Here is a 223,018-nt window from a genome sequence, read left to right on the forward strand (position 1 = left end):
TGTATATTTAAGAATACATGAACAGTTTTAGAGATCACAGGACACACTGCAGAATATTGCTGTTCAACGCCTGAGTATAACTGTATTTCCATGAGTATAACTGTTTCCAGGTTTTACTGTTAATCTACATTTTCTAAAGATCTCAGACTACTGAGCTTTTTTTCTTCTGAGGAGATTCGTTAATTACTTTAGTTCACGAGCAGATCGCCTTCACCACATTTTTCACAAGACTCGAGAGGTCAGTGCAAATCGTGTCACTATTGTATTTGATGTTCACGATCAATCAAAAGGATATCGAAAGGGGGATTTTTGTGTTTTCCTTATTAACGTTGCTTGTTTTTTGTTGTTCGTTTCTGTGTCTGCTTTATTTATTCTCAATTAATGTACCCCAATAATCAAACAAGCAGCAATAATAGAAATGAATGGAATAAAAAATGAAAACAAATCCCAACGATAAATCTCGGCTTTCCTTGGGAAAAAGGGCTCAAGTTAATTATATATATATTGGAATCTGTTTTTGATTTATAGCGTTGTGACAAGCAATTGAGAAAAATGATGGGACGTTCCCTGCTTCCACTCCAGCTCTCTATTCAAGAGTTTCTCCTTGGTCAAAGGTCGGATCTAATTATTACCAGAGAGTCAAAAGTCCTCACACAAGGAGTATATAACTCTAGGTTCTAGTCTCTGCGTGGGAGTAGAAGTAAACTTCACGAAATCTGACAGTCTTCTTAACTTCAGCTTTGGATTCATTTTCAGGTAACATGAGCGAAGAGCAAAACAAACCGTTTTTTAGACTTTTACTAATCCGCTTTTTGGTCATAATTCAAATCGTCCTGATCTACCACTGCATAGCGGTAATAATGAAGTACCGAATAATTATTACAGGAACTCAAAATAAAATGATTGTCTAAACTTGCATGTCTTTGCAAACCTTCAAGTACTGAACATGCAGAGCAATGATCAGGCGTTGTTACTATTATTATTCTGTCATTTGCACCTGTTCTCACGTTTTGAACTGCAAGGTTCTTTTTGTTTCATCTAAGTTGTTGAAGGCCTTTTATGGGTAAAATGGATAATTGCGCAAGATCATGCAAAATACTCTTAACTCTTAATACTCTGTTGTTTTTTTCATATTCAAATTATTAAATTCCTTCAAAAGAATTGTTCAGAGCTGCGCATTAACTGAGCAGCAACATCAATTTAGTTTATCGCTCAGTTTGCATGTTAATCGTTTCAAGGCGATTTTGAATTTATGAACTGAACTCGGGACTTGTTTTTTAATATTTGTGGTGCACAAACATTTTAAAATGTAAACTAGAATAAACAGTGCTTAAAACGTGTCTGGTCTCATAACTGAGAATTGGGAACAGTTTTTCGCAATAGAAAGGAATCTTAATGAGGAAAAAATTACGAATAATCATCTGTGATTTCTTAATTAAAAAAAAAAACATTAATTTCTCAAGAAGCTCTGTGGTAAGTCAGTCTTTATGAGATTATAATTGAAGGTACCCTGTATCCCGTCACTTTCAGGAGTCTGTTACAACAGATGCTCACAGGCTTGAAACTTGAGTCTTTTCAGTGTTTTGCCATGGGAAAGTTATCAGGGAAATAATGAGAAACGAGAGTTTTAATAATGTAATGCTCACATATTAGACAAAGAAGTCCGTCAACAGCAGCTGTTATATTCTCCCTAAACTGCATTCCCAGTGTAGTCACTTGGAATGATTAATAGCAAAAAGAACTGGACTACAGAAGTGTTGCCCTAACGAGACACTTCAAATAAACATTGATCACAACCATGCTGGTGTTTTTAAACCGCCTAACTGGAGTTTTAGTGCCTTATTAGTGCGCCTGGGGTTTCTTTTCTCCCAGCTGCTACTGTTCTTCCTTGCATAAACAGCAATTCAGTAGGATTGGCAAGCACCACATCATGGTACATTTCCATTTGTGCGGACACACTCTTACCGCCTACTTATTTACCTGCTAGCCGACAAGGAAATCGACGAGACTGCTACTCCCTCGGACTCTCACATTATCGTGAAACACTTTTATGCTGAAACATCTGTTTAACAAGTGGTGGTTTATGCAGCTTCGTTTACAGGGAATAAATCATATTTATACAAAAATTACTTTTTTTTCAGATTTTTGTAAAAGTACAACAACCACGGCAAAGTGACTTGTTGGTTTTCCAGCTGTGTGCAATAGAGGAATGGAGCCCCAGGATACAGATGTGCGGTACACCAGCTGGAATGAGAGCACCCGGGATGACGTACGCATGACTGGGTCTTCCTCTGCGTCCGGAGTGTTAGCGTGAGATCATTTTACCATTATTAATACAGCCCTGGCAAAGAGTTTCAATCACGCATGTGTAAAGACAAGGCTCATACTAATAGTAAAGGCTGAAGGTGGTGGTCGAGATAGGGATGTACATTTTCACTAATGAGTGTGATATACCTTTAGATAGATAGAATGATCCTAGCGTGTCTGAAACTCAGGTGTATTTTTTTTGCTCTGGCAGGTGCTATGATAAGATGTTCACCGGAAATCTGGGAATCGCTGTGAAAGTGGCGGCAGTCCTTGTTTTCATGATCGTCATTTACCTCATTGGATACGTTTCTGGGTACTACGTTCACAAGTGCAAATAGGAGACATTTAAAGTATAAATGAAGCAAATACTGTCGGAATTTGAAAAATAATAATCCCATTATTTACGGATTACAACCAAATGTCAATATCGAATCCTGTATAGCCCTTTAAAACATGTAAAGTAACATAAATGAACACGCTGTACATCTCTGACGTGGAATGTAAATGTATACAAGTTTTTTTTTAAGTAAACAATCACTGTCTGAATGTGAAAAGTTATTCTTGTATTCTGTGTGTGCTTTCATGCTGGGCAATTTTCAGAGCGTTTTATCCACGGTGAGCTCTACATCCTGGAGAGTGATGGTGTCCTCGGGTTTTCCATCTGACCTCTGAATAACTTAATGGAATCAATTATTTGCTTAATTAGGAAACGTTCACATGCATTCCAGGCCTGCAGGACAATGGCCGTGTGGTTTGAAATACCTGCTCTATTGGGTTATGTAGCACGTCTAAGCTTTATGAATATGACTGAAATTGTCATTATCTTCATTCTTTTTAGTATGGAATCATGCCTCTCATACTAAATTTCTACTGTCATTCCAAAGTAGAGAAATCAAAATGAGAAACCTGGTTAAGGAAAAGTGCTCCTTGTGTTCCTGCAAGTTCGTTAAAAAATGTTGCAAATGAATCAGGCATTTCCTGTTACAGTGTGGAGGCTGCCAGTTTTAACCTGGTAACTTTGAAGTTGACCAATCCTGCACACTCGTACTTTCCAATTAAAGCAAAGAAATGGGTGTATCAGCTCTGCGTTTCATTCTGTAGGGAGACTGGGAGGGTTATAAAATCACTGAATCACCCAGAGAAACTAAATGCTCAGAGTTTTGTATCACATCTGAAAACATTCTAGGTTAGAAGGCACAACCTGTTTAAATATACTGTTTGTTTTACTTTGTATTTTACTGATCTCATTCTTTGTATTTTTCTGCTGTTGTGGTTCCATTTTCTTCTGTACAGCCCTCTGGCATAGTTGTAGTTTTAAACGGTGCAAATTAAACTTAAATGTTTCATTATCATATGACAAGGTTTTTGTATCCTTTTTTTAATGTAATGACATCATAAAACATATTACATTTTTGTTTTTAAAATACTTTGAGATATTTGTTTAAACAGGCCAATATAACCTTAAAGGGATTGAAATCTGTACTTCAAAGATATTTTTTATAACTAAAAACTGTTCCTTCCAATATTTGATTTTGTAGAGTTACAGTATAAACAGAGATATATAACTTGAACCACAGTTTCATTAAAATGGTCAACTAGTATCTCTCAATGGCAGAAATGTCTTTAAATTGTCTACATAAAATCATGAAAAAAATTCCCAGAAGAATGTTAATATTACATTAAGATAGCAAATATCTCAAATGCAGTAGTATTCTGAAATTAACTTATACATTATTCTAAGCAGATCAGGTTAGTGACTCTCTTTGACTATAAAAAGATCTTCCCTTCTTGTGTGTCTTTGAAGGCTGCAGATCAGGTAGTTTAAGATACAGTATAATTGATACTGAAAGAAACAGGTCTGCCCTGGCTTTCTGGTACCTACTGATAAAAGGCTGGCGAAACAATTGCTGCGTAGGATAAAGGTTTTGTTTCATTTGACCATGCATTCATGGAAACAAATGAAGAGGGTTTTAGGTATCTAAGTCCGATATATAAGCTATTTACTCTACTCAATACAAGAACTAAAGGCTGACATCTTAAGTATCTGAAACATATACTAGTGGAAAATGTTTCCTTAAAGTCTTATACTGTTACAAACTAGTAGGCCTATGCAGCTACCTTGTAGGCTGATCGGCTCAGATCTCAGAAGCGAAGCAGGCAATGTGATAGGTTGAAAAATCAGGCTGCCACTGTAAGTACCATTAGTGGAACACTACGTGGAGCTCTTCTCTCAGGATCACAGTTTCCAAACTAATATTGCAGTTTGAGGACTGTAGGCGGTGCCGTCTTCAGATATGATGAGGAAAGTGTCCGACTTCATTAAAGACTGTCATCTTCCACACACATATATATATATACTGTATATACACACGGACAAAAATATTGTCGTGTTCGACAAAACCCTACAACATTACATGGAACGATTTCTAGAAATATAGTAGAAGTATATATTAAACCCAATATTAAAATGAATTATTGGTGAACAAGGATATTTACTGATCACCGCTGTAGAGTTCTGGCACTATTACAGATAATCGCAACGTACACGTTTTAGCAGTGAAATAAAGGCAGTCTCATGCGATAGTAACACTTTCAGAAGCGAAAAGATATTTGTTCAATGGAAGCTATATCATTGATTCCTAAATGTTCAGTAATTTGCCTCAGAACTGAAAAAAAAAACATTCATATTTCATAGCGGCATAGCACATTAAGTAAATGTAAGCACATGTAAATTAAGTGTTAGCAGGTTTATATACCTCAAAAATCAATTTTAAAAAAGAAGCGTACAGTATTAATGGAATAAATGTTGCATTTACAAAGTTCAGGTTGTGCTACCATTCATGGTCACGGCATGTGAAGGCACTGGCGCACGTGACGTGAGTGCCCTGAATGAATACAGCGCGAGCGACGTGCCTGTCGAAAGACAAGTGAAAATGGAAAAAACAACGACCCCTATTTTTAAAAGCACATACCTGGGAACAAACACTAGATGTGCTCTGAACAGCGGGGGCTACACAAGTCGTCAATCTCCCGGCTGACTAAACGGAGAGAATACCGCACAAGACTTGAGTCTGCCAAAACTGTCCCAAAAGCGCTGCGGTCCAGGTGTTCTCAGGGAGGTGAAGGATAGAGCCGCAGGTTAGAGCGTGTTTAGTCGCAGGTAGGCTACATGTCTTTCAACCTTTTAATAACAATGCACAACAGCTGAAAATACACCAGTTATTTCTCAAGAGACCGTGTTTTTTTGGTTCGATTCCTCTTTAACGGTATAGGGCCAGGATTACGTGAAGCAAGTTCGATCCAGGACGAACGGTTGCCTAATGGCAACAATTTAACATTCACGAAGCTAATAATATAAATAAAACATCGAATTGTACATTAATAAATAAAAAGGGTGCCGTCCCACTCATACTGGAGAGCAAAAGTAACATTTACAGCGCCTGACCACGATTGACCTTCTAAGCCTGTGGGGTGTTTGCAGAGAGCATTCATAGTCAACCGGTTTGAGGAAAGTTTTTTTTTTTTGTTTGAGCTTAAGAAACGTTGTCATCAGCTGTCAGTCCCCGTCGTAGACGATCTTGATGGCCGTGTCCTGCTCTGTGCCCGGGCCGCCGCTGGTGCTGTGCGTATCGCTTGCCGGAGAAAACAGGCTGGCGTTCACTTTCAAGACCCACTCGGCGATTCTCTGGCTCGTGTAATAGTCCTCCTCCGGCGGGGGGTGCGTTTCTCCATCGCCGTCCACGTCCTCCGCCCGTAGTGCGCGCTGATGTCCGCTTTCAGCCGCAGACCCTGTGGAAAAAGCCCCCGGGCTCTGTGGCGCGTTGGCGCCGGCACCAGGGAGCCCGGTGGTCTTCCCCGGGCTGTCGGGGGCGTTGTGGGCGCAGCCCTGGTCCGGCTTCTGTTTCTTAGCCGATGGATCGAGGGAAGCAGAACCTGGTTTTGCCGATTGGAGATGGACGCTGGACTTTTTACTGACACATTCTGTGCTTGTTAAAGCGGCGCTCAGTGGCTTTTCATATTGAAGGCATTTCGTGACTTTTTGGGCAGCGAGACTGGAGGGATCATACACGTGGAGTGATCTCGTCAAGGTCTCATTTCGCCGATCAGCTTGGAGCCGGCCTGACAGATTTCCTCCGTCCGGTTTTGCTTTGGACCGCCTGGCTTCGAGTCTCTCTTTCTCTCCGGGCTCTTCGCGTCCCAGACGCGGAGAAGGCGACGCGCACATCTTCATCCATAAGGACCGACCAGGGGAAATTCTGGATCCCTTGATCGGAGGCAAAAGCATGGTTCCCGTCAGGTCATCGGTGCTGTTGCGCCTGGGGGTGTATTTCTGCAGAGCTGCCACCACCAAAGGGCTGGATCTGGTTATCAGCCCTGCCGTGTTAGTCCGTTTGCCCACCGGACGAAAGGATGAGGCAGCTTCCGATCGCAAATTGTACGATGTACGTGGCCTGCTGGTGCACTTAACATTCATCTCCGACGGCTCTTCACCGGCCCCTTCTCCCGCTTCTATCCATTTGACCTTCCTGTAATTTCCCCTGCTCGTCTCAGACCAAGGCTGCTTCTTGTGTTTGACCCTGTGACCCGTCTTCATGGTCATTTTCCGATTATGTGGTCACCGTGGCCTGAAAGCTTATTTCGTAATCGCCGGTTTTAAATACGTCGACTTCACTTGGCGCTCAGGCGTTTTATACAGTTACCTGCTCTGTTGACGCCTCCTTTAGTCACTTCTAGCCCAACACAGAAATGTGATCGGTAACAGTACCCGACACGTTTTCTAGTCCCTTCCGAATTCCCATAGAGTTTCAGGGCGTCACTGATTCTGCTGTGCGCATCGTTACCTTGACGGTACAGAGCGGGCCCGATCAGGTGAAACGGGGTACAGTGCTCAGCCCTAGTCTCCCTTTGTGCTCACGCAACAAAGTCCTACCAATGCAAATGATCGTTTTTAAAGCATGCTTTGCTGTAGAAGTTTTTTTTTTAATCAATGACGCAAGCATCTTCTAATTTCTAAACATATTCTTGGACAGTTCCAGTTTTGGAGATAGGGTGTGGAGAACCCATGAGGTACAGTGAAGGTATCCATTGTAAAAGGGATATTTAATGTCAAGTGCAAACTGATACATGCTTTCTCTATGTGGAATCTCAGGCAGAACGATAATATCGAGTAATTATAGTGACCGGCGTAACTTTGCTTATGATCTGAAGTGCTAAAGACTCAACGGGCTGAATATTTTCATATGTCCCGTACAAAAGGAAAATAATTTTATCTGACAAACAACACAGACTACAGCTAACAACACAATATGAATCATTAAATTGTCATGCAGAATTCTTCCAGTACTAAGAAGTAAGAAGTGTTGGAAAAAATCACATCAGTTCCAAAAAGATAAAGAGCTTTCTTATGGGAATATTTATTTTGGAAAAGAAATTAGTTGTCCCATATAAAAACAAATTATGCAACAATTAAAGCAACATAACATGAAGTGGCCTTCCTTTCTCAGGAGTATTACATGACTTTACGTCAAAAAGCAGTGTTATAAAATGATGTGGGAAATAACATTACCAGTTACCTCACTCAATACCTAACAAGGTGCCCAGCCACGGTGTTAAAGCTGATACCCTGGGTTCCTTCAGGAAACAGCTGCCTGAGATCCTGCGATTGAGAGATAATAACTAGCAAACAGGCTAGATGGGCCTTCTGGATTCCACTCATTAGTAACTCTTTCCCTTCTTATTTTTTCACTTTTACAGCACAACAATACAGCAATATAGACGAACTTTCATTTCTTTCAGAGCCACTCCTGCTCAAAAGGATGCAGAGGGAAACAGGGCCGATCCCACAGGAACAGAGGCCTCACTCAGTGCTAGCGGATGACAGTCAGGTTTCTCACGTCCACGTTAAGATCCGTTTTGGATGGGTAGACCACTTTCAGGTTTCCATCAGTGTCCGCGATCCGAACCTGCTGTACAATGAGCTCCGGAGAGGCGGTTTCATCGCCGGGGGGCTCCACGGCCTCCTCCCGGCGCGCTGGACCGTCCTCTCCGTCTGATGTCGCTTCCTCCCGGTGGTCAAAGGTGAACTTGTTCAGCTCTGCCATTTTCTGGCCAAAGAAAGCAAAAAGGAGATAGGTAAGCACACATTACATCTGGCGGCTGGTGAAGTTAGGCTGATCTCTTTCTGAAATTTATCTAACAAGAACAAAACAAGTCACCAGAGTCACCTGTACAGTTTATTCACCTGAATAAAAACAGTACATCTCACACCAGTCAAGACCTTCCACCTGTGAGTATATGCATAAAAAACAACAATGAACCTTTATTATAAAGTGTGCATAAACCAATCATCACTTCTCAATATTTGCATATTTTTTTTATTTATAGCAGTCTTTGCAATTCTGTTTAAATAATCTTTGCAGCACAGTACAGATTCTGCAAGTACTGCATTTCTAGAATACACGTGGCTACAAGCACTGGAAAGTCCAAAGTCAGCCCTATTTCATAGTCCTAATCGCCACCCCTCAATTAAAATATTTATACACAAATACACGCTAATTATGATAAGTCTGGCTTATACATTTACAGATCTGAAATGTATACTTTACTCAAAGGATACCAAAAACTTTTTCCTTGAATTTTGTTTTCTCTTATTTTCTACCAACATAAATAACCAGGCTTTTCATCTTAAGAGCTTCTAATAGACATTCAAACACTTGCTTAAACAAAGTAAAATATTCAGGAGGTACCTGAGAACTGTAACCAAGAATGCACAAATTACAACAGGCAGCTTCTTGGAGCTCAGACAGTAGGAGGGCTACTGCTGAGGAAATGCAGGTGCTAGTTCTAACTTTCACAGCACGTTCCAGCGCAGCGAGAGCCCTCACTATCTAACAGCCACCCCTGAACGTGCTCCTTTACCAGAGTGCAGGATTTTCCATTTATTGTGTTACAACAGAGCACTTGTTTATCTGGGCTCAGATCTGCAATGACCTGTCATCTGCCTGCTGAAAGCTTTACTGAGCTGCTCGTGCCAAGCTCCATGTTGTTTATTATTCCTGTCAATTTGCAAATGACAACAATTATTTGTCGCGACCCTCACCAGGAGCAAGCTGTAGAAAAATTGAGATGAGATGACTATTTATACGGCAGATGTGCAGAAGACACATCACCTTTACTGAGCAGTGTTTTCAGACAATGCATTTATTTCGGTACCTTTTTCAAGCAGCTCTAGCTGCTTCAGAACGCTGCACATGGGTACAGGCACTATACACATGCTATTGAATGCTTGCATTAGCCTGTCCTAAAGGCATTCTGCAATAATATGACAGTTTCAGGTTTTATATGGCACTAAAAGAGCAAGCAGTGGCCAGACTACAATCTGTTGGCAAAAAAACATATCTGAAAAAATGTAACTTATTCTTTTTCTTTAGATCACGTGATGTGCTGAATAAATAGCTCAAGGAGAGAAATCAAGATAGTTAATTTCTCTCTGAGCAAGAGACAAACTAAAATGCCATTGTTTCATTCAGGTTAATTTCTGGTCATTTCCGATTATCAGATAAGAGATCAAAATGCAACGGCAGAGGAATCCTACTCCGTTGGGCCCCTGAGCAAGGCCCTTAACCCCAGCTGCTCCAGGGGCGCCATATAAATGGCTGACCTGCACTCTGACCCCAGACTACTCTCCCTGTCTGTGTGTCTCATGGAGAGCAAGCTGGGGTATGCAAAAAAAGACAAATTCCTAATACAAGAAATTGTATATGTCCAATAAAGTGATCCTTTCTTATGAACACTTTGGCGTTTAACTCCTTAAAATATGTATCTCACCACAATCAGAGAATCCATGATATCCTTGCAGATCTGCAGGCTGGTTGAGCTGGTCACTTCTACAAATAGCTCTCTAGTAGACTTTCTCATCTGGGGATGAGGGAAAATATGTCAATGATTTTTTTTGTTATGGCTATTCATGCAGTAAAAAAACACTGAAATGATAAGACCTATAAAAATCAGTTGTCTATGTAATCAAAAATGTAATGGGTATTCTTAACATTGGTGCACATCAGATATCGATGCAACCTTAATGGAAATATTAATTTTTCAATTGCTTTTTGGTTACTTGACTGATTCATTGTTCCAACAAGTGACTTATTCACACACTCAGCAGATGGTAAAAATGCCATCTAGCAAAACTGTTGAACCCTCTTGTGCGTCGTGAAGACTTTACAATGGTTAGCGTCTATTAGATAATCAATCTGTCACACAGGAGACAGAACCTCTTCTCAACCTCATAATTTGGCATCCAAGCACCACAACAAGTCTGCTATGACTGGAAAAAAGGGGCACAAGCTGGTTGGAGTACAGAAGGGTGAATATCATGAGTTTGAGCCATCTGCACAGAATGCTGTAGTAAGCAGATCATGGAGTCAGCATTTGCTATCAATATGAGGTCAAAAGAAACAAGATAACTGATAAGATGGGTGAGAATATATCCGGAGGGACACAATAAAATGGGCTACATAAGGTATGAGGAAATGTTTAATCCTGAAACTATGTACTTTGCACAGTTTTATGGATATATTGAACACATAACATCCTTCCAGAAACCAGTCTTCTACGAGGGCAATACCAGCTTGTTATCAATAGATGCTATGCTGAACACTACCACATAACCATACTGAGAGTGCCCAGCAGTGCCCCTGCCCCACTGATCCCACAGGCTGCTATGGTTACCTTTGTCTTGTCACTGTTGGTGATTGGCGGGAACGAGATGACATGATCGTCTGCATCAACCACACAGGGGTAGTTTTCCTTCCCATCCAGAAGCTGCAGGTACCTGAGACAAGCAGCATGCAAGACACAGCAGAGTGCAAACAACACATGAACCAGCTTGCAGAAATATTGAGAAAAGGGCACCACAAAAGCAGAACGCCAGCACTGAAGGTTAAAGACTTCTGTCCTGGATTAAGACATCTATGGTTATCATTAGAGTCTCTTATGCTGCTTACCGGGGTAGAATATACTAGATCAGGTCATTTAAAAGGAAAGTTTTTTGAAATGTTGAACATAAACAGAGCCCACACGTCCATTAACTATCAGTAACTGCTTGATCCTTAGACACGCATGAATGCGTGCAAAATGACAACTGAGAAATGCAGATCGACCTGTACAGCACGTGTGCGGACCCTTTCTGGACATCTGAGCATGGGGAGAAGATGCCAACAGACAGGGCCAGATTCAAAGCCAGCACCCAGGAGCTGTGAAGTGACTGTGCTATCCACTGCACACAGGAAGACATTGTACAGGAGAGACAGCTGCAAACAGAATCATAACTCAGAACCCGCAGTTCTTCACAAAATACATTTACCAAGGGTGGGGAACTTTTTGGAGGGTCAGCACTGGAGAGACTCCAGGCCGCTGGTGATGAAGTGCTGCAGTCATGCACCTGGTCTGTAATCTGTGATTAGTGGGGTGGGAAGGTCAAACACAGTCACTCACTTGTGGAGCCCAGACACATTCTGACGCCTCTTCTGTTTCCTCTGCTCCTCCGCTTCCAGCTGGAGCTGCCTCACTAAATCCGCCGCCTTCATCTCCTTCCGGCCCAGCGGGATGATCTGCCAGTTAAAACAAGCGTCTCTCACTGGCCCGTCACTGAGGCACAACCCAGTGAGCTTCTGTGAGTAGGCCCCTCTTAGGAAGATTAAAATGTTTTCTTCTCGACATGCAATATTCAGGACTTCTCTAAAGAGGATCAAAATCCTTACAAACTGCGTGGCTACGTTTAAGGGGTTAACTGCAATTGTGCAAAAATTAAATTTAAAGTTCAATGTTATCTTCAACAAGTTAATATTCTACTTGAGGTCAGACATATCCGGAGTTAATAAATATAATGAGCTGATAGCTACTAGATTTTCTGACGTTTCGTCTATCTTGTCTATCATTTTTAAAATATTCACTTATTTAGGCAATTTAAACTTTTATTTGCAGTGTCAGGTTGTACTGGATTGTGTGAAATCTAAAAGACTGAAAATACTAGATAACAGCCCACCTGTGATAAATATACAATTAGGATGAATATATATGCACTGTTTTCCAGTAGAGCCGGGATCACTGTCACAGTGACCAATAAGTCTTTAGACAGTTAATTGAAAAACCTAATTTGAATACATGTGTTGTTAATGGTAGCCCCTATTATTATCAACTTACAAATACTATTGTTGTTAACAAATGAAAAATGAATTTTTAGGTCATACAAATCATACAAAATAATGATTATGTGCTAAACACCCTGATCCAAGTCTCCAGACATCCTCATGGAGATCCTTCAGTGTAAAGATCGCTACGTGTCAATTGCACAGACTGATGTGCTGTGCCTCCAGCATGTATAACTCTATACCTGTCTTGTGCAATGTAACCGTACACAGAAACAATAACCCCCTGCTCAAGTGGAGAAACATTCAGCCTTCATTTATTATTAAGACTGGCCGTAACGTGAGGGCTGCATGCACCTAATTAAACCTGGGCTTCAGAAACCGGATTCTGCACAAAAGAAGAATCTGGCATCGCTCCATCCCTTACTAACTCCCCATCTTCTGCACTTTGAGTGACTGTTGTTTAAAATGCAGACCCACTTCGACTGCAAAACTGCAACTGGATTCCAGGAGCTTCCTGGGACAATAAAACACTAACCAGAAGAATTCAAGACAGACATGAAGAATGAGCTGCACAATGTCATTAGCGGCAGACTAATACCAGAAGTTTAGCAGGGGCTTAGACATCTGTGAATTTAACATTTGTGAATTAGCTTATTCGCGATTCGGTCTGGCCGTCTTGTATGGAAGAATGAAACCAAGCTGAAGGTTATCCGCAGCTTTCAAATCAGCTACAAAACAGACCAGGATCGAGAGACGAACCCAGCTAGTGACTGAGTCTTGTTTTTATATCTTAGCAAACGCTCCCGGTTGGCAGCCTCCAGTGCGAGCTGGAGATGACTCTACAAGTTTTATTACAGCGGGGCGTGCTGATCACGCAGGCAGAGAGACTGTGCACGCTGGATGCAGAGGAGGAATTTTAACAGATTGAGATAAATTTGTGATTACTGTTGTTTCTTTTAGTTGGTCAATGTTTTTTAACTAAAAGTCAATGCACAAGTTTTTTAATTATCACATTTTACATACTGTAATACTGCAAAACATTATGCAATAGTATAGTGGTGGTATATGTGATTTTGGCTGTTTGCAACAGTTCTCTGCACCGAGCACTCACAAAAGTTGAGAAGTAGAATATTAAATTTTTTTAAAAAAATTAAAAAACACAGAATGAATGGGCTCTGTTGTGGCTTCATTTATTGTGAGACGAGCTCAAACTGGAGCACTGACCAGAAAATCCCATTAATGATTCTTAAATCCAAGGCTTCACAAATCTATTTGCACATTTCATCTTCTGCCATTTTTCTGCAGCGGAAATTCAAAAACCCAAAATACCTCATGAGAGCCGGAAAACCTTTTTTTTAACGTAGTTGGAAAAAAAAAACTACTTTACCCCACTTCCCTTCACACCAAAAAAACAATTTAATTCTTGAAGAAAGTAAAGAAATAAAAATAGGCTGTGCTCATAACAGCAGGACTTCTACACTGAAGGAAATTTAAAATGAATGCGGGACATGTCAACATTCTTCTTCATTAACGGCACGGAAAGAATGAGCTTCATGCATCCCAGGGGTGAACAGGAGATTAGGGTGTTTAAGGAGCACATTACCTTTAGTGTTTTGGGTGGCCTTGCATCATACAGTAGAGGCCCTTTGATGAGCTGAAGGTCATGAGTCGCTATAGTGGCAGCTGTTCTCTTCTCGCAGATCTCATCGTGGAGCTTGATCTAAATTCACAACCACAGGGAGCTCCATCGGTCAAACAACCACAAAGCATTTTCTGGCAGTGCTATAATGGTAGAGGGTAAGAATATAGCCCGTGCTAACACTGGAGCTCCTGAAAGCTGTATATGACCAAAGTCACAAACTAAACAGAACCTATTTTAGTTCTTCAAATTTACAATCGGAAAAGCTTTGCTATTCAGTAACACCAGTGTGCCACCTAGTGTTTCACATTGGGAAAAAGCTTTCAAGAGGTGCAGCTGCCCACACCTTTATGAAGTGCAGTACATTTTCGTGTAAATTTGCAATATGATCATATTTTATTGTCGGATTTCTCAGAAATTTGTTTTGCCTCCAAGCAGCTATGTTTTACCCACACAGAGACTTTCAAATCACATACAAACATTACATTAAAAATAAATATTGCACTACTTAAAAGACATCAACTCCTCCATCGTCTTTATGCACCACTCCTACAGGAATCCACATAGTTTACCCCAGCCTGCAAGTTTCATTCCCCCCCACACTTGCCCTGAGCCCCCATCAGATTTCAGAAGCTAAGCCGGGTCGGGTCTTGTCTGGTCTAAGTTAGGGGGCCTTGAAGGAAACCGGTTTCCTACTGTTAGGCGGCATCTGTGAATTAGTGGGTGAGACTCTTCCCTCTGCATCACAATTTCCCCCACAAATATCCCAGCAGGGTGACCCTGGACTCAGTAGGAGGAGCCATTCTCCAGATCAGACATTAAACTACTTGGCCATTGAAAATCCCAGGGCTGTTCGGAAGGGTAGGGCCATGTACCATACATGTGGCTCTGTGAACGAGCAGCTCTATCTTGGCGAGAAGAACTGCCTTCAAAGGCTGACCCTACAGCGTGCCCGTTCTGTGTTTCTGTGCAGACACCGCATTCTGCTTGGGTTTGGCTCAGATGACTCTCCTGCCGGCTCTGCCGCCCAACCTGAGACAAACCCCAAGAGTTTCGTTACCTGCGCTGTGAGAAACCGTTTCAGGGCATTGCCGGGCTTCAGGTTCATCCCCTTCACCACACAGCACACGATGTAGGGCCGCACGTCTTTAACCGCTGGGGTGGCCTTTACTGTGAGTGCAGCTGGGCTCTCGGAGACGTGCAGGATCCTGACCACCATCCGATTCAGATCCTCCTCCTCCTCCTCCGTCTCTTTTTTGCTCTTCTGTCGCCTGTCAGCTTTCTTCTTCCTCTCTTTCTCCCTCCCCGCCTCCTTTTCCCCAGCCTCCTGGGGTTTGCCCTTTCCTCTCCCTCTCCCACCGGCTCGAAGGTAGTCCAGGACGGACTTGGTCTGACAGCCATTCACCATCTTCTCCAGACGCTTATCCTTCAGGCTGTTGCCGCGAAAGTTGATCTCCTTCAGCCTGGCGCAGTCGGCCAGCTCGGCGGGGATGTCAGTCAGCTTGTTGTTAGACAGATCCAAATTCTACAGGACACAGACAGAATAAAAAGATCAGCCTTGACTATTCCACTGGGTACATTTCAGAGGATCAGAGCAAAAACCTACAGCAGGTATTTGATATGACAACTGACAATTTGAGATGACCATCATTGCCACCTGAAAGACCTCTGTCACCAGTTACCCACTTCCAACTTTTTAAATGGCAGGTCAAAGGTATTTACTGCCAACATAATAGACGCTGAGAAAAATTCCGAACACATGCTGTATTGTTGTGAATTTGATACAATTTAACTTAGCTCATTTTCTCCTCTTAAGCACTTGTACTGCTAAGGCTTATTGATACAAACCTTGAGAGCGGTCAGACAATGGATTTCTCCGCTCAGCTCCTCGATTGCGTTCTCCGAGGCTATGATCGTGCTGAGCAACTCCAGCTCATCCGAATATAAGTCGTCAGGGAACTTGGTGATCTCATTTTTGGAGATGTTGATGGAAGACAGCTTTGTGCACCTGCTGAGCCCGCCGGGCAAGGTTTGGATCTTATTGCAACTGATGTTCAGAGTGGTGAGCTCGCCGAGCTGTGAGACTTCATCGGGTAAGGAAACCAGCTCGTTGACGGAGACGTCCAAGACTTTCAAAAACTTGAGACTGCCTACGCCTTTGGGGATCTCGGACAGTTTGTTCCTGCAGAGTATCAGACTCTGGAGATGGAGGAGATTCTCGATTCCCTGATGCAATACCCGGAGACTCGGACACTGGCTGATTTCAAGGTAATTCAGGAGTGTTAATTCGTATATTTTGGGATTCAGCCCCCCAGCTTGCTGAATTTTCTTATCGATGTTGGCTCCCTGCAGGACGAGCTCTCGTCTCTTCTCTTTCTCAGCCTTTTCAATCTCTTCCCACCGGTTTACACTCTCGCCCTCCATGCTGGTGAGCTGAACTCCGGAGACAGAAAAGAAGGAACCCACACCCGGAGGTAGAATGAAATCTGCTTCCGGGTTGTTACTCGGGAAGTCGCAGGATGTAACCTAGTTGTTGTCAAACGGTGGTTATGGAGATGAAGCTAGAGAAATGGGTGGAAGTAAAAACTACAAAAAATAAATGCTAAATATTAGTATATTAATTTGTGATGCTTCAGCACCACTGTTATGGTTACTAAAACCAGACCAAAGTTTTATGTCAATCAGTTTAAGTAGAATTGATTAGTTTAATTGAATGCCAGCACTGTTTTTCGATGTCTGTTTTGAAAGCTGTTTCGATTTCAATCTAAATTAATTTGACTTTATAACGTCACATATAGACGGACAGCGAAACAACATTTGGGTAGGTCAGAGAACATTTTGTTATTAGAGGAAAGGTTTTTTTGACAAACTTTGCTTCGTTCTTGTGCAGCTACGTTCTGTAGTTCTTTGTGTCTGATTTTATCGTTTTTATACAGAGACGTTCAATTCATTTTTTATTTCTTAATCAGAAACAGTCGTCAATATAAACAATAACTACAGCAAGCGCGACAAAGCAGCTTTACCTACATCTATGCACATGCAGGGTGTAAAGGATTGTTCTAGAACAAATCTTTAATATTCAGCCTATGGTGTGCAATAACCTTAGGTTTCCAGAATTCCTTTTATGTTTGTATTCAAAGGATTTATGCAAAACGGGTTGTTTTTCTAAAAGTGTTCGAAACGGTGTAGCTTTAAACAACTGGAAATATCAACAACTTGATGTAGGTCGCGTCTTCAGTGGCACGAGCGATTCACGTATTTTAATTCATTTTTATTTCTAGGAAATGCTTGTGAATCTCGCCTTCTTGAAGGGATTTGACTGACCCCGGTACAGCAGGCAAGGACTACAATTTGATTTTGCCGTGCGTTTTTAATGACGCTGAAGCTGTGCCTAGAGGTGAGTTTTTCACGAAAGTCCTACAGCAAGGTTCGTTCTTCTCACGTTTCTGTTAGAATCCCTGATTCTGCTTAAGATTGACAAGTCATGTGGTATCCCGCTGTACGCTGAAGAAGGCATAACTAAGTATCTAGCTCCCTCCAGAGGTTATTTTCTATACAAATCAAATATATTAGGGCTTCGATCCACTTAACACTACTGAAATTGAGATGATTCAGCAAGGCGTAAATAAAACTTGAAATGGGTGGTTAAAAAATGACGAGGGTCTCTCTCGAAAACAGTAGGGGTGTTACCCTGTCGTCCTGGCCAAATGTCCTCCAGGCCTTTACCAGTCATGGCCTCCTAATAATCCCCATCTGTGAATTGGCTTCATTACTCTGGTCTCTTCCCCACTGAGAGCTGGTGTGTGGTGAACGTACTGGTGCCCTATGGCTGCCGTCGCATCATCCAGGTGGGGCTGCACACTGGTGGTGGTGGAGGGGATCCCCATTACCTGTAAAGTGCTTTGAGTGGAGTGTCTAGAAAAGCACTATATAAGAGTAAGGAATTAGTATATTAAAGTAAGGGTCTTTAAAATCCAGGTAAAGCATATGTGCAACAAATGTATTAAAGATTGGAGAGGTTAGGTGGTACAATGGCTAAGGAGTAGGGTTTGTCACTGAGTGGTCCTGGTTCAAGGCCCAGACTTTACTGTCACCTTATGGTATAACCCCTGAACAAGTTACTGCACATCCTTGTACTCTGTCATTATGATGAACCTTGTTGGTATACACGTATTACACTCCAGTAAAGGGCAAGTGAAGTTGTTCATTTTTTGCAAGTGAATTTTTATTTTTCAAACTCATTTGACTGCATCACTGTATCCCATGACCCTTTTTTGCAGTCTGATGCTATTGTACGGTCCCTCTGGGATTATTGATCATCTGTTGGTCCCCTCCCCTCATCTGGGAAAGACTGAGCAAATCCTTTCTTTTTTAGTCTAGGCACAGATTATACTTTAAAACACTCTCTCCCTGAAGGTCTTTCCATTACATATCTCAGGCTACCCGTTCATCTGTAGATATTATGACAGTGTTCATTATGAACACCGTGGTGCCTGTGTCCTTAATTTTCTGAGTCACAAAACGTGCTGCCTCCTCTTAGCTGGCCAGACATATGACGGCACCATACAGCTCATTTGTCTAGCATCCCTCCCTGTATTTTCTCAAACTACCACGCAGATTGCTCAATCCTACAGACTCATTAAGATTTCGTAAACATTGACTCCTCGAGAGACTTCAGCATCTTCTCTTGTACATGGAGCAGCCAAACGAAGCCAGTTCAGGTCTGTCCAGCGACTGCAGCACCCCTCAGTACAGCATTCATCCCAAGCCACCACACAAATTGACGATCCCCGCAGTCTGGTAACCAGCCAAGTTGCCTAATATTGGGAGTCTGTTGCTCACAGTCTTGGCTTATCCTATTTGGTGAGCAGCATTCTTCTATAAACATTGATCCCCCCAATACAGTGCTGTTACTCATGCAACACATCTTGATTCTGAGTACAGATACCCATCTGCTCCTGGATCACCTACCAGCAGAGTGCCCTCACAGGCACTGTGGGCCTCTGGCACTTTTCCTTGGTTTAAGGTAGGGTGATCATGCCATCACCCACGAGGCCCTTCCTCTGCAGACTGATTCTTTTGCTCAAAGCTACAATTAGTTAATTAATGGACTGATATTCTGTTACTCCAGTACAGCCTATTCCAATACCTCATTTCCCAGACACCTGAGTGCCCTACATTAATTAAGCACAGGTGTGTCTACCATTCCTGTTTACGAGTACTTAGCTCTCAGTAGCCATCTTGGCTCAAACTGGGGCCACAGTGTGGCTTTGTCCTCTTAAGGGCCCTATGGATTCTAACAGGTGCAAGCTCCAAGTAAATAATAGAATGATATACCAGGATCCATACTTAGACCATTTATTTTTCTTTTCCATGGTTTTCCACACTTTGTATTCTGCTTTAGCTCACCTGCCTATGTTCTGCCATGCATTTACCACGACTGCACTGTACCTTTTGTATTTTACTCCAAGTCCACCATGACATATCACAGTGAGCTCGATCAGTTGTAATTTCTGTATAAGAAATAATTAATTTGCTTTCTAAAATCTGTAATGAAGCAATTTTCAGATCTGTGTTTTTCAAATGGACAACTGTAGAAAGAGTATACAAGATTTAATTCAGTGTAGGAATGAAAATGGCACATTGTGCATATTCTGTGTAGAAGCCAGTCCTACTGACGCAGTTGTGACCCTTGAAATATAGATTGCAGTCGTGATAGTTTTGCAGACAGCTCCCATTTAGTTGCTTATCTCTATCCTTAGCCAATATGAAGCCCTTGTAAACACCCTTGTTTTCATAACATCAAAACAGCATGTTGTGCTTCCAACACTGGAGCCATTGAAAAAAATAACTTTCTACATACAGATAGACCTCCTAAAGTCTTGAACCCTAAGCATCTAGTTTATTTGAAATCGCCAATGGAGCGCCTTGGCTCAGGGCTGCTAGTGCTGTTGTGCTCTGTTCGGCACCAAGATTCAGTGCTGACTCGAGAAAAACTGTGTTAACTGTGACAGCTCCCTTGAGACCGGAGAGCTCCTGGGAGTTTTAGCGGTGGCTGAGGTGCCAAGAGAGCCTTGGTGGACTAATCGTAGGCCTACCATGAGTGGCGCTCAGACAGTTGTTGGCTAGTGACATGTCCCAGCCTCCCACCTGCAATGTCTGGATCGTGGAGCTCTTCACTTGGGCAAGCACCTTTGCTAGCTGGCCTACTTCGGAGCCCGAGTAATATATCTTTCGACCAGTTTAAAAATTGACTGCATTGTGACGCATAATAACCTCTGTTTTTGCCTGTCTCTTTGCCTACTGTTGCAGAATGCCACACAAGATAGGGTTTGTAGTGGTCAGTTCCTCTGGACATGAGGATAACTACAATGCCAAGGAGCTGATGGTTCATGCCCCCACCGTCAATGGATGGAGATCAGCCAGGTAATTAGTAAGATTAGAGTGATGCATAACATGGAGATATGAATTGTGAGTTAGAGAAGCTCTTTGCTGTTTTAGTTAAAATATAAACAGCTTCTACTGTGGTATTCTCTATTGAGGCTTGTCATATTTATATTTCAGACTATCCTTTTCCTGTAGTTTCATTAAAAAAATCTGATGGCTCATTTCAAACTAGAGATATTTTTGTACTGTTATAAAGTGTCCACAATCCTATTAATATGTATGGGGGAAACTAATGGGGAGTGCATTCAGGTGAAGTCTCACTAGTGCATTGTACAATTTTAACATAACATCCTTTGATTTGAACTCTGCAGTCCTAAAAATATGGACAAATATTCCACTTTCTTTGTTTTTTGCTTCAACACATAGAAGATGTAATGGACACCTATCGTTTATATACCTTCTTCATGTTTTGTGTTTCCTGTGTTTATACTGTGTATGACCTGCATGTGCTGCTTAAATTTTGTCTAAATCCTGTTTTGCTAAGACCAGTTGAAGTTTCTGTGCCACTTCTGCAGTGTTTGCTAATACTCCCATTTTTGGTATTCTGGTACTAAAAGATGAAGCCACCTCTAATTACTGCACAAATCAGATTACACAAGAAAATTATATGCTGGAAAATTATATACTGTCACAGACAGTAACTTCACAGTAAACCCATTGCCATATTATCTGGGGCCTTTTTGTCCTTTGGCAGTTGGGATGGAAAAGTGAGCAAAACTCATTACTAATAATGACACATCTGGCTTTACGTAGGTTTTGCCCATACCCTCAGGAAATTACTCTACAGCTGGTGGAGCGCTGCCGCATCCGGAAGCTACAACTACTGGCCCACCAGTACATGATCTCAGCAAAGATTGAGTTCTACATCAGCGACAGTCTGCCAGAGTCCTTTTCACCCAATCCATCAGACAGGTTCTGCAGGCTTGGGTGAGTGCCAGCAAAAATTTTTCCTAGCCAGAAAATGGGCAATTTCCTTCCTAGCTGACAAGCAGAAGGCCTGGCGTTTTCACCTGGGAAGCATGCCCGAAAGCATAATAACGTGCTTCACTCCGAGGCAGGAACACTGGGAGAAAATGCCGGAGCTGGAGCTGTCTGTTCCTACCACCTACACTGATGTCACTTATACACTGGTTGCATGCAGAGAAGGCTACTTGAAAATGTGCTCAAAAAAGTAACCTGTTTTTAACAGCTAAGCGCTGCCTGAAACTATCTGTAGGACTGCTAGAGTCAAACATATGCAGACATGATGAATGGACTTAAATGCAGACACTCATGTTTTCATGTCATATGAAATGGCATTCTACTGGTTACTAATTTTAGGAAGCATTGTTTACCAAAGGTACAGTATGTCTGCCTTTCCTTTTTCTGATTGTCTCTCTGCTTCTGCTTTGAATTCTCAAATTCTACTCGTTACTACCTATTTTAGGTAGATACATTATTCGGATACAGAGAAAAAGCAGATTTTGAAAGGCTCCATGCACATGCTCGTAATACTCAACACTGTACAACTCTTTGCCTTACACCTGTTGTAGAGGTTTTGCGTTGGGTTTTGCACAGTGCATTTGGCCAACACAGTTCTTCAGGTTTCCTGGAAGGTTAAAGAAAAGACTTTACTATCTTTAGAAAATAATAGAAAATAAAAATAGATATAATTAGAAAATCATTAAGCAGTCCTGTAAAGCTAGAGTGTTTTCAATCCCAGTATTTAGTATACCTGGACAAATGATACACATGACTTTTGTAGCACTGAGCAGTTGTTGTTTTTCTAGGTATGTATCTCTTTCAGACAATGAGAAAACAGGGTTTAAAGCTCGGGAGCTGAAGTCTGTTCACGTGGATGCAGTTGGAACATATCTGAAGCTGATCTTTCACAAAAACCATGTAAATCGCTACAATCTGTACAATCAGGTGAGAGAAATTCAGTCTTTAGTAAGAGTATGAAGGGAATTAGAGAAGTTCAAGTTGGTAGTTGTGTCAGCATACGTAGGCTGCAAAGAAACCTTTACTTGTTCATTTAATGCAGAAAAGAGAAGAAAAACACAACGTTTCGACTGTGGAGCCTTCTTTTCTTCTCTTTTTAGCATGGGACAAACATTTACTTGTTCCTTTGAGGGGATTAGATCTATTCCATTTTATTATGTTGTATACTTCACACCTGAAGAAGGCTCCACAGCCGAAACGTTGTGTTCTCTTTCTTCTTTTTTTTCAGCATGGAATAAACCTATAACTTGTTCCTTTGCATACAAGTTTTTTTGCCATGTATCTTAGCATGGCTGACTTGAGTATACAAGAGTATATAAGTAGAAGGATACATCTTCCAAGTTATTTCTAAACTTACTCAGCTGATATTTATAATCACAGTGTTCACTTTAGCTCAGAATTAAGTTTTTCTTCATTGCAAAAGAAACATTTTAATGAAATTCATAACAAGTGACCTGATGGTATATATTCTTTGCAGTCTTTGGATTAAAAGTTTTGAATGCAAAAACTTGTTAAAATTCAAACTGTTTTTTTTTTATTTATTTCAGGTTGCATTAGTTGCTATAAATGTTCTTGGAGACTCGGTAGACAGCAGTGAAATGGATGTGATTGTGAGTTCATTTATTGTTTAATTTCACCTTTCTGAGTCATTTGTCCCTGAATATATCTTGGAGACTTGTGCTACAGTGCTTCAATAATGTTATCTGTGGCAGTACTGCAGAAAAACCCTAGAGGGAGCTGTTTACATTCTTTAAGTTGATACTGTATGAGCAGCTTCCTTTTCAGCTGACATGCCTCTGGACTTTTTTCACATCTGGATTCAGATTTTTAATTTGTGGTCAGTTTGATTTAAAGAATAATACTGAAACACTGTCTCATAGAATTTGATAAAATACTTCATACAAAAAGTGCCTATATTTACATAAGATAATGGTGTGTTGTTTTGCTGTTGGAGGGTTGAGGAAATTTTAAGTGGTTTTCTCTGTATGCTGCAAATACATCCAGCTGATTAACTTGCACTGTTTGAGGTGGAGGAAGAGGAGAGGAATGCAGTAATATGATGAGAGTGCTGCCTAACTGTGTGGGATGTTTTTGCAAGGGTTGGACACGAGTAATCTGATAAAAGTGCAGACTGACCTCTGCTGGATGAAGAGATTGATTTTTTTATGTAAAAATGGATTCCTCCAAACAATTACAGCATTGTTACAGAATAATCTGTTGGAATCTCCTTCCATTTCTAGGATAGCAATTGCTTTATATTCACTGGGAATGTGTTGCAAATTACTGTACTCTGTTGCACTTGTTTCCGGAGATAGATTACGGGTAGTTAACAGTACTTTCATGCTGTCTTTTTCTCACTGTGTTTGTATAACAAAACTTGATTTAACCGTTTCACATTAACATACACTATAGATATTTCAATTGTTAAATTAAAATGGAGATAACTTGCATTTTTTTTAAATTTCTTACATTGCATGCAAAGTTAAGTATATGATTTAGAATAATATGGCTTTTATTCTAAACTAGCTCAGAATAGTCAGTCTTTTTGCTGTTATAATTGCACTGTTACCCAAAACATTCTCTACTGAAGACTCTTGAAAAAAGATGACCCATTCCCCTGGCATTAAAAGATGACGTGTTCCTCTCTTATGAGATCAGACATATGCTGCAAATTCTGTTTTTAATCTGCAGCCAACGAGGGACCAGCTGATTGAACATTATCTCAACAGCATTCACAATGATGTCACCCTGGAAGGAACCTATTTAAGGTAATTAGAGCTCTTGTTAGCACTTTACATATAATTAGGGCTCAGCCATGTGGAATTAATCTAATAAATGCACACAGTATATTATTTTATTCAGGTACAAAAGTAATTTGCAGTAAGATCACTAAATACCATAATTACTAAAGTAGATAGGACTGTGACATGTCACTAGCCCACTGTGACTAGGTTAGTAGCACACAGTCTCAGTGTGCCGCCAGTGGTAGTTTTGGTATTAGTAAACCAGGGCTCTCCAGGTTCTTGGCAAAAACAGAAGACCCTGCAGCTGAGGGACACAGTGCACCTCCACTTCACACCAAGACTCCTGTCAGGCACAGCAGAGCTTTCGGCATGTTGAAGAGTGGACTGCCCAGTGGGTGGGCAGGTCAAGTCAGGTCAGAGTAGCACTACTGCCCTCATCACGCTCCCTGAGTATGCGATTGCGAAACACGCATCCGACACTTCCGAATTGAGCGGGTATATAACAATAATAATTGGGGGAAAAAAATGAAATTGACCTGAAAGGCCCAGAACTAAACATCATGAATAGACTTATTCGAGGTGTCACCCTGCTGCCCTTCAGCTGTACACGCAGACCATTTCCACTCACTCCTGTATGTTGCTGGGATTCTCTTCTCGTCCCGAACAGTAAATCTGATTCGATCTCCCCACTGGACGACCTGGCATTCGACATGTACCAAGACCCGGAGGTGGCTCAGATAATCCGCCAGCTGGACGAGAAGAAACACGAGGCAGTGCGGCAGGAGAGGTTCGACCTTGCCAAGAAGCTGAAGCAGGCCATCGCCGACTTGCAGAAGGTACTGCACCTCCACGGGGTTGCAGTGCACTGAATTGCAGTAAAGGGATTTTCTTTTTCTCAGTCAATGAAAAAATAGAGGTTTAAAACCTTATTTCATAACCTCTTATTTGTTTAGAACTAAAATAATTGGTGCTCTGTGCGGCTTTTTAAAAACTTTTTAAAACTGTTTCCTGTTCTTATTCTTTGCATATACCTATCCGACCTCTAAAGAGAATTGTGTATTTTTCAGAAACACTTTCCCTTGGCATTGCCCATCCTGTGTGTCATCTTTTACGTTTAAAAACATATTAAAGTTCAAAAACTGAGTCCAAAATAAACAGAACAGGGCCGATGAGTGCAAATCAGCATGTGAAGTGAATATTTTGAATTAACAACAAAGTGCACAGTGCACATTCTCATTGACTTTCAATCCCACAAGGAACTGGAAAGAACGGAAACAGATATTTACAGTTTTAAACTACTGTACAGATCCTGCACATATAAACCGTTTGCCAACCTGCATTATCGGTGAAGATACTTGTCACAGGATGCCATTATTTCTTGTGAGATTTATGTCCATCTTTTTCCAGATTTTTGGAAGCTTTTGTATATTGTATATTTTTCTGTTCCTCTAAAATGGCATCTTATGAATTAAACGTTATTAATCGATTACTGATTTGCTTCAAATGGAACTGGGTTGTACTGAACGGTCATGAAAATTAGATGTGTAATTATCTGCCCGAGTTCTTGAGATGCTTTCATTGTATTCCACTGTACTTCAGGGTTCCCATCTCCTATATTAGTAGTATTAGTATCTTCTGTACTGAAATCAATGAAACGGCCTTGTTTTTACAAGTATTCTTGGCATGTGTTCTTCAGGTTGGGGAGCACCTTGGCCGTTATGAGGTAGAAAAACGCTGTGCCATTGACAAGGAGGACTATGACTTGGCCAAGCAGAAGAAACAGCAGATGGATGAATACCGTCTGAAAGTGTATCAGCAGCTTGAGATACACAATTTGCTTGACATGGGCTCGGTGAGTACTGTATGTGATTTTCGTTTTTGTCTTGTATGCTCAGATTAACAAACACCATATACGGTGCCCTGTCATGAAACTCACTGATTGGATGAAAAGTCCCTTTTTTGCATCATAATGGTTAAGAACGTTGGTATTATTTGAATCTGGGAGTATTTATGAACCTTAGTTGGAGCTGCCAGTGTACAGCAGCTGGAGCCTGCCAAATGTGTTTAACAAACACGCTACTCTGAGGAACTTGTCTTTTCAGTTGAAGTGTTTACTGTAATAATGATGTAATCTTTAAAGTAATAGCCGTTTATTTATTTTCTTTTTTCCCCTCTTAAATCTGTGACATGTCAGTGAAATGGCAAGGCCTTCAGGGCTGGGAGCTAGAAACCAATGTTTAAGTGACAGTAACTTTCCCTCTTTCTCATTCTCTCAATCGCTCTTTTCTTCTTTGATCTCCTTCTCCCAGATCCGGAAGATGGCAGACCTCCCATTGGAGCCCCTGAGCCATCCTGCTTCTCCTCAGCAGGTGAAACCGGCAGAAATTCCGCCCCAAAAGAAAAGGGATAAAAAGCCGGAGAAACCCCCCGATCCAGAGCCGTCACTCCCCGCCAGGCCCATGACCCCACTGCAAACCCCAAGCCCGCCATCCACTGTGGCCCGGCCAGAGCCGCCCAAGATCAGCGTAAGTCAAGGCGCTGTGAAGTACCACGTTATTTCAGATACAGCTCTGGCACGCCTGTCTTCCACAGAGCATGGCATGCCCATGATCAGAGGACAATAATGCAGGTGCAGGAAGATCATAGGTTATTGATTTTATATAGCATTGTTTTATGCCTTTTTCCATTTTGGCTCAACTTAACAAGTTTATGAAACATTTATACATTTTTCTTTCTACTTTTTGGAAATTCCAGTAAGGAAGTATTTGCAGGCATAAAGGTCAAAACATGTTGAATCAACAATACTTGCAGTTTGAAGATGCGTACAATGGATTATTAGAGACCCAGGCTTTTTACATGAAATGCCTTAATGAAACCAGTTAGATGGACTGATTAGCCTCTTTTTGTTGATAACATTTTCTTACATTAAGCAACTCGTGAGTCATTCTTCTGTCATTTGTCACTACTTTATTGACAAGAGCTCTTATTTGATTTTGAATGTGAGGTATCACAGTTCTTTCCCTGTACTGTAACCAAGCGTTAGGTATTTTATTACAGGAATGACATTCTGTAGGTAGAGTTTCGGCATTTAATTAAAACAATTAAACAGTTGGTTGATCTTAGTCTTGGCTGAGTTCAACCAAATGAAAAAATCCCTTATTATTCTAACTTGAAACTGGGACTGTTGTCTGGGTTGGCTTATAAAAGGGACATCCTTGGGTGCATTGTTAACTTTAAAAACATGAATTGGCAAAACATTTGTTCTGCTTTTTCACTGCGTAGCTCCTGACTAGTTATATCAGTGGGAATAATATATCTCACCTCTACGTATGGTTTCATTACATTCTGGCAAGTTATTTTCTGAAAGAAATTGAGAAGGATTAACAGTGTAAAGCTTACTGTTAATTACCAATAACAATCCAGAAGCAAACACCATTTTCTTGAGTGTAGTACAGTATTTGGAAATGAGCAGGCGTGGATTGTGATAGCGTAGAAAGGTTTGAATGTTGTCCCGTTAACATCAGTACAGCCAATCGCAATAATTGTTCCTGTTTGTGTTGCCTTTGTTTGTGTAATTTACGTGCGTGTGCTATGTTTCTTGTCTCGGGCATTGCTGAACCTCGCGGTGTCTGTTTGCTGTATCTCCCTTAGGTCAGCGCCCTGCCATACGACGAGAGGCCTCTTCCTGCTCTGCGCAAACAAACGGGAGAGCGGCAGAGCCAGCTGGAAGAGTCGCCCCCCCCAGACTCTTCCAGGACCCCCAGGACCCCAGGCATCACTGGAGAGCCAGAGCCCCTGACAGAGAAGGCTCTCAGGGAGGCCACCTTTGCCATTGAGGTGTATGGAGAGGGACTGGTAAGGCTGGCAGGACATCTTTGATCACCTTTGGGATATTGGTCCAGAGAAAACATTTTGGAACAGGAGTGAGCCGCAGAGCTGTGTGGTGTCTATGCTGACTGTTACTTCACTGTGCTTCTCCATATCTGCTTTGTATACACAGAAGTCAATGCAAATTATATTCAAATTAATTGCTTCAGCAAAACCATGCATAAAATTCCAGGATTAGAAACACCTCAGTATTTTACTTCACTTTTAGTGATCAAGAGTTTCAGGATAAATGTTTTGTATTTTTGCTTGGTCTTAAAACCTAGTGGTGATTGACATAGACGTGGATGGTCAGATAATAAACAATTTACAACATCTTCTGTGGGCAAAGTACATTCAGTTGTTAACGCATGTGGTTTTTTTTTTTTGGCAAGTAGCGTCAAGTATATTTTCATAGTCAAGGAATTTAGTTGGTACCATCTTAGGATTTATGGTATTCTGTTGAGTGGATGTCCACCTCTAGGTCACAGACAAAATTGTTCATAACAAGGATTCATTTTAATTTTTTAAATATGTGACTCTGCAAGACAGGTTTGTCTGCTCTGGAACAGAAACATTAATTTTTTTGCATTCACACACATAACACCAAGCGGGAGTCTTACAGCGTTTTCAACAGATTATGAGATTCTCTTCATTTCTCACTGGTTGGCGTGACAGGACAGCTGTCTGTGCTTGTCTCCTGACGATCAGGTAGTCATTAGCCAGCTGTGCTGTCTCAGGTTTATGTTCCGTGGTCTGGATGTGCACATGCTCTGGAGCTAACTCGATCTGCTGCTCATTAATGAGGATTTATGTTGCCACCAGCTTTATCATGTACCTATGATTGTGTTGGAGGAAGGCAAAACCCTGTCTTCTTACAACAAACAGCCTGGTGAGATCCTTGGATCAGGTAGCTGCCAGTGACCAAACAAACTGAAAGGACAGAATGGTCGCCTTTCATTTTCAACCTTTTTTAGTTCTTTTGCTCCAAAAATGCATTCGTAATGCAGTAATCATAAAAATCACCCGCATTAATGGTTGCTTGCGCTGCCTTATTTTATTCCTGTTATTGGAGGAGGTTGAATATGAGAATTTCCCTGTGTTTTAAAGCCCCCCTTTTAAGTTAAGGTGATGGGTGTGATGATACAGATCCCATCCATGTTGGTCCAGCATCCTAGAAGATTGCATCTTAGTAGGAGATAAATAGTGAAGGTGTAACTGGTGCCTAACTTGAGATTGTTTCACATCTACAAGTGTTTTTTCTTGATCTTAATCCTGTATTCTCGATGTGTGAAATTGGTGATTGTATTCCCAATGTGCCAGGTGGCAGGGGCCTACTCAAAGACCTGGTCTTACCGCGAGGACGCCTTGGTAGCTGTTTATAAGAAGCTCATGGATGTTCCATCAGGAATGCCTAAGGAAGAACTGAAGACCTTGTTGCGAGCCGCTATCTTTTTGGTCAGGAAATCCCTCTCGGATAAGGTGTCTTCTGTAAGTAACTGCCAGAGAGTACATTTGCAAATGTGTAGGAGGAAGAACCAAAGATAATCTTTTGTATTCGTCCCATCCATGTGTTTGTGTTGCTTTCCGAGACAATTATTTGTTTTGCCATACCAGGTTTGAGCATTTAGAGTTAATCGAGAGTGTGTGGTTACATTTTCTTACAAGAACCTCTTGCTTCATCTAATTGAACGTTACTATTCTGGGTTTTCCCATATATTTTGAGATTAATGATAAAGCAACAAATATGTATCAGGACATGAATAAGGGCATCTGCTAAGCAAACAAATTATAGAATAATAACCATAGCATTTGCTACTATTTTAATTCCTTTTTATCTGAATGTCAAAGGGCTTATTAAAAAAGGATAAATATATTTCTTTATACTGTATTATGAATGAAAGATATTTCTATTTCTTTATGAAGCATTTTCAAGCAAGAAGCAATAAAACTTTAATACTGAGTACACAGTTTATTGCAGAATATTTGTTGCCACTAGATTTTTATATTTGGCACAGAGTTGTTCTTCCTTTGATCACCCAAAATTTAACTCACATTTTATTGCCTTTGTTCTAGTCTAATAAAATAAAAGGGGTGTTGCTGAGCAGAGGTTTTCTCGCAGGGGAGTATGGAGAGTGCAAAACAGGACGCTGTCCCATCATCAGGGAATTTTCCCTGTTACAGTTTTCGGTTAAGACTGGGCCTCTTCCTCAATGTTCTGTGTGAGGCCGCGTCTTTGTCATGCAAAACAGTGCCTGACAGCAGACGTGTGCTATTATGTCCATCCTCGTTCCTGACGAGCTTGTGCTCGGCTGCGAATCCGTGCAGGTGGAGATACTGCCCTCTTTTTAGTCTCTCCCATTCCCTGTGGTTTAAAGGCCGACGTTTCAATCTTCTGCCTGCAGTGTTTACTTTGTTATTGTCCTGCTGTCAGCACTCTGATTAATTAGCTCGTCTTATTTCTGAAATTCCTCAAAGAGCTACTCAAATTGCCACTTTTCATGGCCCAGCTAATTTACAGGCAGTTTGCGGTCCGGCTTAGGACTCAGAACAATAAGTCCATAGTCCCCGCAACATTCCCACCAGCCTTTCCTGAAATGTTATTCTAAAATAAAGATTTTCTTTAATGTCAGTAATAAGGAAGCTTTTTTACTGTGACAAAGGAATCCCTGGTATTTTAATTAACTGTCTTGTGTTGCATGTTAATAATACTGCAAACAGGGAAAATATCTGATTGAACTTAATTATACCGTGACATTAATTTTGAATACTAGAAGGAGACATTGTAGCCAAATGTTTTACAGTAGTAGAAAAGGAAGTCTAAAGCTGCTGTAGTTCTTTAGGCGTTGCTCATCACATAAGGTTACTTCACAACAAAGACAGTATTGGCAGTTTTTTAATCTTCCCTTTAAACTACTGTAAATGCTACAAACTGTAGATTTTGCTTTCACTGGTGGTTTAACAGTTTTAAAAAAAAAAATTAGTTTTCCACCTGGGAAAATATCTCACTTTACTGGAGTATGCATTCATATAGAAATGCTGTTTCATTATTAATAATTATTCCTTTAATTTTATATAAGGCTGTTCATCCTGAAGGACACCAAAGTGATTTAAAAACAGGAGGGGATCCACTACATCCACCAGCTGTGTGGCAAAGCAGCCGTTCTGTACCAGCAGCCCCACTGCTCAGCTGATCAGGTGGCAAAGAGAGCAATTGCTTCACTGGTTTGGTTAAGAGACAACATAAAGGAGGCCAGGTCATAAAAGCCCTGAAGTACATTTTAGCCAGTGTTGCCACTGTTACTTTCATAAACATGTTTCAATGAACATATATTCCAGTAGTTCAGCTGGAAATTTGAAGAAAGGATTTCTGTGAGCCTGTCTTGGATTTCATGATTTCCTTTATATTGACCTCTTGTGGTGTCCTAGGTTTTCCAAGCCTCCCTGAAACTTCTGAAGATGGTAATAACCCAGTTCATCCCCAAGCACAAGCTGGGCAGAGTGGAGGCTGCACATTGTTTGGAGCAGACCTGGCCAAACTTGATTCTTAGAACTGGAGACTCGGCTACCCGACTTCGTGTTGTGGCTACGAACTTCATCCAGGTAGGCAGTACCAGTAATTTGTGGAACTATTGACATTACCAATGTAAGTTTGTGAGGGGCTGAAGTTCCTTTTGACACGTTTCCTTTGCTGAATCATAGCACATGGGTTGTAAAAATGAGCTTGCTCTTCAGTCAGGTTTCCAGCTTGAAACACTTATTTTAGTGGTATTTCAGAGACACTTTGCCTTTCCTACAATGAGTTTCACTAAAACATTAAGGTGGGTACTGTGTGAACATTGTACATGCAAAGGGTTCTGACATAAAACCTTCAGATGGCTTGATCAAGCAAAGAAAAAACTCCTGATGCTATCTGATGGTGGCAAATCAATGAGGCAAAATAATAGAGATTATTTTTGTTTGCTTGTTTCACTGCTTTTGTTGAAGCTGTAGTTAATTTACACCAAAGATAAAATGACTTGCGTAAACTAGGCAAATTCTGACATGGCAGGACAGTCAAAACTGCAGAGATCTGCATTCTCTGAGCTGTTTTCCTGTCACACCGAATGGTGCCTGCCTTTCTCTAACAATCCCCATGTTGTAGTGTGCTGGCAGCAGGCTGCTCAAACTGGCCTGCACAGCTCCTCTTGGTGTGCTTTCCATTAGCTCCTGCTTGGAGAACAATATGGTAGTGTGTGTGTGTATTACAGTGTCCTCAGGGGCCTCCAGGGGAGTCTCCCCCTACGCAGGCAGGGTAGTAGTAAAACTGCATTACTGATGGAAATTAACGGCTTTTCTTCCATGACGTACTTTGGCAGGTTCTGTTACAGTTCCAGTCGTTTTCCTCTTTTGTCTGAGAATTTAAATGCTAGCTGCTACTCCTTTTTCCCCCAGGTTGTCTTAGATCTCCAGTCTGAGTTGAGTAAAAAGGAGAGAAAACAAACGGGATGCATTTTTCTCCTCTCCACACTTGTGCATTCAAATGTGTCTAAACGTCACTCTTTTTTTTATCACTGCAGAATCAGCTGACTATGTAGGTTAAAGCAGTGATTGGTTATTGTAATGTTGTAAATTGGTGTCAAGATCGTAGTTTCTTTTTTGGTGAAGCAAACAATTAGAAATTTGTTTCTAAAAATCAACCATGTACAACCTAATGTTGCCCAGGAAAGGGTGGTTGATGGAACAGGAAATGTAGACGCATGTATTTAAAAATGCCACATGGGTTAACCAAAACCATTTTTGTTCCTTAAAACCTTAGCCTTCCTTACTGTGCTGTTTTAACAAAACAAAACTCTTGCTAAAGATATTTTTTCATTGAATAAAAACAAGATTTTCAATATGTTTGTATTAATATGGACTGTGGAGAACCTCAGCCACAAGACAGTAATCTACTCTTACTGTGCCTTCAGTCTGTGACAATTATCATAGTAACAACAGCATCTGTGATAGCCAAGGTTGGCTTAGATCTGCCACTGTTAACATCAGCCTGGAGTGATTTAAAATTGCTGCTTGTTGTAAAATTTAATGTCTTCACTTTCTGACTGTATGAAGTTGTTAACGAGAAATGTAAAAAAATGTGCAGTGCCTTTCTGTTTCTTCACAGTAGGAAATGTCTTACTTCATTGAGTTAATAGGCAAATAGACTTCATGGAACTTCATGGAGTCATATTTTGGCAGTTGTGTATTAAAAAAAAACACCTGATGTGGAGTATATTCTATGACTGCTCAGTGTTTCATGGTGGACCAAATTTATTTCAACTATGACATTATATCATAATACAGTTCTCAGAATGGCAAGGAACATCATAACTGATTCCACCCATCCTCTCCCTTCTCAATTCATAATCTTCCTGTCAGGGAGACAGTGTAGGGGACCAAATTAATATAAGTACATTTATAAGAGCTCCTTTGTCCCCTCTGCAATAAAACCGCTCAATGAGTGTATGTAAATGTATTCCTCCCACTACCTATTTATTTAAGATAAGATCACTTTATTGGCCATATAAAATTTCTTGTATTAGGAATTTGTCTTTTCACATACCCTAACTTTCTCTCCATGAGACACATAGACAGGGAGAGAAGCTGGGGGTCAGAGCGCAGGGTCAGCCATTTATACAGCACCCCTGGAGCAGTTGGGGTTAAGGGCCTTTCAAATCTATCTATCTAAGTCTATGAATTATCACAGCCTTGGTTTGGTAGAGTTGAACTGGATTTATTTAATCAGGTTGTGTTCTGTCTACAGTCTAGCTGGAAATGACTCATGAGTTCTGTAGATGTATAATTATTCTTCACTGCAGTTACAAAGCTTTCCTAGCTTTAGTATGCTGTTTTTATAGGAGGCTTACAGCCAGGAAGTAGGGCATTACCAACAAGAGATTCCCAGTCCATCCCTTTAACAGCCTCCATGACTCCTGGAATCCTCATAAGACATCCATCTAAGGCCCTGGGCTTCCTCTGATTTTTTAAACAGAGTTTTGGAATTGACAGTTATTTTGTTTAATTGTATCCTGGCTCTGTTTGGAATTGCCAATTGTAACAGGTTCTGTACACACAGAGGGAGAATGAGGACGGACAAACATTCTCCTCCTGCTCTCCCACCAGTAAGCCATTCGTCTTTTGTCATGCCGTAAGATCCACAGTGCCTGTCAGGGTAATTAAACACATTTAGAGGTGTGGGATCTCTCTCATTAACATAACTGCAAGCCTGCAGGTGCCCAACTAGTTGCAGGAGTCACTGTATCCCCAGAAAGTGTGAACACTGGTTGACAAACACATTCCTAAGAGGGAGCTCTTATAATCACCACTTACTGGAGAATCCTGGTCCCATTTGGCCAACGATAATCAACTCTGACCATCTTTACTGGTTGAACCACTATGGAGCTTCCCCTCCCAGTTCCAACTTTTTAAAAACACTTGAGGGTGTGAATGAGGGGACAAGCCATCCCTATATGCTTGCAAATGCAAGATCGTGCTTAATTCCAGAGATTTGTCAAGCTGGTACCTATCACAATCAGGCTCAGAAGTGTCTGGTTAAAGATGTTGCCACAGCAGTGCTGAAATACCTGAGATCTTGCTTTGTTCCCTTTCGGTGCAGGAGATGGCGCTGTTTAAAGAGGTCAGGCCCCTGCAGGTCATCCCCGCTGAGCTGGTGAAGCCCATGAAGTCCAACACCCCCAGCCGCCTGGCTCTCAGTCAGGTGGAGCTGCTGGAGAAGCTCCTGAAGGAGCTGGGCACCGATGGCTCTGGGTTCACCATCAATAACGTGATGCGGGTAACCACCCCGCTTTGGGGTTCCATTTTTTCTTTTTCATTTAATGGTGCATTTTAGCCTTCTTTATGCTGAATACTTAGTTTGTATATCACTTGCAAACGGAACTGCATTGTCATTGAGGTTTCAGTCTTGGTAAATTAAGGAACCAGTATATTTTAAAGCTATGTAAGTCAGACTTTAGATACTTGAAGGCACTCCACCCTCTTCATCCAGCTGCAGTCTGTTGTCAGTGAGTATACCTGGTCATTAGCTCGTGGTCCTGACCTTGACTGCTGCACTCAAACGGAGTGATAGTCTCTTTACATAGGGTGTTTGCAATGATATTTGCCTGTGTTTGTGAATAGAAAACTGCTCTATGCATATTGCTTTTAGTGACAAATAGCTGTACAGAAAAATACATTCTGTTTTTGAATGTATTTGCCTGTATTTTAAATCCTTGAATACTTCCCAGAAATGTTTTAAATATTTAGTGATGTACAAAGGTACAGTATTCAGAAAAGTGACCAGAGATGTGGCAGTTGCTGCAATTAAGAGAACCAGTGGATGTCAGTAAACCAGCGGGACGCACAGACAGTTTCCATCCAACATGAAATTATTCACTTTAAATTTCTTTGTAGGATAGCTATGTAAAGTACACTATTTTACAGAAAGCTGAGCTTTGACAAAATGTTTGTTTTTATTGACAGAATGGAAAAATGAAACCCATGTTTAAAATACTCCTAGGGTGATTATCTTGAAATGAAGACCACTGAGCTAGTGCACAGAGCCCTGTTTACCACTGCTCAGTGCAGCAATCTTTCTCCCATCTCCAAGCACAGCACTGTATCCATGCGTAAACTATTCAGATATTGACAGAGTGGGCCAGGGGATAAGCTGTCTCTTTCAGTTTACAGGAGGGTTTCATTGTGTGGCTTTTTATGGTGTTAGTAAAGTGTCAGAAATTTTTAAGCTCGGCTTCTCTGTGGTTTCATCAGCAGCTCAGACAGCTAGGGGCCCTTATTATGCATGTGGTTAGAAGTTCCTTTTTTAATTAGGACAGAAAATTGCCATTTTAAATATTCTTTAAATAAAAGTGACTAATAATGCTCTGTTCTATACTGTATGTCAAATTAATTGTTGTAGGAACTTTCTCCTATTAGTGGACTTTCCTGTTATTCATAATATACACATCATTTTAGACTACACTGTATTTAAATAATGAAGTAATACAATTTTCAAATAAAATATGATACAGTATACAGATATAGCATGAAATAGTTATTCCATCAGCAATATTGGTTGATTTATCTGTAATGTATAAAACTGGAGTAATGATAGTACTATATAATATGTGATCATCTTGAAATTATAATGAAGTAGTGGCAGTATTATGTATTATTATATATTGTAGCAGAATTCAGTTAAGAGCATTGGCCAACAATCTGTCAGGTTGCAATTAAAGAAGTGAAAGAGATCTGTAATGTAAAGTATAGTTATTAATGTAATGATAATAGTATGAATTCATTAGTGGTTGTTGTTGATAGCGGTCTGCAGTATTTTCTGTTTCATGTGTAGTTCAGCAGTGATAGTATTTTGTGGTGGAACTGCCTTCCTCATCTATTTGCAGTGAAGGAAGCTAAACTCCTGCTGAATCTAATTAACCAACACTGCGTCAGTACTGTGTTTTGTTAGTACTTAAAAACGTTTCTTGAATAATTCATTTTAGTTGCTTCCGAGACAGCTAAAATTATTTTCTATCTAAATACAATTTATCCCTGTTTTCTATTGCTGCAAACATTTTAATCTTCCTTTGTTATTACTTATATTTTATTGATACACTTATAGCTTACATAGGCTGAAAAAAGATAACAGTTTGTATTAGGAGTCATGGTAATGCAATAGTCCAATTTAAATACACAGACAAATATAATCATAATCCAATAAAACTCCTCATTTGTATCCGTGTCAGTCCAAGTCTGTTCCTCACAGGTTTGTCATCTCTGTTACTCAGTTTGCTATAGGTGCACTGGAGCACAGTACTTCAGAGGTGCGTGAAACAGCTTCCCGGATTATCCAGGACATGTACCGCCAGCACAAGAGCGCTATTACGGACTACCTGCCTCCGGATGACGCCAGCACTCGCAGGAACGTCCTCTATAAAAACATCTTTGATGGGTTTGCAAAAATTGACGGGCGCCCTGCGGAGACACAGACCAAGGTGAGCATGATGCAGCCTTACGGTAGAACCACAGCTGGCTGATGACATCTAGTCCAGTTTTTCTACCCTCTTAGAATAATCCCTGGAATACTGCGGTCCTTCAGTGGAATAAATTTCTCCACATTCACAGTCACCTGTACCACAGAAGCAAGGCTTTTTTTTTTTTCAGTGGATGGGTTTGCGCTGTGAGACAAGTAACTGCTGACGTTTGATGCTTTGATTGTACTTAAGTCAGCTTCTCATTTTAAAACCATTCTGATGTGTACTCCACAGAAATTGGAACTTCTACCTGGCAAAAGATTTTCTGTTTTCATAATTATAACATCCTGTAGTAGCAGGAGTCTTTTAAGATATTTTTAGTGTGAAACAGTTACATTTCCCATTTACCATATTTCATCATTTTCTGGGGTGGAGTGATGTTGGTGAGATAAATAGCATGCTCAGTATGGCAACTGTTAAAATGCACATGGAAACCACATGAAAACGGAAGTGTTCTGCACAGCACTGCCCCTAGGTTTCAAGGTATTACCACATTCAAAAAGAGTTAACAGGAAACAGATGTTTTATTTTTTTTTACATGAATCCCTAAGCTAAAAGCTACTGCACAATTCAAGATGAAGACATTGCTGAAAACCTTGAGTACGATTGAATGCTGATGCTGCCCTTGAGCAGCACCTGACTCTGTGAGCTCCTGCTTTTATCTGGTGCATGAATGACCTCTTTTAGTTTTGCTACGCTGATTCAATGGTATATGGTTTGCAGCTGCATCGATTGAGTTAATTGCGTTTTCTCTTTACAAAACATGTATACTCTTCACAGCATGAGGCTAAAACTCACAAAATGGTTTAAGGTGGACTTTATTTTCTTGATCTTTTCCAAGTCCTAAGTAATTAAAAAAACTCAGTGAATAAGGAGTCAGGTCCTTCTGTTTATGCCTTTTAAATTGATCAGTACAGCAATCAGTACATATGGTATAACTAGGGCTGTATAGTAACCCACTACGGTATAAAGGTCTTTCTGAATCTTTAAGTTTAAGTTCTGACTTTTAGTTCTTTCTGACTCTTTAAGAGCCCAGTGGTGAAAAAAGGTTATTAACAAAAGAGGGGTCAGCCTTGATTTCATATGGTTGCTTGAGTTAATAAGCAGAGAAGATATCTTGTTATTCTCTGTTCCTGTGAAGACACTGAAGAAGGCTGCCAGGCAGGAGGCAGAGAAGGAGAAGAAGGAGGAAATCCGGGCTCTTCAGGAGCAGCTGGCAGCCCTGAAGGACCTTACAACCAATGGCAAGGTGTGTGATCCTCCTGGGTCAAACATCTGCATCCCTTTTCTCCAGCAGCCATATCACCCTGCAGCTCACAGCCTGGGTGGGAGATCTGGGAACAACTGAGGTTGCTGCTGGGAGAGGTGTTAGTGGGACCAGCGGGGGGCACTCACCTTGCAGTCCATGTGGGTCCTAATGCCCCAGTACAGTGTCGGGGACACTATACTGTAAATTGGCGTCGTCCTTCGGATGAGACGTAAAACCGAGGTCCTGACTCTCTGTGATCATTAAAAATCCCAGGGAGTTTTAGTAGGTGTGTAACCCCAGCATTCTGGCCAAATTTCCCATTGGCCCTTACCAATCATGGCCTCCTAATAATCCCCACCTATGAATTGGCCCTATATAAGTTTAAGCAATTATTATTAATTATTATTATTATTTTCATCTCCAGTAGTCTAGGTTCACATCCAACTCAGGTTACCTGAAATGAGTTGGGTAGTCTCTGCTCCCTGGAAATTGGGTATAACTTCCATATTATGTCGTAGCACAGTTTCTAAAGTACTGCATGTGTTTAAAGCTGAGAATTGCAGTCAAAGGGCATACCACTCTGAGCAGGGTGGCTATGGCCTTGTGGGTGGTGATGCTACAGCCAATGAATTTTGGTAGTTGCACTTGTATTGAACCAAAAATTGATTGCTTTTTCCTTTTCTTTGAGAAGGACAAAAACAAGGTGAAAGACAAGGAGGCTCACAAACCCACAAAGGCAGGTGTGTACAGTATGTGAGAGTGAAAGAATAAAACACAAAAACATAATGAAACAAGACTTGATGGAAGTCTATGTTAGATATATTTTCTCTGCTGAAAGGTGTTAGTCTATAAAACTGTAGCATGTTAGTGTTAAAACAAATGTGGGAATCACAAATATTATTGTTTAGTAAGTGTTACCTGTTCTATTAATACTATTATTTGTAGTAACACTATTTATTTTTGAAACTTCATTCCTAGTTCTGTCAGTGAATGTACTTTATATTTGATCTTTTCTTATTCTTCTTAAATAATTGAACTGCCTTAAATACAAATTTTGTTCTTCTAAATTTGTAGTGCTGCTGTTCACTCTCTGTAGTGTGATTTAGTGTTCTAATATTGTCATTGTTGTTTTTTTCCTTCTCAAGGGTTTCGAAAAGTTCCCCCTGCTCATCCCCCAGATATTGCTGACGACGACTCTTCTTTTGCAAATTATTTAGACAAGTTGAGTTTATTTTTATTCCGAAAGAATGGAGAAGGAAGTTACAAATGCAAAGAGGTGATGATTACTGGGTACCTGTTTGCATGGTTTAAATTGTAACCATCACCACTTTGTGACATTTGATTTCTTTATGTTTTTGAAAGGTCTTGTTGTGTCATCCTATTGTGGAATTAAAGCTTATGCTGTATTTCACAAAACAAGTGAAAATGTCACAATTCCTTGCAATATACTGTATGTAGGTGAACAACTTTTACATGATGTTTAAAGTTCAATGCAGTTCAGAAGCATATGCAGATTGCATAGTATTTCTTCCAATGTTTTTAACTTCAGAATGCCTAAATATCGTTAACAGGTTTACTTTCTAAATTAAATCTTTTTTATTCAAGAATGGTTGCATATAGCATCAAGTGGTGCTGTACTATACCTCCAATACATCTACTAAAAGAGATTTTAATGAATTTAATGTTAATTTTCAGCCCCATGGTTTAGAATTAAACAATTTTTGCCACTGATGATCACGATTTTGCATTTCAATTTCCATTCTGAACAGACATTCTTGTTCCGTTTCAGCCTATGTATATTTTGTGGTGAAAAGGACGACTCGTTCACAGAGGAAGGTCTGGATCTGCATTACTGGAAGCATTGCCCCATGTTGAGCCGCTGCGATCTCTGCAGACAGGTAGTCTCTAAAATAGCACCACACTTCTGCAGTCATAGCATGCTGCTACATTTTGGACCTGCATTCAGTTTTAGGTTTTTTTAAGAGCAGTCTAGGTGTTCTGATGGCGAAAGGTAAGATGCTACTGATGATAAAAATGATAATAAGTTTACTAATAGTAATAATAACGTGAACACTTCTGTTACAACATGGACAATGCCAGGAGGTTCATGGTTCACATCTCTACCTCTGACTTGCCCTGTGTGATCCTGAGCAAGTTACTTAACTTACCTTGTCCTCCAGCCTTTGTATGATCAAATGCAAAATTAAAATAATGGCAAATGCGGTCATTCCTAAGGTTCATCACCTCACTATTACTATCCACTAAAAATATCTACTAAATTTCCTATTGCTTTTATCATTAGAATTTTTATTATTATCATAATCGCTGAGTAAGATGATGGATTTTTAAGCAGGTGGCACCATCATATTACATTTGTTTCATGCTCCTTTTAGATCTGTTATTACGGTAACAATTGTTAATTTGTTATTACTCATCCAGGATTCATTTTAATTTTGCTTCCAGTTCAAAAACAAATTCTGGCTTCCATAGCTGTAGCGCATGCAAATAATGTGTAGGGCGTTGTGGTAGTGTGGAGTAGTGGCTAGAGCTCTGGAGTTCTGACCATGGTGTTGTGGGTTCAATTCCAAGGTTGGGACACTCCCACTGTACTCTTGACCAAGGTACTTGACCCACACTGGCCAGAAAATATAGTTGTGTAGAAGGGTACCAAAGTTTTGATACACAAAGAATAGGTAATAACTTTAAGTCACTGCATAAATACGTTGAGCAACAATGTATAAACACTTTGGCTTAAGTGAGTAATAATGTGGAATTTCTTCCAGGTGGTTGAGATAGCCAGCATGAGTGAACACTTGTTGTCCGAATGCGAAAGCAAGAGTAACTTGACCAAGTGTCAGCGCTGTGCTGAGGCTGTTCCCAAAGATGAGCTGTCTGAACATGTCCGAAGCAAAGCCTGCAATCGTGAGTAATCATCCACGCTTCAGAAGCACTACAGAAAGCACACCCTGTTGTCATATTGACACCTGAAGAAGGCCCCACAGCTGCAACATTGTGTCTCTTTTCCTTTCAGCATGGAATAAACCCTTTCTTGTTCCATTGCAGCCTACACATGCTGACACAGCTACCTACTTGAACTTCTGTTGTCATTTTAATTGAATATATAAGTTATATTATTAATTTACATAGTTTACATGTGAATTGCACAGAAGACCTTTTTGTAAGAGTCTCCTTCATAATAAAAGCAAACAATACAGGCAAAGTTCAAATTCTTTAAGACAAAGTTAATTAAAAAAGGAAGATTTCCTATCCTGGTCATTAATAGAAGATTCAGATCTTTTCCATAATGATCCTTTAAACTTAATTGAAAGTGAAAGAACACTGTATATTTTTCTGTGCAGTGGTGATTTGGAAGGTATTAGTGTACCAAAATGTACATTTATTTAATGCAGTTTTCTGATCTAGGCCTTAAGCTGTAAGCAAAAATAGTCACACATCATTAGTTAATTAAGAAGTAGAAAATGACTGTGAAAAGGTTAAAGTAAAAGGAAGGATAAACCTAATGTTTTCTGTCTTTAAATAATGAATCTGTGACCCAGCGAAATGGATCACTGTCCAGCAGGCTTAGTGTGAGAAAAGATACCCGATCAATGCCAGGGAGCCTGTATTGTTCACTTCGCCTAAATAATTAACGCCTGGGCTCCTGTCTCTTCTTCTGAAAGGAATGTGAGTGTGCTGAAGTAACCTTGGAGACATCAGGGTCACCTAGTTCCCAGCACGGGAACGTATTTGAAATTCTCTTACTGAACACTGTCATGAGGTTCCAGGAGGTTCAGTTACATTGCCTGATCTATGCAAGCTATACAGTAGACTCACAAGGTGTTTTTGTTTCTTGCTGACAGCCTCAAGTTTTACTTCTGATTTTTTTATTGTTTTTTAGCTCCTAAATCGGAGAAACTGTCCAACCACTGTTCATTATGTCATGAAAATTTCACGCCTGGAGATGAGGTGAGATAAGCTTTCAGGAAAAAAAGCAGGGTCTAGTTTGGAAACCCAGACCTAAGTTGTCATTTTACTTTGTGTAAGGGGGGATTTAAGTTAGTCTGAAAACACTTCACATGTCCCATGATATTGTCCCGTGATAAGCACACGTTTCTATCTACATTCTTTATGATAGAGGTAAATGAAGCACTTTTGGCTGCTTGAACCTCTTTCATAGCTGTTTACTTTGTGTAAAGAAGATACTGTGTTTGGGGTTTTTACTGTAGATAGACTTTCACCCAACTGCAAAGTTTATTGTTGTCTGCATTCAGCATTCAACAAACCTGGCAACTGTGAAAAACAAGCCCTGGGCTCTCAGCAGATGGTGTCATGAGGCTGCTGTATGTTTTATAGTGTAATCAATCGGGCCTGCCCTTCGCCTATTGCCGTGCTGCTCTGAGCCCACATACTGTACAGAGGGACTTCAGCCTGCGGCTGCCCTACGAGAGTCTCTGAATGTTATCTCTCTCCTAGCATTTCTGCTGTCCTCTTTCCACTTTATCTTTCCCAACAGGCAGCTGACAGACACTGAAGTTCTCTTATCTGTCATAACTGCTGCTCACTTCACTTTTGTTTCTGGCTCGGCTTTTAGACACCAAGGAACAATGGGTACTGTGTGGAATCTTGTAAAATTCTGTTGTATCATTTGATTTTTCTGCGGTTGTTTCAGTCAAAGCTGTTACTAGTCTAGAATCTTTTCTAGTCAGACCAACCCCTCTTTGCAGTATATGAGAGAGAGAGAGTTTCTTCTTAAGAAGCCATTCAGATTTTGCTGCTGTAATTACCAAGTCACTTGTGCTCCCCTTTTCACATACAGGTCACGTTTATACCTGACCTTTACAAAAATATACTGTGTTTTTACTGCAAGCTTTGCAATAGAGGCATCACAGCCGTTGCAAAAGGAAATGAAATATTTCATTCAGTCCTGAATTAACTAGGGAACCAAGTTCTCATTGTGAGCTTTTCTCATGTTATAAGAAAGAAAATACAAGAAGATAAAGAGTTATGTGCCATGTCCTCAGGTCTGTGTAAAACTCCTTGTACGACCGGAGTCTGTAATTAATTTCTTAAAGAGAGGCAGTGTTGAAGAAAAAAGAAAAGTCCAGTCTTTGCCCGCATATTTAAACATGTTCCAGAGCGCACCTGGGTCTGTGTGTGACTGGTGCTCACAGACCTTTCTTTATGTCCTTCCTCAAACGCTTGGTTTCTTGAGAACCTTAAAGATTGCAACATTAACAGAGATTTTATTTATTAAGATCACTGAGGCAGACCCTCTGTGGGGAAGGAATCTGGATAAGCAAGACTTTCATTAGCCTACGCTGCAAGAGGAAGTTTTACTTCTACTGGAGTTTCAGACCCCAGTCTGCATGTACCACTGTATTGTGCAAGGTTATGTCAGCTATTTACATATTTTTCTTCCATATTCTATGGGGTGCAATGGTTAGTTACATGATTTTTATTTAACCATTATTGTTGCCTGTGGTTTTTTGTGGTTTTAGAAATCCCTCCAATGTGCTTATGTCGAGCAAATGACTTGTCGCTTGTTATACTTAGACTGTTTGGCTAAAAAATGTCAAGTATATTATAAGATTTACTGATGATCTTATATCCCCTTTCAGAGCCACAATCTTTGTACAGGTTTAGTGTTGAAGTAAACCCTGATGAAAATGCCCTTAATGCAATGAATCCAGGAAATGCCATTTAGCAAAAAGGGAATACACTTCCACCATCTGATCAGGAGAAAAAAGTTAGATAAAGAAGTAGTCACTTTACACAGCAGTGCAAAACAAACCATCTAAGATTTCAAATGACCTGATACGCAGTGTCTGTTCAACAAGGAAGAACTTTTCAAAGAAGGAAAACACTCAATGGAAACATAATTATAGTTAATCACACACGGTGTTCATTTCTGTGGGGTAGAAATGTACAAAACAGATGTTCTTGTGTATTACGAGGTGTGGTTTTCTGAGATATTTATACAAGTGTTATCACATTTCTGTCTAATCTCCAGTAGGACGTCTTTGCTCTGCAGTCAATTGTCAGATGAATTCATTGGGTTTACTGGAGTCTTACTTCCTTAACATGATATGCCAACATTGTGTGTTTCTTACCTTCCAGTGTAGTAGTGTTGGTAAAAGAATATCCTTGGGACCTGAGAAAAAAGTCCTCTGATATGCTGAAATTCTCAGGTTTGCTACAAAAAAGTATATGAAAAACAGGCTAAACTTCCTTTCCTTGTGGTTAAGTATATTACTGTTGCTAATTCCCCGGGAGAATGTAATTCAGTCAGAGACCTATTGTCCATGGTTTTAAATTATAAACAAACTCAGCCGAGAAAGAGGTGTAGTGTGAAGCAGTTAAGAAAAAACTGTAAGCAAAACCTTTTGTCGAGGAAATCCATCTGATACCACAGGTTTTATCAAAATGTTCTTTCTTGGCAATTTAATTTTATAGCAGTTTATGTGTCATTTCTATAATTACACATTTTGTATCTTGAAAAAAGTTAAAAATGCTGATTTGGCAGCAGATCATGAAATTGACACTTGGGGATTTCTGTCAAGTGGATCGGAGCTGCATGGTCACTGACTGGTTAATTAGGATGTTCTTAATTCTTAAGCAAGGTCAGGCATTCCTTTAGAGAGCTTTTGATAATTTAGTTATGTCTGTGCCTGTATATATACATATTAAGTATCAGTCTTTATAGTCATTGCTATACATAGGAGAATTCACAAACAAACTTTCTTTAAAGTGTCAGTAATATAATTTGATTCTTTGAATATAACATCTTTCATTGTCGGAAAAAATGTAAACTCTCAAAATCTATAGTTTGGAAATGGTTTCCACATTTCCCAATACTGTAAACAGGTGTGTGGGACAACTTGTTCTGTGCTATCAACAAGACACTGTACGTTGGACAGATCCTGAATCATTGTTACCAAGTTAAAAACATCCCGTTAGTTTTTTTTCTTTAAATATCTTTCTGTGTTTTGGTCAAAAATGTTTTGAAAAGAACATCCACTGATTATTTTAAGCCGAATCACATTTTTTTGTATTGCCTTTACTGCGTGTTACGCCTCACTCATAAAGGAAATGTTATTATTTTCTCACGTAAAATGTTACTATAGCCTTTATTACATTATTCAAGATACAAGGTAATGGTTTATCATGTACATATAAGTATTCTTTCTGTTGTATTTGATTTTGAGAAGTGACCCAGTTGTAAATTGCCTTAGATGAATGTGTCTGACACATCATCATCTTCAGCTTCCTCTGTGGGAAGACTGAGAATTCAGGTGAATAAAAGTCAGAAGTAGAAGGGTTCCAACTGTGTGTTGAGGTTTGCAGTGACCGTAAACCGCACTGACACAGCCACTGCAGAGACAACAGAGGTTGTCACCCCGCAGGAGCCTAACTTGGTCGGTCTCCACAGGCCTGGAAAGCTCACCTGATGGGGAGGGACGGGTGCAAACAGAACTCGCGCAGGGTCCCGGCCCTCCAGAGGACACAGCAGATACAAGGTAAACTATTCATCTTTGGCTTCCACATGTACAGAGGGCCTCAGAACTGACGAGGCTGGTGTAAACAGTGAGGTTTTCTTTTGGGGAAGCACTGAACTTGCCTGGCAGGTCAGCTTTTCTGCAGTCCTGCTTCACGTACAGTAGCAAAGCTGAAAAGGAGTTCAATGTTTTCAAAAACCCTATATACAACCGGGAACATTAGAATAGGCACAATTCCAGTTTCTGTCTCTGCAGTCCGGTATTAAAAGTTGTTAATGTTAGCTGGATTTTTGATTCGCAAAAAAGAAGAAAAAGTGAAACTCATTTCAGTCTGATATTCAAATCTACAGATCTGTAAAATCCCTGTAGTTTTTTTTCTTGACTTCAGCTGTACGCTCTCCAGAATGCTTCAAGGAAAAGTTTCTTTTTTGCTGAATTGTAAAAACTCCTTCATTAACACATGGATTAAATCACCCATGTGAAGAATGAAAAAACTCAATTTACCAGCCAGCTTTAATCCCTGGGCCGACTGTGTTTAGCACTGCAGAGAAGCGGAGAACGCTCTTGGATATAGCTCTGGGATACAATGGTTAACACAAAGGGCTGGGAACAGTGGCCAGTGTGGTTTTGACAGGGAGTGTTTGAAAGCTGCTCCAGGCTGAGCCTCTCAAAGCAAGGGCGGCAGTGCTTCAGCGCAAGACACGAAAGAGAACAGTGGCAGCCGAGCTCAAAAAAAAAAAAAAAAAGATCTCCTTCCTTTCTGAACAGGGAAAATGGGTCCATCTGCAACAAAGCAAGCTCCCTTGGGGATGAGAGGTCGGTCCATGGCTACATCAAGCAAGATCCCAGCCCCCAGAGCAGGAGTCAACAAAATGGGGGGCCGTAACCCAGTCAAGCGGTGACCCTGAATTTCTCCCTGCTGAGCGAGGCAGTGGGGTTCCTTACAGAAGCTCTTTTTGAGGTGCCACATGGGCTACATGTGTCATAGTTTCCACAGTTTAATAATGATTCCTTTTCTATTTTCTATTTGATGTGTGTTTTACCTGTGTGCTAGGGGCTCCTCTGTCCGTGCTGTGCCAGTGTTACTATTCTACTAATTTATCTATCGTTATTTTTTTATTACTTGGGAGGAATCTGTTTTTAAGTGCATTCAAGACCCATAATGTATAAATAACGATCTTAGGCAAATTTCACTATCATAGCAGTGGTTTTTTTTAAAAAAAGACTTCATATGTGTGAACTGATGATGGACGGAAGTTATTGTTAATATTAGAAGTACATCTTCACTGAAAAGAGGAAACTGTTTTGTTTTGCGGAAGGTTGGGTTTTTGTGCTAGTGGTTTTTTTTACCACCTTAGCAAAGTAGCAAACAATTATAATTGAAGAGTGTTCAATTAGCTTTATTGATACAGATTAGCCTTTTGCCAAATATAAATGTTTGTTTTTCACACTTTTCCTTGATAGCTTGTTTGGGTATTCATTACATTTCTATTGACCAAAATAAAATACAAAAGTAATTTACTTTTCATGTTCCAGCAAAGAAAGCCTGATATCTGAAAGTTTTTTAATAATTGCTTTGCAGTATTATATGGTGTTTGTTTTGAGAAAAGTAGACTTTATAAGAAAAATGTGATGAGATTTGTTTTAACTGACTGTTTGGTGTTCATATTTTAAAACCAAAAGAAATATATTTGTTCACAAACTTACTCAAAATCAGACTATTAATTCTGGAAAAAAAGTAATATTCTGATTTTTTAAGAACAATATCTATCAAAGCTAGTTTATTCCATAAATATAGCCAGGTGTGCAGAATTCTTTGTAGAATTTGCAGAATTTTAACATTAAAGTCCTGTATACTTTGTGTGGAGTTCATCACAATGTCTTGTAGGTTATGATGAAAATGTAATTGTAACAATGAAAAGGCAAAACAAGATTTCCTTTCAGACAAGACTAAATGAACATGTCCTTTACTCTTTGTTACTCTTAGTGCTTTGGTCTATACTGAAAAATACTGTCTAGTGGCCTTCCTGTGGTTTTAGCTCATAGTTCTAAACTAGGCTGTGTCCTGCTTGGTGTTTTTTTCAAACACTTTGTTTAAAATTGGTCAGATCAATTTTCTTTTCTTCTAGCACCTTTTAGTAAACTAACCACAGACTCTAACACATGCAACCTGGTTCCCCTTTCACAGCACTGATGAGACTAAGAAAAGGTTACATAATTTACCTGAGCCCCAAAAGAAGTAATTCCTTAATCTATGTGAACTGCAGAGGATGATACAACCATAAGAACATGTGTAGCTCATACATGAATAATTGCTGTACTTGTTTATCCTAACTATGGAAGAATAGACACCTCGATGTGACAGTGACTCTTTTGTAGTCATGGCTGCTATATGATACTCATCATGAAAATGTGTGAGTGAATGTGCTAGAGTCATTTAAGAGCAGAAAAAGTGGACCATTGAAGGAAACCACAGCCTGTACTGTATCTATGGATATACATCTGTAGGGAAACTGGAGAATTTTCCTTGATAAATACTGACATTAGAGATGTTTGTTGATATAAAAAGTAGTTATGCAGTCAAATGCTTCCTACCTTGGAATTGTGATTGAAGCTACAGCTTAGTCATCAAAAGATTCAATGGCAAAAGTCAATAACTGAAAGTACTATATACTATGTGGAATACCCCTGTAGTTGAGTGCTTTTCTTTTGCACTTAAAAGTTTTTTATACAGATTTCCTTAACTGTTCTTGTTTGGAGCTGTGCAACTTTCTGCTGTATTACTGTCATTTATCCACATTAGAACACATCTTTGGGTCACTCTGAATTAGGATTGTGAAATGAATTGTATAAATCTTTTTTCTGTATTTTTTGTAATTTAGTGTTTTTGTGTAGTGTCATCATACGACATACTTCTCATGTTTTAAACCCTACTGTATTTAATTTTATTTGTTGTGTGTAACTAATTTGTCCAACATGATTTTGTTTATGTTGTGTGTCTATATTTGTCATCAGAGAACTTAAAATACAGTACATCACAGCAGACAGTGGCTTTCCAAAGTTTCAAAATAGGGATACTGGAAATAGTCTTTAATGAAGCACTTACTCAATAATTAAGGTAATGTAACATTGCTTAAATGTTAAATGTTCAGGTCAAATTAAAAATAGTTTATGCTAAAGAGGAACATTAATAAATAAGTTGTTCCTCTTAAAAAATAAATCTATCGATTTAATGTGTCAACAAATCATTGTTAGTACTTTTAAGTGCAAGTGATATGTAATTAATGTTATAGAAACTGTGCACGTGTGATGGAGTATAGGTTAATTTGTATTTCCCAAGTAGTTATTTTGCTGCCTTTCTTAATATTTTCAATCAATGCAAATTTAAGACAAATGTTCTTGTCTTCAAGCAGCATCACACTGATAAGTTACAAATTCTATGAAAATCACAAGTGAGATTAATCTGAATTTAACCAAATGCAATGCAAAGTATATCTGTAAAGAATGAATTTACTCCGATTATTAAGATTAGTGTGGCAGTCATGTATGTGAGCAGTCATGCATCTAGACATCGTCAAGCTTTCATGGCATAACAGCAAAAGAAGAGTTATATGTTTCATTAATCACTCACATCAATAAACAATGTCCTTAAACATATCAATGGCTTGTGTCTTTTCTGGATCAGGAGTGATTCAGATACCTGTTATTGCATGTTGAAGTTGTCATTAGCAGAAAACCACAAAAGGCTCTGCAAAATCAAAGAGAAAAGAGTGACTAGCCTAAGCCTCCACAGATCTTGAAACCACAGCCTAAAGTTGCTTTGACACACAATTAGGGCATGTCTAAGAAGCACAACAGTCCCAGTGTGTCTTGCATTTATATCCACCATTTAATCTTTACAATATTACATCTTACCCTCTCCTTTAAATGAATCCTCCTTCTGTTTTGTGTACCTGGTGCTAAACTGGAGATGGGAATGAATGTGAAGGTTCATTCCAAACCTATTTCCTTATAAATAAACAAGAAAAAGCAGTAAGCATATTCAGACACTCATAACAATTTCCAGTAAACCTGCACCCCTTCTTTAACACAACTTTGCTTTCCATGGCATCCCAGAGCACTGATGACTGCGCTCTAGATGTAAATTATGAACGCTTCAGATCTTGAAACACACCCAAAACCCTCCTGGTGTGAGTGTAGCTGTTTTGGCTCCATGAATGGCAGTTCTTTGAGGCCTTAAGAAAGACAGAGTTTGTGTAAACAGCAGCCATTCCATTTGGAAATTTGACAACTCTTAACGTTAGTCTGTGAAAAGATGGCTTTATTTTCAGTCCTTGTAATTCAGAAATGGAAAAACTACATTAATACTCCGATTGCTTATGACATTCAAAACTCTTGCCAACATCAGCATTTTAGGACAAAAAAGAAATTGCAGCACTCCAAAATTATGAAGGGTGTGGCAGAATGAATACATGAAGACTGGTATTAAAAAAAAGCTTATTGACAAGCTGCAATGTAAATGTGAAGCTTAAAGTACATACTCAACCTAACTACAGTCCCAGAAACCTAGTTTCTTTTTTATTGCATTGAAAAGAAAAACTTTTTTTTTATTTATTGGAGATACTCCACACACATGCACACTGTGTAGTTCTTTGGAGGCTACAGATCGTCTGGTAAAGGAACCCATTCTAGTTAATTGCATCAGAGAGCAACAATTTAAACATCCAGCATTGTCAGGAAAATGTGACAATAACAGCAGAGTGAAACGATTCAAATGTCCAGCACTGTAAGGAAATAGAAATAATGCATCACTTCTGAGTGCAACTTGAAAATTCGTTGCTGGGATGTGTTTATTTAAAAAGTTAAAAGAAAACAGGAAGCTACTGTAAAGGGCATCACCACTGACTCCAGTTTTAAGAAAGGCCCAGTCAGCAGTCATTTTTCTGAGTAAAAGCAATAAATAATACAAATACTTCCACCCAGCTTCTTAAGTAGCATATTTTTCTAGTTAAAGACATAGATTCTATCTGTAACAACAGTGAACAGTGTTGCAAAAAACAGTGTTATTAGTGCAATTCAAGTAAAAAGAGTAAGAAATGGTATCTCAATATTTGCAATAAAAAAACAAGGAATATATTTGATTTGCCTCATATTTTGGGAAAGAGAACTTCCAAGGTTCCCTTTGAAGAATATTAATTAGCTGTGCATCTTGTTAAATAATTCAATATTGGAATGTTCTTGCCAGAAAACGAAACTGACATACAGTAAATATGAATCTTGAAAACTGCAAAGGAAACAAAACAACATGTCCGATTTACAAGCACAATGTGATTCTTCATGAACTGTCAAAGTTCTAACACCGACTGCAATCAAACCATCCAGGGGAAATGTGCTCTGCTGCAGATGATGTCGAAGTGGCTGACTATACAGGAACAGCTAAGCTCACAATTGCAGGCTGTGGCCAGCTATATATATATAAAAACAAAACTTCTTTCTTGGTAGTTCTTCCATAATGCCAGGACAATAATGATTTACATTCACAGCTGTATTAAATCATGTCATTATCTAGACAATGATGAATTTCACATACTGTACAGTATGTATAGTGAGGGGCATTAAAGGCACAATAAATGGTGTTGGTTCCAATACTCATCTTTTGCATTTTTACTGCCTCTCAGCATTATATATGTATATACATCTCTTGAGGACTGTGGCACCACTGTAAATCCATTTACTTTTTTATTTGTAACAAATTTGTCTTTACACTACCCTATGATAATACACACATTTTTAATATGCACATTTAATCTTAAATATATATAAGAAAGAGACTGACCAAGTTGTCCTTTCGCTGTAAAACAGTATACGTCTGGGGGCCAAAACTAATTTGAGGTTGGTTAACAATGAATTATGATTGGCTCAACTGCAGCCTGCCACTCAAGTGTCCAACCAAACTGGCACACTGCCATTTCCTGCCCAGTCTTGCTGGTTATCTGAGAACAAATGTTTATTTCTTAATCAAAACATGTCATTGTTGTTAGCTGTTGATTTTGACACACAGAAACTGTGTTCTGTTAGCCCCGAACTTTTTTTATAAATAAAGGATCAGCACTTCCTTCAGTATCCAGTGAATATACTGTATTTCCACTCATCCTTCTGAAGCGGATAATTAGTAATCACTTTCTGTTTTATTGATTAAACAGTGAATGTGCCAAACTGTGTTTTGTTAAATGTTGAGAGGAGGAAAAGAAAACAGGTTCTCAGATATGTCGTGTGGAGTAATTTTATTTTTAAGCTGCTCTGCTCAGTGAGTGCCTAAACCTAGGCCAAATTGTATAAGTAATATTTTAGGAGTAAAAATCGTTTATGGATTGTTTGTATTTTCCCCATGTGATTAAGTTGTTAAGCATTCAGTTTAGAATGTATTCCACTAGAAGCTTGTTTTCACGTTACATCCACATAGTCGTTAAATCTGAACCTAAGTTTGAGTTTTCCTCCAACTTACTTTCTGAAAAACTTATTTAAAAAACGTAAAACACTTGGCTTTTGTATTGGGTGCATGTTTTTTTTTTAATGGACCACGACTGTCATTTTAAAATCAAACTGTCAATGTAAATTAAAATTTGGACAAGTCCATGAAGTCTGAAAGAAACATAAGCAGTTCATTCAGAGTCTGAAAACCAAATCAAATCTCCAAGAGAAAACAGCTGTCCGTATTTAAAAATATGTATTTTTAAATATTATAAAGACGAAAGTTCAGGATATTGTAGGAGAACGTTTTTGTTCCTATGGGCTCACAGAGGGATACTGTACCGTGACACCCCTGACAGCAATTACAAACTAAGAAAAGACGTGAATGAATTACTCGGCTTTTTAACGATGTAAAACTGGCATAAGGTTGTGATCAGATGTTTAAAAGATCAAGTGTCATTTAATTCACACATTCTTCCAAGACTGAGCCTCCTTAGTTAAAACTGTCAACACCTAAGCTGAGTTGCACGTCGCATACAGTACATAAATAAATCTTATCCAGTAAAAATTCAGTGAAGTCTCAGGCGGAGACCTGTAAAAGGAATACAACTATACGTTCATTCAGGGCAGTACAATCCTTTTGGCGCATATCAAGTCCTTATTTTGCACTGTATCCCACATTCTAAGCAGATCTGTGGGGCTCATCTTATGGATCACTAGAAGGTTTTTGTAGAAACATGGGTCGTTGTTCATGGGACTGATTTTGCGCTTCATAATCCCAAAAGTCTTGAAACCGGGATGAAGTTCTGGGGCGACACCAATTTTCTGCAAGCACATGCCCAGAAATACATCATCGATGGGATAAAGCTCCAGTTTCTCAGAGACGATAAAGAGTCTCCGAGCTAATTCAGGAGACATTAAAAAGCCCCCACCCCCCACGTACGGGGGGTACGGTTTGTCGTAAAGGTCTCTGGGAATAAAGTACTTACTCTGACGGTTCCTAATGGGAATAGCTTTGGAAATGGTGTCCCCTACAAACAAATTTCGCACTTTCCCTTCTTCTGTCTTAAACTCAATCAGTTGCAGTAGATTGTTCGTGTTCACAAAGACGTCGTCGTCCCCTTTAAATATGAACTGCACACCGGGGCAGTACATGTTAAACCATTTCAGGAAATTCACCTCTTTGAGGGTGAGGTTGAAAAAGGTGTCCATGAAATCCCACTGTAGGATGTCTCCGTATATCCTGTCCTCGTACTGGATGAGCTTTTGGAGGTTCTTCGTGTCCTTGCCGGTGGAAGGGCTGCCCAGCAAAAACAGAGTCTTGATTCTCTTCCCACCGGTTACCTGCTCTCTGCCCCACGTCCTGCGGACCGCCTCCCTCCTGTCGTGCTGTTCAATCACCGATTTGACCACCATCAATAAGTGCACGTCTCCGCTCCGGCACGTTTCTGGGTGGTTTATCAGCATTGGGAAATACCTGCAGTGTCTGTACAGGACGAACTGGTGAAATCTCGGGTCCAGGCGTTTGAACCAGTCTTTATTCTTCACGTCGGGATTCTCGCTGCAGTTGATAGCAGTCACATCCCAAACCTTACGCGTCACGTTGGAAAATGGGACAAGATGACCCGCTTCCGAATTCTCAGGCTGTCCCAGGGGGGAATGATTGTAAGAGTCGCTTTTAAATACATTTTTATTCACCCTGGACCAACCGGCGTCCGCCCTGGTTTTCACCATTAAAGTGCCCTTAGCGGCCTCTTCCACCAGCTTGAACTTCTGGATCATTAATATCGTGGCACAGACCAAAGACAAACTCAGAAGAGTTTTCAGCGCTCTCTTCCGTCTGAAAAAATACTCCATTATCTTCAGCATACAAAGGTGTAGTAGCTGCAAAGGCAAACCTGGTTAAAATAAAAATCCGCTTTTTTCATTGTGCAATTAGCGGCCCCGTCGTCTGGTCGTGCTGTTTTAAATTCCGCAGTCTGTAATAGAAACGGTCAATTGCTGCCACACTTGTAGTGAGCTGCGGGGAACGCATGATCCCCGAAACTGAAATCTTTCCGTGGAAGAAACCTGTGTGCACAGTCATTGATATCCCGCTTGAAATTTGTCTACTTTCTGCGGATGCCTACTGGCGAGGAATACCAATGTCTTCCAGAAATTACTCCGGCGCGGCTCGCGTGTCTGTCTTTCGCTTTCCCCGTTGGTTGAACAGCATTTATTGCCTTCTTTTCACACGGAAGGTCCGACTGTTCCCTAGCGTTTTCATTTGTGCTTTGTTTCAACGTCCGCTGCGTCTGCTAATTACTTCTCCGCTACTTTTTTTTGTCATAGCCTCCCCAACCCACACCTCCTCTCCGAGCAACTAAAGGACAGCCAAGTCTCTCGTTTCACCTTAGAGGGCGAAGTCAAAACCGCCTACAACCGCACCCCGTGAAGTTTCTGTCGTAGCAAAATTGAAATACGCGTTCCCCTTCATAACTCATTGAAAAGCGGCTCATAAATTGTGGCTTTACTACAGTATACAGAAAATAAGAAAGGTTACAAACGATAAGATACCATTTGGCCAATCTTTCCAGTTTGCTTCCGTGCAGTTTGTTGGTCTGGTCATCTCATTCAACAGTTTATTGAAGGAAGCAAGAGTAGTGCATTGTAGTCTGTTCCAGACACTAACGACTCTTTGTGTACACACAGGTGTGTAAAGATTAGTGGTTTCAGATGTTACTGCCGTTCATGCGGATTTCTTTCTGTACATGAATTTACAAACCACGAATATTATTTTTTTATTATTAAATGCTGGTTTAAACATTGCATACCCAATCTTAATTTTGCTTGCGAGTTTGCAGAATTACAATTTTATTATATTGTCTTTATATATATATTGCTGATACATACAGTAATTTATCAAAAATAAATAACCCAGTATTCACACACACAAACCAAAACACTGCAGGTGAGACCGGCTGTTTCGTGAAATAAATTAAACTACTTCAGAATCTAGTCAGATTAGCTGGATAGGATTAAATCGATAACTGATTTCAGGTTTGCTCCGTTTTCCCTCGGAGAACTCCGGTTTCTGGTTAAATTGAACGAGTTAGGCCAGTCTGACTACCTGCGCGCTCACGACTACCTCCAGAAGACAGCAGAGCATCAATCAATCAAGATTTATTTATCAATGCACGAACAGTAGAGCATACAGTAGTGTTGTCAGCAATGACATGCTTTATCCGTATCGATTCCTTCATCAGCACCAGCACCAGTGTGAACGTGCGTTTCATTCCAGTGACCATGAATTACGACTCCCTTTGGAAAACTATGAGGAGATAAAAGCTGTTATACTGTAAATGCTGCAAAAGCCGGGGACGTCGCCTAACACCGTATCGCCGATACAGAAGTTAATAATGTAATGCAATTAAATATCTCAAGATACAGTATGACACAACTATAACCATGGCGAGAGCATGCATATATTGTCTTTACTTAACGTTTATCATTATGTTATTGAAGTGGAGCCCCCTTTTAAACTATCATGTAACAGCACAATATTGTTTTCATGCGGCAGTAATTTCAGTATTTTATGCATGGAACTGGACCGCAATGGAAAAACAAAATACAAGAATAGCATCCAAAGTGGTATGTGGTTTTCTTTAGAACAACTGTAAAATACTGTACACAGTGTTGTGCAACATTTGAATAAAAACGATACCTCATTTTAGCCAGAAGCAAGAATCATGAGCAGAAGATGACTGAACGTTAATAGTGAAGATATTGATAATAATGAATGAAGATAATCAACCCAATAAAGAATTATTCCTTTATTGGGTTTTTGTCTTTTTACCAACGTTTTTTTATGTGAATCGATTAGTAGAGGTGAGACTCCCACCACCATATTGACGAAAGTCTCAAGCCAAGTAAAATGTGGCCTAAATATAATCGGAAGAAAAAATTAACCCAGACATAATTAGAGAAAATATATCCTAAAACAATGGTCACCGTTTAACTAGACATGGCCTGGGGCTGCCCTCAGAGCACTAAGACAATCACATCTTGACTTGAGGATCCCAAATGTCATCTCAATGTGGGCTCTTGTCTTTACTAGGTTCTGGATCAGGGAAGGGGTCAATTAGATGTTGGAGCTGCCATAACCCCTATCCCCAGAAAGAAGCCAGTCAAACTGACTGGAAACACTGATCAATGGAACTACATGCAATATCTTCACAGCACCGTGTACCTCAGACCAATGGCTGCTTGTGTTCAATACCTTGCTTAAATTTAAAGCGCAATGTGGACTCTCTGAATATTCGAGTCATTTACATGTTGCCGATTCGACACCGTACATCATGGATCATCGAATATCATAGGAAACATGGTAATAATGGACTTTTTGTGTAATCAATTCATATTTTTTAGGCTAGAATTTTTTTTTTCACCAGTACATTAATGTCGTGAATTGATTTTCTTTGAACAAAATCGGTCTCCTTCGACCCGGTGGGGCTTTTAATGTCTGTGCAGTTCAGAGCACCTGTTACATTAGAAAATCCTGCATGCAAATATATACAGTAGATCGCGGGACTTATGTACAGGAAACAAAAAGTACAAGTAGAGTGAAGCTCCTCTTTGCACGGCCCGGAATCGTTCTAAATGAATATAAAGACTTTCAGTGCAAGCACCACTGTCCTTATCGCACGACGCACTGTCGCTTTGCTGATGCGCTCGGAGTCGCGAACACAGTAAAAATACTGTGGCCAAGAATCTCAAGAGCTCGAGTTTCTGTAAATACTGAGTTACAACATTCGGAATATAGAGGTTTTAAAGGCTTAACCTGGTGCTGTTTGATCCCGCTTCGTGAAACCGAAAAGTCAGACTTTTGTTATTCGGTTAACTAAGTAATCTCGATTTGCGAAATAGCCCCCAGGGGTAAAACACACAAATTCTGCTGTGTATTAACGCAAATGCAGCAAGGATTGTACTTGTGCCTGATGCAAGCTAGGAAATAAGAGAAATGCACCTAGCACCACCCAGTGGCATTAAGAAGATCTACATCATCATCATCATAATAATAATAATAATAATAATAATAATAATAATAATAATAACAACAACAACAACAACAACAACAGCGACACATCTTGTTTTTTATGTCTTCAGCACAAAAGCCATCGTTACACGATATATTAAACACCTGCTTACTCATACAAAGAATACAAAATAAGTTCTTACACAATGAACACTACATCTCACACGCCCGTGTTGCATTTAGGCATTTAATAATCGAGTTGATAGCTGCAAAAAACAAAAGGGGGAATTCTAATCTATCAGCAAAGCACACGTGTCGATTAATAAAGAACCTGTGCCTCTGGGGGAAGATGCCCCGGACTAAGCACCCCAAGACGCAGCGCACCCTTAACCCCCACAATGGCCGCCTCCGGCCCTCCCGGCGGTGGGCTGGGCTTGGCGCACAGTCGCGTCATTTGACGAGCGGCTGCTTGGAGTTTTGAAGCCGACCGGGCTTTGCTTTTGTAGAAACTTTTTTTTTTTTGCGTTACCCTCCCCGGCAATACTTATTAACTTTTGCCTACCTCGGTAAACCACTGGGAATGAGTCGAAAACAGGTAGGTTAAGCCGGAGAAACACTTCCAGGCTTTCAAAAAGTGTAGGCGCGGTACATAGCGATAGACCGGCCTTTTTTAACGGAGGCAACTCCCCGGCGTTCGCCAGTTTGAGACGAGAGAGCCTGGACGTGCTGTAACACTCGGGATACAAATTATATCACGATTGTAAATATTTACACCCCTCGCTTACATAATAAAAGCTTCCTGAAAAAGCAAGCTGGGGCCAAGAAAAGTTCAATTTCCCAGAAACTAGATTTCAGACCCGTGTTTCGCTTTGGAAGACGCGTTCAGGCGGTTTTGCGAGGGTAGCGAGGTCTGTGCCTGCGCTGTGTCCCCGGTTGTGTGAACTCGGGTTCCAGGTTTGTTCCGCCGGTAGGTAATGCGTTACAGCGCAACACACTGAGATGTTCTGTAAACGAAAGGTTTCGAGCGAGAGGAGGCCCTTGCATTCTTGTCGCACGTTAGGTTGCTAGTAGTTCGGTTCATCTGATCCAGCCATTTCCACAAGGATCCCAGGAAGTCTGCGCCGACAGCGTGGCTTCGCTGGAGGCTTCAGTTCTACACCCTTCCCTTTGGAAAAAAAAAAAAACCAGTATTGTTCTAGCAGCACCTCATTCCAAAACAATAACCGGCAGGAATGTTGTGTGTGAAGGATTATGTATCATAAGGGAGTTAGCTGTGGTAAAGAGTGGTGAGAAATTCTATTTAAAGGTAACCTTAGTCTTCCGAGAGTTAAATCTAAAAAAGTAAGGCAAATTGATCCTTAATAGATCCTTTTACATTGTAATATCTTATATCTTTTATATTCCCATATCACATATCTTTTACACATTTTATTATATTGAGAGCTATCATGAAACCATGATGAATGATGTGGTGGGCAATAAGATAATTGTGTATTATGTGTGAGAACAAAGCCATAGTTCTCAGAACGCTCTTAAGTTCTCAGTTCTCATAGTGCTAGAACGCCAGCAGCCATATCACTCTGCAACTGGCACCCCACTGAAGCTCAGCAGGTGTGAGCCTGGTCAGTACCTGGATGGGAGATGAATGGAAAAATTCAATTCCCCTGGAAAAAACTTAGGTTGCTGTTGGAAGGTGTTAATCGGGCCAGCAGGGCTCACCCTTCGGCCCATGTGGGTCCTAATGCCCCAGTATAGTGACGGGGACACTATACTGTTAACAGGCGCCGTCCTTTGGATGAGACGTAAAACCGAGGTCCTGACTCTCTGTCGTCACTAAAAATCCCAGGGCGTTTCTTCTCTAAAAGTTGTAACCCTGGCATGTCCAAATTTCCCATTGGCCCTTACCAATCATGGCCTCCAAATAATCCCCATCTATGAATTGGCTTCATTGCTCTGTTCCCCTCCCCACTGAGAACTGGTGTGTGGTGAGCGTTCTGGCGCACTATGGCTGCCGTCGCATCATCCAGGTGGGGCTGCACATTGGTGGTGGTGGAGGGGAGTTCCCATTACCTGTAAAGCACTTAGAGTGGAGTGTCCAGAAAAGTGCTATGTAAGTGTAAGCAATGAGACACACAGGCACACAGAGCGCAGGGTCAGCCATTTATACGGTGCCCCTGGAGCAGCTGGGGTTAAGGGCCTTGCTCAGGGGCCCAACGGAGTAGGATTCCTCTGCCGGCCGTGGGATTTGAACCGGCAACCTGGTGGTGGTGGTGCTATAGTTAGCATTGCAGAGCTGGGGCCCTGGGTTCAATTACAGACCTGGGGTGTTATCTGTGTGGAGTTTGTTTTTCCTTTGTTCGCTTGGGTTTCCTCCCACAGTCCAGAGACATGCTGATAGGTTAATTGGCTTCTGTGAAACTTGGTCCTGGTGTGAGTGTGTACATGTCTGTCTGCCCTACGGTGGACTGGCATCCCATCCAGGCTGTACCCTGTTGCTTGCCAGGATAGCCTCTGAAATGGGAGAAGAGGTTAATAAAAGGATGGATGTATCAGGTTTGTATCGGTGTTCCTATTCCAGTTGATTTTTCCTTTTTCTTTTCCAGGGCCGGGGTAAAGTCCGGAGCTCGGAGAGACTCAAAGGAAAGAGCTCCCATGCTTCACTCAGCACAGCAGTGGAAAGTTCAGATCAGGTCAGTCACAGTAATAATAATAATAATAATAATAATAATAATAATAATAATAATAATAATAAACAGTCAACTATATTTTATACAGAAACCTTTAAAAGTAGGTTCTCATAACACTTTACAGAAAAGGTAAAAGAAAACAGTTAACACGTATAACCACAAGGGATTAAAAAATGCAGTAGAAGATGCCAGGAGCAAAGACACCAACTAAATAAAAGCCTTTCTGAAGATGTTTTTGAGTCTGGATTTTGTGCCTAGGGTAGGTGACTCTCTGATATCCTTGTAGATAGAATTCCAGAGGTCTGGACCATATAGGTGAGCATGAGGATGTTGAATTTGACATAAAACCTGATAGGAAGCCAGTGCAAGGACTCCAGGAAAGGAGTAATGTGATCACTTGCACAAGACCTGTTAAGGATTCTGTTTGGATTTAGATACCCTAGCGAATGGAGCGTTGCAGTAATCAATTCTAGGTAAGACGAATGTGTTAACTAGCTTTTCTGCTACAGACAGAGAATATAGGACATAGTCCGGTGATGTTCCTGACATGTTTTTACAATATATTGTACATGTGTTCAAATGCCAAGCCTGAATGAAATATCATGCCCAAATTCTTCAATTTAGATTGACATTCAAGTACAGTGTCATCCACAGATAGGGTTACTGCATTGGCTTTACATAGTTGATGAGAGGTGCTTAGAAGCATGAGTTAATCTTGTGGCAGTTCAGATGAAGGAAGTTTTGAGTCATGGAGTTTTTTATGTCAGAGATGCAATTAGAGAGCATAGAAACAGCTGCTACAGTGTCAAGTTTAGTATGGATGTAGACCTGAGAGTCATCAACTTTGAAGTGATAATTCAGACCATGTGATTTTAATAACTGACCAAGTGGGAACATGGAAATGCTGAATAGCAGAGGGCCCAGTATCAAGCTATGAGGAACACCAGTCTTAATGGCCCAACTTCAGAACTAAAACCCCTAAGACAGATAAATGTCAGTGATCAGTAAGGTAAAAGTCATGTCAGAAACAGTGTCAAGGTGGGAGAGTGAGATGTCATGATTTAGGAGAATAAGGATAGATAGAGAAGCGGAATCGGAGGCCCAGAGGTGATAAGAAGATTATTAGTAACTTTGAAAAGGGCTGTTTCACCCCGTTCAGGGTTGCAGGGAAGCTGGAGTCTGTTCTGTCAAGCAACAATCAAAATCAGGGTCCTCACATTTCATGAAAGACTTACACTTTTACAGGCTCCCTTGAAGAAGACTGAATCCCATCGTTCTGTCAAACGGCAGAAATGTGAAGTGCCTGAACCGCAGCCAGAAACGTCGGCAGATGTCCCCGAAGACGTCGGTGGCCTGTCGGGAGGAACAGCCCAGGAGCAGGGCGTCAATGGGAGTTCTGCAAGGGAGCTCGGCACGGCGAGAGGCACACAGAGCCATCTCCCCGAGGCAGAGGAGATGAGCGCCACAGGAGCCAGCGAGTGCCGGACTTTGGAGTCTGAATCCGGTGTTGCGATGAACTCGAGTGCGGAGAGAGCAGTTGATAATTGTGTGCCAAAGCTGGAGCTCCAAATGGACAACAGTGTTTTCCTGGACGAGGACAGTAACCAGCCAATGCCAGTGGGCCAGTTCTTTGGGAATATAGAACTTGTACAGGTACCTTATCTGCTTGTGGTAGGGGTGGTGGAATGGTATTGTTATGGAAATAGGCCTTTTGTTTGATTACGTCCCATCCTGGGTAATGAATGACTTCAAACCTTGAAGTGCAGAACATTTTAGAGCAGAATTTCTCCCGCAGATACAAGCCTGGTTGAAGAACACACTTATCACAAATTAGTCATGAGAAACTGGTTTAGTAAGTTACAGATTTAAGAGAAACAGACTTGCACGTCATAGTTTAGGACTGGAAACATGACCACCTTTTTATGGAAAGAGAAAATCGCAGGACTTCTTGGTTACATACTCTGCAGATGTGCATGGCTGTGTCCAAAACAACTTGTGAGCAGGGCTCTGGACACCAAACCGGAAGGCTGTGTAGTCATGTCCCCAGGTGATGTAGCCTTGAGTGAAGAACAAGGTGTCACATTGACTCTGCCCAGCTTTTAAAACGAGTAGCACTGTCAATGGGAGTGATCTTGCAGGGGACTAGCATAGCCGCCGATCTGGGAACACTCAGAACTGTTTGCCTTGTACCCCAGAAGCCAGGATAAACTTAAACCTGATTAGCCACCAGATCAGCACGCATAGCTTGAAGGTTTTATGATAATATGGTTTTGTTCTGCAGGACGATCCTCCCAGAGCTCCAGCAACAGTCCCAATGAGCCGGAGGGAGTACAGGAGGCTACACTTCATTGCTAAAGACGACGAGGATGACCTCTACGAAGACAGCCACGTGGAACAGCCTCAGCAGAATGGTATTTGCTTTACGTTGTCTTTGGGGACTCAGTGTTGCAAATCCCAATCACTTTGACAATCGCTTTTCCTGGAAAACCTCAGTTCACCAAGACATCGCCTTGAATCATGTACTGGCAGTTACATGAAGCAGCCCAGCTGAGCAGTCTCTCAGTCCATTCTGCTGTTTAATAGACTTTTTTAAATTAAGAGACTTTAGTGAGGTCAAGGGATTAAGAAAACCTCTTCAGAATGTAGATGCTATAACACACACAGTACTTCATGTCCAATGAACTTCATGTATCAAATACATCTGAGTGTTAAACAAGTGATGACACATGGCATACCTCCATTTTTTGCAGGTTCTATTAAAAAGACTGAAGCCGATTGCAGGGTAGCACAGATTTTAATGTGGAGCTTGGCACCTCTGTTGCAATATATACTGATTGGAAAATTATCCGAAATGTTATTTGTAGAATCTCCCCTTCCAGAAAGTTGCAACACTACCATACAATCAGGAAGCTACATAAGCAATGGGAGCAGATGAGAGAGGTACTAATTTTCCTTTTTTGGTCATTTTCATTGCCGATGGCTAAAAAAACCAACAACAAATGCTTCTGGTAATTCCATTATCTGTCGGTTTCCTGCGTTGTATTTGGTTAACGGAGTCAGACGGTTTCAGAGCTGATAGGCATAGCGCTCAAACTGCTGCACCATATGTGATTGAACAGCTGAGGTCTGCAAAGTTGTGTTTTCTTCTATCCCACAGGAGCCTTGCAACAAGTAAAGAACAGAAAAAATGGACTGTTTTGATCTTCAGCCAAGACAAAAGGCAACCCATCCTTGTGAGAAGTATCAAGGCCACTTTTCCAAATGGTTTTTATTTTACTCACAAGCAATGTATTACTGTAAAAAAGTGCTTGTGATTGTTATATAATGTTGAGGAGCTTGCTCAATGTTTAAGATTGACTTAAGAAAATGTGTTCAGGTCAAGTAGAAATGAAGGGGTTTACTTTATAACTGAATGTAATGCAATCCTGGATGTGTGTATATACTGTAATACACTTGAAAAATTTTGTATGAGCATGTTATTTTTTTCTATTCACCATTGCGCTACACTACTGTAGTACCTATATTAAATGCCCACTACTGCCTTAAATGTTAAAATAATGGAATTAGTCTTTATTGCTGGAATGAATTTTTATGTTGATTTATTACCAACTGTACTGCTGTTTGGATGTCGTTTCTGGTTATAGAATGATGCAAACAGCTCAAAAGACTTATGCGTTGGATTACTTATGATTTTCATCACAAATACAAAAATAAACTTTGAAGACATAACGTATAGTGTTGCTCTGATTATATTGTAAAAATTAATGGTTAGATTGAAATGGTTTTCAAAAGTGTTGAAAAAAGTGATATACAGAGCATTAATGTGTAGTAATCAATATTCAATATAACATCTTGTATGTTGTGAAATGCTACATGTGGTCAGTGAGTGAAGAATATTTGGGGAAATGGTAAGCAAGTTCAATTGTATTTTTGTACAAGATCAATGCTGTTTTAGTTCAGATTTACTTTATATTCATTTCATGTGAACCTACATTAAAAAGCATTTATAAAACTAGTTATTGTGTTTTGTAAAGCAGTTGCAACACAAGAGGTATTACATGATCATTGCAAACGTTAGGGCTTTCCTTATGGGCCAGTATGCAGAACATAGAGAGAGACCTGGAAACAATGAGAAGTTTGTCGCATTGCACCACAAAGATCTGTAAGAAAGGGACATGGAATCTGTTGTGATTAGTTTGTTACGATACTGTACTTAGATGGACAGATCTCTTTTAAATTTTTAATTAATTCTATGAAAAGTATGTTAAAACTGTAGAAATTGGAGTCTCTTATATTCTTAGTTTTTTTGTTCCACCCATTCTTTCAATACATTAGTGTAATTATCTGTAATGCTTCTTATCACGTTTATGGGGCAACTTATTTTAAGAGAATGTTTTATTGCCTATAAAGGACATTGAGGAGACAGGAATCCTATGTGGGTCTCAGGAAACAATCAGATAGATTATTCTCAAATCTGATTCTCAAATCAGAAGATATTAGGCTATTGAGACGGTTGGAGACCTAGCTGTAATTAGAGTAGATTGGAAACCTTTTTTTACAAAGATACTACACAATTGTAATTAGGTCTATAGTGTGTGATTATTATGACTAAAGGTCATGACAACCCCAAATCTTAGCAGGTTTTTAATTAAAAATTTAAAGTAAAAAAATTCCTTCAAATAAAAAATAAATGGCAAACGATATGAAACAAAATCCATAAAAATATAATGGAATGGCCCTTTCTGGTGTTCTGATTAGTTTTAATCACTGTACATTTCAAAAAGATGTTAGAGAAGCACAAATATTGCATTTGGAAGACACATTAATGTATTGGAATCAATCTACCAAATGAGTGGAAGGCTGCAGTACATTTGTAAAATTAATTTCTTCATTGTTTCTTCCATCTGCATTAAATTGAAGGGTAAAAGAACATTTTTTCAGCCTAAAACATAAAGATGGCACTTGATCACACTCAGTTATAAAAAGGGTATTTTCTCTCTCAATCTAATCATACTGTATTATTGCTTTTTGATGTGTAAATTCTACAAAAGTAGCTTTTGTTCATTTTATTTTTCAAGTGTTTTGTTCTGGCTCAGTTTCACTTCTTCATATAAAAAGGAAAGTACAAATGCCCTCTGACTTCATTTTATGCGCCGTTTTCCTTTCTTATAGATCTTGTTCTTGTCACACACCAGGTCGTGAACGGATTTCTTATGGCAGACGATGTGCACTAATTTTAAATTCTCTCGGGTAAACAGTAGTCGGTAAAAATAGTCCAAGTTGATTTCACTGCTTTTGTGCTTTTTCAGTGCTTCTGCCAGTGTGGGAATGATTGTGCGCTTCTTCTCAATCCTGAAATAGAAAGGTAATGTGTCCTTACTCTTTTGGTCACTGTGCACTGGTTTGCATTATAAAAGGAACTGGTAATTATCTGCATCCTGACTGGTGAATGCATATTCTACACCACTGTGTTACTACAGCTTAGCAACAGGTAAAACATAAATCCTGGGATCTAACATTACAAAAATTTACTTGCACATATATCTAAAATCTAATCATTTTTATATGGACTGTTATAAATAATCTGTGACATCAGGACTGTTTTCCTAGCATAGTAGTACACTGGAAAAATGTCTTAGAAGAGACTCTTATTCAGGTGACTAAGATGTGTACAATCAATATTCGCTGGCCATTGTTTCAGACTCAAGGGCTCTTACTAGTTCCTCAATCCACGATGAATCAGATACTAGTGGGAATGACACCATGTCAGACACACCCACTATGAGCATTCCTCCTGCACAGATCTAACTGGCCACCTGTAATGCAGCACGCATAAGTGAGGGCTGTTCTGAAGCTCAGGCAATTTGTACAGAGTTGACTAATGGCTAATCCCACTTGATTTTTCAGAGCTGAAAGCATATTTACATACATGAAACAAACAGAAAACTGAAATCAATTTGCCTGTGATTAAGAGCTCAGCTGGAGCAAAACCCCAGAAGAGACATTGTTCCTTCAGGACCAGGGTGGGAAATGCCAATGTATCGACATCTGGGAGACATACCTTGCTCAGGAGTCCAGTAATGCAATCCCAGTTGTGCTGGCTTAACTGCAGTAACTACTTGCTCATGTCACCTTACTTTATGTCTTATATGTCTTCCAGGCTCTAAGCTTATTCTGGCCCAATCAATATCCACTTCCATCCTATTGCTTACTTCTGGATTGTGGCTGCAAATCATATAAATGCCGAGGTACCTGTGATCAAGATTCCACGTGCTGAATAGAATTCGGCTCTCTCTGTTCCCGTAGGGGTTGATGGAGTGTAGGGACAAGCACTCATCTTGATCGAACGCTCCCTGGTAAGACCACAGTGATGGTAGATAAAATTAAATATACAGCAGAGAACAATAACAGCTGTGAAATAAAGACCCTCCCATGCAGAGATTGTTAGCAATGCCTTTCAGTATACTGGGTAGCCTGCTCTTCAGCTAGTACTTCATTTCTTCTGGAAGGCTTTCACTTTGGAAGAGTGTACTCTGGAAGAGTGTACAAGGCTACATCAAGGATAAGAATATAAATGCATTCAAGGGATAGACAATGCTTCTTCGTTGCTTTAGCTTTTTAAACTGTATTTCGCGCTTTGGGTCGACCACATCAACACACCTGGCAGGAAAACCAGCCCTCCTCAGTGCAGAGGCGGTTGGGTTCCTTTTCTTTCCTGTCGAAGTAGCAGCAGTTGTACTTGATGGCTTTCAGCTTTTCAGTCATCATGTCCACAGTCTTCTTGTACTCTCCCCGAGCCCTGGGACACTTTATATTCTGAGTATAGCCATCAACCTGAAAAACCACATCATACACGATAAACCTTTCAAACCTTTCTCGTGACTGCTGAGCAGTCGCTAATGGATTTCGTTTCTCTGTTTCCTCTGCACGTTTTAACATATTCTCCCCAAGACTTGTGATATCCCGCCATAAAGGTGTTAAGTTCGTTAAAGCAGTCTTATTCTTTTCTACTCCAGCAGTTAGGAATTAACACCTAAAACTGGGGTGGCCAACCCTGGATCTGGAGAACTACAGTAAAGCAGGTATTGTAAGTCACTCTTAAATCGTTATCTTGTAATGCAATACATGAATGGTGATCCATTTAAGAGGTTTTGTGGCCTTAGTAAAGTCAGAACTCTGATCAGGTGATCTCTAACCAACCTAAATGAACAAATCACCCATTTTTCACCAAATCACCAAGACATTCTGGGTTAAGGCCATTCGCACCATAAGTATCATTAAGCAACAGCATTTTTACAGTCAATATATATCTCCTTTTAATGAATGTTCGTTTTCAGACAGCTCGGGGATAGCTCGAGATTTCATTGGAACCCATTGGAGGAGTATTTCTTTTTTTCTTTTTCTCAATCATTGCCGACCATGTATTTAGTGAAAACAACAGAACATTTACTATTCAGTTACTGTGCAGTGGACATGCTTCTGGCCAACTGAACTCCTCACGTGAGGCCTCTGCATCGAGTTCTATGAGCTTCTATTTTCACAAAGACACAAAGAAAGTTTTCCACCTCCTTGAGGTATCCACGGACTCTGTTCTCACAGTTGTACTTCATGTACGCAGATTTAGTCTTGAACCTGGAATCAACACCTGCAGAAAAACACCACACACATCCTGAAGAGGTACAGAACATTTCACATTCCCGCATTCCTACATTTCAGCCTCTGTACCGGCACGTGCTTGATTGACATTCGTGAACACAACAACTGCCATTTGTTTTAAAAATGGATATAGAGCTATATCTCTCTGAAGGTGTCCACTTTTACCAGTGCCATCACAAAAACAGAAATGTTGTTTATGTACTGTATGTGGCTGGTTTTATCTTAGAGCTTCAGAAAGCAGAAGAATGACAAAAGTACACCAGGAAAGACTGTCATTAGACTGCACTAATTTTAAAGCAAATGAAAGGCTCTGCGACTGCTATATTATTATAATACATCAGGTGCATAGTTGTTACATGCACTCTACTGTGCTTATGCAGACTGCGAAACCTTTTGATGTATGTAATTAAGCCTCTGTAATTGTGGTACACTAGTATGCATTTCTCACCACTAAAACCTAGCCTGGCTACCTTCAAACCAGTCCTCGTCTTCTTCCCTGCTCTCCAAGTCCGACGTCTCTTTCAGGTTGTGCAGGAGCTCCTGCAGGATCTTGCGTCTCTTGGGAGCATGCTCGTCTGTGAGGAGACCCCTCGCTGACTCGATCAGCAGCTCGGTGTGGAGGTCTGAGGCGCCCAGTAGCAGGCCGACATCGCAGACAACTGCGGAGAACACAAATGTCAGTTAGAACCATGCAGGTCCATCTGCTCGTGCTGAACGTTGGATGTTTTTTATGGCTTTGCTCCCTGCTGCGTGGTAGAGAGACCAAACACATGCTTTTTGTTCAATTGTGCAGATGGATGAGATGAGGAGGTAGTTGGTACATGTACAGAGCTGTTGATTAAAAATATATATTTATATTCAAGGTAACCCTAAACAGAAAGTGGAGGAGACAAATGGCATTTATTGGTAGTTTAAGTTTATTCACAGTGCAGGTTCTGACCAGTAGCTTTGGGAAGCGTCCGAATTATTCCCTATTTAAGTATTTTCTATAAAAAGACACTGGCGTCTGCACATATATGGAATAGCACTACATTTTAAAAGAGAATGGGTTTTTTTACATATATAAAAATGCTGCACCTACATCCATTCCAGGTCTGCCCTGCACCAAGCAGAATGAGTTCAGTGTTGTCGGGGAGTTTCTTAAAATAGTCTTCGCTTACTTCTGTTCCGTCTTCATACAAACAGACCCGAGAGCCCGAATGCGGGACCTTGGGAAGAAGATTTTTGAAAGCATTGGGGTTCACTCAGATTATTCTGGATCAGGGGACTCCAAGCCAAGTCCTGGAGGAGTCCAAAGAGGTTAGACTTATGGGTCATCTTTAAAGCAGGTAATCGGATCAATTGGGAGATCTCAGGTCCTCGATGGCTGAAGAGCACATCTATTTTAGCTCAGAGCGATCACTAAATTAATTGAACTATTCAGGTTTATTCAATCACAGTGGATTTGTTCATCTGCGTCTTCCAATCCAGGGTCCTGGGGGAGCTGGAGCCTATCCCAGCAAGCAACAGGCGCAAGGCAGGGTGCACCCTGCACAGGACAGCAACCCGTCGCAGGGCTGACACACCGACACTAACCCCGACACGCACCCACTCGGTTTTTACAGAAGCCACTTAACCTCCCTGTATGTCTTTGGACTGTGAGAGGAAACTGGAGCAAATAAACACAGGGAAGACATACAAACTCCACGCAGACAGCAGCCCAGGTCTGGAATGGATCACAGAACTCCAGCACTGGCTCCACGCCACCCAGGAATTGCTAGTAATGACAAGTGTATTCCTGGGAAATGTGTTCTGTATTGTACTGTACCGTACCTCCTTACAGCCACCCAGAAATACAAGAAATACAAGTAGCGCAGCCAAGAGTTAGTAGGCATTTATTATAAACAGGAACATTTTGGAACTAATAAAATCAACGATTTATGATAAATACGTCTTAAATGCGCCACTATTTGCAAAAGAGGACGAAACGCGGAAAACGCATATCCACACCTGCAAGGTTTCACAGCCCTTCTTGAGAAGCTCTTTCACGCTCGTTGCCGCCATGCCGTATTTTTGATTGCTTCCGAAACCCCGGAGTTTAACGAGTTTGTTTTTTTTGAAGAACCCGAACATGTTACTAACTGCCCCAGCTTCGCTACAAAAGCCTTCTGGCACTTCCGCTTGCAGAGGACGCATGCTCGGACAGCGGGCGCGCTGGGCTGCGGTATTAACAGCGTCTTTGGCGACATCTTTGGACCAAGTCGAGTTTATAACAAACGTCTGCGGGAGACGAGCGGTTATGTGGGGTTCCAACCTACCCAGCCTTTCTCTTTATGAGGTTAAATATTATGTGTTAAACAGCCGCATTCCCTAAATATCTTTATTCCAGGGTATTCACACGCCCTCCAAATGTACAGAACTCTCTGTGAAATTGATTAAATGAATTGCTAGCTTGCATTTTAAAGAGTGCTGTTCATGCCATGTGATCCGAAACACTGCTTTACTTATAGGACACATACTGAAATGCAGCCCCCGCCTTAGCGAAACAAGAGCATCGATTCTGCTGAGCCCCACTGCATAGCCCACTCGGTTCAAATGAATTTACTGATAAATCCGCACCAAGCTAAGAAAATCTGTTCGGAATTAACAACTCTTGGAAGGCACAATACAAAAAAAACAACAACACAAAATGGCAATAAAAACGGGTGAACTACAATATACCCAAGAAGAAACGACGATAAAGTTGTTACAGTTGTTATTCTTGCCAAATAGTGTTTATTTACCATTGATACATTAAAAGACAACATCAACACTGTAACCGTTTGCCGATCTCCCTGGTAACATCAAGCCAAGCTGAAGGACGGATCCATCAGAATAGGGGGAGGTAAATATTTTTAGTTCGATTTCATTCTCCTATTAATGCGCAATGCCTTTATTTTTTTAAGTCTAAGAGTAATATAATATCTTTTTATAATTAAATAAAGGTTACGTCTTGAACTGGTTTGTTTTTGAAGTATCTGAAATAAGAAACCTAGAATACGTGTCTCCCCTGTTTACAGTCATAGAGTACGTGCCTAAACTAACATGGCAGGCGACGGGACAGAGGAAAATTAGAGGTAACTTTTCAAGTAAAAATACATTTGTTATAAAATATTAATGACTAATTCATTGCAAAATAAAGTACGACCGAGGAGTTTGTGTTTATTATGGATCAGGTTTGGAAAATTACCCGGAAAAATTGAAAGACTTGGGTGCAGGATAAATCCTGTTTGCTACGTTTAGAAATGCAGGATTTTCTCAATCTCAGCGGTAATTTGAGAGACAAAATGACTATTTTGTATTAACACAGAAGAAGCAAATTGCAAGTTTGTAGTTTTAATTCTAGTGAAATTCACTTGCACAAATTACATGATTCACATTTTGCATGCTTTTGATCACGTTTATTCCTTAATGACATAAACTAAACTTTGAGAGAAACATACGATAAGACGTGTCATACAGTGTAAACCTGAACCGCAATAAAAATGCAGTTCAATATAGCTTATGTATTTTGTTAATGTCAACTATTTTAGTTAACAAAACCAGTAGTGTTTAGAATGAATTCTTAACTATTCAGAAAACGATTCTCCCATTTTCTTTCATGGTTAATATCAGTGGGGAAAAAAAAAAACTTAACCCGTTCGCTCCTAAAAAAAATGACATTTATTTATTTGTTTTTATCAATGTAACCGGTTTAGCAGTTTTCTTGGCGATCCGTGTGAAACCATGACCATCGGCATGACGGCGTGGAAGGAAAGGTTCGAGAAAAGCCAGGTGATCCCACCGCACTGCCAGAGAACCCGCCTGGCTCAGGAGCACTCCGAGGGCTTCCAGATCATCCTTCAGCACTTGGAAGGAATGCCAGTTAGACAGGTGAGCATAGTACAGGGGGATGATACTACTACTACTACTAATAATAATAATTGCTTACACTTATATAGCTGGACACTCCACTCAAAGCACTTTACAGGTAATGGGGACTCCCCTCCATCACCACCAGTGTGCAGCCCCACCTGGATGATGCGACGGCAGCCATAGTGCACCAGAACGCTCACCACACACCAGCTCTCAGTGGGGAGGAGCGCAGAGTAATGTAGCCAATTGATAGATGGGGATTATTAGGAGGCCATGATTGGTAAGGGACAATGGGAAATTTGGCCAGGACGCCGGGGTTACACCCCTATTTTCGAGAAACGCCCTGGGATTTTTAATGACCACAGAGAGTCAGGACCTCGGTTTTACGTCTCATCCGAAGGACGGCGCCTGTTTACAGTATAGTGTCCGCGTCACTATACTGGGGCATTAGGACCCACATGGACCGCAGGGTGAGCGCCCCTTGCTGGCCCCACTAACACCTCTTCCAGCAGCAACCTTAGTTTTTCCCAGGAGGTCTCCCATCCAGGTACTGACCAGGCTCCCACCTGCTGACCTACAGTGGGTTGCCAGTTGTGAGTTGCAGGGTGATATGGCTGCTGGCTGATACTACAGGCATATCCGCTTCGCCAGGCCAGCCATGCCCAGTTGTGTTAACTACAGCCGGGCATCCGGTTCTGCACCTTGAATATTTTTCAGAACTCTAATGCATTTATCCCGTCTCCACTGTGTGTTTCTTCAGGATTGGCCACTGTGGTAGGGTGAGTTGTGGGAGGGGAACGTGAGTTCTCAGATGTCTTGGAAGGTGCTCTCTGACATGGCTGCTAGATAATGTAGTTGTAGTATTCTGTCCTCTGTGCATCAGGGTGCAGCTGCCTTGATGTCAGTCTTAACTCCTCTTGGTGAAGATGTGTGCGTTGTAGTGACAGTGCAGTAGATTTTCTTTTTAGTCATAAGCCCCTGTGTGCAGTCTCATGGATTATTTTTGCTTATGATGAGATGGTTGATGAACCGGTTAACTTTGGGTTATAAAAATAATATAATGGTGGTTTGTGCCGTATGTGCAGACTGAATGACTTTTTTTTTCTCTTTTTATGTGATATGTATGTTAATTTAGTCCGGTGTGTCTTTTTTTTCTAAATAGCATGTACTTCACTGAATGTTTTTAAGACTCTCTGTATTAATGATGAGTGTTTAGACTGTTCTAAGGGTTGTGTCTGTTTGCTGCTTCCCATTTTAATAGAGCAAGGTACAGAGGAGCTATGTCCTCATGCGAGATGGGATTCAGATATGTTGCTGTTGACACGGTTCATTGATGTGATGACTATCAAGGACATTAGGGTAAAATGTCGATCATGAGGCACAGAACCAAAAGATGCTGGAAATTGAAACAATCCTCTGCAGATTATGAAAAGCTGTCTGAGAAGGTCACGCTGTTGTGAGAAAGCTGATACATTTCCAGTGTATGCAAAAGCTGTGGCATAACAGTTCTTACAGTGCATGACGTGAAGCAAGTAATTTTCTGAATGAGAATATTAATTTAGTTTGTTTTGCATTTACCAGAATCTTTTAAATTGGACTGTCATTGTTTTTTTCCAAACTTTTATCAGGCAAGTCAATTGCGAACAAATATCTTATTTACAGTGACTACCCAGAGACCCATTTATACAACAGGATGTTAACTGGAATGAAGTGTAGTGTTTTGAGTCCAGGTCTTTTACCTCCCTACTCCAGTCATTGGAATTAGGTTCACATTTATATGTACAAGCAGCTATTTTATTTAGTTTATGAGTGGCTACTTCAGGATTTGTGCTTGTAGGTGACCTCTAGATGAAGGGACTTTTTCTTTCCTTCCCCCGAGCTCTATATAGGATGTTCCATACAGAGGTATGATAAATGAGCAGGAGAAACTGGGACATCAGGTTATATCTGTGCCATTGTCTGTGCAGCATTATGGATTGATTGTGTTGCTTCACTTCAAGGTCAGAGCAATAATAGTGTAACATGTTTTAATCATTCATTAAAATGAAATGATTTGTATTATCTCTGTATCTGTTATCTGGACTGTCACTGATGGCAAAAGGTTAGATTATGCCCACAGTGGCATTCAAAAGATGTGCCTCAGAACTGTCATGCTCCCAGAGAGAGACCTCTCTGCTCTTCAATCTGGACTCACATTTGGAAAACAGAAGTAGGTCCAGGTGTTTTCTTAAGGCTCTCCAGATCGATAGAGCTCCTCCAGTCAATGTGAAATGGTGGTGTATGAAGTGGCAGCACATTTCATTCTGCCTTGCACTGAGAGTGATCCAGGATCCAGGGTTTATAGGGCGAAGGCGAATTACAGGTTAGTGTGTCAAGAGAAAGGCATTAGTGGCCTGGGATCCTGAAATGTCCTGAGATTGATAGAATTGGCAGTGCTTCGTTTTTACAAGAATATGGAATACAGTTTTGGTCTCTATGTTCTAGATGAGATATTGCTGCTTAGTAATCGTTTCAGAGAGGAGTGAATGTGATGAATGCTAAAAAATGTCCATGGTTATCTGTTGATTTTAATTGTTGTTTTTTTTCCAAAATATGTATTTGAAATTTAATTTGGTTCTTAGGCTGCGTTATTTTCTAACTTTTTAAATTCAATTTGAATTCCATACACCACATGGTCCTGTAAAATTTAAAACATGATTAAGTTCTTTGTTATTAGAGTTGTGGAATAGATCAATTTAACGTTTGGATTTACTGTCACTCTTTGAGAAGGTGCTGTTTTGCACCATTGTGGCTTAGTGGATTACGGCTTGCAGTCATACCCAACCATTGTTTTAATATTAAACCCTAGAGACTCCTGGAGGGGCTTCAGGGTGTGCAGTACCAGCTCCGTGTTTCCCTCTTCGATATCACCCACCGGCATGTCTTTGGAAGGACGTGGAGGAGCTCAGAGCAAAAAATGAAGACACCCCAAGGCCAGCCATGCAGGGTTTCTTTTAACGAGGTAAGAAGGACAGCAGCACACATGCCAGCTACCTCTGCTTCTGTACTGCGCGTCTGTCCTTTTCAGTGCTGATCGCATTGACACCTTTCGTCAAACTACAAATGAATGTGGGATTTTTAAAAACGTCTCTATCATATACTTTTGGACAATGCATTGAAGTGTGTCTGTTTTTGGGGCTTCCTTTCCTGAGCTGACTGTTGTCAAAACAAACTGCTAGTTTTCATATGCATATATGCATATGCACGTATATTTGGAGTGTCTTTTTAACCATTTCTTTGATGTAGCATTTTTTATGAAAACATTCTTAAATATACAGTCTCTTTCTTATAAAAATAATTTTCAAATCTGAGAGAGACTACGTCTATAGTCATATTTTTCTCGCTTCTAAAGAGTCCTAACTAGAGCTAACTAGGGTTTGTCTTGAAACATTTTGATTGAGCTGTCAAATTATAAGTTGCTTGTATTTCAATTAAATACCTTTTAAATGTAATCAGTTCCTCAATTAAATGAGACTTAATTTAATAACAGTTACTTTCAACTAGAATTTTATTTCTCTTGCTGTATTAATTTAGGAAACATAAATGTTATGTTTATATAAGAACAAGAAGTTGTCATTGATTAATAGTTAATCATTTCTCAAGAGCATTGAACAGCTTTACATTTTCATTAAATATGAAAGATGTGATGATAAGTAATAGAAAAGTAGACAGTAATGTAATTCCAGGTGATTTACATAAATGAGAACAAAGGTGAAGAAAGAAAGTAATAAATTAAAAATAGGGATCCATAAGAATCACATTTAGACAAATCGAAACCCCCTCTGGAAGTAGTTTCAGTTTTAACAGATGATGAGAAATTGATCTTAAAGTTCAATTTACTTCTTATTGCTCATTTATACAAATGGTATTTCCATAAGCTATAAACATCGTCATTTAAATATTGCTTCTAGTGAAAGGCCAAAGAAACCGTGCTGTTCTTACAGTGAAGGCCCATGCAGTTGCTTATGAAATATGAATTTGGAGCTGCAATGTGGCATAACTAGTAAAAGAGTTCACTGGAGCTCTTGTTGAGCCCTGTGGTCTAGATATTGCTGGTTTCAGTCTGGGATGTTACATTACCTGGCTTTGACAACGTTTCCCCAAGTCACTGACATCTTTCATTTAGAATATTGCTTACTGTTCTGATCACCATGTAGCATAAAAGATGTCCAAAGATGATTCTTCAGAATAAACAGAGAAACAAACCAGAGAGCACAGTGGGAACTATGCAGTGCATTTAAAACTGAGAACAGGAAGTACTTCTTTGCTCAAAGTGTTGTAGGAGTATGGAGCGAACTACCCCACTGTGTAGTTGAACTATGTTCCTAGATCAATTGGCTACCGAATGGGTTAGATGGGTCCAGGGGCCTTCATTTGCTTGTAACCATTCTTACGTTCTTAGGACCACAAGGGTTCTGCTGGGTTTAGTGGACCTGTGCTGCCTTCGCTAACTTCAGTTCACAGCAGAGCAACAGCAAACCTTACAGCAGCAGCCCTTGTGGCTTGCTTGCTTGGGTCCTAGGTGCTGTCTGGATAGCAGTATGCAATAGTGGGCGAGGTTTTGGATTTTGAACCAGAGGGTTGTGGACTGAAATCTCTGGTGAGATGCTGTGGCTGTACCCTTGAGCAATGTGCATCACTCAGATTGCTCTAGTGACAGGCCCTATGAATGGATACTCTCCAGGTTTTCATTGTAAGTCAGAATTTGTTCTCAGTTGACCTATCTGCATACATAAATGATTAAGTAAAGTGAGATCTGCACCCTGCTAAGTAATTAAATAAATTATGTCACTCCACCAGTGCATTTTAACCCTACAGTGGGGTTAATATGCACTAGTGTGGTGTGAATAAATGTAAATGGAGCAGCTTGTTATAGAGGAAGTCCTCTTTCCAGTGATACTAGGGCTGTAGTGTTAAGCAGAGGTAATGAACAACTCACAATTACTGTATGCACTGAAAGAAGAAAACAGCTCATTTCAGTCAAAAGAAAATGGTCAATGTTTTATTGAGATATAGGCTAACAACTGTAAGAAACAGTTTTAAGTTTGTTTTAAAGTTGTATTAACATTATGTTTCTTAGAGGGTAAATAACTTATTCTCCTGTCATGTACAAAAAGGTTGTGAAGTAATTTCTTCACATGTGTGCAATAGGAAAATTACTTTTTTCTTCCATAAAATAAAAGATTGTTTGTCCTTTCATGCCTCTTTGGAGAAACAGTCTAACAAAATGATCCTGTAATCTAAATCTGAATAACATTATGTTAGGGTTTACATTATAGCTCTATATAATGTAGTGTGTTTCTATTAAGGCATTTTGTTATTTTTAATGCTACAGTGTTGTGATCTGTAAGATCAGGGGGTTTCTGGCTCCTCCTCATCAATCCTCATCAGCTTTTTGAAATTTTGAAATTCTTTTTGTCTTCATGCCACTTGCTTAAACTAAAGTAGGTCACCTGTACTCATTCAGAAGATTATGCCATTGTTGGGTTGTTCCTTACACTGTTAATTTAATTCCCTACAGTCACCACCTTTCTGCAATTCCAGAAGCCAGGGTTTTATTTAAAGCAATTTTCAAGCAGCTCCCAGGCACCCCTGGAGGCTTATGGTGATTTTAGGAGTTTTCCATAAAGCTGACAAACTGCCAAGATGCTGCAGTCATGACAAAAAATGTAAATGAAACTAACAATCAGTGGTGGCTGTGATGTGTAATTAGCAACCTGTTGGCTGTAGGATGTCTGAAGTGTAGTGTTGTAGATTAGCTGTAAATTGCTGTGATTTTCCTCTAAATCAATCACTGGTGTGATTTCTGTGCTTTATAATTGCTGGTATTTGTTGGGGGATTATACAGCAATTACATGCGTAATCCCTGTGAAACAAAAGTGATACCGTAAATTTTGCACCAGTGGTAAAAAAAGGACTTTGCTTCACATTATTAAGACACATTATCTGGTTGGCCTTTTTTGAAAGACCATTATCATTGTATTAAGTTTTTTTTGTTTTAATGGTAGGTTCTTGTGGTCAACCATTTCATTAGTTTCAAGCATAAGCACTTCTATTATATCCATTTAATTCATCCTCACTTGAAAAAAGGAGCAGCTGTACTTATTTAGGGTCTAACTTTGTCTGAATCCATCCCTTCATTTTCCAACGGCTTAGTCCAATTTAGGGTAATCAGGGAGTCACGGCCTATCTGGGAAAGCAACAGGCACAAGGCAGGGGACCACTGTGGACAGTACACAAGTGCTTCTCCAGTTCACACACACGCAGTTACAGACATGCGTACACTTTTAAGGCCAATTTTCACAGAAGCGAAATGATCTACCAGTATGTCCTTGGACTGTGGAGAGAAAACTGGAGCGCTGGAGGAAACCGACATGGACAGGGGGGGAACATACAAACCCCTCACAGGTGGCAGTCCAGATCTGAGATTGATCACAGAGCTCCAGTGCTGCTAGGCCGCAATGCTAACCTCCGCAACACTGTGCTGCCCATAGTTCTTCTGTAATACCACTTTTTACCAGTTCAAAGCTGTGATTTCAGAAGTGTTTGTGGCTTTCTGGTTCTTTGCAGCAGAATGTGAGTGATAAAAAGGAAAGAAATGAGCAGAATGCGAAGTCTCGTTGTATTATAAAACAGGATATGAAAGGCAAACTTTGGATATTTTCATTGGATATTTATACCTCCTGTATACCCAAGATTCATTGGCAAATCTCTGTCAGTGAATGCAAATTAGGCCTCAACAGTTAGTTGCTCTTTCTGCTCAAGGTTTGTTTCGTAAGGCCCTGCTTCATGTTGCAGAGGCATGGTATGAAAGAGGCTTTTCTGTCCTGTGTCGAATAGTTCATGCTTGTGGAGGAGGAAGAAGCCTGTCAGTAGCCCTTTATGCAGGTTCCTTGCAGAGCTCGCGCTGAGTCAGTCTTAATTCCAGACAGAAGTGATGGCTGCCAGATGCACTCACTTTGAGACCCTGTCTTGGGATGTCAGAAAGAATCCCCGACAGCACGCAGCATTAAAGTGGGCATCATTTTTAATTACCCGCCTCAAAGTAAAGGTTGGCAGACCAGGCGCACTCAGTAGTGCTGTGTGACAAGCTGGATGGTGCTTGAGACTATAGTATAGTCCGAGTGCTGCACTATCTTTAATTTATTTCTCTCTCTCTGGACTGCAGAGTCAGGAGTGGCTGGTATCCAATACCAGTAATTCTTCTTTTAGGCATTGAGATCTTCAGGAGGAGGACAGTCTTTCAATCTCTCCAGCCTGCTAATTGAAAGATGTGGCAGAAGCTAAAATGGGAAATGACTTTTAAAATAAGGTGCCATATAATGTTTACTTAGGGCAAAAACTAAATACCCCTTCTTTTATACAGTAGCAGGGTGTTGCTTCATAGTAAGGGTATTATGTCAGGTAAAGCAGTTATCAGATGTTGTTTGAATATTAAGCAATGAAATTGCATAAAGTTGTCTCATTTTCTTTAATAATATTCAATAGTATCTCTCCACATTGTTAACTGGGGATTATTCTTGATGGAATTCACCATTTTAAAATAAAGCAATAGAGTAAATAGGTCTGATGTGGCGGATTTCTTACTGTCTCCTTTTCTGAAGTCCTGCAATAAAAATTAAATTAAATATTTTTCCCCCATCCTTGCAATATTTTCATAACAGACTAACAGTTTATTGTTTCATATCTTGCACTAACACTTGCTTCATAGGTAAGGACAGTAAAAGATAAAATTACTAGTATGAAATTGTGAATTCCATCACCTGAAAAAACAATTGCCTATGACATTTCATTCTCTATAAAATTTCTAAATTATTTGCTTATTACTGGAGAAAGAGGGTGTTTATGTAGCATGTAGTACAGACAGCTAATCTCATATACAGTACTTCAGGCCGTACCTGTCTTTTTAAGGTTAAAATCTGTCTCACTCTGTAGTTATAGCTTTTGTAAGGCATTGCATGTTTCTTACACCTCTGGTGTTTCGCTCACTGTTGGAGTAGAATCAACAATTCAGTTTTATATACTGTAAATGCATTACTGGTAATATTAAACTAATGTTTGAAAGAACATTTCCCATCTATTTTGCAAACAAGTGAAAGCTGTTTTGAAACATGTAGATTTTAAACAGGAAGTTATGTGGAGTCAGTTGTTTTGCAACTACAGAAATCCTCCTCTGCTGGGAGGTTGAATCAAACCAGCTCCTTCCTTTTCAAGGACCTGAGAGAAGTGCCCTGCACACTGATGCTCGACAATAAATAGAATGGAAGACCTTTGCATTAAGAGAACATAGTGTGCTTGTGTCTTCCATTCTTCAGGCTGGAGAATGATGTCATGAGTGATGATGGGTATATTCAGGCCATTACAGTGACCAGGAGAGGTTGTAACCTTTCCTGGAATATACAGACAGTGTGCATTGGGACAGGAGTATAAGAACAGACACATCCATCACTACAGTATATCATGACTATATATATTTTTATAGACCTCATTCCTTTTGTCATCAGTCCGTCCATTTTAAGGCTCTAAAGGTGAAATATTCTGCGATGGCTTTGTTCCATGGAAACTCTTCCACTTGTTGTAGGTTGAATGCTTGCAGCTGTTCAGAACATTCTCAGCACAGACAGACAAAATGGCTGAGACAACAAATGGCAAAGGGTGTCATAACTGCAGCAGCTGAAGAATTGCCATTTGCATAAGCCCGATATGAAGAGTACCATCCAGTCATCCATCCATCTCTTGACAAACAGAAAAATGAAGTCTGCCTGTTCTAAGTCACCCTGTATCTGCTAAATAAGATAAGCATCAGATGAGTAGCTCAGAATTGTAAGTCGTTTTCAAGTCTAACATCTTCGGCACACATTTATATATATTTAATGCAGTTTCAGTGCAATAGATTTTTTCTTTTTTGTTGTTTTATATTCTTAATCCCTGTAATACATGTAAGTTAGTAAATAACAGCATATCATTAAAATAAAATGGACCACCATAGCAGACTAGAGTGAAATTTGAGAACAGGTCTGTCAGTGTTGATAGATTCTTTTTAATATCTCAAGAGCGGAAAAAGACTTATGACCTGTAAAACTACAGAAGTAGATTAAATGAGGAACCAAAATCTAAAATTATTTTCTGCTTTTTTATTTTCTCAGGCTTGATTTCCCTTCGGGATTAATAAAGTCTTATCTTATCTTATCTCTTGAAGAAAAAATCAACAAGTATTTAAATTCAGGCAAAGAAACAAAGAAAAAATAATGGCACAAATATAAACTTTGACTGAATAACTATTAAGTCTTTAAAAAATGTCTGTCCCAAGGGAAGGTCTTGTTTATTGCAGGAATCTCTTATAAACCACCTTAATAGACAAAAGCTATACACAGACAGTGATGCATGTTTTTCAGTTTTTCTTGATAATAGTTGCCCTTTCTTCATTTTCTCATCAATTTTAATTTAGTTCGGGCTTTACTGCTTTTGCTGTGTCTGGTTTGCTAGTTGCCCATTGCCCTGTTGAACTCCTGTAAGATCATAAATATTTTTAATTTGCTTATGGAATGTCATCTCAATATTATAAGAACAGGGGTCTTTCAGGTGATATATAGTGAACTGAAACACATAAACAGGAGGAAGGAAATGGTTTAGGAAAGGTCAGTCCTTTTATTTTAAACAGAAATATGATTGAATTTGTGAATTCTTTAAACCACATCCTTAAGGGGTTGCATGTGAAATGCAGTTTTATTACTACAGAGGGCAGTATTGTATTAGATACAGCAAGTCGGAGTTGCTTGCAGTGTAGATAATATGATTCTGCCTTTTAGGATTCCTTGGTGATTGCCTACTCTCATTTTACGGGAAGATTTTCACTCACTAATTTAACTGTCTTTTTTGGTCAACGCGGGCGGTAATTAAAAAGACAAATGCCATCTGACCATCTTCCAAAGCAGACAGCCATTTTGCACTACAATGAGAGAGAGTGAATTCCATTTTATTTATTTTGAATACATATGCATGATTGGCTGGCATTTTTAGTCTAATATGTTTTTTCATAAATCTCTGCACTGAAAGTTGGGTATAAGCAAATGTGTATGTAACTAGTTAAACATAACAAAGAAAATAATTGAATACTACAAAATTTAGATGCATAAGATGTTAATTATTTAGTACTTGTCCATTTAATTAAATTCAGCACAGAATACTGTAACAAATCCAAAGAGCCATTTTATAGAGATCCCAGGTTATTTTTTCCCACCTGTCAAGCTATTGACTTTTTTAATGTAGGTATTTTAAGCATTTCTACTTATGAAACTATTTGCTTCTAACAGAGACAGCACAATGCTGAAAACCTTGGTACTCTTGTAGACTGTTTTTCTTTGTAATGCTTGTACCATTTGGTTTGAGATATGATGTGATTTCACTTGCCTCTTCTTAGGGTGCGTACTATTTAGCATATAATAAATAAACAATTCTGCTGAACTATTTACTTGTGGAGTTTTCCTCCGTCTTTTGATGCAATGAAAGAGTTGTATTTAGCGCCATCATTTCCTCAGATTATTTTCTTTAGCCCCAGCCCAGGGGTTTTATACCAGATGCTCTGGCATTCAGCACAGAAAGGCAAAACAGAAGCAATTTATCTTTAATGACGAAGAAAATTCCAAGGATTCTGAAAACATAGGGGAGCCTTGATTTTGTTTTGGAGCATCCTGTGTGTGAAGTTTGTACAGTATGTCCTGCCTGGGTTTGCATGAGTTTCTGTGCATGCTCTAATTTACTTTCACTTGCCAAAGACATGCTTGTTAGAGTAATTGGTATCTCTTAATTGTCTGTGTACGTGGCTTGTAATAGTCTGGTGAACCATCCAGATTGTATTCCTGATTCGTGCTCCATAGCACGATAGGGATAGGCTCTGGGTTGGCAGGAATGAGTTACTGATGATGGATTTGCATAGAAACTGTCCTATGCAGAAACAATGCAAAGGAAAAAAAAGGTTCTCCCAGTTACAGTATGACTATTGTTTTAACCCTTTTCATTTCACAGTAAATAATTAGACCAGGGAGGACAGAATTACCTGCCATGTCAGGCCTAGTACTTCAGGAGAACGTGCAGGGCTGTGGTGGTATAAAGTTTTGCCATTTTTGTGCTGGGGAGTGAGGTTCTGCTCTAGAGTGATTTTGAAATGAAGTCATATCTCTGTACTTCATTCATCAAGGGGTGACTGTTAATACAGGGGAGACTAGGAGACATGGTCTCATCCTGTGACCTGGTAGACAGTGTGTAACTGTAGCTACTGCTTTTATTCCTACACAAAAGAGTGAGCCTAACCCAGAGTGACGGTGGTTCCAGGGAATCCTTCCTCCTCTGTGCCACACCTGCCAAAGGCCAGGCGTTCTTCCAGACAGTGAGACTGTTCTCGCCGAGACGAAGAGATTGAGCCCCTGGGGGCTCTTTCTCCAGTTTTGCACTCAAGGTTTTTTATGCATTGGACCGTAAGAAGCAAAGGAACATTGAAGCAGAGCTTTGAACAGCTTTGGACACAAAGAAGGAGTTTGGTGGTGGTGGGGGGGTTGTTTTCAGGACTTCATCTGTTGTTATTTCATTTATTAGTTAAGAATTATTCATCTCAATGCTGTTTTTTTACAGGCAGCATAACAATGACAATGTATATCAGTTTTAATTAATTTATTTTCTTGTCAAGGGTATGTATTAGAATTTCCTGCAGGGTTATTAATTTTAAAATGTACTTCTTTTCTCTAGAAATTGATTAATTAAGAATTATTTTAATATGCTTCGTGCCTGATGCTGCTTGATGTTGGGGTTGTTATTTTTTATAGAGCAATTTTTGCCATTTTTTCTCTTGTTCAAGTGATTCAGTTCCACTTAGTTCTTTAATTCTCTGCATTAAGACATACACATTAGATATTGTTAATTTCCATAATGGAGCTGGGGCCTTGAAATTAATACCTTCCTAATTAATCTTTCACACACCCTGGAACAAAAACTAAAACTGAAGTGCAAAGGTCTGAAATATGTTTCAATGATTTGAATGTCATTGGAGCACATTGAACATCAAGGAACTCTGTACAAGGGAATGATACCATTTTGTTGTCTATAATATATTCTTCTTTTAGGCCTGACAAGTGCTTTCAAAGCCACTTGTTGTGAAGAATTCGGAGGACCAGGTACTTTCCCCTCTCAGAACAGCCCTGGCTTTTAGATTGCCTAATTTTTTTGCCCCTTGAATCGAGGCTTGAGTTTTTCATCATCGATGTCCTTGTAGTTTGTCTATCGTTCTTGTGTGGCTGGAACCGTAAGGATGATGACTCCTCACTTCAGCAAGTGCACGATGTTTGTGCTGGTACCCATTTGAGAAATGTAATAATTAAAAGTAGATTTTTCACAGGGATTTTCACAGGGGGGGTTTTGCATGGCAGATTTGACACCATACTTTGTCAGGAAAGTACAGAAAGCCATTTTCTTCTACTGGCTGCTCAAATACCACAGTGAGACAAGTTTCTTTCGATGACAGTTCATTTTCTGGTTGAAAGGTAGAGGCTCTATTATAGATGATCACAGTCTGCACTTAACAACACCATTGTTAATGGGTCAGCAGATGAGCCAGGCTGCTGCTGTAGTCTTTGGCATTTAACCTCTTGTATGTTATAGTGTTTCTTTAGCATCAGTATAAGTCATTTTCAGGTGAAAGTTTATACAGTGTGTGTTGTGTTCACAAACATCATAGTTTTAGTAATCTGGAACCTTAAGATCGTATTACTCAGTTTTACAGTTGGGGGGCTTTCAGTGGCTATTTTATTAATGAATTAGACAATGAAGGCACATGTTTGAAAAGGAAGTATTCTGCAGTGAACTAAAAAAAAACATTTTTTTTATTTCCTCAGTATGTGATCATTATGTGGGCTGAGAGCAGGTGTTCCAAACCCCTAAGCAATGTGCTGGAAACCTCACTCTCTCCCTCATATGTTGTACGTAAAATGTAAGTACATTTTCCAACACATTTAACACCAATCATGACTTTCCTGCTATCTTTGGATCTTCTCTGGGACTAATGGACATTACAGGTTGGTGATTGTTCAACATTACAACTCACCCTTAGTAAAGCAAAGAAGTATGTAATCCATGCAGGTTCAAGCCCTGCTCTACCTCACAGAAAACTTACTATTACATGCTTGAATTTGAAAATATAATTATTTGGCTTTACCAGAATTAAATCAAGTTTCCATGCTCAGGTGAATAATGGTCTATTTATTATTCCTTTCAGGAATTTACCTTGTCCTGTATAATCTTAGTAGACAACAACAATAAAGAAAACTCCTGTAACAGTTTCACATCTACTGGGAATCAAATTGACTTATAAATATTGCAGTCTGTTGGGTAAAGTTCTCTGCCCATGAGAAAATGTTAATTTTTACAGGTATATTTATAATTCACTTTCTCAGCAATAAAAAGTCTTATTCATTGAATCTAGCAGAAAACATTAAGCTGTCCTGCATGTATTGTATCTGTGTCTCCACTACAATATGGTGCTTTGGTCTGTCACATCCTGTCAAGATCTTCATACCCTGATGTATTTGTTGTGGATTGTTTTGACCCGTGTGTTTCTCTACTTTTGGAATCTTTTGGAAAGGATTCACTTTCTTCTCAATCCAGGGCTTCTGGACAATTCTTAATTGCTAGATAGATGTTTTTGGAACATATGAATCTATATGAATATATATAGTGTCTGTTAATTTATCATTATCAATTATCATATGTGTCATATGTCCCAGTCAGTACAATCAAAACATCTTTTTGAGCAAGGATTAGATCCATCTGATGGTTTTGACGTTTGCAGCTTTTGTCTGTGGGACAGAGTTAGGTGAGAATCATTAAAAGAATAGGCTCTTTGCAAACAGATTTATATTATTCTGGACATAATCATAACAGATATAATATCTTTTTTTTACATACCCTTAATAATGAGGCAGATAATAAAGTGCATCCATGAGCATTGTACTGTTTTTTTATGGCACATACAGGGAAATAGACTCCAACTCACTTGGAGTTACTGGATAACTTTGGCTGCATTCTTATTGTTTTGTACATTCATGACTAAATCCAGTAAATATATTTGTGCCAGAATGATGACTGGATAAAGAAGATAATCTCATCTGTAAAAAATAGGCACTGCCATTCTGATGCCCAGATGTGCACTATTTGTATTGATCTCCCTAAATAACTAGAACTTCAAACAGTTCGGTTGCACAGGGAATAGATCTGCAAGTACACAGCTACTAGGATTCCGATTTATGCTTATTTGAATGTAATTTCCCATGAAATATTCTAGATACATAATAAGTAATAAGTAGGTCAGGTAGCTCATTTTGGTGTTATAACCTTGTAGGCCCAAGCCCAAATGAGACTCGAAGAAGCCTAAATGAATTATCTTACCTTTTGTATCATAAGTGGGTGGTGTGATCTATAATGTCTCTTATCTCTAAACAAATTTCTATTGCTGTCACCTGGGCTTGCACTGTGTTTTGAGCTTTTGAATGTCCCTTCATTTCAGCGTTTTGAATACTCTGAAATATAAGTCCTCTCAATCCTGAGATTGGTATTGGACCCTCAGGACTGTATTCAAGAGTCATTTTTCTGTGTTTTTTATAAATGCTTGATGTTGAAGTTGGACAGTAAAACTTTAGACATCTGCAAAGAAAAGCAGGGGAGAATAATGAAAAGTCTCAGTGAATGGGTAATAAGTGTAACGGTGTGATTGTCTCTTATCATATGAAGTACACCTGCAGGTAAATCAAGTGAAGGGTATTGTAATTTTTGGTTTAATTATTTCAGTTTTTATTTAGCTGCAAGTATGCTTTTGTTCCAGTTAATAGTGTCTGTGACTGAGCACCTTGTTTTGTTCTCTCTCAGTTAGGGGCTTGTATGGATGACTGCCAGTATGCTGCTGTGCAGTAAGCTGACTGTCAGGTGACGTTTCTCCCTGGAAGGCAGTCTCCTTTCCTGCCAAAAACCAATATCAAACCATTTCAGCAGCAACATCTGCCTAAACGTATGTGCTTAGCTGTGGCTGATTTCACGGAGTGGGAAACCGTGGTGAATGTGCCTTTGAAAGGTGTTTTACATTTGAGAGACCAGGGGAGCAGCATGAAAAAAACTAACAGAACCTCCAGATTGTATTATTAAATTGCCCTGAGCAAGTTTCTGAGCATTTAAAATGAGTTAGAAATCAGAGGTTACTGTTTGTTATTAAACCCTGTTATACAGCATTACAAGGAGCATCTGCCTTTAACTAGTTACAGGTTTGCTGTTTATTTTAATCTATAGACCACTCCATGGGAAATATAATTGTCTTGTGTTATATGTGCAATTTATACCTATTGGACTTACATTAACAATCTTGCAATCGAAAATCAATTAAAATAACAAACAAATACAAATGATAGGCATGCTTATTGCTTTCCATATGCATGTACTGTATTTTAAAGTACAAAAATATTGCATGCAAAAATATAATATAAAATGAGTACTGCAGAAAAGTATTTTGAAAAGTGTGTGGCTGTGTCTGTTTAGAAACTGTTGTTCACCTGGATCTTATTACTCATTGTGAGAGTGGAGTGTCTATTTTTATTAGGTCATATATGAAAGAGCAGTCAATGTTCATGAGTACTGGAAGCAATTTGAGCTGGGACTATGCCTGTTTCACTAGGAATAACAACACACATTATCGAGTGTTTAGTCACAATTTGGCTTAACCTGCTTACCTGAGGGCTGACCTTCTGGCAACAGGACGAGGAGGCTGGGACCCCTGCAGAGTGAGGAGTGACCAAGGGGCAGCTGCACAGGTGGGGATGGGGTGGAGGTGGGCTTACAGTGTTTAGGTGAGGAAATGACATCATGAGTGATTGCAAATTACTGACAGTCAAGTCACTGAACTGATTGAACTTGGCTGTTGTCATTCCTCCTGAACAAACACCTTTGTTCCTGTGCAGCGTGAACCAATGCATAAGCATCTAAATCACTGCTTGCCCCCTCCTTCACTGTCTTGTGAAAGCTTTTACTTTTGGCAAAAACTTCAAGATCTGATTCTTTCTCTTCCTTACATCATACTCTATAGATGTTCCCACATGGCCAAACTTGCATATGACAAGCAAAGATGTGCCCTGTTCCAGTTTCTTTAACAGTTGCTTGTTTTCTGTGTTGATTTTGACACACACTTAAAGCTAAGATAAACAAAAGCGCAGAACACTGGAAATGAGGACAGGCTGGGGGCAGTAAACAAGCGTTGCTGGACCACAGGAAATGTGATCCTGACCACCATAAGTGGGCACCCAGCTAACTAAAAAAATGCAGGACCATGGATGTGTTCACACCAGACTGTATTATATATGAAGCACATACGTGTTTGCATATTATTTATTATAATATATTGTTTTAATGCTGTGTATTAAGGCAGCCACACGCCTCTCTCCCTCTTTCTCTTCTCCCCTTCTTATTCTATTCTATTAAATTCTATATAGATTCTATTCTATCTTCAATATTGTAATTGTGACTGCAGCTCTGTTTTGCAAAGCAAATAATTACAAAAAATAAAAACCTTGGAGCAAAAATCTGGATATTATCTCTTTTGGATTCTGAAATTAGTTTAAAAGTAAGGTAAGCCTCAGTGGATTTTAAAAGTTTAATGTCTGTTCTGAGTTGATGCAGTGTTTGATCATTTTTTATGATACTGTATATTTTTAAGGAAGCTGGTATGTGCTGGCGAGGGTGGGAGGTGGTGGTGTTGCTTTAATATGACAGTTTTGCTGAAGACTAATGCATTCTAATGTTCCTTTAATGCTTTTTGCTGATTTGCCTAAAGAGTTCTGCAGTGTGGTTTGTAGAAATTCAAAGGAAATGAAAATGCAGCAGGGTGTATTGTGTGGGAGGCCATAGTTTACTTAATCCCATTTGTCTTCATGTATCTAATTTGAAACCCAAAATGTTCAGCTCTTTTGGAAAGCATGGCAGTTTTACAGAAGCTCCACTTTTCTTTTTGTTCTGTTGCAGTTAAGGCATTCAGCACTCTGGGATTTTAGTGCATGACTTACGTGCACAGTATCCAAGTAATTTGTGTTCATCACCTGAAAATGCAAAGCATCTGCTTAAAAATATCATTCAAAGCAAAAATTTAGAAAAGTTCAAACTACAGAATCTAGAAGTGTTGTTTGAGTTTGGAATTTTAGTTTTTTGAGAAACCTGGTTGTTTTCCTCATACTGTCATATATAATGTTCTAAATCTTTCTGTTGCATGGCAATCCAGTGTCTGAAAGACTGGCATGTCATCTTTGAAATGTCACAGGGTTCACGAATGGAAAAAGAAAGTGTGTCACTTGCATCTCTTGGGATGTGGATGATGAAAGAGAAAAAAGGGTAAAAAGAATTGTCTCTTGTCTCCTCCCTATTTGGCATATGGAAAAGTTTGTTACCAGTTAAAAAGGTCACTCCTAGTGGGCAGTAGGTTACAGATCTTTTGGTGATGCCAAATAGTAATGATTGAGTGGGAAAATGAGGGGCACTTTATCTGATACTTTAATATAATTCAATGGTAAAAAAGGTTTCATCAGAAACTTCAGAACTAATTTTAAATAACCTCAAATTCAAAATAATTGAAATACATGTTCAACTTAGTTTTTGTAACACAATAGTTGCAGAAAGTTTACATCCACCTCTTTCATTGGGGGTCTTGCATGACTTTTTTGGGATTAATCATTTAATATTACAACAGCTCCAACAGTTAACTAGGGGTTGAACTCTGGAACATGAATATTTTAATTAACACTTTATTAACTGTTTGCATTTGAAACTGTAAAACTCTTTAGCTCCAAGATACATGTAGGTGCATACATTGTATTTTTCCCTCTCCTGTTTTTTTTTTTAATGTAGCCTTGTGACATAACACCATATAGGTCTGCTTGTTTGGTTTTGTAGAACGTGTGGGGAAATTAGAGGGAATCGTGTGACTTAATGATCCAGTCAAATCTTACACAAAGAACCCATAGATTTATGAGGCAGAAAATGAAACTGAGGAATTGATGACATTTCATCAAACTGTTGATTATTTTCACAAATTATTACACTGCAGTCTCACCACAGTATTACCGAGTGCAAGGCAGTTATGTATGTGTTATTGATTTATATTAATGCAGTTTTGTGTTTAATGGCAATCATAAGGGTGAAAGAACTATTTCAGAGTTTTCCAAAATTCTGGACCTGTCACGCGTGTGGCATGGAATTGAAGAAAGTAACGGCAGGCGCATAACCTGTGTGTCAAGTTTAAGAACAATGTATGTAAAAATTGTGTTCAGTGTAGGGAACAAGCCGTGCAGTGCATGTCAGTTCTTGGATTTCTTCTAAGCTGCATTATAGAAGTGGATTTACTTGTGAAGAGAGAGAGATGCAGCACAGCAGGATTGTGTGTTATAGTGATCACTTCAAAAACAGAAAGCCAAAAATATTGACGTTTTCTTCTTAATGGCCCAATCAAGCTGATTGCAAGATCATTGACAGCAGACATGATTTCACATCTTTGGCCCCTATTATACTGTGTTACAAAATGGCAATTATTAGAAAAAAGCAGCATCCTCAAAGGAGGAATTTTACATGATAAAGAGCAGGCACACTGAGAAGGACCTCAGAGAAAGAAAAAAAAATCCCAGTGCGATTGGCCATATATAATAAAATTTCTATCACAGGTTAGAAATGATAAATTAAAGTTCTTTTACAGTTAAAAGGTAGCTGTTTACAAAACTGCACAGCTCCAATAAATAGAGCAAAATTGGACTGTTAATGAGAACTGAGAAATATGTAGCTCTGCAGCACACAGTCTTCGGAATGAAGAATTAATTTGTTCTGGCCTACGTCTCCATTTCTTCAGTGATTAACACTCAACACTTTTCTGTGCTTTATGCTCATTAACTAAAACTTGGCACGAACTGTGGAATGAGAAAAAGAAATATCTTGTTTGTTAATCCTGTTGCCTTTCAGTCTATATTTCAGATAAATATACACTGAAAGGTATACAACTATTTCAGATAAAGTATTTTATTGTATTCATAATCCTCATATAGTAAAAAAAGGCATATAGAACTTAAATCTGATGTAGACCTGTATTTTTGTTTACTTTTATTCTAGGCTTTCTAGGCTAGGATTCAAAGCTTTAACATTTCCCTTGCAAACGCAGGTGGCAAGTATAAGGTTTGTGCTTCCATCATGTAAGAGTTTTAACAGCAGGTTCACCAACCTCTCCAGCTTTGGAGTATAGGAAAATATACCTACAGTATGTGTTGAATCACTGTAGCTATTAGTTTTAAAACCACATGATTTGTCTCAGCTCTTTAAATGAATTATTGGTTTTGCATTCTTTGGCTCTGAAAAAATGAGACATGTTTAAAGACTTTTCATGACTGGCCTAAATCAAATTTCAACCTAACATAAACACAAATTATAGAAAAATGCAATTTCATTTGGATTTACTATGGGAAGAGCTGAGACACCTCCAGGCAAGCAAATGGTTGCTGGGTTTGTAATTTGTGAGGTTGGTCTAAGTCTTAATTCAGTCTGGGCTGAAATTTATATCTTGAGTAAGTTGCACGTCATCAGCTTTTGTAATGAGAAATTGGCAATACATATCACTAGGAAATGCTGCATGTGATTGACTGTCAATTTTAATCGTGTTTAATTTTCCACAAAATGAAGCATCTGTCATTTGTGGAAGCTCCATAAATAAATCTTTGGGAAGATGATTATATTTTTTGAAGCTCTTTCCTTCTCTAGTCAAGAATGATGTAACAGTGTCGAGGTAATTAGCTATACTGTTCATGGGGGGATGTCTTCTGAAGGTTTCTTAATTTAACTAAATGAAGGAAAAATTGAAAAGTATGAGTTCATGAGAGTCTGGGGAACAATACTTATGTAACAGTTTGCAGTTCATTCCTTTAATGCCTTTATAAGCCTTTCTGAAAGTCTATGTTCTGTATGAATAGGCTTTAGTGAATTTTTATCTGTTGCTTCGTTGTTTTTCCAGTGTGAGTCTGGAACAGTTATGTAACCAATAGTACCAGCAGCCCAAATATCATTTAAATTACACTATGTCTCTGTGTTCGCACTCAACGAGAGGCCAATACGCGATATGTGCTGCTCACTGATTAATTGAATTGCCATTCAGTTAACGGGTTTATCTTTTTTATACAATCCCAGCACAGAGCATATTTATTGTGGCATCTTAGAAACCGTGTTGAACCACTCCTTAAGAGTTCTGTACTAATCTGTACATTACCCCTGGTTTCAGATTAAATTAAAGCTGAGCTGCTTTGACCTGCCAAAGATTGGGGGAACATCTGGAAACACTAAACTTCCAGGTACCTTATTAATTTAAAGAGTCAACCAGCAACAGTGAACAAAGCTAACATCCAAAAACTGCATTTTAACATGTGAATGTCACAGCCAATCAGAACCAAGATAATGTTTTACAGTCAGAGTTTTGTAAACTGCATTATCTCAAGCAGATAGGTTAGCAGGAATATTAGTACCCTAACATTTTAGAAGAAGCCCACATGAAACAGCATGCCATAGGGGAGGATTGGGAAAATGAGCACCTTAATATTGTACTAATAGCATTGAAACCCAAAAGAATGGTGCAAGGAGCTAAACTCAGTCTCTTTATCCAGTATCAGCCTTGTGAATATTGTAATGCATAATAAGTTCTATCTTCTGTAGCACGAGTTAAGGAGGTTCGCATGGGTGTCCTGTTTCCATCGGTAACTGCAAATTGAAATTGAGACCACTAGTGTCCTCCTTGGTTGAACAAGTCTAATCAATAGTGATAGTTTGGATAGAAAAAGTCCTCTGTGCCAGAAGAAAAGAGTGTTTAAGAAAAGGTTGCAGTATAGTGTCAGTAGGGGATCAGTAATCCATTGTGACAGGTTGGATCTACTGTGGGACAGCTCTCCGTAGGTACAGAATTCTGTCTGCAGAACTACTGGCAGACTTTCTAAAGAAGAGACAAAATTGATTTCTACAACTTCTGCCAGCTTGTAGAAGTGGGAAGGAGGAGGGGGATTTAAATGTTAACTACCTGAGTAACAGCCTTAAATTTTGTCATGCCTTTTGTACATCAGATTAGAAAATAAAAGAAATGCATCACATAAACACTTCTTCCATGTTCAAGCAAGGCAGGAGATTAATTCTACAAAAAGAGCAGTTACAGCATTATACAGAAGAATTGGTGATGTTGGCCTTTTAAATATATATTCCACCAATTTGTAACTGACAGGTGCAAATTACCTTACTAATTTGTTAAAGTTGTGAATACTGAGCTCTTATTTTATATATAATGTTAGAATTTGGTGTTGCCAGTAGGTCAGCAGTACTTTGCCCACAAGATGAACAGATAATTGACAGGCTATGTAAGCCTGTTTCTGTTTCTTCTACATGTAAATTAGGTTGACAGCTGTTTTAGCCTAAGCTCCAGAGCTAGGAATGGGAACAGTTATGTAATGCTTTCTAGCTTCATTTATATCCTTGATTCCCTGAGTGCAGTTGCTTGGGGGAGGATTCATGTATTGTCCTGCTAACACATTGAACCTTTTCTTGACCACCCTTTTTGGGACCTTTTCCCTCCGAATTCATTGACAATCAGGGAACAAGAGCCTGTTTTTTGTACAAATTGCTAATGAATGCAAATAATACCTCCTATTAACTTAATAGGTTTAGGGTTCACATTGGTTAGTTTTGCTGCCTACAGCTATTGGATCGGGGATTGAATTCCAACCCTACAATACCTTCTGCATGGGGTTTGCATGTTCTCTATATGTCTACATGGAGTTGCTCCAGATATACTGGTTTCCTGCCACATCCCAGTGACATGCTGCCGAGGTATCTTTCAGTTGTCGCTGTGTGCTTGTTTGTGTGTTCAGTATGTATGCATACCCTGTGATGAACTGGCATGCTAGCTTAGTCTCTAGTCCCAGCTTGCTTTCTTGGTTTCTGGGACAGGCTCCGGATCGCCTCACCTTTTTAAACTTGCCAGGTGGGAAACAAACCAAATATACAAGTTACAGTGCCAGAAAAACAAATTGTGAACCCCCAATATAATCGGGATTTACAGTTTCTTAAAATTATGTATTGTTTTTTAAGATAACAAAAGAGTTTCCTCCCATTATTCTCGTTTCTTTGGTTAAGGTGATCACTTTTGTTCCTTGAAAGTTATATTCCCAAAGCAAAGACTCATTTCTTCTTTTTTCTGTCAAAGTTAAGATAAGATCACTTTATTAGCCAGATACAATCTCTTGCATTAGAAATTCATCTTTTTGCATACCCCAGCTTGCTCTTCATGAGACGCACAGACATACAAACAGGGAGAGAAGCTTGGGGTCAGAGTGCAGGGTCAGCCATTGTACAGTGCCCCTGGAGCAGTTGGGGTTAAGGGCCTTGCTCAGGGGCCCAATGGAGTAGGATTCCTCTGCTGGCCGCAGGATTTGAACCGGCAACCTTCCACCCACAGGTACAGATTCCACAGAGCCACCGCTCCACCCCGTTACCTGTGCAGTATAAAAGTGGAAAAAAGCTGATTCTTGGCTTTTTAAAAAAACTGAATGCTGAAAGACCAATACTGCCCATGCCTCTCTCATGCATATTCTGTGCCAAAAAATGACCTTTTTAGCAAGAGGTTTACTGTCTCTTCAGCATAATAAATATTTCCTGACTTAAATAGAATTTAGATCAACAAAAAATTATATGCTATGTCATCCTGGCCCATGTTACATCTTCTGAAAATAAAATTGATTGCATTAAAAACTAGTGTGCCTTTGAGAAACCATTGTCCGTGTTATTAAGATGAATTGGTCCCTTTGTGTTCTGTTGGCAGACAGTGGGCAATCTGCCCACTTCAGAGCTAATTAATAAGATGGGCTATTTGCCTACAGTTTTCTTACAGAGAAAATCGGGTACATAATTTTACATTTTGGTGTCTAAGACCACTGAAAATCAGATTTGTTTTAAGGAATTGAACTTTTTATAGTGAATTAAAAAATGTAGTTTGCAGCTTAAATGTTAAGGTACTTCAATTTAAAGCAGAGTTTTTGGCAGTGAATGATTGAATCTAAGATCAAAATAGAAAACAAAAAGGCTAAATCATAAGACTGGAATGAGTGATGATTTTCTTCTCCAGCAGTTTAATGGTATTAACATCTTGAGCCAAAATGTTCCACACACCTCTGTACCATTAAAACATAATGACTAATACTGCTGTCTGATTATCTGACTGAAAAATAAGAAAAGCATTGTAAAGATTTGATCATTTTTTTCTCCTGTGGAGCTCTACGTTTTAACAGCAAGCTCTTTTAACAGAAGAAAAAGACTGAGGCTTTTACAATGCAATGATAAAAGCTCAATGTAGATGTAGATTACAGTTGCCTTTTCTCAATTCATTCACCTGTCATCGATAGAGCTCCTACATTATAATCATTTTACCACTAACAGAAGATGGAAGAGCTGTTCTTGCTGCAATAGATAATGCTTTAATGCCTTTAAGTTATCTCTCTTTGCCTTTGTGATTTTGGGTGAGTACTAAGAATTGTGACACTTAGTTAATGGTTCTTTGATAAAGTCATTTTAGGACTAAATAACTTCACATTAGTAAGAAACAAATGGAACCCCTGGAAATAACTCTATACAAGCAGTTTTACACTTAATGTGTCCAAAGTCTATAATATCTTGGTGCCTAAGGTGTGACTTGACATATTCAAACCAAGATTAGCAAGGAAAACTACACCAGTTTTGTAAATGTTTTTAAAATCTTACAGATGAATGATATTATTAAACCATATGCATAAGCAAGATTTTCTAGATAATGATTTACAGGTTATTCACTCATGAAATATTAGTTAGATCTGAACAATTCTAGAAATATTTCAGACAATTACTACTTGTTACTTATTACTTCTGTGATTCCATATTTGCAGCATTTCAGACAATTATGCACTGCCTGGACTCCTGTGCTATTATAGACTGTCTACCAGTAGCTTAATCCATCTCATCTTAGTCACTAAGACACAATAGTTTTGTCTGTAGAAGTAGTCTTAGCAGACCAATGGAAGCACAATACAACATTCTGAGGGTTGGTGGGAACATTCCGAACAATGTGAATGACTCAGCCGCACTCTGTGAGAAGCACGGTGTACAACACCAGCAGCCTGTCATTGCTTAGCAGAAAGCAGTGATTATTGACACCAGTGCCTGTATAGCTAAAACTTTACAAATAGTGTATTTAGATTCTTATTCCAACAATTTCTTAGATTTTTTTTTTCCTGTGGGCTTTTCGTTAGGGTGGCTGAGCCATTTCTGACGAAAAGGGAGAGCTTGTTGTCGAAAATGCTTTTTAATGGCCTCAACTTTTATCTCTGTGGGAGCGTTCCTGATTGTAGTGAACAGTTGCCCTCTGTATAGCTGTCAAACGGTGTAGTTACAGTGTCAATCAAAACTGTTACATGGATTTCCGGACCACAGAGTTCTTAGATGCCACTGTGATAAAAAGCCACACAGCTGTGACAAAGGAAAAGGAACGTTTAAAAATATGTAATACAGATTGCTGTTATTTAGTGTTTTTCAGCACAAGTATCCCGGCATGTTTTGAAAGGAAAGTGACACAGCAGTGTGCACTAGTGGTTAGGGCTCTGAACTGGAGTGTCATTAGTTCAGAGGCAGGGTAGGATGCTGCTGTGTACCCTTAGGTAAGGTATTTCACTCGCATTTCTCCAGCAAATGCCCACATTTATAAATGCTTTCTTTCAAGGTCATAATTGTAAATGATAATTTTGTTCTTGTTTTTTTTATCTGATTAAATAAACAATTAAAAAAATATATAAATGTTGAATTGATGATGTTTCAGAAGTGTCTGCCTTTAATCTGAGCTCTGAAAAAATACTTTACAATGACCAGCCCACAAAAGAAAGCTTAATTATGGTTTTAATAGGATGACTGTAAGTCAGGGTAAAAACTGATTTGTATTTCGTGGAATCTGACATTATAATGCTCTGTGGTTAGCAAAACAAGGTCAGCAGAAAAAAAAAATCAAATGACATTCTCCTAGTCTACAGTATGATGCAAAATACTCAAGATTTATTGCAGATCATATGAGTACTGTAAGTCCCTTTTGTTGTATTGGTATATGTAATCAGACTTAAAATATCTTTCTATACAACATATGTATGTACGTTCTTCCTGCTTGATAGGATGTCAGCTGTTTTACAAAAGGTTTATTGAGGAAACCTCCTACACTGTAATCAGTAGGTCAGAAATTTCTATCTCCAGTCAGTTGTTTTTATTCAGACATGCAGGATGTGGGGCTGAACATACGTGGTGTAAGCAGGTTTCAAGGTCAGAGAGTATAGTGAAACCTCTGTCACTTTTTTGAAGGCGAGAGTGAGGCAGACTTGTATTCTCTACCACTGTAACACTTGATTTAACATGTTGTTAAGATGCCAGAATGTTAGTTCCATTTAACTGACAGGTGATCATTGTTATTTTTTGGCTGTGATATCCTTGTAAAATACATCTAAACAGCATCCTCTGGAGTCAACAAATTTACCAAAAATCTTGTAATAAGTCATTTTCTTTTATTTGTATTGCCACAATGCTACTTGATCGACTGGGCACCCTGTCCCAGCGGGGCCACCACTTTAGGAGTCCTGGTTACAGTCATGGTTGGATTCAACCCTTGTTTGCATCAGCGATCTCTGGTCTTTAGGGCCTATCCTGTGCTCCAAATAAGTGGTAACGTTGCTGCACAGTTTTTGGTTTGATGACAAACTGTCAAGACGCTATATTGTGACCTTTGTCTAAACTGCATCCCTTGCCTTCAATTATTTAACAACAATTACTACTACAACACCTACAGTTACAGTTACAAAAACAACAACAACTACTACTACTACTACTATTATTATGCAAAGGAACAAGTAATAGGTTTATTCCATGCTGAAAAGAGAAGAGAGAAAACACAATGTTTCGCCTTCTTCAGGCAGGCTTCACAGCTGAAATGTTGTATTTTCTCTCTTTTTTTTCAGTATGGCATAAACCTATTACTTGTTCCTTTGCAGACTACGCATGCTGACGCAGCTTCCCACCTGAACTACTACTACTACTACTATTATTATTTACTTCTTTCCCTTTGTGATCTAGGATGTTACTTTTCCTCCGGCTGTTTTGTGCTTTTTTGCAGGTACTTTACTTCCACACTTCCCTCAGGCACCCCAGTGTGGTGGCCATTGTGGAGGTGGTTGCCGTGGTACCGAAAGCGGATGGCTCACATCAGGCTCTAGGCTGTGGGTTTGGCATCTTGCGGCTCTTCTCCAGCCAGACAGAGCCAGGGGAGCCTTCTGCTGCCAAACAGGACAAAAGGTGCTCGTAGCCTGTTTGTACAATGAGGTGAACTTCCATTTAAAAGAGATGTGCTAAAACATTGGGAACGTAATAAGCACAAGGAAAAAAAAAGTTTAAGACCACTTAAGACCACATTTCAAATTCATACTCTTGCAGACAGCAATGGAACAAAACAGATCCATGCAGGTCGTGACAACACATATAGTATTGTGTCACAGAAAAAAACGCCATTACACATCATTGGAATTAATACATATTGTTTACTGAATTGCACTGATTTATCCGGGACTTATTTTCATATTCCTTGAACACTAATTAATTGTAGTGAAGATGAAGTGATCTGAACCAGGTTTTCCATGATTCTTATTATTGCAAACTGTGTATGTTCCATGTGTTAGTCTTCTAACTTATAACTGAAATGTCTACACTGTTTGTATGCAAACTATTTTTTCTACGTGATCATTTTATGAAGTGTTTTTCTTCTCACTTAATTTTAATATTCATGCATGCAGATTACACAATTTAGGCACAGTGTGAATCCTTACAAGCGTTATTTGTGGATTGTAATATAAAAAATCAGTTTAAACTTTTGGAGTTGGAAAAGCAGGTCACTTTAAGTATTTAAATAATTAATATATATTCCTTCTACCAATGAAAAACAAACACCGTCCAGACGAAAATTATTCACCATTTATGTTAGATCCAATGACACATTACTTATATTTTGTGCAGCATTTCTCTGTTCACAGAAACAGTGTTTTAGAGACTTATAGTAAACTATATAAAAGCCAAGTATTCCACATTCTAATTTGATCACATTTGTATTGCATTTGCAGGGCATTAAGGGAAAAGCAGGCTTTCATAAGGACATAAACATAATAAATGAGAGGAGAGTATTTGCCAATCTAGCAATGACAAAAGTAAGAGAGTTTACTCAGGAGAACAGGTTTTCTTATTAGTTTTCATGTAGCTCATGTTTTGGAACACAACTGCTGAATGGTGCAATGTACAATATAAGCAGCCAAAACTCTCTGAAAGAAAAGTTGAAGATAGTGGCAAATTATCACTTGTCCTAAAGTTCACACAAAATCCAGCCCTGAGTGTAACAAATGTCTATGTAGTGTGGGAATGTTAACCTTAACCCTAGCTGAGGTCTCAACAGCGCAATTCTGCAGTGCGTCTGTGAAGTTCTCAAATCTTCAGATTTTAAAACGTTGCTCTACCCATAACCAATAACATTTGACAATCTGACAGGTTCTCCGTCTGTAGACGTAAACACTTTATTCAATGCTTTGGTTTTATCTGGAAAATAATTAAAATCAGCATTGCATATGCAGTGGAATATACAGCTGTGAGAATGAAATACAAAGTAAGCAAATCAGTGAAAAGCTCATTAGAAAGCTATACTAAATTCAGGTATTCCTTTGTATATAGGAATTTCTTTACTACTGATGTACCAGACATGCAAAATTGAAAGCAATACATTTCTTTGCAGAATCATCAGTTAAGAATGATATTAATGTATCATTTTATTTTGCTCCCACAGGTTGAATCTTTATCATGGGACACCCAGGGTCTTGCTTCATCCTGCACTACATGACCCCTTTGAACGTAAGCTTGTTTTCCATAAATTCCAAGAGAGAATGGTCAATATCCACAGCAATAATGAAAGATGTGGAATGTCATAATAGAATTTTCTTTTAGACTTCATCCTGCAAACATGCAGCTGAAGATTGTGTGGTGGATAAGTCATAAATTGACCATTTTGGTCTAAGTGCAAAGTGTTATATCTGACTGAAGTGTAGCACAGCATGTCACCCAGTGTGCTCGTCCCAGCTGTCAAGCATGGTGGCAGTAGCATCATGTCCTGGTGATGCTTCTTCTGGGAAACGTGCTAGGATTTTGGAAAACATTGAGGTTGCATCCAAGAACCTAAAACATGATCGAATATTTATGTGAACAGTGACCTGAAGCACAAAGCCAAAGGTCTAGACATTGTCTGACAAGAAGTCCCAGTCAAAGTCCTGACTTGAATCCAACAGAAAATTGATGGTGTGACTTGACGATTGCTATCCTCAAAAACTTCCCTACTGTTCAATGCTGGTAGAAAGATATCCAGCACTCATGGCAGCAATTGTTGCTAAAGGTGCTTCTGCCAAATACTTAGGTGGAGGCTGAAAACCCAATCAATACATTTCACTTTGCATATCTTCTTTACGGATTTTGCTTACATTCAAACACCTTCATACAGTATAAAACACTTACCAAAACAATTATCAAATTTTGAACATTGCAGCTTTAAATAAAGAGTATTTGAAAAAATATATACATTACTTGTAGTTCATCTGAATTTGATATTATTGGCAGGAGAGTTTTGCAAGACATTTGAAAGCTCTTGACAGCTTCAGAACTGAAAAAAACAAATCCAATAATTGCACATTATTAGTTGAAAAAAGGGTTCAGTGTGGATGTCTTTAGAACTAGGGTTGGTATTCTAGTAAAAATGCCCAAATCAGACCTAATCTTTTTCTAAGACTTTTATTGAAATTTAAATTTAGATTGGTATGTATTTTATGTCTAGTTAATTAAGTCACCCATAAAAGTGTATACATTAAATGCAGGAATATTGCTAAAAACCAGTTTAGCTGGAAAAGAATATTTTTTTTGTTTTTAGGTATTGTTGGAGTGGCTGTTATGGAAATTAAACAGATCTGTGTGGAAGATTGTTTGTGATTTTTTTAACACATTAGTGTTATGCGTTTTGTTAATTTGGACTGATTCACACCACTGCAGCCATGACATATTGGAGCCAGAGAGAAAGGGCATTTGGCAATTTGTGGAAGTCGCCTCCACACTTACTCAGACAGCACGAAGCACAACTGTCACACCTCTGCCTCCCAAACTGTTTAATTTTGTGTGAAAAATATTGTGACACAAAACCCTGTCTTACAATGTGAAAAACATAATTTCCAACCTAAATAAAATGCTTTTGCAATTGCATTTGCATTTGAAATATTTTTGTGTTTGTGTCTGATATATTCCAAGAGAAACTTATAGAGATGAATAGATTGAGACTTGTTCTTGTTTGGCTAAGGCCTAAATCCACTGTCCTGCATCATTAAGTGGATTCCTGTAATGGAAAATACTCTACCAAAATGATCTTCTAATGGCAGTTTGAAGGTATACTATAAAACAACATATCTGCCACAGCTACATTTTGTGGATGAGCAACTACGGCAATTTATGCAGACAGAAAGATACACCGTTTCTGGTCTGATAAATCACAGTACATTAAAGAGATCAAAGCAGCAGTACGTCTGTAACATAAACTTCTGTTTTTGGCAGAACTGAAATGGCCAATGTGACAGGAAAAACTGTTTGAATTATTTTGAATAGTGGTGATATGAATATGAAATTTGAGAACTGCTCTAAGGATATCCTCTAGATGTACCACAGTACTAAAACTGTAATTTTCAGTTAATTACACAGCTAATTTACATTTGAAATGGAAAACGATTAGAAGAGCATCATAGCTTATGTGAGTGTGTTTGAATGCTTTATGCTTCAGTACACATTTACAGTGGCTTACCTGTAACTAATATAGCCATTTAAAGCACACTTATCATGGTTCGTGCCAAAGCATCTTACTAGGATATATAAATATCTCTTTTCCTCCAATACCAGAATCCCATGAAAATAAATAATTTTGGAATTAAAGATACTATATTATTTTCTGTGGTGTCTGAACATGCACAGCCTACTGCTGTCCGCTAACCCACAGTTTATAGGCATTTTTCACTTGTCTGCTTTTATTCTGCCTTCCATGCTCTTTGTGTGAGATTTAAAAAAAAACCTTTAAAGTGGAAGAAGAAAGCACAATGTCTTGCTTCAGTATCTATAATCCCCTTTATTGTGTAATTTTATGGAACAGCACTGAACATTTCAGCTTGGATTGGTGTAGCCCTTCCCTGTGTGAAGAAAAAAAACAGCTTTATGCCATGCCAGGTTTTAGCGAAAATATGGATGATTTCTCTTTTGAAGTCACTGTATGCAGCATGACCAAAAGAAAATCATAAATCATGGCCTTCTTAAGGAGCACACACACCTGCCATAGGTGCTTCCAAGACCTCCACCCCTTTTATTTGCAAAGCACTTATCCTCAAATCCAAGATCCACACTTCTTCTTGGAGTAAATATAATCCTGATGATAGAGGCTAATCATTACATAGTGTGTGCTTTGAGTCACAGTCTCCTGTAAGTCGGTTAGTTTATTTCTGTTGTCTTTTTTTTAACTGAAATTGCCCATGAGTGTTTCAGACTTCATTTTAAACCAGCGAGTTAATGAACTGTGAAAGAAAGCAAAACTAGGAAAAGAGAAGAAAGGCATTACAAATTGCTGAAACAAGTATGAAGTCTTATAATGATATTTTAAACTTTTTGTTTGGGAAAATGCAAATGTAAACCTTGGAGAGTTTAGAAAATATGCTGAGACTTGCTAATGAGTTGTTTTATAAGAAGCCCTTTCAGCTCTCCACAGTATTGTAAAGGAAGAACTTCCGTCATTGGTTGGTCTGAGGTTTTTATTGCACCTTTTGGTAATAAATTAGTTCCTTTTATAATTCCCATTCCTTTAGGCACATCTATGCTATGGCTGCCTGTTGTTATTTCCTGTTTAATGATTCTATTTATCTTGGGAAAGCACTGGTTTTGTTTAAAATTCTTTGAGAATCTGTGCAGTGTTGTTCCTTCAATAATGGATCAGCCACTTGGGTCAGAGGATCGCTACATTTTATTAAAATGTAATGGGCGATGTTCTTGCTCTCTCACTTTTCTTCCACGGTAAGTACTTTGGGGAAACTTATTGCTTCCCATAACGAAGTTTTCAAAAGCTTTGGGTTATCTGTCATGCTATAAGTCCTGCTAAGAATTTGCCATAACCACAGACTGAATTTTGGGTTTGTTGCAGAGACATTTGAGTCTTTCTGACATTGAGACCTTCGTTTACCTCTAAGGAGTTTAAATTTAACTGCCTTCCTCAGTTTTGAAGTCTTCATTAATCACTAAGTTTTGGTCACATGGACCACTTTCCTGACATAATAAGCCAGCGATTACCTCAATGTGACTCAGGACAACATGAAATGCTCTGAGGTGTTAAATGCTAAAATACCGTAGTGCCCTTTATAATTAATTATATATATATATTCAGCTGTATGCAACTGTATGGTCAGTATATTCCTGTCATAATATAATAAATATTCATCATTCTTACTAAGCCAGGGATTATGGGTTCATGTCCCAACTGAAGTGTCTTGTTTAGTCAGCAGCCATATCAGCCTGCAACTCACAACTGGCAGCCCATTGAAGCTCAGCAGGTGTGAGCCTGGTCAGTACCTGGATGAGAGACCTCTTGTGAAAAACTAAGGTTGCTGCTGGAAGAGGTGTTAGTGGGGCCAACAGGGGGGCGTTCACCCTGTGATCTATGTGGGTCCTAATGCCCCAGTATAGTGACAGGGACACTATACTGTAAAAAGGCGCCGTACTTCGGATGAGACATAAAACCGAGGTCCTGACTCTCTGTGGTAATTAAAAATCCCAGGGCTTTTCTCGAAAAGAATAGGGGTGTAACCCCGGCATCCTGGCCAAATTTTCCATCGGCCCTTACCAGTAACGGCCTCCTGATAATCCCCATCTATGAATTGGCTTCATTACTCTGTTCTCCTCCCCACTAATAGCTGATGTGTGATGAGCGTTCTGGTGCACTATGGCTGCCGTAGCATCATCCAGGTGGGGCTGCACATTGGTGGTGGTGGAGGGGAGTCCCCATTAAATTTAAAGCACTTTGAGTGGAGTGTCCAGCAAAGCGCTATATAAATGTAAGCAATTATTATTATTATTATGTTACACTCTCCTAATGAGTGGAAAATGAGGACTGTATGCTGTGCAAGATTATTTTGAGAGAGTAAACACTGTAGATGCACAACCTGAGTGAATGGCATTCTTGCAAGCTCTCCTTACCACATGCACCACAAGGAATGCAGATGCATTTAGCCTTTTAAAGGTTTGCAATTACAAAGATGGTTGAGGTGCTTATTTTCAGTTTGTCTGGCGTTTCAATTCTGTATCTGCTACAGAACATTATGTGCCTCTTAACTTTTGAAATAATCATATCTGGTTTGTACATGTACACACTCAAGGGAGAATTTATCTGCACTACAGAATCTGCATTTCCCAAGTGGTCAGGTAGGGTTTTAAATAGTTTATGAAACCCTTATTAATAAATGAATTGAAAGATGTTATGTGGAATGGTTAAGCTATCTCACAGCATCATTATTTCAAAGTCACTAAAAAGTGTTCTTTTGCATCTTAAATTTTTAACAGGGATATGGCACTAATTATGTTCTTAGTGTCTGTTGGGTATGGAGTCTTGGAAACCTGGTCTTTCTGGTCTGCCTTTCATGCCACTACACACATCAGACCAACAGGGCTCTCTGAGTTTGTTTCTACGAAACTGGGGGCCATTTAAAGCTAGGCAGATTAAAGAAAATGAACTTTTCAGCTTTAATCTGCTCTCTTTACACATGGTCAGCACAGAACGCCTGAGTGTGTCACTGCAAATAACTATATATCTGCAGTGGTAATTGCCCTGTGTTCCAGCACTGCCATTTTGCTGGCAAATGAATCAGCACACAGCAAAAACTGTCAACTTCCCAACATCATCATGCTTTCTTGTACTACTGTTTTTTTTAAAATTTATAATAACCAATTTTTCTCCCCTCCAAGTCACAGTAGTGCAATCATACATTTGATTTATGAAACTGTACCTTGTAAATGTAACAGGCAGACATACCTATTGTTTTAACTTTCTGCATTGTGCTTGAAGAATGATTGGAGTGTTCTTCATGGGCTGACTTGAACAGATATGTGACAAAAGTGATGAAGCAGTAATGGGGTTAATGAGTCCTGTAGTAGGAGCGAAGGGGAACTGACAGTCTCCCTGATGAGAGGTGTGAGTGCTGCAGTGTGTAGGTGTTGAAAAGATAATGACAGGATGTAGCTTTACTGGGTTATTTTTATTGAAATGCATCGTAATGTGAATGTTTTCTCATGTTCATTGGAATCCTGTTTTTTAACATTTCATTGAGTTATTTTCTGCGGTATATCCAATTAATTTGGATATCTGCAGTTTGCAGCTGAGTGATGTGCTTGGAATCTCAAGGGTATTTTCTTAAATTAAAAATGAATAAAAGATAAAGTGAATGTGTTAGTTCCCTGAAGTTTTGAAATTACAGCACAAAGAAGAAGTGGCTTTTGCATTTTTAAAGTTTATAATGTGTTCTATCAAGGACCCTACATTTGTCTATTTTTTCTTCTTTTATACCCACCCAGTTTGTAATAGTCACATGTTTCTTTACATCTCAGTACCAACTAACAACTCGTACTGCACGCAGAGAATTAGGATGGGCAGATATTCTCCTCCTACATGCCCTCCTATTGATCCATTCATCTTTCATCACTCTTTGAGCTTCTCAGTGACCTATAGGAGAAGTAAAGCTGAGTGGAGAAGAGGAGTGTTCATTCATGAGATGATTTCAAGCATCATGGCACCCAGTAAGACACGGGATTACTGACTTTTGATAGCTCTGTGTGACCTGCCATCATTGCAAACTTGCAGGTTACAAGCTAAGGATATTCTGTCTGATTCAAGTCCGTGCAGCCCTGGCAGAGCTTGGCCAATCGTGCCCCATCATTTGGGGAATCCTAGTCACATCTGGCCACTGGCATTAACTAGGCTTGAAGCTGATGGAGTCCAGAATATGAGGTTTAACTTTGCTCCATTTCAGCTTGTTGGTTTATTGTCTTAGCAGCTGCAAAATCTGCATTGTTCGTATTGGCTTGAGATATTTCCTTCTTTATTTAAGATAAACACCTCAGTTTATCTCTTAGAGTCATCTATTTATTTCTGCAGTATTTATCCCAGTAGCCAGTAGGACAGAGGATTGTGATTGTTCCTTTTTTCTTTGGTCTTCCCCCTTGCTTTCATTCCAACTACAAAGAATGTGGTCCGACACAGAGAAGAGACGCGTGTTTGCCTCTCATCTCCCCTTGTCCCAGTATGAGCCTGCTCACTTGACATCATTTGTGCCACACAGAGAGGAAAAAAAGGCAGAAATAACAATGCTTCATTTTTCCCTCTTTGAAATAAAGTCTGGCGACTCATAGGGAGTGCTATATTGGTCATTGCACTCACGGTGGGGTATCCCAGCCATGAAAGACAACTTGGATATGAACAAGTCACCTCCGGATCACTTGACTCATCCTACACACCAGGCAGTGTGCTCCCATAATGACTTCGCCTACTGAATTGTTATCATCCAATATATCACCACTGAGGGGCCATCAGTGATGAGATCTTTTCAAATTGCTTTGATAATAGAAGCTGAGGCTTTCAAATTAAATATGAAGTATAAGACAGTGCCATATTCTGCAGAAGCAGAAACATGTTTTTCTGACATATAATTGTTCTAGAACAGTTTACATTTTATTTATCATGTTCTATAATATGAATCTAAAGTTATTAGCTAAATCAGTGGCTTATTTGTTCTCTCCAAATATAGTTGTAAAAAGGTTAAGACATTTCTCCACATTTTTCTTGCATGTTTTTGTATCTTTAATCTTTAGATAACATTGGAATGTGACTGTTTGCCAAAATATTACATTTAGGAATCGGTTTTGTCCATGAAAGTGCCAAAGAATTGTCCTGGAAAATGGCATTGAAGAATTAAAATAAATGGCTTTTTAAAGTGCTTATAGATTTAGATTAAGTCCATCTCATATTAGTAAGGATTGTAGGAAAAGATCTTTAGGTAATGTGAATGTTGTGATTATGAGTCATCTTCTGTTTCGATTGTCTTGTGGTTTTAGGCACAGTGTCAAAATCTGATTCAGGCAATTAAAGGAGCATTGTTGTGGAATACCATACCTGATCATTGCATCAAGTAATCCACAGTGTTCTGGCCTTCTCATATAAGTATAAATAGCACATTTACTTTAGCTTATAATTACTCTTATTGCTTGGTAGCTTTTTATAGAGTGAAGCATTTTGTATCTTCAGAGTAAAAGCTAAACTAATGAACATATGCTCATGCTCATTTAAAAAAATGTGAGAGATTTGTAGTACTTTCTAATTCCTCAATGAACGTGACATATACTATAAATTTCTCATGTTTTGATCAAATTATTCCCAGGTTCCTAATGCCAAAGTGGTAATTCTAAGTGAGCTATTGCAAATCCAGAACATTTTTTCTGGTTTCCGGAATATTTTCCCAAAATATTGTCAAAATGATAAAATCTGAAACTGTATTGTTCCCTAAAATTATAGGGAAATCACAGGCCTCTTGATCTTTAGATTTTAAATGCCCATGTTTTAAAACTTCCAGTAATTTGCAACAACATTTATACTAATGTCAATATTACTGACAGTAGTTACTCTCACAATGAATTTGTATGTTAAGTTATAAGCTCTTAACCACAAGGAATTTGCAGTCTTTTGTTTCCTGTCTGTGCTGAAATACATTTTCAGTTTTTAGACCCAAGGAAGAGTCAGTTATCTGGTTCTTATTCTGAGTTCTCAGGTCTTATTTATAGCCTCTCATTTTGTTCCTTTTAGTAGTCAGCCCAAACCCTAATTAATGTGAAATAGAGGTGTGATTAGTATTTGTTGTTTTATTTGCTTAAGTTGCCTGCCTAAGATAACACCACCCATGCTGTAAGAGCGAGTGTGTTAGAACTCCCTCTTGTTCCAGGAGGAATGAGCTGGGGAGCTGCTGCAAAGGTGATAATGGGGCACAGGGACGGTGTGAGTCAGGGTGTGCAAGTAAGTGCCCCGGAGCTGGGATATTTATGCCCAGGAGAGTGGAAGTGGGTGAGATCTCTTCCTGACCTTTCATTTAAGTCATTTAAGTCTTAATTTACTGTTAAAACCAGGGCCAAATCCACATCTTCTGATGTTCTCATGTTCGATTTTTATCTGGGCTTCAAGCAGCACAAGTACTTGTACTTGTAATTGAACAACTACTTAGATTCAGAGCAGCATGGGAGATATACCTAGTGAGTGTCTTCTTGGGTATTATCTGGAAAATTGCCTTTTTTGTAACAAATTAAATCTCATTTCGAGCTCATTTCATTTCAAACATTAAATGAACTGCACTTTGACTTCTTGCATCTACTACATACTGTACTTGGATGTGTAAAGCTTTGATGTTTGAAGCCATAGAAAGCTTTTCTCTTCATTGTCTTAGAAAAGTTTGTTTGAAGGACATAACAAGTGATAACTAATAAGTGTTAAAACCTTTATTACCATTTTGATAAAGGTGCTATTCATATTTTAACAGATGCTATTACAATGTAAAGTCATATTGCACTTACAATACTGTTGTGTGCATTGGGCTTTTGCCATCTTTGAAATAAAATAATTTACTGTTTTTTTATTGTATTATGTATTTGTTTATGTTGCCTTATTGTTATTCTCTTATTCCACCCACCTAGGATTGTAGAAGGATGGAATAACCTATCTCGCCATATTGTTGAATCTGATACCCTGGCTTCATACAAAAAATGACTGGATAAGATCCTTCCATCATTTTACTATTAATAACCAAATGGGCTAGAGAGGCCTATATCCTACACTCATTTGTAACTTTTGCTATGTTCTTATGTTCCAGTAATTTACCTTCTTCTCCCTGCTTGGAATATATTATTGGTTATTGTTATTTCTTTAAAAACAGCCTGTTATTTAACTGATTATTTCAGAGACGATAGAAAAAAAACTGTTACTTAGAAGTAGTCTAAATGAAGAGTTTGTATGTAGCTATTTCTATACACTTCTTCTACAGAGGAACTGGGTATAGATCTGACGTGACAGTTTGAAAATGTGAAATCTACCAATGTGTATTCATGATACATTTAGCTTCAAAGCATATAATGTCAAGGTTTTGAATACACCAGGTTTTCACTGCAGATTTAGGTCAAAAATGTGGGTCAGCTTCCTTGATTAGTGTGCCCTTTTGTCCCTACTTTCAATCTGATCCTTCATTTAAGCAAAAAAAATGTCTGACAAACACCATGTTTGATCAATACAGCTGGGATATTGCCTGCACATCAACAGAGCTCCTTTGGTACTGTGAACAGTCAAATGGGCATAATCAGAGCCTCATGTTGTCAGGCAGTTGTCTGCATCCCCTGATCAATAACGCTGATTGAAAGACATTAACGATAGAATGACAGACAGGCTCTTCTTAGAAAGCCCATACCTTGTCTGTCTGCCACTGCCAATCGCTGAGGCGACAAGGCTGGAGATAAAGAGCAGGAGTCTGAAATCCTTTCACTACTGACTCAGAAGAAGAATCTCTCACAGTGGTATTAATGAATGACCTATTATTAGTACCTCCTCATTTTGCACAGATGTGGAGACCTGATACAAGGACTTGCATTGCTACACTCGGCAAGCTTTCTTCTTCTCTTTTTTACTAAGTATGTCTGACCCGAGTGTTGACATATTTTCTGTTTTCCTGTATGAATTTTCTTTGTACCCTTTCAGTTTTACGTTGGACAGTTTATTGAAGTTGTGTGACCTTTGTGTTATAAATTTTGTTTTTAATCAGTAGTTTGAAGTTTTTGAATGGTTGAATAATATGCTTCTGCGAATGTGGATAACCCAAGCCAGTGGAGTATGAACCAGCCCAGTCACCACCTTCTGTGATGTCAGTTCCACATTTTCTCATTTGCAGCTTAGAGTTGGATGACATTTTAATTACTAGCAGGCAGGTTATTGAGATGATGGATGTGCATGACAGAGTAGGCGACTAGGGTTTCTCATACCCAACACTTAAAATAATTGTGAACGGTGCTGACAAAGCTAATCCAGTGCAATGCAATGAAAGACAGAACACAACTGGAAATATGTAATGTGTCGTAATGTGTTTAGGATGGAAATGAGTATTTTTGTTCAAAGGGTGGTGAAACAGGCTGCTTAGCCATTTGGTAGTTACTGTGATATAATGCACTGATAACAGAATTTAAATGGCCTTCAACTGGTGAGAATCTATAGAGGCTTAGAATAACTGCAGAATTGTAGCTCTTGAGGTAGCTGTATACCTGTGTTGTAACTGTTTCCATTATATCAGTGGTTCTCACTTGTGCCAGCTTATTTCCAGTGCTTATTGGCGCTTATAACTGACCTGCTTGCTTGTTTTGACTTTTTTCTGCACTCAAGCCTCGGTTTGAAAAATGCCTTACTTAAAATACTTTATATCCAACAACTTTAGCGTACAGAACTTTACAAAGTATTTTGCTAATTTTCTCCATTAATTCTGGCTAAAAATCCTTTAATATGCAATCACTTTATGACGAACAGACATACACTAACGCTAACAGAAAGATGGGCTGAATGACCTGCTGTCATTTGCAGCACTTTTTATGTTGTTTTGCCTGTTGTACTGGCCAGTTTTCTTGTTTTTTACAGTTTTTAAATGTCTTTTAGGTAATGTCCTATAAAAGCATAGAGGTATCTGTTAGAAGTCCTTGGCTCCTTTAGAATTTTATGCAGCCTTGAGGGTTGAATGATTGCAGTCATGCAAGATAGTAAATTCCATTTTATGTCCCGTGTGTTCTCCAGAAAACAGTTATGTGAAAGTAATCCAGGGGGCTCATGTTCGGTACTCCCTGCAGTCCCACCCAGCGATGGAGACCATACTGCACCTTCTACCCCAGAACATACTGGTGTCCAGGACAGAGGACATTCCAGGAGTGGCACCAGCTTCTGACAACTCAGGTAAGTGTAACCAACATGGAAAGAACACAGCTGAAGAGTGACTTTGACTCTTTGTAAAGCTGGGTGGTCTGTGATGAGGCAGTACATCTACAGCATTTGGAGTGGTTAGCATCATACTCAGGGGAGTGACAGGACTACTGCTAACTGAGTGTATAGTTCAAGACCTGGCTGTTCTGGGTCTCCTGATTTTTGCTGCCATTGCAGTGAGTGATGCCAGTTACAGTGTTACTAAAACTTAACAAGCTTGTGATGAATACAATTCGAAGGACATGCTTCTTCTGCCTTTAGCAGAAGGTGTGTCATTTCTCATTATCAAGCTACAGCTTAAATTGACATCAGAATAAAGAATCCTATCCTACTACTTAAAGCTTTATTTCTTTAGACACTGAATTTTTAAAGTGTAGTTTAGACTGAAATTCAAGTTAGGCTAGAAATGTGAAATTGATTGATTGATTCTGTGTATGCAATGCCAGAGAAACCATAGAATAGCAGTATCTCTGTTTCCAGTCCAGTACCACTTGCATGTGAAAGTGAAAAAGCCACCCATGTTTATTTTCATCCCTAGTGTGTTCTTGTACCATTTCAAATTGTTGCTGTTAATTGATGTCTTAATTTAATAGAGATGATGCAGTCGACATACTTATTATAACAGTCCCAGCACCTCCTTACGGAAATGTGTCAAGACCATTAAAATGTTGGCAAGATGTAAATGTGTGTTTGTCTCAAAGAACTGCGTGATATTTTTTAATCACCCCGTGCTTAAATATGGCTTTCTTTGTGCAGTCAAAAGACCTGTTACATTCGGGAAGGATTTTGTGTACCTAGACAATGACTTTATTTTTATCAGAAATTAGTATTTACAGATGAATGTATCTTTAAATCACAGTCACTGCAGATTGTGAAAGAAATCACTTATATTAATTCCATTGATATTTGTATATCAATAATATCAATAGGTAAACCTTAAAACAATAATACATTGATTTAAATTCCTTCCTCTCTTTCGAGATTACTGTAATAATAATAAACTTTATTTTATATATAACTTTTAAAATCAGCATCTCAAAGCACTTTACAGTAGATGTAAAGTAGAAAAAACAGTTATAAGAATAACAATACATAAGTGGAAAGAAGAACTCTTAAAACAGTTTCAAGATGGGAGAGTAAAATGTCATGATTCACAGTGTAAAAAGCAACCCTTAGGTCTAGGAGAATTAGAATAGATAGAGAACTGGAATCAGCTTCCATAAGAAGATGGTTAGTAACTTTAACAAAGGCAGTTTCTCTGCTGTGTATTTGTCTGAAACCAGATTGGAAGGGTTCAAAAAGATTATTTGTAATTAGGTGATTGTTAAATTGTATTGCAACAGCACATTGTAATATCTTTGCAAAAAAGGAAAGTTAAATATAAGATGTAAATTGTCGAGGCACAGGGGTAACTGAAGCCTTTTTAAAAGCTGTTGGTATGACTCCAGTGCTCAAGGACTCATTTCCTATGTCGAGAACAGTAGGGCTGGATAACAGGATTGAAACAAAACAATAGGAATTGGATCAAGCAGAAAGGTGGTGGGTTTCATACACAATCCTAATGCATACAGTGTCGAGTTGAGAGAAACAGGAAAGAGGAGGACCAGCAAAAACAAACAGGCAGGGGTAAAATGTAGTAGTGTCAAGCATGGTGGAGAGAATAGGATGCCTGTCAAATCTTGGTGGTAAAAAAAAAGCATTGCAATGTTAGGATGAGGCAGGTAATGTAGTAGGAAAGTTTGGCTCTAACAATCTTTGATGGTAAAGCATGGGTATCTGGGATTGTTTTAGTTATTTCCAATGATATGGGAGAAGTAGCTGAGTCAAGCAGTCTTCATTGTATCTTTGTATTCAATCAAATGGTCCTTCTAGGATGGTAGATGGACATTCATGCCAGAAAACCACATTCTAGTTTGTGGCAGAGTGCCTTTATTGAAAGCGACTGGTCAGCATATCATGGTGCACGTTGAGTTTAGGATTTGGATGAAGTTTTTGAGAGGAGCTTAGGTAACAAGAGAAGTTAAAAGGGAGCTATCAAACATTTGCAACTTGTCATCCAGAGTATCATAGATAGGAAAGCAAAACAATGAAGAGATAGCAGAATCAGCAAATCTATTCTGGCCACCTGATTGGCAGTTGCGAAAACTTACAGAACGTGAAGTTGGAGAGTGGGAGACAGAGAATTATAGATCAAAGAGAACAGCCAAGTGATGGTTCAAAGAAGACATGTCCTGCTGGTATAATCTCATTAAACAAGAGGCCGTCATTTTGTCTGCTCCAGGTTTCAGGTCAAGGACACAAAGTGGAGAAAATATTTAGAAAGTCTGCTGTGTTGTTTGCAGAATGGGTATTGAATAAAGGCTGATTTGGCTGGTCTCTGAGAGCCATTAGCAGAGTGGGACAATATAGGGGATGTATCTCATTGCTTGCAAAATCCCAATATCACGTCAGTACCCGAAGGCAGATGTTTTAGGGAAATAATTCCGATGAAGTTGCAGTAATTGTGACGAGGTGAAATCTGGGAGGACTGAAACCGGGTAAGATCAGGGGCTGTTTGAAGAACACCTTGAGCAATGCAGCAGGTAGACAGACAGAAGTAGTACTCAGGAAAGTGGGGATTACAGAGAATGAGCAATAAATTAATTTAAAAAAATGTAGTGAATGGAAAGGAAAATAGATATCAAAATCCACTACAAAAAACTAAACTACACCATTAAGAGGAGTGGCAATTAGACGTGTCCCTGTGACCAGAAGCTGCATGTAAAGTGCTGGTAGGTAATGGTGTTGAATACTACTATGATATTTTTGACTCTCTGAATGTTTACCTAAAAGAAACCATTTAATACTTGCTAAGGCTTTTATTTGTTCAATTCTGTGAATAACAACTGTGTCAACCACCAAAATGGTTTGGTTTGATATTCTTCTGCGTGCTGTCTCCTGGGTAAAATATATGTGGCAGTGTCCTGTTCTCCTACTCCTGCCTTTAAAAGGGTCAGGAGTTATTTATTGTAGTGGGAAGTCTGTTCTGAGTACAGGGAACCTGCATCTCTTAGCTCTCATTGCACAGCCACATCATAGACTTCTCTGGCTGTGATTTCTCATCAGCCCCCTCAGGTTCTCCATGCCCCTGATAACAGCCCTGTCTCTGATGATTTCAATCATTGTGGTCGTCCAGATGATACACTGTTTTTCACACAAGGGTGGGGAAGGTCGCCTCCCCAGATTGTGGCAGAGAAAACATAACAAAGATTTTAAATCGGAGCTGTCCCACGTGTCATGACCACAGTCACAGATGTAAGGTTACAAAGGTGGGCATGCAGGCGGGCATCCAAGACAGCATCTTGCTTAAGATAGATCTGTTGTTAAAAAATGTTCAAGCACACAGAACATTGCTTTGTTTTAGTTTTCAGCTCAAAGTGTTTTTCGTAGCTTTGTTTCATTGCATTAGGCATTTGCTTGAAGAGTATGTCAATCAAGATTAGTCCTATCAGCTAGACAAACTGTCCAAAGCATTCACACAAAAGCACATGTAACAGATTTAATAACTCTCCTTTGTCATGTTCTTAACAGAACACAGATGTCTTAAAGGAAACATTCTCTTGGCACTAGAGACAAGCAGCCAGAGTAATGCATAAATGCTCTGTGTGGGGATTAGGAACAGCATGTTAAAGAAATATTGGATTCATTTAAATTCTGTCCCTATTTGGGCTGCTTATCAGAATTCCCATTAGAGTAATGCAGGGCCTTCTGAAATAATATTCATGGAATACACCAGCAGAGCAAAATTAATTCTGCAGTATCGATCAACCCAAGCAATAGTCCAGTTAATTAATGAAATTTTCACTTGCAAATCCATCAGACACAAACACCATTAATATCTACATCCCATGAATTTATTCATGTTGAATTTATGAATGTACTTTAATAATAAGCAGTTTTTCTCTTTTTGCTCTTAAATGTATACAGCAGATGTTAAAATATTAAAGATAATTGTAAATGAGTGTTGTTTCACAATATCATGTTTTTAGGACAGAAATATATGATATTAAACTACTTAAAACTAAATATTCTAGATGCACAGTCGCTATAGGCTGATGCCTTTTCTAATTGTGTGAAATATATTCAAGTTCAAGCCATAGGCAGAAAGGATTTTGAGTTGCACATCATTACCCCTCTTTTATTGTAGAGTCAGACTTTTATACATCTTCCTTTCCTCTCTTTGTTCTGAAAGTCAAACTCTGCTTTGGAAAAAAAAGTTTATTAGGAAAGCTAATGACATGGATAGAGTTTGACAGAGTGGGTTTATTACACACCAAGAACAGGCTTTCAGTAATCCATTGGCGCTATGGGTTTCTGAGCAGCTTGCCCTTGGTTGTTAGGAAGTGTAAGTTTGATCCAGGTTTAAGTCTATGCATAAAACCTTAAGTGCTTTGTTTGTCTTGCTGATTATAAGCCAGGCTGCTTTAGCCCTGGGAGTCAACGTGATCATATTCTGGCTGGTCCTGGTGGTTGAAATAAACACCAGTTTCTGCGTGAGAAGAATAATTGGTTACCTATGAATTTATACCGTGGAGCAATACTGATAATAACATTAATCAGACAACAAACAAAGAACCAGACTTTCAGGTTGACATCAGATTTAGAGTTGTTATCATCCCCTTATTTATCGTACAGGATATTGGCGGCACTGTTAAGCTGAGACCATCATCTGAGTCCTCAACTGAAATTAGATTCACATTTATTAGAGGAGGAACAATGGAAAATCAAGTCTGTTTAGATTGGAATGAGTTAAAATTGATTCCATTAGTTTTTTTTTTAATTGTTCCAATTTGCAGCGACACATTTTTAGAATCTTAATTGAACCCAATCAATTCCTTGTCTCATTTTCCCTTGTAAAAGCGGCAGTGCTCATAAAACATCTCGTAAGACGTTCGGAAACGGTCCCAAATGTCATGGTCTATTGATTCTACAGCAGTGCAACTATAACTTTAGAACTAACATCCCTTTGAGCCTTGCAGCCCCTTTTAGAAAAATGCAGTGCTTGTGGAGCTTTTAGGACGATCAAAGTGTTATGCCCACACAGGAATTTAGAAGTAGGAATCAAAGAATATTGCATAAATAACACAAACCCAAAAAGAGGCAGGCATTTTAAGTTTTAAGAGCTCCATCTTTTGACACAGTAAAGGATGCTAACTAGCTGCTTTGCCTCGTTTAGTGTTTCCTTACCATTTTTTGATACTACCTGCAATAACACTGAAGCATGTGTGCCATTAAGGCTGAATAATATGCAGGTACGCACAAAAAATCAATACGTTTCTTCAGTTTGGATTTATAAATATAAGCAGCAGCTTGCAGTCATTTAATTTAATTGTCCATTAGGGTGAAGTGATGCTTAAAGATCATTAAAACAACCCGTTAGTCATTGAATGGGTTCCATTAAAGCTTAGCATGCTTAAGGTTAAAATATAGGTGTGAATTACAAATTATTTACTGTGTTACACCTTGTTAAAAGCAAAATATCGTAAATAACATTGGTGAAAACTATGTAAAGCATTGGTAGGTATTGTGAAGTACGATACCTGTTAAATGGCCTCTTAATGACCACAAACATTCCAGACTGCATGCATAATAGGGCGGATTAAACATAGGCTTTGCAATTGACATTATTACCCAGGAAATGTTAGCTCTTGAACAGCGACACTGGAAGTCGTCTTGACGTGAGCTGTTGTCATTGAATGTTGTTTAGCTGAATACAGTCAATGGCTGAATCAATGCCGTTCAGTAAAGCTACAGTATATGACCTGTGTAATGCAAGTTTCCTCGGGCAAATTGAATTAATGACAACCCAGTCATGAGTGGCCATGTAAGAATAGCCGAACAGGGCGCCATTAAAGATTACTTTTAGGGAAATATATCCAAAACAAAAATTTTACAGACAAAACTTTAAATGCCATTGTTGCTAAAGTCAGTATGGCCAAATACTTTTTAGTCATTATGGTCTGACTCCCCTGATCTTAGTCACTCCAGTGTCAGTGACTTTACATTTAGCAGACTATGCAACATTGGTGGATACTTCCTAGAGCACTTTGTTGGATTTCTTAAAGTTGATAACACCATAGGAAAGGCATAGCGTCCTTGGACAATTGTCCTATATTTGGACATTCTGGACTGCAGAGTCGAGTCATATAACAAGAGGTGCAACAAGCAGCAGGATGAACAAAGGGTGAAGAAAAAAGTGCTGGAGCTCAACAAGAAAGGTTTGGATGTCCCTGATGGGAGGCACTCTCTCAACCTGACCTGTTGATGCTGTGAAATCATCCGTTGTTTTAGTCAGCTTTTTTGTGTTCTTCAGCAGCTGTACAATCTCTACTGCTCTGAGAAACACTGGTCAGTTTTTATAGAACATGTCAAGCAGTCAATTGTTAAATGCTCCTCAACTCAATCATTGGAATTGTTGCATAGCCAATGTATAGACACATCACTATCATACATCTGGATGGTGGATATATTGGAGGCTTTGAATACACTGACAGAGCATGGAATGGAGAAAAATGATAATGAGACATCACTGAATCTTAGGAAATAATTTTCTGGCATTTCCTCATATCAGTCATTGTTTCCTGCAATTTTTTGTTCCAAGTAGACATGTCAGAAAAATCTTCCAGAGCTCTAATGTTTCTATCACAATTCTGAAAAGCGAGACTGCTGGAGACTGAACTTTTCTGCCAATCTACAGGAAGACTTTTGTACTGAGAGCTTAGCTTCAGAGACATTCGTTTCCTCTGCTGTGTTTGGGCAAGGAAAGAAGAAGAAGTAACAATCCATTTTATGAACATCTTCGTCTCCCTATGTAAAATATAAACTGTGATGTTTTTGATGTGGACCCAGCTGTTTGTTCTTCTTGATCTTGTATACTATATGTGCTTGTTTTGATTGCAATTTAGGTGACTGCTTGCGGAAGCCTCGCTTGTTAAAAAGCTTCACATGCTACCTGGACAAGCTTTCTGTAATTCTCCACCCATCCATGGAGAAGTTTGAGGAGGACCTCTTGCAGCTTCTCAACATAGACCGGCTGAACAGGGTATGCCCGTTTACGTCTCTGTCACACCCGACAATCAGGTTAACATCACTGAGGAAACATCCTACTGAGAATTAGATCACATGAGTTACTGTCAGGATTGATGTAGGTTGAAAGGAGTTAAAATACCGTCTGAGTGTGTGCATCTCTTTTAATTCAAGCTTTTGTAGGGCTTGAATTCATAAGGTGAAGTTAAACCCCCATAAAGAATTTTCTGATGTTTATTTGTCTATAAAGGCTTTGGCTTCTGCAAAACATCTGCTTTGAGCTAGTGAAAAATATGCTTAGGCCCCCTCTGTATGCATCACACTGCTTCCTTCATACCAGTTATTAATGTAGAAGCAAACATTCCAGTGCAGAAGAGGAAGTGTTTCACCTCACCTTTTGCTGTCAAAACCAGACACTATAGCCAGCTTTTAGCTGTCTGTGTGTGGCTGGGGAAGTGGGTGTATCTGGGAAGAGGCTAGCAGGTATTTTAATTAGCTGCTGGACCTTAATATCTTTTTTATTTTGTTTAGCACAAAGTGTGAGATTTTCATGTGCATTCCTTTTTTATGTGTGACAAATTGGTGTGAAAGACATGTTTCTGTTCTTTGTGGTCTCTGTGCCAAAGTTACATTAAAAAAACAGGCCTACATTGACTTAAACTAAGATGTGTTTTTCTTTTATCAAAGCATAAATTTCACAGTGTGAATAGGTACTCTTCTATGTAACACTATACTAGAAGTTATTTTTAATTTAACGAAGGACTCAAGGAATCATTGCCATTTTTTACAAAGTTTCTGGAGAGCTTTTATCTTCGGAAAAAATATTCAACAGGACCCGAATTTAACACATTTTTAAAGCAATGTTTTTTGCATCCCATTTCATGGCTATCAGTAACATAAAAAGTTAATTTAACAGCCTCTTCAGGAAGTGGAGAAAAAAATAACTAATCTAAATATTCATTCCTGAGTTAATTTAAAATAATATTTTGAATTATTTTGCCCGTGAATCCACTCTTTCATATCTGAATTCTGGATTATATCAAATGATTTATTTTCTTCTTAATTTTTTATCTTGTGGTTATTGTTTCAAATATTAAAATCTGGTTTAGACCTTTCTCTTGGAAATTTAGTTTTGTGGAAATAAAATAGTCTTATGTTAACTTTTTATTTCTTTGTACAATGTGAAATATGGAGAGACAACAGTTATTAAACATATAAAGTTGTTTAAGATATAGACCTTATATTATTATTCCTTTGAAGGTTAAAATAAAAATGTAATGTCCTGATAATGATATTTAATTAATGTAGACTTCTTTTTCTAAAGGAGAAAGAGGGGATACATTACAATATCTATGTAAAATGATTAATTCATTTGTGATTTGTAGAGCATTAAAAGTTATGGCTCAGCACCAAATGCTAGCATACAGCCCCTGCAAGCAGTAGTATCAGATGTTCTCATTAATAGATTATCAGTGTTACACAGCAACTGCCAGTTCTTCCCACAGTAGCCCTCCGACATTGCACTGAGCATGTGGCTGATAGCTGTAGATCCCTCTTTGCTGTATCCCCAAGAGATGAGAAGAGATGATGTTTTCCCTGCATGTCTTGGAACGCTCTTACTGTATGTACTTGCAGTTATGTATACGGTGCAATTTCTGTTCTCTGTGACTGATGTTTGCTGGTAGAAGGGACAATAATTAATGTAATTCTCCCAAACAGTAAGCGACTTGTGACTTGTTTCAAATACTCTCCTGTCACTTTGCATTGTGAAAGTTTCTGGGGGGCAATGCTGAACATGTGTGAAGAGGTGTAAGTAACGGTCCCATAGCCCCAATTTTTGCCGGGTTTTATTTTTTAGGAAAGGGAGCAAGTGAGGTTTGTTATAGTGTTGCACTGCTACATAAATGCCCATCAGACACATTCACTGATTGGTTTTCAGAAAGAAAATATTTTGTGTTTCCCTTTTTTAACTTTCATTACACTGAGGTGTAATAAAGGTGTCAGTTACAAGCCTTTCTAATACCTTGTGAAGACTTACAGTCTATAAAAGCCTCTTGACATAAAACATTTAATTCTTTTTTTTATTAGACTAATGTTTCAGCCGATACCGTGACCTTTTAAAATGAAATGGAGTGCTAGTCTTCATTGCCTTTGGTATATAGCCATTTTACGAAACAAAACTGAAAAAATTCAGTGTAGTGCTTTTGAGGTTTGACCTATTGGTTTCTTACATTTACATTTTAGAGCCTTTGATTTAATTTGTCAGTGTTTTAAATAGTTATTTTGTGATTCTGTATTATTACTGAAGGAGAACTGAGCTACAGTTATACACAGTTATACACTGATATAGAAAAGAATCTCTGTTGCTTGCCACAGAATTTGTGCTGTGTTTTTTTTCTTTTTCATTTCTTTTAGAAAAGTACAGCATGTGAAAATGGACTCATGAAGAGCACATAGTTTAATACTCACCTATTTCCCACGTTGTTGCATGATAAATGCTGACAGATGATATGTGTGCAAGAAGTAGGAAGCCACATGATTAATAACATTTCCAAAAACACTTCACATTCTTACATATCACCAGCCTAGGATTTGCCTAATTTGTTCTGATCAGGAGTCTCCCGTTGTTGATGCAACAGACATGTTTCAGGTTCAGATAGTAACAAGCAAAATCTTTGGTTGGAGCTCAAGTGGGAAGGGAATTGAGATTCAGTGTTTGTCTACACCTTTTGTTAATTTTGGGGTAGTTTAAATGAATGGATAGGGAAGGTAGAGACAGGAGGCAGTGGAAAGGAATTGATATTGTTTAATTTGACTTCATACTCTAGCTTAAACCCGATTCATTTTCTTATTCACCATGTTTCCCAAATTCACAGCCATGCATTCCAAAAACTCACAATGTTAAAATGTAATATTTATATTTATTAGAAAAAAGATTCTACGAGTTATTGTTTGGGAACAAGAGGGCAGAGTTCAATGCATTTTTACATCATTTTCTTTCCTAACCCTGAAATTCTGGTAGATTGAGAAAAACTATATGATATGAACATTGGTCTCACTGTTGGCAATTTGATGTCCTCTTCTTAAATAGTAAAGGTTTATTATAATTACTACTACTACTACTAATATCCAACCATCCATTTTCTAACCACTGTGTCCAGTACAGGATCATCAGCGAGCCTCAGCCTAGCCCAGTGAGCAATATTATCAAGGCGGGATACACACAGGGCACAGACAGACACAGACACACATTCCAAAAAGCAAATTTAACTACTTTCTTGTGTGTCTTTGGACTGTGAGGGGCAAAAAGAGCACCCGATGAAAATTGTAATACTATTATTACTCTTATTCATAGTGGAAGCAGTGCTTTGTTTAGTTATTGTTGTTATTTTGTGCAGTACCTAAAGCTGTTGCAACCACATAAAATAATAAATTACTTGTCCATTGGGTGCCTGACACATTTTTCTGACATGATATTCAGCAGTACTGTTTGACTCTCAGTAGAGGCTTTGAGTAGAAACATCATTGATTTTGTCTGGCTAGGCCTCTATCAAGTGTCTGTTTTGCAGATAAGGTCTGAGAGCATGGCAGAGGAGAAAGATCAGTAACAGACTGATATGACAACAGTGCATGCTTTCTTTTGCCACAGGTGATAATTCATGTGGTATTGTATACGACAGTATATTTTTAATTAGACCCCAAGTGAGCATGTGACCTTTGTAAGTGTGACTCTTCTAGCTCCACTGTAGAGCAATTCTATTGTGATGCCAGTACTAACACCTGGTGTGTCATCATTGTAGCTCAGTTTTCTAACAATAGATTGAAAGAGGGAGAGAGGAAAAGACAACTGTCTGAACATCCACCTCTCATACATCATCTAACAGGTGAATAAGTTGAGAGAAAACTGTCAACCTGCTAGAAAAGTTTTCGCAATTTATTTGATTGACCCTTTTATGAGGCATTCCAGTATTAGCACAATTTTGTGCAACAGAGCAGCATCTGAATAAATTGAATAATTTGAATAAAAGTGTGATCTCAGGATAAAAGGCTTAATTCATAACAAAGTTTATAAACTGTAGGAGACCATTCCTTCCATCTAAAAGGTTTTGTTGCTATCCGCTGTGTGATCAAGAGGATCATATCTAGGTGCTTCTGCATTGAATTCAGGATATTGGCTGTGACAGAATGGCTTGATAGGTGTGTTCCAGACTACAAATGCTTACTGTTCTTGGGTATTAAATACATTTCTCTGTGGTTTTCATTCCGGGTTGGGTTTCACTCTTGATTCTGAAATCCAGTAGGATTTTGAACACTTCTATCAGACTCCCTCATACTCTTCTTGGTTCAACATTTGAAATATTGTTGTTTTTTTTAGCCTGTTGGTGTATGGCATTCCTTTAAGCCTGGCAGTGTCTCAGTTTGCCCTCTATAGCAGCGATATTTTATTTGTACAAAACCATATACAGTACCATATTCTATATGAGGTCTCACTAATGCATTGTATTAATTTGACATTTCTTAATGAAAGTTCTTCTGAAAATCCTGGCATGCCATGTGGAATAGTAGATTCTCTTAGAATGTTGTTGTATAGACTATCCTCCAGTCTAAGTCTAATTGTCATTTCCATATTCTTACATGTACTTGAAGTAACATTTCTTGCCCAACAAAGGCAGCAGTGCGGAGCAGTGGCTGGGGTTCTGGACTTGTAATTGTAATTGAATTCAGTTGTATCTTTGAGCAAGTTACTTCACCTGAATTGCTCCAGTAAAATACCCTGGTGTATAAATGGGTATAAACATACTGTGTGGTGCTCTGATTTGTAACCTTGCTTGTGTACATTGTAGGAGTACTTGGTGTGGTTTAACTTTTTTTTTGGGATGGGTGATACATTAGTAATTTTCCTGTCAGTGGTTAATACCTCTGTCTTGAATGGCCTTCAGGTGCCCAATAAACTGCAACATTACTGTCACACGATAAGATGGGGGAATCACCTTGAGTAATTCCAAATCACTTCAAACTGTGCACTATTGCTCAAATAACCCTTCTCATAGTTGGCTAATTGCACAGTTTAGACCTGTACCGATGTGGTCTGGTTTACAGAGTTCAGCCTGTGTTACACATGTGCATTGGCTAGCTGAGCCACATAGGAGTCCTTCTGCAGATATGCTGTTACCCTCTGGGATGTTAGAATTGTGAAAGGGAATGCTGAGATTTCCAAACTCTATATATGTTAGAGCAGCAGTGTGGAATAGTGGTTAGGGGTCTGGACTCTCAACAGGAAAGTTGTGGGTTGTTTTCTTTAGCAGAGCACAAGTGATGTACCCTTCAGCAAGGGACTTCTGTCAAATTGCTCCAGTAAAATGCCCAACTGTAAAAATGGGTACAAATGTAAGTTGCTCTGTATAAAAGTGTCTTATGTACATGTGTGCCTTATTATACCTCCTATTCACTCTGCATAAAATGAGTAAGAATTCTGTAAATTGAATCATTCTCACAGTTCCACCCCCACTGAAAAGCAGTGTCTTTTCACATCAGACAATCTGAACTTGTGTGTGTCATGTGACCTTTCCCTTTTTTTAAAAAAAGGTAAGGAGAGTGAAATAATTCTTCAAGAGAGCCCTTAAAAGAGTTTTCTGCTAAAAGAGAAATAAAGATTAAGGGAATCTGTAGAAGCTCATCAGTATTTCATTCACTGTTTTTTCTGTTTGTGCTTGTACACAAGACCCACACCACTGGGATATGATCCTTTAACAAGATGATGCCTTTGTAATAACATTAATAACACCATTCATGCTCTGAGCAATGTTAGACCTGTCTAGTAGTTTTTGGAACATTCTATTAATAGATAATGGTGAAGATGAGCTTGTCAGGGAGTTTCACAGTTGCTGTCTTTTAGCAAGTACCTTGCAAACAGAGTGTACCTCTAGCTATTGGTGGACCAGCTTCAATAATTCATTTTCCCTGAATTATTTGTGTCAAACAGGTTAAAGAGTGCTATTATGAGAGTTAACGAATGAAACAAATCTAATTTATTTTCTTCAGGGAGTAATTTGCTGTGCCTCTGTAATGTGCTTCTGGCAAGGAGTAGAGTTCAGGCTCTGCTGCTGAAACCAGACAGTTTAAATTTTAATCAAATTATTAAAATAAATGCCCCTGACTTCCTAACTGACATATCTTGTCTGTTGAGCTGACTGTATACAAACAGTACACTGTGTAAACTGTTCATGCTTCGCAGCGCATGTGCTCAGCCTGGAGCTTTGGCGAAAATTGGTGATTTTATCCTGAATATCTTGAGTGGCTTCCGCTGTGTCTTTGCCATCAAGTAAGCTTTCTGATGCAAGATCAAATGCAGTAAGTGAACATCCGTTAGTTGTTTTTTTTCTAAATGTGTTAGCATTGTTTTGTTCGTTGCAACTTTCAGCTACTTTGTCTTCCGTAATGTACAGCTAAAGTTCCCATGCTGAAGCTGTATTTTAAAATAACTCTGAATGTCATTCTTAAGTGAAGTACCTTCTAATCACTTTTAAGAATCCTACTGTGCTTCACAGTGTCCTAGTCACACAACTGATTATGTACGAAGTTATCTGACGGGTAAAACTCAGAATCAATTTCTTGCCATCATTCATCCAATTCAAAGTTGCCCATTTAAGCAACTCTTTAGAATATGTCATTGCATCACAAAATACTTCCTGGATTTCATTTTGCTTCTCTTTGTGGAAGAAGTTGTGGCTTTTGGTAATTACTGCCTGGGTACTTTGTGCTGCCACCCATAGTTATGGGTTACAAAGTTTCTGTATGCAAATTGCCTGATGTGTTTTCTGCAGCCCTGCAGACCCTTTGGAAGAGCTGTCTGCTTTGTCTGCAGTTAGAATTGATGGAGCTGTTGGTGTACAGGTAGACACAGAAGCCATCTCATTAGTAACCAATGGGAAATTGTAACAGGCAGCAATGCACAAAAATCAAACACATTAGTAGACTGTTATGGATTAATTTCCATATTTAAAAGAATAATGGGACTTACTAGAGAGCTGCAGAGCTCATGAGATAATGTTTGATATTCTCATGCAAGTCTTTTAAAGCAACTTAAGAATGTGTTTAAAGCAGGAGAAGTAGAGCCAGTTATTGAAGATTTCGTGTAAAGAAATTGAGGGTGCCTCAGGAACCTTTCCAAAGGCAATACGCCTGACATTGCCTAGCAAAGCTGTTAACCTGCAGTTCAAAAGGAAGAAATGTGGATTTTTAATTAAAATTAATTTTAAATGAAAGAGAATGAGATAGCAAGTGTCACTCCCACCCAGGCTTGGCAGTGCTCCTGAGACTATCTATTGATCTTCTTCGTGCCTCTGAAATGAGTAATCCATGCCGTTGAATACAGTATTAACACCGGATAGCAGTGAGTTATTCAGATCTATACTTGGGTGTTGGTGCTTTTAATGGTAGTGAAGCTGAATTTTTAACCAGTGGAAAATGTGGTGGTGCTTCATCACTGCAGCTTGATTGATTTCACTGAAGGGTAGTTTCAGTGCTTCCAAGAGCATGTTTGTAATGCATGGATGTAAATTATATGTACCGGAGCATCAGATAATCTACTTTGCATGCATTCAAATAGATTTCAGAGTCTCGAAAGATAATGCTTTCTGTGTCAGCTACATACCCTCTACTCCACAACCACAACCGGTGCAGTCACTCTGTACTGAACCCCTGCTGCTGAACACACTCAGTAGAATCAGTGTCTTTCCTAGTGGTCACTCACCTCATTGTAGACAAAAATTATTCTGTGCAGAAACAGTGGACTGATTATGAAGAATAATTCTAGTTATGGAACCAATTTTCACAGGAAGCTACAGAATACTCCTCTGGTTTTAAAAGAACAAAATTGACACAGTATTCCAGTGCAGGACCTCAAATTCACCCCACAGACCAGTGAGAATTGAAACAGCCAGTTGTGGAACAACCTCTGAATCAAACCCACACTTTTAGATATGCAAACCAACAGACTGGGCTTCTGTAATCACACACAACACAAGCAAAATATGTTTAAAACTCTTTATAGTGGCAATTATTGAGGTTTCACAAACACAAATACCACTTCTGTTAGGGATAATTAGTATAGATAACCACTTGCGTACTTCACTGAGCTCATGGGAATCTTGATAGTTATGTGGCCACCTTTATTAAAAGTTTGTGATTTAATTTTGTTGTTCACTACAGAGGTTTTAAGTAATTAAAATAGTTTTTAAACTAATAAAACCTTGATGGCAGTTCATGAATGTGGTGGAATTAATAATCTATAGTTGCCCTATGCAGTTTGTATGCTCACATGCATATTGTGATGTTATTCACAAACAGAATGTGTTGATTTATGAGACTGCATTTATGCATTGAAATATTAAAATAGTTTGGAAATTGGACCCCATTCTGTCTTTATGATGATATCTAATATTTTTATTCATGTGACTTTCAAATTAACAGATAAGGCTTAAATAAAATGGTGAAGAAAAATAAATTGAGTAAAACTTGCACAAACCACTCAGAGTAACTGATATTAGCCTTGTCTAGCTTCTTTAAGTCTATTAGCTATCTGCTTGATGAACTATACTGTATATCTTAGCTTCACTGGAGCAGTTCAACACCTTTCTCCAGATCTTTCAGAAGTTGATAATATAAAGAGACCTATAAGATCAGCTTGACAGGGTCCTCCAGGACTGGAATTGTGTGCCCCTGCATTAAGAAACCTTAATGTAAACCTTAATGTACTGTAGAAACCTACAATATTTTACCACCCTATAAAGCCTGACCCAGGTTGCATATAAGGCAGAGGGCTGTTCTTTCATTGAGAATGCCCATGAATGACCAGATTTATTTATCTTCGATAAAAGTTACTTTGAGAAGGTTTTAAACAAATTTGTCATACCTCCTCGACACTGATTGCACTCTATTATGAGATATCCCAGTGTGCTTGTAGGGACATATTGAAGTTTGGTTTTGCCAGTAGATGTTTTTATTAAAAAAGGTTAATGTTGTGTTGTGCAAGTCGAAAACAGGACATGCGACTGACACTATGTCTGGGCTACTTCCACCAATCATAGACGAGGTAACAAATGTGTAAAACAAATTTCAAAAACTGAGGACTTTCAAGTCTCATAAAGTCTCTAGATAAATTTCTTGAAGGTAAAAAGTTAAGCTTAATGTTGACTTACACTTCAGTAGATCTGTTTGAAACTGGGCAAGACTCCAAAACTAACATGTGTCTAACACGTCTAACACCAGCTTCATTATTAATAGTGCACCCTAATTTCACAAACACAAATCCAAAATGTTCGCTGCTGACAACTTGATTAAACTTCTATACTTAAAAGTTTTAATTTATTAAATTTATATGGTTTATTTTTTTTAATCTTGCTGCAGTGCACTTTTTATGTGGTTTTATTTCAAAGCTTTTCTCGGTTTATGGAAGAGCGTGAGCCTCCAACCACTCTGTGGATTGTTGTATGTGTGGAAATAATGTTTCAAGTTATGTTTGATCATTCTTGTAACTGTGTGTCACACAGAGAGAATCAAAAGTAATCCCAGTTAGAAGTGACACTCTTTAAACTGTAATAGAAGTGTTTCAAAATAAATGTGGAGTGTACATTTTGTACAACAGGCATTGAGATCACAGATGAAGGTCAGATTCATTTTTTCTAGGAGGTTTACTGCATAGTTTCCCTTGTTTTAGGGGAAAAAAAAGAACATATCAGGCAAGAACTACAGAGGCTTAGCTACCTGCAGCACACATTTTGTGGGAGGGCTGTCCAGTCATTTTTTGTATAGCACAGGTGATTTTGGCCCGGTGGCCTTATTCTGGCATTTTCAGGATTTATCATCCTGTGCAATGGGAAAGATAAAAACATATTATGATCTATGTTGACGTGGAGTTAGTCACAATCAAAACATAAGCGATAGGGTTATGTGGGCCTAATATATTGTTGTTCTAGGGTCACCCAACATAGACTAGCTACAGCAGGAACAGGAAGCTTTGTGAAAGCATTGTTAGACTAATGTGTCTTTAGCCCTGACAAAAGTCCTACTGATTTTTGAATACTTAACCTCCAGACAATTGAATGCAGATCTTTCTCCACAGTCCCCTAGTAAGCAAGATATACTGTACTGTAAAACATTCTTTTTCGCCTGCTGATTCTTTCCTATAATAAAACTGGAACAAAATAATTGCTGCATGCATTATTAAAAAGCTAGATCTGCAAAGGAAAGGGGATGATCTAGAAAGAAAATTGTGCTGCAAAATGTGTTAAAACGTGTTTAAAGAAAAAAAACAGGTACAGCAGTTGTAGTCACAATTTGCTTTCTATATCTAAATCAGCTAACCCAGTGTTGCCCGGTGGCTTTTAGTCTTTCAATACTCAGCAAATAATTTCAATAGGGCATTTGTAATTTTTCTTTAGTTGAAGACCTTGTCAGTTTAAATCTGTTAGGGAGCGTATGAGTAGGAGGGTGAGAATGAAGTGCTAATAATCACTGCCCTTAGTCTTTACTCTTCTCTGGCAGATGAGTCATGCTGACATGATGAGGCATCTTCAGAACACTGTGGGAGTGTGCTCACAATTCTATAAGAAACCAAACAAAAGATTCAGGTGATCCGGAATTTCAAAGATTAAGTACATTTAATTACTGAGTCCCAGTACACACAATCTCAGTCCTAGGAAAAATAAGCATGTAAAGCCATGGACTTCCTCAAAGTAAATAATGAGTCACTGAAATCTTGTTGAATTGTTACAGAAATTTTGTAAAGCTCTGATTTTGTCTTGTGATTTGTTTGTGTTGTGCTGTAAAGGCCTGATTAATGTAATGCATTTTGAATTTAATACTTCAGTTTGTGTATGTCAAGATAAAATGTTGATATTATAAGAACACAAGTAATGCACATGAAAGGAAGCCATTTGGCTGTTCATATCTTATTTGGTTATTAGTTTGTAGTTGATCCACAGATCTCATCCAGTATTTTTTTAAAGGAACTAAGGTATCAGCTTCAATGACACAACTGTGTACAGCAGTTCCATTCTCTCACAAGTCTTCATGTAAAGAAATGCTTCCTGTTCTCTGTTTTTAATGCATATTTCCTTTGTTTTGACTGTACAGTTTGGTTCATGTTTGTCTGTTGGTTTAGTTGCTTGACTTTATCAATGTTTTTGAGGATTTTGAATAGTTGAGTCAGGCCCCTCATTTTTTCTTAGTTTAAAACTCAAATGATTCTTTGAACATAGGATTAATTCCAACTTTATTTGATTAATTAAATTATTTGATTATATTATTATTATTATTATTAACAACATATATTTAGATATTACACTCTTCCGTTACTTCCCCACTGATAAACACGATGTGTCAACAAGATCACCTACAGTATCTCTTTTTCCATACTCTATTTTTATATCTGTAGTTTGTTTTTTCTACCTCCATGGAATACATTGCACTTGGCTATAATAAATTACTATCTACACTTGAAATTAGATCATTGGTATAAATTGGGAAGAGCTGTGGTCCTAATACAATTCCGTGTGATTTTCTGCTAATTATTTCACCACCATCTGCGCATTCACTCCTGCACGTTCTGTAAGAGCCAGTCATTAATCCAAATACATGCACTTTCTTGAATGAAAATATATATATATATGCCATATCACATGCTCTGTTTGTAACATTTCTTTTGTTGCTTGTTCAAAGAATTCATCAAGTTAGTTACAAAAGACCTGCCTTCAAAATCCTTTTGAATCCTCAAAAATGACTGTCCTCTAGAATCCCATTGTAATATAGAGGATCATTTGTTTTAATCCTATTTATTTTTTAAAGAACCTTACATGCAATAAAAAACATCTTGGTCCATAATTCCATAGTTTGGCTTTGTCATCCATTTTATGAATGGACACTTACTTATCAAGTGTCCTGTCAGTGGGTATTACCCCTGCCTTGTAACTGTCAGATGAATTTTAATGTATTTTGTTACAATACTATGAGGACCTGAGGATTTGTCTTAAATGCTTATCTCAGGTATGTCTAATACATTTCTGCCTCTTCTATTCTTGTTGTATTTAATACATAACATACTGTACTTTTCTCAGTCCTACTCGTGTTACTGTGATCTACGTTGGTAAACCCCTGAGTATGAACATTTCCCACATTTATCCTTGAAATACTTCGTCATCCTTTTCTGTTCCTTTCCTGCTGTACTACTAAAGTAATGTATTTTTCCTCCATTGCAATATTCTTTAATATTTATCTCTTAGCCTTTCTAATATATGTTTTACCCATTCTTGCAATTCTTTATGCTCCTTTTATTTAACTGATTAATGTTTCTATCACTGTGTTTCAATTTTTACTAATTAAATTACTGTTAAACAGTCTGCTCATGTGCACTGCTTTCTGTTTTTTAATTATATAATACACCTTTAAAATGAACCTACCTTGAGCTGTTTATTTTGAAGATGCATTTAATTTTCCTACAACTAATCAGTATTACAAGGGAAAATATGACTTAAACATAATTTGTGTAACTGACACTTGGGCCTGAGATGGGTCACAATATTACAATGTAGAAGCACAAGAGCCACACAGAAAATGAGAAATAAATTAAAATGACAGCTGTTGTTTTTCTGTTGCTTTCATTAATCCTCCAACCAGTCCTCTGCTTTCACGGGTGGTGTTTAATGGGAGGGTGGGGGTGAATTTGAAAACTTTGCATAGGTGCCTTTTTCTGTATAGTATAAATTGCCAGTAATCGTATGGTAAAACAAAATGTGCAAAATGAAATTCAGACTGTCTCTGAAGCCTTAATCTGTGGAAGTCTGCATGATTATAAAATCCCATTTTCATTGCAATAATGTGACTAAATTCTGAGCTTCAACAACCTATTAAATACCTTTATCCTCTCAGCTCATTTGTGGTTCTGAGCACAAGGCAACAACCTTCAGAAACCAAATTTATTTCCTTTTTTAATAAAACTCCTTCATTTCTTGAAACTGAATACCATACTAATCCCATTATTGCTTTTTTGTAAGCAACAATTATATCTAAATTTGGCACAACTGACCTTCTTACATTATTTTGTGACCCATGTTATTCAGTAGATGGTCTTGGCTATAATATTAATTTTGCTTGTGTTTTGTTTTTTATCCATGCTCCTTGTAGGTTGAATTGTAAGGACTGTTACAGTGCAGATGGCAAGTTTACATTGCTGAAGTCTGCTAATTAAGAAAACAAAATAGATTTGAAAATCTTTGTCATGTTCAGATATATTTGTAAACAATAGGAGAATAAAAATGATCAGCCTGGGCAAGTAGAAAGCCTGAAGATTCCAAATAACTGTTAAATGCCAATTTAAATAACTGTTATGTAGGTGCTATCAACATTTGGAATTTGCTAAAAAAAGTATAGCACTTCCCTAACCCATTATTACTGTTAAAATTCCTAACAATGTTGTTAATTAGGCTTCTAATCACTTGCTGTGTTACTGTAAATTCTGAGTGGGAGGAAATATTAATTTGGATTGTTTAAAGAATTATATGGAATTAAAGTAAGATGGACTTATCATGGATATATAACAGAGCCTGAAGCTACAAATAAAAAGAAAACAGAAAACAGCCATGGGATAAACCTATTGTTTAAGTTCCAAATCTGTTTGTTTTCCTTCTATAGTAGACAATAATGTAATCCATCTTATTTTAAGCACTTACAGTACTGGTTAATCAAAGGTTGATGAGTGGCATTTTCTGTTGTAATTTTATGGTTCCTTAGTATAAAAAGTCATTCTCACTTCTGTGAAAATACCTTTTCATTTCACTGATAATGCAAACATTCTTTACAACAGGAACTGAAATCATATGATACTTCCAAATTATATGAGCAATCTTACTGATTAAGTACAGTAAATGTAAAGACATTCAGCAAAATTAAAAAATGGTGTGTTTACATTATGGGAAATTACTTGCAAGTATGATAACGTTATGGGGTTTCAGTACCATGGACAGCAGCTGTTGACATGAGTGCTCATTCTGCTCTGACTGCATTGTTTTGTTGCTGAATGAGTAATGGGTTGGAGTAACATCATAATTGACGTGGATCCCTATTGTTCTTCTGCTGCAAGAGTGACAAACTGAAAACATCATCTTCACTCCAGCTAGGCAGCAGTTACCAACTCAAACTGTTTTGCTTGTGAGATAATTACTCTAGCTATGCAACTCAAATGTGTCTGAAAATAAATAACTCCAGTATCAAATCATAAAGCAGCAGCTGGCGTGACAACCACTGGATTGACATGAATCCTTGAAGTGTCAGTTTTGGTCATCCTGATAACCCTGCTAGCACGGCGATTTGTTTGAGCTTGCTAGTGTATGTGTTTGTCACAAATATCAGCACCTCACTGCCTATGGAATGCAGTGCTCAGTCTGTAAACACAAGCAAATCAGTATCTCTTTTTGTCATTCTCTGGCATACATCCAACATGGGAATCAAGAACATTTATAAACCACGCTGACGATTGTACATTCTATATTTAGAATGTGTTCTATGTGTTCCCTAAAAGTATCATTACAAGCAAAGATCATTACAAGCTGCAACATTCTGATTTAGCAGCGAACATAATGTCTGTTTTGCAAGTTTTAGATGTCACATTTATTCACATTAGCTCCAGAGCAGAGAAAAAAGCAACTAGTACTACTGCATTGGAAGTTTCTCCTTCACTAAAAGTTATATTTTCTTTCATTTTCACATGGAGTGGAGCTATAAAAATAACAGCATCTTTCCCAGCCAAACCTTTGTCTCTTTTAAAGAACTCTACTTAAACTGTAAGTTGAAATCAATGTTTTCATTGCTTGCTGAGTTGCAGAGACCATGTAATGAATAGGCTTAGTAGTATTTTGCTCATTTTAGCTGTCTGGATGGATTGATAGATAAATTATCTGATTCTACTTGAACATTTATGGCTTAAGGAATACTACAGCCCCTTTCTTTAATACTGGCATAATCCCGTCCTAAAATGTTATTTATAGTTTAAGGTTTTAAAGAGCTAAATCAGGAATGTTTTCTAAGTGAATGAAAGCATGAGCTTAAATTGCCTAAAGAGATTATCTAGTAGTGTATTTGTTTTGAATGAATCGAGATGCTTTTGTATCTGGTTATGAAACACAGGTGAAAAGCTTAGGCTTTCCTGTGACGTTTGATATACAGTATAGTCATGGGTATTGATTTTGCTAGTAAAAATATTTATATTACTCCCATTGTGCAATTTCTGTCTGAAGTGTTGTTGGCAGCATTATACCATTGATTTGTTTGTTTATTAAAAATAGTTTTGCTGTTTTGAAAACGTAATGGTAATGTTAAGATGAAGAGATCACGTGCATTTTCAATGTTTTGAGAAACAGTTAAGAAAATGTTGTTTTTGGTAATTAAAAGTATAACACTAAAAGTGAATCGACATATTTAGACGGCTCGGCCTATGATGTCTGAGAAGGGGTGAGTAAAGAAAGTAAGGTAAGTGAAGTAAGTACGGAAGTAAGCAAATTACATAAGTAAAGTAAGTAAGCAAGTAATGTAAGCAAGCTAATAAATAATTTAAAGAAAATAAGTATGCAAGTAAAATAAGCATGCAAGTTAAGTAAGTAAAGGCGTAAGTAAAGTAAGATAAGTAAGTAAAGCAGTTAATAAGTTAAATCAGTAAACAAACAAGCAAGTTAAATAAGTAAGTATAAGTAAATAAGCAAGTTAAATAAGCTAAGTTTAGTTAAGTAATTAAAAAATTTCAGTAATCAAGTAAAGTAAGTAAATAACGGAAGTAAGCAAGCGAGAAATTCATTTAGTGTTTCTGTTAAACACTTCCTATAAATGTTATTAATAGTTAAAATGGAGGCTGAGAAGGTTTTAATGCTTTGTTTCCTCAAAATGAGACATGCTATTGTAATCCTCTTGTGTACCTAAGGAATGGAAATGTAGTTTATCAGCTGAGCTTTTAGAATGTTTTTTTTTCCTCATTACACCTGTAAGTTTTCCACAGTTTTGAACGCTGTCTCCTTGGCCTTATTTTTCTCTAAAGGGGTTCAGAATAATGACACGTCGTCTGCAGGAAGTTCTTAGATCTTGACGTGAAAGGGAAAAATGGATGGAATGCATTATTAGTCCCAGGTCTCAACTCTGTGTGCATCGTTACTGAGAGTTTTTGCATTACCATGATGGTGCTGGTGTATAAATTATCTTCAGGCAATTTCATTGTTCCCCCTAAGCTTCTTAACTCTAAAATATTCATGTTTCTGGTGCAAGAAAAGAATATGTGACAGCAGCAGGGCTGAAAAAGTGGATAGATGGAAATGAGAGGCTTTGAAAACTGTTTGACTGTAGCAGGCTGGTTCTCGTGCTGGATCACTTTATTATTGCCCTTTCAGTTTTAAAACAACGCCATTCTTTGAATGCACACCCGCCTTTTACATTCCTGAAGATGAACAGCAGGGAGGACAGATCACTTGCAGCATAGCACGCTATTGTATTTAATTTTTGTCAAATGCTGCTGACTTCTTCGATCGATTCTTTGTAGAATGCTTAGTTAACTCTCCCCCACTTCGGTGGAGTTGTATTAGCCATCAAAACTCAACTTGTGTTTCATTCTAGAGCTTGCAAAGGCCATCTGTGCAGTTTGCCAATATCTACTTCTACCTCTACGGCCAAACTGGCTCTCAAATAAAAACGCTGAAGAGCATGAAGGAATTTGGAAGAGCATAAATGTTAATGCTAAATAACCATTACTGACATGCAGCCTTAAGGCTTACAAATCTAAGGCATGTTTAGATATTTTAATCCATTCCTAATAATATGCTAAATTGTGTTTGAGTTTTTTCTTAGAATGTTTTACAATTAACTAAGCAGTTTTATGATAGAGAAATGTTAATTCAAAGGCTCAACATTATTTCTTTGATTGTATCTATTAAATCTGGAAATGCCTGTAATGAATCTATTACCTTCTTTCATCAATTTCCCTTTGGGATCAATAAAGTCTTATCTATCTATTATCTGATGAACTTAATCATTATGGCAGCTGAAGTGCCAAACCAAGGAGTTAGTAAAATAAATGTTGTTTTTTTAATCTAATCTTCTTTTATCATGTGGAAAACATTGAAATCTGCTTAAACTTTACTGTGTCTAAATAAAAATCTGTTTTTCTGGTTGAAATTTTGAAGCACAGGTCTAGAGCTTTACTGTTAAATCGTGTCATGTGAGTGAGATGGTGCCTGAAGAAGCCTGGATGCTTTGTGCTATCAGCTAATAAGATGCCTGTTGTAGTACAGAGATCTGGCACCTGACATATATTACATTTTTTGTTCACAGTTCTGTCTCGTGTGGGTTAAGTTCAGATGTCTTCTCTAAACAGCCCAATAAAAGATTAACTTAAAGATTTTATTTTACAGAATTTCATTTTTGAAAAAATCCTGTTTTTTATGACCTACTGAGTTTCTATCATTTACTGTTATTAGTATAATTGTTTTTGTTAGTATAAGCTATTTTTTTCTTTCACAGAGCATGGTTTCTGAAAACCTTGATAAACCAAGTTACCGAATGCCTGCCTTGGAAAAAAAACAGAATTTTCATGTCTTTTGTGTTAAATCTTAATGAGATCCTTTGAAGATTGTGAGTTCCAAGAAAAGAACACAAAATTAAGAAGGCCCTTTTATCCATGAAGTGGTGGAATTTCATTAGTATTCATTAGTTGCAGAAGGCACAGTAAAGGCTAAAAACTCAAAGGTTTAAGTACCTCTCAGTGTAGATATTGGACTCATTTCTAAATCAGGAATACTGATGTCTTGGGGTCCCTTTGAGCAAGGTGATATCTGATACACTAGTTGATACATGTACTGAAAATGATCAGCAAAATTGAACTGCTCTTTCAACATTATCTACATCTCAGAGATGATAGTTGTGCCTTTAAAAATATGTAGTGCTTTGAACTTGCTTGTTGCTGCACTAATGGGGAATAATCAAAAAGCATCATTGGCAGTTTTTGTAGCCAAGTTATAAATACAGATGCATAGTTGATACACTAATTGGATTGAGAGGAAGTGGGAGGATATACAGTTGGAACAAATACAGCAGAATCTGAATTTAGGTGTGTAAGAACATAATTTACTTACAGAACTAGCAGTTGGCAACAGTTAGCTATAACATCACTGACCCCCACAATCTTTCAGATTTGCTTTGGATCTTGTTGAAAGAATAAAACTTAAAAATATATTTTTATATCTTATGCATTTATAAATGACCTGCATTCAAGTTACTACAGCTTTACTGTTTTGTACAAATAAGAGGTACATACTGTAGTGTTCTGATTTAGCTCTGTAGGGTTTCAGATGTAACCCTAATGTCTGTGTCACTTTGAGATCTCCACATTGCATGCAGTGACTCAGTTAATAGTTTCTGTAATGATAATTGTTCAGTTATCCATTACTGTGTAGGTTAGTAGGTGTAAAAAAGCAAAACAGTTCCTAAACATTTTGACTAATGCATTTTGAAGACAGATTATGACTAAGACTGTGAAAAATAAAGATACTACAGGCATACAGCAGTCTAATATTTGTTTTAATTTTCCAATTATCCGTATTATTTATTTTTTGTGTAAAACTAATGGTAAAATATGGCACAGCTCTCATTTAATCCTTTTTTACACCTGACAGCAAAGATCTCTTAAATCTTAAACTTGAAGCTTTTTTTCAATAATGGTTTTAACTCTTCATGTCACGGTTTTTGTTGCAATTACATCTGTATTGCTTTGTTTTTGTGGCTCTTTTTTGGAACTATAAACAGTTGGAATAACCCACTTTAGCTATTGTATTGGAACTTAATTGTGGATGCTGTGGATGCGCATGTCAGGTACTGCTGCGGAGATGAGCATCCCGCGTGGTGTCGTTGTGTTCCTGGTTGTGTGGAAATGGTTGGTGTCTCCTCTCTCCCCGCAGGAGAACTCTGGCCCGGATGGCAATGAGGTCGTGGTCCTGGAGCGCCGTCTGCACGTTGGCATTCATAACGGTTGGGGCTTCCTGCACAGGCCACAGGTGGTGGTCCTAGACCCCGAGCCGGAGGAAGCCAGGGGCGGGACTGGAAGCTTCAGAGGGAGACAGGGCTCTCTGACCAAGCTCAGGTGACTCTGCTTGGGTACACATTAATACAATAGTACATTAACAATAGTATTAATCTACTTAACATCAACATGTATTAGTATTAATCTAACATCAAAATGTTACTGGTTGGCAGTGCATCCTAACTTTAATAATATGGCTTCAATGCTTACTGACTACTTTCTTTTGTAATTTAGAGTCCTCTTCTATGGCTTTCTGTGTTTTTTCTGTAAACTGGTAAGTGCAAATCATGCACTAGAGCATGGCAAATAAGAGTCATCGAATGTTTCAAACATGGTAATAATCAGTGCTAGTAGTAGAAAATAATCTTGAAATTGACATTTGCCAAGTATGAATAAATAAGAACTAGTAAACCATGTCAAACTCCAGAAATTGCGGTGCAACAAATTAGGTCTAATCTTTTCTGCAGTACCCACATAAATAACACAGTTTGGAGCCATAATCTGAAAATGGACAGAGTTTCTTTTATCCCTTCTCCAAAAAATATCGCACTGGCATTAGCGTTTTTTAAAACTGTGTTATGAATAGCAGTGCGTAGGTAGTAATTATGCAGTTATTGGGAAGCAAACTGGCAGCTTCTGTGCCACGTTGTGTTTAAACACTTGTCAATTTGACTCTCCTGGGGTATTCAAAAACCGACTAGAAACTTGTTTGTCTGACCTTGTTTTATTCTTTTCAGTTTCTCAGTATGTTTCTACGAGGGGTGTGTGAAAACACAGAGTAGGGAATAGTGTTAAACTGTAATAAACAGAGAAAACCATTCTCCAGCTCTGTTTCCTGGTTCTGGGTCTGCTTTACCCCTGTGCCTTCATTCCAACAGAGCTCTTTTTTTAAGCTTATGTAAGCTTATTTTCCTTAATCGATTTTTTTAATCGTCTTGTGCACTTTGGATTTAGTCTCACAGGATCTCGTTTATGTGTGTCATTTTCAGGACATATAGTGAGCAGAACTCTGTTTCAGCTTAGTAAGATATACTTGTTCTCTTTCAGCTTTCTAAACATCTGTTTACTGTTTAATGATATGCAGGCACAAGTGGGAGTGACACTGTCAAATACTCTCATACTAAGCAGTCCTAGTTCTGCATCGACCCATTAGTTGTATTTAATCAAGTCATTTAAATAATAAACCTGAGTGGGAGGAGAGAAGAAATTCAGAACCTGGTACACATTTTATGCTAAGTTATTACTTAATTCTATTATTTAAAAACTAAAACGTTTGATAAAATACAAGCAAACAGTTAAAGAGCCAAACTAACAAGGTTTACTTTGAATAAAATTCAGAAGACACAGGTATCCCAGTACTAGAACAGCTCTAACTTATTCTTTAAATATACTATATATGCATATATACACTGCTATTCAGAAGTCTTAGACATGCTATTGTGATCTACGTTTTAAGGTAAAAATTAATCCCTCTCAGATCTATGTTTTAGTACAAAGTAGCTTTGAACTTGATGGGTGTTTAGAGAGGAAAAATAAAAGTAAATAATGCAAAATGCCCAACAGTGAGTCAGTTATGTTTGATTGATAAATATGGCATATTAGTTGCTACCACTGCACTTTATTTTGATTTCTCATGTAATGTGTACCTTAAACTGTTCTGGTTGTGTTTTTAAAGCTTCTGATTTATGTGAATTAGATTGTTGAATGACAAGTTTGCCTTCTTCTCACCCAAACTAAGCTATAGTGATATGTATGATTGTGTATATACTGATTGTGTATGAGATGTCTAAGACTTTTGAACATCCTTATAAATATTTCACATTTAACTTGTCAAAGCAAAATCTTTTTAGGAAAGGAACTTGCTGTGTAAATGTAACTTATGCCGTATCTCAAGTGCTTAACGCTTAATATACTGTAAATAAAGAGGTTTCAAATGTTTGCACAAAAAAATAGTCACGTCCATCAATGATTGGATTCTCCGACGATATTGAAGAATATTTAATGTTTCCCATGTTTCATATCTGCTACTTTGTCTCTCTTGCTGGCTCCCATGCAGCTCATCTGTGCGGCACGCCCTTGTGCTCAGGAGCTACCTGCCGCTGAAGGGGATGGTGAATCATCCTGCCTTCGGCATCGTCTTCCAGCTCGAGTACGTTTTCTCGGCTCCCGTTGGCGGTGAAGGAAAAGTAAGTGAGCATCATCATCATGTTTGGTTAAGCCCTTACAGTGCGACAAGCAAGACAAGCAAGCAGAGATTCCGGATACCAGACTCAAAGGAAAAGCTTTCTGAGTGTGTCCGTCAAAAAGTCCTTTCATACCCTTCAAGTTGACACTATTTCTGTTACATTTTGATGTTTCTTGTTTTCATTAATTTCCATATTAGTTAATTCCAACAAGGTGTTCATTATATTCAAGAGCCAAGTGCCATAGCATCAAAAATCAAGTTAGTTTATTATTGGAAATGCTTTCATGCAGTGTACAGAATCCCTCTAGTAAATAAATAGTTAAAATAAAGATACGCATCACATCTTTTTTGTACACAACAATTGCCATCTGTAGGCCTAGATCAATCCCATTGGAAGCTGAAATTGCCTCTCTTGTCAGCCAACCATAGTAAATAAAAACAACAAAATGTAAATAGCTTGCTCCCACAGCTCAGCTGTGGACTGAAGATGCAATCGCAAGGAATTTATTCAGGATTTTTTCAGAGCCATTTCCCATTGTGGTCCACATGTGGAGGCTCCTGCTATGAAACAGATCATCTGTTTATTTTATTACTTGTAAAGGCTTTTTTAGGAGAACTCATTCATGCCCAGCCAGACCTGTCCACTTATGGTTGCAACTAAACAAGCGGGGAGCGCAGGTATAGGTGTCCTGTAATTCTTGTCATCTTATAATGGTTATTAGCATTGAGATTAAGTTGTCTGGGTGCTAAAGACCCTAAAGTTCAATCATTTCAGGATTAATGTATCTTTGCCAATTATATGTGTGGTTGAGATTGTGTGCCAGGTGTGGATGGAGACATTGGATTAGCACTTAATTATGAACTGGTGCTTCCATTTTGAAGCCCAGGGACAGAAGGTTGAAGTCTTTTAAGAGTTTTGGTAATATTGCAGTGCATTCATTAGTGTATTATGCAAAGCCTACAAAGCAAGGTCAGGGACTGGACAGGACTGTTCTGAGACTGCTTGTTCCTGTCCTTTAAAGTAAAGGTTCTTTGGGCAATTCTGTAGATCTGGAAATGTCGCAGATATATTAATAGAATGTCCAGTATGCTTTGCTTAGGTGAATTGCAGGAAACAGACAAAATCTTCAGAAAAGATTCATATGGAACAGTTATGAAATATTTTTTATTTGAAAGAAGCTTCATTTCATTTCTTTATGTGCTGAGAGTACTTGATGAAGGACAGCAGCTGTCAGTTTCTGAAGCTCACTGAGTTGTATTGGTGACTAATCAAGGTGGAAGGGAATGTTGCGCTGGTGAGTATGTTTCTATGGGCTACCTTTATAGAACTCTGAATTATTAATTAATTTTATTCCCACCTGCTGTCTGGAAAGCATGTTCAGCATTATTAGGAGGTTTGGCATTTTGTGAAATTGGTCTCTTTCATCTGCTCATTACATATATTAACAATACTATACACATTATGACCACAACTTGCCAAACAACCTGTTCAAAAATCGGCAAGAATGTAAGTTTATTTTTAAATGCATGCCATGGACATTTCTTTTTGCAACATGAAGTAATACATTAATAATTTAGGTTAATTAAGAAGGTTATTAGAATATCCATAGCAGTATATTCAGTGGCAAACGTTTTCTACTCTGATTAATCACTGATACAACCCATCCAGTTATGGCCTACAGACAGTTTTGTTTGTGCATTTTTGGGAGTGAGAACAAACTATGGTTAATTCACAATACCATCAATACCATGGCACAGTGCCATGATTTAGTCTCCCTGAACACTCTCCTCATACGTTTTGCTGGGCAGAAAATGAATAATTTTCATCATGATCAAGACGGACACATGAATGTCGTTTGCTGGCCCACGCGTTTCTTGTGACAGCAGGATTAAATTGCAGCATAGAGAATTTTGTTGAGCAGTGAATAGACTGTCGAGATAAAGAATATGACAATGCACCCAATTTTGCTTGTGGGAGAGTTTTCAGTCTGATTCGTATGCTATGGATTGAGCAGTTTTCACAATGTTTGCCAACAGGGAAAATAAGAACATGTGCCTTTTAAGAGAGTCTTGCTTGCTGACTCACTTTCAGCCTTCATCTTACTAAGAGGTGGCTGTGAAGGGAGACCATTAGCAGTCCCTTGGAAAATCTTGAATCCACTTCCAGTCCGTCCTGGCAATGATATAAATTGTGTCATATTGGAGTTAAACCCAAGATGGAAAGTCCAGAAAGACAAGGCAAATGATGAGAGAGAGATCCAGTTGTCAAAGGTAATCTTTGTTAAGCTTTGTGTTAGGTTTTGAAAGAAATCAACAAAAAAATGTCCTCAGCAGTACTCTTTGTTATAAAAACAACTGCTGACAAGTAACCTTGATGTAGCTCCTGCTAAAACCTCAGAACATGGGAAAACCTGAAAGTTTAAGACATGCAGATATGTCTGTCTTGAGCCCAGGAAATGCAGTTGCAAACTCTGTACCTTTCCCTTGGGCTTTTTGGACCTTGAATAATGTTGCCAGATGGTTAGATAAATTCCACACCAGTGCAGACACAGCTGGAAGTACTTTAAACTTCTCCTTATGCAGCCTATGCATGCATAAATGCATGTATGCAGAATAAGGAAAACATTACGGCTATGATCCAGTTATATATTGAGATACCAGTCATAGTCCTTTTCATAAGAATCTTGCCTGAGCTCAGAAAGGTTTTCTTTTCTTCTGCACATGGCTGTATTTGCTTTATCTTACAGTTTCTCTGAGTCATTTTGAAGCAGCTGATCTTGAATTTCCATGGATTTCCAAATCTGTCCCCTATTCTTTGTCTTTATCTGTCTTCATCTTCCAGTAGATGGAGCTGTTGAATGTAAAACCATGGCAAAAGTCTGAATTCCATATAGTGTATCAAAATATATCTATGTTAAAAGACTGAAGCATTTCTGTTTCAGCTTTGTGCTATTACAGTCTTTTTTTAAACCAGTGTGAATGCAGTGTTGGTCTGTAGCTTTTATGTGTTTTATAGGATCAAGAGAGAGCTAAAAGCTATATCAAGGAGATTTGGAAATTAAAACACGCTTGATTGAGTCACTTTGCATCATAAACTTTAAATTCCTTCTCATACAATTTACAACCAAGGCATGCAGAGTCGCAAAAGGCAAAAACAGGGACAAGAACATTTATAAGCAGTGTTATGTGGCCTTTCAGATTAATTCACCTACAGTACATCTTACATCTGAAGAGTAACTCTTTTCGTGGTTCACATTTTGTCAATGTGAGGCATGAACACCCCTGTATTGCTGGGCAGAGCTCTCTGAGATGCCATGTTGTAGGTGACTGACCGTCTGTTCTCTTGGGCTGGAGGTGAACTTCCCAACAGGAAACATAACCTTGTGTTGAGGAGTTTCTACTCTTAAGCACCACTTGTTCAGGATTTCTCATTTCTCTGCAATGGTGATTCAGAGGCACTAAAACAAGTATCAGGAGATAATCTGCTCTAATAGTATAACAAACTGTAGATATGTCTTGAAAAACTTTTGTTTTGATGGTCAGAATCCATGAGTTAGGCTACCCTGAACTTATTTTATTATTATACACTTGCATTAAAACTGCATGTGTCTCAGGTATTTTTGGTTTGTCAGGAAAACAAAATAGCCATCTTGACTGAAGTATAACCTTTTATTTTGATCCCTGTAAAATAAATGCACGATACAGCTCAGAGATTATACTGTTGTCAGGGAAATGACTTCTAATCATGTTTGAATTAGTTGAATTACTAATGGTTTCTGGGCTCAAGCTGATTAGTCTCAATCATAAGGCTGATTAACAAAAAAATGGGACCAGCAGAGGTTAATTCCACACTGAAGAGTATAAAGCAAGAAAAAGCACAGTGTTTTGGCAGTGGAGTCTTCTTCAGGTGTGAGGTCAGCTGGAGCTGTGGTTTTTCGTCTTTCTTTGTACTTTGCAGTGAGGAATTATCGTCTGCTTGTCTTTTACAGCTCACACACTGATGCACTGCTGTAGCTCCCCTCCTGAAAGTAGGATAAGCTGAAAGTCTAAGACTGCTATCTACATGTAAAATGGTGGGCGCCACAGTTTCCTTCACTGCACTACATTCTAAAGCTGCAGCTGCATTCAGATTTCCAATTTCTATTTTGGAAATAATACTTCAATAATTGGAATTGTGAAGTGTTCCTGATGATTTAGCCCTGGTTCACCATCAAAATAAATAAACATGAAAATGTTATTTACCTATTTATTATTGTACTATTATCTCTCATTGGTTAAGTTCAATTCTTTTGTCGGCTGGTTTGCTGACATCATACATGTTTACTGTATGGATCAGTAATGTGTTGAAGGACTTAATAGATGAGCTAGGAAGCTCATCTCTTTGATTAGCCCTTCTTTATACTTCTCAGATTTTCAGATGTAAAGTAATGATTTCCCACTGTTGCCTTTTCATGTCTCATGAGACACTATGCTATTGTTTTGTGATTTTCTTTTGTACAAGTGGAACCATGAACTTGGATAATCAACAAAACTATTAATGTTGTGTAACATTAAATAAATATGCTAGTGCAGAAGAATAAAATAAAATTAATAACCCAAATCAGATGTACCTGACAGAAGGATCCCATTTCAGTAACAACTTGCCTTAGTGCAAATCAGTAAAACAAGAAGGCTTTATATTAATATATTGAAATGTTATTACTGAAATAATTAAAACTACTCTGCTTTATTTTCCAAGTACAGTACAAGCATGGAAAAGCTGTAACAGGTGTTCATTTCTAGACAGCTCATGTCAGATTTGATGCTGCTTTTGACCTAACTAAGCAGAAATGACTGTGTTTGATTACTAAACAGTTTAAAAGATGTGGGTGATTAATAGATGACCTTTCCAATCTCTCAGTCTTCAATAAACAAAAGTCTGAATTTGCCCTTTTACAAAGCTCAGGTGACCCAAGAGCCATGCCTTGCTGGTTAGCCCTGACCTTTCCCAGGTTTGTGTTACCTGCTCGAGTTAACATAACCACAGCAGCTGAAAGGTTGCCTTGGCTCCTTTGCTATATCTTCAAACAGATGGTTCAAGATTTTCATTTTCTCCTTTTATACCTTCTTTAAGGTCGATCTGAGTTAATAATGCTTGCAGTTATCTGGGCCATCAGCATTGGAAAAAAAAATATTTCTGGAAGTCTGGCAGATAAAATGAAAAATTAATGAAAAATCAATAAAAATAACTGTCATTTTTTTTTAAAAAAAATATTTTGTTACCAATAAAAAATACAATTCATGTTTTCTGTTGGGTGTGGTTCAGTAATTAAAGTGTAGTACATGGCTTTGCTCAGGTGTGTGTGTTTTTAGTACAGGCAGGGGAATTTTATGTTTGAACTGCATGTCAGGGGGTATAGGCTAAGCTCTACCAAAAAGGTAGAAAACACAGCCTCTCCCTATTTAATGATGACTTTTTAAAGGTGGTTGAATATGTGTACATCTTCCTCCTTTTTGTAGGGATTTTAATTCGGTTGCAGGTAAACACTTGCCTTGTACACCTGTGACTTATCTTCACACCACTACTGCTTTAACATGTTTTTTTTCTTCTGAACTCTCCCTTTCTCATAGATAATTTATGGCTTATTCATAAGGCTGTCCTTTTCACACTGCAGAATTTTGACAGTGCGTTCTCAAGATAGGGAATTGAATAACAAGCAGTGTTTAAAATATTTTCTTATATCTGTGCCTTAAAAAAGGTGTCTAAAAAACATAATTGTACATACAGTTGTAAACATGTACAGTATATATACTAACCAACCTCATCTTATAGTTTCATCAGTCTACTGCTTAAAGGAGACAATCCAATGATTGTTCTATCATTATTTATATGAAATAATTTATTGAGATATTATTTGCATATGATGTATTATATTATGTTTATTAATGTCTTCATTATATGTCCATACCACTGATTTAATATGAACATTGGATGTAATGGATGTTTGGAAGTGCAATGGAACTACTGTATATACAAGCCCATTTCCTGGGATATAGAAGGAGGAGAAGGAGAAGGAGGGAACACACAGAATACATTTGTAAATGTAAAGGCCTTTCCAGTCTCATTGTGGTAGAGGTCGGAGAGCTCTCCAAAGGCTGCAGGCAAATGCTCATTGACCTCCAGGGGTTGAGGGATTGGCCATAAATCACATAAATCAGTGGTTCCCAATCCTGTTCCCGGTCACCCACACACCTGTTGGTTTTCATTCCATCCCACCTTAGTTAGCTAATTGAAGCCTTAATTGATCTTAATTGAAAAGAACTTGCTTCATTAGAATGTTTGCATTTTGTTCCTAGTCCTAGTTTAGGATTTTTTTTCACTTACAAAATTCAATGGTTAAAGCTCCATCATGTGTAAGAGCTGGGAACAATCAGTTAGTTTTTTTTTTCTTTTTCTCAGTCTTGGTCTCATTAAATGAAGAATAAGACAATGAAGGGCTTGATTGTGTAACTGAGTGCTCTGGTGGAACAAGCACCAGCAAGTGTGTGGGTCACCAGGAATAGGATTGGTAGCCACTGTTATGAAAGAATCCAGAATAAGCTGTGTCTTCAATTTACTACTACAGCACTATCTATGTATGTTAATGCAGCTACCTACTTAAACGTCTTCATATTATGAACTGTTTCATCACAACCAGATATTGTTCTTTTATATGATTATTTTGTTCCTACATCATTGGGGAGCATTAATAAATCTGGAAATTCACTTTATGTGTAAATGATTTATATTAGTTGGAGTCACTTGAGGTCATTTATCCCTAGTGCTGTTTCCATCCTGCGATGGACTTTAAATAAGTTAGGTGGGTTTATGCAGGCAATACACATCTAATTAAAATTAATGTCAACTTCTCTAGTGCTCTAGTGCTAAGTACACAAATCTCCCAGATGGCCATCTGAGTCAGTTTCACCCTGTCAGCACTCAACTCTGTAAAAACGTCACATTCAAGATGAGAGTCAGGAATCAGGCCATGCAGATGTTAAATGTCTTGAATCGATTCCTCTTGCGCCTCCCTTCATGAATTATGCTGATCTGGAAGACATGAACCCTGACAGAGAAGAAAAAGGCACTCAGCAGCACAGGACAGTGGAGCGTGCCATAGCTTCTCCTTGGGGGAGTCTCTTCTCTCATTCAGGTGCTCTCCTCATTTGCCTCCTGTTTTGCTTAATTTAGTTTGGGTTGAATTGGGTTTTCTGCAACTTCTCTTTCAGCAGCACAAGTGTTACTGCGATCAAAATAGATTGTTTCCAGAAACTTACTAATGTACAGTAGGAGGGTTTTGAGAGAAACAAAAATATTCTAGGGTTGCTAATCTGTCTCAGAAAAGTGAGTTAGTTTAATGATTTTTCTTCTTCTGTGCAGTTAATTCTATTTGATTCTCTTTCTCCTCAACCCTAAAGCCCATAACAGCTGAAATTGCTGCACTGTCAGTTGTGTTCCTATTGAGTGTGTTAATGGAATGTGTTTCAGTAACACATAATTGTAAAGGAAAAGGGTGGTTAGCTTGTACAGTACTGTATATGTTCTAAAAAAGCAAATTATCTTTTAGGCTGGACTAATGGTCCTATAGAAAAGTACATTAAAGTATGTTTGCAGATGTTACTTGAATGATTCAAGGCATAGTTTGCATTTTCTTTAGATAGCAGAACTGTGTGAATATGTCTCTTTGGGCTGTCGACCACATGCAGGCTGAAAACATGCTGATGCTGTTGTTTATATTAGGTCACTATTGTACTGACAATTCTGACTAGTGTTGATATGGCCCAATAGCACCCTCGTTATAGAAGATACAAATTCATTCAACATTGATGGAGTAAGGGCTTTTGTGATTGAACTGGAAAATGAAGAATAATTATACCCCTGTTTTTAAATTGGATGCAACAAAGAATTAAGAATGTGCTAAGGGTAACACATTTTTCAGGTGATAATGATGTTAATTGCACTTTCTGAAATCCATACAGACAATTCTGCGATGTTTGAAATGTTTCTGCTGAGGAGACGTACACAAGAGTATTTTTAAATCTGACAGATGTGTGGAATCTTGTGAAACACAAGCCATGCTTGATGTCATAAGTGTTATAACGACTTCTGTTAGATCCTGTTAAAATATTCTAAGTTTAGGGTCTAACATCCGAAGGGTTAGTCACTGTGCTCAGCAACTCTTTTGCAAATATTATTAAAGGTGGCAGGGGGGCATTTTATTCATAAGCAATGAGTATGAGAATGGAAATGAATTGAGGGATTTGATCTATATAATTTAAAATGTTTGTGTGTAGTGTAAAGTGCCACAAAGCTCTGCTCCCATATTCCTCAGCGGTTTGCTGTCACCTTATTTGAAGGAGTTTTCTCACAGACGAGCTGAGGCACACTTGTTTGATTCCCTGCACACCTTGCAGTCTGAACTCCCCCTGATCTATCTATCAAGCCTGTAATGCTTGATGGATAGATGGAGCAGGAAGGCAGCAGAGCCATTCTCTACAGGGCAGAGTAGGTGGTGAAGCCAGCTTCCTTCCTTATGAGAACCGGACAGGACTTTAAACTTTTAAGCCTGCCATTTCATCTTTTGGACTACTAATTCTTCCAGCAAAATTTGATTTCAGTATTGTTTTGTTCTGTTTTGTATTTGATACCGGTTGTGAGAGGAGATCCATAAACTAAATGCTGTTGTTCTTGTTCAATTGTTTCACTATCGGTTAGATGGGATCTCTTTGCTCATGTAACAGCACCAGACTGTTGTTACCAGAGGTACTCCAAGAGGTGGCACACAATTAGCTGAGCCCTGCCAGTGGTCAAGTGGGGAGTGGGGATTACTATGGCCTAGAATTCTATTATGATTCTTGGACTTAAAATCTTGGCTGCTACATGTTCATTAGGTTTCCCTGGCCAGGCAGAAAAGTTTTAAGCCTGTTCTGTACGTCAATAGTAGGTGTAAGTTTATATCACAAAATATGGTATGCAGTGGAAGCTTTAGGAAAACTGCTGTAATATTTGAGTAATAAATAATATTTCAAACTGTGGTGAACAGGACTGGTGAGTGTGAAGCACTGATCCAGAAATATTTCATATCTCTGCAGGGTGAAATTCATTAGTGCTGGCCATGTTGGAATGCCAGGACGTTACAGAGGGCAGAGGGTATTTATGAATAATTTTAGCATCCCACTGGAACTTTAAGTGCTTTGGAAAAATGAATTTTTAGGATGGCTTGTGCTTGCATGCGCATTAGGGTATTTAGATTTAGATTGGTTAGCTGGGATAATCATTATGTCAACCAGAAATAAATACACTTAAGTATTGTCCTTGTTGCTTCCAGTTGTATAGTGCCACTCATTTCAACAAAAGCAATATTAGCAATAAATGGATGTCTACATTTAGACCACATTGTACAGTTAATATTCTTGCACTGATGTATGCTTTATATAACCATTTAGAGAAATGAATGAACTCCAGAGAACACGTTAATTAAAGTGATAACCTTTTCATTTGCCCATTCAGAACATTGCATTCAGAACATTCAGTATCAGCGTCATCACATTTACTGTACAGAGAAGTTCTATGTATGAAGTTTTATTTCATCCAAACATAATGCCATTTGCTGGCCTTGTTAGCCTGATACTTTTACAAACCAAGAATACCCAATGTCAATCAGACTGAAGAATCATTTATTTGAGGTGTAAAATACCTTTTTTACCAGGTTCAAAACCAATAAGAATTTAAAATTTAAAATGTGATAAGCTAAGTGAGAGAAAAGCATTTCTGTGTATTTCCAGCATGATCGTTTCCTTCTTACATTCATGTATTTCATTGATCTGCTGTTCACTTTAATTTCAGTTGCTAAGAGTTAAATGTTCTTTTGTTGCGATTCATTCCTAATTTAAGAGATTAAACATTAATAAGTATTGGCTTCAGTTGGTGAATATTTTGTTATATGTATTCTGTAAGGAAGTGAACTGAAGAAGAAACAGATCATTACCAGGCTCCATATGGAACAGTCCAATAATCTTACACTACTCAAATGCAGCTTTTCCTTCTTTATGATCTGAAAGTCATTTGATTTGCTCATTATCAGATTCTCATTACAGGGGACTCTAGCTTCAATTAGAATCCACTAGCGTGATGTTTCTTGCATTACCATGTTCTGCTGGCTGACCCATTCCTTGGATTACAATGGTAGTTCTTTTACATGTAAAATATACATGACCTAATTCCTAAGGTTCAGAAAACACAGTGTTACTCACTGTTGCCTTTGCAGAGTAATAAATTGTCAAGATAAGGGTACTGTTCTTACTGCTGTGCTTGTCTGTGATAGCAGAGCAGATTATGACACATTTGAGTTAGCAAGCCTTACATGTGACTGTCACTCCCTAGTCCTTCAGCTGCAGGATGGAAAAGCTTTTGGAAGGTAAAAAACAACTTGAATGTTATTGGCATAGTGTTTTACATTGACAGTGTGACCAGGAGCGTTATGGATGATTAGAAGTGCCTTATTGTCAAGGTTGTTTTTAGCACAATGTGATCGGATGGGGTATGAGAGGTAGCCTGTGATGTACTGTAGTCTGCAAAGGCTACTTAGTTCACTCCTGCCTTCTAATTACAGAGCCAGATCATGGGAAAGGTTGCTTCGCTCAAGGCCTTTAAGGCCTCTAGGTTTTTGTTAAGGATAAACAAGCTGCAGCTTTATCATATAGTCATCCTCAAGATTACCACCATGAAGGAGTGTGAGTCACTGGTTTAATACTCTGAAGCGTGGTGCTTTCATTTTCTCCATTGAAATAAGCGGTTCAAAACAGCATTCTCTTTCATAAAAGATCCAGAAGGAAACACCTTTATGATAGCGAAAATAGCTTTGTGCAGTGAAAGACAGGTACTCAGATACATGTTGTGTTAGAGCAAACATTTATACAACAAGCAATCATGTAGTGGGGTATGGGTGGATTTGTGATGATTTTAAAGTATATAGTGCAGAGATATTGTGCCATACTTGTGCTGTAATACGATATATTACAAGACAAAAAGACTCAGTTGCTTGGCCAGGCAAAGTAAATGTCTGGTATTTCAGGTATGCATGAGGGATTAACAGAATTTAGAGGAATTAGAGAATAATTTCCTCTGAGAATAGTCTTGCCTTCATCAAGTCAATCATATGGCTGATAGCAAAGTCAAATAATCATCAAGATGGTAAATGATCAAATAATTATAGATTGCCAAATTGAATTGTAGTGAAGAAGGTAATTCAAGGTTATTGATCTGCATTTTCTGCTTGTTTGCTCAAACTTTCCACCTGCAAGCCCTTGATGTTAAAACTGCAGTTTTTGCTCAAACATCCATTTCATCTGAGTGAAATGGAATTGGGTAAATAATGAATGAGTTTATGTCTCTGATCGTTGATTTAAACCTGGATCACTCTTACTGAGTTGATGGATTATTGGGTTCATGTAAGGAAAAGTTGAATCTCATAATTCTCCTGCACTGTGAGCAGTGGCAAGCCATGTGTCAGCCATCTTAAAAAATGGAATGAGTCATAGTTTTTTTTTTGTTCCTGGTTGAAGTGATCAATAAATCAGTCAAAGGGTAAAAAAATGAGGCCTAATAACAGACCCATAACAAAAACCAGCTTATTTCAGATGCGATCAAAGATGGAGGTGAAATTCATGTTATTATCCTATAAAGCCCATCGGATGGATGTCAGGACAACGTAGAATGCACAAGCAATATCTTTACAAAATGTTTATAAATATTTGCAGTTTTTTCTAAGCAAGTGTCAAAGAATAAAAGTAGGTGAGTAAAATAAAAATTCCCACTTTGAATTGTTTCCACATCATAAAGAAGCAAGCTTGAAAATAGTTAGAAAAACCATACATCATGAGAAAGTCTCAGACAGATAACAGTCACAACCAAAGTTTATTTTTGTCTTTGAAAATAAGTCTGTCATTTACGGAACTTAGGTGTCATTTTTATGCTGTACCCATTGTAAGAATTGTGGACCTTAGGCAGACTTTGCTCATTTTAAAGGCGTGTCCATGAAATCCAAATGTCAACTCTAAATGTTTTTGCTTGTCAGTCATTTGTTCACTCTTGTGTGGGAGTTGTGAAACCAGTGAATCACCCAGCCTTATAATCACTAGGCTTGCCCATATGCAGTGACCTTAATTGCTTGTTATGGCCCATGAGGTTAACTTGCAACAAACAGACCAGCAAGCAAATCGGTTTCAATAATAACAGTAATAATAATACCATGTGTATGCTCTTGGATCAGTGGGAACTATAGTAGAACTCATTGTTGTATTGAATTAAAAAATACAGCCAATACAATACATTTCTGAAAACTGCCACTAGAAATGCCAAAAATCGCATGTTTGTTTTCTATTAATGTGCTAATGATAATGCTGACAGTGACCATTATGAATAATCAGATCCTTGGTAGCCCTGTGCTCAATCACTCATTGTTTTTTCTGTAGAAGGGAGGTACCAGACACTTGTAGATTTCACTCTCTCCCTCTCCTTCCTAATTAATTTTGTCAGTCTGTGGCTGCCTAGCTAATTTATTGATTCGTTATAATGCCCTGTCCCAAGGGTATGATTAAGACTGAAAAGCCTGGTCTTGTTGCCAAGATATCAGACTTTAATGAGGGAAGATTTTCAAACAGCACCATCTTGAGAGTGTGAATGCCACTATAACCCCTCTGCCCCTATGGTGTTTGCCTGGGCTTCAGACAAAACGGGGTAAATTGAATGTTTTATTTAACCTTTTTACCTAGAAGGAGGCTATAAAGCCAAGCCATAGCCTAATCCCTGTGAATGAACATTAGGCCTGCTGACTCTTTAATCTGTGCTCAAATATTTGTCATCCTTCCATCAGATGATCTTTTCTGATAGATAGCAGGAGTCTGGAGGCTCCCAGTCAACAGTGAAAACTGTCCCAATGTTTAGTGACTGATCACACCAATGTGTGGTGATTCCTCCTTTGTTTACTTTGCTGTTCTCTTTTCAATTAATATTTAAGTGTGAGTTAAGATTGTTTGTTTTTAACTCACTTTGTCAATTTTTTTTTTAAATGACATATTTTGTACTACCACTTTATACAGATTTTCACCACTAAGGCAAGGCATTTGTTCTGAAATTTGATTTTTAAGAAAGCTGAAAAAATCCATCTGAAATGTATTAGGTTTACGGATCACAGACTGCTGGTCAGGGAAATAGGGACATAGTGATTATTGTTTAGGTGAATAGTTTAACATCTGTTTTGTAGTCCCCTAGAAGGCTTGTTTGTGGAAAGAGTGGTGGTGGGGTGTCATGGACAAACTTTCAGTACAGTAAGTGTGCTGTGGAAGTTATGAAACCAGATGCACTAGCCTAATACTGATGCAGGTTTGGTATTATCTCTCCAAGGTGTAAGACAGCATAAAAACAACCACAACTTCAGGTTTCCTCAATGGTGTTACAGTTCTGTTAGGGAAATTAACTCCTTTTCTGAAATAAAAAAGGAAAAGTTACAATAAGCCTGGTGTAACTCAAGAATGTAGTGTAGCTAATGTTAATGGCAGTGACAATTAACAAAATATGTATTCAGTGGATTCCCATATGCCATCTATTGCCATCTATTGAACATGTTTTAAACCAACATGCCACGTAAAATAAGCGAAAACACTATTTTCTAATAGATTCTCTTCTGTTGGGAACCAGTGTACCCACATAAATTCCCGATTTTCTAAATATCACTGATATTGTGTCATGCATTTTCCACAAATCTGAAATATAGCCCCACTTTGTACATTTTAAGCAGGGTAAACGCTTATAAGCACCATGATTCTTCAGAAGGTTTAGTGGGGAGCTGTGTCAGTGTGTGAGCTACAAAGGAATGAGAAGGTTAATTCCATGCTGAGAAGCAGGAAGCAGAAATCTCACATTTTAGCTATGAGCCTGCTTCAGAGAAGAGAGCATGTGATGAAGCCACGAGAGCCAAAGCATCTTCTGCTTCTGCTTCTTCTTTTTATAATACCTCGGCTTACATCTCATCCAAAGGATGGCGCCTTTTTTATAGTATAGTGTTCCTGTCACTATACTGGGTCATATGATACTCCTCTCTTGCATACTGACAGTCTCTACTTGTCTCAGTATAAATGTAACTGTTCACCAGGCTTTTGAACACTATGGGAAATTCCACGGATTGAAAATGAAGCAGAAGGAGAATAATCTCATTGAGCCATGTGCGCATTGTTGTCAAGCATCACTTTGTGCTATGGTATATGTTATGCATGTGTTATATGACATTTCAGAAAAATGCGTTTAGATTTTGACGTAACAATTCCTTGAATGCATACCTTAACAATGGTCACAGCATGCCACTGAATTTTAGGATTCAGCAACTGTTTCTGCCATATGTCATTCCCACCATTTACATCATTAACACACTCTGGAAGAACGTAACTTTCCACTACAGTTAGTTTTGACATATTGATCAATACAAATTACATTCTGTTTTATTCTAGCTGCAAACTGCCTTCTGTTAAAAGTAATCCTTTGATATTTCTTTTAACTTTTTACCCGTTTTCCTTATAGAGCACACACATAATTATATTATTATTCATAATATAATAAGAAATATTAACTTAGATGACACTTTTATCCAGAGTAATTTAAATTTGAACTTGTGCCTATTATTGGGTATTTCACCGGTGCCATTGGAGTGAAATACCTAACTCAAGTGGCAATAGTGGGATTTAAACCCACAACTCTGGCATGTTTGCAGCTTTTATGTCCTGCTGGTAAAAGGCTGGCTGGAGACTAAATACATTAGGACCCTGTGACACAATGCAATGCCCAAGGTTATGTTTTAACTTGATAGATGGTGCCTCTTAAATAAAAGACTTGATTGCAAATGTGTTTTCTGTCCTGATTTTTTTTCTGTGAACATAAGCAAGTAAAATTATTTTTCTCTCTCATAATAGAGCTGCATTTGAATGGATTTGGGCATTATATGTTTATTATTATAGATTTAATCCTTAATTTCTTAATAGATAGGTGAATGCATGATTGGCAAAAGTATATAAGTAACTTAAGATAGATCTGAATTATGCACTGCATCAGAAACTGGGTCTTGGCATTTGTTGTGCCTTATCTGTATTGTACCAGAGTTGTCCTGTGCCTGCTGAGGCTGAGTTGTGGAAGATTGAGGTGAATGCTGTTCTTGTGGGTTCAAGGCATTGGGCAAAAGCTGCTGATTGGGCTCATCAGAACTGATAGAGGGCAATATCAAGCAAATTCTTTCAACTGTGGTCTACCTTACAGAAGGCACTGACTCAGGTCTGAAAAGTCATGCAGTAGCTCTTCTGCACTTTGATTGCCAGTAATTATTTTATATTTATACATGCTGGTGCCATTTGGATGTTAGTGAGTACTCTGGGTGGCCCTATTTTAACCTTGAATGTTAGAATAAATATAAATGATTACTTTTTTAACAGTCCCAATTGATTTTAAATTGTCCACTGTCCTGTTGTCTTTCTTACAATCTGATGCCGTCATTGAAAATTTGTACAGTGTGTAAAGTGATTTTATGTAATGTATTATGCCACCCTTTGTTTCTGAAGAGAGTCAATTACATCACATTATACTGCAAGTAATGTAATTTATAAGGCTTTACTATGCATTGATTTGATAACATCCAAAATGTCATTGCGTATCTCATTCCTTGTAATTGGCCACAAAAGGTTTATAGAAACATAGAACCTTTGTAGGGATCCATACTGAATGCAAATCTGAATTGACAGGCAGCATGTGTAATAGCCTCTGATTCATTAGCGTTGATCTGTATGCTTACCCTGGAAAATCAAACCCTGGTCTCCAGTATTTTAAAGTGCAGGTATTTCTTTGAATAGATTATAAAAGACAGCTAGCCACAAGCCAACCCTCTTCTGCAGGCTAAAATAAATGATGTGGATAAAATAAAATGGGGAAATCACAGAACTTTTTAAAGAGTAGAATTAAAAGGCCGTGTTCATGAAGGGTAATTAATTTGCTATTTCTGTGCTCATTAGCAGACACAAAGTGAGTGGCTTTAAGTTAATTTTTTATTTGATGACAGTTCTCCTTTGTTTTTGTTTTACCTTCACTATGTTAAGTTTAGAAATAAAATCACTGTTTGAGAATACCTTTTATCACCATATGAGTTGACTTTATCTGTATTGCATTGTCTGATTGTTCTTTACATGCAAGTGTTTGAATTTGAGAGGGATTTGTTATAAGTGTTCTACGTTCATTGTGTTGTGTTGAAAAAGCCCTTTTTTTTACTTATATTTGTCATTTAAATTGAGTATTACATGGTATTTATACATTTGCACACCCAGCCGTTATTATCTTCATGAATGACTAGGGTAATGGATCAGAACAGTGTTTAATAAAAGCCTTAACCTACTGTATGAGAAAACCAGGTCCTTCAGGACAAGGGCTGAGAAAGATAGGGTAGGATTACGTTTAGAAGCTTACAATGGCAGAAGAATTAATACTGTTTAGAACATGGCACAATAATTATAATTAATAATATATTAATAAATAATGATTATTTGCTTTTCTCATACCTAAAAATTATATGTGGATTTCATGTCACTAGAAAAGGAGTGTCATGATAAATTACTTGGGTCTTATCAAGAACTGATCATGCCACAGTCTGTAAATGTTGAGATTTGGGTTCTGTTGATTATTTTTTTGTTCACCAGAATAGGATTAATCATGCAGTAGGAAAGGAGATTTGGAAAACTAAGCAGTGACATTTTTGAACATCTTATTCAACCCTACAATGGGTTCACTTCTTAACTTCATCTCGACTGCAGCTAATATCACATTTCTCTCTTGCTGTATCTGACAGTACCGAGATCAGAGCCAAAGAGTAAAACCCATTGCAAACCATATAAATGTTTTTTGTCATAATGTAATTAGCTTTTTGACTAATAATGTGTACATTTAATCATGTTAACATTTTAATCTATTTTTTTCTGAAAAAAATGTTGTGAGTGGAAAAGAAAGCCAGGGCTGAGATTTTATTATTTGCATAAATGATACAACTGTGTCTAATGTTACAAATGCTACAAGTGTCGTAATATGGATGGTGCTGATTCAGCCATTTCTTGAAGACTCCCAGGGAATGGACTTCAATGTAGTGGCCGAGCAGTTTGTTTCAGACTCCCATAGCACTTTGAAAAGAGAAATTCTTCCTGTTTTCAGTTCAAAAAGAACTTCCACTTATATTCCACTTTTGTCCTTGGGTCCTTGTTTCACTGCTTGTCCTGAAGTAGATATTTAAAATATCTTTCCTATCCCTAGTCAGCACTTTACAGATTCCCATTGGTAGTGAGTGATTACCTAGCACATATGCTGCCCTAAAACCCAAATCTGATTGATAGGATTAGCCTTCATCCTGCACTTAGAAAGCCTGGCTGCACACCATTGATAAAATGCAGAGATCCAGGCAGTAGTACAGAAAGGAACATCCTTGAGTAAGTTTGCATCTGCTTGTTTTTCTTCTCTGTTGCATTTTATTATGTGTGTGCCTTCACTGCAGAAGTGTAGTGTATATCCATTTATTGACACTTTACTGACTTTTATAATTAAAAATGTACATGCAAAATACAAAGCCAGGCCTTACTGCCTTGTCAACCTGCAAATCAATTGCATTTTAGTTTGAATAGTTTTTCACTTTGATTAGAATCACTTCAAGCTGAACTGAACGATTCAAGAGCCAGTGTAGTCTAGGGAGGAATCAATGAATTGCAGAGGAGGGTAGAAATAAATATTATGTTTTATTATTAATGCTGATTTTGTGGCAGCAACTGAGGCTTATTTTCAGATAGGAATATAATTCTTTAAAGAGTGCAGTGGTACTAATTCTGGGCATAAAATCATGCTTAAATTTACAAAGGCATTAGTTTGTAAAAAATGCCCTTCAGATGGTCTGAAGGTTGTGTGCTTCAGTGAATGAAACATTTTTATCCAGACTTCTTTGAAAATTAGAGGGTGGAAGTGCAGTTTGCATCGGTATTTTTGTCATGATAGCTTTAAATATTTATTGCCAAGACCTCCATTTGGTCATTCATTGTCATTAACAATTGTATGAAGTGAATATGGTGTGTTGTGTTTGGTGTAAAAAAAATATATAATTCCCAACAACTTACACAGTTGTTTCTTAAGTAAGTTCTTTAAAAGAGTAAGTTTAACAATATCCACCTGAATTCTACCTAATTCGTTACTTTTATATTTTGTAGTCTGTACTGGGCGTGATATTCGTCTGATTAACTTAAAAAAATGGTTGTACAAGAAATCATCAGATACAATTCATAAGTAATTTTGTGTTTATATCTCAATTAACTATTTAAAGCACCATTTCTATAAAATATCATTACACAGGTTGTAAGTAGCTGTGAAAGAGCTTTGTGAAACATAAAATTGAACTGAATCTTCTTCTGTATGTCCAAATCTAATTAAGCTGTATAAGTCCGCATGACCACAAATCTTCTCGTTTTTGGAAAAAAAACAAGTTGGCATCCCAGGGATTGATGGTGTGTCACTTTTTCAGAAATGGGTTCCAGTACATCACTCAGAGTAAAGTGCAGTTTGCTCTGTTTACAGTTCTCCCTCAGCAAGAGCAGAACTTACCTGAGCCTGTGATGACAAATGGCCAAACTTTCCCGTTTGCCAGGGCCAGATTCTGGACAGCAAATTGTACCCACAATCTCAGTTTAGTACTATAGCTCATAAACATCCAATCTGTGCTTAAAGTTTCTTGTGTGCAAGTGCACAAAGTTAGGCAAAGAGTATTACAAATTCTGTTCAGTTTCGAATATGCAAAATTTTTGAATGCAGAAGTCCTGCTAGATAGTAATTTTTGAGAGGTGTGTATTCATTCAGTTCTTACACAGAGGCAACAAAACACTGCAAAAAAACCCAAAATTCTATCTTTACTGAAATCTGCTTTCTTGCTACAGAAGAATATACCCCTGACATTTGTGGGTGAGCGATCTCAATGCTTGGGCAAGCCAGTTGATTGGCTAAGCGTTCTGCCTACAGTAACAGATTAATTTGCCTTTCAGTCTTAGTTTATATTTTTCTTAATTTTTTTGTTCCATCTTCTCTTGTGATGGGAAATGTAATGGAAGGCAAAATGTTTGTGTGCTGGGGTTTGGGGTTGGGAGTTAATGTTTGATCCAGGAAAGACCCAAAACTTTCTGAAATGTACTACAGATAACTGGGATTTTGTGAAGTGTCTTATTTCTTTCTCTTTTTGCAGGCATCCTCCACCACCTTGTTTTCTCACACGGCTTTTATGCAGTGCCTTCGCTGGGCTGTGTGGAGCCCATTTGTGGAGCCTGGCAGTGGTGCCAACTCTGAAGTCAGCCTAGCTCTGCAGGGGGGAAGTGAGCCTAACCCTAGCGGTGTCATGGTGTACAGAGCACCCTCCACTGGCATGAGCTCTGCTGAGGTAACAGAAATAGTATCTGTATCTAGACCTACAGTATATAAAGTTTAGCCTGTGAAGACACACCTGTGTTGTATATAGTGTACTGTATATATGTATGTGTAGAATAAATAATAATTTAAAAAAAAAACATGCTTGCAACTTTCAGGAACATTATAAACATGCCACCACACCATGTTTTGAAGATGGCATGATTTATGCATAAGAAATTAACACATTTGTTGGACATCCCTTCAAAAGCCTTTATGCTTTTTAAAAACCCAACAAAGCCTTTAGTGAGAATTTGACATGCCTGTGCCGTGAACAGCCAGCTCTGACATTCTGCAACTTAAAATGTTTCCTAACCTGTCATAACATCTCTGTAGAGCTCTCTCTGTTTTTGTTTCATGTTTCTGATTAATTAATTTAAATTTTTAGGCTCCATAGTTTTATTCAATTAAATGTATTCCCTGCCGCTCTTAAAGTGATTTTTTCTGTTTTTTCTGTTTAGAGAATTAGGTTTTAAGAAACAGGTTCTCTGGAATTTAGGTTCTTTACATCACATACTGTAAAACCAAAGCTTTTCATTACAGTGCACTCCTATTCCCACTGTCTGGAAGCTAAGCAATTATTTTCAGGTTAAATTGGGTCAGTTTGCTTCCATGCTCTCTTTTTATCCTGTGATAGGTTTATCCGTTTAAGGTTTGGCAATTATACAGTTTCAAGTTGAAATCCACACAAACTGTAGTATTTGGAGGTTCGGTCAGAATTACATGTATTTACTTTAGCAAGACAATGTTCATCCCTGGGGGTTACATTGAATAATCATCTTTATGTATTAGCAGTCACGTTTGTTACACAATATAGTTACAGGCATTTCTGGATGTACTGTATAACTGTAAATGGGCTAATATGTCATTTTACTGCTCTGAGAACATATTGGTTTCAGTGTCTGCTCTACACTGTCCCCTGTGCAGTGCAAATTATTTTTGACCAAATGTTTATTTCCATGACTTTCCATCATTCAAAGACAGAGGAATTCCTGCTGGTTTATAAATTATGATACAGACTGCTGTGCTTAAGTCTTAAATCTCTCAATCAGGACTTCTACTATTTACTGATGCAGGTGAATCAATAATTTACCCCAAGACTCCACTAGTGTTTTCTACTGTTATAACAGTTTTGACTGCTATTAATATACTGTAGCTTAGTGATAGTTTGAAGACATAAAGCTTATCATTTAGCAATTTCACCACTCAAGGTAAACTGTACTTAAGCATCCAATATGAAATGTTGCCTTGGTGCTCAAAATTGTACCTTTCCCAAGTGTTCCTCATTATTAACATCATACATTCATCTTTACATATCCCCTAAGTTAGACTTTAATTATTGTACTCCAGGATACAGATCAATTGAGATTTATTGTTATCTTTAAAGGCTAAGGTTTAAAAAGAAGATCACCAAAGAACTATATTTCTGCATAAATAAGGAAAAACACTGAGTGAAAAATCTAGAACAATGAAAAATTTCAAATAATTTTGCACATAGCTGTATATATATGCCATTGTCCCCCAATACCCTCCTTATTTTTCAGCTGCTCTTCCATTCTTTTCATGGTTTTTCATGATGCAGCCAAGCCTTCTGTCACCACTACCACTACTGTGGTTTCTTTCCACAAAGTAAATCATTCTACCTCTCTCCATGATGCTGTCTGCCTAATTGAGCAGCCCTGCAGAATGATGACAGGAGATGTTTAGAGACAGATATGCCTGCCTGGAAATAAAGAACCGTGATGCATTTTATTTCAAAAAGGTTTCTCTGCTGTCTCCTGCAATTCCCTCTTGGAATGCACCAGGAAAGCAGGACTCTTCTAAATATGTGAGATGCAGTGTTCCTAATACTGCTTATATTCTCAGTGACACAGGTGATATTTCTGAAAGTCACTACTGGAACTGAATTTGACAATATAAAATATAAATACTGTGGTAATGACTAATTGCATTCTGTTTGAATGGAATGGGTATATTTGCACGTTTGGTTGACTGCAAACAGTATATTTAAGCAAGTCTTTGGTTTACTTGGATGTCAGGAGAGGGTATAGTGAGTGTCTTTAGTGAGGGTATTCTCTCCAATTCAGTAAGAGCTCATAGAGACAAAGGTTATCTTTTGTTTCCAAAAGGGTTTGTCTGATTGTATATAAACAATCCCACTTAGACCTTGTTATATCTTGTGTCCAAGTTGTTTTGTATGTGAAGCTCCCCTTTGGCTACCCTCCTTAAAGTGAGGATCTTCTGTAAGACATAATGTCCAAAATAGCAGGAACCTCAATTGAGTAATATGTTGGGTCTCTATGAGTGGCAAGAAAAACCTAAAACTAGCAACATTTGTGCTCTACAAGGTTTTCTCCCCCAACCCCAACTCAGAACTGCCTCTTTTTGAAGCTGTGGCAAGGATAATGATATTTAATTTTATTCCCCCAAGTGTTAATAGGATTTGGATCTAGGTGTTGTCCTGGCTTAAGAGGTTGATGGACTCCCTGTGCATTTGACTGGGTTCCTAATATTTTGTCTAGACAGTACTGTATATTGTGAACTCCATAGCTTTGAAACAATTAAGAGGCTGAAACCTGATCTCTCTGCCGGAGAAAGAAAAACCTGTTAAATCCGTTCTCTGTATTATTGTCACCCTGTGATCACTTTGTGCTGGTTTTGCACAGATCTGGTAAGTCCTCCTGATCAAGAGCTTGAGAGCTTGTGGTTGGTTTTTGCAGATGGAAGAAGTGGAGGGCGGCACTCTGCGGTTCAAGTTTTCAGTTCGAACGGATGGCCGTGAGCCCAGTCCCATTAGGTCTGTTGGGAGTGGCCTAGACGAAGTGTCCCGTCAGAGGAAACCCCCTTCTCCTTCACGCCGTAAGTCCTTTCATGACATACTGTAGCTCAGACAGTGCAAATTACTCCTGAAAGGTATTATGTCTGTTCCGTCAAACCACTATTAAAACGATTACATTAAGGATGCATGCAAGAGAGTATCTTAGTGGACGCTCTGTGTCTTTTTCTGATGTCATCCTGGGTTTGAGACTGCAAAGTGGGTTTGCCTTTGTTGTAAAGGTTCTTCCTCATCATTAGGGCAAACTCCTGCATCAGAGCCGTGCAGTTGGTCTGTGCTGAAACTCAGGCTTGTTCAAGTCAAGACTGAAGCAGAATGTTGTAATGTCAGGACTATTCGACCAATGATACTGCAGTAACAAACAGGAAAACTAAAAAGCAGTTCATCTTAGAAATCCCTATGAATGTGATCTTTTTGCTGGCTTCCAATTCTGATAATAACAGATACTGTACATAATGAAGTAAAGATTTGTAATACTTCAGGTGTTTTGCCTTTTATTAAAAAAAGATTTTGAAATCCTGAAAACACAATAAAATGGATTTTTATTTAAAAAAAAAACATTTTTGCAATGTACCGTTTCAAGCTAAAACACATTAAATTCTTAAGACGAAATCATAACAAGATGTCTTCACTTTTGAAAAGTAATTACACAAAGAGAAAAATTGCAAATCTAATGAATTCTTTGTTAGATTTTGAGTGATCAGTATTTACAGTGTGGTAAATTTCCCATTAACTAGTACTCATCGCTGTTAAAGGCAAACAGTGAGAACATTAAATTGGCGATTTGTAATGTGTGAACTAAATGCAGATCATGTACTCACAAAAATTGACTGTGTGTACCATGCATGTTGTACACTGTTGTCAGTGCATTATTTGTGAATCATTAAAAGAGAGGTTTACACAGTAATTGTTTATGAACCACTGAACAAATATACAAATTTGTTTCCAGTCACTTGCCACCGTAGATGTTGTATATATTTTTTTTTCTATAATGTTTCTCATTTTCCAGCAATTAAAATAATGTTGTAAGAATGCCAAATTCTTGCCAGAAATAAAGTATTTATCATGGTCAGTAGTATTTTTTCAGAAACTAATAGGAGTAAATGATACCTTGTCAATATTTGCGTCAGTATACAGTATAGTATTTTTATCAGGTTTATTTTAAACTTTAAAATTTAGCATTGAAAAATTGATTTTCTTTATATGAAAAACAGTACTTATATTACCTGTTTTTGCACCTACATTTGCTCAATTCTATAGAATTTAAGAAGAGAAATTTTGGAATCGCTTTTTACAGTTATAGTCTTAGATTGTAAGATTTTTTACAGAACTGAGGCCTGAGAAAGATAAGAACCCAATCTCAAGGAGAGCTGGTCCAACATAGGATCAAAATCAATAGCAAAGGGCCCCTCATGAATGATGCATCTGAAGAGTAGCCTTTGTACTGACAGACCAGAGAGCAGCATAGTTCATGTCTGGGGCCTGGTTTTAATGTTCCCGTTGATAGCTGTTCAATCTGGAGACGTTTGGAATTTAGACCACTCCGCCAAGATCCTAGGACCTCACTTCAAGAGACAGAGGTTAAATACTGTAGCTATAAGATGAATGTTTTGGAATTTACAGTTCACTTCAAGGTACAGTAGCTACTGTACCATCCTATTTCTTGGATCAGTAGTCACATATTTGTTTGATGACAGATGCAGGTAGTCATGCATACATTGGGAGTATTTCTTGGGCCTGCTAATTTTTATTAATCAACCAGCCTGCAAGAATTTGTTTCTCCAGGGATCTGCACCTGAAATTCTGGATGAAACAAAAGTTGACCATTCCAGCTGCAACAAACTGGTTTAGACAGAGGCCTTTGAGGGTAAAAAAGATTGATTTGAAGAGTAATAGCATGTCAGTTAAATTGAATCCACCGACAGCTGTGGAAATTCACTTGAACTCGCAATGCAATTTCCATTCTCACCCCCCCGCCAACAAACACACACACATAACCCCAGCTCAGTGCTGCCTTTTCCAGAAGCTCTGTAATGCGCTGTGCCTGAAACTGAATGCTATTAATGCAGAGCCTGTTACCCTTCCTTTTTATTTACCTGATTTGAGTTTTCATTTTTTGTCTGATAAAGTAGCAGGTGAAGCCAGATCCCTAGGGATTTTTCTGGGTATTAACTTGCATATGATGTTTTTATCTTCCAGATGCACGGTAGAACTCATTGACATTCCTGTGATCTTAATAATAAAACACAGTCACTCCTCTTCAGGTAGAAAACAGTGTAGGTTACTAGTTGAATGCTCCAAAGAATTGCATTGTGGTATGAAAGAAAAGCAGTTTATAAAGCTTATGTTTGCTTATGCTTAGTGTTATTTTACAGCATAAATATTCTGGCAATAAAAGGCATTACATTCATATTTTGCAACTACTGTATTAGTGCCCTTAGGCTACCAAAGGCAAAATTATTAAAGAATGAATAACAGAGGATACTAGTAAAAAGTGGAATACCTACTTACTGTATCTCTGTAGATCTCTAGGGGCATAGATTGGTAATAAAACACAGAACAATTTGAAAGGAGCTGCTCTTTCTGCACTTTCCTCTGATATAATGGCAAAAGAATGGTTTTCACTCTTTCTGATGTTCAGAACCAAGGCGTTTCTCATTACAGAGGCAAACAGAGCAGTGAATCACCATTGATGCATGGAGGTATATATTAGAGTTCTGCATTTTGTATGTTGGATGATAGGCCATTTTTAAAAGTCTTTGACCTGCTACATTTAAACAAACAATATATGTGCTGTAGTCCCAAGTTTCCTTTCATCATTCAAGAATATGTAAATATTGAAAAGCATGGCATAGTGGAAGATTGGTTGCATGACTGCCACCATAAAGAGTTTGGGGAAAAGGCTTCACACAGTCTTCTGTAACCTTTAATGGAACACTTATTAGACATTTTCGTGCCATTGGGATATAATTCCCAGTAACAACCCTTCAAATTATGCTTTAACGTGACAGATCAGTGAGTCACAGCTAGTAAATCCACTATTTCCCTAATGAGGCAAAGTGCTTGAATATTTAAAGGAAAACTAGAAACAAGTCTGTATTAATTATAGCTTCCCCCGTATAACAGTGTAGATAGGGATTTCTTTCAGGGCACCATTGTGGTATTAAGTAGATGTGACACAGAATTGGAGCATTGATGAAAATGTATCCTGGTGAGTAACTTAAGTTAAGCTACTCGAGACGTGTAAAACAGATGGGGTAAAAAATTGTGTGAAAAGGTCTGGGAACTGTGTCAGTCACACAGGGTGGCCAAAAGCAGAACACGCTAGCATAGCAATGATCTTGAAGTTCGTTCTGCGTCCAAAAACGCTAAAATGAGAATAACCTAGAGAAGAGGTTAAATCATTGGATTAACAATATTGAACTTTAGCAATGAGGATATTATAATGACAAGAGCGCAATGAACTGTGTGACATCTATCTGTCTTTCACCACAGCTTGTCTTTTATTTATTTCTTAAGTATTCCTGATAAGGAGATTCAGCTCATCTGCTGCTGTTCCTCACCTTGAATGATTCCTCTATACAGTGTTTTAACTCTGTGTTTTATGGGGCAGATTTAAACCTGTTCTGCTGTACTGATTTTGCTATGAGGAGGAAATTAGATTCTCATTTGATTGAAAACTCAATTGGTGATGTGATAAGGCAATTAAAAATAAATTTTGCTGCAAAATTTGCTTTCATTATATTCATTTGTATTCCTCTGAATTGCTTTGCCCAGCTGTAAAGTTAATAAGGCCTTGGTATATGAGATCTAATGGGAGTAAATTAATTGATGTTATCAAATCCTTGAGTTACATAGCTTGAAGAAAGAAATGAAACCAAATTGTGCTTTTGTATTTGCCAAATATGAAGAGAAAAAGATACTAATTGAATTAGAAACAAAGAAGCTAGTTATCTTCTGACTAAGGCATGGTAATGAGTCGGCATTTATTTCTTAGTGGTTAATTTTGTCTTTCAACTTTTCAGGTAAGTATAAGAGAGGCCATTTTTTTAATTACAACGGATTACATTAAACATCAGTGTCCAAATTGCACAGCAGTTTTTTTTTTTTACAGCAGGTTTCCAGTCTTTATTTTCAGTTATTTTCAGGAATTCATGATTCATCTATACTCAGTCATCCACATAATCAGGTTTCTCAATGTTTTTTTAATGGGTGTTAGAGTTAAAAGAAACTTCAAAAATGTTTTAATGTGATCATCATTGATCCCAGGCTGGTTCGCCGTAGCTGCACTAAAGCACAGAAAATGAACAGCTATTCGTAGTTAATAACTGCCTTCATCTGCTTTTCAGGCCGAAGTGCTTCTCAGCCCCACACTTCCCCTCCAAGATCGCCTCAGGGCTCTGGTGTAAGTCGATTTCTGTAAATAAAGGTCACTTTAATTTCTAAAGTTTTTTTTTTATTGGTAAAGGAAGCATTCTTCACTACTACCTAAAGTAATGTACAGTAGGACAAAGCAGCCAATTACGAATATTTTTTTCATAAACATATACAGTATCTGTAGTATATACAGATACTTAGCACGTTTTTACGCTTTGTTTGTAGCCGGACAGGATATTTTGGGTTTTGAATGTAATTTGTGTAATTTGTGTAATGTTTTATGTGAATATATTTAAATATATAAAATTAAGATTAATGAAAAAAGTTCCAGTTTTCATTCCTTAGAAGATTAATTGCAAGTCTGGGATGATAAGAAGCACTCTGTGTATTACTGTAGGTTGGTAATAGTGCTGTAGTCCTCATAGTCTAGTTCAGAAGTTACACTTTATCATAAATGTGGTTAGTCAGCACTTATCTGGGGTCTTGAACTCCAAGGAAAAACCACAGCATCTCTTAGAATCCATCACTACAAGAGCAGTTGGTCAAAAGTCTCTGGCATTATGAGCTAAAAACATTTCAGCTTTTATGCAGTTCAGCCTTTCTTGTTGGCTGTGTGTCTATCAACTTACTGCTCTGCCTGTGTTAACTGCTTCCCATTTTAAATGCATTTCTAATTCTTCAATCCTGCTGGTCTACGTCTCTGTACGGTTACCTAGCAATGCATCATTCATTGGTCTGAAAAGACAGTTACTTCATCACGGTATATACTGACAGCGGAAAGATACTGAAAGATGCATTGCTTTCTGTCCAAAGCCAACAGAATTTACAAGTGTGAATTTCTTAAAATTTAAATGCTGTTTTATTAGGCATAGCTTTTATTGAATTTTACAAATTTGTAAAAACATTAAAGTTGATTCCTAACAGATTGTGCGAATCTGTCACAGTTAATGCAGTGGTTGTTGATTGATGGAATGTTTGTAGCGACAAACAAAGAATGTAGCCATGATGTGCATCTCTTACTGTATATCAAATGCGGAGAAATGGCATTGATTTCACTGTCCCTTAACCACATGTACACAAATTTTGAACATTCACCGTTTTTCAATGGAAGAGCATGAGAAAGCAACAAGGAACCTTGGATTTAAGTGACCTTTCAAATCCTGGTGGTGTGTCAGTGTAATGTTGGGATGTGCTTGCAAATGGGAAGTGTAAAGGCTTAGTAAATGCACATTCTCTGACCTGCAAGCACTAGAGTACCAGGCTCCTTAACTCTGTATTCCACAGAAAAACATCACTACCAAGATTGTGTTTCTATTTGATTTTATATTATAAGTATTGTCTAATGCCACATCTATATGGCCTATATGGCTTGCTACATTCTCACAGTAAAGTGTTTTTAACGGGCAAGGAATGAATATTAAATGCCTTTTGTATTGCTGAGGTAGAACTGAGGTTAGGTTTTAAACTCAAGCAGCCTTTTAAGGCCACATGGATGGAAAAGTATCCCAAAGCATATTGCCCACGCAGTGCACAAAAAAACTGAGTAAAACTTCATCTGTTGACCCTTTTATTCTGTTTTTTTTTGCACACATGCAAGTTTATTATGCAGGCAGCCACAAATTCTGCCTTTTTATCATTTTTTAATTCTTTCATCCTCCTAAATCCTTGTATTTCTGTACTTGTATCCTCTTTTAAAGATGTCCATGTCTCGGATCTCCATGTCTCCCCGCTACCCAACCATCAGCCATTCTACAGCATCTCCATGGCAACAACAGATTCCCTGTCAGCTCTTGCCTTCCCCGATAGCAGCAGCCTACCAGCTGTCACATGCTGTAAGTACCTACTCCTACACACCACGAACACAGCCACCCACACGCACGTCTGATCTGCCCTTCAGCCTTAAGGGCACAACGTCAGCCTGGGTACCTGCCTGCTGTTTGTTTCTCATGTTTGTTTGTTTGTCACTTTCTGATTTCTGATGTTCCAAGTTAAAGAAACAAGATAATGGCTTCTAAGAGCCCTGAAGTTAACACTGTTTCTGATGCTAACCCTCAAAAGTCCTTTTACACCTTTTGAAAGGGGGCAATGTGAGAAAGTTCACATAGAATCCAAAGAACTCAAGGGGATTAATTAAGTGGTGGGACAGAACCCATGTTACTTCAGAGAACCACCTTCAGGATTTCCTTTGTATGCTTTTTACTGTAATATTAACAAAACCTTTATTGATTTTTTAAATTACTAGTTATATGCAAAATAAGAAGATTCACATTCGGCCTTTTAAAATTCCTACCTCAAGAAAACAACCTCTCACCTCTTTCGTTTGCGAAAGGTCTAGCTTGAATCGTGCTCCTCCTTGTGAAATCTCATTGCCAGTCAACAGGCAAGATTTTTTTATCCTTTTCCTTTTCAGCACTGATAGACACATCTTTTCCAGCAATAACAGCAAAGTCATGTAGCACAGTCCTTTACACAAGTCTGTGGAGATTTGGGAAAGACAGATATTGTTTATTGCATTTTGTTGTTTTTTTGTGGACATCATCCAGACTCCAGTTTGAACATCCCATCAATTTGTGAGAGTTGTGGTGCTATCCTGGGACCCTGACAGCTGTCCACAAGCTGTGATTTCCCTGAGGGTCAGGAAACAGAAATGAGTATACTGGATCATGAAGCGTGACAGTCAAGAAATGAATGGGCCCTCTGATGGATAACCTTTAATTGTGAAAGTCATATCCACTTAAGAAGATCAATGATAAAGATCATACTTCACTTAATAAATCTGGTCCTCAGCGGGTCCAAACACTTTATATTCTGATGTATAAACTGCCAGAAGGAACGCCCTGATCTGTAATTGTGGAAGGCTTTAGTTCTGTGGAAGTGTATACGTTGAAGCAGTAACTGAATTATTGTTGACTTTGTGTTGTCAAATAAGACAGAATGGTTTGGGAGTTATATTGGAGCTTATTATATTGTGTAATGGCAGTTCCTAAATCAGACTTGTTTTCGAAATTTGATGTCTGGGTGTGGGTGCTGAAATATTCAGTTTGTTTTAATGTGCTAGAAAAGAGCTGGTTTAAAGGGCAACATAAATTATACCTAAAAGGTACTCATAGTTTTCGGCACTGTTTCTTTGCTTATTAGCAAAGAAACGTGTGTTTTGTGGCTAAAATAAAATTAAAATGGGAATGGTACATATTCTAATAGCATTGTGTACTCTCTTCCCAAATAAAACGTTGCTTTATTATTCTGCTAATAAATATGAAGAGGGTCCTTAAGCACATTAAGTTAAATTTATTGTTCAAATTTAGCTCATTAGGTTTCAGAAATATTTCCCATTTCAGCCATTTACTGCTGTTGCATCAGCTGCAGTATTCAGTAAAAAATGAACACCAGTTAAACCACTGGCCCTATACAACTTTATTAAATATGAGTTATTTTTTTCCCTTTAGTAAATGGTGTTTCATTTTTTCGAAAGACAAGCATACAATTTTAATTTGCTTGGGGCATGCAGCTGTGAAGCAACTAAATGTGAAACTTTGAAGCTTTTTTTCATTATCTCAGCACTTGAATTTATCCTGGTGTGGATATTCCTATTCCTGTTTGATTATTACGAAGCATATCCATTTAATGCGTATAGTTTTCTCAAATAGCCTCCTTCCACTTGCAATTTATCACGACCACATATGTTTAGAGGTCTGCCCTGTTTGCTGTTTCACGGTCATTTCCGCACCATAATAAAGCAATTATTAAATTCTCCATTATCTGAAGAACAGACTGACCTGAAAATGAATATACAATTATTTCATCTGTACTTAAAAAGTAGACATGCAGTGCAATTTCCAATGACTTTGGGTTGCAGACGCTAATAAGCAAGGTGAAGGGTTTTGTATTACATCGCTGTGTACCCATATCACCCTGTCTTACCTATTGAACCATATCCTAATATGCAGAGACATTTTCTTGGTTTAATATTGGTGGCTTGGTGACTAAATACTTCTGAGCCTTTCTTTTTTCATTCCAGTGTGACACATTGAGCTGATTAAGTGCTTGGTGGGTCTTTGTTTCTGTGTGAATAAATAGGAGCTGCCGTTTGCCAGCAGTATTGCCCACCTGGAGGCTGACCTCAGCCTGCCAGCTCCACAGCCCCAGTCCCCCAGCGCAGAGCAGCTCCAGGAGCTGCCTTTCACCCCCGTTCACGCACCCATCGTCGCCCTGGGAACGCAGATGCCGAGGTGAGAATGATGGCAGCCTATTTTCGGCCATCAACAGAGCCAGCCCTCTTCGCTCACAGATTTATAGGTTAATCAGAGGTACTCAGAGCCACCACAGCCTTTTAAAAGAAAACCATCATTTTATCTTGAAAGTCTAACGGGATCTCAAGGCAGCCATCTTTTTCATTTTTAATGTCTCATGCAAGAATAATTTGTGTAGCTCTTTGTAAATCTTGAGAATGGCTATTTCATCACTAATTGCGATGGAAGCATGTTAAAATGTGGTTGAGATGGGACAGGCATGTCAGAATACAGAAAACCATGCCATAATTAGACAACACTAGGTTGAAGAACTTGAATTATATGCAAACTCGTTTGGGTGAACTTGTTGAAGAACGTCAGTACAACTACAAACTGACAAATTAATACAAAATTGAGCCGAAGGTTGTTACATGGGATTCATGGGTTAAGTGTATACTTTATTTATAAAAAAAACCCTGGAAGAGTCATTAAGGAAATAAAGAACCAATTACATGTGTACTCTTTGTTGTGAGAGTTAAGGTCATTTATGCACAGATAAGTAAAAGCAGTTGCAAATACTTCATAACTGATATATTTCGGATCCAGTATTAGAACTGTGGATGTTTTATTCCTTTTCTATGGACTGACCCACTTTTAAAAGGATCACACATTCAGTTCAAAATAATTGTTAAAAATAAGTGTCGTATTAAATTGAATCCCTTTGAAACTAAAACTGTAGGATGGTATTAGTTTTTATTTGTATTGAAATATTATTTAAAAAATAGAAAAAGTGTTTTAAAAATGCACTTAAGCAATTAGGTTTTTATTAATCTGGTATTATTTTGTTCCATTGTCTGTTACAGTGGAGTAAATTCAAATGCATATAGTGGAGGGATGAATTTTTTTTTCCCCATACGCAGGGGTTTGCAGCTTGGTGTTTTCTAATTTCTCAAAAGTTTCCCTACAAAAGGTTCAGGAGGTTAGAATTCAGAGTTTTAGTTTTGTACAAGGCAGACGTTGATACATTTCAGTTATGAAAAGACAGTAGCAGATCTTGATACAGTAGGATTGATCTTCAAGTTAATCTGCTAAAATGCATCTTGTGCTGAGAACCCTCTAAATCCTCTGTGCTATAAAGTAAATGGCTATTGATGTACTGTACCACGGTCTGCTTCTTTTAAAACAAATGCAATTTTATGACCTTTCCATACTCAAACATCAATTAGCAAACAAATTATTTGCTAGCTATTTTGGATTCTTTTGAGATTTTATTATATTTCTAATGCTTAGTTTTAGATTAACTTAATTTACTAAACTGTAAGGCATTTCACAGAAGTCCATGTGGATTACCTTAACCTTATGGCATTGTGAAGCTTTTATTTGAGTTTCAGGTCTTTCAGGTCTTGTGAAGGGGATTGGGTCTTTTGTAAGGTTATTGATTTGTCTTCCATTGTGCTTATCACCTCCAGTGCCCGAATCTCGAGAGGGGCCTTGGCTCTGCTCCACTCTGTTGGGTTCCCAGATGTCCGAGACTGTAATAGCCAGGTGGCTGAGGTAGTAGACCCCTCTGACCCGGTCAACTTTGACCCCCAGAGAGAGGAAGCTGATTTCTTCCAGTACAATGAGATCATCCTCCAGTTTCTTGCCTTCTCCAGGTAAGCATAAATCACCTGTGTTTGACTATAAGTGGAGCTGAATGGTATCAACTGTTTAGCTGTTGTGGATGATCATTGCAGGTTGAGCTGAAGATCAAAGAAAATGACCCTCCCCACTGAGAATTGTTACTTGTAGTGATGGATCTGTTCCAATTGTAACAGCAGAGGGCAGATAGTAAAATAGGGGATATTTGATGTTCTAGCTGACCTGCAGCTGGGTTTTTCTTACATGGTCTTGAGCTTCAAAACTCCAGCAGACTGTACAACCCAGAATGTCCTGTGCCACATGCTTAGAGCTACAGTGCCTCCAGTATTGCACACCCAGCCTTCGGTGGCACCTTGAGCTTAAACGTGTGGGTTTTTGCTGGGTTTTACTCTCTGTGACAGGGTGAGGCACAGAATTTTGTGAGAGAGCTTCCGAGGAGAATCTCTGCTCCCTCAGTTGAAGTTCGCTTCACTTAAGATCTGGACCCATTACTTTTACTGTGAATTATCTCATATCAGGCAGAACTAGTTCAAGCTTCTGCTGAAGAGCTAAATTGTTCTTCAACTGCATTCACTCTTCTCCTTCTCCTGTGTCAAACCCACTAATTCAGTAAATAGATTATGTTATAATAGTGTGTTCTTAAGTTTTAAAAAACCCCTGTCTGCTCCAGGTGTATAAATATCCATAGATTTCACTATATAAGACTACAGAATAAAATGCATTAATTAAAATATACTTAGAATAAGCATTAAGAACTAAATAATTGTTTTAATTTATACTGTACAGTATATTCCTGTTTGCTTCATACACATTTAAAGAACTTATACACAGAGTATACATAAGGTTAGAATTCTGATCTACTGTATCTGCCAAATTGCAGAATGTGTAGAAATGTATTATTTATTTTGATCAGTTTAAGAAGAGCATGCTTAGCTACAGTAGATGATTCTTTACCTTATTGTCTCTGTACAAACACAAAGTGTAGTGGCACGAAATTAATCATCCCTGCACTTCCCTCTGTGACCACTGAGCAAAGGCTTCAAAGAGACCCACTACCCCCCGGCTCTGAAACTGATCTTGTTCTAGGCTCTGATACAACTCACATTTCTCCTGCCTGCTCTTTAACATGTCATTGTCCCACAGGGCCTTCATGTGATTTTGAGTTCCCACTAAAATTCTCTGTTCGTAGATAAAAGGATTTTTATCACTACTCCTACTTAACCTTCTTCTGAATGTTTGTTAAAAATACCAAGAAATTGTGCGTGCATTCTGGTGTCTAGATTAAAGAAAGCTCTTGTCCGGAAGAAAGTTCTAGTCCTAAAGTTATAATTTTTCTCTTCTAAATTATTACATGTGGGCTGTATGTAATGTAGCAGAGTTGCCTCACCTCTGCAGTGCTCTTGAGCTGACCATGTGAACAGACTTTACACTGGGTTTCATTTGTTAGTCTAGATTGCCCCAATGATCTACCCCCTCGTTACTTGCCAGAAATCTACATTGTTAGTTCTTCAGCGGAGAAGCTTGGGCACCTCTTTCCTGGTTAGACAACTCATATATAACTATCATGGTAGATGTAACACACAAGGATGTTTCTGGCATATTATTCAGATGACTATAAAACTTCTAATTTAATGTGATAAATATTGAGGTTATTAATTTTATAATTAAACTGGTATCTCTGTGAGTCTGTTAATCAGTGATCTTAATCCTCTTCTCTAAAAAGTAATAACGTGCAAAATACAACTATAGCTGTAATATGAATCCTCTTTGCATGATGCTGTCAACTAAAGTTACCATCCCTGGTATCACTCATGTCAGCTCTTCAGTAAATGTAACTAATTACCTTATGAACAAGACACAGAGCCCATACATGGACGTCAGCTCATTGTATGTGTACTGCAATTATGGTGTAATTTTTATTTCTCTCTAAGGCTCTGTAATTATCAATCATGTCTGTTTACTGAATGAATATTAATGAAAGTCTTCACACCTCAGCAGACTCTTTTTAGCTGAAGAATCTTACCAAGCAAATTGATTCAGAGGACAAGCAAGTTCGGCTCTTATTAAATCAGCTTGCACTATTCTTGATAGGATTTCTCCTCTTTTGGCATATCTTGCTATTGTCCTTATTATTTGAATGCATTGTGATTGACTGTTGATTTCCCCTCAATGAGTTCTGATGAATTATTTCAGATTAGGCTTGATCTTATTTAATTAAGTCTTATCCCTGACAAATCCCTACCAATACATGCATTTTATTTTAAGATGTACAGCATGTCTTCTGTACATGAAAGAAAAAAAAACACGTTGTTGCTCTTCATACCCACTATTACTTCATAGAACAGGATTACTACCTTTTGGGTAATATTGTTTATTGCTGTATACTGTACATGACACTGTGTGAAAGAGCATAACCTGTACAAATGCAGATTTCACAATGGCATGAGAATCTGCAGCAAAAATGTAGGCTCTTGCCACCTTCCATAACTGACTATCTTGTCATACAAACGTTGAACACATTTTGCCTTCTGTTTAAAAGCTTATTTTAGTCCTCTGTGTAAGGTGTGAGTACCTGTTGTGCTTGATGAAAATTCAGTCACATTCTCCTTGTTTGACAACTATCTCTTTGCTGACACTCAATATCAGATGTTTTACCTTTTATATCTTTTTTAAATTAAAGATTTCTCCATGATTTTTACTAAATAAAATCGTACCATGGAGCAACTCAGGCGTGAGAGAGAACAACTGTGACAGATAACGGCGATTGTGTGTGTTTGATTTCAAAAAGATTTTTACCACAACGACAAAGTAAAAGATGTAGTGTGAAAACTTAAAAACAAACAAAATTCAGATGTTTTATAATGAATTCATAAAAGTCCACCAATAAAATTATTTAACGATAAGAACATTTAACAGTTCACATATGGCAAATTCCGAATATAGCAACATTATTGCCTTATATAAATATTTACAGGAGTAATCAAACTACACTTGTTCCATTTGTTCCATGCATAGGCAATCTGCACATACTACACCCAAATCAGCCTGATTTACAGTTAGTGTTAAATGATTGAAAAATCACTAGTTATTCCCTTGGGAGTCTGGGTCTTCCTGCACCTTTTCTTTGGAATCAACATGTATTAACTCATTTTTACACAGTACACAGCATGTTTATTGGTCCCTTGTGCAAGTACATAAAGCTATTGAAATCACAATTGGCTGTTTCAATGAATTGTGCATAATTTTTTTTCAAAAATAATTCTCCAACTCCCTTCTTTCCATATTTTAACATAAGTAAAAAACATTGTTTTAAGACAAAAGTACTATTGCCAAGGACTAAATTTGAGTGGGAGATTTATATTGCTTTGTATTTTCTGATTTTGTTTCTGTTTTCTGTAGAGTGCCTGAGGTGGGGGTGAAGTCGGATTGGCCACACTCAGTTTATTTCACCTTCCAGCTGTATCGCTTTCCTCCTGTGTCAACCCAGAGACTTCAGCTGCTCGATGTGGATGGATCACAGAGGACATCCAGAGAGCCAGCCCCCTGTGTTCTAGCTGTTATTAACAAGGATGGCATAATTAACTCTGGTAAGAGGGCCTGGAAAATTAATTTAATCATGCTTGCTTATTAGTGGCAAATATTTATGGCAGAAATTGACATTTTTAATACTCTAAAGAAAAAGTTCTGTTCTTAGATCTGCTGAACCATTCCTCTGGGATTTTCAGTACAGACCTGACTACTGATGCAATGTAATTGCATTGCAATTGATACAGTTGTGGTGGTTATGGTGCTGTAGTACCTCAGATACAGATTCAGAAGTCATATAACAGCATCTCTGGTCTTCAACCCTTGAAATCACAGGTTTTTGATTGGTCTTTCTGTTGCACCTTTTCTTCTTTTTCTTCTATGTGGCCAAATGTTAGCACTTGGAGATTTCAGAAGCTAAAAAACAGAGATTTGCTTCTGAAATGAAAACATTGTTTATTTAACAAGCCCAGACATGGGTGAAACATGTAGGGAACATATGCATTAATATGAATGTCAAATAAAAAAACATTTAAAATAAATTTCTTCAAAAGCACTTTTGTTTGGCACTCCCTAGTCACCCTTAACCTCAGCTATTCAGTTAGAAATAATGCCTCAGTCATTGAAAAACAGAAATACAGAAGAGCAAAAGCCTCTCAGTGTTGACTTTTCTGATCCTTCTTTAAGGTTAGAGAGAAATATATATATATTTTCTTGCCATTGATCCATGTTCTCAGACACCTTAGCAAGAAGCTCCCAGTCAGCCTGCTCAGCTCAATTGTATAACTCAGCAGGGAATTACACAGCCAGGCTTGCTTTCTCGCTAGATCTTTTTCGAGCCTGTGCATGAGTTTGCAAAAATCAGGTTCAGTTCTGTTGCTCAGTTCTTTGACTCCCAGGTCTTGCATCACCCATTCTGCTTATATGTCAATGAGATAATACATCAGTGCCTTAGACCTCTGCTTAATGAAAGCTCTGATGTGGAACAGTGTTTTCCTGCTTTGATTCTTTTCCTAGATTTCCAACTTAAGCTTTGCTGGTGAGCAGGGTCCTATTCTCATGAGTGGTTCAGATTAGATAGAATCTGTCCCTGAATATTGCCCAAACAGGGAAGGAAGCAAGTTGTTCTGCTCAAATAAGAATGACTATTCTAAAATTGAAAAACAAAAACAACCTGGTGAGACATTTCTTTCACTTCTTGTGCATTTGTACCTGACCTAAGTCTAAGCTTTTTTTACAAAATGAGGTATGTTAATGGCTTTTGCAGAACAGGATGAATGATTAACATTTTGTTTCTTATAGTACAGAAGTATAGTACCTGAGTGTTTACTCTGTGCTGTTTCTATGCAGAGTCCCCTGGCCTGCAGCTGAAGTACCTTTTAGACCCGGGCTTTCTGAAGCCAGGAGAGAAGCAGTGGTTCCTTCGCTACCTGGCCATTCACACCCTTCACATTGACGTCTGGGATGCAGAATCGCTGCTCCTGATTGGCTCCTCGGCTGTGGAGCTCAAGGTGTGTTTGACATTGCTCAGTGCACACAGGGTAGGAAGTGTAGCAGGTTTGTTTTTTAGATCAAAGGGATTAGAGGTCTAAGGATTATAGGCATAGGATTCCCTTACCTGAAAATAAAATCATATTGAGAGGAGACTATTGTTAGTTTGAGTGCTTCTCATAGTGCTTGCTCTTCGTTTATTTGCAGTGCATAAATTATATATAGTGAATGAGAGAATATTGCACAGAGACTATTATTTGTGTGCTTTTGTTGACCTTCTTTTAAACTAAGAAACTTGACTTTGTAACTTGTCCCCTGTTACATTGTCCTGTCAAAGTGTATCCGGTCTCCTACAACTGTGGAGGGAAGGGGAGGACAAACTGGTGACCAGATTTTACAGTATATATTATTAAAAGATGCATATGTTTGTGTCAATAAACATAATTTGTATATATATAGTAAGTATAAATATACTGTATGTATATATTCTACATATACAGAATTTGTGTATAAGATATATGCTATTTCCTGTATGTTTGTGTCCCTTATACATAATTTCCACTGTAAATTATTGTTTCATCCTGTACTTTATGCTTGAAGCTTTTCTTGGAAATGCACATCTGAAATTAAGATATTAAATGATCTGCAAAAAGGAGTATTGCATTAAATGTGTGGTTGAAATATACCACCCTTTTTATAAAATAGTCCAGAACAAAAGGATTTAATGTTGTGTTTTGTTTTTAGAGTTAGTAGGTGATAACCTTCCATGTAATAGGTCCCTGTGGTTTAATGTACATTATTGTTTTACTGAAAACTTCCTTGGCTACCCTTATTGTAAGGCAGCTACTGTTGTAAATAGTATCTGAAGGTTTAATTGCTGCAGCATTACTGAAAATATTTCCCCCAGATTGTTTTTTAACTTAATGAGTTTACTTTATATTGTGTTAGGAATGTCTTCATCAGCAGCAGTTGGAAATGGAGGGCACAGCCAAGTGAAACACATCTTAGACAATATACCTTTTATCCTTCAGTGGAAAGGGGCTTGACTAGCTTGTCATTCATATGTATTGTTTTTTTTTTCTGTTCTTGGGTAGCATTTACTGCGGCAAGGAAGGCCTGCAGTCCAAGTAATGCATGAGCTGGAGGTGATCACAACAGACTATTTCCAGGACTCCATGGTTTTAAGCAGCAATATTTCTCAACATGGCAGCATAAAGCCAATTGAAGTCTCCACAGTTGTTAGAGGTAGACTGCATCTGCGCTTGGGAAACATAGGTAAGCAGAGACTATGGCAGCCTTTGGTTGACTAGATCTTAATCTTATATTTATTTTGCATTTCTCGGAGCATCCTAGACACCTAAATTAAGAGCAGAGAAAAACAGAAAAGTGACAGAAGAATAGATAATGAGCTCCAAATCAGTTATTATGAAGTATTACATTTACATTGCTGAAACTGTCAGTCCTGGGCTTCATCCTGGCAGCACTTTGAAACAGTTATTCCTTTGAAAAGCTTTCCTTTTCAGCCCAGGCTAAGTCTGCCTATATTTTTCTTTTCATCTAGGCTTAATTTGTTTTACTTCCTTTTTGGTGCTGACACATAAAGTTGTCAGTCAGCTGGCAGGACAGCCTCAACATTTGCCAATAGAGAAGCAGATTGCGGTTTTGATTTGTAAACTATTGCTCTTCTTGGCTGCTCTGAGCACTGTTCAGACTCAGTGATAACGACTCAAACACAGTGTTTTCAAAACACAGAAGGTCTGTGAATTCTGAATGCTGTCTTCCCAGATAGCTTCTGTGTTCTGAGTAAAAAATATTCTAAGGAGGTTTAAGCAAAATGTCTGCTACATACCATATCAAGATCTTTTTCTTCTCCATCCATTTATTTTCAGGCTGATTGTCCTGCTGAGGGTTTCCATACTGTCTTTCTGTGTTAACTGAAGTGGGATCCCTCTTTGATCAAAGTCCCTGATGATTTGATTAGGATTTCAATTTATTAATCTGAACTATTTCTGAAAGCCAACCAGGAGTTTCAAAATGAAAGGAACAATGTGTCACTGTTTGTCTAATTACCATTACCATTGTCATTATAATTATTGAAATAATTCATACATAGTAAGATAATGATGACAGTTAACTCCCTTATAAAACATTTCCTTGTCATGTACAGTTACACCTTTAATTATCTCATTCCTATCAGGGCCCATTAAAACAATCAATGGAAAAGGGTAAACAAATTATTTTTGCCTTAAAATTTTTTTTTGCCTTAGTATCTGTTACTGGACAACTCATATAGTAAATACTTTTGCGTTTCCTTTCACATCCTACAAAATCTGCTCAGTTTAAATAAGTTTTTATTGACCCTATTACTAAAGGAAACATGCTTCTAGAGTACTATTACATCTGCCTGCACAAAGAATGCAAGAAGAAGATTGCAATTAATTGGCAAAACTGATATAGAGCTCTTTCATTGGGGATGGATTAATTCTAAAACTGTCCAAAACTTTACATCTTTAGTTAATTCCAAACGGATATTAAAATATTCTGCTGCTGCAGAATATGTCCTCATTCAAGTAATTGTTTTTCTTAGCACCAGCAGCACTCGTTAGTCTGCCAGGTGTGCAAAGAGTATTAGATTTTTAAAAGGAAGGGACATAACTGGACTCTTTCTGCATCTGAAACACTCCTGTTTCTACTGCCCATGTTGCCAGAATGCCCCTGAGTTCATTATTGTTATTGTTAGAGTACACGAGTGGTGGGGGACCATCTGATGTTGGTTCTGTCAAGCTCGTTGCCAGCATGAGACATGGTCACTGGATTTTAAAATCGACAAATGTCCAGCCCCTATTTATCTTTTCAGACAAACTGCTTTCAGCCTGTCTGAACAAGTCAAGGGTCAAGTTTTACGACTTTACTCCCACAACGTCTAAACTAGGACTCTCTTGGTTTTCCGCTGCTCAGTTTGTTACTGTGTCTGCTTGCCTTACACACTGCACTATCAGAGCATTCGCCACATACATCTCTGATGTTCATCAATCCCCTGAGTTTTGTAGAGACTTGACAGAGCCTTGTATCTTCGCTCACTAGTGACTTCTCCTCCTGGATTTCACTCTAAATGAGGCATCGTCTCTACTATCCACAACGCAAGCAAGCACCTTTGAAGACAGCAGATTAATCATCTGTTTTTTGTCTTGGTTCATGGAGACATCAGTAGAATAGATGATTTCCTGTAAATGTAGAAAAGAGTCAGTGTATGATATGATAGAGACTCTGGTTGTGTTGTACTGATGCTGTGAAAGGCTCTTGTAATTGAAAAGGAATAGAGGGAACGTGGGCTGCTACTGTGGGATTAGAAATTAACTCAGAATTTTTTTATATTAAAAAGGCATCCGTGTACAGTATATTGTGCTCTTAATTCCTGAGAGGCAGAAGTGATCACTTCATTTCTTTGTCTCTGAAGCAGTCACAATGCCAGAAAATTGGTAAAATTGGTTTTAGAAAGGCTTCTCTGATCACGTTATCTTCAACTAAGGTGGAAATAATAAAAATAATAATAATATCTTGACTATTTGCCATATGAAAGCTAAATCTTTTATATTATCCACTTCTTTTGTGTCCTTTTGCTTTTGTAGGACATAAGCCTAGAAAGCTCTGTAAACAAATTTAATCTCTTAAATTGTTCTCTTGCTTGACCTTGAAATGTTTCCTTACCGGTATACACATTCTGAGTGTACAAGGAAAAACACATTTGCATTTATATTCCATATACATATTTTAAATCTTTGCTTTTATATGTGAAAAAGTTGAGATACAGACTGAAGGACTGTTGAAGTATATCCCCCTCAAAGTACAGTATATACCAATCATTAACCTCAGTCTGTTTTACTGCACAGCATCACATGTGTCTCACTTGGTAAGTAACTTTTCTAAAATTCTCCTAGTTTCATTCATAACATTTATCTCAAGGGAGTCATTTCGCATTTTGTAGATGTGCTTATTTCAGTCATCAGCTTCTGATTTAACAAAGCATATCTTAAATCTTTTTAAGATCTCTATTATCTAGGAAAATCCCATATGGTCATTTATGTTTCCTCTGGATTCATTTTCCTACTTTTTTGCATAATTTTGACAACATTTGACAATCTTGCTTTCCTCAAAATACAAGCACTTAAGACTTACCTAATACAAAATACAAAAGCATCTCTGTGTTAATAAATTGGTCTTACACACGTCATTAGCAATAATTCACAAACCAGAAAAAGAGCAGCTTTTAGCAGTGCCTTCTATGTTATTATATAAATGAAGGAGAAAAAACACTTCACATATTTCTAAAAGGTAGACCACACCTCTTTTGAGCTTTTCTTTCTCCAGCTGTAATAACTATGCACAAGATATGGGAGTGTTAAATTGCTTGTTTCCATGTGACAGTTGTTCCTGAAACCGTCTACAGATCTCACTTTGTCCAAATCAGTTAGCGTGCTGAAGGGAACTGAAGAAAATGACAGAATAGGGAAAAGATTGAATTCTTTATATTTAATATATCTTTTTTTCTGTCTTTTTTTAGGGCACCATGTAAACCTGAAAGCGAGGAGGACTGGGACTCTGCCTCCCTCACAGTCACGTGTCGTGTCAGCCCATGATGGCACCAGTGGCTTTGCTGGTGGCAGCCTTTCTTCCAAGAGCCTCTGCAGTCTCAACGGTCAGAATGGTTGCCATTTTGAGAGTGGGCGTGCTTTTGTACCGTGTTGGTGCACAATATACAGCGTCTTACTTTAGAGAGAAAAGAATAGACAATCCAAATTAATATCAACATTAAGAAAAGAACAGTTGAACCTGTAAAAAACAAAAAGACTCTGATACCATACAGTACATTCAGAAGTGTTCTCCCATTTTGTCTATTTAAGGTGGAAAAGGTTATTGGTACATAAGCACATTTAAAAACAAACCATTCAACTACAATCTAAACATCTGACTGCCTTTGAACTCTTCAGCTCAACCTGTTTAATGGACTGTAAGGTTTTAGCTGTGGCATTTTCTACGTGTTGTGTTATTCATGGTAAATGAATCTCCCAACAGGTCTGTCCTTTCTCACTCAAGTATATTCAGGTTGCCAAATAGCCTAATTCAAAGAAGTATCTGTGATGTCCGACACTCTGTGAAACTCAAGATCTCCTAAAGCATGGGGATTGTCAGGGAAAAGAAAAGTGGCTAATGAAGAGAGATGGGGGAGCCTCTTGAGTAAATCATACAGTCAGTTATCATTGAAGAGGAACAAGACCTCCTAGAAATATTTTTTGGGATATAATGACATTTCTTCTGTTTTCAATAACTCATTAATGTTCCTCGATCCTGGTCCTTTGCTGTGTTTATGTGAAGCTTCTTGCTGTTAGACTCTGCAATTACTAGTTGAAGAATTGCAAATTTACTTGGCATGCTTTCCCGACGCTGTCATCCCAGTTCAGTACCTGAGCTTCTGTTCAACTGAAAATTTAAAATAGGTGAAACGACCTCATTTATAGGCCTCCAAATACTTCATGATATACATTTCATGGAGATTGAAGCCCCTGATTTCACATTGCTGCTGTACTGGATTAATGAACTAAGTCCGGTCTGTATCAGTGGGTTCCTGCTTGCCTTCTAGGGCGGTGCTGCACTCTCCTTTCTTTTAAATCTGCAGAAACAAGCATTACATCTTGGCCTGTGAGCCATTTTGTCCAATTTACCATTTGGTCCAATTTACACATCATGCTGTGAAAGACATTTAAGGTATACATTGTTTTACAGATTTCTAAGTAGGCAATGGGAATATTTCAAGCACAGTGCAAGTTTTTAAGCACTATTGTTACTTTACCTCTCATTCTGCAGTAAAGAACTCCTCCCGTGCCCAGAGACTAGTGGATACTGACGGCGAGCTGGCTGCCCTCCTGCACAGCCGAATGAAGGAGGCAAGCATTGCTCTGAGGCACGCTGACCCGGAGCTGGACGAGATCCGTCAGCGCAAGTTGGAGCGGATGATGGAAGTTCGCCGTTATGAGAGAGAGGGTCAGATCAGTGAGACGAAGCCCTACACCATGGTGAGAAACAAAAAACTCAAAGGATTGGGAGATCACAGTCATGTGACCCTTATTAACTAATAGCATCACATCCATTATACAAATGGGTTAAGATTTCACTCGTTATAGTATATTTCCTCCTCAGGACTTGCTTGGTACTGGCCACGTTGGCCCAGATACAAAATAGTGCCTTGTTTCTCAAGCTGGTTCCTGGAGGAATAATGACCATTCCTGCTAGGACTTTATGGATAGAATCAGAGAAACGCAGTTGTAATGGACAAATTCAGTTTTCAAATCATGTTGAGAAACATGGAAATACAGATCTTTAATCTAGACCAGCTATAGCTGGAATCTCCACCAAGGGAAATGTCTGTGTGAACTAGGTCTGTGTGAACTGTGTGAACCTACTGGTGACAAGGGATTGTGATCAATGTGATTCAGAATTAAAGTGGCACAATATCTGTACAAATTTGCAAAGACATGAAGGAAGGCCAGAGATGGCTAAAAACCCTTTAATTCATACTTATTAAAGTACAACAAAAAAAAGTACTCTACATCTTAGAGACTCAACTGAACAGAGCTTGTCCTCGTTTCTACAGTGTTATGCAGACTGAGAGAGCATGATTCCCCTGGATGGGACACTGGTCATTTACAGGGTTACCCTCAGCAATGCTTGTACAATATCTACAGTTGTGTGGACTGAGTTGGGAGAAGGCCATGCTTACAGTAGCCATTTCTGCAACAGGACTTGAACCCACAACCTTTCAGTAATAGGTCCACAACCCTAACCACTGCTCTGTACGGCACCCAAGCAGAGAACCTCCTTGAGGGTAGGATTTGGCATTAGGGGAAGGTAATGAGCTTAACTGCTATGCCTTTTCAATTCAGCTTGCTTGACTGGACATTTTTGTCTCTGCTCTCAACAGACCCGCAGAGAGGAGCGAGTTCAGCACTCTCAGGATCTGCAGATAATTGAAGCATACCGAGAGCGGAGCAAAGTAGAGAGCATCACTAACATGCTGAGCAAAGCCATTACCATCCAGCACATTGTCTACGCCACTCTGGGTACAGCTGAGTTCTTTGAGTTTGCCTTGAAAAATCCCTTCAACGTGCAGCAGACCGTCACCATTGAGTGTGAGGACAAAGAGCTCAGGTACAGTAGGTGTGCCCGTGCCATTCAGGTCACGTCAGTCCAAATACGACTCTACACCTTTCTGTAGCCTTCAACCACTTCATTGTCATATAAACAAAGCTGGAAATATTAATGATAAAAAATAACACTTGGTCTACTTCTTCTTATACTTCATTTTACTTCACCTCTGGTTTCAGTGACTTGTTTTCCTGTCTGGTTTTTGTTTGTACTGTAGTTTTTAAATTTTGAATATTAAGTAGCTGGTGGTTATGAGTACACAGCTTCCCTGATCTCCAGATTGGATGTTACTCCTTTGAAATTAACAGTCATTTAGCCTTTGTGTCATATGGCAGGAATCCAAATGTAACAGTTAAAATGTAATTATAGTATACATACAACATTTCTTTTCAGTGATCTTAAAAATTAAATTCAGTTTGTTCTCATTTTGAAAAATGAAAGACTGCGCATAAAAGCTATGAATTAGTGGATTATAATGCTTTATTATCCTTTTCAATATATACAGTACAGTGGGAGCTATTGTACTAGTTGTAGAAATTGAAGATGGTAGTGTCAGAAACACATTGTTAATCAGACAAACAGCAGCATCTTCTGCCTTGCAACTGTAAAGTAAAATTAGAGCATCTTGCATAATACATTTGTGGCAATACACAACTTTACTGCTTACCATACTTCACTATTTAAATTAACCCACTCTGAAGACTTGCTGCTAGAATCATGCATTCCATTGTGAATAACTTTATTTTTATTATTGTATATCGATATATGTTTGCAAGTCTGGTCTGAGTGTACAAAATCATATGCTGAAGAAAAGCTAATGATTATCGAACAGCAGAGAGCTCTGTTTGTCTGACAGGTGCGTGGCAGGGTTATTATAAATTAGGTAAAGAGGGTTCAATTTCCAGTCTGCTTTCAATACAGGGTAGTAATGATCATCAAGAGAAGATCACCATTGCTGTCTGTGGACTAGGAAAACGAATATGTTTGAGCTCATTAGCAAAAAGAAGTTCCAAATTCCTCATTCTCACTGAGTCCCTTGTGCACTGTGCAGACAGTAGTTCATCTTACTAAACACCTGGCTGAATTAAACACAGATGAATCATTATGGCTTTAAGGATCAACAGGAAATAAAAAAGGGATGTTTCCCTGCCAACTTCTCAGTGGGGTACACTGGAGATCAGAGAAAGAGTGAAGTTAGATTAAAGGTTGGTTCATAGCAAAGCAACAGGGCTCTGAGTCTTTGTATAACATTTTCTACCAACAGAAAGATCATCTGTTGCTCATACCCATAGACTCACTACCAAACTAACAAAAGAAAGAGATTCTCTTCTACTTTTATTATAGTATCTTTTTTATTACTGTAGATGTTGTTTTTGCTATTCAGAAATTGTTTGAGACATGAAAGTGACCTATATTTTTCAAGGTTTTAAATGAAGTACTGATGCCTCTTATTCTATTTAAAATTGATTTTTTTGTGTAGTAATTTCATCACAGGTTTAAACATTTCAAAGGCTAGCACTTACAAAATGTTTGCATTTTCTCCATAAATCCACATGTGTGTTGGAGCCTATGTATAGATGTACAGTAGGTCTTGGATATGCCAGGAAAGACATGTCCATGAAAGAAAAAACATATTAGAAAAATTCAGTTTTTGTGGCCACACACAACATTTCTTCTTTGACATCTCATTTGCTTGTCCTATAGAGCCTTTCAATCTATTTTGATGGTGTGTCTCTGAACCAAATAATGTATTTTCTTTTCAACTAAAAGAAAAAAAAGGTCTTGCAGGGTTTTGGAAATGTAATGATTTGTATTTTGGCAGTGTTATTGTGGACTCAAGGGAATGGAGGCATTTTAAAGACCTGACAAAAACTCTGACTCCCTTGGAAGACGACATGTTTCACCTCCAAGAAAACACTCTGAAGCTCCAGGTCTACCTTCGCCCCAACGAGACTGTCCACATTCCTTTCAAATACCAGACCTTCACTGCAGACCACACTGCTACGATGCAGGCATGCAGTTTTAGAAACAATTAAATTTTAAGAGAGACATATTCCTTCCAGTTCCAGTATGAAAAGATTGTATGCATTAGGTTGCTAATTAATTGTTAAAATTATAATCATTGAGTAAATAGAAACTGGGAAAGGTTTGCATTTCTGGTTTTGATTTAGTAATATCTTAAATAATCCACCAGAGAATGTTAAGCTTTTATAGTTATTTATGAGGAGTTAGTCAAAACATTCTGCAACAGTGCATTTTTTGTAGTGTAGTGCATAACTAAGATGCTAACACTGAATGACATTCATAAATTTATATTTTTCTTAATCCTACCAGGGACCAACAGATGCACGTCTGAATAGGAGTGCCAATGTTACACAAAATCAGCAGGCAAAAACAGTTCAGCCAAAGATAATTAAAGTAAGTGTGTCATTCCAAACAGACACTTACATAAAAGGTTTCAATTTCACAGAATAAAGTATAGTACCCCACAATTTATAATTAATAAATTGAAAATACAATAAATAGTGGCCAATTCATGTTTCTTTTTCTGTAGGCAGACATTTTATAGTGAACATATAGTATGGCTTACTTCCTGTGTTACAGAATAACTATATCTCTGTCTGCATCCTCCACGAGTTATAACCCAGTTTTGCATTTAACTTTTAAGAGAGGTTGGAAGTCATGAAAAATGATATTTTTTGACCGAATATGTAGGGTTTTCCATGTATTCCATTATGACCCTACATCTATCTGTCCATTCAAGGAGATTTAAGTAATTTAAGTACAGATCAAAGTCTTATATGGCTAACAAATCATATTTGATACATATTTATTCATTTATATCCTACAATTTCTAAAGGTTACCATGCCACACTTACATTTGTTTACCACATTATACATTTTCTAATCGTATCCAGAAATATGCAGATTAAGTATATCTGAAATTTGATGTGCTCTGTTTTATAATGTCACAACTTGTCGGATCAGTTTTGAGGTAAAACATGATTAAACATACCATCAGAAAACATCATATCCTATATTGTGATCAAGCAATATCAAGTCCTGAACAGGTGCAAATCTTGGACATGAGGTAGCATTGTACACTCATTTTCAAATCTACAGTATCTACAGATTTTTTATAGTTGTGAGAATTTCTTGATAACTTCCATAGGAAATCCATACTATGTGACCAAGCCATGACACTAATCAGCCTTATTTCCAGATTCCCTGTAGTTCCAGGGAAATCCTGAGTCTACACAATGTTTAATGAGTCTGGCAAACTTTAGCACTAAGCTTTAATGTAATATATACAATCAGAACTTTTATTGGCCTGTGGCAGCCATGTTCATTATGGTTGCAACTTGCCACAAAAAACTTCACGACAACCTACAGTACCTTATGTGAACATTGTTGTACTTCGTTCAAGTTTGCAGCTTAGAGACGTCTTGGAAGATTTAGCAGAAGCCAAGATGGTCTTCTTGTCATGAGGACTATTATTGTGGTATATAAACTATTGCATGCTTTCAGACAGGGAGCCACAAATTTCAAAATTTGAAAATAATGGTAGAAAAAAATATTTACAGTAGAACCTTGGTTTAACGGACTAATAGGGGAGAAGTGGTATCTGATATTGCTGAATGTCTGTTAAATCATGGATGATGTTTTTTCAGTCCCAAAATATTATAGGAGAAATATACAGTATATATATATACAGTATATGAGCTATATGGACACAAACACCCATTATAAGCAGTTGACATGACTTTGACCATTTGCTACATAGATATCGAAATAGGGTCAGAAGTCCAGCTATTGTTTGATAATCACTGAAAAGACTGGCGCCTAATTCCCAGTGCTGTGGCTGCTTGGATGTTATCAAAAGCCACCGGATTCTACCGACATGAAACACATATGCAGTGCTGTTCTTATCCCTCCAAGTACAGCAGTACAGCAGTAACTCCTGTAGTTTGCTCTAAAGCTGCATTCGATGTCCTAATCCTTTCTATTTCCTGCAATTTCAGGTCACGTTCAGAGCTGAGGACAGTAAGCCGCTGGCTCTATGCCAAGTGAATGTAGAACCCACGCCACACGTTATTGATCAGACCTTTCGATTTTACCAACCCGAGCTGTCTTTCCTGAAGAAGTCAATTCGCCTTCCCCCATGGCACACTGTGCCAGGTACTGTGTAGTAAAGCACTTCTCAGTTTTATTGATTCATTGATTTATTTCTTTTCTAAGAAAAAGCTACGACATCTTAAGCATTCATGATTTGTGAAGTGATTTGTTGGTCTAACACTCATCGCAGTGATCTTGGTGTAGGAGGAGGCAAGAGGTATCAGTACTCTCAGGGTTCGGGGTTAAATGATTAAAGGCCCTTGTGTGTGTAAAGTTAGGTTCCATAGAGCTGAGCTCCATAATTTCGGTTTTACAATATCATTATGTTCTTTGGTTCGATTCATCAGGTGTAAAGAGAAAACGGCTGGGAGGGGGACTAAGTCTCATTAGACTTAATTATATCTAAAAAAAGTAATGATTGCCAGCAGTGGGATTCAGTTTGCATAAAGTGTTCTGCATCAAGAAAAGAAAGAATCCCTTGGATTCTCATAGAAAAAGTTATTTGAATAGAACATTTGAATAACATTTTTTTTCTTTCAGGGTTGACAGTTGGGGGACAAGGAGGGGAGCCCCAAGTGTATGTTCGCTGTAGCGACCCTAATATCATCTGTGACACCAAAAAGATGGTAAATTTAAAAACAGGCTGATGAACCATTGAAAACAAAAGATGTGAGGGAGGATCTTCTGAAAGATTATTTTGTTGTTCAGTGTACCAAAAAGCTTCAAGCTTTCATATATCTCTGTATAGAGACAGAATTCTGCTGAAAGATGTTGTTAATAACGGATCAGAACACAAGCGGAGACCATTTGTTGTAAGCTTTTTGTCCTGCAGCATAACCCTATTTGTCAATAAGGCACTGAAGCTTATAGATTCAAAATAGCACTAAAAATGCTATTTACTTATCAATTTCTGTGTTCCTATTAAACCCTACAGGCTCCTGGGGAACCCCAGGATGTTTTTTTGAAAGTGGCAGTAGGTCCGAGCCCGCAAATAAAGAAATTTTTCGTCATGATTTACACGTGCGTACTGTACCTATCTTTTGAAATGTCAGTGTGAATCCTCATGACTTGAATGACTGTACAGGAACAATCTGCACCTATCCTCTTCCTTTCTTTCTGTTCCTTTACATTAGAACACTGACAGCTCTTTTCTGTTGCACTGGAAAAAAGCGCTCATCTCTCTTGTGATTAATCAGCTGTGCCTAATCTGAATGTCAGTTTTGTGCCCTGATTGGACTTGGCATTGAGATTTCCTCATGTCTCGCTCAAGCACAGCTTCAGAGTTTTAACACGTCATGGTGTCGTCACGGATCAAAATTAAGCCTTGGATGTAATGATTAGTGAAATGTAAATAGTTATGCAGAAGAGAAAGAAAATGATTCTTAAAATTATATCTTAAAGCTTTTCATGTCAGTCTATATTCATATCAGAGACATTCAATTATATCAAAATGTATATCTGAGTATATACAGTAGGATTTGAAAATGGTATGTACAGTAAAGTGTACAGTATGTACAAGGAAATTACTTTTAATAACTCTTCTGTACGTTCATTATAGCACATTTGCACAGTATTTTATTTTTAATTTTCTTCAGATTTTACCATGCTTATACAGCACCTTGTGTTTATTTTGCCAATGTTTTCTTATAGTCTGTTGTTTGTATCATATGGTCCTATACAGTACCTCTAACTGGGGAGCTTGCTGTACTTTACTAGATTGCAGTGATGCAGCAATGAAGTCTCTTTGAAGAAGCAAGCAGGTCTTGATTGTTTTTGCTCTGGCAGGGACCCATGGCTGGCTGTTCCTGTTCAGATCTGGCAGCTCTATGTTCATTCGCTGCAGCGAGTGGATGTCAGCTGCCTGACTGGGCAGCTCACTGGGCTGTCGCTGGTCCTCCGAGGGACCCAGGCCGTCAGGAAGGTGAAGTGCTACACGTCTCATCCCCACGAGCTTCAGGTACACTGTGCAGTATTTCCTGTGTTTCACCCTACCCTGTTCCCAGTTCGACCGTAACAATTCCAGCAACCAACGTTCTGCATTAATGAGGGGAACCTTCTTGTAGTTTGACACATTTTGCGGCAGAGAAAATGGGAAATGTTATTTCAATAAAGAGATGTTACATGCAGTTGCACAATTGCAATGCCCTGTGTTTAAATAAATCTAATGAAAATAAAGTACTGGGTCTTGACATTCACTGGAGATGCCTTTGAAGGGGTTATTTTGTTTGTAGAGCTTGCATTGTGTGCACTGAGGATTGGACGACTGACTGTGGCAAGTGCCTTTGTAGAAGACATCTGTATTTTACCTCAGTACTTTTTACAAAAACTAGAAAAGGCAAGGATATGCCAGATTCAGTAGTTAAAAACAAACTGCATGTACAAGATGTGCTAACAATAGATCATGTCAGATGTGCTTTAAATAGATCAAAGTCATAACATGCTTTAATTAAACTGTACAGAAAATAGACTATACTTGCAAATCAGTGGCAGACATTTCTTCTTATTTTCCCTTATAACAGATTGACCCAGCGGAAGTGTTTGTTCTTCCCCCAAATGCAGTCCAGGACCTCCAGATAGGTGTGCGGCCACAGAGAGCTGGCAGCAAGTTCATCTACCTGAACGTGGTTGATGTAGAGTTTCATCAGCTTGTGGCCTCCTGGTTGGTCTGCGTGTCCTGTAAACAGCCCTTTATATCAAAGGTAATGAGGCTTGGCTACTACTGCTGTAGTTCAATAGGAAGTAATGCATGTCATTAGTCATGAGTATATAATGCATCTCCCAATTAAATCAATTGTTCAGGACATTGATTGATCCAGAATTTAGACTATGTAACAGTCCAGTAAATGGCTCTATTCACACGTTTTAATGTATTTTTATTCTGACTTCTGTTTAGAGAGAATTCATTGAAATAATTTTATTATTTTAATTATGGCAAAACCATAATAAGTGCATTATAAAAACAGTTCTGAAATGCAGAAATATATGTAGAGGTCCTTCAACAGCCAAGACAGAAATAAAGGAATAAGACAAAAACATGGACACGTAGGAGCAGAAATAATTCTGTGACTTAGGTTTCAGTTTTAATTAATTTTTAAGCATGTTAAAAATACATTTCCTATTGAATTCTCCTTCATCCTCTTTTAAAGTGTCTGCCTTTATCCCACTCGATAATTTTTCTGTCGGTAATTTCTGAATGCATGGCACACTGCTGTGACTTCATTCTGTTGTGACATAGATAACTAAAACAGAAGGATTCCTGCACTGAAATTCATTTAGAACTAATCTGACATCTTTCTGATGTAGTTCAAGTAGGCAGCTGCGTCAGCATGGGTAGGCTGCAAAGGAACAAGTAAAGGTTTATTTCATGCTGAAAAGACAAGAAAAGAAACACAACGTTTTGACTGAGCAACCTCACACCCGAAGAAGGCTCCACAGCTGAAACGTTGTGTTTCCTTTCTTCTCTTTTCAGCATGAAATACATCTTTCTGGTATCTTTTTTACAGCAAGTGAAAGTGCTGAGCGGTTTCCACTTGGAAGGTGTTTTTTTCCTTTGAGAAAATTGGTGTTTCTTTTCTTTTATGTCTTTTCCAGGCCTTTGAAATTTCACTCCCAGTGGGAGGGGGAAAGGGCAGCAACAAGAAAATTACCTACACCAATCCTTATCCCTCCCAGAGAGCCTTCTTCCTGCACACTAACCGCCCAGACCTGCTTCAGTTCAAAGAGGACACTTTTGAGGTGAGCACTGGTACAGCTCTGCCTCCCAGAGTTGGCTCAGTACAATGAGGTCTAGACTGTACTGTGCGTTACCTCAGCCTTCTAAATATGCCTGTATGTTTGTGTGTATATGCTGCAATGTTGCATGCATGGAGACATTAGTTTAAAAAACTGTATTGACACATTGGATTTCAGCCATGACAAAATAAACTGCTTTCTTTTGACTTCATAATTGAATGTTTGGAACTGTACAGCTGGCTCTTGTTTAAGACAGAGCATAAAGGTATATGAAATTACTTCTCTGAAATTCTTTCCTTCATTCTCAGTTTCATAACAGTATTTCACATGCATTTTCCACAGACTGATATCAACAGCCTCAGGATTTTATTTCGCACATTCAACATAAATTATTGAGGGGAGAATACCTTTCTTTTGGTTTTGACAATTTCAGCCTTAAAGGCATAACCTTAGGCCCCATTTGTAAAACATGATGAAAATTAGATCCTCAAGAATAGGTGGTAATTCTAATTACTTTAGAGTCAGTTGTCTTCTGTTGTAAATTTCCAGATTGTATTTATAAAAATATATCCCTGTGACTAGACTAGACCTGTCTGTCGATTCCTATAAAAATCCATTAATTTAATCTTTTTTTAGATTTTAATTAGCAAAGGTACTGAGTAAATAACACTTATCAAGAAAATCCAGATTAAATTTTCCTGCAGCTATAACAAATGCAAAACAGCAGAAATAGGTACAGTAGATCTTTTTAGCAGCATTAATAACGATCCAAGTTAATTTCCTGTTTTATTTAACTGCTGAGACCATTAAACTAATCAGCCCCCTACTCATGAATTTTATCAAAATTTCCTTCTACTTTATATGAATAAATCTTTGATTTATTTGTTAAACAACTCACTTTTTGAGTCAGGTGCGGTTCTCTTTGCATTCTAAACAAAGCAAAAACAGAGGACATAATAAAACATTAGTATAGTCTTAATGTTTTTATTATTAGGGGTAAAATGTTTTAACAGTGTCAAACTGAACAAATGCTATGTCAACCCTTTTCGTTGTGTTGCTTGAATGTCCTGTTTAAAATGTCTTGTTCCAGACTGGAGCTGGGGAGATATACACCATTGGCCTTCGCTTTGCACCCAGCCAGAGCGCAGGAGTCGAGGAGATTCTCATCTTCATCAATGACCAGCAAGACAAGAATGAGGAGACGTTCTGTGTGAAGGTGGTATATCAGTGAGCCCTTGTCAACGCCCACGGCCCACTGCAAGCTGGCAGCACAGACGTGTTGTGAAACCCAGCTCCAGTCCATCAATGTCATCCTTCATGCAAGCAGCACAGAGCACTTTACAAACTAATAAACTCATGTCTGCAAAGATTCATCAAAATAGGCCTAGAATTCAAAATGCTGACAGTTTCTGCCACATTGAGTTTCTTCCGATGAAAGAGGTACAACTGAAATGTTCCTGGTGCCTAACAAACTGTAGCCCCTGTCTATTTATAATCTAGGGTCCATACGGCCATGGTTATCTAACACAGGACTGGGAAAGTAAGGTTTCACAGTCCCATGAGAAAATGTGTGCCGAATACCAGAGTGTTGAGCTGATATTCCTTTTCGTGAACTAACTTAATTTATTTAGTGTATGAAGTATTTTCTAGCTGTTTTACACAGAACCTGGCCATCAAATAACTTAGAGATTTGCAGTGACTAGAAGAAGACTGCACTACAATGTCCAGCAGCCCATTCTGTTCCAAAGGAAGGTTATAGTCCTACGGAGGACAAAATGCTCATTCTACACGTGAGGTTTGAACCACTACTTTCACAAAGGGTCCCAAAGTATAAGGCACAAAACAATGATTACTATTTTTATTACATCAATTTACTGTCACATCAGACTTTGTACAAGACAGCAGTTTAGACGGTGAAAAGCGTTTTCAAGTGGATTTCCTGTGACACCGCATATTCCTTTTAGCACATAGTAGAAGCAGGTTTGAAAATGGTAATGTAGAGTACTGTCTCACATACTAGAATAAATATTCTGAAAAGCAGCTGTGATATCGTTCTCAAAAAGCATTTAAAGAATTATGTCACCTTAATTTTCTGCTACAGAAGGGGCAAAAAAGAAGAAAATAAATTTTCTTCCTGGTCTTTTACATTTCTGTAGCATTTTGGAATGATGTAACACACACATTTTTACAGCTGAAGCGGGAAGTTTTATGTTGTATTCAAGATTTTAATGATTAAAACATAATTTGTTTCATGACATTTTGGACAAACATCCTTCTTCTGCTGCTGAAGAAGAAATATAATCACAGTACAGTAAACTAGTTCAAAACATTCTGTGCTCGTCAGAATAGAAGAAGATTCATTCCTAATTCTCCAGTATGAAGATCAGTTCTTTCTCCTTTTGTCTGCAGGAAGCATTTGTTCAATAACACTGATTTGCTCCACAGATGGTTAATGTCTTCAGCATTATGAATATTGTTACCAAAGTGTCAGCAGCTGGAAATTTTTTGGTATGAATTTGAAAGTTTTGTACAGTTTCCGCATAAAAACCCTCAGTTAATCTTTTAGGTTTAGATTTAGTTTCATTTTTACATGACATTAACCGTTTTTTACACAGGAACATGATGTGTAAAGGACAAATAGCAATCAATGGTATAAAGCTGTGTTGAGATTGATATATTTGCAAGTAGTATATTTTAGTATATTGCATGCAAAATTACCTATTTAAAAGCTCCTCAAAAGGATGAATCTCACTGTGGACTGTGAAAAGAACTTAAAGTTATTTTCCTTTCTATATGAAATTAGCAGGGAGTGGTGTGTTAAAATGGCTCCTGCAGATGGAACTTGAGAAATGTAGTCCAGTTTCTGTGCAAAATTATTTGTGCTTTATCAGTAGGTGGGGTGGTGGTTGAGGTTGAGGACATGAAATTCTGTTGTCTGTGATTTTTTTGCTGTAGGTTCATGCATTCTCTCTCCCTATGACAAAAATTGCCAAAAGTATTTTCTGTTGTTTGTATTGTAGAAAATCAAGAGATGCTGCAAAAAGACAGGCATGTAAACGTTGTGTACAACATAATACCTCCCTTTATTTTTCATTCATTTGTACAGTGCAGGGCAACCACCTTGAAAAACTATACATAGCAAAATGGTCAATTATATTAAGTATAATAAGTCTATAATAAGAAAAACTGAACTGTTGTGAAACATAATTAGGCAAACTGCAATGTGATTTTCAGTGGGCAAATGTAGCTCTCATTACTATCTGAATGGCTCCTAAGATTTCCCAGGTACAGATTGTTTCTCTAAGAGCTTTTGCAGTAAATACTGTCAACAACCTTGGGCTTATATAACTCTGCATTAATACAGTCTCTCTTATTAAGATTCTGGAAGAGAAAATCATTTGGTGTTAAAACATATACAGTATATGATACATACAGTATACACAATCACTATCCATCTAAACCTTATCAAAACAAACAAATGGGTGCATAAAAGTGCTTCCCTTACATAATTATAACATAAAAACTGTTCTGTTGTATCAACCTCTCCTCACAGTGAGACAAACAACAATAGAGTTGTGGGTATCCTTAAGCAGCTTCTCACTATTCCAAATGCTGGTTTAATGCATTCCTGTGCTTTATGCTAATTTTAGCTTGTTTTGACAGTTATCGAAACAGAGAAAAAGAAATATACACAGAACAACTGAACCTTAACCAGAGCCAAGTAAAACCCAGCACTTGGTGCTGTTACATTTATGAGTTTTAAAAGGTGTTCAGGTAAATTTAATCAGACAGCACAGCTACTGGAAGCAATCACTGGTGCCGAAGATCACTGTAGAAGCTGCATGTCCTTCAGGAACTTCATTCTAGTGGAGACCCAGGGCTTGTGCATGCTGGTAAAAAGCAATAAAGACGAGCGCCAGACACAAACCAGTCATTCTTCCATCCAGGGTTACAGCGGAGGATATTGTCGGTGTCGGGCTCAACTTATAAGTTCGGGATCATCAGAGAAACAAGAAGGGGTGCTATGAGAAAGCAACAAACAAGCCATATTCTCAGCTCCTCTAGAACGATTGCTACTATTTCAGTAATCAAACAAATCAAAGCAGTACAACACTGGTAAGGCTGCTTCATTGTACAATATATCTATATTGTGATGCTTAAACACGATATGTGTACACAGCTTTTGCAATGATTGAAAAATGAAGGTATTTTCAGAATTAAAGGAAACTAAACCAAACTTCTAAAGGGAGACCTCTTCCCCTTGAATTTTACTTCTAAAGAGAAAGGAAAAAACACTTTATTAAAGCTCTTTGCTGGTCCAAGGTTGGTGTGCATTAATGTGCACACTCTCCATGCTGTTATTTGGAATTACTGACATTTTAAAACTGCTGCCTCTGAAAATATAACGATCTAGATTTAATACACCACACATTCACAGGACCAACTGTTCCCGGGCAAATAATTGTGAATATACTGTATACAGTTAATAAAGTTTACAATAAATTTGATTTCACACTGATGCTCAGCAGGTGGCAGTCTGGTACTTGAAATTGCCTTACAGTGGATTTCATTGCTGGATGACAAAGGGATTATCAGTGAACTATATCCACTTCAAAAAGGTTTATCTCAAAATGGACGATGAATGTATTTGATTTGAAATATGTGATTTTGTGCTGTTATTTTTGAGTAAAATATATGTAATGACTATAAAATGATTCAGTCATTCATTTTACAAAATTCATTGCAGAGTAAATGTTTGTATGCCCATTATTTTTTATGTATATTGTTATAAGTGTATTAGTAAAACAATGAAATAAATAGTGAAATAAATTTGATATATTACCTCAAGCCGATTTGGTTCTCTGAAATGTTCAACGGCATAAATAAATTCCGTATTTTACCAAGTTTTTTTTTAAGACTTGGCTGATTTATGCATTTATTTGAGAGAAAACTGGGATATATATTTAAAAACAACTTATTAGCATAGTGCTTAAATGTATTTTTGTCATCAGGCTAAGAAAATACTGCTTTGCTATGCAGCCTGTTTTCATTAATGTCCTGGGAAACATAAAACAGAACTCAGGATTTGTTTGTTTAATCAATGAAGGAGGATTTACAGACGCTATATTTTCAAAGGCTGTAATGGGTTTTAAGCAGATGCGTTGAGTTATAATGGAATATACTGAGAGTCCGAAGGGATCCATGACATGAAAAACAGTCAAGCCAATGTTGTACATCTTCGCCAAGGGACTGCACCTCCTAGAGCTGTGTCCCACAACACGGGGGTCAGAGATACACAGGAGAGCAGACACAACCAGGACCGATGCATAACGGGGCCTTACAGTATAATATAAACCCCGCCGACTGTATCCAGTACACCAACCTCCATCCATCCATCATCAGTCACAGATCCGTCTGAGGGCATGCTGGAGCCTATACTGAAAGCACACATCACAAGGTGGGATAGATTGAAGGGCTTCTGGGCTGCACTACAAGCCCACTCCATAGGAGGGCCATGGAGAAAAAGACAACTTAGGTCAGCCCAAACCTAGCCAGCACGTCATGTGGTAGACAGCAGTGCGCCCGCACTGACACAGGGACGACCTGTTAATGCTGTCACCCCAAGCCAGAACTGAACCCAGGGCACTGGAGTTGTGATATAGGAGCGTTAAGCACCACACATTTTCATTCTAAAAAATATTCAGAAAGGCTGAAAAAAGTAATCAATGCCTGAGAACCTCATTACCAAAGTATTGAGGTGATACAAAGTATTAAGGAAATAACAGAAAGAGGGATAGGAATCTATTTAAAACCGTAAGGATTTAAGGAGGCAAAAAGTGTGTGACAAATGAATGCTAATACCCGAGCCTCTTCAAGATATATTTCTAAATTTAAGAAACACGAGAAATCATGGTTACTTTTTAAGGTTAGTCTAGTGGGCCGCAACAGGTTGTACACACTGTACTGTACAGTTCAATTTCTACAGGTTCGTAGCAGAATGCTCAACTGGATTTTTTGTTTCAGTGTTGGTGGTGCACTAGCAAAAGCAATGCCTGTGGAAGAGGTTTGGACCTTAGTGCACAATCCGTGATTTTTACTACTGCATTCTGTCCCAGCAATTCACTCGGAACGAAGATGAACTTAAGCCTTTTGCTGGTAGAGAGTAGCGCTCGGCAGTGGTGTCTCCTTTTTATCTAGATCTAGAAGCTCAGTCCTTACGGTTCCGAGTCTTAGCCCCCAGAAGTTTTTTTTTTTAAACTTGGCAGATTATTTTAGGATAAGTACAGATATAGTTATTTATTTTTAAAACAATTGAACAGATTTAGTGCTTCCATAACTGCAGATCGAAAATGCGCCGTTCCATTCTTGAGGTGTACCAGAAATCATTTACTGCCCGTGTCAGCTACCATGATTGACAGCAAGAGGAGGTCAGTGAATGAAGGTCCTGATGTTTTCTCGGCCCAGAATACAACTCGGTATTATTGCACTCCCTATGAGCCACACAACCTGAAGTGCTTATCAGTCACATAGAGATTCAATATAGTACTCGAGCGGTTGAGCTCTACGCCCACCTGCGCCTCCCCCTAAGTTGCGGGTTCGAGACTCCTTAGGACCAGCCCGCTTCTAAGTTTAGTGATACCGGTTCTCTACCAAGCCGGCTTTAACAGGAATAAATTGGCGGTTTAGGTGACGTGGAAGTGGAAGTAACTATCCACTTGTAAAGAACATTGGCCTTTGCCTCATCAGTTGCAGTCTGCAGGTGTTTTGCGAAGAGACTCCGCCCTCCTCAGCTGTGCCAGGTAAGATGGCGGACGTTGGAAAACGAAGCGAAGACGGTCGCTGTAAAGTGTTTATCTTTTAAATCGTCGTTCAGTCATCTTTGACAAAACCGAAAACTTGTTTGGAAACAGGTTAAGTAAACGGGTAAAGTCTTTAATGAGTTTTAACTTCATAATGTATCATGCCTTTACGACGAAATGTTAAATTATGTTCTAAACAGGTTGGGGCGAGAGTCATGAAACTATAGTTTAAGGATTTGCACTTTTTCTTTTTGCTGTAGAGAAATGGTAAGAAAACCGCTCAAAAAGAAACGGGCATTTCAGTGTTTAATTAAACATCCTAACTCGAAAGTTGGTAGAGTAGTCGGGGACATGGAAATGTTTGATCCCGTAGGTTTTTTTATTTCAAAACTCACTGGCTCTGCTTGTCAGTTATGTAGAATTTATAACCCTTAAAAAAACTTTCATTACCAATACGTCTACTGTCCTGGGGTCAGTCCTTTGTAAACCAGATCAATTGCGGTAAATAAGGCTTATAGTAACGGTATTGTTACACTATATTCTGTTACATCGCTATGCAGGAGTATCAGTACAACTTTTCCCATTAAAACCAAACAGAAATAACTGCTAAATATATTGAGGTTGTGTATCTATATTAAATCTATAAACATATATTGTAGGGCTCTCGGGTTAACGTGGGTATGCGCCCTCGCCGCTGCCGCCTCGTCGGCCCCCCACCGTTGGGGACTCGAACCCGGGCCTCCGGCGTCACTCAACAGGGACCCAGCCAGTTGAGCTAAAGGGAAATCTCCCGTCAGCCCGACAGCTGCGGTCCATTTTATTCAAAGATATGGAAGTGTGTATGCCCCATAATATTCATGTGAATACGTGTTTTTCAAGGTCTGAAGTGCTTCGCTGTTTAATTGTTTTTCAGAGTTGACTACTGGTTGGTTTTCATTATAATTCCTATTTTAAATGTATTCCTACATGAAGCAAATGTAGGAATTACATTTGAGTGTAATTAAGAGTGTAATCTGTCATGTCATCGGGCTGTTCCTGTTGACCTTTGTTTCTCAAAAGGTGGTTGTAGTACAAAAATATTGATTTGTGCAAGACCATATGCGTGTGACGTATATTTGATATGTGAATATCAACACTGCATTTTAGATGACCCGGTTTCTACTTTGAGCTACACATTAAACATTTGTCCAAATGGAAAATCACCCAAAGGCAATATTGAAGGAATATTTGCTGAGATAGATTGTGTGTTTGTAAGGCCTGCAAAATGAAATCTTTCCACTAATTGAAGGGAGGGGCTGCATGTGTGCAGCAGAGGTCTTTTCTCCTCATGAGAAAAGCCTGTTATAGTACATGGAGATTTTCTCTCATAAATAATGGACTGTGCTTTTCCTAATAGTACTCATAATTTGTATGTACCTTAAAACATTGTGCCACATTATGTATGAATATTTGAACAACAATTGAAATCATATTGAATTTTAACAAATAATCTGAAAAGAAAAATTATGTTGTTCATTTACAGTCACGCAAAATATCACATTACCTATTTTGACCTTTTGAAAAATTATTTTCTGAACTGGAGTGCTTTAGCACCATTGATATTTCCCTCTGTTCCTTCTCCAGTGAGAGCTGCCAGGCTTGTTGAAGTAGGCCCACTGCACCCTGTGGAGTACAGGACCTCAGTGACTGTATTCCAGCAGACGGGACTATAAAATGCCCTCTCTGCCTTATTCCAGGTGTGCCTCATTCTCTTCAGTTCTGCCTCTGTGTCTCCTCACCAGGAGGTGTTAGACCCTTCTCTCTCTTTTCCCTTGTGAGATCAAAGGAAGGGACTGTCAGGTCACTTGGCTGTCTCACCTCACTTTCCAAGCTTTGTCTGTATGCCTACATTTGAATTCTGAAGCTTGCAATAACATTCTACAGACAAAATGTAGAATAGATGCTTCCATACTTTTTGGGTGGCGCTGCACAATGCAGTATGACCGTGACCAAAAGCTTATAGTCAGTGCAACCAAGGAGTTGATCATAAGACAAAAGTGGCCCAGTCAACGTCCAGATTTAAAACCAATAGAAATGCATGAAGAAAAGTTTAGTTGGAATACAACAGGAATAGGCAAGAACTCGTAGATGGCTGCAGCAAAGCATTGTGATTGATAACACTGTCATTTGAGCTCAATAATTGTAACTTAATGCAGTTATTTTTTCAAAGGGGTATGAAACAAAACACTGTATAATGTGTGCAATTTACCTAAAGTAAATGTGTCCTGGTGCTAATGGTCATTTGAAATCACTGTGTTGAGCTCAAAGTATGCTTTTGTTCCAATGTGATGAGATTGCTTGTAAAAACCCAACATAAATTGGATGTTGTACTTATTCATATTAATCGAAGGAAGGGACTGTCAGGTCACTTGGCTCTCATCTCACTTTCCATTGCTATTTAATCTTTGCTGCCTGCCATGTCTTTCTTACACCTGAAGAAGGCCTCACAGCCAAAATGTGTTTTCTCTCTTCTCTTTTCAGCATGGAATAAACCTATTACTTGTTCCTTATTCATAATAATCTCATGATCACAAATACAACTTGCTTAACTGTAAATGATGTTTTTTCTTTGCTTCCCCACTCACTTTGGAGGATACTGTATGTCTATTTACTGAATCTAGACTCTGTGGACAGTAAAGATTCTATCCTGTTTAAAATTAAAGGTTTGAATAAGGAGCTTCATGATTGTGTGGGCTGCAGAGGAACAAGCAGAAGTTAACTCCACTCTGAAAAGTAGAAAACCTTTTCTATTGGATTTCTGTACTTGTTTAAAATTCACTGTAGATCCATCTAGCAACTGCTTTATGTAATGTGAATGTTGTGCACCATTTTCTGTTGTAAATATTTCTTAAATTAATGTTTAAATTTTACATTAACTGCTTGATGTTTAAACACTATTATAGACCTGCAAAGTAGTGTAACCCAAGTTTACTGCTCTTTTATTTGCCTGCTTTAACTTTTCAGAAAAAAAGATTGTAACTATTTGTGCAGTATGCAACACTACATCTTTTTTATTCTACTATCGTAAATGATAATTTCCAGTGTTTCCCTGATGGCTGCTGTCGTGTGTGGTTATGTCCCAAACATGGTTCTGATCCTGTTGCACTATAATACATTTACAGCCATTGTGTGCTCAATAAAGTGTTGTTTGCTGTACGTCTTGCTTGTTTACTGAGTTGTGCTTATCTCTGGAGGGACCACTGAGACCACACCTCACAGGCAAAGGAGAGTAAAGGCCAATAACTACATTCCCTGAGAAGACTGGAAATGATTCTACAAATGCCTGTCATTTTCATTAACTAAGACTGCTAATAAACTGAGCCTTTGGGTTGGGTTCAATGCTTATATCACATTGATATCAAACGCAAAGCCTGTCTGTGCCTCGGCTTGGTTTGGAGTGTCCACAGGAGGCAAGACGTCCAGAGGGTGGCACTCAGACCTGGTTAGAGTTCAAACACAAGACGACAATAAATTCACATAAAAGAGTTTAATGAAGAAAAGCAACAGATGTTTTTTTCTGATCAGAAGGGTTCCTCGTCTGCAGGACAACCTAGAACAAAGAAAAATAAACTTTAGCACACATTTACTGTACATAGCAAAACAAGAACATTTAACAACCACCAGTAGACCTTGGTTCGGAATAGAATAAACGTGACTTCTCTAAGCATTTTAATGTTCGCATATCAGCACTGAGTTGCAAGAGGCCCTTCACTAAGCACACTAATGTTTTCAATTTGTAAAATTGTGTTCTTATCTCTACCAGAGTGTAGCACAAATGCAAACCTCAGAATAAATATTGCCCACACTCATTAAGGCAATACATATTTAGCTAGAGTAAGTTCTACTGTAAAAGCATAACCCATCACAGCCAACCGTTTTCAAATGAAAAGTTATTCTTTGTAAAAGGATAAAACTATCAACTATACATCTCTTCAAAATATCACTGCGATTCCTTTAGAATGGAAAACTAATGAAACAAATGGCCAAGAACAAAACTGTCACATCCATTGCATATATACAATGGATATATTGTATTAAATATTAAGTATTAAATACAAAGCATGTACAACTTTCATTAGAGAGGCAGCTTACTTTTTAGGCAACATTTCTTTCTTGTAAAAGGTACAACTACAGCTGGGATTTTAAATATGTTTTACAAGACGGGGCTATTCCCCGTTTAATAAGTTAATAATAGCAACCACCTAAACTTATTGTAATAAGACACTAAATAAAAAACTGAATAGTTTAGAATAGGCATCTGAAACTTCAAGATTACCTTGTGCTTTAAGGATGCCAGAAATTACCTTCACATAAAAGGTTTAAGGGGCTTTTGTTTGGCTTTAGAAGATCGCAAAAATAGGTCCACTTTAGCAGGTAAATACGTCCAAGCATTTTAAAATGCTATGTAAGATAAACTGAACTCACCTTACCCGTAAAATGTATTTCCCAAGCATTTTTCTTCTTTGAAGATGAAGTTCACGAAGACTGGAGCAACGGGATGTTCCCATGTGACTCCTGAAGGCAAAAATAAAAAAACTTTGATCATATACTTTAATTGGCGGACAGTAAGATGCCTGTGTTTGCTAGTTCCAGCATCAAACGTTTTTACATACACTCCTTATTAAGACCAGCCTGAAATTCAGTGTAAGCAAAAATTGATTATTGGTCTTAGTACAATATTTATTAAAGCACACCGAGTTTACATTTAAGGAATAAACTTCTGTCACTAGGAAAATAGCTTTTGCAATACTAATTGCCTATTTTAAAAGTCCCTTCCATTATATTTGTGACGATAACTGCACTTATTTGTATTACTAGAAAACAAATAACTGAAATTCATACATCCTTTCGACAATCGAAACCATTGATGAATAGCACATCTAAAAACACTATTATATCGAGCTTTGAATTATATTGAATAAGAACTGAATTCAAATGTCAGGTAACACTACATAAACAAGACAATGAACAAACAAATTAGGAGTGGTTATATTTCATTTCAAATTAAGTGACAATAATCTGACTAGATGCTTTTCAAGCTTTTAAAACCGATAGATTTTAAAACAGAAAACGACGTAACATCAATAACCAAACGTCGACTTACCCAGCAAACTAAACCCTGTTCCTTAAAATCTGATCCTGACCGAAGCTGCAATGATACAACTACAGTATATTATACTTATTTCTTTTTTAAAAGTATAATTAAAGTTAATATCGCTCCCGTTTGTACATTTTTAGAAGTCCGGTACTTTGAAACGGCCGCCATCTTGTCCTCCAGGTGAGCAGGTGAACTTTCTGGGAGTTGATTATAAATTGATTTGGGGTTCAGCCCGCACTTCAGTTAAGTTTTCCACCTCCACCACAAGGTGTCCCAGTCGTTTTCTCCCTTTACTTTTTTCTAATTATAATTTGAATATTTTAAAGAAGAGAAACGCACTATTTTATTATCACTGAATCAGCGAATTACATATATCCATCGCTGCACAACTATCACTATGAAGAGGGATTCAGTCCTTCTCGATAGAGATCTGTTCACAGTTCAGGGCTCGACAAAGCGCCCTGCTAATCGCTAAAACAACTAGCAGTCGCCTGCTGGGCTCCCTTCGTGTACAATTCGTTTTGAACAACAGAAAAAAAACATTTTCTACCATGAAACAGAAAATGTGTTATTCCGTGACCTAGAATGTATGCCCTATATAGTCTTACGTGGTTATTTTTTATTAAACAAAACATGAAATATGTTCTTACATACATGGGTCTTTTATATTACCGGTGTCGAGGATACACTTGCCCGAAGAACAAAATTTACTTCCCTGCAATTTGTGCTGTGTTTCCGTATGAATAATAATAATAATAATAATAATAATAATAATAATAATAATAATAATAATGAAGGATAACATAGGCCTGCAAATTTCTTTATTACATAAATCAGACAACAAAGATACCTATAATTACCTTTTGAATTTATTATTGTTTGCTCTGTGAAAGAAAGAGCAGCATATTGTGAATCTTTTTTCCCCCTTAGTACATAGAGTGAACTGTTGTTGTGAAATGAAGTTCAAATTTTAAATGGAGTTTATAACAAAGAGTTCGGGAGGGATGACAACAACCAAGTTCAATCAGACTCAGCCGTCAGTAATTAGCAATCGCTCCTGACAATCCATTCCTCTTCCAAATGCTATAAATACCTATGAGATCCCTCTCTTTCTTGCACGTTTCTTGCATCCCACCTCCACCTCAGCAGCTGCCCCTTGGTCACCCTGCATGGGGGTCCTGGTCTCCTTGTCCTCTAGATGGGAGGCCAGCCCTCAGCCTAGCAGGTTAGGCCACAATTTTGCTCCACGCTTTCATCTTGGGTGTTGTCATTCCTAGTGAAATTATGTTGGAAAAAAAATACAACTTTGGAAAATAATTACATGTGTTTGATGACAGCTTTCTAGCAGTGAGCTTCAAAGATCACAGCTGGAAACTAAAGCACAATTCTTTAAGTTTTAACAACAGAAAACGCTTCTTTAGACAAAAAAGTTGTCGATTCAATATATGACCCAGGTTTCCTGGCCAGAACGTGGAGGCTCCTTCAAAAAGGGCATTTCAGATACTACATCATCAAACCTGCAGGAGGAGTTAGACCTCATTTGCAGTCTTTCTTGAGCTGTCATGTTCTTGAGTTGGGTTTTTTTTTAATTAGAATGGTCCTTACCTGCAAAAAAAAATACAAGGCGTGGAAGTTCACTAGTTAAGGGTTTCATTTTTAACTTCATTTGTCTATTGCTGCTTGAGAAGAAATGGCATTCTGCAGATATTGACAACACCAGTATTTTTATAACTCACATCTGCAGAAACAACAGTCCCACCTCTCTCACCAGTTATGCAGCACCAGTCAATTTCACTCAACCTGCCATTCTCTGAGATATCTAATAAATACAGTAAATGAGCTGTGAATAAAAAAGGCACATATTATACACACTGTCCATAGCATGAATTTATCCAGAGGTGATTTGCAAAAGGCAAAAATGTAAAGTAAGAAACTCGTACTGTGGTATTGTTTTGTTGTTAACAAACCAAAAACAAACAGAATAAATGAACCTTAAAGATGTTCAGTGGGAGGCAGATTGTTTTAAGCACGACTTCATCAGGTGAGTCACAGTGATGAATTAACTCAGTTTTGTTGTTGTTTTTAGGAAACTTGGAAACTGACAAAAAAGCTAAAAGCACCAAAGCCGATATAGCCAGCTCATTTTTCTTTTGACCTCTCTCTTGTTATCAATGGTTTTCAGCATTTCTAGCTGTTTTCTAGCAATCAATCACAGAGCAAAACTAATTATTTCATTATCGGCTATTCAATTATGGAGTTGGCACATGTTGGCACTCTGCACTGAGATAGAGCTATGCATTCGATGAATGAGGAAAATACACTATTTCCTTGAACTCCATTTTCAAACTTGGGTCTAAACCTTAAAGAATATTTCATATGTTTAACAGTATAACAACCTTAATGATAATCAGTTCCATTTATATAATTTTTCTCAAACCGAAATCACTTTATTTATAGCAGTGGACCTCCACTACTCCACCCTGTACAGTATGTGTTACAGGGTGACATGTAGAAGCCATAATGTACCAGTGATGCCACTACACAGCACATCAAGTGGAGAAGTGAGAAAAAACTTCACCAAATAAATAACCCATAGTCAAATTTGGCCAGGACAGTGCGGTTAATACCCCGCTTATGGCCAATGCAGTGGGATCTTTGCCCAGCCTTGCCTAGTCTCTGAGATTTGATTGTATCAGGCTAGAAGGTTGTAATCCTCAAAACTATTAACAGGTCTTTTGAGAATTGTACCCTAGTGAGGTGGGATGAAGAGAATCTTTATGAACTGAAGGCAGTAGATGCCTAGGTGAAGGTCAGCTGTTGTTCAGTCATTGCAGCTAATCTTGTGTGCACAACCATATAGTTTCCTGTCAATAAATCAAATCTAATTCCGAAAGGGATATGTGCACAAATGCATTTCATAATGTCTTTTGCCATTTCTCTAACCCAAAGGCAACAAGTTCCTCCCAGATGCTGTGTTATCTGAAATGTGCAATAGCAGTTCATGTATCACAAAGTAAAGAATAATGATTTTCAATAAGCCAAGTACAAACATGTATACATCCTCCGAGACTGCTTCCTGCTACAAAGTATAGACATGTTAATTAATTAATATTCATGACTTAGATTTTTGGCAAAACAAAAGCTCGTTTCTGTCTGGCACTGCCACCTGCTGTATGGTTGCTGAGAATTGCAGTGATAAAGACTTGAGAATTAGGATAGCCATGTGGCATAAATCGTGCTAATTACCCAGTGTGCTTCAGCACACAGTGTCAAAATGTCCTGTGCACCTGCTCCCTCTAACATGCCTTTTTTAAAATTAAAACAGGGCTCCCGAATGTGGCTGTAATCTTCCAGTATATTGGAGTCTGACAAATGCCTCAGAAAGAACATGCATGGATCAGCACTGTGCAGAATAAAAACAAACGTACAGTACAATGAATCACTTTAACTTTGGATCCTAGGGCTTTGGACAGTAACATCTCAGGCAAACAGGGTCCCCACTAGATCTTGTTGTGTGATTTACAGTATATTAATCCTGTTCTGGAATCAGAATTTAGTTTCAAACTGATTTTAAAATCTTTTCACTTTCAAGATCATGAATGGCTTATTCATCGTTGATTCCAGTCAAGCTCTGAGACGCAATTCCCAGTTCACAGATGGAGCATTCATACAGTATGTATCTCTAAGGCCAGACCATGAGCAATTGGCGACAGGGATTTCTGTGCCTGTGCACCTAGGCTGTTCCTACTGTAGATGAAGCAGGGTATCTGTCTCCTTGGATCATGCAGAATCTTACTTTAAAGTATTATTCTTTAAAATGCTTTCCTTTTCCCCTTTTTATCTCCTTTCACTGTTTTATAGCGCAATTTGAGATGCTCCATCACAAAGGATGATAATAATAATTTTCTTTTAGAAAGTATAGACAGCATCCCACATCTTAATAAACTGGAGAGTTTACACAAGTGGGTTTGGTGTAAACCTGGTTGGCTCAGAGATGACAAGCTCGCCACTGGATTGAGCTATTCTCACCCTCCACAAGCTGAGTGAGTTAACGAGCTGCAGAGCTGCAGGGATTAGTCGTCTCTCATAAACTGTTCATTTTTAAATCCCACACATGGTGAAGGCCTGTCTCCAAATGGGGCCAGGGAGAGAAACAACGCACACAATGGCGTTGAATCAGGGCAGTAAATTCAAGACAGCATTGGTGCTACCTTTTCTTCAATAAGAAGTCTGCCATCCACAATTACACAATGCTTGAGATAGATGTCTAAAATCTTAAGTCTGTCTCCCCTAAAGGCCATTAACATCTCCAGCCTCCTTAACAAACAATCAGAGCATGCATCAGTACTCGACACTTTTGTTTTTAATTAAAAAAGCATTTTGGTCTGCTTCTTCCAGCAAAAGAGAGGAGCACATGAAGAATTTACAAAGAACACCATATTCTCTCAGTGCAAGACTAATGAGCAGAGCCATGACAACTTTTTTCACAAAGCTTTGGTAGTCATGAAAATAGTCTGTGTTCTAGTTAAACACACTGGGTTTTAATGAGCACATAAACAGAAGATCATTAATTTGCTACTAAAATGATAAAAAGGTTTTTAGCACTGAACTTTCAAGTTCTCCTCATAGATTCATTTAACTCTTTTATGAAAAGATTATTAATTGTTTTCCTGGATTTCTGGATTGATACTTTCTTTGGTAGTTTATTAAAGCATTTTAAGAAGGGGATCATTATGAAAATGCCCACTCTCACAGTGATTATACTTATAGGGATATTTAACTCCCTCTTCTTAATCAAAAATGTTTTGTGGTAGACTCAAAAGAACTCTGTGCATTATTTTTTAATCGATTAATTTAATCTTGTTTTTTTTTTTCATCAGAATATTTAAATCTGAAGCAGTCTTTTTACAGTCATGGGAATTGCCACAATGTATTTGGCTTTGTATGATAATACTTGGTATAATACAACAACAGTCTTTCTCCGCTGTTTCTGTAACCATCCTAAGAACAAGCCTAGATAGGCATCTATATAGAAATGTCATGCAGAATACAAATAACATACTTCAGCAGGTGATAAGGAAAATACATAATATACAGACTGCCTTTTAATTATTCAATCTATTTTTTACAAGCATTTGTTTGCTGGCTTTTAGATTGTCAACTCCATCCACAAATGCTTTCGAAAGAAAGTTATTTCCTGCTGGTCACACTGTGGGTAGCATATGTGCTATATTAACACACTGCAGCAATGCTTCTCAACCCTGGTTCTAGACAAACCCGTCTCTTCTGTGTTTTTGCCAATGGAGTCTTATATTGGCTAGATCAATTCATCATTTCAATTGAACTGCTTGCTTGATTAGATCTGTTTTAACCTGTTTGAAGCACTGAAGTTTGAAGCATTCTTGGTTTTGCACAGGTCCAGTGGTTTATATTTCACATTTGAAATTCAGGAAATTGCACGTGATTTATGCTAATTACAGAAATTATTTTTTTTCGCAAGTGGTCTTTATTACCAGGAAGAGACATAAGAGGAAGTGTTTAGGAGCTCTGCTGAAATGTAAATCTGGAAGCACAAAGATTCTGTGAGAGAGCATGCACAGCATGCACAATATTCCACCAGCTGAACCCGAAGGCTCAAAGTGTACATTTGCTGTGCATATAGTGTGGAAAGTGATGTTTTTCCATGACAGGAGTCACACTGTATTTAGGGTTTGATGTCTGCGAAGGAAAACCTATATAGAATGTATAAGGTACTCAGGTGTTCATCTACTATAAATCCAAGATGCAAATGAAAGTTACTGTATACATGGTGTGCTTCCCTCAGAGGCTATACATAATATACATATAATATATGTAATATATATTTGTAACATAATATATATATATATTTAAGGCATCAGTAAAATAACCTCTTGCATACTTCCAGCTGTCAAATGCTTTGCTTTGCATTTAGCTGATCTAATGGGGTGTCTTCTACTTCACTGTGAATGTTACACCATCACAATGTGTAGATCTTTTTAGTTTCATTGACAGACTGCCATACAAATTCACCCATATTTTGACAAAACATGTACCTGCCCCATATACAGTAGGTGTACCAATGGCCTCCTCATGTTTGCCACTTATCTTTTCACGTTTTTAAACTATGAATAATCTATCTAGTGCCACAGGAATTTTCACTTAAACCATTAAGGTAATGTTCACCTAAAATATAACTGTATTACTGCCAAATTTTCCCTAGTTTAAAAACAGTATTATTAATATACTATTTTGCTTTTACCATATCATACGTGTCATATCTCTAGAATAAACTGGTATTTTTGTATATGTATGTGATATTAAGAAGAATTAATTGTCTTGCTTATTATTTAATTCACCCTCTGTCCATGTTTTTTATGACATTAATTGCAATGACCTATGCGTGCACACATTCTAGCACAAAAAGGAAATACCATCCCCAGCAGCTGGGCTAATAAGGCTGCACATCAGTATCAGTTAGGTGAAGGTAACACTTCTTTCATTAGCATAATTGGAATAATTCTTCTCAGAATTGTGGAGATGTGCAAAAGTAGTATTCATTCTCAATTCAGTAGGTGTCTAATATCAGAGAGCCTTTGGGGTCATTTATAATTTCTTTAAGTAATGCACAATGTAATAAAATCACAAAGCCAGACTTAAATCAACAGGCTAGAAAGACTTTCCTGGTAGCAAATTAGCTATCAGTGAGACAGTAAGTTGTAATGACAGAGGAAAACAGTGGGCTGCTTTTCCTGCTTCCCTATCACATTTGATTGCCGGGATAAGATGCGACACTTTGAGAAAGCAGCTATTTCAATGGCTGTCACATTGTTTTTTAAAAAAAGTATTTTATTCATAAGGTACAAATTGGGTACATAAAAATTGCACACAATAGCCTTGAGAGAGAACAAAACGAAGTGTACAAATTTTAGTCAAGAGTCATATACAGTACCAATTACCATTCTTAAACATTATCTGGTCCTGTGCTGCAAAATATATTTTTATCATCTTTAATTCATTGTGCATAGTATGATTATTAAATATCACTATGGTTTGCACATCCCATTTTGATTTTCAAAGTGTTCAAAGGAGTTAGCAGTCGTTACGATCACTGTGTCAGCACACGTGGGGGAGTAAGGGGCAAGACCGCAAACTTTTTCCAAAATGTGTGCTCTTCAGAGCCATTTGCCACGGTGTTCTCGAGCTGCTGTGCAACAGCAATGCCTATGACCTCAAGGGCACCTGTGAACCTGTGGTGTTGTCAGCGATTACTACAGTACAGTACATCACTCCTCTAATCAATGCTCACTGTCTTGTAGTCATTGCAGGACTCAGAGGGTGAAATGTTGTGCTTGTTTGGCACACAGATGTCATGGTGGCAGAGGGGTTGGAGCCTCTGCCTCCTGCCTGAGTAAGTTCTGGCTTGCTCTGACCACCTCCAGGATAAGCAACTCTCTCACAATGGATGGCCGGGTTGCACACGTGCATGCTTTAGAAGAAAAAGGAGGGTACTGGTACTGGTGGAAAAACTGAAAGGGTTAACAATTGGGGTGTACAACAAATCACATAACAACTGGTACTTCCACATTTAAAAAAAGGAAAGTACTATCCTTCTGCAAATTAAACTGGCAAATCTGCACTGTGAAACGTTTTATTAAGGACAATACACAAACCGTCTTGTTAGTTTCTAAATTTCTTAACAGTCTTAAACAGAAGTTCAGGAGGAGGTCAGATTCTACTGTCATCCACTTTCACTCTCATATATATATAAAAATATTTTGCCTCCTGAGTCCCCCTTTTGCATTTTGTTTTTGCAACCCTCCCTTCACCCCAACTTAACCCTTGTAGCAGCTCCCAAGCTCATTCCTTCAGAAGAGTGGGGGTCCTGTCTGCCTTGTCCTTACAATCACCTCTCTGTTTCCTCAGCCAGGGGAGCTATACTAAATTAATTAGGAATTGATCAAACTACAGGCAAATTACAAAAGTTACAAAATCAAGTTGTCTGTAAGGTTAGTTATTTATGACACATCAGTGCAGTTTCCAAGGAAAGCCTTGAATAATTATATGCCCTAGAATATTTCTCACAACCATCTGCTCCTCAAAACCAAAGTGCACCAAGGTTTAAGACATTATTATGATTTTATACAAGTATATTGAAACAGCCCCCATGGAAATTAATTAAAAATGCTTCATTATTAGAAACATTTTTATTACTGAGCAGGCAAAGCCATTATGCAAACATTATTAAATGTTAACCATTATTCTGGTTCAAAAAGCAGTACAACACTATTCAAACAATGCTTAATTCCATTGCTTTGACCCTCCATTAATGATAAAACAGCCTTTTAAAAAGTGTGACTTAAAAACTGCATTAATTAAAGACTACTTTCTAAATAGGAGTCCAAAATATGATATAAAATTAATACTGAAAAACGAACAATGAAGTTTGTTTCAAAATCTGACAGAAACAAATTGGTTTTTAAGCTCAGATATATACTGTAGTATATATTCTTAATTCAGAGATTTAAAGAGATGCACACACAGCATTATTTATACATTTTATCATTGTGCTTAAATTGGTTAAAGTTTCAATTAAGCTTAGTTCTAAAATATGTATTAGAAAGATCACCCTTCCAGGCTAGTCTGCGTTAATCACAATCATTCACAAAGAAATTAATTGCTTTTCTTCTGCGTACTTCGTTCTGAAATGTTTTATTGTGCATATCATCTTATGAAGATATGCAACTCTTACAGCTGTGAGGCAGCAGCGTTGTGCCCACATGTCTTAATGAAATCTATTTTAATTAAATGACAAATGCTGACACTTGGGGACACATTTCTCCATGTCTGCTAATATAACATTTTTTGTAAAAAACACTCACCTGCATAAAACAGAACAGGAGTCTTTAGTGAGCATCTCCTGAGCCCATCCTTTCAGCTCACATTTTCAACAAAGGAAGCCAGAACATGGAAAAAAAGAATGTACTGTATGTTATTACAGGATCAAACATTTGGAACAAATATCGTATCTTACTGAAATGGGGAGAAAAGCAAATGGAATAATTCCACTGTAAAGTAAAGCGGGTGTGAAACAGGTATTTGAAATGTTTTCAGTATTTTAATATGTCTCCATGCCTTTATACCTGAAAACCTGAGTATAATTAATGTGACAATTGTATCAATTGAAAAGCTGCCTTTCTATAAGGAGCACTGGAGCTCGTTAAGTGAGCACCAGAGCTCCAGCACTGTAGTATGATAATGCAAGTGGGCTTCACTAACTCTGCTAATTAGAGTTCTATTAAGTTTTGTTACTTCCTGGTGTGTATTCCTAGCAGCTGTGCGGGAGGAGAGCAGGCCTGAGATGGAGCCTGTTCTCACATATGCGTTGCATATTGATTCTTGTACTCATCAGCTTGATTGCAGATGATGAATGAATCATTTTTCGGTTTCCTTCAGCTTAACACCAGCCAAACAAACATGCACAGAAAGGAAACATTATTCGATACAACTTGTTCCTGAGATATTTTTCAGGCTTCTCCAACCTACAAAGAAAGTTTTAGATATGCTCAGTGCCCCTGAGGTCTGGATTATAGCAAATTGTTCCATTTTTTATCCATTACATATGCTGCAGGTGCCTCTGAGACTTTAAACAAAGATAAAAAAACAAGTCATGTACCGAGTGTCAGTACTAATGGATTAATTGTAATGTAGAGGTTTCAGCAGTACAGGGAATTTTGTAATGTATGGGCTTGCATGCAGCCTGTATCAGACCAGTCACCATTGCCTCTAGAGACCAAATTCTAAAAAAAGCGCGTGACTGTAGGAGGATTAATGAAAGAAAAGAAAGCACTTCACAGCCTAGCAAATAAATCCCCATCTTGTTTTACTGTTGTTGTTTAATAGGTGGGTTTTCATTCAGTAAAATCTGGAATTAGGAAGGTAGTATGGTCTGTGAACATGCCTGAAGCCTAAGCACCAATTATCAAAGGCAATCCCTCATTGAAAACATTAATAATCCCCCAACAAAATTAAGTACAAAAAATACAACAATCTTAAAAAAACTCGTTAAAAACCTTATTGAATGTTTTGCCCTTGATGAGGAGGGGTGGCACAGAGGCATGGTGGTGAGTCAAGTTGTCCCACACCTCCAGGGTGCTGTGTTTAATTGTGACTTTGAGTAACCTACCTGTTTTCATCAGGCACACCTACCAAAGGCATGTAGGTTACACTTGACATAGTGTTAAAATGGATGTACAGTAGCAGTTATGGTGAAACCTTTTAAAACGGTTTTATGTTTTGAAATGTTCAAATAATTTAGGATACTGAAATTATTGGAATATTTTCCTAATTAATTTTTAAAAATCTTAATTCTTGTTTATGGCTTAAACAGCCATATTTGATCAGGAGGTTGGGAAACTTGGCACTGGAAAGCCTATTTTTAATTTACAGTAGTCATGGTGAAGTTAAATATGATGTTCTGAGAACTAGACAGTATAGCTTCAGTCAGCATATTGTGTACAATGGCTGCACAAGTTTAAAATGATAGACCTTTAATGTGTTGCCAGATTTCATTAGTTCTCAAAGATTATGTAGCTGATACAGATTTAGTTCTGACTCAAGTTTTTTGCCAATGGAATGTAGATTTGTGTCTGATGTACTGGGATAATCGCCAAAACCTGTGTCAGGAAGTTGCACCTTGATTTGAAATCTTTAGTGTAGCGTGGTAGTGTGCCCGAGTTCTGCTACTTTACAGCATTTGTGTCCTGGGTTCAATTCTGGTGTTCCGTATGCAGTTTGCTTGTCCTCCCTAAGTCTGCCTGAGATTGGTCCAAGTACTCTGGTTTCTTCCCTTCTCCCAAAGACAGTTGAGTAGGTGAATTGGTGCATCTACATTGGGCTTGAGTGTATCTGTTCCCTGCAGTGGAGGTGTGTTTTGTCAAGGGTATAGGCCTACCTTGATACTGTAGGTCTTGAGATGCTGTGCTCCTTATCAGTAAGAAGCAGCTTGATAATAATGAATGGGTAGATAATATATTCATCATAATACCGTACCTGCAGATTAAGACAAACAGAAATAAAAATTGCAGCAAAATAATTTAATAACAAATTGTAGAGAACTAGTACAACTACAAAATAATTAATTAATTACTTTAAATATGTTGTGTGCAAAAGCCTTTTTGTTTTAGCATTTGTATTGTTAGAAAATATCCATCATACGACTCTCAGTAGAGTTATACAGTATGCTGATGAGTTTATCATTAAAATATGCTGCTTCTGGGAAGAAATCAATGCTGATTGGAATAATTCAGCTATTCATTGGAGGACAGCTGTATGAAACCATGTGCCCAAGGCCCAACAGCAAATTTCTCAAATTATACTAATTTACATTCATTCACATATACAAGGTGGCTGCATACAATGCTAGATGTAAATCTGCACTCAGTAAATCCTTGGGAGGTGTTTTGTGGCAGCTGTCCTGGTTCTGGAGCATTCTCCAGAGCCAAAATGGCTGCCAGTGTTCAAAGGATAGTAAACAGGAGATTTACTAATAAGAGATAAATCACACTAGACTATGTTATTATGCTTTGAAACACCAGGGCATCACAGTGACTGAAAAGATAAACGTTAAAGTTTGTTTTGGTTATGAAAAACGTATGATTCAGGCAGTCTTCAATCTTTGTGGACAAGGTGTTGAGCCTTCATATTCTGATCTGATATACTGAATTTTAGATGCATTCCGCTACACTTTTTTCATTAAGTGTGTTGGTTCTCAGCTTGAGGTCAAGATGCTTCCAACAGCCCTTAGTGACTATCCAGTGGTTCCCCGCGACGACAGGGACATTTTTCATGTCAGAGTCTAATAATACATAAAATACACACTGCTGCATACTGAATAATACTATATGTACGTTTGAAAAACTGAGAATGAGTCTGCTGACCTTCAGTTCTGCTTTTGACATTTCATTATTAAAATACGTAAAATTACAATTCTTACTTTGCTTTAGCATTAGATGCAAAGGGTCCTTGTCAGGAGTGATTATTGAAAATTATTGTCACCCAAACAAAAATGATTAGAAATTCCAGAATCAGTCTATATTTAGGAAAAGTATCAGGGCCCAAAGAAGAGCTAAACTTTTGTAGTGTCTCTATACTTATCACCTTGTTAAAAGAAAATGTGGCTCTAGAATTTGAATCAACCAATTTCCTGGAGCCTGTGGTCAATAGCATTCTTGCCTATTATTCCTGTGCAGCAAAAAAGGTTTGATTGATAATAGTAGAATAATTGGGGAATTTATCAGAGCACTAGAATTAACACCCCTGTTCTTAGTAAGAGTGCCATCAGATCTTTAATGACCAAGCAGTCAAAATCCTGGTTCCATTAATATTCCACCAGATTTCTTGGTGTAATGACCAGCCTTGCTTAGCATCTGACATCGGATGCAATGCGCAAATGCTCCTGACTGAATATGTAACTTATATTCATGAAACTTTAATGTTTGATTAGCAAGAGTGAAAGACAATCTTGAAGCACCCTTAAAAGGATCCATCATTAAAGCAGGTAAAAAACAAATATCATTTGTTTGAAAAGGCAGCACTTTATTTAATATGTGAATCAAAAAAAATATCTACTATCGGCACAGAACAACTAATATGTGCTGAAATAGAAGACGCACATATTTATAATGTATATGTAAAACATTTCACAAATGTTGTGTTTTCTCTCTTCTCTTTTCAGCATGGAATAAACCTATTAATTGTTCCTTTGCAGACTACGCATGCTGACGCAGCTACTGTACCCACCTGAACTTACATATATGTATACTCTTAATTCACAATATCGGAAGAAATTAACCACTAATTTTTTTTTTCACAATGTGTAAAAGGCTACAGTGGCGCTGAACCTGTTTTAGAAGCAGGCGTCGCCTCCTTTAAACCTGATTAGTGTGGAATTCTAGCGTAGCAGAGCTCACTGGTGTCTGGGGAATGGTGCTACACTGTACGGCTCTGAAACATGAGGTGCGTGTGAGAGGCTGTGATCAAATCCCAGCAGGAGCTGAGCAGCACATGTTTTAAAAGCATATGATCCGAAAAACCTTTCCTGCTTTAAAATCTTTAAACGACTCTTCCCACTTAAATTCAGGAGCCAAACAGTGATCAGCATCTCCATCACACTAATTTACCTGTTGTCCATTAGTTTGTCAGTTAATTAATAAATGTCAATCAATTGAAGTGTGCATGTAACAGTTTTGTCCTGGCATTTTCAGAAACAACTGGAGATTGGACAGATTTCTTGGCACATGCAATGTATTTTAGTCTTTACTCCACATCATTTGGACTGATGATGCCATGACCATCTGAAAATGTATTTATATTCAGTATTGTATTAGAACAACAGCACTAATGCATTTCCATCAATGGGTGTGAAAAGTTAGCCTTTTGCTTGATTTTGTATAACTTGCCAATTCCTAAGATGTGAATGAGGGTACTTTCAGAACATTTTTATAGCCAGGAAATACAAATAAAGGTTTACATGTTATTTTAGCCTTTTCTATTCCAATATTTTTAGTTCTGATCTGTTAACCCAATAACCAATACAGCCTATTTTACTCTCTGGAACAGGCATTTTGCCCATGAGTGAAAAATAAGATCTATATTCTATTTTACTCATCTCTACATTTTATTCATTAAAAATACTGTACATTAAATGTTAACTGAAATCTTTTCAAATAAAAAATAAACGTGAATAATTCCAGTTTGAGGCCTGTCCAGATTCAAACCTCAATGATGGGCACGACCCCTGGCCCCTAAAAGGTGAGGAGGATGAGAATATGCTTGGTTGGAGCAGAAACCAGGGCTAAAAAAAGCCAGAACTAATTCATTTTGACAGGGAAGGCTAGTTTGCTCATGCCCCTTCATCCTTGCCAAGCCTCAGGGAAACACCCTCGCCAGTATTTAATCCTCAGCCGATGTGACTAGAGTCAAACACAGTCAAAAGACAGAGCTGTGATTCTTGGCAATGACTCTATACCACAACACTGGAACTTTAAAGTTATTACAACAGCGGGATGCTAAATACTGTATGCACATCTGAGACAAACAACAAAACAATACACGACAACAGAAAAACATTGCCACCTGCAGCCCCTTCAGTCATCATTTGCTTACATTAAAGATTAAATACAAATCACCACATGTTGTTGACAGTAGACAACAGTGACACCTTTTCCACTCCAAAGCAAGGAAAAGCAATATTAAGACAGCACACATATCCACTCTGAAGCATTCCAAACAAAGTGAATGGAGCCTAGTGAAACATCCTCTGATCTATCTGACCTTATGCAACAGGTGATATATTAGAATTCCTGACTAACTATGAGTGGGTGGGGTCAGTTATTGGCCTGGTGAGCAACTTAAAATAAAAAGATTTTTTGGAAGATGCAGAGAGATTTGAGAAAGAGGACAGAGGACAAAAGATGAAAGAGGAAAAATTTGCCTCTTTTAGTGAGAAAAGAGAACAAATATTTTCAAAAGCAGATTGAGCACCATGAAGTATGGCAAAGCTAAATGGCATACTGGGATTTACATGAACGGAAAGGCATTATTTGTCTCCTGAAATTAACATATTGCAAATATTGTTTTTATATCAATTATTTTTAAAATGTAATTTGTCCTGCTATCCATTTTATTGTCTTAAAAGAACTAAAATAACTCAAGTGCTACACCAACTTGCTGTAAAGGTTACAATATTATGAGCACATCCTAAATGTCAAAAAACACATTAAACTCCTCTAGAAAAATGAATATTGTTCCCATTTAGTTTTATATTCAATACATTTGTCAAGTGCTTTCCCCTTTTGAGAAAAAAACAAGTCTATAAGACTCCGAGCCATGGTGTCACAGTCACCCTTCTAAAGGAGTGCTTAGCATCGCGTTTGATGTACTTTTTTTCCTGTCTCAAATTGCTGCTTGAGTGGGAAATATGTGAAAGGTGAGACCCAGGGAGGCTGAAGTAGACGGGCTAAAAAGAAAGGCCTGCCACTAAGGGGATGCAAGAAGAAAATCGGAGAATGTGGAGAGCAGTTTTGAATATTGCCAGACGGAATCAGCCCTTCAGCAATACAGCAAATTCCCACCGCTGGGACTATGGCTCTGAAAAGAACAGCCTTCCATCTGTTGGCTGAGGATTTCGCTCTTTAAAAAGAGAGAAGAGTGTTGCCAACAGAATAAAAGTGGGGTCCAGGGCCTTGAAGGGAAGGTTTTCAAACTGTCACTGTTGCTGTGGGATCTTCAGAGCCACCCAGGATCAGGAGGAAGTGTCTGTCCCCTCAGGGGGCAGGGTGTAATGAATTAACACACAGACAGACACTGCCACACAGCAGGGTCTTCATTTCCAGGTCAGGTGTTCTACACAGAGATACTGTTCTGCACAGCAACGAATGTGCCTCCCTCTTCATCTCATCTGCACAGGGAGGGGAGGTGAGCACCACAGGAACAGACAGAAGGGCGAGATGAGTGAGCGTTTAGCTGGCGAAGTCACAGCAGCTTGAAGAGACTAGTGCTCAGGATGTACAAACATTAAAGATTTGTTTTACTTATCCCTACCCTGACTTCACTGCACTGAAAATATCCTGCATCTTATAAATGGATCATGTGTGCTGTTAATGGTGCAATCCACAATAATGTGTACATGCATGATGAGTTTCCTAACTTATTTTGCCATAGTTACTGTATTTGCCAGCAAGCTCACATGGAAGTTTTAAGTCAGTCTTATAATACTACAAAATGTAAATTCTTCTTAAAACAAAAGATTGAATGCTAAACTGCACTGAAGGCTCAAGACCTGGGGGCGGTGTTTCCTCAACGCCACCTTGCAAGAAGGGATACCTTAAAGAGTGAAGGCAAGGCCAGAGGCCAAATGACTGGGTGCAACAAATAAGAAAAAAAATATGGTTTTATGTCTAACTTCTCAGTTAAACTTCAGTGGCCACACAGACATACAGATCATCCTTGGAATCCTTTAAGAGAAGGGCAGCTTTATTCTGACACCACAGATGCATATAGACGATGTTTTATTTAAACAATTTCCAGCTCTGAGTTTTAAATCCTGAGAATAATCACAAAATCAGCAATAATTGCTGAAACTTATTATTTTTCCCCAGGGTCGATGTAATTTTAACAATCCCACTGAACCACCCTGAGAGTAATAAACTATGACAGTTATTGCCTGGCATTTCTGCTTTCCTGTTCTACATGAGAATAATTTGAGAACAATTGGGTTTAATCTAGCTCTCACTCTCCAAGGGCTACATGAACATGAAATTGTAATTTCCTTTTTTTACTGCACATTGCAAAGCATTTCTCTCCATTAGTTCAACTAATGCAATGCATATATATATAAAATCATATCACTGATCAACACGCATCAGTCATGCTAGAAATACATTTACATTTTACATTTCATTCCCTGTTGAATTATTTAGATTTAGATACAGTATCTACTCAGGATACTACTTAGAAATGTCTATGTTAGAGAATTATTACAGATTCAGCATTGGAAATGTCAAATATGCACTTTGGGGTAAGTTAAAATTAAAATAATTCACTGTTTCTGCAAGAGAAGAAACAAATATCTAACTTTAGAGGCCAATCTTTCTCCTCAAGCTTTCATAAAGATTAAGCACTATTGATCTTGGAAGTTTAAGTCTTTCACCTTTGATAAAATGCTATGTCAAGGAGAGCAAGCTAAAAACTGCACTAAAGTTAAATAACAACAGTATCTATTCAGGGGAAAAGCATGTCCATTTATAAGCACTCTTATAAAGAAAGCCTTCACTTGAATTACCATACCCATTCAACCCGACAAAAAATGTAGGAGCCTTTAGTGTTCCCTTTCTTACAAACTATTTGCAATTAAATTGAAAAAGTTCCTGTTCAATAGAGACTTCATAAGTGTGCCTTTGAATGGGGCATTAATCAAATTTCATGGTGAATGATCTGCGAATCCAGAAACATCTTTTGATTGGGTTAACATTGCATATACAGAACCTAATAAGACTAGAGGGGTTGGGGAGTTAAGATAGGATCTGAATGCATAGCCTTTTGCTGGGTCCTCCAGTTTCCTTCCACAAAGACATCCTGTCTAAGATAATGAATATCTCTCAACTAGTCATCTACCATGCATCCTGCCGGGTTAGTCCAATACCATGACTGTGTATTATACTAAGTGACTGAAAATAGATGGAGCTCATGAAGCTTTGTTATTATATACTAGCACATAATATTACCTTTTCTGAAAATGTCATGTATAATAACCACAATTCTACAAAAATCGAAATGAAATTCCAATGATTAAAAAGTTTTCAAATGAATATACAGTATCTGCATAATACAATTTACCATTGTGACAGACCACACCATAGTTAAGGTAGCTTCAGAGATCTGAGCACATAAATACTCACAAGAATGACACTGTGCAGTGCAGGAGGCTTTATCGTAGAGTTATTAGCAGGTCTTAGACTTAGAAGACTCCTAAGAGACAGACACTTCAGTTATCTTATAAGTGCGAAGCAACCTCCCCAGACTGCTTCCTAACACCCAACCACTGCTAACACTGTGAAAACCTTTTACAGTATATACCACATATTCACTAATTAACACCCATGTCAGAACATGTAACCTGACATTCACCAATAATATAATTAGCTAATTGACACTCTGTGAAACTAGTTACCAGTGTAGGGCCCAGTGACAACTTCTAATGACATATCAGCTGTTTTTTTAGTCCCTTAATGCCACAGGCATGATAGAGTATATGTGGTCATTATGTGATTTCCCAAATCGACATTGTGCCTTGCTTTGGGTTGTACTCTATCATGCTTTACCATTCCTTTTCATTTTTAATTATAATTCCACTCTTCTTTTGTCAAGGTATACCACAGTCTAAGTCTATAACGGCTATTTGATTGGACATCACATTTATGGTATATTGTAGCACATTGTACAGTATGTACTGTATAAGATGAGAATTAACAGTACCGTATGTTTCTGGTCTGGTTTCTGGTCAGTACTGTTCTGGTCAACAGAAGAGTACCGTTCTGTTGTAATTAATAAGTGGGTCCTTTTCTACTTCCATATTTTTGAAAGTACACAAATTAAACAGGCCATGAACTGACAGTTATGCACTTTTCTCTAGGTATCACACCTCAGCTCATTGTTGCAGCTCTACAGCTTAAGCTGTTAGCTCACTGTGCTCTCTATAAGCCAGACAATAAATAATTAGATCTGAAGCCACATTGATTTCACAATGTACATGTTGCCTTGGGGGTTTTCACACAAAACTGCAAAACATATTACTGTTTTTTCCCCCGAAAAATTCCTTCAAAACCTCTTAAACCTCCCCGTGTGTGTACAAGCAAGTGTCAGTCTTTAGGACAAGACCCTGAGGCAACAGGGGAAAATGAAGCAGTGCTGGAGCTCTTTTTCCCTGCGCTGCAGAGTGGGCTGCTTGCGTTGAAGTGGCTGTAAGATTAATGTTCTTAATCAGAGCTGTGTTCTAAGGCATATGTCTAGACCTACATCCCTGGGATTTTAAAAGGGCTGCAGCGCTTTATCTTTTTCCTTTTTCAGCCGGCCAAATGTAAGTAACTCTGGTAATAATGGTTATAATTACACGCATTTCCTAATGCAGCTATCATCTTCGTTATTATCCTTTGAACTCTACCAGGTGTTTCCATATCTCTTTTGCGGATGGTTTGGAAAATGAGATTTTTATATTCTATCTATCTCATTCTTTCAAGTTAAATTTGAAAACTTTTTAGTGCTTTGTCTCAGTTTGTCATTTCAAAGACTTCCCTCTGTGCACACTTACAACTCTCCGTCTTGAAAAGCACAAGTCAAAGGGACATGTGTGGGTCTCCAGGGTGAAGGCTGCATTTGACATACTGTTGCTGTGGGCCAATCAAAAAGCAGATACAATATATAGCCAAGATACCTTAGCATGCATTCTCTGAAGCCCTGCAGCCGACTCCATTTCGCATTGAGCTACTGTAGAAGATTTCATATTTAAATGTTCTTTTATCAACTAAAGATTA

The 223,018-nt window shown here is 38.2% G+C and overlaps 7 protein-coding genes and 2 long non-coding RNA genes across 19 annotated transcripts; 5 read left to right on the plus strand and 4 right to left on the minus strand.

The window, feature by feature from the left end:
• Positions 1 to 619: 619 nt before the first annotated feature.
• Positions 620 to 3,661, plus strand: smim1 (small integral membrane protein 1). 2 transcript variants are annotated; one of them, XM_088617455.1, is made up of 3 exons: positions 620 to 756; positions 2,142 to 2,310; positions 2,519 to 3,661. In XM_088617455.1, exons 2-3 carry the CDS (start codon positions 2,210 to 2,212, stop codon positions 2,643 to 2,645), a joined length of 228 nt encoding a protein of 75 aa, XP_088473581.1. In that variant the 5' UTR covers positions 620 to 756; positions 2,142 to 2,209; the 3' UTR covers positions 2,646 to 3,661. The 2 variants fall into 2 exon arrangements, with proteins under 2 accessions (XP_088473581.1, XP_088473582.1); XM_088617456.1 differs by having other exon boundaries at positions 623 to 756; positions 2,193 to 2,310.
• A 4,229-nt stretch (positions 3,662 to 7,890) lies between these two features.
• lrrc47 (leucine rich repeat containing 47) lies at positions 7,891 to 16,569 on the minus strand. Its single transcript, XM_088617452.1, has 7 exons — positions 15,946 to 16,569; positions 15,158 to 15,622; positions 14,062 to 14,178; positions 11,803 to 11,918; positions 11,038 to 11,140; positions 10,135 to 10,224; positions 7,891 to 8,411 (listed from the first exon to the last, which is right to left on the minus strand). Exons 1-7 carry the CDS (start codon positions 16,519 to 16,521, stop codon positions 8,175 to 8,177), a joined length of 1,704 nt encoding a protein of 567 aa, XP_088473578.1. The 5' UTR covers positions 16,522 to 16,569; the 3' UTR covers positions 7,891 to 8,174.
• A 20-nt stretch (positions 16,570 to 16,589) lies between these two features.
• cep104 (centrosomal protein 104) lies at positions 16,590 to 48,868 on the plus strand. 5 transcript variants are annotated; one of them, XM_088617447.1, is made up of 23 exons: positions 16,591 to 16,918; positions 17,379 to 17,494; positions 20,410 to 20,523; positions 21,298 to 21,471; positions 22,314 to 22,452; positions 23,073 to 23,135; positions 24,184 to 24,293; positions 24,937 to 25,105; positions 25,966 to 26,121; positions 26,579 to 26,794; positions 27,921 to 28,124; positions 29,457 to 29,624; positions 31,563 to 31,736; positions 34,768 to 34,944; positions 36,935 to 37,141; positions 38,322 to 38,429; positions 39,121 to 39,169; positions 39,575 to 39,650; positions 40,219 to 40,327; positions 41,213 to 41,351; positions 42,328 to 42,395; positions 45,859 to 45,946; positions 46,694 to 48,868. In XM_088617447.1, the coding sequence occupies exons 3-23, from the start codon at positions 20,411 to 20,413 to the stop codon at positions 46,825 to 46,827; spliced, it is 2,841 nt and encodes a 946-aa protein (XP_088473573.1). In that variant the 5' UTR covers positions 16,591 to 16,918; positions 17,379 to 17,494; position 20,410; the 3' UTR covers positions 46,828 to 48,868. The 5 variants fall into 5 exon arrangements, 4 of the variants coding, with proteins under 4 accessions (XP_088473573.1, XP_088473576.1, XP_088473575.1 ...); XM_088617450.1 differs by having other exon boundaries at positions 21,317 to 21,471; XM_088617448.1 differs by having other exon boundaries at positions 16,592 to 16,918; positions 24,217 to 24,293.
• Positions 48,869 to 50,229: 1,361 nt separating this feature from the next.
• b3gnt7l (UDP-GlcNAc:betaGal beta-1,3-N-acetylglucosaminyltransferase 7, like) lies at positions 50,230 to 54,782 on the minus strand. The gene has a single exon (XM_088617451.1). The coding sequence runs from the start codon at positions 54,263 to 54,265 to the stop codon at positions 53,018 to 53,020; it is 1,248 nt and encodes a 415-aa protein (XP_088473577.1). The 5' UTR covers positions 54,266 to 54,782; the 3' UTR covers positions 50,230 to 53,017.
• Positions 54,783 to 57,846: 3,064 nt separating this feature from the next.
• On the plus strand, positions 57,847 to 64,112 carry c23h1orf174 (chromosome 23 C1orf174 homolog). Of its 2 annotated transcripts, XM_088617554.1 has the most exons (6): positions 57,847 to 58,005; positions 60,014 to 60,100; positions 61,343 to 61,750; positions 62,379 to 62,508; positions 62,962 to 63,037; positions 63,255 to 64,112. In XM_088617554.1, exons 1-5 carry the CDS (start codon positions 57,991 to 57,993, stop codon positions 63,030 to 63,032), a joined length of 711 nt encoding a protein of 236 aa, XP_088473680.1. In that variant the 5' UTR covers positions 57,847 to 57,990; the 3' UTR covers positions 63,033 to 63,037; positions 63,255 to 64,112. The 2 variants fall into 2 exon arrangements, with proteins under 2 accessions (XP_088473680.1, XP_088473681.1); XM_088617555.1 differs by lacking the exon at positions 62,962 to 63,037.
• Positions 64,113 to 64,836: 724 nt separating this feature from the next.
• Positions 64,837 to 70,066, minus strand: dffb (DNA fragmentation factor, beta polypeptide (caspase-activated DNase)). Its single transcript, XM_088617553.1, has 7 exons — positions 69,743 to 70,066; positions 68,835 to 68,961; positions 68,224 to 68,412; positions 67,663 to 67,742; positions 66,758 to 66,931; positions 66,350 to 66,450; positions 64,837 to 65,449 (listed from the first exon to the last, which is right to left on the minus strand). The coding sequence occupies exons 1-7, from the start codon at positions 69,926 to 69,928 to the stop codon at positions 65,239 to 65,241; spliced, it is 1,068 nt and encodes a 355-aa protein (XP_088473679.1). The 5' UTR covers positions 69,929 to 70,066; the 3' UTR covers positions 64,837 to 65,238.
• A 454-nt stretch (positions 70,067 to 70,520) lies between these two features.
• On the plus strand, positions 70,521 to 196,820 carry nphp4 (nephronophthisis 4). 4 transcript variants are annotated; one of them, XM_088617550.1, is made up of 30 exons: positions 70,521 to 70,616; positions 71,470 to 71,644; positions 74,475 to 74,627; positions 97,923 to 98,101; positions 99,630 to 99,694; positions 110,757 to 110,912; positions 117,884 to 118,020; positions 136,991 to 137,172; positions 139,169 to 139,298; positions 158,608 to 158,799; positions 161,546 to 161,684; positions 166,011 to 166,066; positions 167,736 to 167,870; positions 170,116 to 170,267; positions 171,737 to 171,922; positions 175,308 to 175,495; positions 176,784 to 176,944; positions 178,019 to 178,199; positions 181,486 to 181,644; positions 182,787 to 182,995; positions 183,901 to 184,127; positions 185,947 to 186,136; positions 186,459 to 186,542; positions 188,147 to 188,303; positions 188,781 to 188,866; positions 189,175 to 189,260; positions 190,026 to 190,197; positions 190,760 to 190,939; positions 191,832 to 191,975; positions 193,063 to 196,820. In XM_088617550.1, the coding sequence occupies exons 2-30, from the start codon at positions 71,498 to 71,500 to the stop codon at positions 193,201 to 193,203; spliced, it is 4,374 nt and encodes a 1,457-aa protein (XP_088473676.1). In that variant the 5' UTR covers positions 70,521 to 70,616; positions 71,470 to 71,497; the 3' UTR covers positions 193,204 to 196,820. The 4 variants fall into 4 exon arrangements, with proteins under 4 accessions (XP_088473676.1, XP_088473675.1, XP_088473678.1 ...); XM_088617549.1 differs by lacking the exon at positions 70,521 to 70,616 and adding an exon at positions 70,772 to 70,848; XM_088617552.1 differs by lacking the exon at positions 70,521 to 70,616 and adding an exon at positions 70,772 to 70,848 and having other exon boundaries at positions 181,486 to 181,620.
• Positions 196,821 to 198,244: 1,424 nt separating this feature from the next.
• LOC148642138 (uncharacterized) lies at positions 198,245 to 201,967 on the plus strand. The gene is made up of 2 exons (XR_015929598.1): positions 198,245 to 198,883; positions 200,396 to 201,967. It is a non-coding gene; the product is annotated as an uncharacterized LOC148642138 (long non-coding RNA).
• Positions 201,968 to 202,283: 316 nt separating this feature from the next.
• Positions 202,284 to 204,641, minus strand: LOC148642139 (uncharacterized). 2 transcript variants are annotated; one of them, XR_015929612.1, is made up of 3 exons: positions 203,916 to 204,641; positions 203,237 to 203,326; positions 202,284 to 202,361 (listed from the first exon to the last, which is right to left on the minus strand). It is a non-coding gene; the product is annotated as an uncharacterized LOC148642139 (long non-coding RNA). The 2 variants fall into 2 exon arrangements; XR_015929611.1 differs by having other exon boundaries at positions 203,242 to 203,326; positions 203,916 to 204,637.
• Between the last annotated feature and the right edge of the window lie 18,377 nt (positions 204,642 to 223,018).

This window comes from Lepisosteus platostomus, chromosome 23 (genome assembly GCF_059453375.1).
Source record: "Lepisosteus platostomus isolate fLepPlt1 chromosome 23, fLepPlt1.hap1, whole genome shotgun sequence".
NCBI lineage: Eukaryota > Metazoa > Chordata > Actinopteri > Semionotiformes > Lepisosteidae > Lepisosteus > Lepisosteus platostomus.

What these genes read in the sequence shown, in the direction of transcription:
- smim1 (XM_088617455.1), top strand. Translation starts at nt 2,210, where the DNA reads ATGGAGCCCCAGGATACAGATGTGCGGTACACCAGCTGGAATGAGAGC. An exon ending in TCTGCGTCCGGAGTGTTAGC is followed by an intron (nt 2,311 to 2,518) that starts GTGAGATCATTT and finishes TTGCTCTGGCAG; the next exon opens with GTGCTATGATAAGATGTTCA.
- lrrc47 (XM_088617452.1), bottom strand. Translation starts at nt 16,521, where the DNA reads ATGGAGGGCGAGAGTGTAAACCGGTGGGAAGAGATTGAAAAGGCTGAG. An exon ending in ATTGTCTGACCGCTCTCAAG is followed by an intron (nt 15,623 to 15,945) that starts GTTTGTATCAAT and finishes TGTGTCCTGTAG; the next exon opens with AATTTGGATCTGTCTAACAA. An exon ending in CCAACAGTGACAAGACAAAG is followed by an intron (nt 10,225 to 11,037) that starts GTAACCATAGCA and finishes CCTCATCCCCAG; the next exon opens with ATGAGAAAGTCTACTAGAGA.
- dffb (XM_088617553.1), bottom strand. Translation starts at nt 69,928, where the DNA reads ATGCGTCCTCTGCAAGCGGAAGTGCCAGAAGGCTTTTGTAGCGAAGCT. An exon ending in AGGGCAGACCTGGAATGGAT is followed by an intron (nt 68,413 to 68,834) that starts GTAGGTGCAGCA and finishes TGTTCTCCGCAG; the next exon opens with TTGTCTGCGATGTCGGCCTG. An exon ending in TCCGTGGATACCTCAAGGAG is followed by an intron (nt 66,932 to 67,662) that starts GTGGAAAACTTT and finishes GTGGTTTTTCAG; the next exon opens with GTTGATGGCTATACTCAGAA.
- cep104 (XM_088617447.1), top strand. Translation starts at nt 20,411, where the DNA reads ATGCCACACAAGATAGGGTTTGTAGTGGTCAGTTCCTCTGGACATGAG. An exon ending in CAGAGCCGCCCAAGATCAGC is followed by an intron (nt 26,795 to 27,920) that starts GTAAGTCAAGGC and finishes TATCTCCCTTAG; the next exon opens with GTCAGCGCCCTGCCATACGA. An exon ending in ACCTTACAACCAATGGCAAG is followed by an intron (nt 38,430 to 39,120) that starts GTGTGTGATCCT and finishes TTCTTTGAGAAG; the next exon opens with GACAAAAACAAGGTGAAAGA.
- b3gnt7l (XM_088617451.1), bottom strand. Translation starts at nt 54,265, where the DNA reads ATGCTGAAGATAATGGAGTATTTTTTCAGACGGAAGAGAGCGCTGAAA.
- c23h1orf174 (XM_088617554.1), top strand. An exon ending in GGAATATAGAACTTGTACAG is followed by an intron (nt 61,751 to 62,378) that starts GTACCTTATCTG and finishes TTTGTTCTGCAG; the next exon opens with GACGATCCTCCCAGAGCTCC. An exon ending in GGAACAGCCTCAGCAGAATG is followed by an intron (nt 62,509 to 62,961) that starts GTATTTGCTTTA and finishes TGTTATTTGTAG; the next exon opens with AATCTCCCCTTCCAGAAAGT.
- nphp4 (XM_088617550.1), top strand. Translation starts at nt 71,498, where the DNA reads ATGACCATCGGCATGACGGCGTGGAAGGAAAGGTTCGAGAAAAGCCAG. An exon ending in CCTACCAGCTGTCACATGCT is followed by an intron (nt 167,871 to 170,115) that starts GTAAGTACCTAC and finishes GTGAATAAATAG; the next exon opens with GAGCTGCCGTTTGCCAGCAG. An exon ending in GAATGGTTGCCATTTTGAGA is followed by an intron (nt 181,645 to 182,786) that starts GTGGGCGTGCTT and finishes CTCATTCTGCAG; the next exon opens with TAAAGAACTCCTCCCGTGCC.